The sequence below is a fragment of the Struthio camelus genome, chromosome 3, assembly GCF_040807025.1.
Source record: "Struthio camelus isolate bStrCam1 chromosome 3, bStrCam1.hap1, whole genome shotgun sequence".
Classification (NCBI taxonomy): Eukaryota; Metazoa; Chordata; class Aves; order Struthioniformes; family Struthionidae; genus Struthio; species Struthio camelus.
Genome location: NC_090944.1, coordinates 119,169,952 through 119,396,264, shown reverse-complemented (window position 1 = coordinate 119,396,264; position 226,313 = coordinate 119,169,952). Strand labels below are relative to the sequence as shown.

The window sequence follows — 226,313 nt, the reverse complement described above, 5'->3', positions numbered from 1 at the left end:
ATGTACTACTCTTTTTACAGGCACCAAGGAATCTGTCAGTGCTGGAACTGAACTGTATCCTCAGTTCTAAACTAGTTTCCCTGTATCAGTATTAGTATGCATTGGAAGGCTTTGGTTAAATCTCTGTGGTATCCAAGCAGGCACCGGGGAGATCTGGCAGCACTCTTAAGTTAACCAAGATCGGTGTGATCATGCTATCATAACAGCAAGTCCAAGCTGTTAACCCTTAGAGAAGCGTATACTAGCTAAGGCTCAGTAATGCTGCAGTAATGTGGTCACATAGCCCTGGGGGGGCTCTGAGCATGAGCCACTGTCTGCCTGCACTGTATCCTCTAAAATGCCCATTCTGCAGATACTTACACTGGTATTTCCACTGTCTGTTCTGTACCTCTTCTGAGAGTGGACAGAGTTAACTTAGGCAACATCCTCAAATATACAGTTCTTTTTTTTTTTCAAAAGAGGACGTTTCATAATTTAAGCATTGCATATTTTCATATGTGCAGAGCAAGATGTGCACAGAAAGGTGTATTTCTACTGGCTGCTGGATTAATTTTCACTGGGAGTTTGTGCATAAAGCACTAAAGACTCCTTTCTAGAATTTGCAAGAGTTATTTATAAATTGTTATAGTTCAAAACACAGTTGACTTCTGTCATTATATACAAGCATCCTTTGTTGAAGTTATTGTGAATAACCCTTGTTCAACTCAAATGATAAATGGCAAAGTTCAAGTGTAGCAGTAGCTCAATAGCTGTTACATCCTCTGTCTGAAAACTGTATCCTGCCGAACCTAAGTGGTTTACTGTTTGCTTGAAGTTACCTGGCAGAAGACACACTCTGTCAAAGACATTTCCAGCCAAGTTTTGTTGTTCCTGTTTTGAGCAAGAATGACAGAGAAAGGCAGAAAGCGGATGGAACATTAGATACACAGGAAGAGGAGCCAAAGATGAAAGTATTGTTTTGATAACATTCGCATGGGTGGAGCTGGCTGCTCACGAGAGCTCACTAACTTCACCCTGGCTCCACTGGAAATGCAAGGCTTGGGCAGGGGGAAACAGCCATTAAAAAAACTGCTCTTTTTTCTGATAGAATTTCCTTCCAGAGAAATTTTAGAAAGTTGAAAGATGAAGAAATCTGCATGCAAAAAAACAAATCTGTGCTGGAAAACCAAAAGTAATATTTTAAGTGATGTCATCAGTGCTACACTGAAGGTTTTCAGAATGCTTTTTTGAACTAAGGTATTTCAGAAGTTATTTATTTATTTTATTATTTCTAATAATTTATACTTATTATTTCTAATCTTAAGGTATTAAGCAAATCTAATTTCTGTAATCTGTGGCCTGTATACTGTAGGCCAGATTTCTTCTTCAGTCTTAGCATTGTGTTCTGTTACAAGCATTACAGTTGGTTTCTTCTGTATCTGTTTGGTAACTTTCAGCCTCTGCTTACTGGCTCAAAGCTAGTAAACAGAGGCTCTATTTGGTAAACCAGCCTCCGTGCTGGTTTTAATCAGATGAAAAGAAAGTCCTGATTCTGAAGTACACCTATAACCATTCTCTTTGTTTGCAAGTCAACAACAATGATGTTTTCTATTTTCAGCATCCGCTTCCCTCACACACTTGAGTGAGATGAGGCAAATACATGCAAGATCTTTAGTGAGAAGTTTAGCCCGTCTCTTATACTAAATGTTTTTTTTCATTATTTAAAACTAAAATAAATGTACTTTATGTATTGTGCCATAACATGTCTTAACAGAATTTTCTAAGTGTTAAATATATTGCACATAATCTGTTTTGAATTCTTCAAGTAGATAAGATATTGCTGTCCAAGTAGGCACTGCAGATATGTGATGTTTCTGAGGAAAGAAAGGGAGAAAACATCACATTTTGTGCCTTCAAAGATTTGGGAAGTCTTATACCAGTTATACCACTGGAATCCACCCATGTGGAGTTTCCCGAAGTGAATGGAGTTCCAATGGGCGAAAGGATCTCTTCCCTTACCCTCCTTCATCTCAGTTGAAGTCTCAAGATGGTGATACTGGTAATAATAATAAATAATGTAAAATATTATGTACCTCCCCTGAATTTGGGGGTTAGTGAGGCCAAACACCCTGTGTTATCAAGCTGAGGGACTAATACTTGATATACCAAGTGGTGCTGGCATCCTGATGGATAGCCACAGGGAAATGCCTTTATCCAAGTGGTCCGTGACATTTAGGCCCTTTAAAGTGCATTGAAATCAAACTTTAATACATCATCTGTGTTCCTGCTGTCATCACATAGGCATGTTTTATTCATGCAGATGCCTGCAGTACAACTGGGATCCTGTATTCGTCCAGGCATGTAGCCAGCTTGAGAAGTAACTTGTTTTATGCACAGGGAAACGTTCAATTTGTGCATAGTGGCACCTGTCTTACTTGTGGATAAATACCAACATGTAGGTTTTTTGCCCAGGTGGACAACAGTAGCAAGCAAATAATTCTCTATTTCTTTGGGGGCATGCTGCACACAGAGTGGAGGCTTTTACTGATTGCGAAAAAGAAAATAGATGGAAGTTTGTACGTAGCTAACATGAGACGGTGTTGTCAAACGCATGTTAAAAAGTAATATAAAAGACAGAGTGTGTTATTGTTGCTGTCCTGAAAAGGCTATTATAAGAGAACAGACGCCAGTTTGTTTTTCATAACTTGGATGGCTTTTTCCAAGATAGATATTCCAAGACTGTTCAAAGTAACTACTGTTCCCTATCTGAAAGATCCTTCAGATCTAGGCAGGATGCAGTCCTGCAGTCAGAGCAGGTCAAGGCTTAATGGTGAGCCTGTGGCATGGCAGGAGATAGTGGCAACTTTTCCTGTCAGCTTCCTGTGGAGGCTAGCGGGGCTGGCGTATGTGCTATTGAGTTCAGGGGTTCCAATGTTGGAGGAAGAGCTTATCGGAGGGCTTGGAAGAGTCTGGGTAAGACACCTTCACGTTTGGGAAGATTTGTGCCCTCTGTAGAATTTAATTGCTTGGAAATATTTTTCCATGCTGTAAATCACATGTTGCTATGTTGCCCTCTGCAGCATTAAATGTTGAAAAGTTGATCGGAAAACTCTATTATGTCAATTAATCAGCACTTCCAGATAATGAAGTGTTGTCATGCATTGCATGTATAGCACTATTCTTCTCATTTATTTAATCACTAGATTGCGTTAAAGTGTCTTGGTTCCAAAATCATCCAATTTGTGGAAATACAGTATATGCAGGACATCAGAGCAGTATCTCCAAATTTAAATAAAACAACACGGATCTTGAGGAGACAATTCCAATGATAAGATAGAAAAAAGCAAGAACAGTTGACTAATTAGACATCAAGACTAAATTGACACCGTTTTCCTTTTCTACTACATACTAATATCACCCAGCTATAACTGTAAATGCCATTTTTTATTTTGGTTTATTTTTTACAAATAAGATCCCACAGGAAGAGGTATAGGCGGCTAGGTCCACGGTTGCTGTTGGTGGAAATAATTTCCATAAAGCCTGGTTATGCCTGAAGAGCTGAACAACTTTCACACTAGTCTCTGAGAGTAAGTTGAGAGTAAGTTCTTTGAATCTTCTCTTATGTTTACATAGTATGGTGTTATGTTGTTCTACATCACATGGAGAGGATGTTTAGAGCGCAGACAGGTTCTGGATTACAGAGCCTGTATACAGAGAGGCATATGTGCACACACACAACTTTTCAGTAATTAATATATGCTTCTCCGTATGTATCAGGAGTAGGAGAGACAATCTTATGCGTGTTTACTTTCAGAACTTACAAAGCGCTCAGATGCAATGGCACTGAGGGTGCTATAAACAAGCATGGTATGGTAGGGGTAGAATCTCTGAAAGCGTTCTTTAACTCTGCTCCCCATGTCTGAATAAGAGTTCTTCTTCAGTGGGAGCAGAAAAAACAGTATGCAGTGCTTTTGAGAATTGCATCTGTTGAAAACCTCACTTCTCATGAGTGTTAGAAACTGAATTTTGAGGATTTTAAAGCTGCCAGACAGTTTAAGGTGGAAGTCAGTTCCATCCTATTCTTGCAGGCAGCTGTGGGAAATTCTGCTTAGAGCAAAGTAGAGAGCAAAGAGGCATACCACTTTACCTGGTATTAATTCTTATCGAAACAAGGTCTGAAGCTTCTGAAGCATGAGGAACAACTAGAAGTCCAGTCGCTGTCTTTGTGACTGAGGGATTCTCAGCACATTTGAAAATCAGGTAAAAGTCAATATAGTTATCATTTTCTGAGTGTGTAGAACCATCCAGCTTAAAAGGATTGAGACTCCTTAAAGTCTGCCCCCTCTATTTTCAACCCATTTGTGAATTCTGGACAATATTTATGTTCTTGAAGGAAAATTCTGTGCCTGGCATTTTTTGCATTCTTCTATAATTTAAGAATGTTCACATCATTAAACCTTAACACCTGGCACGTTAATTAGAATTGGAGCGTAACTTCTAAATGGCCGGAAATTTTCAAAAAATTACAGTTTTGAGATGTGAAAAGATATGTGAAAAACTACATATGTCATCTTAGGGAAGATAAAGTAGTCAGTGAAAATACCAACCAGTCATGTTATTTATACTTATACAATGGCAATAGTAGTATTTATAACATGAAAGTTATGTTTATATTTGATTAAAGAGTAACAATGTAAATCTGTATGAAGCAGTGAACAGTGAGGGAATTCTGCCACGTCAAGGATGTAATCTTCTGTTACACTGTTTACTGTCAGTACGTATAACGTCCTGATGAAGAATGATACAAATGTTACGCTATACCTACTCCTTCTTGAGCCTTTGTATGGAAAGAAACATGCTGATACTACTGCCTTACTTCCTCCTACATGACACCAATCTGTCACTTTTTATTTTCCTGATATCCTTTGGAGCTGCCTTTCTCTGCATTCATTATTCTTAGAAAACTGTTTTCTATTCTTAGAAAACATGTTTGCTGGTGGAATCCTCTTACTAGACAGAATGAAGTGGATTAGTCAAGAAAGCTTACTGAGTAACGCATAGCTATCTACTACTACCAGCTGAAAAGTACTATAGTTTGAAGGGAATATTGACTTATAATGAAGGAAGATGGCGGAAAAAATGTTGTGTACTAGAATCTATACAAACTGTTCTATACAATAGCAGTGCCATAAATTGGAATTTCTGTAGCATTGCTCATTCTTCAAAGGCCTGGCTAAACATTATTTATCTAATCCTCAGAGTCGGAAGGTACTAATTCTGCATCAAAACCAGAATATATTGTACGGACTTAAAAATAACTACTCTTCCTCCAGTTCATTCAATATTAATACTGTTATGAACGTAACTGAATGAGAAATACTGCAGTGGAAAATCAAAGGAGGAACAAGCTCATTTTTGGCTAAAACATTCTATCACAGGAGCTGTAGAAATGAATTAAAAAGTTTCACTAGTCAGAATTCTATTCACACTTAACTCTTAAGAGGAATGGTGTCTGTAATTGTAAGCATGTCAGTTGGCTTCCACAATTAGCAAATCTTGCTATAGTAGTTTATATACATAAATACAAATATAAACGTGTATAAAAATCTTCTTCTATGATTTACTTTATAAATCTGACATGAAATGTAACCACCTTTGGATCAGAAGACAAACAGCACTAAGAACTATAAACAGCATTAATGGAGGAATATGAGAAGTTTGGCCAGTACCGTCAAAGAAGACATCTACTCTCTGAAAAAACACCGTGGGCTTTTCTGGCTGTGCAGAGCAAATAGCTTTTTGTTTTTAACTAAAGTTCATAATTTCTCTATTTTAGGAATAGGGATGTCTTGTAACATTTTCTCCTTCATTTGCTGAGATGACTTGTTCTTGAATGTGGACTGTATCCCAGTTTCCGAATAACTTTTTCACACTAAGAACCTACTGAAATGCACAACCAGCTAGAGAGTGACAAATTCATTTTGCAACTTTAAAGACTTTAAACCATGTTTTTGATCCACACACATCTAATTAGTGTCAAGAAGTGAATTTTCCTCATCATAACCGTGCACTGGTGTCGAGGCTGATATTCCAGAAAGAGGAGATGGATGCCCTTTAGGCCTATGTAAGACCAATTATTTTCTGATGTGCATAATACACGAAAACCAGGTTGAATTAGATGTACCCAGAAGGCCTAAGTTTCTCCTTTAGCTGAAAGCTAACTTGGCATTCGCTTGTATTTGGCAGGGAGATAACAAAATAAACAAAGGACAGACGCAAGTCGCATCCTAGAAGGCACTAGCTTATGTTCCACTGGAATTCTGCCATCGACTTCAGTGAGAACAGGAATTGGTTGTGCGACTAGAAGAACACTACTAAACAAGGAAATGCATTATTAATAGGACAGAGTTAGAGAAGTTGTAGATAAGATAAAAAACACTAAGTCTTTTTTTCTTGGTGATTGGCTTTGTTTTTTTCTACTTAAAGAAGTAGCGTTACGGCTTCAGAAATATTATAAAAGCCTGATCTTTCATCCATGATATTCTTCAATTAAAAACGTGTCAGATACTGTGGTATCCCAAGCAAACAAGCAGTTACTAATCTGTAGCTATGAAGTTGTTCTGCAAAGAGTGGGAGCAGAGATAAATGGATATAATCCTAGGAAGCATTAATAGAAAAAAAGCAATGCAAATTCCAGCTGAGACATAGGGTGTTAAATAGAGCAGGAATTGGATTTTTTGTAAAAAGCTGAACAGGTAGAAGTTTACCTGAAGTTGTTTGGAGTTTCAGGCAATGGCATCACTGGAAATTAGTTCTTGGTGAGCAGCATAAACAAAAGGGCTAGCTGCTGAAGAGGGTCTCAGCAGAAGAGGTCCTATCTTGAAGGAGTTCTTGAGCTTGAGAAGGTGTTCAGGGGCAAAGGCTCAGAAGATATGTTTGGAGCACATAAGGAGAGGTCAAAATGACAATTCCACTGTTAGAGTCATCTATGTAGACGGCAGCATTTTGGTGCTCTTGCAGATGACAACTAGGAACATCTGAGACTTCCTACAAGTCTTGTAGTGTACAACATCTATTGCTGATGTTTTGTGGTGGTTTTTTTCCCCTTGTTTTAGATACAGCTAGCTTCATAAACTTCCCGTGGCATACACCCAAGAACTGTACAAGTCAAGTACCGTGAGCAGCTTAATTCGGTTGGTGGGGGAAATCTTAGTACCAGATAGAAAAATATACGTGCATTGTGTTGTATGTATCTAGGTAAGGGAAGGTCTGTAACAGTAACATCTCTTATCAGAAATGCCTGTGTCAGCAGTCAGGAAATAGACAGACAAAAAATTTTGCAGATCAAGTTAAAATGAATTAACAACTCACTATATAGTGCAGAGAGAGAAAACCTGTGTAGTTATCTAAGTTTGCTGACACTTTCCAAACAAAGTGATGACTAAATAGTAATGTGTACTCAAAAGAATGAGTGATATACCAAGATGAATAGGATTAGGCACTGTTTATCACAGTTAAGCCGTAGCCTGAATACCATAATGCTGATTACTTGAATTCATTATGCAGGCAGTATAATCTAGCAGTCAGTAATGTGCCTGTGAGAAGCAAGAAACTATTTCTATCATTTTAAACTGAGTTGTAGGCATAGAGTGATTTACAAGATTGCGCTTTCTCTTATTTCACGGATATGCACATTTGTAAAAAGACTTTTGTCTGAAGCAAAGTCCATTAAACACACTGAATTCTTATATACCACCATTTAAAATATTTGGAAGAACTGTGAAGTTCACTACTGCTGATGAAGGACTCATTTTCTACATCCGTTCTTTTGGCAACATCATGACATTAACCTGGTGTTGAATTAATATATCTCAAGCTGAAAATGCATTTATTGATAACCCTAGACTCTTTATTTTTTCAAGTTTGCTGGGCTACGATAAGCCTGCCCTGCTGTCATTGGTAAATGCCCTCCCAAAGCTTTCTTGCCTGGTAGCGCCACATCAATAAGAATATTTGATGCCTTTCAACTTCCAGTCAGAAGCTACTTTATCACAACTGGGAAGTATTTGCCAGACACAGGTGGAAACTAAGGCACAGACAAGTTAAATGGTTTGCTCCTAGTCGTTCCAGCCATTCCATTCCATTTACACGTTTGCCACTGTTGGACTTGAGGATGTATCTGTACAAGAAAGTGGAGGAACAGTCGCCAACACCTGAGTTTTTTGGCTTAGACAGGATGCCCTTAAAACGCACAGATTTTCTGACTGAGCTGACTAAATTGTTCCGAAAATATTGAGACCGCAGGTCCACTTGTGAGAAATGCTTGCAGGTTTTCAGCCAGGAAAGCAGAGCAGGTCGTGATGATTAAGGCCTGCGGTGCTCATTTTGCATCTTACACCCTTATACTGAAGTAAATCAGTGAAGTGTTCTGCATGAACATGCAGGGTAGGTGGCAGTGCTTCTGACCTTAAAAGTGGTCACTGGGAACTATTATAGTGTCTGATGCAAAGGCTGATCAATCACTTCAGTATTGCAATTTCAAAATAGCGTTGGGTTAAAGAAAAGGGGAATAATTCTGCTGTCACACACCTATAAAACCCCTTTCACGTCCATCAGCAGGGCAAAATATTACCTTCCATTTCTACGATGATACACTTTTCTTCCCCTCAACCCCAACCAGTTCCCCTAATGACTCACGCACATGTCATTCCCTTCACCCCGATAGCAACAGTTTAATGAGAACAGGCAAACATAAAGCCCTGTAGCAAAATCAGCTACCTATCTGGCTCCTCTGCTGAACAACAGCTGTTTACTTCCCAGTAGCACTTTTCACTCCCTGGTTGCTTTTGTAGCTCCTTAGCTAGCGTTCATAAAGCGCGCACGATGTACATAAGGAATGCTTTCCACACAGGAAAGCAGAGAATTTTTTAGCTACTCTTGCCTTTTTCTAAACGCCATGGCTACTGCTTATTTGTATTTCTTTTTAAGCCGCCAGTGGGAAAATGGAAATACTAAAAGCTGTAGTGGGTATGACATGGCTGTGATAATGAAAATGATTTAATACGCTCAAGATAGACTTGCCTTGAAGCACGTTGCGGTAGAAATCCAACTCCTCTTCAGTCCTAAGGGAAAGTCCTGGATACACTGTTTTACTTTGTAGCAAGTCCCTAAGATAATATAGTCAAGTGGTCTAAGGAAGACAATCCAGAACTAGGGCCGTTCTGCTGAAAATGCCATGGAAGTGTCAGTTCTAAAGAACCTTAGTAATAATGTACTAACTGTCTTTGCTGCCATCACTGTAAAGTGGAAGCAAAGAAATGAACTCAGTTCCCTGTTGCTACTGCAATCTAGGAAGCATTAACTTCTGGAAAGTAGGAGGCAGACTTAAACTTGAATGCTGCTATTCACAGAAATTTTAAAACGTTTAAGATGTCAGCTGTACGTTATTTAGCATCAGAAAGCTCTGATGTATCTAAGAAGAGAAATGAGGACAAATACTCTCAGAATTTTAAAATTATGCTTTAGTTTAGACAGTAAACAAAATAATCACAGATCCAAGAGCCAAAGCTATAAGAAAAATCTCTTGACAGAAAGACCTATTAATAAATAACCTGAAGCAACCACTAAATTAATGTGATTGGAACAAACGCTTAAGAAAGAAAAAGAAATTCCCTTGCTAACTATTCAAAAAAATACGTAAACAGATCTTCTGAAGCATACTTCACTTATGCTGCCACCCATAGTAACAACGTATATTTTATCTTGCTTAATAAACTATGCCTGTAATGCTTGCTGCTCCATGATCATGGACTATCTAGTTATATTTCTGTGTGTTACCATTCTTTCATAAGTAGTGTTGTTTTCAGTGAGAAAATCCTACCGCCTAACTGCTTCATTTTCACTTTCTCACTGATTTATTTTTCCTCAAACATCTTTTTACATATTTTGAACATCTGAGCTGTGTTCCATCTGTCTGCCAGAGAAATGTTTATTCTTAGTCCAAAATGGAATTTCAGATTTCTGTTTCTTAGTTACCATTTTCCTTCACCCAAGACCTATATATTTGGACATATGATACTATGACAACCTGGAATTTCGAGAGGAGCAACTTGAAAAATTGAAAGACCTTAAATAGTTCTAGAAGTTCTTTAAAATATGTTACTGAAACAAGACAAATACATGTGACATTTATTTCAGTACCTCTGTTCCTGCAGTAGGTCATCCTTAATATAACATCTGTACATTCTGTGCACCAAATGTACTTCATTCACAATTACAGTACAAAATATGAGAGAATGATTCTCTCTCACTTGCTCTGGGAAAGTGGGTTCTGAAGGTTATCCAACCCAGTGCCGGAGCTGGATATAGAAACAGGGGTTTTCTCTCCCAATTCTTCTCTGTTTCTTCTGTGTCCCTTATAGTCACTTATCCATACAAATAAATGCAGTTGGTCAAGACTTCGTCCTTTACCCATCTCACTGCTGTGCTCCAGTAAAGAGCTTGTTGATGAGAGGTCATGCAGCGCCCTCTGAACCTTGCATTTCCCTCTCTGATCTTCATTTTCCGTTAGGGAAAGTCTACAGCCAATACTCCTTTCTCTCTGCTTTACCTTTTGGCACTTATAACTGTATTTGGCATTTATAATCTGTACATTTACAAGGTACTTTGTTTCCTTTAAGCATTTCTTCTGAGCGTGCACAGTCTTATCTCCTGGATACAGCCCACTTCCTTCTGATTCCTAGTTCTTCTGCCATTTACAAGACAGCTAGACCATTCCTATTCTACAGTGTACCTCTTGTCTCCATCTAGACAAAGCCTTACAAAAAAGGAAGTGTACATATGCCTCCCTATTTTCTGCGGCAAGAAGATCCAGGAAATCGTAACCCACGCCCTGGGTTTGTTTGACAAACATACAAGTTTTCCTCCCTACCTGCAAAAATCGTGGGATTGAAATATTGAAGTGGAGCCCAAATTTGGCAACCTGTGTGTCCAACAGAAAGATATATGAATGATTAACAATTTAGAAACATTAGTGTACACAGGCACAGCCTAAACAATGAGACAGGTTGTGCAGTTACAAGATACACTCTTCCTTATAGAGGAGGGGCCTTTGCATCTCGTATTATACTATATATAATGTATAGTGGATCTGTATATGTAAAAAACTATCTCCAAATCACACTGATAATACTGATTTAGGAGATTAGAGAAACCTGGGTATCAGACTAAGTAGCTTGTTACATCTCCTGGAAATGGAAATAACTGCAGCATATATTATAAGGAAATAACTCAGAAATACAGACTGTTCTACACTGAGCTCCTTCCAGATTTTTCAGTCCTTTGTTGCTTCAGGTTTGAGTTTTCATGTCCTAACGGCTAATTCTAAGACATTCCCTTCTCACCAATCTTTTCTTAGTTCCCTTGAGTCTGAGGTCAGCTAGAGTTTTATAGTCTACTGTAAACTCCCAGAAACCTTTGCAGCTCTCTTCTGTCCCTCTGGGATTTGTCTTTCCATTTTATTTCAGGCTTTCACCACTGATACAGCTTCCCGCATAACGCTATTCCAGTGACTGCCTTATAGTTTTCCCCCTCCTTCCTCTCCTCTAGCTATTTCTGCTTTAGCTGATAGTGATCGCTAATGGCTTAGGCTTCTCTCTGTGCTATGGTTACAGTCTCTGTCAGAAGTCCTGCCTCAACAGCTACACTCCAGTGGATACTTGGGGGTGATATACCCTGACAGTGTAACACCCCCGGGGATTGCATTACCCAGGCATGCAGAAACGAGAAAGTGCCTGTCTAGCCTAATAAAAGAAACACATGAGTGGAAAAATAGAAGCCAGAGGTAGAGATAGGGTTGAGCTCATCAATCCTAACATCCTCTTTCACTTTAAAATCCTTTCTTGCATAAGAATATTTAATACGGTCTTTATTTTCACATTAGTCTTCTTGAAGTAAGAAAATGGTAGGACAAAACTTTACTTGGGTCAGTACATCTGATTCTCCTCATTTAGGGCAGGCCGTACATTGCTTTTCTTGCAGGCTGAGGCTTAGGAGCACACACTCCAAAGAGTGGCAATTTGTAATGGCCAAATTACAAATATTTAAAATAACCACTCCATAAGGAAAATGCTAGCATGGGCATCACCAGGGCAGAGCATACGCTATAATTATAATTAAGGAGAGATAAAAGGTAGTTCTGGACTGGTCTGTTCTACAAGGGGTGACTCAAGCAAGCACATTTTGCAATGGCGCAAATGAAAGAGGCAGCCTTTGCAGCCATTTGAGAGTAGTGAAGCTGTCACTTATTGATTAGAGTTAGTTTCCTTCTGTCTGAAAGCTTTTCTATGAAGCTTGTGACTTTTTTTCTATAGATATTTAGTGGGTTTGCATCTGCTCAAATTGCTCTTCTCTCTCATTATCAAGAAAATTTTAACATTGATATTAAAAAAGTTAAGAGTGCACAACAGTAGGGAAACTGAATCTCAGTATTGACCAACCAGTTTAAATTAGTTTAAGGTCAGAGCCGAGTGCGTTTAATCCAAGAAAATAAAATTTTATGAACCCATCTTATCTCTTCTTCAACCCACTTTACAGTAAATAGACACAGAATCATAAAGTTCCAAAACTTAATTATCCTTCCCTAATGAGCCCCACCTCCTTCTTCTCCAGAGCCCCCACTAAATCTTTCTCTGAACGCAACCTACAATGCTTTCAGAGACAATTGGCTTACCAACAAACAACTGGGAACCCCATGTCCCACCTCACTACCATTCTGCCTTTTCTTCAGGAAACTATGACTAAATCCTTCCATGAGATACCAAGCTCAGAAAGTTATTGTTTTTTTAATTCCTGGAACAGATACACTGCACAGTTTTCCCCCTTGGCTTTGTTGTTGAATTTGAACGCAGTGCTGGTTTATGCAGTGCACCCATACACAAATGCTACCGTTCTGATTCTGCAAGGGGCCAAACAATTCTGTCTTTGAGAGAACCTGTAATCAGGTGGCACCAGTGACATGTTAAGGGCCACTTTCTTCAGGTTCAGATGCTGGCAGTAAGTTAAAAACCCAAACCCTCCTAGCATTGAAAGGGTATGGTTATTTCTCTTCAGGATGTCTTTGTGGGAAGAAGAGGACATGAAAATTTGAACTTGTGGCCCTGTCTGTGCTGAGAAAATCTACCAGTAAAATCCTTTTTTCTGCAGGTGAGCTGTTAATAAAATTCATCTGTTCCCTTTTTCTCATGAACATAACATTATTGTTGCTTCTTTTTCAGATAAACTTATTTCTCAGGACTAAATAAGGGTTCTGAAGGAAGTACTGCCTGCAGTTGTCTAGTGTCAGGATGAGTAGCCTCCAGAAGGACAGTGCAAACATGAGGGGAATCATGTTTCATGCCAGTTAAATCTGTCTGTGATAATGTCTTGGAAACTGGGCCTGGCTATAGTAACTTCATACTGGAGGTCAGATTCTTCCTTTTTAACTAATTTCAGCTTGGAGCTGAAACAGTAGCCAGGTGTCTCTTGTACTCTGATCTTGATGTGAACTAGAATCATAAAAGGAATAGTCTACAGAGGTTGTTTTTCCCAGGCTGCAAGCACCTGTATGCCACTTGAGAAATGTCAAAGAAACTAGATGGTGATGGAGTTTCTGACCTGAGTGCAGGAAGGTAGCCTCACTGACTTCTTTACAAAATAGTAGTGCAACTAACCAGAATTAAGAACTGAAAACAGTGAGGTCAAACAACTCAACATATGTAAGATCAGGGAACATATGTATTATCCTAGATTCCATCCCTGACTGCTGAGGAGGGAGAAACAGAATCTGTCAAGGCCATTTATCTCAATCAATAGATATTTCTCCCCTCTCTACAATACCAGTGTTCTGCATGAACAGTCTCCATTCAGCAAATGTTTCCTTACAGACCAATAGGAAGCCTCTGCTTAATGCACAGTATTGAGCTGATCTCAAATTCTATCCTTATTGCCCATGGGTTTCAGGCTAGAGTAAGAAGTGAAGATATGAACCAATAGTGTCTGTGAGTGGGGGAAGGGAGAGGAGAGGGGAGGGGAAGGCGCCTTGAGGAGAAGGCTGGGCCAAAGCCTTTGTTGGCAGAGCCAGCACAGACGCTGCCACGCTGGCTGTCTGCCTCACGCTGCCTCCGGGGTCTCCTAGCAACTATGCACTAATAGCCAGGCTCTGCATAAGCAGAGCCGGATGCTGTCTTTGGAGCCATCACCCCCCATCTCCTTGCAAACCTTGTCTGGATTGCTCCAGGCACCATATACCAGATCCTGGAGATCTGCATGCTCCGCAGGAGGACGGCACCTACCTCCCCACTTGCTGTAAGTGCTGTTGCTAGTGCAGGGGCCCAGCTTTAAGCTCTCAGGACTAAAGCTGCCTGATGGGACTCATCAAAGGGGATGGTCCTGATGGGACTCCCCATGCGCTAGTCTTGGGTCCCACATGAAGCGGCATAGTGCCATTAGGGGGTGGAGTTCTGCAGAGCCTGAGCACCCCCTGGTTCTGGGCTCCCTGTCATTACCTGAGGGGTCCTTAGTTCTCCAAGGGTGAGGTATAGTGCAGAGAGCGATTCAGGCACCTGAGGGCTGGCAAAATCAGGAGATTGGGATGGAAGATATATAAGGATGTGGGTCTTCAGAGTACATGGTATGTGTGTGCAAAGCAGTTCTTGGCAGTGATATTTCACCTGATTATTTAGCTCTCTTGAGAAACAGGGAAAGTTGTCCAGGTTATTAAGACTGCCGTTCCTCTGGAACTCGAGCTTGGCTGTCTGCACGTGGTACCACACAAGGCCACAGAGACATACCTTGACTTCATCTGCTTGCTCTACTCCTCTTGGGCTGTGCGGGTATTATGACAGGTCTGAGAAAGGCTGTAACTGTCTTGGATGAGGGTTAGCATACGGGAAAGTATCGGTCTCTTACAATAGCTTTTGTTATATGAACTGTGGTAGGATTTATAGGTGCCAGGAATTGATCTGAGTCCCATTACACTACGCAGTTTGTAAACACAGAACGGAAAAGAAAGGGTTTATCCCATAGACCTTATCATTCAAGTAGGAGCTGAGGTCCAAACTGAAGAGTACCATTTTGGGGCTTGTCATTGGGATGCCTTTTCTCCATGGCTATCTTTCTCAAAGGCACTTCCTCCATCAAACCAACTATTTTGTACCTTTTTTTTCTTTTTTTCTTGCTCCTTTTTTTGTTATTTAGCTACTCATACACTGGATAAACACAGTTTCAAAGAGCTTTCAAACTCCAAAGGATGGGGACATTACACGAAATTAATCTTATAAAGTGAGATATTTCCTGGGAAAGCCTTCTAAAAGATTTTTTTTTTTCCATTGGCACGTCCCTCATTACAGGATTAAAAGCTAAGCTCCTGCCTCCCTCATTGCTTCCCCAAATTAGGCTTTCATAAGATCTTTTATGTGTTTTTCTAAATGCCACAGGTCTCACCTCTTCTGGCATTACTAAAGAAATATAAACGTTAATAACCTTAACCATTTCATGCTAATCAACTACATTTGGGAACTTTGGCTAAGAATGTCTTTCCTATGGAAGTATAGGAATGTGTGTTTTATTCCTCCTTCTCTTCCAGTTTTTTACTACAATGATATCATTAACTGTAGTTGAAAATATTCAGGGCCTTACAGTAAAGGAATTCAAGTCCAAGTCACATTAAATCTTGCAGAATAATCCTCCTTAGGTCTGCTGAGATCTTGCCTACCACACCTAATACTGATATTCTGAGCGGGGAGTTAGTTTTGCAGTGGAAACTTGGGCCTGTTAAATCCCCACCTCTGGCAAGCAGTGGCCACAAATGAACCCCAGATCCTCTGAAGGTGCTCTTATTATGCCAAGCCTCTCCTAAATGAGGCCATTGGAAGAGCCTGAAGAGGGAGGATGCAACAGATTGCCACTGAATCTGAGGGCTCAAAGTTGGCATAAAAGCATTCATCCGTTTTGCATTCTTTTGTGTTCATGTACAACCATAGCTATAAGGTTGCTTCGTAATAAACTGTTCTTTAGCGCACAGAGAGATGAGTACCACACAAAAAAGAAAAAACATCTGCTGGTAGATCAGTGAGCAGATTATTGACCAAGCTTCTTGCACTTCATTATCTCTGCCTTCCACAAAGGTCATCACTGAATTCCCAGTGATTTACTATGGAGCAGGAGGAAGCCAACAAAGCAGGGCAGAACAATCTAGTCTCTGAGCCAGACCTCAGGGTCCAATTGTACATCTAGAAATGGCATGCAGGTAAGGGCTTCTATCCAGTGATCTGGGTATGTGCGGCCACAGTTATGGTAGCGTTTTCTCCATCCATAGAGCTCTGTGGAGACTTCTGTGCACCTTCAGAACTGATGAGGGAAAGGGCTAGAAAATGGACAGCAACTAATGGAGTGAAGGACTGTCAACCCAAAGAAAGGACAGCCTCTTATAGCTCTTTTCCTTACCCATGAAGATAACACAGGTAATATCTGTATTATATCCAGGTTATTATGCAAAAAGAAATAACATAATACAGCGCCAAATTTCCTGCTTTACCTTTTCCAGTATTTTCCGGTATTTCACTTATTCAAATAGACAGTACCAGACCAACTTGTAATTTTATTCCTATTTCTGATTTTCTAGACAAGGAAAATCTGAGAGCACTAATCAGCCTCAATTTACAAGCAACTGATGCAGCAATTCCTGGGTAACATGAGAACATAGAAGTAAAACTAAAGAATATGGGCCCTGGTTCAAGAACTGGAAAATGGATGAAGAGCTGATAAACAGTCAGAGACAATGAATTGTACTGGAAAGTGACCTTTCGAGAGTTCATCAAGCTCAATGTTACTGAATTCATGCACACATCTACACACACCTACACACACACACACACACACACACACACTCTCTTACACATATACATACGTGTATATGCACGCATGCACGCATGTGTCTGTGTTATGTTCGATATCAATAACACTGGGAAAAAGAGGAAACGGGCTTATTTAAGAGACATCATGCGGAGAGATGTCGGTGATGAACAGGTCAGAGAACGACCTGAAAGATTATAGCAATAGAAATATCCAGTCCTATGGAGCACTGTGTGAGATATTCCCAGAAGATATAGAGAAGTGTTAGTGCCATTTCATTGTGTACAGCTCCGACAGTCAGGAACGTACAAGATGTTCAAGAAATTGAATTGGAGCAGGTTCAGCTGGGGTGAGTGCAATAATCATGCGATTCTACAGCCTAATTTGTGAGAGGAGACTGAGAGAATCAGGCTTTTTTAAACCTATCCAAAAAAAAAAAAAGAATTACAGAATTTCATTGCTCTTTCTGTTTATGTTTTGGGGTAAGCACTCAGGTTCCCTGCAGAAAGAACAACCAATTTTAGCTTCAGGGCAATACTTGACTAAGAATGACTGGAGCCTTGTTGGCCCAGGAAATCAATTAGTGAAAATGAGAAGGCTTGTGACTCTCTGAGCAGAGAGGCTCTGGTAGAACTGGAATAGGAGTAATGGGCAAAACCTTAAGATAGAGTTGATGAATACATAAATGGGATCATACGGCAGAGTTGCCTGTAATAGCAGGTTTGTTTGAATGACCAGGATGTCCTACCCAACACTGTCTTCCTGAGGTCCTAAAAAAAGAATTTGTGTATATTGCATAAAAAATAGATTTGTTAAATATAAATAGGCACAAGCATGGCTTACTTATAAACAGAAGTGCCTAATAAGCAATCTTGAATTTGCATGCACTGCTGTAGCTGTATGTCAGAAAGTTACTGAAGGAAAAGCTGTGATCTTTATTGAGTCCAATAAAATCTGTTAAAGACATTTATTCATAAGTGGAATTGGTATGTAGCATTAAAGCATTCTGGAAACTTTCAGAGAGCTGATCCTGCTCTTCCATCAAAGACAAAGGAATAAATTACTTCTGTGAGAACTGGATGAGATTTTTAGGTGAAAGACTACTTCCATCGTGTATTTGTCTACTGGCTAACATAGGGCCCAATTTATATGACAGGCACAGTGATAAGACTAACAATAACTTCGAAGTTTCAATGCAAAAGGATGCTGTTGGAAACTTAACAACATGACTTCTTATTGGCTCTGTGTCAGTTTAATATTCTGAGACAAGTAACTGCCATGTTGGCATGTGAAGTTTATTTGTTGTCCGTGACTTCAAGATGCAGCGTACATAAGGCCTTTCCCTTCTTATCAGAAATAAGTGTGTTTGGCCTTGATGGAGAGCATTATTTTTTTTAAACATTAACTGTATAGTTAAGTATCAGTTGTATTAACTGTTTATCACTGTAATAAAAGCACAGTTCACTACCTCCTTGAAATGATTGAATTAGCTGGGTGAGTATTTTGTAATAGAGAGCTATTTCCTTTTGTAACTTGCATATTTCATTGCTGATAGTTGGTTTCTGTTGAAAAGGAGACAAGCAAAAGGATAGAGTCCAGAAAAAGGATAGAAAAGAGGATGGTAACTGCATATTATTGGTGTGTAAATAATATGTTTAGAGACGTCACCATAGGAACAATGCAAAGAAAAAGGAGCAGGAGACTAAGAGAGTATTTGAGAAGAGTCACAGAGAGGCGATGGGGGGATGCTGGGAAATATGCTTTCACCTTAGATAAGGTGAAAGAAACCAACTGGCAAGCAGAATCAGAAAAAAAGTGTTGAGGCAATGAAGACCTGAGCTAATCAGTGTCCAAAGCAACTGACGAAATAAGAACAGTTGAAACCTTTGAAATTAACTGTTAGCAAGTCATTATAACTTGAGAGAGACCTGTAGTGGCATAATGGCCGCACCAAAAAAGCAGAAATGAAAAAATGAGGAATAAAATACCGTGCATTATTTGAAAATCTCAAAAATAGGCAACCCAGCCCAGTTTTATGTACTCAGGATCAAGTAATAGATGTGAATGAGCCATAATCCTAATTTCAAAAGCCACAAAACCAAGACATTAACTCTTTCACTGTACCTGCGTGTACAATCTGACCTTGATTTCTCTAGTATGACTCAGGAGTAAGAATTAGTGTGAATGAGAACTGAATCTACTATTTGGAATTTTCACCCAGATCATACCAGAATAACTGTACTAAAACCATATTCTGGATTCAGAGCGCTGAATAATATCATATGTGGCCTACTGAGTTCTTTTGCTTGATGTGAATATTTTTAACTATTAACAAAGAGTAGAGTGCATATATGGATGCAATAATTTCTTCATTGTCTTCTTTTGACTTTCAGCCCAAATACTTTTAGGATATTTAATACTGACATGCCAGCACTATGTACGACAGCTGTCAACAGAGATTGTATATCTCTCCCACCGCTCACATTCACCAGAGTGGTGCAATAATCCGCAACCGCGTTATGCAACATCAATTATTTCCAACTTAAGGTTCCTAAGTGAACCAATACGCTATATGGAAACAAAAGACACCAAGACAAAGCAGGCATGAACCTTTTCACTTAATATAGCAGATATATATATGACATAAAATAACAGTAGTAAAGCATGCTAAACATCTGAATGAGCCCATTAACATTAGCAATTTAGGATTAAGATTTAAAATGATTTATATAAGCCAGTCTGCTAGCTCTAGATACCACAATATCTGCACCCTCTATTTGATCCTCTACATTGTCTGTACAGTCAGTAGCCAGTCATGAAGAGATGTATTAGAAGAAGTATTAGTAAAACCTGCCTATGCAGGTTAAATCAGTCTTGATTTGCTTTAGGTCACAGTTTCCTGAAGTTTGCTTTGTTTCATGTGCTAGTATTAAGAAAGGAAAATGGTTCTTAAATGGGCGTATGGGTAGATTTTGCTTTCAAGAAAAATGCCCTTATGCATAAGACCAGCATGAGGGCTATACACTTCTTTAAAACATGGTTTCAGTGGAACTGAGTTCTGTCTTTATGCTCAGAAGTGATCTTTCCATCGATCTAAACAAAGAATTTTGAGTTTTGCTTGGAAAATTCTGCTTCCCCAATTCGTGCTACCAATACCTTACTCTATGAAAGACTTCAGTGGAACGAGATACTCACAGCATCCGTAGATGTATAAGAATATGGCATTCAGATCAACCATATTCTGAGGATATGAACTTAAGCTGAACAGAGGCAGGGTGAAGCGCTCTGATCTTTGGTGAATCGACTAGTGAACAAACGTTAGGAAAGAGAGAACAAGTGAGATTCAGTTACTGGTTTCTAACGAGGAAATTTTCATACATCACCCCTATTCTAAATGCCTGCTTTGTATTTACAGATCTTGATATAGCTGAACTATTCTTTTTCTTACTTGTGATTTAGCTAAAAATAGCTTTGATACAGAAAGTATGTCCGAGAGAGAGACAACACTTTATAAGGAAAACTCTTTTTAGGGACTGTTCTGGATACACACCTTGATAAAATATTTTGGAACTCTACAGAATACAAAAATAACATCAACTTCTCTATCAGATATTTCTGAACTGGTTTAGCTGAAGGATTGACATTTTGAGTTAATTTTGGTCTGCCTAGATTCTCTGAAATAATGACATGATTCCTAGGTCTGAATATGAGCTTCAACTGTGGCATATTGCATAGTTTTTCCCCCTCGCCCTAAAATAAATTATTACAATTTTTGCTACTGTGTGAATATTAGTCTAGACACCTGTTTAGTTCTTAAGTGCCGTAGCTGGGAAAAGGATGTAGGATAGCAGTTTGAAACAATTTGAATATATGCAAATACCACTTGTGTGGAAGATCCAGGAAGATTTGTGACTCATTTACATGGCATGCATAAAGAGAGAGCTTTGCAGTAAAAATGAAAGAGTTTGGGTCCTCATGTAACCACATGACTTATTTCCCTAGAAAGCTAGTCTTAGGAGTCAGAATGGGCTTAGCAGTAGTGGCAAGGAACTGACAGAGCTCTGAGGGGACACTTTAGAAACACTACAATAACAACTATTTTACGTTTAACTATGTATGTGGAATTTTATCTTCTTCTGATTTTAGATCATCATTGGTGGCCAGCTGGGGAGTCCCGTGTGTATCATTGTACTCCACCATATGACAAACAGAGCACCTGAAGAATTGATTTTCAGAAACTAGCCTGTGATTTGTTCTTGCCCACTAAATTTAGCAGTCAGCCACAGCCTTCACATGGGATAGGTAAGAGCCTGCAGAACGCTTTTTGTCTCACATTAAGTAACGCTATCTGGCTGGATTGCACTGCGTACTCCATCAAACATCTGTAAGTCAACAGACTTTTAAGTTGTATTTTTATTTTGTGTCTATATTGAGAAATAGCAAATAACACACATGTTCCAGGCACCGCTTTATGGGGAGCATCTGTCTGCAGATCTGATTTTTGTCTCTTTTACAACAACATATATTAAGAATAAGCCTACTGAGATCGCTGGAGGTGTTTCCTTCTGGCTATTCACCATCCTGAGTAAATAGCTAAAAGATCTGAATGCCTTTGTTAGCAGAGTTGAGGCATTAAATAGCACTGTAGTAGTAACCACCCCTTTTCTGGCATGTAAAATATAAACCTTTTAAACTAATCACATGCAGGAAATACTTCCGTTTTAAAAATATACATATGGAGGCTGTAAGATTATAAGAACCATCTTTCAACTATTCTTAATATATGGAGACCTTGACTGAATTCTGCTGTCAGAAGACAACAGTTTGCGGTGTCCCTACTAGCTGGCTGAACATCCTGCTACCTTGTGCTTACTTCTCCTAGCTGCCACACTGCACTTCCTACAGCAGGAGACTTACACAGTGTTAGTGAAGGTCTTTCTCACCTGGGCTCTGGTGGGCAGAACAAATTCTCTTGTCCTTTTCTCCAGCCATCTCTAAAATGAATTAATGCAAGCAAATCTAGACCATTTTTTTTTAAACTGCCCAGATGGATTCTGTGTCTTACTAGTGTTTTCTCAGCACAGTGGCTGAGGTTTTATTGTCTGCAAGTAGGGCTTCTGGGAATCTAAGTCTTCTATACAATCAGTCTTACATGAGGGGAAAGGAGGCATCCAGCAGCATATCTATAATAGCTGCATGAAGTGAACTGACTGGCCGGAAGAGCAGCGCTGGTAAATATGTCCTTTTATGTGCCTAATAGCACTGAACTAGCAGCAAGCCAACTCAGACTGCTGCTACTGTGATTTTTGTCATTTATTTTTACATGGAGAATTTGCTGGAGAGCAGCTGCAATCCTACATTTCCTGACTCCAAGCATATTTATTCTGAGGAGGCAACTGGTTGATGAGCCAACACCCTCACTGAATATGCCAGGATCAAAAGAGTGCCGCTGTTGCCGAGTGGTAGTCCAAGATAGCAGGGTGGCAAGCAGCAGTCTTGAAGAACAGTGATGTCTGTGTTGTGGCTGAACTGCATTGTCTTCCGCTAAAAAATGATTTGTCACGTGAAGGAGCATTTTAATGTCAGAAAACACTGTGAAACACAACAGAGCATGTTCTGTTTAACAGCCTAATGTATTTTCTCCACTAGCATAGCCTGATATACTTGAAATGAGAATAATACTAGTCAGATGCTCTGAGACATTCAATTTCTGCAGGCTAACAGGTTTTAAAGTCTGGAGAGAGGGGCTCCCTAGTCGGAAATCTTATAACAATCTGAGAAATGATGGGAACAGGCCAGAGAATACACAGTGCTAAAAGCCTTCAAAAAACTGGCCAATTATAGGCATTGGAAAAGAAAGAAAGGAGACAGTTCTTTGAGCAGAGGGACAATTTCCTAGTGTCCAGGTTTAAGGAAGAGCTGCTTGTCAGTTCAGGGCTCTTTCTCCCCAGTAACTGACGAAGTGAATTCATCCTGCAAGAGACCACAAAGGCAGAAGCAAGAATGATGTTGGCTGGGCAGATTCTGGAGCTCCCAACATTTCTGGCAGCAAAGGAAGCACAGTAGCATCTGAAGAAAAAAGTATTTTTCTATTGCAGCAAGAGCTAGCTACCAGCAGGTGCATCAGCGAAGGAATGGCAGCTGCTTGCTCCTTTTCTCCTCTAGAAGAGAAGAAAAGTGTAGCAAAATAATGGCATGACACAGATAAGCAAAAATCTTTCAGCAAATCAATACTCTTGACTCCTCAAGGGGGACTCTATCCAAGTGTTAGCATGTAAGTGTAAAGAAAACAGCCAGAGATAATACAGTGAGTTAACTCAGGTAGATAGTTTTGATACTGAAATGCAGCATCACTTGGTGTTGAGATTGAATGGCTGTTATTATAACCTATTATAACCTAACCTATAACCTATAACAGCTTCATTTTTTTTAATTATGTAGACCACTTTGCAGTGACTCCATAGCCAAATGTAAATTAATTATTCATAAAACAGTGTTTTAAGACTTAGCTGCTTGTACGTAAACTTGTGTGGCGGAAAATAAAAGGCCAGATTTGGAACCATGACAGTTTTTGCTAAGAACTGAGGTGAAAGGAGAACGATACAATTAGGGAGCCGATTTCAGGTTTCTGATTCTTTTCCCAGCACAAATTAGAGCTGTTGCAGAGATGAGTGGTGAAATTTAAAACCATTTTGGGGCACTATGGTTATGTCTGTCTTTACCTAAATGATTCTGAAGCCTGGGATACTCTTCCATGTGTCATACTGCCTTACCTGGTGACTGAAACCTGTGCTAGTCACAAATAATATGTGTCCTTGTGACAGAAATCCTTCAGGCTCTTCTAGGAAGGCTCTTGGCATGCTTGTCCGTGCAATGCTGGCTGTGTGTCCAGGCAGATGGAAGTGGCCTGTCACAGAATGCTGGGATCACCCATGTCCAAGGAAGAGCACTTTGAAATGCAAGCTCTTTTCCCTGGCAATATTAGTACACTAATATGAGTCTAAGTCCTGCCCCATGGCTTTGATCAGTGATTTTGGCCTTGTGGCAGTACTTAAATAGACTTTGTTTGTATCCCCGAGGATTACAGACTGTAGTAATCTGGTAATGCTGGAGCCCCAAATAGGACACTTGTGGAAAGCTTCCGTAGAAGAACAAATAGAAAGTATCAAGGGAAAGAGCCTACTTTATTGTGTCAGCCAAGCTCTGAAGCAAATATCATTCTATCAGGTTCCAAGTGGCTTATCCAAGCAGTTTCCCAATGAGTAAATGAAGATACTTAATTTTGTTATTAAGATATCAAAGCAATAAACTGAAAGCAACAGCATTTACATAGTTACTGATGTGATTCTGATCTGTGCTCCACCTGTTGGTTGGAAGCAGCTTGAGCAGTCCAACCCTCCATGGCATGTTCTCTGGGCAGCACAGATCTGCTATAGTGGCTCATATGTAACTCCATTCTCAGCAATCAGCATGGCTAGGGCAAGGGGTTAAGGCTGATTCTGGTGATTTTCAGCTGCTGCGACAGCAAACTGGGACCACAGCAGGTTGGTGCAATCGGCTCTGAATTGCCCCCTGAAACTCAACTGCTGAGCAGCCCCAGGGATAAGAACGAGTAAAGGGCACCCTTGTGCCCTTTCACCCCTTCAGCTACAGTTGAGCAATGCTTAATGCAGCTGAATGTCTGGCCCTCCCAGACAGATACAATAACTGGTCTATGAGAATGTTCATACCAATTAAATCTTATCATCAAATCATTCTGTTCCATCACTCCACTTAATTAGCCACGGTCTTTGGTATTTCAGCAATGCTATGCCATGCCAAAAAATGAAAGTATTCTTTGTGTGGTACACACCCCAAAACTGCCTGTCTGCCAGCCAGAGTCGGATCAACAGATATTTCTCCTGTGCCAGAACAGTATCTGCTGGAAAACATAATCACCCACTTCGGATTTTTCAGACCAGAATGAGTTAGAGTTTTCATCTCGGCCAGTCAGCTTTTGTTATATGAAAGGCAAGCTGGTTTCTCATCAGCTGTCTTGTCTTGTGGTTTTTGTGTGACTCATGACAGTTTGTATTTACAAATAAAATGCAGTTCCTCGAGCCCTTCTGTTTAAAAGAGAGAGATGTGGGAAGGCTCTAAAGGAACACGTTAACTACTGCAGAGGACCACAAATTAACTGCTGCAGTTGGCAGACAGCAGCAATGAATCAGAGCTATCGCCTAGGCCCTTGTCTGCTGCAGAGGCCATTGACTTCATGAACTTACATTAGTTGAGGGTCTGATCTCATTTTATTTTACGTAAGTGAAATCATCCAAAAACAGGCCAGGCATCCCACCCTGCCTGATTTGGGCCTGATTTGGCAACCTACGCTCTAAATAAGTGAACATTTCCTTCTCCTTTCAGTCGAACAGCTCTTGTGAGTAAGTGCATACGAGGGGACCTATGCCTTGCAGAGTCCAGCCTGGAAGAGGTCATTGACAAACGGCTATGAAAGGATGCGTTAGGAATTAATTCTCAAAACAGTACAAGGGTTAGTTCCCTAATATGCCCTCATGCTGAGACCCATTTTCACTGCCAGTGAGAAGGGGACTACCTACCTACCTGTGATGAGGAATCAGTTTATTCAGTGGAAATAAATACAATCTATTTTAATAGCACCACCACAAATCTATGCTATGCCATCTGAGGCATTTGTCAGATGTGACAAGGCACTCAGCCTATTTTTGTCATGCAGCAAATCCTTTTTCCTATGCTACTTGGGGCTAAGTCCTGTCCTTAGATACGAGCTCACTCCTCTCACTCACTTACATGGCAGTGTTGGGTGTATGGCTGAAGGTAGAACTTGGCTGCAATCTGAAGAGATGACGTCTGTAATCTTCTCGCCGATAGGGAACACAAAGGACACAGACAGGTGCTGTTAAACATCTAGCCTGCACAGATATATTTGTAAATCGTACATGGCCCCTGTCTTCGTCTTAAAGTGCCTAAATAATTTGAAAATCCAGCCTTGAGAGGTTTGTGTTTGGTCTTGCAGGAAGTCTGTATACAGACAGAAAATGAATCTGTATCTCTTGAGTGCACATATAGAGCTTTAATCATAGTCATGACTCTTCCTCTTGTCAAAAAGCACCATTGATGGCCTCTGTCTTTGTGTTGGTCAAGTTCAAGATCTTTTTTCTCCCTTGAATTCAACCTTTTGAAGTTTCAGAAAGAGCCAGAAGTAGGGCTGTATATGGCTGACAGCAGCTAGCACGGACGCTTAAGGCCTCAGCTGATCTTTTCAAAAACTCTTAAGTGACGCTGAAGCTCTAGAACCATTTCCCAAATTGTCTTGATTTCTGAGGATTGCACCATCCATTTTATTTCAATGAAACTTGAACTCCAGAGTCCAGCTCACTAGAGACAGTGCAACCTGGCTTCCACAGTCACTTAAGACCAGATTGTGAAGTATTTGGATGCTTTGCTCCCAGTATATTTTTTTTTTACTGAGAATGGAGTGCCTATATCAGTTTAAAATCTCTTAGAGCTTTCAGAAGTGTTTTTATGCATTTGCATTGCTCTCTCTGTTACATATTACAGCTGGAATGTGCTTCTGCCTACTTGTCTGTTATGTGAAAACCTCTCACTTTCTGTAATCCATAGAAAAACTCATTTCAAAGTTTACATTAACATGAAATAGTCCCATCACCAGAAGGCTTCCAACATTCACATGAATCCCTGGCTTTACTGAAGAGAATGAAAAATTATTCATTCACGTCCACTGAGCTACAATTTCGTTTTCAGTTTGTGAGCCTGATCCTGGGATAGCTAAGGCCTCTCTCCAGAGTAACTCCAGTATATATAACAACATTAGTATTTACTGAGTTCAAACCAAGGTCTCTTCTGTCTTCCCACTTAATATTGAGAGTTCTTAGGGAAGTTTTTCGCTTTTGTTTCTCTTCATTATTCTCTGCTTTATGTGAGCCCAGCAAACTTCTAAAATAGATTTTCCTTGACTTCTCAGTAGGAGACTGCCCCCTGATCTCTCTCTCTCTCCTGATTAAGCACTGGATATCACCAGTTTAGCCGCATGAGCTCAACAAAAATCTTCTTGATCTTTTTCTGGTGACGCAGGCCTTCTGCTATTACAACTTCATTGAGACAGATGGGCCATCACTGGTGTTAAACCATGAGACAGATGGGCCGTCACTGGTGTCAAACTATGCAGTCTGAGGTCAGATATGGACAATTAAACTTTTCCCCTCCCTTCACTTGCTGAGATTGTCAATATGTGGAGATTTCTGGAATCCCAGTGGTGAATAGCAGCTGGCACAGCCTCATTACGCAAGTGCAGTTGCAAGATCTAGCTGCTGTTGCATTAAGCTGAGTAGTAATATCAGTTTTGGTGCATGAAACACAGCCTCGTACAGAAAAGCAATCAGGCTAGGTCAGGATACGCTGTGGCTCAAACAAGCTATCACCATGCAGGGGCTCTTTTGCTTTCTGGGGAGCATGAATATCTTTCTTTGCTACCCTCCGCAAAAGACTCTAGAGATCTTCTCTTTGAGACTGAGTTTAAGTGCAAATAATGAACCACTTTGGATGACTGATGGGGGGATGTTGTGCACACACCCAGAATATGTCATTCCCAATCAAAAGGGAAGCAATTGTTTCCATATGTTGGCACATTTGTGATCTTGGTGTTGAGCCAGTTGTCTGGCTGGGATCAGGCTGCAGCATCTAACAGTAATGGAAGATTATACCTTGGAAGTGGGGTGCTAACTGGCTGTATTCCTTAAAAGGATATAAACACTGAACACTTATCCAGGATGTAATTTATGGTTCCAGTTTGCGTAGATGAAAAAATAGTCCTTTTGTGTATGCATATATGCATAAAAATTCCTTCTGGCTCACCTCCCCCTTAAAAGGAATCCAGTAAAAGAATAGCTGGTGCTGTTCTGTGTGCTAACTTAACTGCACGGGCTAGTGCCTACTGAGGCTTGTAAGGATTCCCCCTTTTCTAACCCAACCCTGCAGAGGTATTGTAACATCTAAGACAGTTGACAGCAGACTCTCTGGCACTAATTTATAGCTTTAGAAATAATTTGATTTTTCCTATTTTTGAGATCTAGTTTTGTTAAGTTGTTCAGCTGGAACGCAGGCTCTTTGAACAGATAGGTTTTTAGAGATGCCCTGCATCTAGCAAACCCATGTTTTTCGTGAAGTGTCAGATCAGTTACACATTGCTGCATAAATGAATTAATATAATTTTAAAACTCTGGAGATCAGATTCCCCCATGCTAAGGCCCTACTAACTCTGCTGCATCAAGCACATTGGAAGGTATCCCATGGAGGTGATAAGTTAAAGACTGCTAAAGAGGGCATTTTTACCAGGTGAAGGAGCCACCGATTTAATGTATTCTCCAAGTTCTCCAGCTATCTACAGCAAAGCTGCCAGTGACGCCAGCAGAGCAGCCAGTGAAGCAAAGGTTGTGACTAATTTAGGCTGCATCCTTCCTGAGGTGTCCACATCAGCAATATAAAGCCTGCAGTGAATGTTGTACATGTATTGTGTGATCCCATTTATAAAACATACAGGCAGGTTGTTAGAGAGACACAGACTTCTTTCTGTGTCGCAGCCAGGCCAGTCTTTTAGGATGATCTCACAGTGGGGTTCTACAAAATGCATTCTTTCGCATTGTGAGCAACTGTCAAGCGTTTAGTTCTGTAGCCAGAGAAACTTTGCAACTGTGAGACACAGTGGGCAGAGTCATTCAAATCACTGCAGCAATATGGCTTCTCCAGCTGAGGATAATGAACATATCAAATCACTCTCCAACACACACATTAAACTTAGGAAAAGGAATAGGTTAGCATTTTAACTAACTCCAGAAATGTTTGCCAGCTGTATTGCTGGAGTGCCTTGGAGTCCTGTACTGACCATCCTTACGGTCCTCCTCATGCAAGACTCTTACACATAAGGAGTGAAATAACAAGATGCTGGACGACAAGCATGCACGCGTCTTCCTAAGATGACCTGCGCTGTTGGGAAAGGACAGCAGAGAGCCAAATTTGGTTTTCTCCTTTTCAGTCATTCGCAGCGGTTTTTTTAGTTGTTTATAGGAAATATGAACTTGTTAAGGGTCTCTACTGGAATATTTACATAATATATTCTGAATAGATTTCTAATGCCTAAAATTCCACTGAGAGAGAAATGAACTAATATCTTTTTATAGAAGATTAATTTGCAAAACTAATGTACTGAAACGTATTAGGTTAGATAATGTATTCAGCAGCTAACAAGCCTACTTTGTGAGTAATTCATTTAGAAAGTATTTTTGATCTTCCATGCAGATGTTCAGATACTGAGGAAAAAATCCTCACCAGTTTTATGTGAACCACACACACACACACAATTTCATCAATGGCATTATTCATGTGTGTTTTAGAGCAATTCAGATTCTATCTTACCTCTAAAAAAATGGCATCTTACAGGACTACAGAGAAAATAGTTTATCTGTATTTCATTGACCAGAAATTTAACATTAATACAGATCATTCCAACTTTCAAAAATTCTATAGGAACGTCTTGTTCAGACACAGCGAAAGCACAATCTGTGGAACGGATAGCATTATTGTATATGCACAGCTACTAGCATGTTTGATATGAATGTACCTCTCTGTTCCAGTATGAAAGCTGGGAACTAAAATTTCCATATTACTTTATTTTTCAGACTTATAAAATCTTCCTCAATTGCATTTCCCGTTTCAGTTATTAAACACCTCCATCAGGATCGGATAGGCAATGTACAGTTCCACTGAAATGCTCACTTTGTTCTATATTCAAATGAAGGAATATTAATTCTAAATGCATATCACACCTTCACAGCTAACCCTAGACACGCTTAAAGCTTTTAGGGGTGCATGAATATCTGCAAATCTATATATAGGCGTGCTGTCCAGCACACCTCGTAGGAACTTCAATACTTATTTTTGCACTTCCAAACTGTATTTTTTTCTGGACTTCTTAGATGAACTTGACATCTATAAGAACAGTAGTACTTCTTTTGTTTCTCCCATCTGGGAACTATGCTATACTTTACAACCACAGTGTTAATACCTTCATCTTCACAACATTCCTGTGGGTAAGTATGTATTATTATTCCCCTTCTGCAGCTCGCATAACCAAAGAGTGGGCTTTTACATATCATTGCCTAAGATTGCTCTAGGCTTGCTGCATATATAATGATTGGCTCAAAACTGCTAGCTCCATATTTGAACGTTCAGATCTACTCTCTCTTCTGACTCACATCAGTACTAACTATCCGTTTTCAGCATTTTAACCATCTTCAAACAATGTATTTCTCAAAACTAACTGTATACTAATCTAGCGAGCTGCAAGATGTTAATCACAACCTCACTGAGGCAAATAGTTTGCAAAAGGACTGGAAGATTTGTTCACTTAGTGATCTGCATGCTCACCCCTTAGCCTGAGATGCCTGACATCCAAGGACTAAAGCACAGGCTGTCAATTACATTGACTTTGAGGAACTCACACTGCTGACTTGCGTTTCCCTCTCTTCTCAGCGGCATATTTCATTTCCTCCACTATTTCTCTTACAAGGACTTTAGATTATCAAACTCAAAGACTTAGGTACCTGATCTAGTCTTTGCTGCTAGATGGGGCCCATGTACCCCTGTTTCTGTATGATGGTGCGTGTTACCACAATAAATGTGCTTAAACTAGCTAGTTCTGTTGCTAGAAGCAGTCTAGCTCTACTAGCAGAGAGCTTGATGTAGGCCAACTATGTTTCCTCTAGGTGTTTTTGAGAAAATGTGCTTTGAAATCTTTAAAGCTTTTTCTAATTTCATAATAGATACCTGTAAATATATTCGTGGGATATCCTCATTTTAATATATATTGTTCAGCAAGAATAGGCTCTTTCAGTAGGCAAAATCTTGGCCCAACAGCAGAATAGGAAGAAGTCAGGGTCTATTCATACGATGCTAGTGATGTCAATAGTAAACCAACAATATTCCAGCTCTTCTCCAACAGTCAGGATTTATCTGAGAGTTGTGTGTGCTAGCGACTGCAACAACTTAGATGTTACCAGTATGCAAATGGAAGTGCAGTGGCCTACATTTCAACAGTGACTAGTGAGGAAGCCTGACCCACTTGAAGCACTTTAAGCAGTCCTGCTTTTCAGAAAGCTTTGAGCACTTGTCCCCGAGAGGATCTGGCCTCGTGCCATATCTCAAACGGAGAATTTAAAATTGCCGGTCGTTTTGAAGAATGTGGTTAGGGGTATTTAAATTGTGCTAGACATTTGTTTTTTCCTTCCTCTTCTGCCTGCATATGTCAAGCATGGTTCAGTGTGATCAGCCAGTCTGTGTTTCATTAAATATTAATAGTGAAAATTATTCTTGTTTGTTTATAGGACAATATTGTTGTGTTGATGGAAAACTGTCTAAAAGATTGTAGAAAAAGGGGGCAGGTAACATAAAAAAGTAAAACAGCCATAAGAAAACACTAAGAAACATACTACGAGAAGAAGTCAAGCGCCTTCCAAGTGATCTAAGGGGCCTTTTCTGTCTTAACAGTTCTTGCACTGAAATACTCTTGCAAAATCTGCCTGTGTGGCCTTCATCCTCACCCCAGCAAAACGACTGCTCTACAGGTACTTCTGCAATGCTGCTTCTCAGGAAAACCTTGAATTGCCATGACATATGTGCAAGCGCAGCTTACTGTCCAACTCATCATGTCCTCTTCCCTTGCGGTAAACATTGTGATTTCACTTGCCTGTCAAATTAGCTTCAGCACTTCAAGAAAAGAAGCTATCAATCACTTGTGTTTTGTGCAACACGTGGCACGTTTGTGCAGGCTAGCTTGGACCACGTAGTACAAGCGCTCCCTAACAATAGTCTATGTCATGGCTCCCTTGCAACTCCTAGAACACCCAAAAGTCTTCCAAAGATTCTACAAGAACAGACCTCCTTTAGCCATCAGTGCAATGACAGAGAATCTCCTAATGGACCCATCCGAGGAAAGGTACGACAATGTGCGTCCTGTATGATTAATAGCATCCAGGAAGCTGGAGGAGTAAGTTTATCCCAGAATTTCCGACTGACTGTTTAATACTGAGATATGTTGTCACATGCTTTAGAATTGCCAGCAGTTAATATTAATGATATACTCTTTTGTGTTACTTATATATGCTCCATTTCGTTTGTGTGTGTGTATTGTAGCACCCAGGCTTCCTGTAGTTTTGATAAACAGTAACCTAATGATAAATCACACAATTTGGATTTCTAAGCAGTCTGCTTATGCTCTGACTTCACAGAACCCAACTGGCTTTGCACGCAAAAAAGCCGGAATGAGTAAGGGCAGAATAAGGGCTAATGCGTACTTTGATGCCCGCCTTTTAAGTAAAGACCCATAACTTTTTCCAGGCCTTGGTTCTCAGGTGTTTGTATGCATGGTTATGCATTTCTTATAAGTCAACAATTCACTATAAACAGGGAACTGATCAACAGACTCTGGACAGACTTCAGGCAGATCACCCAAAGCGCAGAATTCAGTCGTCAGAAATATTTTGAAATAAACAGGTCTTGTTTTCACTTCTATTTCTTTGAAAAAAAGTCTTGTGTAACACTGATGAGCAAAATCCTTTGAGATGCAGTCATAAATCTCCTGGCCTACAAAAGCAGCAGTTCAGAATCGTATCCATAGCAACCATGTAGCAAGAAATGAAATCTGATATGAATAGACTCGTCCAGAAAAGCTGTATGCAAGTCACACACTCGCTGAGGCAGAATGCTTGTGAACCAGAGAAAATAAGATGCATTTTCTTTTACTTGTTGCTTCTTTCCAAGTATTCCTGCCGTGCCCCGTTTCATGAATAAAATGGGCTGACAAACCAGCTATTATTTCATTGCCTTCGGCTATTCGGACCTAGGCCGATGGCCAGTAGAGAGGCCGAGAAACAAGTGTTAGCTTTGCCAGCACTTGAGCTAATAAATGAACTCAGCTCACAGCTGCATCTACGGGCTGCTTATGTTCCCCTGGTTAATGTCAACCTTGTTTCCCCTTCCAGCGACATGGAGCTTTTGTGTGCACAGAGATAAAACCAGCGAGTGGTCGATAGTTCCTGAGGGAACAGAAATATTCCTGAGTGCTAGAGGGTCATGTTCACTAGAACAGCCAAAAACAGAGAAAGGAAACTCAGTGAAAAGCTGAATGACCTCACCCAGTCTCTTCCTGCAGAATTCCTAGGAGACACTAAGCTCTGAAAATCACTTATCAAAACCAGACGTCAGAGAAATAGCCAAGGCATACCCCAGAATTCCTGTGAGAGGACACAAGAGTTCAGGCATTTCTCAGACAACCGAAGTGGATGTTATCTGTCCTGCTGAGGAGCAGCCCTTTATATCCTACAATGAAACATCCTTCAGTAGATGAGTGAGTGGGTTACCTACTGTACATAAAAACAGGCGGACACTTACACCACCATCAGCTACTGAAACAAAAAGAGCCTAGAGTCACTGTGCAAGCCAGTGCATTTGCTTGTTCTGCTATCAATAACACCAAACACAAGCTGACACCAGTGAATTGTTGGAGGGAACACAATACTTCTTTGATGTACCAACAGCTGCACTGTACTTTGATGTTCCTACAAAACTATATGCTCATCAAAACTTTTTTTTTAATGGCAGTATTTCAGTGCTTTCTCTGGAGCATTTTCCACTTGTTTGTTTATATGCACTCTGCAAGACGGATTTTAAGTTACTTAACACTTTCAGAGCTGCTCATTTGAAGTCGCTGTGATTTTTCAGGAGGTACTTCATTTTTCTAATCGGTTATACTTTTCCTTTTTTTTTTTTACTTATAGCTAGGTATTTTATATAAATGTTTTTGATGTACACTATCTCTTTGGATGCTGCAGTGTGAAACGTGATTTCACGTGCCATATGGTGTCAGCTTGTGATAAATGGAAGCCATTGTTCCTTCCATAGGAAACAATGACAGCCAAGAGGGACAATTTGCTGCAGTTCACAGGAATGCAAAAATAATGTCACTGCTTTCTACCGCTAATGAAAACAAACCCTTGGAGTAAGCCCTTCGGAGGGAGAAGAGAATGCTTTTGCATAAGATTTAGACTTTTTTTATTTTTTAATTATTGTTAGGCCTATGAAACCGGAAAGTAGCTGATTTACTCTCGGTTCTCCCTTCATGCTAGAAGAAAAGAATTATTCAAGAGAATGGAGGACAAGTTTTACCAATGTTGAGAATTATTTTGTTGTTCACTGCACTTCTCACTGGCATTCCCAACAGTTTCCTCCCTTTGTGCTTATGTAAGGAAGACTCAAAATTGTACCTCAAAAATTGAACTTGCAGCATTTCATAAAGCAGATAGATAGAGCAAGTTACTACTTGCAGTACTCATGCTGGCTCCTCGTGTATGCTGGAGGAGTTAATGTATGCTTTTGCTGCAGTGAGAGTAACAAAAAATCAACTATCAGCTTTCTACTTTGAGAAAGACATAATAATTGCTCTAACTATAATTGTCCTACTAAACTTATATGTTCTAAAAATTTTCCTCTCAAAGACCGACAGAAAAAGGGGAAAATAATCTTTTGGCATTTTGGTGTAATTTGTTTGAGATAGTGTTTACGTAGCATTAGTATATCCCCTGTGTTATAACTCAGATGAAAACATACACCTACATAGTATGCTGTGAAGATTCTTTGTTTTTCTGCAGGTGATAGTAAAATGTATGAAACTGCTCTAATTTAGCCTTCAGTTACGTATGCTCAGCTTCCGTTGTTATCAATGAAAACTGCACGTTTATGAGTTGCATGCTATTGAGTTTCCACTATCATTGCCATATTAATAAGAGATTACAACTGTAGATACAGACCTTGCCAAAATGATCAGATCTGTTTCTATTGTAATATAGTGGGGGTTCTCCCTGATCCTGTTCATTAAAACTTCTGATTTCTTATGATGAGCTGTCCATTCAGAGCAACCTCATCAAGTGTGTGTGCGTGGATAGAAGAGGGAGCAAAATCAGTTAGAATTAAAATACACTGCACAAACATCAACACAAAAATTAGGCGTAAGAGGCCAATCCTGAAATGAATTACAGCCTTTTGGGACTTAGCATATCCTAAATAAAGTTATGATGTTGAACCCCAGAGGTCAGCACAGTAGAATATAAATACCCCAGTAAAGCTAGCAGAAAAACTTTGCAAGTTCGCTCTTCTCTAGTCGCAGGGGATGCAGTTAGGACATCCCATACGCTTAGTTAAACAACTTAAAAGCAAAAGAAGGAGAAAACAACTCTGCATCCCTGGCAGTCTTACATACTTTCTCTGGATGGAATTTTTCACATTAAGTAGAGGAAGCCCAGCATTATGTTTAACATAATGCACACAGTGATCCAATACTGTGTTATTTACTGTTAAGTTTTGCAAAGAGCAATTTAAGACAAGGCGTCTTAAAAGAATGAAACACCATGACACCATCAATGGAAGAATAAGTTAACATGATGGAGAAAAAGTTGCCACTGCATCTCTAAAGCCTCGTCAGTCTCATGCACGCTCAGAGCGTCTTCACTAACCAACTTTAATTTTGTCACTTCAGAAACACCTGAACCTGGACTGTCTTCTTTGTATATAGTACATGATGTCGACTGTATTTTCCAAAATAAAAAAAAATTGTATGAATTTTTTTTCCTTCTCTTTTGAAGTGTCTCAGAGCTTCTGTCAATGCCATCTCATCTTCCTGAATAAATTAATTCTTTATTCTCCACATAGAGCAAATATGATTAAAAGCATAGCTACCACTATTTCAAATCAGAAAGCAATGTCTATTACAAGAGAAGAGAACATGTTCAAAACAAAGTAAACCAGAAAATCTATTGCCACAGAACAGCCATTATGCATATGTATTATCCAGTTGTACTAAAGCAGTATAATAGCTGTCATTAAAGTCAAAGGAAAGTCAGCGTCACTTTAAAAAGAAGTTGGACTATAGCTTGTGTCATCAAAGGAGGAGTCTGAGGGAACTTACTGTCTTAAATTTAGACGTGAGAGAAAATCAACAAATGCCACAGACAAGTTCAGATTTCTTTCATTATAATGAGTATAATTTTTAAATGGCCAACAATTCTTATTACTGTTCATATTCCAATACAAAGGGCCAGACTGCCTAAATCCTTCCTCATGTGACTTATTTCTACTCATGAGTAACATTGCTACTCATAGCTTGCATGAGTAAATGTTTCCAGGCTCTGCTTAATAGTTCCTAAAAGTATTACATGTTTTTTAGTTTAATTCATACACAGTAATCAGACTCTAAATACACAGTCCAATGTCTGTCTTGCCTCTTACAGCATGAGAGCACCTCTATTTTAATCCTGTTGACATCTTCCTTTCTATATCAGATCTACCTTTTGAAGATGTTTCATTGATGACACTTTTTATTTTCATCAAGCATTAGTGAAAGTATTTTATTAGTCATTGTACATATGGAAAATCACTCAGTTCCATTTAATTTGAACTTGTTACAAAATACATTATTATATTCTGAAAATAGCTCTCTTTTCTGTCAGTGACACCGTCAAATCAGTTAATATACAAATACACAAAGAAAAAATACGATTTTCTTCCAGAATGTCTTAAAACCATCAGTTTGAAATAATCTGATGTGAAAATCATCTTACCCGTGAAATGCCTCAGGATAGCTAATGGTCAAAAAATGCAGATTTTTTCAGGACTGAGACCTGCCAGCGCTACAGTTGCAGTAACGTGGAAAATAATTGTGTGAACAATCAGTCACTGCAGTTTGGAAGCACGAGCCAGTGTACATTCACAGCTGTATCCAGCCAGAATCTTCCTGTCATGGGAAGAAAAAAAACCTGGGATAAGTCTTCTTCCTAATTCCTTGTTGTTCCAGGCATTTTCAGGTATACAGGTATATACATCTTATGATAAACCCCTCTCCTGTGTAGTGCCCAGGACCTCCGGTGATCATCTAGGACTCCATCATGCTAAAAGTGCTGTCCCGGTAGAACAAAGTTGTTTACTGCTCTAAGGCAGTCACAATGCTAGGTTTGACAGAAGGCTACATGGAAATTGGCCATGAAATCTGATATTATTCATTCTGACAGATAGGCTAAGGTTTGTGAACTGTGCAGATTTTCTTTTGTTTGCATTGTGTAAAAGTTCTTTCTTTCCCACCACTTGTTCCATGGCTGTGAGTGGTAACTAGTCCTTTTCACAGCTTTCTCTCTCACCATATGGTTGATCACAACCTGTGGGCAACACTGAGCTTTCAAAGCTCGCTCCTGCCATATAAATCTTATCTTTTCCAGTTCAATCTCATATTCTTCCAGCTCCAAGGGTCCCTTTTTCCCACCCCACCACATTTACTCAATCACTAGTACTTGCTCTTCTGCATTCTAGAAGGTAATTTCTATATTCTAAATAAACTCGTCCCTGAACACTTTTCTTGCAAATTATTGTCCCATAACGTCTATCTCCAAGCTCCTACAGTATCTGCCTAGGGCTCTCTCTACTCCCACTCTTACTTTTTTCTTACGGTGCTTTCAGTTTGCAACAAAGCGTCTCCACAAAATGAGCCTGTTTTGCAAGTTGAAGGTCCATTGCTTCATATTATCTCTGATTTGAAACTGTCAAGTCACTTGCTTTACTATCATTCTTTAACCTCTGTCCACAGCAGTCTGCATGAAAGCTTGAGGCAGGAGCTAAAAGGGTGCTGGAGATGTGCCAGGAAGCCAGGCTGTGACCATGCCAGAATGCCCTCTGGAGATCCCTTTAAAGAGTATGGGCTCCCGTGTTTTTTCCCAGACTGAGGTGCATGAGACACTTCCTGCCATGAGTTTATCACCTTCAGCGTTATCGCTGCTGAATCTTCTTTACCTTATTTCTTTTCCTTCTTTGCTCTCCTCTGAACTTGAATCCACCTGGAATGTGGGCACAGAGTAAGAATTGACCAAGTGGGCCGTACTGTCTAGGTGACCTGCACTTCCTAAAAGAGAGAAAAGTAATGTCTGTTGTGATGTGTCCTCAGTATCCATTGTCAGGGCAAAAACAGATGCTAAACAGTGAAGTGGGCTACATACCGATTAACTGATCCCCTCTTTGGAACTTGGCTGCCTGCCTCCCCCACTCCCCAACTCATGGGTCTCTTTCCGGTGGAAACGCAGTAGAGCTTTGGGCCTGACCCTCGACCTGCAGGGTTAGCTGTAGCCTGGATGATAAGAGGATACATCCGTCTGTTACAGTCATCCTAGTATAATTACAGTCGTTTCAAAAGGTGTTTGCTCCTTGTGCACCCCCCATGAACTATGCTATTCCTTGAGCCTTGGAAGTGGTCTTCATGGGTCTTTCCAAGCAGGGAAATTTCAGTCCAGAAGGAAGCTGCAAGGGAGGAATTCTGTAAGAGAACTCTAGCAGAAGGCTTTTGAGCCTTCCTTCATAGATTTTGGCATGACTGAGGGCTGTTATTTGCAAATAATGGAAATAAATGCTTATGAAAAGCATGGGTAAAATCTTTTAAATGGGCTGACATTTTAGGACAGTTTGCAGTAGATACTAAAAAGCAGAAGTTCGCAGCATTGCTGACCAGAGTCTGCGTTTGTCTTCAATGTGTTTAGTGACTTTTTGTGACATTTGGATGCATTGTTAGGAGCCCAGTCATGAGGAATTCCTTTAGAAGCTATGTTACCCAGTGTGTCTGGGTCGTTGGTTTGTGAACTAAAAATCCTCCAAGGCAACAGTGAGAAGATAAAAGCAACTATCATGTTCTCACAGGTGAGCAGCCCAACCTACTGTCACCCACGCTGGGAGGTGAAGAGATGCAAATTTTCTCCTTGCACCTAAAAAAGAAGGCTTCGACCATGGATTGAGAAAATTTGTTCGTGGGAGAAGTCAGCCAGTGCCCCCATTGCTGTTCTCCCCGGGGTGTGAGTGGAGCCTGGGCTTGGCTTTTGCTACTTGCATGATACAAAATGAGGGAAGCAATGAGAAAGTGCAGTTTGGCATTCAGGTTTGGCTCTACTGTACAGTCTGGTTTTTCATTTACCATGTCTTTAATGGTACCCCTGTGTCTGAATGTTTGTACAGTTAAGTAGGTCTGCTTACGTCTAGGGAAGTGTAACTATCGAAACCTGGCATAGCTGTTGGGCAAGGTTAGCAAAGTGAGGGAATGAAGGAGAATGGACAACTGTACTACAGATCCAATTGTTGCTTCCACCCTTCTCTCTTCTTGACTGTGCTCTGCTGTGAAAATCAGCAGGTGCAGGCAGAGCCGTTCTTCCTCGTGTAGAGAAGCGTAAAACCTGGCTGGTCCAGCTATGATCTGGATTGTTAAGCCTTTAGGAACTGGGCAGGCTGTCCTGTCTTTTGCCAGTGACTCTACGTGGATCTGGTTAGCAGAGTCACTGTACGGAGTGTTTAGTGTAATGGCTCAGCTACTGTCATCTTTCTGTCCCTAAGAGATTTTTTCACTGCTAAGGAGGCACTAGTAGCCTTTTGAACTCTGCTAGAAGCATCTGTGCACTAATACAGACTTCTAGCACTAGGAAGCCCTCAAATACTCTACACTACAATTGGTACGATCCAGCACAAAACGGCAAAGCTTATGGCTAAGGCTTCCTGCCATTCCCGGTGGCCATGTTTGCTCATGGAAGACAGTGAGGATTCCGCATTATCACACACTCTTCCTTCCCAGGCAGTGAGAAGCTCTTGTTAATTAGGTATTGATAGTTTTCTCCACAGTACTCTTAAATATTTCAATGCAAGAGTAGTTTTGTAGAAGATGTGGTTTTTCTGTCCCTGGAGGTATGGTTCAGTGTGGAAGTTAGTTCGGTAGTTAGGTATACACGCACCTTTGTGACATGAGCTACCAGTCTCTATGTACGCCTGGATGGGCAGACCTCTGTAAGTCAGAAGCACTGGAAGAGCAACATGGGAGAAGGCTCCAATGTCATGCAGGAAGCCCTGTTCTGTAGATAAGTTGAAGGCGGTGTTATTCAAAACTTCTGCATATCTAATTGCAGCACGGAAGGAAAGCAGTGAATCATTAGCTGCATTGTTGTCTTCATAGCACTGATTTAGCAGAAGTTGTGAGATTTAACCTATATGGTTGGGTTAGTGAATTTCTGAAGTCTCTTACAGATTTAATCAACAGCTGTAATTGCAATAGATTAGTCTGTCACTGATCAGCCTAAAATGTTTTCTGTTGCACTCAGCTGATTGGTCCTTTATGAGGAAGTGTCTGCTTCTAGTCCAGTGGCAAGTTCATCTGTTCTCTCCTACCATAGAACGAATGCCAAAACAGCTGAAATCTGTAACCTCATAGCTTATTACCAGGTTCTATGGCCAATCATAGTTGGGAAGAGCATCCTGGCTTCAGCTTTGTTTCACAAAACCACAGCTTTGAAGCCAGATTTACAAGGAGGGCTGCCTGCTACTCACATCTACTGGTAGAGCTTCACCTCTTTTCTATGCATAGTTACTTGAGAAGACCTGTGAAGCCGCCTGAGATGTGAGTATTCAAGCATTACATCATGCGGTCATTTTACACACTAGCTTAAGCAGTAATATCCTTTTATTTCTGTGACACGTGGCACCATCTGCGTGCATTGGGGTGGTAGATGGTCAGCATGTTTAACAAAACAGCAGCTACCGGTAGGAACAGACAGTTCCTACAGACAGTTTAGAATCAAAGTCACTTGTAATGTACTATGTTAAGCCTTTTCCAGACAATCTTTAGTTATAGGCTGGGGTTGAAGTCAATGGGAACGTTGCCACATATTTAATAGGAGTTAGACCAGGCCCTGTAGTGGCGCTCTATGTTCTTATTATCTCTGAGGACTGTGGTTTTCGTCTCGTTTCATGTTAATGAGATCGCAAAGTCAGTGCCTGCAGCCTAACAGAAAGAATGTGGCCTCAGTTTAATACGCCTGTCCCATTTGCAGTAAGTAATGAGAGCAGAACAAAACTGCAATCTTTTAAAAAGTACAGAGCTGTGTTGTTACACCTCTTTGGTCCAAATCAATGGGGATTAAACTGTGACCCATTGTAGTTCCTACTAGAATTCTTCTATGAATGCAATTGCTATCACTGCACATGGGAGGGGGGAAGTGGTTTGTGCAGCCACAGAGCGTCTAGGAAACACTATGCCTCTAACCATGGGCAAAAAATGGGGAATGTCTGACAGGGAGTGAGTAAATACTCAATGTAATGGTTTGTGAACATATTAGGGCCAAAACGTGCAGCCCTTACACGAGAAAGTCATTCTCTTGCGCGAGTGCCGGAGTCCCTGTCAATGCCCTGAACAAAACTTTATTTAAATTTAGCAGGACCTAAAGGAGAGAGATTTACTGGGAGCTCTGCGTGCTCTAGAATTCCTTCTCACCACAGCTCAATGCAACTGTGCCTGTGATCTCCCCTCTGCCTCCATCCCCTTCCACCTTAGCTATGTAAAAAGGATATTTTTCACTGTGAGACCTCTTCGACAGTCCTCGAGAGAAGATGCAAAAGCAATGTCATCATTAAATAATATTAATCTTTATTTGTGCAATTTTTAATGACTCGAAAGAACATGCAGTTACAGAAGGCAAGAAGTAGTTAAGAAGCTGCCTGGGGCTCAGGAAAGGTGAATACTGCACACAGGTTTGGCATGGATCTTGGCACTCATGTTCTCTTTAATCTTTCCCTTCTTCTTCCTCCCTTGACAAGGCTGCCTGTAACAGCTCTGGACAGTGGAATGTCTCTTCAGGTAGTATGTGCAGCATCTGATACAGGAAACACTAGTCTCAGTTGCTCTCTGCTATTGTGCAGATAATAAAACAGAGAAAACAGTAAAATATTTATTCACTGGAAAATTCAATAAAAACATTAGCAAAATGACAAGGTAGAACATGAGCAATGCACAGAACATGTTCCACTGCTGAGTGAGCGTCCGAATAGCTACTGGATAAGAAAAATGTTTCACTACCTTCCTTTCATTTCTTAATCTGCCAACACTCCTCAGAGCTCCCTTCATCCCCCTGCAAAGTGCTCATAACATGCACAGACACCCAGAAAACATCTCTCAGAATCAAAGCTGCTGTCCGTGATAGACAATGAATGTTGATTTGAACTGAAGACGTTTGGTTTGAGAAGTACGGTTTAGCCCAGTTTAAGCATTTGGCTGATGTAACAGGACTGCTGTTAGTGGAGTGGCTTTACGTGATATTGCTTCGTATCATCTTCAGGAGTCTTATCACACAGATAGCTAAATTACCTTCAAAACTCCATTTGTTCATTGTCTGGGTTTCTTGCACTATTGAAATGAACTCTACCGCATGGAATGAAACCTAATCAACAAAAATTAAGGCCCCCTTCCCGCGACATTGCTATATGTTGTTACGATGCATGCTGGCAAGGCTGGTTTACGGTAAGGTAGTGGGAAGTACACGCTTTGCTCAGTGAAAAATAATTCTATACTGTTTTTATTGCAAACTTGCAGACTTCTTTATTTTTCAGCCTCAGCATCAAAATAGTTCAAGCCAAACAAAATTACAGAAAAAGAATTTTGACTAAATAATTAATAGTGAATGATTTTATAATGCTTTTTGCATACTTGGATGCTTTACAGAACTATAAACCCTTTTCATCTAGCCATTGCTTTTCCTGTCACTGAAGTGGGTCAATACACCGTGTCTTTACATGATTTATATTAACATTACATATTCACATCGCAATAATATCACCATGAGCTGCATCTATAGACCGAGTAATTTCTCCGACCACTGGAAAGAAATGGTTTTGGAAGCTTTGGTTCTCCGTAGCACAAATAGCAGAAGGAATTTACTAGAACAGAATGATGGTCGCCTGGCTTTAGGCGTTCAGCTAGGACTCAGAAAGTCTGAGTTTGATTCCCAGCTCTGAGCTCCTCCACTCACTGAGTGACTATGAGCAAGTCACTTAATTTTAATGAGCAGCAGCACTTCCTATGTATGGACAATGCTTTCCTACTTTGCAGGAATCTTTAACGCTTACTGTGAATTTAAGGTACCAAGGTACTATGACAATGGTGGTTATATTACTAGATAGACAGCGCCAGTGCCAGCCGTGCCTAGCTTTAATTAGTCATACTGCAAATCTGCTGATATGGTAAAGTGTTAAAGAGAGCCAAAAAGCAAATCTCAAAAAATGTCTCTGAATGTTCTAACACTCATCTGAAATACTGCCTCCTGATCTCCTAGGTTACCGCATGAGCTTACGTCACTAATTGGTCAATTAGTCTGCAGCACCAGCGATGACGTGGATGTGAGTCTAGAGCACAGCAATTACAGATTATGAGGTTTTGCAAAGACTTCAGTGAAAATTGACATTTGGGTGTGTACATAGAGGATTTAATACAGGTCTAACAAAGATTCCTATGTTTGTTCACACAGACCTATTGTCTAGCATGTTACTGTAAGAGGAGACTTAGGCTGTATGAGGATTATTAGAAGAAGTGTATTTGCTAAATGATGTCTGTTGTGAGACTGAATCGTTGGTACAAAACAAAATACTTTGGAGAGGCCAGTTTTGCTTGTTATGTGCACATGCCGTGTGTACCCTCCCTTGCTCACCATGCACCTTCACTTGCTGCAGAATTCATACTCTGAGTGGCATAGATACTTGCCGTATATCCCATAGATCACTTTGATACTTTCCTGGTAGCAAGTTAAAATAGTGAGTCAGCTCATGGAGCTTGAATAACAATGTAAATCCTGTTAGAGCACTTAAGGCATCTGTTTTGTTTTTCTTTCAATAACACTGGTTCATGCACTATTCACAGATGTTAAGAAACACCTTTGTAAGCAGTCTGTCTAAAAAAATGTGGATCCACAACAGATAAATGAGCACTATGTTTTTGCAGCCTCTGTCACTGATTTCCAATTTATTTTATCTGTGCCTTTTTATGCTATCATTTTTACAAACTTTCGCACAGACAAGGATAGAGTGTGCTGAAATGTTTGGGTGTTTCCCAAACATACATTTAACCTGTTGCAAAGATCTAGAAGAAACACATGCCAACAGAACAACATCATAAGATGATACATTCAAAAAGAGAACAGCAAGCCTCTTGCTTCGGGGAGGAAAGGAAAAATGTAAGTGTCAAATTTAGATAGAGGAACCTCATTAAGAAAGTTGATCTCGTAAATAAATGTTCAAGTATGAGGAGAATGCTTGGTGGAGGGGCCATCTGCCCTCAGGACTGTGGCATCAGGCTCTGCTATGGTCTTGCAGTACTGCTTGTTGCAGCGCCTGTGCAGAAACAAGTCTGCGAGTTCGTTTTTCCTGGTAGTCCCCAGTAAATCTCTCTTTAGTACCTGTGATTGTTTCATGTTTTCTGTGTGAACTCTGAAGCTGGCTGCTTTCCAGTGCTCCTGCACTCCTCCTCAATATGACCTTGGAAGGAGGAACAGTCAAGTTAAATTGTTCCTTTGTACACAGCCCTGTTCCTGCGGCGTGAGGCTTGCTGTATGCCACAGGATGGTCAGCCACTTCACTGACCTCACTTCCTTCACCTCTGTCACAGCTTTATAAGCATAACCCAATAACAGGGACAGTCTGTGGCAGGCCAACAAAATCATGGTGTTTTAATCACCACCACATTCCAGAGTACTCTATTGAAACGGTGGCATGCAGATAATGGATATTTTATTTCAGAACTTGGTGCATATGGAGCAATACATTTTCCTTCTTATGTGTCAGAACTCAAAGTTACTATCCATTTTTAATGAGCTATAGCATGCATAGCTAATGCAGAAACCCTAAATTTAGTTACAGATTTCGGTTCTGTGCATTAGGGAACCATGTTAATTGCCACTGTGAGCTAGGACAACATAAGAAGCCTGTTGTTGATGGCTCAAAGACACAGGCACAGGTAAAGGTGGTCCTCCTGGTGTCTGAATCTCAGCTGATAGACATTGCCAAGTATGAGCTGCTGCATATATCATGAACGTGTGTTGCAGCTGGCCCACTGCAGTGCCTTTTAAAGGCTCAGTTCCCCACAGACTGGCATTAAAAATAAATGATCTGAAAATGGGGCTAGCTCAGCTAATAAGCAAAGGAGCAAGCTACTTAAATCCAACTGGAGTGCCATACTTTTGCATATATATACGCAGTATCTAGTATCCAGGTAGCTCATTCTAGCTCAAGTGTGGGTGCCCGGCACTGCCTACCGGGGGTTTGGGAGTGATAGTTCTGCTGCTAAAGGATAGGAGCTATGCTCCCGGACCACCTCTGAAGATCCTACCCAGAGGTGAACTCAGGAGTACGGCTGTCATATTGGAACATGCTGCTTCCCTAACTCAGAGTCCAACATATGTGGCCAAATCCTCAAGGCAGCTGCTCTTCTTAATGTTCTGGTACAAAGCAGGCATAAAACTGACCTAAGGGTCCCGAGGAGTATTTCTATTTCACTGGAGCCCAAAGATCTGAGTTCTCACCTGTCTGCATGATAATTTAATTCCACCACAATCATATTACTGTCAGTATATCCCAGAATATGCGAGGTGTAAGAGGTCAAAATCACAGCTTAGCCAGGCAGCAACAAGCCAAAGAAAGAGAGATGCAGTACGAGGAATATTTCCTAGCTTCATTTTCTGCTATATCACACTTGGTTACTTGTTTGGGTCACTGCAACAGTACAGTTCCTCTGTTCTCCCTCCGTGCTCTGGACTGCTCGTTTGGGGTGTCGTGTAGGCTTTTCTTTGCATCTCTTAATTCTTTCTGTCTTGTTGATTTTTTAAAATGTTTTGTATCATTTTTCAGCAGCCAAGGGGAAGTGTAAAGTACTGCATTTATGCTCTGACTGCAAGTGGCAGAGCAACACTGCCAAGGCCTTTGTGCCCCAGACAATCACAAGGGACCTTTCAGGCTGGTGAATCTATTCATCCAGAAGCATCTTTTCGTAATGTTCTCGTTCCCCCGCCAGTCATTTACTCATGCATCAAAGATGAGGAGCAATTGAAGGTGAGCTTACTGTTGTACCAGCTATGTATTAAAATTGAAGAGCTGTGCTTCCAAGAATTGCACTCTCCTTCCTTAGACCAGAAAGAAAAAAAAAATAAAGAGAGGAGAGTGCAGCAGGAGATATGACAGCTCATTCGACTCACATAATTAAATACAGGGATTCACAAGATCAAAGGGGACCTGGGCAAATTAAAAGAAAAGTCCACACAGAACGGATCCGTCTCTCCGGCAGCTTCATATGGATTAGAACGGTGTGAAGCCTTATCGGTTAAAGCAAAGATGAATATGGCTTGGGACGAACCATCAGTCAGAGTGCACTTCTACTTCAAATTCAACGAAGTTAGTAAAAACTATTTGAACACAGACTTAGCTTGCGTCAGTGAAATGGGGTGGCAGCTTCCTTCAACTTGTTAAAGTCACTGGGAATCTTTCCCCTAGCATTAGATAATGCTGGACTGGGGTGAGGTTGTGCCCACAAGACATATGTCACCATCTTCACTGGACAGGAAAAGCAGAAAGCCCACAAGATGCATGAGACTCTGCATTCCCATATGTCTCACCCCCAGGAGTAAAGTGCAGCAGGGAGGCAGGACAGGCAAGTGAGCATCGTGGATACATAGGCAGCTCCAGGCAGTGATGAATCAGAAACTTTCCCCAACGTTAAAAATAATCAAAGCAAGCAGAGAGAGTGAGACGTGTGGAAAAGGACAGCACATTCCTGGAATTGTATAGAAAAGACAATTGAGACAAACTCAGATCTAAGTAAGCGGGAGTGACTGGACTTAAGTGGGAGCTGAAGCTGTTCAGACTTGTGTAGAGGTAGATCCAGTTTGGCATGAGTTATTTTCCAGGGCACAGGCGAGAGGCTTCCTACTTCCCCATGGAGTGTTTTTCATGGCAAGAAGCCTCTAGTCCCAGTTCTTGGGATTTCCCACAATGCAAGCACAGTTCAAGACACTTCAGCAGCCATAAGGCACCACTCTTGAGTGTCAAGGAGATAAGGATCTTAGGCCAATAAGCAGAGTTTAGAGGAACAACACATACTTGACTTTGTTATGGTAAATTATCCCATATCCTTCCTACAACACAAGTTGCCAGGCCATCCAGATACATCTGCAGGGTAAACACACGTCTGTAATAATTGAGTGCTTATGCCCTGCTTTGTTAAGCCCTCTGCTAGTTCAAAAGTCAGTGGGGGTAGATAATGGATCCTGGAGCCTAGCGAGCCGATTGTATACTCATTTGCATTTCAATGTCCGCATTGCTCTTCCCGTTCACAGGTCTTTTATAGCAGTGCTGATGATATCTGGGAACTAGGAATAAACTGACAGATCTGAACGCCTCTGTCTGTGCGCTAAGCTCTTTCTGTGCCAATTAAAAATCACAGCACTTTGAATTACATGGGACCCTTGAAAACCTTATCTTCAGACCTGTGAAGCTTCAGAGGCACTAGGTCCTGTCAGCCTTGCGGCCCTGCCATTCTCTCCAGGCCCCACATTGTCTCCCTTTCGCCTTCTTAGAGTGAGGATAGTAAAATGTGGTGTGCAACATGGTCTCAGTTGTACAGCTTCTGATGCCACACAAAAGGAACTTCTGTCTTGATCGTAGTGCTTAAATTACAGGAGTGTGCTGAATATCAGTCTTCATGAGTTAAGAGCAGAGATTCCCATGCAAGGAGTGAGAATGTTAAGAATGGCAAAACTATGAAACTGATCTCAGTTACTTACTCAGACAAGTAAATTGCTAGGGCTTAGAGCTAATCCTAGGCAAATTAATTTTCGAACACATTTCGCTTGCCCTTTACCAGTCTCAAAGGAGCTCCTACATATCCATACTGGCATGCACAACCTTCGAAGCCTATAGATCAGTATTCCTAGTTCTGATGAACAAAGGGTCACTTCATCACTGAAAAATGCTGCAGAGCCTGCAACCAACTGCGCACTGCTGTGGTGCTCCCTCTGGAAGTCAGTGCAGAAGCGCTGCAGAAGCACAGTGTGCAAATGCAGTATTCCTATGTGGCAACAGGACATCTTGCTGCAATTACTTTGGAGGGACGGAGAGGGATTTGGGAGGCTCCAAGCAGTCAGGAAAGGGATGAAGAGGATAGGGAGTGGAGATCTGTAAACCAGTGTTTGCTGCGTGACCACAACTGCACGGTTTACTGTGCCTAAACCTAAGCGGAAGGTCTCGGGTCTCAGCCCGAGCTTTGCGTTCCAGGACAGCAACATATGGGGCCAGAAAGAGTCACGGAGCGACCCAGATCCACAGAGGACGTTCACATTGCCTGAGCGCACAAATCATTCCACCTCTAAATTATAAACAAAAGGCCTGCTCTAAATTGCTAGGCCGTTTTTTCAGTAACTTTGCTGTTTCCTAGAATGGCCATATTCCCTCAGCTGGCTGCCCATGGGTTAAGTACCATTTACACTCCTTCCTTTCTCTTGTAACTGTAAGAGTAACTCAGCCTTCTCCATTAATTCTTGGATGTTAATTGCAGGTTTATTAGGTTGCTCAGAAGTGTTCACTGTTTGCACAGCTGAGCTGTATATCTCAGGAGAAGATAAATAAGTGTTCTTGTTCTAGGAAAAGTCAGTAGGCTTAGCAATCAGTTTACATTGGTTCTTTTCAGAAAAGGGTAGGTAGAATATTTGGTTTCAGTGAAGGGAAATCCTTTCTAGCACCAGTGGAGGTGGGCAAAAAAGCAGTTCAATGTGAGGGCCACAGGGCCTCACTTTGGGCACTGGAAAGACACCCAAAAGAGCTTGACGTGGCAAAGCATTTCCTCAACAGAACTGCAAGACAGGAAAGCAGCTGGCAGAATTAATTGCCTGTAATTTTTCTGAGGTCATTGCTGAATGTGAACGGCTGCAGCAAAGCGGAGATCAGAAGAGCCAGAACAGATTTTGTTTTTTCGCCAAAAGATGCAACTTATAAACTAAAGCATCTTAAAAAGAAAAAAAAAAGAACAAAAACAACAACAAAAGCCACATGCAGAGGCTATCTTAAGACATGGACATCCCGAAAAAGCTTCAGTTGCTAAGAAAATGTATTATAGAAATTTCAGGTTGCTATCAAGAAATGACACAGATTTATTGCCTGACACTTCCATTTTCCCTTTTTTAATAGTTTGTAAGTGCCCGATTTGAATTCTTCATACTGAAGTATATCAACCTCTATGTCTGTCTCAGGTTGACCTTTCTTTTTTTCGCAGTTTTCTAAACATTTCAGCTAAAGCACTCGAGCTGTTTGATTTGTCACAATAGTTTGCTCCATGTTACATGATTTTTTAAAAGACTGTGTTAAACCATTTCATTGACTTGCTGCTTAGGAAGGTAATTTCCACAGATGTGCGCTTTGCCACTTCTGTGAAAATAGCCCAAATCTGATCATCATAACACCTCCGAAAACCTGTGATAGTACCTACCAAGGAGAGCCTTGTTAGCGTTTGTCAGCTAAACTCAGGGAAGAGTCTGTTTGCACCGAGCATGTTCCAGCACAGGCCCCCTTTGAGGAGACCTTCACGGCAATTCCTCCTCCCCCTCCTCCTCCTGGCGGGCAAAAGCTGGGAGTTACAAAATGCAGGGAAACACTGTTTCTGTCCTGTCACCGATTCCCCAGCTGCTACATCGGCTGCAGGAAGTAAAAAGGGAAAGCGGCCTGATCTGAGGTGAGAAATGCAATTTAGGAGGAAAGGGGATCTAACGAGGGAAACGGGTAAGGAACCAAGATGTGGCGCTGACGAGCGGGGAGCTAGGATGTAGGACCAGCACTGGTCTTCCGAGAAGGGTAAAATCTGGAGCCAAAAGTGAGCAAAGAAAATAACCTGGGACTGGGAAAGAGGAAAAGGCAAGAGAGGAATTAGGCTGAGGAGAACAAGGGGAAGCTGCAGCTAAACCCGCTAAAACCCACTCCCCTCAGGACCACGCCGTGCCGAGTCTTGGCCACCGTGGTGCCATCAGGTGAAGCCCGCGGTGGTGGGTGACTGCCTCTCCTACTCTGGAGGCAGCCGGGCGACGCACTGCCGTCAGTCACTCTGAAAACTGAAAACTTCAGCTGGGATACCACTGCGGGTAGCGCGCTGTGCGTACTCACGACTGCCATGCATTCCCTGAGGTTGGGGAGGCACCTGGGGATGTGCTGTCCTGTATTCAGCTCAGCGTTTGGACAGTGTGTGGTAAACAAAGCTTGGGCAATGCACCGAGTGAGAAATGCAAGACTGCTTGGGCTCTGCCCAAGGAAGGGCCTGCTCCAGTGGTGATAAGCCACTTGGGAGCCAAACTGAGGCTGCAGTTTTCTAACTAGGCTGGGCAATTTCCCCCTAGGCTGCTGCTGCCCAGGCTGATGTCAGGTGTCTGCAGTGTTTATGAGGGGCAGCAGGTAGCCAGGCAAGGCAGCCAGGAAGGCAAGGCAAGCCTCATTCAAATAGAGAAGAGAGGAGACAGACCTTGAAGGGTGAGACCGGTAGGGAGAGAGCAGGACAAGGAGTCGACAGGCGAGAGCTGGCAGAGTGGAATTTAGGTCACCGTGACTGAAAGGCAGAGAGGATGCTCAGAGCCTGAGTCAGACTAGGTAAACTGATGGAGACTGGAAGCCGAAAACTGGGGGTGGACTGTGAGGGCTAGGAAGCAACTGAGCACCTTAGTGCTGAGCACCACAGAAAGAATAGCAAGGAGATGAAAAATTCAGTGTTTAGAGCAGAGAAGAAGGCACAAAGTAGCATGCAGAGCAGTGATGAAAAAGCAGTCTACTAGCTGCTAATGGAGACTGAATGAAGGCTGGGGCCCTGCGGAGAAAGTAGTATGTTATTAAAATGCTATGTGCTCATAATACGAAGAAGGCTGAATTAAAGTTGCACAAGCAGCTTTTTGGCTGTAGAGGTGGAGAGGATGCTGAAAAGTGAAATTTGTAAACAAAGTCAGAGTAGCAGTGGGTTTGGTATTTGTTTGGTTTTTTGGACTTTTTTTTTCAACAGGGAGGGTAAATAATCACTGTAACGCTGTCATAGTAGACATACTGAACAATCTAGTGAATTCTCTTCCCCTTGGAAGCTCTGAGTCCCCTAGGAAGACAAACCCAACCAAGATGAAATACAGCTTACCCAGGACTGATAGGTGGGCAAGGAAATGACAATGGGGGACGTTCTGGCTTATGTGCAGCAGGCATTCATGCTGGTATTCCTAATTGTAAAGTCTCTGAATGTTTAATTCTGGTATTTCTAGATGTGGAGTGCTTGACCACAGCTGTAGGGCTGTTCCTTTAAGGACAGGTCCGTCTGTGCTTGTGGAGCTGCAGAAAGGGGCAGAAAAACTTCTACCAACTCAGTGGCAGCTGGACCAGTTGAACTGGCTCCCGTGTGCTGCACAGGCACAGTGTGACAGTGTGAGCATCATAGGAAAAGTTAGAGAAGAGATCTTTTGGGTAGGGCCCAAATCTCTCCTGGAGTTCGGAGGTCAACAGCGACCGGATTGCTCTAGAGGGTGCTCTTGGCTCTGTGCCTTGATGGTCCCATTTCCAGCCTTGCTTAGGTAAATTGGTCACTAAGAGGAATGTGTTCCTGACCTTCAGGCATACACCTGTCCTTAGTGACGAGGAAGTTCTCCTGCAGCCCAGATATATGCAGGAACGATATGACAAAGGCACTGGGAGCAGAATAAGAAAAACTGATGGAAGAAGAGGGCATCTCGTTTTTCTTCTGAACAGGAGCATTATGTTGGAGCCTTGACATATATCGGAATCAATGAAATGATTTAAAATTCTTTTAGGAAGCCACTGGAAAATCTACCACAGAGAGAGGTGCTGGCTTGCGGGCCCTGAGCAGTGACACCACAACAGGCACCTGCAAGGGGTGCACCACACTGTGCAGTGCCTCCCTGTGGATCTTTTGTGTAGGCAAATGCTGGGCTCCTGTGCAGGGGTTGGGGGACAGCTGCAGGGATTGCAGGCAAAAATCTGCAATTGACAGCTGAGCCTTTACAATTTCCAGCGTCGACTCCTGGGAGATCAGCATCTCTTCAGGTAACTGCAAGGTTTGCTGCGTCTGGGTGGCACAGATCTGCTGTTGGATGTCATGGTGTAGTAGAAACCATGGAAAGTAAGAACAGAATCTGGCCTGTAACGTCCTGTCAATGCTAAACTACTTTATGAATTGAGCCCCTTATTGCTGTGGGTGCCACAGTATATCTGGTACCAAGTGGGTTATCCCTGCCCTGCTGCCGGCCTCTAACTTCTCCTGCCTGATTCGGCGCGTACAGGAAGATTTCTCCCTTTTTTTAAAAAAACTGCAAATGTCTGGCAGGAGGAGCCATTCCTCCCTTCTCCCTTTTCCTTTCTCCTTCCCCCGCCTCCTCTGCATCCAGTGCCCTTCCCTCCAGCCCACCCTACGCGGGAGCGGGAGTGGAGCTGCTCCGAGGAGGAGACAGCCCCTCAGCCCCAGCAGCTTCGCCCTGCCCGGGGTGGGAAGCGGTCCCTGGCACCCGGGCTCTCTGGCGCCTGCAGGTCTGCTCCCTGCCTGCCTCTGTCCTCCTCCCTCCTGCCAGGGCTGGAGGAGCAGGGCACAGGGAGAGCAGGGGGGAGAAGGTGTATGCCTTCCAGGCCACAGCCTGGTCTGAGGCTTCAAGATAAAAACAAACAAACAAACAAAAAAAACCAGAGCCCATTGGTGTTTTGGAAGAGGTGGGAAGTCAGCGGCTTGGGCTGCGTCTTCAGTGGAGACCTGCAGGTCCCGAAGAGCAGGAAGCCGGGCAGATCTGTGGCCTCTGCTGCCTTCTGGCATGGAGGGGCCCCTCCTCCTGGCCCCCACAGCTGCTCCCTCCCTGCACCCACAAGGACCTGCTCTTGCCCGGTTTGAAAGTAGGGCTTGCTACATTTTCAGACCTATCACCAAAGAATCCTTACAGATCTCTCTTTGTGCCCTTTCTAACATAAACTAGAGTGTTTATCTGAACTCCAAAGCAAAATCTGCAATGTAATTCTCCTAAAGACACATACCGACCAGAGCAGAGGCTGTGTGGCAACACATGAGGTTCAGAGAGGGATGAGCAGCACTAAAACAAAATTGATCCATTAACTTCCTTTGAGGGATTTTATTCCTGAACAGGCGCTTTGATGCTGAAGGAGAAAAATGGATTTTAGTTTGTCTGCATTAAAAATCCAGTAAAATCTAGTTTGCCTTTTAAGAGAGCTATAAGACTCTTATGAAAAGATGTCCTGATTTCTGCAAAAGCTGGGTGGGTATTCTGCACAGGCCTGCTTGCCCACTGATGCCATCAGGTACCAGTGAGAGTCACAGCTGGTGCAAAGCTGCCCAGCTCCATTGCTGGTAATGAAGTCATGGCAATATAAATCTGAGGGATATGTCTACACGGCAGGAAAATCCACCGTCTTGCTTTGGTGACTTGCTACCATTTAGGCTGGAGGGCAAACTTTTAGAATTAGAATAGCTGAGGAGGTGCAGAAAGAAGAAGGGGAGTGTTATAGAGTCTGTCGCTGAAGGCCTGTCAAAATAGGAGCGTCAAACACCAGTTAGTAATGACACAAGTCTGGGTACTGCCGTAGGGTGGGAGGTCACAGAATCACAGAACGGTTGAGATGGGCCCAGCAGTCCTCTGAGGTCCCTTTCACTTCTGTTTTTCTCTGATTTCAAGCCATTGGAGAACCAGGCTCTATCCCTCATTTTTCATAAATGGGAGTTTTCTGAAGACACATAAAGTGAGAAGCAGCTGAGAAATGAAAGGCAGTCACCTGAGGGAATTCCTCCCCCTTTTCAGCTGTTTTCGATTCCAGATAGTTCCATCTATGTGCACACATGAAAAATATTCTGTCCTGAGACTCTCAGTGAGGTTACCCAACGCAGCCAGCAACTCTGAATTCACATTTGCAGATCTTGGAGTGGTTTTTTTTCCCCGACACATGTGTTCAAAGCCAACCAAACACATAAACTTTTTGCAGAATCCGTTAAAACCATCTTAATCATCTCTTCAAGCACTGTCTCCAGCTCCACAAAAGTCTCATTCCTGTTAAGTATGGGCAAGGTGTTAATATTCTTGGCTGACTAGAAAACTAACAAATACCTTTAACATCTAGCTTGGCTGTATTTCTTGTTGGATCTGCCAAGCATTCTTCAGATGTCAAGGTCTGGGATTTATATGCTGGGAAGCACATGATATTTTGAGGGCGTAGAATTAACCAGTTTTGCACAAAATGTACTAGTTACGTAAAAGTCATATTTTAAAATGAAATCGTCACCTTATGGAAAATCCTAAGTACAGAACCAGGAGCTGAAGCTCTCTGTTTATGCACATTGCAAATGCAGCCCTAGTACTGGCTATGCAGACTTCCCCACCATGATATGCTACTGTGCTTCAACCATGACCTGAAGGGTTCATCTGGAAGGTAAAGAGCTAATTGGATTTCCATGTCCGCTCTGCTAACAAGAAACTCAGCTGTGGCAGATTCTGTTTTGTTTTCCACTTGGGATGTCTGCTGAAAAAGCTCATTTCCAAAAGCCTAAGTAGCCTAATAAGACCAGGCATTTTGCAGCTTAGACTAATAAATTTCTCCGTGGACTCCCTGAAGTTCCACTGATTTGTGTTAGTAACCAGAGGAGACGAGAGCACTATTTGAAGTGGACATCCCCAGCTTAGAAATTGTGCTTGGACCATCCACTCGTTTCACTGCCAGTGTTGCTAGTCTTGAACTTCCAAACCCCCCATGTCAGGTCTTCCAGAACGGGAGGTGGGCTTGAATCCCATGAGATCAAAATTTAAAAAACAGCTGATATTCTTATATAATCACTTGACTCGAATAGCTGGGACTTCAAGAAAAATGCCAAATATTTTAAGATTCATAATAAAAATGTAAGCGCTGGCAGCACAGCATCTGTATCAGCACTGACAGGAAAAGATGGCTGCCTGATATCATGCCTATAATTTTTAGTACCTGGAGCGTGAGCCAGAGTTCACTGTGTGTACAGCAGCCTGTCCTTAGATTGATGTCAGCACCAGGAGAGACATGCTGTTGCTCTTCTTTTTAATTAACATAACTTCTTCCCTCAGTCCCGCAGCCCTTGTCTAACTCTTTAAAATGAGACAACTGGAAACCGGAGTTGTGATCACATATTCAAGAAATGGTATTTTGTTGGCAAGCACAACTGTAAGGCCTTGCAAAGACTGGCTGCGTCCTGTTCAGCTAGCATAAACACCTGGTAGCATATCTCAGGAACAGGCTGCCCGTGGGTGAGTAATGCAGGCGCAACTGCAGATGCTGCACCTCGAGGCTGGGGGTGGTGTGACGCAAGTCTTTCTCAGAAATGCTGTTATTTCCAAAAACATTTTATTTGGGGCAATGCTGGCTTTCAGAGGCATCACAACCTCATTCATCGCAAGGAAGAAGGGAATCATCCCTGACGCTGGCATGTTTTCACGTGTTTGCTGTGTGGATTGCAAGACTTGTGAAAGCGTCTGTTTAGACAGTGACAGATTGCCTCAACCCCCAAATCAGTTTCTGGTTTGTTAGAAGAGGAACCGTTAAAGTCTACTCTGCTAATGAGTTTCTAAATATTGTTTTGAACTCTCTTCTCCAGCCAGTCTGCCCCTGCTCCCTATTAAGACGGACTAGCGGGCTGCTGCAGTGAGATTTCCTGCACTTTGGGCACGTGCCAGAACTTCCTTTCACACAAGGGTGGTTTTTCTCAAGCGTGACGACAGCTAGCACTTGACCAGCAAAGACTGGCGCGTGGGGTTGTGCACGCCAGAAACACAGGCTTCATTGCCCAGGGGTAAGGCAGCTGCGGTTACCAGCCAGCAGTGGCAGTAATTCTTGGTGGGGGAAGGACAAAGCGGAGCAGGATGAGAACCCACCTCGTGTATTACCAGCACTCGGGAGTTGCTGGGCTTTAAACAGCACCCTCTGATCCTGCTGGCTCCTTGCTCTGCTGAGGAGTCCCATGTGTCAGAAGCAAATCAAACCCACTCGGCAATCAGTCTCTACTGGGAATGTCCAATGACACAGGCAGGAACCTGACCCGCAGTGGTTACTCGTGGCGTGAAATATTTATCGGAAACATATTTTCAAGCAATTACTATCTGTCTGCCTTTTAAAGCAAACTGTCTACATTCCTTCCAGTCCTGCTAGCTAGGTAAAGGTGTTACAAGGAGGGAAGAAATTGAGCCTTTTTTTATTTTTTAATTTCTAAGTAAAAAATAATTAAATGTGGGGTCTGATATGGCAAGTAGCATTCAAGCAGCCTTCTTGCAGTTGTTACAGATATTGAAAGATTTTAGATGCCTTAAAGAAGGACGTGCACGGTGGACCACAGAGGCTCTTAAATACAGAGGGTTGATCCCTGCCATTATGTGCACAACTGAAAGATATTTTTCGTACCTTTATTGTACTTTATGTTATTGTAGTTAATTGAGAACAGATCATTTCCAAACAACCGGGGAAACGGAAACTGAGGTTATCATTCTTGCCACTGGCTTTTCTGAAATGTGGTAAAGATCTGATTGGAGCGTTTGTTGAGTTTTAGCACGGTGTAAAAATACAAGGAATGAATGTGCCTTTACTGTGAAAAACAGATATGGATTATTACTAGGCACTTTCCATAATGGAAAGTCTCCATTTTTAGCTGGATGTGGATCCACCCTGGACATGTCTTTGTTTATTTGTACGATTGTTTCCTGTTTTTCTTATCAAAAACTTTCAGCTGTGAATGAAAATAAAGAGGCAGGCTATGACGTTACAGTCTCTAGACTAAGGGATGTGAGCTGGTCTTTTCACAATGCTTTGAAGGAGATTTAATTAGATTAATAGTTTGACATCAATCCAGGAGTGCATAGAATAACAGAATATTTCTACAGCTTCCTGCCATAACTCAGTTGTGAGTATAGCTCCACTGAGACGGAGGGAATTAGAGCAGCAGTGAACCTGGACCATTTTACAGTAATTTTTAGCCTGGTTTCACATGGAATTGCATGTCTGTGTCCTCCTCTCCCCCAATATCTTTTGAAGTTGCTGGCCAAAGTCAACAGAATATGACAGAAAGGGAGAATTTCAAAGATAATTAAGTTCTTACCAGTTTCCTAAAAATAGGAGGCTAAGGAGAGGGCAGTTGGGGATTTGAACATTTGCACTGTTGCCCGCCATAAAACTTCTGATCCTTTCACCCATTTCTCCTCCTGAATGTGGCTATCAAAATCCTCTCTGGGAAGAAAGTCATAAGGTGAAAAAGAGGGGAATTAAAAATTCGTGCACTGAGGATGAAGTCAATCAAACAAGCGATCAAACTCAGTAGGAAAAACTCTCTTAGTTCCAATGTCCAGAGAACAGCTTGCTGTCTTCTGTGTGGTTAGGTCCTCCTCCAAGCTGCTGGAGTCTAAACAATTTCCCTCCTCTGCGCTTAATGACACTTCCTTGAAAAGGGTAGAAGTTTAGACAAGTAGGGTCTTCCCTGACCCTCTCCACCTGACCATATTGTCACTCCAAGAGATGCAATAAGTGCCAGTTTGCAGGTGGAAGGGAGCAGGAGAACCAGGGAGCAGGAAAGGGCTTGCTTTTAGCCCTGTCCAAACTCTAGTAGGGCTGAAGACACGGCCCAAAGCTGGGCCAGCTACTGCCGATAGAGGCATTAGGTGCTGCTTTGCCCTCCGTGCCTTGTCGCTCCTTAACATTTCACCACACAAATAAGGGCTTTAAAAAGGACCCTGGGGGGAGGAGGGACAGCTACTGGTGTAGCTCTTGCAGTAGCTGTCTACTGAGGATGGCAATATAATCTCCACTGTTCCTAAGCGCTGGCTATTCTCCTGAGATACTGTCGGAGCATGGTGGACTGAAGCTGAGGGATGAATCCTCAGTATCTCCCATGAAGAAGACAGATCAGGGAGCATTCCTAAGAAATCCCTCTCCTTAGAAGACACTTAAATCTTGTTCCCACAGTGGTGCTACTGGAAGGTGTGGCAAGGTGCGTTCCTGCTCAGGGAAGAGCCTGCAGCATCTGCTGCCTGGGGATAGCAGGAAAAATGTTACCAGCAGAGAAATGGTAAATGGGGTTTGCTGACTCACAGAAGCGACTCCTCGCTTCCTGCTGAAAGAAAGTTGGCAGCTACTTGTGGAAATTAAAGGTGTAGAAACAGTGGCCCTGAACAACGTACTTACAGAGCAGCCAGCCTTGAGGGAGAAAATTTAAATGAAACTGTAATTCCCACTGCTGATTTCTTGGTCAATATGGTCTAGCTCCAGCCAAAGAGCAAGTCTGATTTCACCTACTTTGTACAGATAGTATTTTTAACTGTGAAAAACTCCTACTTTCAGTACAGCAACACAGAAAACATGGTCCCCATTGGCAGTTGACCAATGCAAACCTCTGGAGAGAGTGAAAACTTTGCCTGGAAACTCTGGGGACAGAGATAGGCTTTACTGGCTATACTGCAGGGGCTTCTCAAAACCTCAGTAGCTGAACTAGGAGAGTGGGATCTTCTATTCACATTCCCCTCATCTAGTGGATGAAACACTCTTCCACGCAGTGGGACGTGATGCCTTCCTTTACCCAACAGTACTGCAAAGGAGGCGGAGAGGCTGACCTGGAAAACCAGTAGAGAGAACGTTGAGTCCTATGGCTATAATTGGCTTCTTATTGCTCCTTCCTCCCACTAGGTAATCCTAAAGAAATTTCTTTTACAAGAGGGCATTACTGGTCACTGATCTCATGTTATTCCTTGATATGAGGATATTTGATGGTGAATCAAAGAGTGCCATCAAGAACGATACCACACCTACAAGGCTAACACACGCAGTGGCCCTGTACCCAAGTGTCCCATTCAAATGATATATCAGCAGATAACAACTACTACAAAGAGAAAGACAGACATCTGTTTCTGAGGTTTTTGCCAAGGATTTAGGAGGAGGAGAGCAAAGGAGAGTAGGTGAGGGAACTGACCCAGGTTCTTTGCCATCATGATGTCAAAGTCATGAAACAAAGAAACAAAGAAACAAAGGTTTCTAAATACGTGAAATTAAATCTCTTATTCCTTCTACCTAAAGCTGTAAGGAAAACTTTGATAGAATAGATCAGCACATAAATGACATAGCATTCAGCTAATCTACTTGGAGAAGAAAGTAAGTCTTTATCTGTATTGATCTATCAATAGGTGAATCTTTGGTTTTTAGGTGTCTAGAGTGAATGACTGTGAAGGATATATAGTTTTTTTTTTAAGGCTAGGAAAAACTACTGTGGTCAACTGGTACAGTTTCTACAGCATAGGTCACAGAAGCTCAACCAGCAATTTCTTTATCTGGTCTGGAGTTCCTGTTGAAGCCACAGGATCACTTTCAGAAATGCATTTTATGCTGGTATTTGCAATACGTCTCATTAGCTCCCAAAGTGGCTGGTTCTGATACCTAACTATTCACATGGGTGAAAATGTGCACCTTAATTGTAGTGAATGTATTTACTATCAGCTTCAGCCAATGGATCTCATACTTTCCTGATGTATTCAAGTCACAAGTTTATTCTTTATTCAGTACTTACAAGATTGATTCGGCCATCTCTTAACCTTATTTGACAAATTAGAATGAATATCTTTATTCGATAAATGTCATGCTTTTTAGAGCTAAAATTATTTTATATTTCTTTCTGATCCTTTCCCGATATTCAACACTTTTTCTCAACGGTAGGCCTCAAAACCAGAGTTAGCATTCCAGCAATAATCACAGTAATGACAGAAGTGAAGTCATTCCTCTCCAAAGGAGAGCAGGTGAGAGAACTGACCCAGATTTTTCCCTTGTCATAATGTCAAAGCCAGCTATGAAGACTTCTGAATATGTGAAATGAAATCTCTTATTCCTTCTACCTAAAGCTGTAAGGAATATTCTAGTGGAATAGATCAGCACATACCCATTGATTTCAGTGACCCTTATGTCAGCAGTGAGCCCCTCCCCCCAGCCCTATGATAAAATATTTAGGTCAGAAATAGGTCAGCATAGAAAACAGCATGAATGTAATTTATAGAAAAGCATTCTGAATAAAAAAGGTTGAGCAAATTCCACACTTTTCACTGTGCAGCCTCCTGGATTATGAAAAGCTCAAGCATCCTCCTCTACTCTTCTGACCCCAGATCAATCAATCAAAAACATAAATAAAATATTGTGAAATAGAAAATAAGGCTTTTGTGCCAACTAAATTCTTCAAGGGAATGAAGACCAAAGGAAAAGTGATTTTTCAGGTGGGATGCATGTACTTAAATAAGATCTTTTTATAGGGGGTATAAGCCAGGAAAGGAGCAGAGAAGTATGCGCAAAGGAAGAGATTCTGTTTTTTCAACAATGCTGTAAAAGAATTCAAACTTTTTGTTAGAATCAGCACTTCATTACAAGCCGCTGAAGCCAGTTTAAAGCCTCCATTGAGACCCATTCACCAAGAGCTTGATTCATTGTCTGCATACAGAATCACATAGTGATTTATACAGCGAAGGAGGGGGATGCCATTGGAGACCCTTGAACAAGATGGAAGGGGAATTTACAGATGGGTACAATTAATTAATTGCAAATATAATCGCAGCTGAAATCTTTTACCAGGCCTGAGCTGACGACAAATACACAGGACTTACTTATGCTTCCGTGAAGTGTCTTCTCTTTGTGGCCATCGCAGTCAAACGGTGGCATTTTAAGAATGACAAATGCAACTGCCTGAATTAATGTGGCCCCAGGTGCTCATCCTGTTCCAGCCAATATGTGATGTCTTTAGCATGTTTCATTTGCATGCTGGTTTCTCATCAGCCAGCACACAAAGCCAGCACATCCCATTTTCACGTGAGTCTCTTCAGAGCACATAGAAACGGTCCTCTCAAAGACCTTAGAGCATGTGCAGCTGCTGCTGCTGGAGGGGGCCAGCAGTGCCTTGTGGTGACCTGTGGCACAGTCAGGGCCCCTGCAGCTTGGTGAGCCTCCCGCTCTTGCTGTTGGCTGAAGAAATGACCCTTCCCTTGCACAGCTGCGAAACCGCCCTTGGCGCACTCTGAGCAGCAGTCCCTGGGGGCTCGCTGCGGTGCGGGAATACCCTGCAGTTCAGGGCGAGATTGTGCAGAGTGCAGCGATACTTCACCTTGTTCATCGTGCACTCGGCTACATCCACCCTGCCTCACGCTGTCCAACTAACATGCATGGATACACGCTGATACTTTAACTACGGGGAGTCATCTGGACGAAGAATATTTAGAAAAACTGTCATCCTTTTCAGAGTATCTCTGAATCTGGAGCTTGCTCCCACCTTAGGCTCTTAGGGGACAACTGCTCCAAGTAGGGAACTGTCCAGGCTTGCTTCCTATGCTAAGCAGTCCAAGGTTATAAACAAATATCAGCTACTGTAGAAGCAGGAAAGCATGTAAGAAAAAAAGGCGAAATGAGAGCAGAACTCTAAGGATGAACAAAGCAGGGTTGTCTATAGCTCTAAATGGGGAAAAAAATGAATTTTTGCCGTCACTACCGTTGGTGTCAGACTCTTCTGAATGCTTGGCCTAGCAGTGGTGAGAACTGCAGGCTATAGAAAATGGCAAAAGAGATTGTTATTTAAAGAATGAATCTGTATTATCTCAGCTTGAGCTGTCTGAGGCTGGGACTTTTGAGTCCCTTACTGCAGGACTTTTTCTCAAAAATGCTTTTATTTTCTTTTGAGAGCTGAGGGCTGGATCGTAAAGCAAACATTTACTTATTTGCGTTACATCTCTGGTTTGCATAGAGCGCGTCAGGAAAGAAAGTAGTTTTGTGAGGCCACTCTAGCGACAGGTAGAAAACAGACAAAGTAGGTCTGGAAGGGAGCTGCCTACCCTGCAGTGCTGGCTGGAGCAACCGTGTTTTGCCCTGGATAGGTACAGACCACTTATTCTGTAGGAGGATTATGCCGCCTCCTCAGACAGCTGGAGAACCCAGGAGGAAGCAGCAACAGCGGAGCTGTGCCACCGCCTTATTCTCGTGGTCAAACCACAACCAAAACCGTAACGACTGCAAAAGAACCTCTTTTTTTCCGGAGGTCCAGGAAGACGTCCATCCTAAAGGACGAGTGACAGCAGTAAACAAGGTACCAAAATTCTCTTTTAGCTTCCTTGAAAACACACCCTCCTCCTACCAGAGAAAAAGATCGTGTTGCGGGTTGGCTTGTGTCATTAGCTGAAGGACCGTGACAACGCCGGGTGACTAGCAGGGCCTCTCTGGGCTGCTGGGGGCTTGTGAGCCCGCACAGAGTGCCAGGGCTGTTTTACTTTTTTTCCTTTACACTTTTATTAATATACCTCAGCCTGGCTCTCAGGATATCTCTGCTGGACCAAGAAACTTGTTCACTCATTGGCCTCCCTGCTAGGACCACTTACATGTGCATTCGTTACTGTCAGTGGTCACTGCGTATTAGTAGCATCCAACTAGGAGGAAGTTGTCTGTGGCTGTGAAAAGCACCAGCTAGAGACAAAACCGCTAGCCGCCTGACTTGGCCCGATTGCACGCTGAAGGGTGAAAGGCTGCAAAACCTATTCCCCATCCCAAACCCATTAGTTATTCAGACCAAGCTGTGATTTTAGTGGCAGAACTTTACAAACAAAACGCAGATACAAAATAGTCCGATGATATATTTTTTTATTGTCGGTCTACACTGTATCCGTGAGAGTAAAAAATAGAAGCCTTCCTTCTAGTTATACAGAAACAGAATATACAAGTGTGCATGAAGTTGCTGCCATTTTTTTATTAATTTTTCCTTTTAGGTTCCTATGAATCTCTCATTCTGAAATGAAACAATACAATAACTAAAGACATATATGTTCAGATTCCACAAATAACAGCACTTTCATGCTGTACTCCTTTGTCATTACATTTAACCCTTATTTTCCTTTAGCATTATACGTTATAAAAACGTAACAGCTCTGAATATAGATTTGTCTTCCAGGAGAAAAGTGCACACTGAATTCTTTCACCTTCACTGGAAAAATATAGATTACTTTCCCTGTTTTCACCATGAGCCTGATTCAAAGAAGGAAACTTTCGACAGGCATTAGCTCAGGCCTATGTGTCACAGCCATTAGAATGACTTTTTGTACATGGTGGGAACACAGAATTTTCCATTCTGTTATTTTCCTTTTTAAAAGGACATGCAGTATGTACTAGGGTATTTTTTAAATTATTTATACAACTGTATCCTGACAAACTACAACTTCCTCCAGTGTAAACATAGCTACTGTTTGTTTCTATAGTGTTTAGCAGTGTTTACAAGATTGGGGAAGAACCACAGTATAGTGCAGTGTATGCTTTAAAAAAAATCCCCCCATTTATTTTCTCCGAAAAACTCTGGTCAGATTCTGATCTCGGTTATCCTACTAACTCAGTAGAGCTGTCTCATATCCACAAGGGGGACTGAGTTTAAAGCTGTTGCTGGCCCTCCCTATGCTGGGAGCAAGGTTGGGTAGACAGCAGTTTTACACAGGCTTGCACAGGACTCTGCTAAGAGGGCTGTACTCTGTGTTTGTGTGTACATATATGTTTAAAAATGCTTTTCTATTCAGCTGAGTATTTTTTGGGGCCGTCTTTTTATTCTAGTTGCATAAGTCACAGTTCCTTGCAACCAGGAAATACACTTTATTCAAAAAAGCCCAGGGCTTTGATTTTGTTCAGCATCACACCCAGCCCCTAGATCTAACCATTTTTGCATGCTTGCAGTCTCCTGGGCTGGATCCAAACATTGTGAATTTAAGCTATATATTTCTCATAGAAATATATATTTTCAATAACAATATAAATTTTCCAGCGAGTTCCAGGCAGTTGAGGAACAAGGTGCAATCACTAATCGTCTTTATCACCTGCCCAGTCCACTCATTCCATCTCGAAATTCTGGCATCAGGTTCTTTTGTTACACGCAAAGGCCCTTTTTCTATTCTAAGCCTCCATTTGCTAGAGACAATTGAACGACTGTAATGCATTGATCTGTAAAGTGCTTTGTGATACCTTGAGTATGAAAGCAGGCAAAATCAACTTCTGGTCTATAAGCCACTAAAAAAAAGTTTTTATCTGTTTGCTGAGAAAATCATTCTGCTGTCCCCTGTTTTCCTGCTGCTGTCTTCCTTTGGTAGCACAGAGGCTCTAAAGGGGCTTGCGGGACTGAGGAAAACAGTATAGCTGACCTTTGATTGATAGGGCCTCTCCTTCCCATCAGCTATCTCACTTCTCAAACCTTTGTAATAGCCATTTTTTTCCCCTGAAATCAAATGCGGATTATAAGACACTAGATTGCCTGCAAAATCAGGAAACCACTGGATATTATGAAATCCAAACCTCTGCACTTCACCTTTATTGCAAAGGCTCCCGTGTGGGTTTGGAGCTGATGCTTGCCCAGGACTAGAGTACAACATGATTTTTTTTTCCTGATAAGTAAGAATACACGTGCTGAAAGCCTGCTTGCTGGAGCTACTACTGCTCATAGGAACTGTGGAAAGTGGACATAACTTTTGACATGCAGATGATCTAATCTGTCTTGATAGACTAATGGGGAATTTTCCATTAATCAGCCTGTCACAATTTGCTCAGTTATGTAAATTTTAATCAATGTTTTCCCACTGATATCAACAGCTAGAACAAAAGCCAGGATAAAAAGTCATAACCGTTGAAGATGAGGTGAATCCTCGGTTAACCGGGAATAAAACTGCCTTCCAAGAGACAGGATTCCTCGAGAGGAAGTATGCAAGAAGTATCACCTACTGGGTAAGCTTTGCTTTGTTTTTCCTGGTTTTGTTTTTGTTTCTAGAGGATGCATGTATTAAACAATAGCATTCTAACTTGTTCTAGGCTTTGGCACTTTTGGTAACATCTTAAGTCCTGAAAGACAGGAATAAAACATTGTGACCTCTGGCTTACTATAATAAAGATAAGAGTTGAGCACAAGAGCTGTGGAAACAAGCCCACAATTAAGATTTAATTCCGCAGTTCCGCATCCCACACAGCCATCCACTAATTCTACTTTGTGATGAAATTCCTAACAGATGGCCTGGATCTTTCAAGCATGGATAAACTGCTAATATCAGAATATTAGCAGACTTTTAAAACTTCCTCCTACTTCAGCTAGCGTGTTAATGAGGCAGCAGACTCAGACTGTAGGCAGGGGTTGTGACCGGTTGATATGAACAGTCTCCTGCCGATGTGACTGCTCAAGGAAATAGTGAAACTGGTTCGAAGTAAATGCTGTCAGATACGGCCCTGGAGGAAGAAGCCTCTCCTTCGTATCCCTTCCGCAAAGGACTAAACAAAGGACTAAAACTTTTGATTTTCTTATCAGGCGAAAGGTGTCTGGACCTTAGATCCAAGTGCCTAGGAGTAAGCGTCAAAGATTTTGTAAAAAGTTACCAAAATAGCAGGAGGAGGAAGCAATGTTTTGCAGAAAAATGCTGCTCTAGAATAAGCAAGAGCATATGAAATATGAGATTCATTACTTTGGATTTTGTGCAAGTAGCTATTTATAGGATGATCAGTGAAGCTAGCTTCAGACCTCATTTATAAATAGATGAGCATACATTTTCCTTCTATGCCAGATTTTTCCAGGCTGCAGTTCATGCTTCGCTGTTCTGATGAACATTGCTAGTGGTTTGTGGAAAGGTGGCTGGCTATCAACATAGGAGGGGGATGAATTGCATTCAGCTATGTATTCACCGTCCTTGTTAGCAAATGCTGCATGCGCAATACCCCAAATCCCACTCCAAAAGTGATGTAAGACTGCAGAGTCCCTTCACTTGCACACCGACCAAATGCTGAAGACAGTTTTGAAAACTGGGCTTCTAAGACACTTAAGCACTTTTGACTGCAGTAGGAGAGTCAAATTTTATGGAAGGATGGCTTACTGTGGAAAAGTATGAAGAAATCCTGCAGTCCATGGCTTAAGCCCTTAAAATCTGCAGTGCTTGCCTGCCTTTGGCTTTTCTGCCAGATCTCTTCTCAGACAGAAGCGCAGCACCAGAGATTCCTTGCAGCTGGAGCAGCCCCCTCCTGCCAGGCAGAGACTGATTGAATTACGTTCAAACTCATTCATTCTTAGTCTCCGTTGCTGAGAGTTCATATTTAAGAAGGCAGATGCCATAGTCCAGGAAATTTTTAGAATAATCAGTCCTTCACGGAAGCAAGGGAGAGATCTCTGCTAACTGAGGAAAGGGGAATCTTCTTAAAGCTTCCCACCGAATTAAACGTCAGCAACTTGGGCTTGCAAACCTGCATCTGAGTAACAGCCCTGGTGTGGTGCGTGTGCAGGATCAGACATGCAAGTACAGTACTCGGGAACTAGCAACTGCAAGCTGAAGCTTTGAGCCTTAGAGCAGCCTGCTTCTTTTTGTAAATAATTGTCATTAACATGCTTCTATAGGAATCCTTTAATCCATATCTAGCCTACTAACAAATCACACTAAAGCAACGAGAGCAGACGACTGCGCCAGCATGAGGTTTCACTGAAGTCGGACATGTCCCTGTACAGGCAAACACAGCCCAGGCTTAGGGCCTCAGGGATTAAAACTGAGCGTTCTCAGAGCCAAAGTGATTACTATTGAAAGCATTAAAAACTTCTGATTTACCATTTCTGAAGTATTTTTGTTCTTCATGGTACGTGCTGACATCCTCACCTGATCTTTACCCAGCTTACATTTCACACGGAGTAAGTAAGCATTTTATCAGAAAAGGGGAATAAAACCTGGCAGCAGAGCTAAGAATTTCACTTTTTTTTTCTTTTTCCTTTTTGTCATTCACTTAACAAAACTGACCAGTTGAGCTCACCGAAGTGTCATTTTTTGGCCTCTCTGGTATCTGCCATACAGATCTGTATTTTCTGCCACATTAGTAGAAGAGTCTACTTTGTCACTTGTATCTTAAACTATTTTTGTCTTTGCATATCTGTATTTCATCTTGTTCCTGTCTTTTTTTAATAATAAAATCTAAATTTGAGGTTGACAAAAGAGATGTTGTACCACCATGTAGTTAACGGCCTAGCTGATCCAGTACATCTTATCTAAATAGACATTATGAATTTCTTTCTGTTTCTTCAGATTACACAGAAGGGCCAAAGTCTGTTTGTCTAAATAGAAAAAATAGAGGAGTAAAATTATGGTTGAACACAAGAAAACAGGAAAGAGAGTAGACACTAAAATTTGGCAGTGAAAGGGAAAGCTTTGTAAAGAGAATTGTGCAGATTTCCCTTGGACAGAAAAATGCTTTTCACCAGCTTACCTCACCATTTTTAATTTGGCACGAGAGGAAAACTTGCTGCATCACCTCCTTTAATGTGTGGGACTAATCCTATCACCGCTGCACCACAAAGGACATCTTGCAGGCGCAAAAACTTTTACCTGCCCAGAAGTGCTCCATGTTAGCTGTTCCTTAGTAAACGTCAGGCTTTTTCAGGGAACATTTCTCAAGTCAAATGTGTGTGTCCAAGTTGCACATGCAACCTTGCAACAAGGTGTAAGTTTGCCAGCTTGGTACTGGCAGCGGAGCAGCCCTGGCAGTGCACAGCTCAGTGTGGACTAGTGATGTGAGCGTCACCCTACCTCCCAGGAGGGTTTTAGGCAGCTGCTCTTGGGTCCCTGCTGCTGCGGCTGAGCTATTACTGGTACGTGAGCTAGCCAGGGCAAACCTAGTTTGTGTCTGTCTGCACAGCTTCAGGCATACCTTTGACCGCAGTTGTAGACGTGCTCTGTGATAGGGTTTCTTCCTTGTGGGGCTTGCAGGACACCCGAGTAGGTCCCGAGACACTTGCTTTGTTTTTTACTGTAGGGACTTGAGCACAACGGGAATGTCCGCAGGGGACGTTGCACTGTGCTGGCCGTGTGCTCTACCAACGTGGCTAGCGCTTGCGGTCCCCTCAGCCAGGCTACAGGCCCAGCAGAAGGACTCCTGCCGGGACTCCTCCCGCACGCGGTGATGTTGGCGCGGAGGGTAAGGGAGGCCACCTTTTCTCCACACTCTCAGCGTTCCCACTGCCGGCTCTGGTGGCACGGGAAGGACACAGCGACTGGCTAAGGCCAAGGCAAAGGCCTTATTTTGGTATTTTCCAGGGGTTGGTACGCGGGCACTGGGGAGGCAGGCCCTACGCTCAGTCAGAGCCGATGGTAGAGAAGACGGCCAAGAGGCTCTCTGCTCCAGGGGAGGAGCTGGCGATGTCCGTACCGGTCAGCTAATCAGGCCCAGGGCCTGGCTTTCAGCACTGGCCTGTGATCATCCAGACTGTTCAACTGCTAGCGCATTTCCTGGCACAGTTTTGGCTCACACCAGCCAGCCCGGGTGTAGTTTGGGGTAGCATGGCCTACTAAATGTTCTCAAAAAGTAATTAAAAAAAATAAAAGAGGCTACTCTGTTTTGGGTGGGAAGAGAGGGAATTTATTTGAATGTAACCGTATGAAAATCAGCTGTGCCATGCCACTTGCCCTCCAGGTGATGTTTGGGCCACGACTCACTTTTATTTCCCAGATAACATAGCTTCTCTGGCCAGCCCTTGCAAGATAGTAAAGCTGGGGGCGTAATCCTGGGTAAGTCAAATACCTCCTGAACAAAGGACTGCATATTACCTTTTATTAAGAAAAACATTACCAGACTTGTTTTCTAAAACTGTCCTCCTGATACTGGTTATCATGTTGCCTCTAACCCATCCACTCTGGGCTGGAAAAAGAGAAAATGGTAGTAAGACAGAGCTGGTGTTATACTGTTTTTTGGTGGGGTTTTCTGCACTCCTATGAAATCGTGTTTTAGTCCTGGATATGATGCAGATATTGGATAGGTCTGTGTGCTCTGTTTCCTAGTGACGAGCAAAAATCAGGTGTGTGTGCTGATTTCACTGTCACCATTCATTAAAGCTTTGATCCCAAAGCTCTAAAGGCTAGATCCCAAAGGGTGCGGGCAGGACTGCACGTGTGCGGTTTGCAGCAAAAAGATGGCTTTGAAGTTGAAGCACTGGAGGGTGATTTGGCAGCCTGGGCTTATTTTGCTCTTTGCCACAAAGTGCCTGGTATGCATTCCAGCCTGGCCTGAGGCGTCTTTGCTGTGGACACCGGGATGTGGGGAAGGCTCGCGTGTCCCACGGGCTGCGGCCCCAAGGGACTAACTGCCCACGTGTTGTCACTCCTTCCTTAGCACCGGCCGTAACACTTCACTGATACGTTTCAACCTGCTGACCCAAGAGAGCCTATTCCCCGGGTTTGGCTGCGTTTCTCTTCTGCCCTTGCAGGGCTAGGCTGGCTCATAGGAGCACCCCTGGCAGAAGGGGCCTACAGGCACATCAAACGGGGAGCAGAGGGAAGGGTGGGCACCCATTTCAGTGGCGCCTTGTTGGTAGATCGCGGAGGATCTCTTGGAAAACTCACCTGTCTACCTCTTCCCTAAGTGAGTACCTGCCCTGCCTTCGGCCCGTTTTGCCCATGTTGCAGGGCCAGACTCGATAAAAGGGCCCAACAGCTCTATATCTCAGCAAGGGAGAGGAATTCAAAGGGTCGGGTGCTACAGAAGGCAGTCACCCTGAGGAGGACCCTTTTGCGATCCCCAGCCCTTTTGCGATCCCCGACGAAGGGGCTGCTTTGTACGATGAAATCACTTTCTGCGACAATCGACAATCGTTACTTCCTATTGTTGAAAGGATCGTTAGTGCTATGGAGTCAAACAAACCCGTAATTCTGGGTTAAACCAAACAAGTACTGTGGGGGTGGGGTGGGTAGGAGGTAGCAGAGGTAGCTGTGGAACATTCAGGTCCATGGAGAGAAATAAGACTTTCCCAGCAAGAGTGTCTTCCTAGAGCTCTGACGTGCCACCTAAGAGCAGATTTCCTGCACCTTCCTACTGTTTCTCACCACAGAAACCCAGCCCTGTCGTGCACACCTTTCATACCCTGTGACTAGGTCACCGCACAGTACTGTGCGTGGAGATACCGTGGAAGAACATTTGTTTCCTGATGCAGGATTCGGGGGCTTGTTGGCTTCCTGAGCTGCCTGTAGAGAGAAGGTTAAAGCAAGGAGTGAGGATCTAACTCATTTGTCTGCAATGACTAGTAGGAAAAAGAAATACAGCTATAAAAAGAGCACAGGGAATACGCTGCAGCACATCTCAAAAAAATAGTTAGGTATTCCTAAAATTATGAGAATAAATAGAGTTACATGAAGAAATGTCTGTGACAGGAAAGCCCTCATGCTCAAAACAAGCCATGACGATGGCTTGTTTTGTGAAAGTGAAGACGACTAAGAAATTCTCCCTTAGGCAGATTATTGCTCATCCCTGATTTTCCTCAGACAGAGCAGTAGTCTAGCTTTGTTCCTTGGAGCCTCAGTGTGTTTAAAACCAGGCGCTATGGATGGAGGAAAGGAGTGTCTGTGGGAGGAACCATCTCAGTCCTACTGTTGAACCTGTGTAACTGGAGCCCAGCCAACACTTTTCTGACAACATAATGCTTTTTCAGATTAGTGTTATAGCTAGTAACTTTTTTACTGCAGCATTCATTTTGTGTGTGCATTTCTTCTGCCTTTTTGGAAATTGCTGCCATTCTCAAGCAGATTTCTCCTACTTTTACTATTGCCTTAACACTTGTGACCTCTTTATTATCTAATCTAGATACGCTGCTTTTGTTTCTGCTTGGAAATACCTTCCTGTAATCAGTTCACACAAAGATATAGCTGAAATGCCTTAGACCCAGAAAAGACTAAAACTATGCACTTAAACGCTTTCATTGTGTTCTGAACAATGCATTAGGTTATTTAAACCATAATTTATTTTAGAATGATACTTTAGAGATGTTGGAATGTGTTTATCTCTACTCACCCATGTAGTGTTTTCCTCTCAGCTACGGTATTAATATGCGCATGGATTTATTTCTGTGGGATCAGGGTTAGATAATATTATCGAGAGCAAAAGCTTAGTAGATTTGCAAAAAAAAAGATTAAATATTTCTTCAAGTGGAAGAAATCCATGGCTGCGTGGACAAAATGTATGAGAGAGAAACCCTCAGGCTTCCAAGGCAAAGATAACTGCAAAGTAATGGGCAGGAAGGGGTGACTTAGCCTAACATTGCTTCGCTGACCCTTTCCACTTCGTTTAACAACGGTTTCTAATATGGCCATTCATCCCACTCCTGTCAGTCCGATTAAAGGAATGGGAATGTGGCCATCAGTGTGAACAACCTGTCTGTCTAACTGACTTTACTTGTTGGTATTATGAAGGGCTGGCGTTTTAACTTGTAAGTATTCCCTCATTAATTGTCACAAAGTTGCAGGTTTTGGCTTTTGAACCCAGCAAGCGGAAGGTTCGCACTGAAAACATTAACAAATATTTGTGGTCGTACTCTAGTGAAAAAACATCCTCTCTACCAAACCCGAAGATGCTAATTTTAAAAATCTGTGGCAAAACATATGTAGCTGCCACATTCTTTACAAAATGCGGGCTCTTTAAAAAGAAGAAAATGACTGTCAGTAACTGGGATAACTGGCTAGAGCCCACAATACTCCTGCTATTCTGGTTCCTGCCTCTCTCAGGCATTCATTCCCACCCAGTTATTTCCATGATAATCCATGGCCCACCCCTCTTTGAGCTATGTGGGTTAGAAAGCCAGAATCTTAAAATATGCTGGATGCTCTTGCCCACTCTCTCCCCTGTATTACAATCTTTTTCCTGCCTACTTGTTTGAGATATATTAATAGTTGAGTGAAGGATGATTTTTTTTTTCCTGATGTTTCTTAAAATCCTGGCACTCAAACAATTATATGTGTGTGCGCGCATGTGCGCGTGTGTCTGGAATGCAACGTTAATTAATTTCTAAAACTCTACTAAAACTTAAGCAACTTGTTAGCAGAGTAGCAAAGCTTTGTCACATATACTTAGTGAGTTTGATCTGCTTTTTGTTACAAGTCATACCAAAGACTTACTGGCTAAGACCTTTGCTTTCTAAATTACTGAACAAAATCCAAATAATGAGGTTCACAAAAAAAGCCTGGTTAGGTGATACGGCCAACCCAGATAAAATGTACAAATATATTTTCATGATATTAATCTTACCCCATCTAATCTTATAAAAATTAGCCATAAATAGAGAACCAGTGCCCTAACTGAATTGTGGTCAGCTTAATAATATGATATCCATGTACTAGAAATGCCCCATTGCTCAAAGATGTTGCCTTGCTTTGCTGAAAGGCAACTGAGTTACAAGCTAGTCTTGAGTCAACTCCTGCTCTAACATGGCTAGTGGACAACATACATTATTTAGTTCTCTGAATGTTGCTGATGGCTGAAGTAAAAGCAGTATTCATGCTGGATCAAAAATCTACAGAGATTTATCCTTCAGAGCTTGAAATCTGAAAGTCAATGCATACTTAGGCACTTGCTGGTTTTCATTGTCCATAGCCAAATTATTCAACTTTTTCCAAGAGCAAAACTCCGCTTAAGCTAGTGGAAATTCTGCTTGGTAAAATATTTGAGCATATAGGCCACACAATTCAGAAACTCTACTGAACTTTTCATGTTATTTGGGCCAGATTTAGTCAACCTGTTCATCTGGAGCAATCTCTTAATCCTGCAGCTATTCCAGCTAATTTCTGTACCACTATCTGGGGAAGTTCAGGAAGGGAAGAACGGTTCTCTTTTGTGTTTCTTTCTTTTCTCTGTGGATACAACTTTTAAAAGTGATTGTCTTGTCCTTGGTTACCGTAATGTTTACGAATCCAATGTCTTGGATTATTAGTTGTTAAAGAAAACAAGCTCATTCTACCTCCATTTGCATGACGCAGAAGCAGGCACCTTCTAGTATCTATTCAGAAGCTCTAATCGTGGACTCTCATTGTGGGCGACGCTATACAAATAAAGAACACAAAAATGGTCCCTGTATTAGGCAGTTTACAATCTAAAGGTGCTGTTAAACAAGGTAACTGAGCTGATCTGTTTGCTGCCACCAAAAGAGGAGACCCTGCTCCCCTCTTGTCCTGCTGCTCCCAGAGCAGATCCAGACTTTCTTCTGGTCCCCTCACAAGCCAGCTCAGCTCACTAAACCAGAACTACTTTTTTGTTGCTGTTGAATTAGGTTTTACACCAGAACCAGTACAACGGAGGAGCAAGACAAGGGGAAGGGGAGCTGGGCTGCCCCATAGCTGCTTACCTTCTACTGTGCCCCAAGAATTAGGGGTGAACTAATGCAGGCAACAGACAGGGAAGTACAAGCGCAACGCTTGTCAAGGCTCTTGAAGGCTTCATGACAAAAGAGCATTTTAAGGAGAATTTTTGAACGCAACTTTTTCTAAGTTGGAGGGATGGAGAAATGGCAGAAGGCATGAAGTTAGTTGTCTGATAGTGGTTCATACTCTGGAAAAGTGAAAGATAGGAGCTGGTGCTGAACAGATATACAGGTACAGGGGGAGATGAAAGTGTAGCTTAGCAGCTTACGCCTGATCTAACTGAGAAGCGAGACCACCGGAGGGATGCAGAGAAACGTTGGCCTGTTCAAAACGACAGATGAGGAAAATGAACTTGCAGCAGCATTCAGAGTGAGTTTACAGAATCACAGAATCGTTTAGGTTGGAAGGGACCTCTGGAGATCATCTAGTCCAACCTCCCTGCTCAAGCAGGGTCACCTAGAGCATATTGCCCAGGATCACATCCAGACGGCTTTTGAATATCTCCAGGGAAGGAGACTCCACCACCTCTCGGGGCAACCTGTTCCAATGCTCTGTCACCCTCACAGTGAAGAAGTTTTTCCTCAGGTTCAGATGGAACTTCCTGTGGTTCAGTTTCTGCCCATTGCCGCTTGTCCCGTTGCTGGGCACCACGGAGAAGAGGCTGGCCTCATCCTCTTGACATTCCCCCTTCAGATACTTGTACACGTTGATGAGATCCCCTCTCAATCTTCTCTTCTCCAGGCTGAACAGGCCCAGCTCTTGCAGTCTTTCTTCCTAGGAGAGGTGCTCCAGCCCTCTAATCATCTTGGTAGCCCTCCGCTGGACTCTCTCCAGGAGTGCCATGTCTCTCTTGGACTGGGGAGCCCAGAACTGGACACAGTACTCCAGGTGAGGCCTCCCCAGGGCTGAGGAGAGGGGCAGGATCACCTCCCTCGACCCGCTGGCAACACTCTGCCTAATGCACCCCAGGATCCCATTGGCCTTCTTGGCCACAAGGGCACACTGCTGGCTCATGTTTAACTTGTTGTCCACCAGCACTCCCAGGTCCTTCTCTGCAGAGCTACTTTCCAGCAGGTCAACCCCCAGCCTGTACTGGGGCATGGGATTATTCCTGCCTAGGTGCAGGACCTTGCACTTGCCTTTGTTGAACTTCAGGAGGTTCCTCTCCGCCCACCTCTCCAGCCTGTCCAGGTCCCTCTGAATGGCAGCACAGCCTTCTGGTGTGTTAGCCTCTCCCCCCAGTTTAGTATCATCAGCAAACTTGCTGAGGGTGCACTCTGTCCCTTCCTCCAGGTCATTGATGAATATATTGAACAAGACCGGACCCAGGACTGACCCCTGGGGGACACCACTGGCCACAGGCCTCCAACTTGACTCTGCACCATTCACCACAACCCTCTGAGCTCGGCCATCCAGCCAGTTCTCAAGCCACCTCACTGTCCACTCGTCTAGCCCACACTTCCTGAGCTTACCTGTGAGGATGTGATGGGAGATAGTGTCAAAAGCCTTGCTGAAGTCCAGGGAGACAACATCCACTGCTCTGCCCTCATCTACCCAGCCAGTTTAGGTAGGCAAGGCTGCAGAAAAGGCTGTGGTAGCAACTGAGAAGTGAGGTGATGACAGTCTCGAGGAGAGAGTTGGCCATCTGGCTGGATAGCGAAAGGTAATGCTCTGGACCTAGCCCGGAAGAGGGAAGTCGGGGAATGATGGTGTCCAGACCAGCGACCTGAGTGGGAAGTGTGATGGTACTATCTGCTCAGGTCGCAGATAACTTAGAGGCCTGTATGTGGTTACAGCTTAGGAGCTCTCTTTTCTACGTGGTGAATTAATGGTTTACCATCCACAAGGTGTCAGAAGGACAGGATAAGATTTTAATTTCGGCAGACGATAACAAGCCTGGAAAGGTAGATCCACACGTTGTCCACAGAGAGACTGTTACTGAATTTGCACCTCAGGGTGAGCTTACCCAACAGTCAGGTGCAGAGGGAAGCACAAACTAAGCTTCCCTTAAGACTCCCGCTGGACATTGGGAGTATGAGAGGATGCACTGAAGGGAGGGGTAAGGAAGAGGCTCTGGGGGAGGCAGGCTCCGAAGCCAAAGGAGAACAAAATATCAAAAAGAGCCAGGCTGATAATTTTGACAGGATGGAAATGAAGCAATGTTCCAGAGATTAGGCCAGGAAGCAGATATTAGGAACTTTGGCAAAGTAGTTGAGTGTGAAGGGTAAGAGCCAGATAAGAGAAAGTTTAAGATAGAGTCAGAGGAAGGGAACTCCAGATAGCAGTTAAAGAGCGTGAACGTGGAGCTGAGAAGCGGGAGAGGAGACAATGACAGCTGGGGAGGCAGATGAAACCAAGCATGGTGTTTTAAAGGTGGAAAACCCTAGGCCGTAGCCGCATTGTGAGCGAGGGGGGACGAGGATGGGCACAAAGAGGCTGAGGACGTGCAAGCAAACAAAGGGGCTAGGCTTAGCGAAGGAAACGTGGAGCAGAAATGTCTACCTCTGGACTGGCTGGAGAAGAGTTGCATGGGGCGGGGAGGGGAGCCGAGCAGGGGAAAGGCACATTGTATGTGAGCCATTTTCTCTGGAAAGATGTTGGCAAAATGCTGCCCAGAGAGGGAGGAAGAGGGGATGCGTGGCAGAAGGGCGGCGGGGATGGAGTTTCAGGGCACGCGGTTACCCTGGCAAAGGCGAGCTGTTTCCCTGGGAGGGTGGCAGAAGCAAAGCGGGAGAGGATGACTGTGCAGGGGAGGAAGTCAAGCCCAGGATGGGATGTCCACTGGGAATGACAGAGCAGCAGAAGAGCAGCACTAGCGGAAACGGATGCTGGGGGAGAGCCAACATTGTCCTTGCGATAGGAGAGGGTGTCAGAGGAGGAGGAGCGTGAAGTCTGGGGAGACCCCCGCAACGCAGTAAGCGCCAGGGAAGGAGCGGGGAGCAGCGGGCAGCGCCGGGGTAAAATCCAAGGATAATTTCGCGCGAGGAGCCGCGGGGTGGGAAGGCCGGACGGGGTCGGGGGGGGGGGGGGAACCCGGGGGGCGCCGGGGCCGGTGGGGGGGACCTGGGGGGCGCCGCCGGCGGCACCTGCAGGTCCCTGCGCGGCGGCGGCGGCCGCTCGCAGCCTCCGCAGGGCCGGGCCGGGCCGGGCTGGGCGGCACCGCCGCGCCCCCCCCCCCGCCGCCGCCGCCGTCCCCGCCCGCCGTCCCGCCCCTCGCAGCCGCCGCGGCCGGGCGCAGCGCGGCGCAGCGCAGCGCAGCGCGGGTAGCGCGGGTGCCGCCGCCGCCCGGGGAGAGCCGCCGCCCGGCCGCGGAGAGGTAGGGAGGGACGGGGTGGCGGGCGGGCGGGTGTGTGCGTGTGAGAGAGAGAGAGACACCGGGCGGCGCCCCCCCCCCCCGCCTTCGCCGCGGGTAGCGGCCCCGCCGCGGCCTTCCTCCCCTCCTCCTCCTCCTCCTCCTCCTCGCCCCCGGCACCGCCCCGCTCTGCGGCGGCGGCCCCGGCCCGGCCCGGCCCGGCCTCCCCCCGGGCCGCCGCCCCTGCGCCCCCCTCCCCTTCCCCGCGCAGTGCCGCCGCGCAGCCGCACGCCCCGCCGCGGTGCGGAGAGGCGCGGGCGCGCTGTGGCGCGGGGCCGCCAGGCTCTCCAGTTTTTTATTTTATTTTATTTTATTTCTTTAAAAAAATTTTTTTGGGGGTGGTGTAGATTTTTTTTTCTTTTTCTGTGCTACGGCGGTGCGCTCGGAGCGGAGGCGGTGGCCGGAGCGGAGCGGCGCGGCACGGTGCGGAGCGGGGCGGAGCGGGGCGGCGTTTGCGGCACCGTGGTGGCCGGCGGCGCTGTCAGGTCGCTGGCCACTGCGGCGCTTTGTGCTGGGCGAGCGCGGGGCTGGCGCGCAGCGCCGCGGCGGGGTCCCGCTCGCGTCCCGCGGTGAGCGGGTGCGTTGCTTCGGTGGCCGGTTTTATAAATCCGCAGTGATAAAAGGCGTAGTGCGTGGGCTTGATATCATTATCTCTGCTAGGTAGCTCTTGCTGATGGATATAGGCCGGGCTTAACCGAAAAAAAAAAATGGCAGACTTGTGCTAGGTACTGTGAGACTGCAGTCGCTCTGAAAAATCCCTTGCTCATGGCACTGGGGTCCGACCTGTTCTTTAGCTAGCCCTCCTTTCAGGCTGGTTCTGTTGATCTTGAAATGCACAAGGGAAAAAGAGTGAAAAACGGAATTTGTTGTTTTAATATCTTTAAGCGTGAGCAAAATTTTCTTTCTTATTCACAGGAGGTGAGTCGAGAAGCGATCTATGTTTTGAGATTTTACTCAGTGCTGGCCATAGGTAAAAATGCTAAATACTCAGTATCGAGAGCGTAAGGTTATTGTAAGTGGGAATGAACATGAACTGTGAGGATTTGGAGCATTCGGCACAGCCTTCGTCCTTTATTGCCAGGGTAGAAATACTATGAAACTTGCTTATTGAACTATGTAGCTAGTTTAGAAAAATTACTGTTATTCTTTCTGACCTTTGAATGTATTGTCCTGAAAGACCTCTTGGGGAACAATGCTCCTGGGTCCTAAGGATTATAAAGCCTGGTCGTGTTGAGTAATTTATTCAAAGAAATATCAGCCATGTGAAAATGCCATGGGAGACTGTGACACCTCAGGCCATTGCAGAAAAGCCCAGCTGGAAGGAGGACTTGCATATAGTAGGAAGCCTCTGGAGGGAGAGATAGGAGATGAAAAGGATATGGGGATAAAGAGCCAGAACTGGTTGGTGATGGCAACTAGCTGCTCTCTCTGAGGTATTGTTTCATCCATTGTTGTTTGCTTTTTTTTCCTCACTAAAGCTATTTCTTCCTAAAGCAGAAATGGCTGTTGTGATGCCTACATGACTTAGCAGTGGCTGTACGGCTATGGGGAGTGTGCAGAGGAGCTGGCTGGCTGGCTAATGTGTCACAACCAGTGGTGCTAGATTGGCCAGAAATAAAACAAATAGGAAATAAAATTTTTCTAAGGTGCATGTTTTGTTGCTTCATACTATAGTGCAAACTTGGTACTAAAAATACGGTCAGGCTATAGACTACCGGTCCTTTTTGTGTTTTTCTGTAGTGCGGGTTAAGTGCAGTAAATGGTATTCAGCAAGGCAAGATGCAGCATTTTTGGATGAAATAGGAGCTTGCAGCAGTTATGTGGCAAAAAGCATTACAGATGCTGTTTCACCTCTATAGTGGCACAAATCCTGCAGCTTTTGGAATTGCTGTGCATTGCTGCACTCTGCCTGCACGCAGAAGAGGACCAGGGAGATGGCAAGGCATTCGTGCTACGTGTAGGGAGACCGGCACACTGCTGCATGGCTTTCAGACAGCCCCTTTCAAGTAGACAACCAAACCGTTTTATAAAAACAAATCTGTTTTATCTCCAACGTATATAAAATCTCATCCATTAAGCACCATTTATTGGATGGACAATGTAATGCTCGTTTATATTACATCACCTGACTAAGGATTTGTTTTTAATATGGGTCAGTTACAGGATTTAATTTTGTGGTTGGATTACTTGCATAATAAGTGTTGTATTTTGTTTGCGAGGAATATATGGGCATATTTTATGGAACATGAATGACAATAATCTATTTATTCAGATTTTTAAGGGTCAGACTGTGACAGGTATTTAGACAGTTAATCTCTACAGGCACCTAAATTCCTGAGTCATCTGATCTGGGCACAAGTTAAAAACCGGTAGCACAATTTATCATTGCCTATTACCCATGAGTCAGCTCCTAAATCCAATCCAGGCTGGTATCTCTGACCGCAGGCCTCCTGCTCGCCATTTCACGACTCTGGGAAAGTCTTTGCAAACTGCTGCCTTCGGGCCATGAGAAGTGGACTGCTTCGTGTTGAAGTGAGGAGCCACTGGCAGCATCTTAGATTTTTTTTTTGACTCTCAGTTACAAGGGGCGGGTTGTGACAGAGAGCAGTGCCAGTAGTTCCCTGTGGTGTGATATACACACCATGTGGTGGAAACTTTTGATGAGAGCAGGATAGTGCTCCGTGATGTGAACTGTCTAGAACCATATAGGGCTTTTCTGAAACACAAACCAGCGCTGTGGGCTTGTTCCTGTTCCCAACTGATGGAGCTGGGGACTTTGCCAATACGTTGGACCCTTACATCTGCCTAGGCTCTTGCCAACTTTCCAAAGTTGAGCCAGAGGGAAACTGGCCGACAGATATTAAACGTGAACATCTAGTTGCCTCCTCTTGCTTTTCTAGTGTATTTTCACCTTAGAAACCATGTAGTGTTTGACTGTTATCGTGAAATAACGCTTGCCTGGTGAAGCAAGTGTTGGAGTTAAAATGTGCATACCATCAAACGGCACCAAGGTATAACCAACGCTCTGCAAAGGGACTGTGCCCAAGACTACTTTCCCTGATGTTGGTTTTTTTTTTCCACACATGGTATTAATTTGTCAGATTTTTATTATTACTCTTAAAATGATCTGTTGTGGATTAGTTTTTCTAATGAACATGAGTACAATGTAGCAGCAGTTACAACTGGACCTTTCAAGGCTTCGCTTTCCTGTAATGAAAAGAGGTTACAGAGATATTGCACGTAAGGAATTTTTGTTGTACTTGGTAGATCCCATCTTTTCTATATCACTCTGTTAAAGCTGTTAAATCAATTATATGTATTTGAGCAGACAGCTCTTCTAATTTGTTCACCTTTATTTATTTTTAATGTATTGTTAATTCCATACCCAATTAATACTGTCCATTCCCTATTAAAAAGCCTAGCTTTGCATGGGGAAAAACTTTCTAATTGATGACTGAGTTCAAAACAGATTTTCTGGTTGTTTGGGAAAGTTGGCTAGAGAGGGTGGGTTTGCATCTGAAAATGTTATTTCTACTTGCAGTAAAATGTTTGTGATTAGAAAAAGATATACACCCATCTATAATCTTTCTGCTCAGGGACTGTATACGTCTTCCTGTGGCCAAGGACAGATTAAGGTTGAGGAGTATCTTGAGTTATTTTCTTTCAGCACCATTAACGTTTTTCTCCACCTCTTCTCCTCTGTAAGGACTTTTTGGCTGTTGAATTAAGAAAAATTTAGAATACTTTTTTATCTTGCGTGCCTTTTTACTTATCCCCCAGTATACATATTTCTTCAAGCCACATATTTTTTTTTAGCGCACCAAGAATCCCTTTGGCTTGTCACCACCAGTGCCAGAGAAATATATGATGCTGTTGTGCAGTCATTTTTATTTCACGGTCTTTTGAATGTGCTAAGCGTTAGAACTTTAAAAAGAAAGAGTATGTTGGTTTGACTTATTCTGCAGCCTTACCGCATCAAGAGGGCAGCAAGAACTGAACAAAAGAGCCACATATCATGGAAATCTGCTGCCAGCAGGTGCTAATGCACACCTGTCCGATACTATGAATAGACTAGTAGGCCATACCAGTCATGCCGTTGGAACAGGAGAGGTGTGGCATTAATACTCTGCTCAGAGATCTAAAAATATACTGCTGTGAATCTATTCACAGGTAGATGTTCCGAATTAAGTAGGCCTTCTGTTGACTGGGGTTCAGAACATGTCGTTCTTTTCTGGGGAAGAAATGGCCAGATCCTGATGAGCGACTGGCCCGTCATCCGTGAAATGCATTGAGGAATGGTGTTCTTGGATGTAATCTCCCGCTGTTGTTAGCGTATCCACAGTTGTGCACAAAAGGGAAACCATTTCACTTTCACTCTTGAAAAATACAGTGCTTGGAGTTAGCATACTTGTAAGGATGTGAAACAAGACATGCTTCCACAAGCAGCTAGAGAAACAGTCTCTGTACTTTCTACTGCAGAAGACTTGCAGAGAAGAGCTAGCAAAATAAAAAAGGAGTAGGAGTTGACTGAGGTATCAGATGGCATGTTTTTATTATTGGAATAACCACTGGCTCCAGTTTTGTTAGTCATGACGCAATGCTGTTGTGAGAGAGTAGTATGATCCCTGAAACAGGAGGGAGGATCACTTACCAGGCCTCTGCGTAAATGGATTTATAGGAGGGTATATGCATTAAATCATTCTGCGAAGATATGTAGTTGTATACGTAGTTAAAAAGATCTAGTTCACCTGTTGGAAGCTGTCTGAAGATGTAACCAGAGGTGAAGGTGTATAGACCTAAAGTGAAAAGACACAAGTTTTTGTGTACTGCTTCATTGCCCACAGGATAGAGTGGCACAGAGGGTTATGTATTTGCAGCAGTCACCATGATGAATCAAGGATTTCTGCTCCATTTGTTTAGTACAGCTATAGAAAGTGGTTGAATGGCTGTTGTGATCCTTTCTGGCCTTAGTCCCTACGGACCTCTAATTCCTGGGTCCGTGCAGCCATCGCCCCTGCTTCCAAACTTTTCAAAACACTTGCAGCTTCCCGTTAAGATAATGATTTCACTAAAATCTCCTGAGTCAGGTCTTCATTTGAATGCCTGTAATGGTTAAGAAGGATTTTTCTCCTCCCTCACCCCAACGCAGATTTTGTGAAGTTTTATTTTCTATTTTTGCATGTTCTTTGAGGTGTTAGTGGCTGGGGGCTGGGTGGGAGGTGCTCTGGCATGACGAGGAGGCTCTTCTCGGGCGCCTGGCCCCAGTGCTGTAAGGCTATGCTAACTGCTGAATTTGGGATCAGGCAGGAATGTCTCCAGATCCAGACGGACAGGCGTCTTTGGGAGGTGGGACTGTGATTCAGCACCCAGTAGTGCTGCTGTCCCAAGCACATGGTCAAGATCTCCTGCAAGGCCCTGTGGAGACTTTGCAGGTCCTTCAGAGGAAAACAGACTAGCGTCAAGCAGTAATTCCAAACTACTCGCATTTTTTATTACAGTAAGTTACTGTCATTTGATCCTGAATTAACGCTGTTGTTCTATTGTTCGTTTTATTCTAGAACTGTATGGAATACATATTCTAGAACTGTATGGAATATATACTTTTTGATGCTTGCCATTGCCTGATAAAGGGGAGCCTTGGTGTTTGCAAGGGCAAGAAAGCTGTAAACATACTGTTTCCCCCATGGAAAAGAGTGCTGGCTGCTTGGGCAGGTCTAGAGCCTTAGTTACAATAGACTTGACTTGTGGTTACTGCAGTCAGTAATGCAGAGGAGAAAATACGACTGAATACTTTTTTTTTTTTTCCAATTGCAAAATGAATTTTGTTTAGTGCCTAGACACCACAAATACTGAGTCTAACTATAATGAGTAGTTCCTCTGTTTTTTGGGCTTAGAAGGGAAAGGGTACTGCCTACATTATCTCAATTAACTCTAATGTAGGTGAGTTTATTTTAACACCTACAGGTTTTAGTTTGGGCATCCGAGTTTGAAAGTGTTGGCTTTTGTCTGTAGCTAAACTAATTATGAGATTTTCTTCCCAAGGGCTTTGACTGACTTTTCTTTCAGTAAACAAATATTTAATTCAAGTGTTTAAGGGTGATCTATAGCCAGTCACTGCAGTTGGAGAGCTCTGCACCGGTGGGTAGCTTATGGCTCCTGTATGCTAATGGCCTGTACGTTTATAGCTAGAGTGGAATGCAGCATGAAGCTAATCAGTCTAGTCTGTGCTTGGAGAAAGCAGTTTTTGCCTCTCATTAGCAAATTGCTGGTTTCTGTGCTTTGGAGAGGTACTTTGGGCTTAAATCTGCCTTATGGAAGTCAGTAGGTGTTCTGATATTGGAGAATCAGCCAGTACAGCACCCTTTATTAAACCCCGTGCTGTGCAGGGCACTGGTGAGGAAGTCAGGAGACCTAGTGATTTTATTTCCCACCTCATCACTTAGGTTATTCAAGATACGTAAGCAAGGCTGTTGACCAGTGTACACTGATTTTGGATGTCTGTTGCTCAGCAACTTAAGGGAACTTGAACTTTGGAAAAGTATGGGATACTCATCTCTTGAAACTTGAATTGTCCTTTGGGTAGCCTGACTCACAGGTGCTTAGCTGAAAAAAAACTAGGCTTTAAACTACCGAGCTTCAGGTCACCTTAAGATGATGGTATACCTTATTCAAAAATTATGTAGACTCCATAGGTGATAAGATAATTATTTCTTAAGCTGATGATACTTTGGCTCTTTTTCCTATCCTAGTTAATTTAACATTTGCTTTATTTTTGTAACTTAAAAAACTTATTTTTTTCTGCACATAATGCTATGAATAATTCTTTACTGTTTCAAGATAGTCAAAGGTTGAATGAAATCTGATGTAATTAATAGCCAACTTTGTATTTTTAACTTTTCTTTCAGAGTAGGATATTCTTATTGCAGTTTTAAATAGCAAGGCCACATGTTCAGCCCATAAAAAAAATCTGGTTGACTTCAGGCTGGTTTGCACCAGTTCAAAATCTGTCTTACAGTCTTTAAGTTTTGATAAAACAAACACTGGAGCCTGCTGTATTTTACTCTCTTCGTGTTTTTGGCATCAGAGAAGCTTTTCCTGATTGTTTTTCTCATTTGAAGGCTGATTGTACTAAGTGACCTCTTGCTAGTAAAGGGTGGGTCAGTTTATGTGGGAAAGTCTTAGTCAATGTGTCTGAGAGATAAGCGGGACTGCATCCCAACCAGCGTTGTGCATTAAATGCTGGAATGTGCTGGGGGTCTGCCAGGAGATTGGAAGCAGGGCTATGCGACAAGCGCAAATGCAGTCACACTCTCCCTAAAATAGTACTCTGGATAACAGGAGATCTGGAAAGTTATCACTTACCTCATTTTAGCACAAATTCTTTCCTAAAAATGGATTATAGACTGCGGGTTCAGAGTTGTGAGTGTGCGTTCTTTTTTTTCTTTTTTCTTTCTTTTTTTTTTTTTTGGTAATATATTCTACTTGCCTCTTAAGAACTTTTTGGTACCCCCTAAATCTTTAACGCAACGGAGCACTGCAATGCAGGCAAGAAGGAAAATAACTGTATTCAAACTGTAAAAGTGAAGCACAAACTCCATGGTCCATACTTAGGCAAAGATGTTTATATAATCCTCGTTATTACTTGCATAAGAAGTGAGATGGATTGGTACCTTAGTACAGGTTAGTAGTAGTAGTGTCTTCAAATTTCTCATGAACTGTGTGGAGGTATCAAGGCAGAGGTAAATCAATTCAGTAGGCTCAGGCGTTCCTGGACTGGTTGTCAGTGACAGGATTTTCATCCAAGACCTTGGATGCAAGCATTCAGTATTTGGATATTAAAAACAAACAGTGGCTTACCACCAAAGACGGTATGTGGTTTTGTTTAAGGGTAAAAATAGGCATATTTGATTTTCAGCCCTGTGTCAAATTTGTCGACAGGAGAATCTGATCGTGCAGCTTTAGTCATTGGCATAAGCCATTTAAACTTAAAACCTGTGATGCCTAAATTAGTTTCTTAGGGCAAGAGGATGAGTTAGCTTCTAAATGGGATATCGTGAGGAAAGCGCGGGGGCTGGGGTTGATCTTTTGGAGCAAGGTTGCAATTTCCTGAGTCAGCAGGTGGTTCTGTTCAGCCCTCGTGCGAGTCTGCTGTAGGAAAGTACGCGGCGAAATAACTGTTCTCTGGACCCACATTTGCACTGCTGCAGGGACTCGAGCAAGGAACCCTGAAAGGAAAAAAAAAAAAAAGGGTGGAAATGGTGTGGAATGATGAGATTTGGCACAAAATGTCTGACTCCTGTATGCCGTCGCCTTTCAGTGTGTGCAGATTTCAGGACTAGTGATGCAAGTTTCCCTTTTCACAAGCAAAAATGTTTCGCTTCATTTCTGGGACAATACACATCAGCTTCTGATTGGCACTAGAAATCTGGGATCCTTTTAGGCCCATGAGGCACAACTCTCCCATCATGCCTGTCCCTGTCCTCAGTATTGGGTCCACGTGGCCTGTGCTCAGAGAAGAGCAGTTTCATGTCCCTCTGCAGCAGCCACCGAGCTTCCCTATGGGCGGGGGGCTCTTTCAGCCCGTTGCGTAGCGTGCAGGAGCTGTAAGGTTGCTTTAAGTTGTGCTGATTTACAATGCATCTGGGAAGGAAGGGCGTTATTCCAGCTGAGGATGAGGTGGGGCCCGGTGGTCGTGCTCTAAGGTCTGTTTTGGGAGAGGATGTGATGTGCCCGATGCACCAGTGCGGCACCACGGGGGGATTCCCTGACCCCAGCTGGCCCGTTAAGCCAGCTTTATGGCTTTGCATCACTGGAGTGTGTAAAGTAGTTTTATTGCTGGTCAGGATCTGGCTCCAAAGAGTGGTGCTTGCATAAAACTCGGGTAGAAAAGGTAAAGAGAGGAATACAGTAAAAAAAAGTTCAGTCCAATCTGTGCTTCACTGAGCTTTTTCTTTTTTCAGTCTGGCACACCTTAACCTTCAGATTCTCTCTCTCTATTAGGAGGCATTGGCATTTCCAGGACTGTGTGTTTTAAATAAGATATGTGAATAGTAACTAATAAAACATTACAGTGCCCTGAGGACATGAAAGGTGATGGAAGTAGCTTATTTTTAGAGATCTATTCCTGCTATATGCCAGACAAGCAAGAATCGGATGACTTCTAGATAAAAGAAATATATACCAAAAAGTTTTAAATATATTTGACCCAGACAAATATTTAAGCAACTGTGATGCAGTAGTGACTATCTGCCACACTAGTAATGTAACTCTCAGCTGCGTTCTTCAATCTATTTAGTCACAGAAGGACCTGCTATACTTAGTCTTGTTGCAATATTGTGATTTTTCTTTTCCGCAGTGCTTAAAAACAAAGGATTTGAATCCTCCACAGCTCTGCCAAGTTACCTCGTTGCATCCCAACATGTAGCTGTGCTGATTTACAGCATCACAGGCTATGGCTCAAGGCTTTAAATCATCATCATCTTAAAATCTGCAGAAGAACGTATCTGGGATCAATTTATATTGTTCAGTTACATTTGTAAACCACATCAGAAAAGGAAAGATTGTTAAAAGGTACCAAAATGTCAGTAGATAACTCTAGGAGTCAAGGATGATGATACCCTCTTTATGGAGAGGTGTGAGTGATACGGAGCACATAGCTCTTATCTTATCTGTGTTTTTAGTACAAGTAATCCCGATCAAGTAGTAAATCCTGAGTGAGATTGTGCTGCTGGAGTGTGTGTAAAAAAGATCAGCATTTAGATACGCTGTAGGGATATAACGGGTTTTGGAGATGCTTGTTCAGATATTTATTAGTGGTGGTGATTGGCTGAGGTAAACCAGAAATTACTTTGACCAGGATCCTCTTTTAAACAAGTAGAAAAGAAGCACTGTGGAGACCTAATGGTCCGTTTGCTGAAACGGAGCTGACAGGTGAGGAGCACATGGACATACCAGTGATAGGTGGAGCGCTGGGTTGCTGGAGGATATGCCAGCCATGTTAGAGATGTTTCTACAGCTGTTGTCAGCTAGCTGAAAATAATGTGAATCGCTGGGAACTGCAACGGCTCCACTTGCTGTGAGAGTTCAGAGAGTCACGAAGTTCCTCGGATTCCCGGGATGACGCGGCCAACCTACGCGTCACCTTAAGGGCGATTCGCAGAGCGTCGTGGCCACGTTGCTGCAGAGCGCCCTGAGCGGTAGTACGGCTGTTTTCGTTTTTAACTTCTGGTTGCCACAAGCAGTGGAGGGACGCCAGGGAGATGTGGAAGAGCTTTGGGTCTGAAATCCATTTTCGGCAAACTCAACTAGGTTGGCGCCCATCGCAGTCATACCATTAGAAGTTTTGCACGTATTTTGATATAAGTATATCTGCTTTCTGATATTTCATAGCTTGACTATGATATTACTTCATGCTCTAAGGAGAGATATGAGGGCATACAAATACACAAAACAAAGACGAAAATAAGTGTTCATGTAGCTTCAGTGTTCTGTTTTGTGGTTTGATCAAAATGTCACAGTTTTGTAAGACTTAAAGTGCTTGATGATAGTGAATGTTTAAAATTGGTAGCTATGTGGGCAGCATGACTACTTTATCAGAGGGAGATTTCCAAATTGCATTCCAAGCATGTTATTGAAGAATTAGAGATGGGCAATTCACCTTGGACTAACTGTCCTGAAACCCTGCTTATGATTATAATAGTTACATGGTAGTTACTTATATGTCTCGCTGTAATAGCAAACCGTATTTTGAATTTGCTTTGTGCCTCACAATAGGTCACACATTGGTCAGAAGTATTTGCAATATAAACTTAATAGATCTCGAGGCAATGTATGCGTCAGTGTGAGATTTCTTAGTAGTTCTTTCTTGGTATGTTTCTGTCTGAAGCTTATGTCCGGGGGGGTCTGGTTTGGCAGAGGAGCTCAGGACCTTGTGAGTGAGGTGGGAAACATGATGGCAATGTGAAGGTACTCTTTGTTGTATGAGATTAAGGTTTCAGGCCTCCTGACCATGCAAACAGTAGGTTTGCACGTTTAACTTCCCTGTGCACTTTGTCTGTGCTCCATGCTGTTATTCCCAGGTCTCAGCCTTTCCAGTTCTGGGTGAGGTGCTTTCTCAAGCAATGAGATGTTCTTGTCAAAGTGCTAATAGTGGCATAATTGCCGTGGGCTGAGGACGGGCTATTTTCAGGTCTGTAGTCACTACTGATGCGAAAGCTCTGTTTTTGTTGTTGTTGTTGCCATCGTCGTTTTGAATATGAAGCTTGGCCTCAGTGAGCATACCTAGAGATTTTTGGTTGAATTCCTTATGCAAATGAAAAGCTCTTCTATTTTGATCCAATGTTGTACATTATAATCTTGTTTTTCAAAGTAGAAAGTACTTAAGTCATGAGTATCATGCCACTTATAACGGAACTTATATGCATGTAATGCAATTACATATATGTATGTAATGCATACATGCAAGCTGAGCCTTCACAGGAGAGACATGTTGTCCTTTTCAAGGGGGCTTTTACTGCTCTGCACTACCACAACCCCCCGGTGAGATCTAGTGTTCAACTACAGAGCTGTGGAGTTATTTTAATTTTGACCACTTATGGCCTCCTGCTTGCTGATCTTTCATCTTTCAAGGCTTCTTCCAGTATACCTGTTTAATGACAAACATTAGAAAATTGTCATAAAATATCGTCTTGCAGTAAAAAAAAAAGTTCTCTTTTCCTCCCATGAAATAGGGGATTGCTTCAAAAGAATCTAAACAAGTTTATCCTACCTTTTTGTGTGTCTGTGAATTACCCCTGTATGCTGTTTATGGCAGTAAAAAATGTTCTCTGAGCTAGTAACAGTTTATTTTAGTGCATATTGCTAGTTTCTTTTTTTCCCATGTTCAGGGAAAATGCCGCTGTTACAAGGCAAGGCAATGAGCTGAGCAGTGGTGGCAGGTAGGTCGATAGGCAGCAGACAGTGGCACTTTGGTAATTCTGGCCATCTCACCTGAGGGTCACTTCGCCCGGGAATTTACTGCTGTTGCTTTCAAAAATATAAAAGCTCCTGCTTTGATAATTGTATATTTTGTTTATTCCCATAAGACCTTTGAGTCATTTTTTCTTGTTTAGTAATTAAAATAGCCTCTAGGTGTTGGTGAGAACTGGAAAATGCATTGAAAATGCAGACTTTTCAAATTATTTTTCATTGCTTTTTATTTGACTATTTTTCATCTGTAGAGTTAAAAAAACGGAAATATACTGCTTAGATTTTTTTTCCCTCTAAATTGACTCAATGTATAGTAGTAGATTGGAATATTTTGTACGTTGTTCCCTGATTATGTTGTTAAAATCAAAAAAACCTTCCACTTGTTGTTGTTGTCATCAAGAGCAATGAATTCTTGTTCCCTTTGAAAAAGTCTGTCTGTCCTGTTTTTTGACTTTCATTAACTGGAAAATGCAAGTATTTCTTTTGAGAGCACTGCAACTCTTTTCTGGGTCCAGCCGGAAGGGCACAGCACCCCTGCGGGAAGTGCTGAGTGGAGCATTAGTGCACGCTGAAACTGGGATGTCCATGGTTTTAGCACGTTCACATCTGAGGACTTTCAAATATAAGCACCAGGAAGAAATTGCACCGTTACGTTAACTCTAGGCAGAATACAATTTTTAAGTTAAGACTTTTGTGTGTACCAAAAACCAGAGAATAAATAGCTACTAGTTTTGCTTCTAAATGGTAACTTTTATTCACGTTGATACATGGTCCCTGAATATTGCCCCGTAGGGGTTTGTCCCCACTTTACCACCCCTCTGCGAGGGGAGCGAGCAGAGTCATCCCCTTCGGAAAACAGCCTTGGAGGCCTGGCGTGGCTTGCCGGCCATCGATGGCACGCTGCTGCCTGGGCTGGTGGGTCCTGAACGGGGGCGTCACGGTTGTGCAGGGAGGCTCCCACGTTTCTGAGTGGAGTCGCAGTCATTTGTGCTGGTATTTGGAGCCTCAGACTTTATGGATGCGAGGGCAGAAAAAAGTGTCTGAGCTGCTGCTTGGTGGCGTCCTCTGTCAGAGATAACTGCTGTTAGTCTTCGTGCCTGAAAAAATGCTCTGCTTTTAGTGCTGCTTTTGAAAGATGTGATCTTATGGGTTAAAACTTAGTATCCAAACTTGTTGCAGCCTGTTATTTTCTTTTTAATAGTAATACTATGTAATAATTGTGTTAACAGTCTTGTTCCTGCGCCTTCAGCACTGATACTGTATCAGCAGAATGGTCAATAAAATCTTGACTGAAGTTTGGGGTTCTCATACAAGGACTGATGAGCCAATTTCCAGAAAAAAATGACATATTGGGGGAGACAACGTAGTCTTCACATATGGATGACTGGCACTTGACGTTCTGATGTGGATTGTTCATAGTGGCCCCAGGCCTCTCTGAGGATGAAGAGTTGTCCTTGGTCTGTCGGCGTGATGGTATTTCGCTCTGTGGTCTGACCAAGGCTTTGTGGGGATGGGGACCTGGTAGACCTGCAAACTGGCCTTATGAGAAGCCCCGGGAAATATAAAGGGATTTGAATGGTCAGTGGTGTAATTGGCTAGATTAGTATTAACGTGGAGCTTGACAGCATATTGTTTAAAGTTGTATCTTCCTATTAAAAAATATACTTTATGGCTTGCTTGTTCCCGAGTTACTGGTTTCAGAATGAGGGCTACAGGCCATCTGTAAAGCGTCAGCAAAAAGGGGGAGAAGGCTTTGTAATTTGAGTATGGTAGCAAAAAGAAACCAAACAACAACAAAAACAGAATAAATGAACATGAAAGGATTTTTATGCAAGCCTCTAGTTAATTTTCACTGTTTTTTTTTTCTACGTCTTAAAAAAAAAAAAAAAAAATTTAAAGGAAGGTTCAGTGATGAGAAAGAAAGGTGCTGTTGTCCCCGTTAGTCAAGCCGCAGTGTATGCCTTCCTCCCAGCCCTGTCTTGCACCTTAGCTGTGGCCTGAGATGACTCCTGGTCGGTTCTAGGAGCTGGTTCTGTTGAGAAGCTGTCAGAATTACTAACTTCATGCTTTGGCTGCATGGTGGTTTCTGCTGGAGACTGCAATAAATCTCCCAAACTCTATTTCTCTGCACAATCCAAAATGGCACGAAAACTGTTTAAGCCCTATGTACAAAATCGACTGTGCTGCAGTCTCTTTTGTGATTGCCTCTCACCTGTATTACAGTGCCATGCTAGAATAGGCAACTGCTATTACAGTTCCTGTATTTAAATAGTAGCCCTTCTCTACAATCCTTGAAGTAGCTCTGAACAGAGAAATTCCTTCATTAGTCTTGCCAGAGAAGTTAAGTGCTCAGCGTGTTAAAATTTCACTCCCAAGGCTGAAACTGCGTAAGAGGTGAACTCGGGCTTCTTGACCCCTGTTTCTTCAACTTCAGCTGTTATTGCTGAGGGGAGAATACAAGTGGGTGGGAGAAGGAAAAAAGCAGGGAATGCATCAAAGGAAAGTGAAGAGGATCTAAGATTGAATGAGGGAAATAACACACCAGAAGGAAGCTGGAAGAAAAAGATAAATTTGAAATAGAAAACTCCACTCACAGGATTTCATAAAGACAAGAATCTGATCTTGGTTTTGACAGAAATTGATGCAAAGCAGTGACTTGGGGTAGCAGGCAGTGCAGCGCACTGTTTGGCTGACACAGAGTGTAAGACCTGCCCCTCCCCGCTGGAGGTTGTGGGTTCAACCCTGTATGGTTGTGGCAGGAGGACTGAAAATTGCAGCAAACCACTAATTGCTTTTTGGGAGGCCTCTTACAAGAGTGGGTGCAATCTGAACGACTGTACTTGGTAGGAACATCAAGGGCTTGGCAAGTCCAAATGTGTGCACTGAGCACTGATATCCTCAGTCTGCATGCTGTAAGGATGCACAAAGGAAGGAGGAGCGTATACATTTTTCGCTGTGGTGTTGTGCATTAACTAACGTAAAATTTAATAGTGAAGATACTATTTCAGCAAAATGGTTTCCTTAAATTTGCCACCAACAAAAGCGGTATTGGAAAGAGAATTTCCTCTAGAGTAAAATAAAGGACAAACAAACAGAAATGACCTTTGTGTACTTAATGAAAAAAAATGTACTTGTTATGTGGCTTGACTGTCATCTTAATGACATTATGAGGCAAGGAAGGAAACCAAACAATGCACACCTTTTATCTGGAAATGGAGTCTAGAAGGGCTTTCAACAAACACTCTTTAGCCAAAATGAGTCATTGAATTGTCATCTGTTGTAAAAGAAAATCTAATTTGTCCGTACAATCCTGTTGGGCCAGGTGAGTGATGGGAGTAATGTTCTTCTAATTGCCTTTGAACTTCAAAGTGAAAGAGATTCTTTTTTCTATTCTGTTTTCTAGCTTGGCTTTTGTGGGTAAGGAGGACACCAGCAGTAATGCTTCATTTATCAGCTTAACTTCAGAGTAAACCAGTTGGAACCTGGACTGATGGTGAGGCTGGTTTATTTGCATCATTAGCTGCAGTCCTCCTGGAAAAAAGAGCAGGAGGAGGATATCCCCCAGCAGTCCCAAGCTGAGCGATGTCCGGCTGGGACATTTGCTGTGCATTTCCCCACCATGTCTCTGAAGGGCTTTGCCAGGATGCCGGGCATTCCTGCACTTTCTGGAGCAGGAAATTGAGGCAGAGAGGCCGGTGGGTGGCGGCATGGCAGGGAACCAGGCCCCTGGGTGTCAGGGTGGTGGCAGTAGTGCGGGGGTGCCATGAGAGCCTCGCAGGAGCTCAAGCAGCTCCGGTGTTGGCGCTGCCTCCAGGAGGTGACCCCAGAAAGTGAAGGTCCCTCTGTGCTCTCCTGCCCATCCTGGCTTCAGCCACAGCCTTGAAGTCATAAAACTCGCTCTCCAACCAACATAAAAACTCAAAGCATGTAGAAGTGGTGGGGCCTGATCACACTTGATTTCAGTCACAGATGAAACGCCGGGAGAAAACAAGCTATTCCGAGCAGAGGAGTTGTCGTGGCAGGTTGTACACCCAGCCTGCGCAGGGTGGTCCTGGTTTACTCTGACCTCTGGCTGTTATCATGACGTGCCATGATATACTTTTCACTCTAATTCCACATCTCTAAATTAGCCGGTGATTTTTCTCTTGACTAGATCACCCGCTGATGTCAGCGGAGCCAGTGTTATTTAAGCATGCCTGTTTGCGTTAGCTGAGATCCCTCAGGTCCAATACTTTTGCCTACATTCATGCCAAACGTAGTTTTCTTGGCTTGAATATATACGTAAGTGAATTTATGACACTAGTTATCCTGCCTTTACTAATCAAGGCAGAATTTAGCAGCCTGTCTATGGAATGTAGCGCTAACGTCTGTGGAATATGTGTCCGTAGTTTGTATCCAGTACGTTGTGCAGAGCACAGAACCAACCTGCAGACCGTTGGTATCGCCTCACGGTATCTTTACTTGAGTCCTCCTAAGTGTTTTAAGCAGACTATCGTTAACCTACCTTTAATGCCAATTTAGTGCTTGCTTGGGTAAGCAGTTATTAAGTGCTTTGTTTTAATTCAGTAACATACTCGAGACATTATAATTCAGGACGCTTGGCATTGTTACCTAGGCAAAACCCCCCTGTGGTCTGTAGGTGCAGGGCTTATCTCCTGAGTAAGCTAACTTTTATTCTCCTAGATGTGGCCTTTTATTTACCATGAAAAAAGATGATGGCTGGACAGTGTCAGCTCTGGATAGTAGGTGTTTGCAGACTGTGCATCTCCATGAATATTTGATGGAACTTCCTAGTTTCACCAGTGAATCATCACTAGGTAACGCCTCCCATGCCGTACCAGCTTCACTTGCCACTCTCTCCATCTCTCATACCTCCAGCATCTTTTCCTTAATTTGTCAGCAACAGGAACGTTTAAGGTAGATGGCAGAGGGGAAAATACCACAGAGAGTTTATTTTTAAGAACTTAAGCAGTTTTATTCAGTTAGGCTTTCATTTCTGATTGTTACTTGAAAAACTGTGTGGTGGCAGATGTTTTCTACAAGCAGGCAGTGGTGGTCTCTGCTATGTCCGTATTTGCTCAAGTTGCTGCAGCAATAGCCTGAATTTTTTCTAATGATTTTTAGTATAGAAAAAGTAAAAATTTCTGAAATAGCTTAAAGGACCTGGTCTTAAATGCTCATCTTTCACTGGCTCATTATTTAGAAATGTAAATCAGATCTTGGGAGGCTTCTTTTAGAATGAGCTCCCATTTCTTCTTTCCTGAGCAATAATTCAATTATAGCGAGAAGAGCAGTCTAAGTAAATGATTATGCTCTGTAACCAAAGGACTCCCCATAAATATTAGACTTGCTCTGCAAAACCTTATGAATGGGTCCATTGTGCTCATCAGAAATACTGCTGCGTTTAAACCAAAGCCTCTGCCTGGGCTTCTGTACAATGTGCACTCCAGCCATGTTCGACTCCATCCTGGCTTCTAACCTATTTTCCTGTCTCCCTGTTTTTTCTTACTACAGTCTGCATCATGACCTTGAAATGTCCTTGTGAAGGCCATTTTGCTGGGGCATTTGGTTGTTCTGAAATAGCCTCGTTTGCTGTCTGGAAGTGCGTGTATTGGTAAAATACTGGTCTATTCAGTGTAGCCTAAACACTAAGGTGGGCTGATACTTGCCAGATTGGCTGCAAGATGTATTTCAGAAGTGCAAAAATCAGTCAGTTCTTATGACTGCCACAGATTTGATATTTTTAAATAGCTTAAAAGCAAGGCTGGCTTCGTAAAGGTGAGCAAAAAAGAAAAGTATGCTGATTTTTTTTCTGGAAAAAATAATAGGTGTTTAGTCTCATGGCTGGCTGTTGGCAGCAGGGTTAACCTGTGGATCTCTTGTCCTCAGCTTGCTCATGAACCCCTTTTGATGGAATTAATAGCAGGTTCAAGTGGGAGGAAGGACAGGGAGCTGTGCTGCACGAAGGAAAATCCTCACAAGGATCAGGCAATCCCAAATTGTAAGTGTAAGTAAGTGACTTAAGTGTCACTGGATTTTTGCTGCTTCAAAACCTGTTTTCCCCCGTTCTTCACGTGGGTGTTTGAGGGCAAGAAGGGAGCTCTGCTTGCCTGTCCCTACGTTTGGCAATCGGAGGGAAGAAGCGAGGGTTACGATGAGAGAAGATCCGGCTGGGGAGCAGGATGGTGCAGGCAGCCCAGCAGGGCCGCGGCAGCCGGGTCCGTCAGTCCCGGCTTGCGGCGCCGGCGCCCTCGAGCTGCACCGCCTGCGCTCGCTCCCTGGCTGGGGCCCCGGCTGCGTTGCGCAGCCTGGGCCAGCTGGACGGATGCACGCTCAGGTGCCATGTGATCTGGAGGGGGGGAAAAAACTAGAATAAAAAGAAAAGCCCTAGCGCCATTCATGGGGTCAAACGATCCGTGCGTAGCATCGTGACCGCCTTTTCCGGGCTCCTCTTTCCCGGGGGGTGTTTTGTGGCCAGGTCTCGGGCACGTCTGCTCTCCCATCTACCCCAAAGTGTGACACAGCGGGGCAGCAATGGGAAATACTGATAGGAGGAAACTTTTCTTGGTTGAAGTCTTTGTGAGTGTCACCTGCAGGTGCCGAGAAGGTGACAACCCCCTTCTGCCTGGTCCGGACCCTTCAGAAGGCCTCGGCAGGGCGAGGGGGTTTGAAAACCCTGTGGCAGAGACGCGGCTGCTCTGGACCATAGCACGGAGGTTAGTGGAAGGAAAGGTCTGTCTGCTTTGCCTTAGACTTGGAGCATCAGAGAGCTGGTTCGTTTGGATGGGAATTCTTGGTGTCTGATGGTGTAAAAATTAGGCTTCTAGTATCACGCTGCAGGTGAGAAAGTTACTCTTGGTGCTGTTTGTTTGGCCTCTAATGGGGCACACGGAGAGCGACAAAAGTTGTGACTTTAGGGGATAAAAGCGTTGCTCAGTTTGATATTTTCCACTGCTTCTGTTAACCAAAGTGATGATGATGGGGCTAATTTTTAACTCCTCAGGTGGGGTGTGTAATTAATTTGCCGTTTCTGCTCTTGTGCTCTCAGCGCGGTAGCTGTGCAGTCTCGTTCCCAGCTGCTGCTCTGCGCGCTCCTGCCAAGTTAGGCTGTGCACGTGTGCTGAAGGGGGGACTCGGTATCCTGCAATTGTACCTTCTGTTAGCGAGGGCAAGCTGGAAATAGAGCTTTTCCAGCGCTCAAAATTGCAAAAAACAACAGAGAAAAGTTTTATGCTAGCAGCGAAGTAAAATGAAAACTTAAATGCCACTTTACCTAAATGCATTGTCCACTGCCTTGTGTGTGTATTAACTCAAGCAATTGGCTCTCAGTTTGGAGAATTAATGGTGGCTGGCTTATTTTTTGTTCTAGCCAGGGGTTCACCTGTAAGAGCTTCAGCCCTCCCCTTCTGCTAGTGTGACTGGGAGATGATATCATTGCTGCTTTTTTTTTGTTGTTGTTTTTTTGGAGGCGGGAGGAGATTGTGGCTAAAGACTCATTTTTGTGCCATGAAATGACAGCGCTGTTATCTAGCGGGACACGTCTCCGAGGTAAGGCGATAGCTGGCAGCCGTCGGGTTGCAGAGAAGTCCTGTGAATGTCTGAGGCGCTCTGTAATTTCCGTCTCTCCCTGGCTCGCCCTCGCGCTCGGCAGCCCACACCCCTACGCTTGTTTGCTCTGGTTCTGGCCACTTTGGAGAACTGCCTTGCTCTGCTGCGTCTAGGGCTAACGCTTGACGTTACAGCTCTCTCAGTGCAACGAGTTCCTCCGGGTATGAGCATGGTTATAGCTACCCCCGTGTTGAATGTGGCCAGGGATATTTACCGGAGGTGCCAGAAATGCTTATTTTAAAGTATAATAGGCTTCAGGGGAAATGGCCTGTTTTAAATCAGTGTCTGCGTTTGGTGTTTCTGTTACTGCCATATGTATCCGCTCCCAGTGTTAACTCAGGATTGGACAGTCCCCAGAAATGTGATAGTGATTTTGAGTTTCGCCCCCTCCTGTATTTTCTGCAATAACATCTTTTAATCTTGTGCTTCGCCAGGGTCCTGAGAGAATCTGATAGCAGGCGCTGGTGAAGTGAGAAAATGAAGCACAGAGAGCTGTTGTGCTGAGGGCCTTCTGTTTTTGAAGTTGCTTTCAGCAGCTTTCAGGAATGCAGAGTTTTTATTTTAAATCAGGGTTTCTGTTCAGCTTTCTGTTAATTTCCCGTTCTTTACTGCGTAAATTCACAGGCTGCAAATAGATTCTGGGGCAGCATAGCACTAGTATTTAAGCTCTTCATATCCATTTTGTATGGAGATACGTTGTGACAGTCCAACGTACTTAAGTTTGCAAAGTAGTCCCGATTTCATTGTACAGAAGGTACGAGTATTTTGAATGGTATAAAGTTCTAATAAGCACTAAATCTTTGCAGAATACCCAGCATAACTCTTCTGAGCCCTTGCAATTCACAAGAAATTCAGCCATGTCAAAGTCCAGCAAACACAAATCCCCTTTGTACCATGCAGTGCCATCTGTCTAATCTATCTGTGTCAAATATGGCTTGTTTGGGTCTGTCCTTCTACAGTCTGTTCTAGACAGATTAAATTAAAATTTCTGATCACTGAATATTTTTCTTTGGATATTTGTAACTTACATAATAAACGTGTTTGTTGCTAGTTCTATAACATGTGTTTGGTAAACAAGAATGTGGTAGTCAGCACAAATGTCTTTTTATCGTGGCTGACCAGGCTCTTTTCACAGTCACAGCACCTTTTCAGCAGTAACTAAGTGTAGCGTTCATGTGAAACACCTCAATGAAGGGACTGTACTTCAGGCAGTTACGAAGTAACAAGCACGAAAATGGATAGTGCAGATTCACCTATTGCCTAGAGCTTGTTTTCTGTTGATCCACTGCTAACCTGGAAAGGCTCCGCTCTGTTTGCCTGCAACTTGCACAAGTTCTGTGGAATGTCAGAAATGAATATTTGAAAGAATTTACTGTTCCATTCCTATTTCGTCTTTGCCAGTCTCTGTAAGCTCTAAGTCGCTTCTGAATGCTGGAGGAGTGCAAGTAATAGCGTTGCAGTGCGACAAAAATAAACTCTGAATTTTGCAGGTAATCTTTTCTTTTGACATCCTTCCAAAAACAAGACGATGCAGTGAAATATGTCCTTGCGGATTACAAAGGATGCTAATGTGGCTGTTGCTCTACTGGCAGTTCCTGTTGGAGCGCAGGAGGCTCCAGACCATGCAACGCCAGCTCTGTGTGCCCTGAGCATTAACATTTGGTTGCATAAATACTGTGCTGTAGCAGAGCGTCATGATTTGCCTCTCCCTCCATCTACTGCACATAGATGTGTCTGGCTTATAGGCAGAGGACAGTGAAATTTTGAGGATTCGGCAATGCTGCGGCTGCTGAGGGCTCCCTAGGGGAGAAGGGGCCCTCCCTGGCCCCGCGAGGCCGGCGGGAGGGAGGCAGCCCCTGTGCCGGGGCAGCCCCCGGCGGGTGCTCGGGAGCCAGGATGGGAGCGTGACTCATGCACCTACCTGACTCCCAGGTGGCCTTGGCAGACTGTCAGCTTTGCACCCCGGCTCTGCCCCTCCTGCCCCACGTCTGCAGTGTCTGCCAGTGTCTGCACACCCAGCCTCTGTTTCGGCGCGCACCAGCTCCCTCCTAGGGCTTGGGAGCTTGAGTTTTCTCTCTGGGGCCGCTGTTAAAGGCAGCGTTGGTACCGCCTGTCTGTGTTCATCATTACCCTCTCGAGAGAACCAGATTGCAGAGTTTTTCCTGAGATGCCTATTTGGAAAAAGAAGCCAGGGACAATCTAAAAATTCTGCATTTTTATGTATTCAGTCCCATTACAGCACTCTGCCCTAGCCTCAGTTAAAAAAATAAAATTACCTTCACTTGCATGTGCTTCATGCAGAGAGATTCCTGTTCCTAAAATGGAGAGCGATTGCCGAGCCTGATGTACAGTGCCATGTTCAAGAGAGAGCAAACTCCAGCCATTCAGGCATTAAAATGGCTGAATCACTGTATGGTGAGGCACTGTGTTAAGATGGAGTCAACCAAATGGATCGTTCTGGAAATAAGTGGGGCCAATTTTGCTGTCACTATTGAAATTATGAAGCCTCTTTCTGTATGTTGCATTGACGTGAGGTCATCGCGAATCAAAAGGTTTTCTATAAAATCCCACCTTCAGAGCATCGCTCTGTCCTGCCACAGTACTGAGTGCTGCACAAACAGAAACTAACAGCAGCATCCTTAGGAAAAGGAAGGGCTAAGCCATGATCAGTTGATCATATGATGATGATGATGATGTCTATTTTAACCCCTTGGTATCTTCACAGCACGTGGTCTTTAACGGAAAGCATAATAATCAAAAAGCTAGCAGAGTGTAATCCTGGGGTTTATATTAAAGCTTCTTAGCAGTGCATCATGCATTTCAAAACAGTCTATTAATATTCAGTTTGGAGATGTACTGATCCAGACATTTTCTGGTTTTACTCTTCCCAAATAAGGTTGCTTTAATTACTGGTGACCTGATTTATATATGGGCCTGACTAATTTAATTTAAAATATTGATTGCAGTACATTGGTGGTGTTTCTATTTTTTTCTTGCAACAGCTGCTCTCCTCACTCAAATATCAGCGTTTAAATCTTGCTTTTTCCATGATACCCAGAGAAAGAGACCTTTAGCTTGTGTTGGGAGGAGAAGGGATTTTGCCCACTTCGGGATCTCGGGATGCGTCCTGTTTGTTCCCTGTCTGTCAGTCGTTAGGGTCAGAGAGAGCCAAGCTGTCTGCGAGAGGGGCCCTGGGTTTTGTCCGGGTTTGCAGCATGGTGAGCACGCTTTCCACCTCACACGAGTACCAGGTGTCCCCGTTGCCGCATTACTGTGTATTTCTATTTGCTGCCTGCAGACTACAGGCAGTTGTCCCCGTGAAAGATGAACGGCATTGTGCATTGCTTTGTAAAATGGTCTGAAACTCCAAACGGATAACAAAATGTGTAGGCTGCCCGAAGACTTGACGCAGGTTGCGTTGGCAGACCAGCCACGTAGAAGTCGCCCAGTATTTGAGTTTGTTCCTTTGGCGGGTGCCCTCGAATGACAGTCGCTGTGACCGTCTGCCGGCCCCGAGCCTTCCCGTCGCACGTGGTAGCGGGGGGTCAGAGGACTCTGAGCTGGTACCTGCTCAGTTAAAGCACTTCTTTTACTTCTATGTACTCTTTTGTGCTTTTGCGGCTGGTAGTGCACTCTGGTGTGCTGCCTGGTTTCCCCTCTGCGGCCCGCTGCCCCTAACGGGTGGAGGGCTGTGCAGAAAATGGGATGTAGGGCTCCAGGAGACGTCCGGAAAGGCTGCAAGCGGCAGTGCCGGCGTCGCTGGGGGGCTGGGGAAGCCTCGAGGAGTGTTGCACTTTCAGCGATGAGCAGTTACACTGTGGTTTTTTGTAATAAGGAGAGTTGGTTTTTTTTTTTTTTTTTCCAAATGCACGCAAGCAACTAGTTCAACATGAAAACACAGCTGGCTGGGGAACAGGAAGAGTTAGAACATTTGATCACAAATAATTGTTCCATTTTAAAGATGTCAAATGACAGTGAATGTTATTTGAAACAAGCAACGGGGCTGCTCTGTACAGCACTTTACTCCTACTAGAAATAAATCTAAACAGAACTAGTTCCACTGCTTTTAAAGGTGTAAACCCAATGGCCATTTTGAAACTCCTCAAGAAGGAAGACCCTTCTCTTTGGTTTGGTTGTTTGTTTTTCTTCTCTGCACTCTTCTTGGCAATGTTTTTAAAGTTTAAAATATTTTTTTGCTTGAAAAGTGAAACAATGCTCAGCATTTCCCTATGGAAATAAGGCTTTTAGAGCCTGAAAAGAGTGCAGGGAGAGCATTCTCCTCTTTTTTTCTTCACCCAAGATGGCTGTCTAGAGTGATGTGTAGGAGAAAGAAGCAGCAAGAAGATATGGAGAGTTGCCAGGCGGTTAAAAGGGACTGTGCAGTAAACAGTCATTAGGTAGGAAATGATCAGACTTAGCACGTTTTGAATTGCTGGAGGGCTATATGTTCATATTTTTACTGTAAATCTGCAGATGTAAATCTTAAATATCTGAGAACCCTGGCTTTTACTTTTAAAATACAGCTAAGGTTCTACCATTTGTGTGCAACCTTTCCTTTCTGACCATAGTACCCTGCCATGCTCAGAAAATACAGAGAAAAGTGAAAAACACCAGCCATGGTTATTTTCTTAAAAATCAGTGTATTCCAGAGCCTGGCTCTTGATTTTTAATTGGGGTGGGGAAGTGCTTCTCTTTGGAAATTCAGAAAATTGCGTTTACACCGTCAAATTCTTCACTCAGATATGTTTTGTGTGGCAAAGTGAGTTACTACCTGGATTATTTCAGCTAGGTATAACTATTTTAAATTTGGTATGTGGTAAGTCAGCTTGGTACAGTGATCTGTACTCTGAAAGCGTTTGCATTGCACTGGGTCAGACTTATTTCTGCCTTCGGACTAGCCAGATTCTGTATCTTCTGTATCCAGCTGATGTCTCTGGGACCTTTTTCAGGGTTGAGATTTAGTACACGTTCTTTCCCCCCTCCCCACCACTAAATCAAGAAAATGACATCCTGGTTGTCTGTTTCTGGATAGGTCCTACCCTAGTCAACAAGAAATATGCTGGAGTTTGTTCTTTGTTCTTCAGTTGGTCTCCCCCATGTCAAAGCAGTCAAGGAATAAAACTTGGTTTATCTTGTCTGAGCACGCTGTACAGTCCAGAAGCTGGCTGTAGCTTGTTCTTTTTATATCATCTTTTTATTCCTTTTGCAGGCATGGCAAATATGATGATATTGGCGTAAGGACTAATCTGTTTACGGTCCGAGACAGGTGAGCAGTGGCAAGTGAAGGGTGTCTCTCTCAGTTACTTTCTACCTGTGAGTCACTTCATGGGTTTCCATAAAACAAGACAATTGGAGGCCCTTCCGTTCTTCTGAAATTCGGGAAGAGGTGGAGGGTTTCCATAGCAAGATCTGAATGCAGGGAGAGCAGAACAAGAAACCAGAGCTGTAATGAAGCAGGATACTACTAGCCGTAAAGACCATGCTACAGTGTTTTTGTCCTTCCTGGAGGCAGCTGTTCGGATTCAGACCTAATGTTAAAAATAAAAATACCCCCACTGATATATTCTGTGTAATTCTACTTTCATGCTTCAGTTGGAATTTGGTGCAGACTTGGGGGTCTGTGCAGAGACTGAGGGAGAACAGCACCTTTTCTCCATAGTTCCTGAGCCATGTAGTAAAGCAACAAAACATTAAACCGCTTATATGCTGGAAAGGAACAACAAATCAAATTGAACTGGCTGATGATTTCAAGCCATTGGTCCGTCTGTCGGAAACAGAAGAAGGCAGCTTATCAGAAACTATTCAAGGAATGGAGTCAGTATGTAGTAGATGTTTCCTCACTTAATTTATTCACAAAGAAAGGATAGTCCTTTTTTGAAGCAACAAATACTGGCTTTTCATTCATGACAAAATTCTTCACGATGTAAAATGGAACTTTTCTGTGCTTCTTGTCATTTCTTAACCTTCCTTTTGGACATCTGAATTCCCTAGGGTTGAAAGGAAAGTTGGACAGAAGCCACCAGCATCCTCTCTCTCTTTCTAAATGTTCAGTTTAGAGATGGTGGGTGTACGTGACACGGGGACAGCTATCACACCAGCCATTTGGAGAAAGGGGAGGAGTGTAAACAGAGAAAATCTTACTTTTTTTGAACCAAAAGGACAACTGTGACTGATAAAGTCTATTTCAGAGTTCTGGGAGACAGAGGGAAGAATCTCTGCCGACCTTTTTCTGGCCGTCCAAAATTTACCATATCCCCTTTTTTCAGATGGGAACTGGATGTCTAAATCTGTAATGAGGCCACAGCTTTCATATACGCCACAGCACTGGAAAGGATGAAATCATTTTTCAGGAAAAGTTCATCAGCAGCTGCGGACTGTGGGAAAGGTGAAAGGAAATGTCAGGTTATCCTGCAAAGTCACTCTGTGCTTAGGGCAAGGAAGGGGAGGGGAGGGAGCTGGTTACTTCTTGGCTGACAGTGCTGGAGCAGAAATGTCAGTGCATTGGTTTGCAGAGATTAGCATCACCTTTTTTGTGATTTATCTTCTTCCACAAATTCTTGCAAAATATCCATGTGGACTTACCTTGTTTTGCTGCTTTATACTGCATGGAAATAAGAGCTCTCATGATGTAATTTGAAACGGCAAAACCATTATAAATCAGTTTTGAAAAATGCTAGTGATTTTCTTGTATTTTTATCTTCACGTTATTTTTCAAATTCCAAATATTTTGTAGAAAAAATTTAATGGACCAAGGCTGACAAATCTGGCTAGGACCGGGTTACTTTTGTAGGCAGCTTAACCTGAATGTTATTGGCTTCGCTGAAGTTTGGACGTCTCCGTGAAGACTGGAAAAGTAATCGTCCCCAAGGACACTGAGCAAACGTTGTTCACAAATAAATAGAAAAAGATGGTGAAAATGATTAGGTATTTAACTGGCACAGCGTCTTTAGGATGATTAGATATTTTATCATGAGTTCTAAATGCAAGGTTTTTTGGGGATGTGTTAGGTTTAGTATTTGGAGGGATGAAGTAAGAATGAAACGGTACGGTTCAGATTGCTTTCAGGGGTTGCCAGATAGTGAAAGCAATAGCAAAGATCTTATTTAAATATGAAAGGAATATGAAGCGGCATATACTGAACTAATAAAAGAGATTGTTACTGAGAGGAAACAAGTGTGAGTTCAAAAGTTATTTGTTTTTGAAAGAGAAATTCTAGAATTTTTTTCAAGGATAGCATGCATAGTTATCTTATTAAAAACTCAGAAAGCAAACAGGTGATAGAAACAATATGCAAGATACTGTCCAGTGGATAGAGCTTCATAAATCTTTAACATCTGTACCCAATTATGTAGCCTCTATGGATTTTTTTTTTCCATAGCGCACATTTCTCACTATGAACTAATAGTACATAATAATAAAACCTTGGGCGTTTGCCAGCACAAACAGGGTTTTGGCTAACTTTTGGAGTGTTTGTGGAAGTAGAAAAGCAATGCAGCTGTTGGGCTGGGTACTTGCCAGCTGAGGATCTATTTCCCAGACAAAAAACTGAAATCAGAACGAAGTAATAATCAGTTATTTTGCGTATCGTTGCTTTATGCTGTTTTTTTCTTTAGTTTCTGATGCTGAATGCCCTGACTCTACAGGGTTTGTAGGCAGGTACCGTGCTTTGAGCCTGGTTAGCGCACTGGACCTGCCTAAGGGCAAGAGAAATACCATGTGTTTGCTTGTGCCTTTTCCCAGTGCTTCCCAAGATCCATTTTGAGGTCTGTGAAAATACTTTGTAAAATAATGTTGTGAGTTCAATGCAGAGAACCATAAAGCTCTGGGATGAGATTATTAAGTTATTTTTTGTGTCCTGTGAATCTGATTTCCGTTTCGTCTGCGTACGAGGCTAGGAACACCTCTCTATCTAAATGAAGCAGTGTTTGCATGTTGCCAGAAGCTGTTTATAACAAAGTGCCAATAACAAGAGAGAGATATTTTAAAAGAGCTAAATGTCGTTGTTCTGTTTATTTCCCTGCTTTACTAAGTGTATTTAGAAACGTGGGTAACTCGCAGCCTCGGAAAAAAGCACCTTTCGCTCCGGGCGCTCGCTGGGGGTCCGGGCACGCCAGGCTGGTGCCGGCGGCGCGGGAAACGGCCCCGCACACGTGTCCGGGCTGCCTGGGAGCCGCGCGGGCAGAGCTGGCCAGGGCAGGCTGGGCACGCGGTTTCAGCTCGCTGCTGCCCCGGCGACGCCCGCGCCACCAGCGGGGTGCAGGGTCCCTCGGACGGGGGAGACGTGGGCTTGCGGGGAGCAGCGTCTTGGGAGTGTGGCGAAAGCAGAGCCAGGGCCTTGCAAAGTCCTTCAGGCTCGCGTGGGCGATGGTGGCGTCGGGGACTCCCAGGATGTTTCACATCAAGTTGTGCTGTTTTGATTTGGTGTGGTTCAGTTCCGTTTTTTTTTTTTTTTTTTGGAAAAAAAAAGCTATTTATTAGATTTGTCTCATGCTATTCGTAGTAGTACTTTGAGGTTTGGAGGAAACAGAGAGACTACTTAGATAGCTGTAAGAGTTTTAGCCCTTTTCACAGAAAGCTCAGAAGAGAACAAGACGATGCTCTAAACGTTAGGCCTGCCACGCTGGAAAGAGTCATCGCTATACCGCATATAAAATGATAGCTATCTCTGTGTCAAATGAAGCAGCATACAAGGATGAGTTCTAAAACACCTACAAAAAGAAGACTTAACCATAGTTGAAACATCAAAGAACCAAAATAATGACCCAGGTTATTTAAAATGTAGCTTTTCTGGGCTATTGCTCCACATCCATCATCTTGTTTCCCGGAGTTTTAAATTCTGGCCTGTGTGCGTTTTCTTCCCAGGACACATCTCAAATTGTTTGGTCATAAACGCCCTGAATAACAAACTGACTTAATTTAGATGACATTAAGGCTCCTTAACCCATTTCAAAGGGCAGGGATGCACTGCAGACAATAGGCATGCATTTAAATTAACGCAGTAATGATACATATTTCTTCTCCTCGCCTGAAAACTCCTGACTATTTTATCTACGCATCGGATGAAAGTTTAAGGGGAAAGGTTTCTGTTAGTCTTGTCGGGAGTTGGCCAAAAAAATGTGAAGAATGTAGAAAGGAATTAACAGCTGGTGTCCATTTAAAACTTCAGAGTGGGCAAACACGGGCGGGATGCTTAGCTTTACCTGTCATCTTCCCCTAGTTAGTACCCACTAAGCCATTAAATGTTAGTTTAGAAGTGAGGAGACCCAGTCTGGATGTGGTGCTCTGTCAAGAGGCTAGTGAGTGGATGGTGGGTGTCTCGTTTCCTCTGCGGGGGATGAAACAGATTTTTTCCTCCTTTTGAACTGGTTGCTGAAGCTCTGTTTGGTTACTCACATAAGAAATTTTGTTGGCCTGGTAGGGTTATGCCATACATGGCTTAACTGTGTGCTTTACTTGCATGCCTCCTGACGTTTACCTCTTTAACTGGGGAAGGATCATGTTTCAAATAGCTTTCAGCCATGTTTCTGCTTTTGCATAGTCAGAAATGTGCGTGTGCACAAACAGGGACCTAATCTTTTGGAGGGGAAATGACTGCAGAGCTTTGAAATGGAGTCCTGCGCTCAGTGCTGCAACAGCTGCAAGCGTCGGGTTGGTGCTTGCTGGGGCTGTGCGCACAAATCGGTGCTTGCGCCTGCGAGATGTGCACCAGTGAAAACATGAGACCTCTGAGGCAGAGGTGCTCATGTTGTCTAAGGCTTTGCTGGGGCACCTGTCATCCCAGGCTCTTGGTGCCGAAAACAGTAGCTTTCTTTGCAGAGAGAGAAAGAAAAATCGTGCACTTGGAGAGAAATACTTTAAAGATTATGCAGTGCTCTATCTCCTACCTAAGAGGAGCAGAGGAAGAAGGCACTTTATTGGTTTCGTGTGCAAATCTGCTGAGGACGTGCCATTCCTTTTCAGCTCATCTGTGATGGGTGCGCTGACCACATTGCACTGAAACTTTTGCCCTCTATGGTAATTTGTAGGAAAAAAAAATTTAAATGGATTCTTTCAAGTGAGAGGCTTTTCTCAGTTCACTTTCCAGCCAGTTTTGAATTAAAAGAAACCCAGCTTCATTCTGGTATTCCCTAAACAACAGTTGACTCCTACCTTGACATAATTTCACCAAAGCTAAAGTTGCCCCATTCTGTCAGTGACTCCATTTTTATTTTCATTAAAGAATTAACAGCTAGAAACCATATGGTCCTTACCATATGGTCCTTATAACATACTCCAGCGCTGGACTAAGTTCGGCCAAGAAGAAGCAAAGCTTTGCGTGATCTTGGCTATGACTTGGATTTCGACATCTGAAGGAAATACTTGTTCTGGAGCTGTTTTTGACGAGCCTCCTCTGAGACCCCTGCACTGTACAGAAATGAGTTCTTCATTAGCCCGTTCCTCACCCAGGCCCCGCTGTGCTGATCAAGTATTTCGGGTTGAAGCGGAGCTAGCCCAACCAGAGGTGTTGGGAACTCCCTGGTACCTGGGCCAAGTGCAGTACGAGACCGGCTAGAAGTGGTTTGAGCGTTGTTGTGGGGTGGCTAGCGCTATCTTAAGCGTCTGCTTAATGAGAGCCTCTGGGTGCTTGGAGCTGCCCCTTCGTGAATCGTGAATCGCTGCTGGCCCTCGGTGTGCCGCTGGGGCCAGCTGTTGCAGGCACTGTGCTGGCGGCTGTTGCCTTGTGCAGTGCCTGGGCGGCTCGCCCCCCACCGCCTCCGGAATCTGGGTTTTTGGCTAATTCAGAACCTGCCAGCTGTATAGCAGGTTATTTCTTCCAGGCTGGCCCTTTAAATTGCTTCCATCCTCTGCCTGGCTGGCTGTGAAGTACCTCAAATAAAACAAAGCCCCTAACAAAAGCCTACAGAAGAAAACATCCTTTGCTCCCTAGGCGGCTCCCTGGGTGCGGCTTCCCACTGCCGCTCTGCAGTGCGGAGGCAGAGCCGAAGCAGCTCACTCTCCTCCTTCCTGTCCTGGAAGATGTCGTGGAGCAAGCCTCTCCCTACCAGCCTCTCCGAGGAAGGAGGGGGCAGCCCGGACGCAGCCTTTCTTTCCTGGATTTCTCCTCCTTTCTAAGAGTGATGGAGTCTTTCCCTGCCCTAAAACAAATACCTTCAATTGCTCAGCTGTTGCAGATGCAAATAAGGTTTGTCTAGGTGTTAAGCAGTATATCCTGAGATTGCTTCCCCTTCCTGTGTCCTCTCCCTCCCCGATGTGTCTGGATTGCCAGGGCCGGGAGCGTGCTCGGCTGGCTGCGTCCTGCTATGCTGGTGCCCCAGCTCGGAGGAGAGGCAGGTCCCGGGCGGGCACAGTGTCCTCCCCCCTCTGCACGGGGGACCCAGCGCTCGCTCACAGGGTGGGCTGGGCAGAGGCTCTGGTTCACTCGTGCAGCTCTCCAGGGTGAGCACGCGTTGGGCTGGGGTGCTATAGTATGCCTCGGTGCAAGTAAGCCTGGACAAATCTGTTACAGTGCAGTAGCCTGGTCCCCCCGTGCTTTCCTCTAGCTTCAAGGGGCCGTTATACTCTGTTACATTCTCATTTTTCATGCCCATAATGGAATGTCATTGAGCAAGAAGATGCAAGTAATAAATACATTACTATTTGATTCCACATTATCTATTTCTTTGATCCTGTCTCCTAGAACGCTGTTTTGGGATTCACAGGAATTCACTTATGACAGAGACAGACATCTGGAGTTCACACTTGTTGGGTAGTGCAGGGAGAAAGTAATTTGTCGAAGAGTTGCATGGTTGAGGAGACTGGATGTTTTCCAGTTTACTTTAGCTGAAATTGCCTTTGTTTTTATTTGTCAACATAAGAGCAGTCTACAAAGCTGAAGTCTCTTTTTGAGCATGAGACTTAGGCAAACCCAGTTAAGGAATCAAGATAGCAAATTCTGCACTTTGCTGCGTGTGCACTAGGCTTTTCCTTTTTCTACTACGAAATAATTATTGCAGTTCATCAAACAGCTCTCAGTGCTTAAAGTGTGATTTTTTTTTTTTTTTTGGTCAAAAACTAATTCTCTGCTGTACCCCTTTTTTGGCCTGTGTGTTAGCTACTTAATGATCCAGTAGCTGGGCAATAGCACTGGAAAAAAAAGTTTAATACTCTTTGCAGAGACTGTATCCTTGGTCTGTGCTCCTGACCTACGGTGGTTCCAGTCACAAAGTTGACTATGCACATTTATTAACTGTCAAAGAAGTTGGAAGATATATTAAAAACAAGGCTGGGAAGGGTGGGGTGGAGAATTGGAGAGGGAAAATACAAGGGCAAAAACGACAGCAGTTCCTGAGCTGGCTGAATCCTGAGGCCTGTTTTCTTGGCAGCCCTCCTCCTGTAAGGAGGTCAGAGCTATCGGATCTCAGCTTCCAGGGAGAGACACCCCGGGAGGAGGAATACGCTCTCAGATATAATTGTGTTGATCCGTCGTAGCCAGCGTTTAGTTAGCTTTCGCCTTCACTCATCGCAGGGGCGGGTTGGTCATTCTGTCAGAGCAAATGTGATCATAGCCGTTGCTTCTGTTAAGACCCTCTTGGTAGGAGCAAGAAGTGAGGCAGAAACCTCTGATTTCAGTTTTTCGGTTAATGAAGGCGCTTTGCACACTATCTCCAGTTTCTCTCCCCATCCCAGATAGTTGACTATAACTCTCTTCATTTGAATGAATAAAACACAGATGTAAACTTATCTATTAAATACATGGCCACAGTTATGTATTCACAATATTCATTATAATTTATTAATTATTTATTTAGTGACTCTGAGTCACTTCAGAATTTTACATTTTTCCTAAGGGATATTTCTTTTTAGATCTGAGGCTAGACACTTCAGTCTGTGCTGTCGGCCATTATGCCTCTCAGCAGGGTGCAACAGATTAGGTTCCACCTGCCACTGCCAGAAATGCTAGATCTGGAGCGCTACCAAAATAAATAATAATGTCACCGAGGTCATTCAGGTTGTCTTGGACTTCCTGCCAAGTCAGGGTCATGACTAGGGTCAAGATGTGAAGGTGTTTTCCACTCTTCTCTGTGCATAGACAGTGATGCCGTCATCCAAAGAAGAGCCAAATGTCTGTCAGTTGGACTTCAGGCAGTTGGGACATCTCGGTTTTCAGTCCTTTACTGACACATAGCTGTTTTCCAAAGTTCAATAATCTGTTTCTCGTAAGCTGGATCATAAGACAGTAGAGACTGGAAAATGGAAAACCCCTTTTCAAAGGTAACTGTAGTTCAGTGGAGCTCTGCTCTGCATGAACACTTGAAAAACACTAAAAAAGACTCTGTTTTGTTCCAGTGAAGAGAAAGGTAAATACCACTGCAGACGATTGCCCTGTATTTTCACATTCTTCTTGTGAAGGTCAGTCCACAGATAGCTTCTAGAACATGAAAATACTAAATATTATCCTTTAAAGTCTCAGTGATTGTGTAGGCTTACTTGGTGGAAGGAATTTACTTGGTAGTTTCTCTGGAAGTCTCCCGATACTGTTGAAACACGTCAGTGGCCCATTCTGCCAGCCCATAAGGCAAGATGGGTTACCCAGGTCTCCTCAAACAGCTTAAAGACCCACTATATTCCCCAACGAGTACCACCAGCTGGTTTCTTTAGGGGTGTTTGGAAACTGCGCCTTTACCTGCTCTGTGATCAGGACAGAGAAGGGCTGAATACGGAGGCTGAGGTTGTCTTACGGGAGTCCTGATTGACCGCAGAGAGCTGCGAGCTTGTCTGCTGGGACCTACCGGCATTTGAGATCTGCTGCTCTGCTGTCAGTGCGTTTGCACAGGAAATCAGCCCTTTGAGATGCTTGGGTAGGGGAGGGATTAGCCTGTTCCACTACACCTTTTATAAGATTTCACACCTACTTCTGAAGCAGGTTAAGAGTGGTGTTTTACAAGGCTGTTCAAAATCTGAATGCTCCTTTGAAACAAAGTCCAGTCCCCATGGTGTGTCTCAGGTCTCCTGGGGTGTTCCACATAAATTAGTGAATTATGCACCAAAATCCTGCCCGGGCCGGTGCCTGTCCATGAGGTGGAGACAGCTGATTTTGAGGATATTTTCAGTTCCTTGCCTCTTCTGTTGTCACCATGAAACGTTTGAATTATACTAAAGCTAAAGTGTATATCAGAATAAATGTTATTTTAACAGTGAAAGCCTGCATAATAAAGCTCCTTCCTGTAGTTCTAAAGGAGACTGAGCTAATCTTTTTTTATTTGAACTCCAGTTGATTTCATGTAGTTGACTTCATTCTACCTACAACTGTAAACACTGTTTTTGGTAGATATTGTTAAGCCAGCCTACTCTGATTTTTAATTACTTAAAATTATCACCCTTGGACGGTTTCGGAGGTTGGACTAGATGATCTCCAGAGGTCCCTTCCAACCTAAACGATTCTGTGATTCTGTGATTTCTGCTATCATGGAACTTTATCAAAATGTTTAGGCCAAAATTGTCTCTGTGTTTTATAGGAAGATAAGTACTTGAGTTGTAAAAGTGAAGGTCTGTTGGCCCTCAGAAAACGTATTGGCATGCCAACTGTTAATTACAAATAAACCCATAGGTCAGTGTACGGAGTTACACAAGTTCATCTTAGTTGTCTTGTAAAGCGCTAAAACAAAACTGAGGACACTATTCCAATCACTGTCGAGAACGTAGTCCCAGATTTTCCTGTTCACTGTTTACTTTTCAGTTTCAAAGGGGATGAGCTGCATTTGCTTTTGGACTGTCAAACACCAGAACAAGTCCGCAAAGTTTGAATAACAGACCCTACACGTTTGTTCAAAATGTGTGAACTGGAATTTAGATTGTAATTTGTAGGAATATTTTTATTGAGCTTAGGCTTTGTAAAAGCCTGTACTTTCTGAGTCTTTTTCATCTGGCCGAGCTACCCTACCCAGAAATGCAGCTTTTTCTGAAAACAGGTGGAGAAAATAGTGATTGTGGGATAGAAATTGACAAAAGATGGGTGGGGGAGAAACCTTAGAGCAGAGATGATGAGTGGGTCCCCCAGGTTTTTCTCCAGCTAAGCTATTTGCATAACAGAAGGACACTCCCAGATATCCTAATAATACAACAGGTTGCCTTTACCTGATTTGGGAAAGACCCTGTGAAGGTGATCAGAGCAATTTTTAAAGGCAATTGATGTTGGCCTAGAGCTGCTCGGATTGAAATCTGTGAGAGTTTCTTTATTGACTTAAGCAGGAGCAAAATGTAGGTGACAACATTTTAAAGAATGCCCAGCTCATGTTTCATGAGATGGAGTTTTGGGTGCCGAGCTACCTTGTGGTCTCTGTTGGCCACCTTAGATATAAACGTGGCTTGTCAGACTAGGAGAAGCTGTTTTTAACCCATGGACCTCCCTTGAGCAGCCATGTACTAGCTTGTGATGCACTTGTTGGAGCTGAACCGTTCTCTTTTAAAACTACTGCATTGGATTTAGCCCTGACTGAACTTGTGTAAACCTTGCCCGGCGGTGGTTGTTAAAGGGAAACCGTAAATATACGAGGAAAGAGGTTGAGTACTCTGTAATGCTTAAAAGCTGAATAAGGATGTCATGTTCTTGAAGCCTTGGACTAACTCTTGCATTATATGAAGTCTTATTAACACAGTCCTTGTACTTGTCATGTGCCTCTGTGAGTAGCTCGCTCGACTTAATGCAAACTGTACCACCATCCAGTCTCTGTCTGGATCCCTGCAAATTTTCCCATTTGGTAGAGATGGAAGAATATTACTTGCTGGAAATGAGCTCTAGCTGACAGCCAGAGCTTTTTCCACCTCCCTGCCCTTAGCAGCTTGACAAAAAGGGTTTTACTTCTAAATTCTTTAAGCGGTCAGGGGAAAGGGAAGGGCAGTCCCAAAAGGGATTTGGTTGTTACTCCACCCTGAAGTTGCGTGTGGTAACGCTCCAGTCTGCTTGATGTTGCACTTCTCTTTACTAACCTCTTTCAAAAAACTGTCACGCTCCAACTGAAGTGTCTCGGTTCTGTTTTAGTCAGTCTCTTTGTGCTTTGCATATAGTCTGCGAAGAGACACGGACTCCTCTAGAGGACAGTTCAGAAGCAAAGTCTAATCGGAGACCTCTGATTTGCTCCACAGGGAAATGAAGGAACCTGGAGAGTCTCACGCCCTAACTTAACCCCTGTTAAGGGATTATATATCTGATCTTAGATAATACCAATATTGCCTAAAGAAACTTCTGTTTTTAGGAAACTCTTCAAACAATTTTGGCATGTTATGGGTTGTATTCCCAGATGAGGGACCAACCTCAGTTTACAAGAGACAAAAATTGGACCGGATATATCAAACAATTTCTTTTAGAGTCTTCAGGACAAAACTTTGAGATCCAGAGTTGCTGAAGAGTAAAAATAACTTTGGCAGTGGATGAGAAAGGGGATGAAATTTGGAGAGAATTGAAATGTGAAGAGAATCAGACTAGAAGGTTTTCGTGATCTTTGCAGGACTGAATACGGTCATAGAGATTTGGTTCACATTTAGTTAATAACCCTTTTTTCAGTCATTATTAGTTCCCCTGTGCTCTTGGCTCGGAGGTGGGTGCTCAATTTTAAGCACTGTGTTTGCTGAACCAGCATGAGTCTTTGTCCTGTGCGCTACACATGTTGGTCGCAGGTGCTGAATAGTTTACCCCTGCTGAAAGCACTTGGCTTTCCAGTAAACAGTGAACTGTATTTTTGTTTACAGCAAACAGTGTGAACACTTTTTGAAGTTGTTTCAATGCTTATGCAATATGTACCAGTCTCCCAGCTAGCGCGTTACATCCCAGGGACTTTAGAAGAAAAAAGAGAGCCTGTAAACCGCTCTTAACTCCATATTTTCCTGGCTTTCAAATGAAGGGGTTTTTGAGATGTGGTAGACCTCATGTAGACCTCACTCATCTGAAGGACAGGCTGCTTGATTTTAATGACCTTTACATGCTTTGCCAGCCTGTACGGGGAATAGAAAAGCCTCAGTCTTGCTTTGAACCGGCATTCCTGTAGTGTCGGTGCCCTACGCGTCGGGCGCCCCGTGGCACAGCCCGGCCGCCGCTGCCTCGTGGCCTTTCAGGCTGCTTTCAGCTCTTGGCCTCCGCTTCTAAGAGCGTGGGCAGCCGGAGGGGTCGGCACCAGAGAGTGGGTTGACTCAGGGAGCGAGCGGGAAAGCAGAAACAAAATTCACACAGCGTTTCGGGGTTAGAAACAGCAGAAATACTGTGCTTCTGTTTATCCGAGGTGGGGCTGGGAGCCAGACCCTGCAGGCAAGAGAGAGAGAGAGAGGATATTGTAGGTCAGGAGAGTTAAGGCCTTGCCATATTAGTGCTGTTATTATTTTACAATTTGATTAGCAATTGAGACAACAAGCCCAAATGTAAGCTATTGTGTTACCCACACTGCGCTGTTAGGATGGGAGCGGTTTCTGTCTCCAAAGAATATGTGTTGCAGTTCATAAAACACTACGCAATTGTCTGGATCGAGCATGAGGACGGACTGGGAAGTGGCTCCTTGAGAGTTCAGGGGGGCAGGCTGGGTTAAGAAGTGGATGGATCAGAAACATAACTGAGCGTTTTCCAGTCCTTTTAAGCTTTATGCTAAGAACTTCTCTTTTTCAATTCATGTGTTGCGCTGTAGAGTTTGGACAATTTCTAGACATTTTTTAAATATCTGCAGCATTTGCGCTGTGTTGTTTGAACATGTACGTCATTTTACATAGCGCCTTGGCCTTCTCCTGAGGTGCACCTATTGAGCTATAATCATGCCACTTGCCTACAACTTACAGCAGTAGTGACAGAAATGAGTCACTGAAGCTGCTTCTGAACTAACCTGAAGGTGCACACCATGGTATGCCTTGCATCCTGCCCCCCTCGCTGTCCAGCCTAAGGACTCGGTCAGCTAATGCCACAGCTCCTGCCCGGCCTATGCAGTTCTCCTCTCTGTGGGGGTAAGATGAGAGTCTCACCCTGAAGTGGAGACAGGATGGGGCATGGCCCTGGGAGCTTGGAAGAAATTCTAGATCCTCCAGCTCAAATGTGGTCTTAAAATATTGTTTTTTAAACATTCTGCATTTGTTGTGCTGCTGTTAGAAGGGAGCTGAATATTACTCGATAAATATAAAGTCCAATTACATTTTAACTAGATTTTCCTCCTTTTAAAAATAATAAATATTCTAACGAGGATTCTAAAGCAGGACTAATTACCCTGGTCAAAGCCATCAATAGGAGAGAAGTAGTATAAATAGTGGGAGTGAAAGCATCTGAAGGTAGAAGTCTTGCAAAAAGCCACGGTAAATTGAATTGATTTCTTTGCTCATCCAGGCTTAGTTTCTGAGTGCGCTACCGGAAAGGAGGTATTCGTAAAGTCGCTTTTTCTGATGTATGTATCTGATGTGCAGGAAATGGAGAGGCACCATTATCTTTATTATTACAGTAGCTGCGGTCATACTGGACTCTGGACCCGTTTGGTCTAGTAACTGAGCGACTGAAGTTTCTGCATCCAATTTGCAGCCCTCTCAGCCACTTAGTTGTACACATTTTATCTCCAGTGTTGGGAAACTACAATAGGTTGAACAGTGCCTTAGCCAGGGAATAGACCTTTTACATAAGTAATGAGACCATTTGGGATTGCTGTTCAAAATATATTTTGTTCAATCATAACATCATAAAACCTCTTGATAATCCTCAGGCTGTAAGAGTAACTTGAAACTTAACTACAACTTAGGCCACTTAACAGAAGAATAGTAACTCTTGAAAAAATAATGTTTACTTTAAAGATAAATGTGATTATTAGGAAGTAATTCCAGATGTGTGGTTATGGCAGAATTTTAGTGAATGTAGTCTTAGCCTGTTTAGCCAGTGAATAATGTTACTGCATTTGAAGTAGCCAATGAATTTTTTTTAAATGATTTCATTCTTCAGATGGTCTGAATAAAACTGTTTATTTTCTATTATCTGAGAAACAAACAGAGCAGAATCTGGTTTATTTATGGAAGTAAATACAAAGGGCCGGACCCCTGGATGTTGCCTTTGAAAATTGTCTGAGAAAACGCTTTTCCTGGTAGCTGAAGCCATTCCAAGCCATTTATTCTTTTTGAAGATAATGCCAACCCTCCCTCCCCCAAAATTATGCAATATATTTTAAAGAATGCTTTGAAACAAAATGATTTGATCTGTTTATTCTCATGAAGTCTCTTGGTAGCTGTATTAACATTGCAGGAGACAGTTGAGTGTTACATTTCATCGGTGCGGGCCGAAGTTGTTAAATTAACAAAACCTTTCTTTGCTGGTCACGATAGGTCTAGGCTGAGTATTTTGGGTACTGGAGCATTTGGATGTCCTCTGTCCTTGTGCTTGCCTGGGGTTGCCTGCTTGTGTCCCTCTCGCCCTCGTGCATATAGCTCTGGCATGAAAGTGTAGGAGGACATGGACTAGCTGAGAAATCCTGGTGCCCGTTTTCTGTGTTTCTCTAGCCCCACGTAAAGACCACTTGCAGTTGCGGTCTGAATTGCTAATGGTACTGAAGTGGGGATCTGTCCCTTCTAAAATGTCTTGTTATCAGTATGCTTGTATTTGTCGTCTCCTGAGAGTGGGTTGCCTTGGAGTTCTCTGCATTAAGGCTGCTCGGGATGTTGACAGCTGAAATTCATGTTTCATTTGGCTCTCTGCAGAAAACATTGTTCCTTCATTAGATTGGTATTTCAGCTTAAAGCCAGGCCAGGATGTTTAAATTACAAAGGTTGTTCCTTCTGGAGCACAGCCTTTCCTCTGCCTGTGTACTGTCTGCCTGTGCGACGCATCCTACGATGATTTCTTGCAAGGCTTTTTGTGGGCGCTTTGCGCATGAATGGAGACTGCTGCAGTAAGCGAATGGTAAACAATACAGCTGTCTCCTGCTGTCTGCTGACGACACAGTCGCTAAAACAAATCTGTACTCACAAAGTACTTGTTGAAATCAGCAAGCAGTGGAGGAGGTCTGAGCCATTAAAGTTACAGTACTGGGCAGCAGTTTAGTGTAATTAAATGCCAGCTACAAAATAAATATGTAGTATGTTCATATACGTGTATATGTACACGCACACACACACAGTTTTTTCAGCGTATCTGTCAAGTGCATGATTAATTTTACGGAAGACAGATCCCACTCGAGGCCGTTAACAGTGAACTCGGCTGCAGTAAGAGTGCCAGGAGAATTCTCCAACATTTTTCTCCCTCATTATATGGGCACCGGTTGCAGCCAGTGCTTGTGTTTCCATTCGCTGATCAGGGACATCCATAACACGGATCGGCTATTTTAGCTCGTCCTGTCTGCAGGGCTTCCACTTCTGCAGTAAGAAAGCATGGAAGTTTGTGCTAGTGCCCGTATCTCTCTACCTTCACTTTTCCCAGAGGCTCCAGGGGTTTGTACTGGGCCGGAACTGCAGCAGGAGCCCTGCGAGAAATTGTACAGCTCAGTGAGGAAAACCGGGAGAGTTTTCTGGGTTGTTCTTTGAATACTGTTGGTGGTGTTTAATTTTTTTAGGGGGGTCCTCTCTTTTCTTTCCTATAATCTTTCTTTACTTGTAGTTGTTTAATGTGATAGTGAGATATCTGGAACACACATGGAAAAGGCTGTGGAAGTCTCTGGCTTTGGACCAGTCTCTTCTGCTTTCTGTAAGCTCCCTGGGGACGTGTGTTATGCCTTCTTCACGACTGCATCTTCCCTGTTCCTTTTTCGGTTTTTCAGCACCAGTTTAAGGCACTAATTCCACATTATGTAGTTGGGTCTTTGGAAAAACTCCTGATAAATTATTTAAGTTAGGATTCAGTTATGTTATTGTCACTTCATCATTATAAAGTGCTTTCCTGCAAGGTACTTATTTTTTCCCCTGCAGCGTCTACCTTCTGCCTCTCTTTGCTTTCCCTGTGCTGCTGAGTCAGCATCCCAGAGAAGAAAGCTTAATGCTGGCCACTGAAACAAGCGCTTGATTTCAACAGCTTTATAGAATGAGAACAAAGATACAAGTTCTCCAGCTGTAGAGGTATGGGATAGTTGGGCCCGTTCCAGGCTCAGTTTGGTTTTATTTGGGATAGATTTCGCTTGCGTAACGATTAAGGAGGATAAAGAGAAGTGATACGGTACATGTTGCAGTTGAATTTATTCTGGATCAGGTTATGTGTACATCCAAACATAGATGATGGAGAAATAAATGAAATCTCAGGGCTTGTAGCACCTAAACTAGATTGGTATGTAGGCACAAATAGACCTTAGGGTCATTGCTTTTATTTTTGTATTTTGAGCTCCTTCTTTTCCACTGGCACATTTCCTCCTTTTTATTAGCATAATCATAAATGTAGAAGGTGAAAAGATTTAAACTGATGCTGTATAAAGGTCGTCTTCTCCTCATTGTTTATAGCACTCCATGGGTTTAATTGGAATTATCCCTGATTTCTGCCGGTGTGCAGGAATCAATGGCACACATTTGTCCAGATCTGATACCAGATCAGGATCAGTCTGTGCATGCGGTGCAGAAATGTGCTTGCTATGTGCTGGTAGGGCTTAATCCATCCCGTCCTTCCTTCCCCGCCTCTCCGCCTTGCTTCATCCTTTTGTTTATTAGGAGTGGCAGAATCAGTTTTAAGTTGTTCAGCCTAAAAAGGGTCTGTCTTTGGAGTTTCATACTGGCAAATGTCAGCCTAGACATGTGAAATGAAGGAGTATCATTTTAGCGAATTGTTTCATATTCTTTCGTTCTGCTGGCAGCTTACCATAACTAAAGCGATTTTGACCTTTATAAAAGGTGGGAAGAATAGCTCATTGACAGTTCAGCTTCAGTTACAGCGCCTTACGTAACAGACTCAAATGTGTTTCACTTGCCACTTCTGTGCAAAACGAAGGAATTATTTTGCAAGTAAACATAGGAGGAAACCTCTCATATGTGGTAGGGCATAGGAGAAAATGAACTAGCCTTTTTACATTACAACTGTCCGGAAAATTAACGCCTCTCATTGCAAGAACAGTAATAGTAATTTTTTTTTAGGTGAGTTGGATTTATGTCGGCTGCGGGATAGCAACAGTCGGTGAGACGTATCTGGGCCTGTTAAAGCCATCACTTTATCCTCCTCCGAGCATACTGCAGGAATGGGGAGGGTAACAGCAGGGCTTCGGCGTGATGCTGTATCCTGTTTCCATGCGTCAGTAGGTGGCACCAAATGCTAGGTCGAGGCTGGAGGGAGGTTGGCCGGCCTTGCTGGGGCCTCGCTGGAGGTTCCTCCACCGTTGCCCGGTGGCTGCTGGCCGGGAGCCGGTGGGGTTGGGCTCTGCGTTTTTGGCTGCGGGTGACCTGCGCTGCCCAGTGCCGGGTGCGAGGCCGGCTGCGGTGATGGGGGAGCGCCAGCCCGTTCGCCCAGCGCGGCTTTCGGGCGCGTTTCGGCGAGCTCGCGACGCAGGGGACGCCGAGCTGGCGCTCGGTCTGGGCTTGCGTTGTTTGGTTCCCGATGTAAAACGCTGGGCAGGGTTTGAGGTGCAGGATTTGAGACGGAGCTGTCACCAGCTCGGCTAGGTTGAACATCCCAGGGGTGAGAGCAGACGGGAAGATACAGGTGGACCCATGAAAGGAGAGATTTTTCTCAGCTACTCTTCTCCTGAGCCTCTCCGTGATATGACTGTTTCTGTTGAAACCCTGTCCCCTCCCTTTCTTTCCCCAAATAGTTAAGCATAGATTTTGGAAATACCGTATTTTTATAAAGGGGGATCGTGCATTTGCTTTTATCTTTCCTTCTGATGTTCAACTTATTTGTGCTGTAACGTAGAATACACGTTTTCATCTTAATAGAGATACTGCCGCACGTGTGCAGGTGCGTTTGTCGTGGTTTCCGTGTCTTTCCAGCAGGGCCTGGCTCCGCTTCTGCTTGGCAGCAGCTTTCCCATCCACCACTTCTCAGGAGCGCCACGAGGGGCGCACGCATCCAGCACGGTTTGGCCTGGCCACTGTGGGTGGAGAGGCAGAAACGAGAAGCTGGGAGCCCTGCAGGGTCCCTCTGCGCCTGGCTTGGGTGCGCTGGGGCCAGGAGGGTGCAGGGAGCCAGCCCAAGGGGTGGGCAGGGCCCTGGCTCCCTCGCGCAGCTCCTTCAGTAGCCACTCGTGACCTTCCTCTTCCCCTAGAGGAGGATGCTGTGCTCCCTTAGCACTGATAAGCGCGTGCAAGTTTGGGCTGGAAAGCAGTGTGGATATGCTAACAGTATCCTACTGCCTGAAAGAGGAGAACCTCACGTACTGGGTTCAGTGTCTAGGAGGAGAACCTCATGTCAACCCCATGTTTTCTGGTGGGCCACCGTCTTGCTGCCAGGGCGAGTTCAAAGCAGGGTATCCGCCAGAGTTGCGTTTGTCTGGATGAGCCCATAGAGACGTTCCCAGCACCAGTTGCGCAGTCAGCATTTGCATGTGAACAAAGAAAGGTTTCTGCAGATCTGTGTAAAAAGGTTTCTGCTGGTCAAATGTTTATGTTACTGCAAGCATTGACTTTTTTTGTCAGAATTAGCACCGTTTTGTAAAGATGTCAAGATCTTGCTCACACTTCAGGTTTTTCTTAGCTGACTTATCTCTGGGTCAATATGCTTTAGTCAACATTCACAGACTTACAAAGCAAGCAGACTGCTTTTGAAAGTAAAAATTATGAAAGTGTCTTACGGCGTCATTCTGTACATGCTCCATGTTCTTTGTGTGCAGTCAAACATGGTAACTCTGCATGTGTGCGAGCACCTAGCTACTGTCTTAAAAGCTTGCTTTTGCCAAGTACTTCATTTTTTGGAGGACTCAAAGAGCATTTAGTCGCTTTCTGAAGAACTCTGACCTGTATCTGACCTGTCCTCGGGCTGGTGTCAGGAGTACAAGCCATTGATTTTTTTGAAAATGGAAGGCCCGAGCTTGAATTTCACTGCTTTATTCCGATGTGTATGTGTTGTCTAAACCCACCACATTATTATATGTTTTCCTTTTACAGAGTTTTTTAAGAAGCATCTGATGCTGAGGGAAGGTTAAGAAGACTCAGGATGACGACCACAGTAGCAACAGACTATGACAATATTGAAATCCAACAACAGTACAGCGATGTCAACAACCGCTGGGATGTCGATGACTGGGACAATGAAAACAGTTCTGCTCGCCTGTTCGAACGATCCCGCATCAAGGCCCTGGCTGGTAAGCACTCACCTCGTGAGCAGTGCTCTGAAGCTATACGTGTGTGATAGTTCGATGAGTGTATGTCTTCAGCGTCTGCACCTTGTCGGTAAACTAGAGCTGAAATTTTCCTGAGGTCAAATGCAGCTTGACTGAATAATTTTTGCTGAGATTATTCCTTCCATTGACATCGGTGAGATATGAGGGTCACGCCTTGCTGTGGAGGATGTGCTCATGTATGATGTTTTGCAAACACTTGACTCTTCAGGTTTGCTATGAAGATTTTGTGTGTGTGCGTGTGTGTGTGTAAACATGGGAAGGCAGAGATTTCATCTATGTATTTTTGTATTTTTTTAATTAGAAGGCTGTAATGCCATAGCGTTTCTTACCTTTTTTGTATATGCGTATGCAAGGGAGAACATGTGTGTTTTACTCTTGTCCTGCAAAAATATTTTTAGGTAAAAGTAACAAAAATTTAAGTGTTCTTAAGCTATATTTTTATTTGCTTGTGTTAAAATACTAGACCAACTGGTCGGTAGGATGGTGGTATAGACTTGCTACAGAGATCACCATTTTGAATCAGAGACTTGGAGCTTGACTGTGGTTGAAGAGTTATTTCAGATGCAGGTTTTTGGAAGAGAAGCTTCCCAGGGAGAACTTTCTGGTGATTGGACCACAGCAAAGGGGTTTCTCTTGAAATTATTGCACTTTATTAGGGAATATACGCAAACCTATTTCAAACTAGCTTCCTTTCAAAATAGGTAAAAAGTTACCAACTTCCTAAGCACTTGCAGAGTAAGTAATTAATGGAATAATTGATTCACTGAGGACCAAATACAAAATTCTCATTTTAAACCATTGGAACCCACTAATTTCAGTGACGCTGCATGGAAGTAGCTGCAGGAAAGTTCTAGACTTCCTAGGCCTTCCAGTGGTGGTTAGTCCTAACATTAGCAGCATAACGTATACTTCAGTCACTGAAGATGCAAGAAAAAATTCACTAGGCTGAATTTTTCCTTTTGCATTTTTCCATGCCAGTCGTCTTTTTTTCCCTTATATCCTGTCCAGTGTGTATATTTCAAAAAAAAAAAAAAAAAAAAGAGGGGGAGAGTATTTCAGTATACTGAGTCAATTCAAGGAGACTAGCTGCAGTAAAAAGGTTGTTTTAAAGAACCTGAAAGTTCTCGAGCAGATAGACCCTAACTTATTCAAATCCCTGGAAAAGAAGGGGCTGCAAAACTAGCTTAATCACCTATAGCTGAAATTATTTTGCTAGATTATGCTGTTTGGTAAATGCAGGGTATGTAGCTGAAAGTATAAAATTCCCAGTATTCTCTTGAAGATGCAAATAAATAACCAGTTGTTTGTTTTTTCCCTGAGTCAATTCTTCCTAAAAGGCATTGGTGAAACTCAAGGATTGTACACATAATTCAACATAGGTTCTGTACATATATCAGGTGGTTTAAAATGGTCTCTTTATTCACTGCATAAAAGACATTCCCACCCTATTTTACAATAGCGTGAATTTGTTGCTTAGTCTTCTTTCCGTCTCACCTGTACAGTCGCAGTGCTATCAGAGAGTAGCAATGACTTTCTGTGGCTGTAAGTGACAGCAGTGTTTCGCTTTTTCACTCAAATACGCGTTTTCAGGTGTGGAAATTCCCGATGGAGAAGATATCAGTAAATATCCCATCTTTCTATTAGCTTTCCAAATAGAATGTTTTAAATGTCATCTCTAGCCAATGATATTTAATTTTTTCAGAAGATTCTTGGTTTTTGTAATACAGTATGTGTTGTATAGAAATGCCCTTCTCAAATAAGGTAAACTTTTATTTATCTAAATATTCTAAGTTACTTGAGTGACACACATCTTTTATCAGTCTTGTCAGATATTAATATTTTGGCTGTGTATTCACATCGTTTTAATTAGGTTCCTGTGCTTGGCAATGACCTTAATTTCCAAATTCAGAAGACATCAGGAGGATAACAAAATTCTGCTTCAAAGTGTCTTTGTTTGGAAGTGTTTAAAACATCTTGCCAGTTCTGAAATAGAGGAATACAGTAGATGGAAGTAGCTGGCATTTCGTAAATAATGCTGAAACTACACAGTTTTCTGAAGAAGCAGAGCTTCTGAAACACCTGCTGTCTTGAATTGTAGTCAGATCAGCACAGAAATGAAATTTGATTTGGTCTTTTTTTGCTTGAAACATTTGATTATTGCATATTAAAGGCTGTACATTAACCAAATATATTTATGCAGCAAGGAGATTATGTCATGTCCTCTCTGCTCTGTGGCATTGCCCTGCAAAGCAATTTTTTATGCATTCTGTAAATGATTTCCTGACTCTCATGGTAGCGTGCCCACATTCCTGACCTCTGAACAAAATGCCTCAATAGTGTGGGACATACTGTAAGTACGGAACCGCCCAAAATATGCTGATCTTTCTGGTAGTAAAAGTTTGGTTACAAGGACAGTTTTGAAAGCAACGCTTTATAACGTGTTGAAGCACGCTTATTAAAGTTACTGCACTGAGACAAAGGTATCGCGTGCTTCATTTGTGATTCCGATGAGACCGACTCTGAAGCACCGCGTACCCTTTCTCTGCTTAATGCAGGCCGTGGGAATGCATGAGATGTAGCACACCTTTAAACTCCAGGCACTGGGCAGGATCAGGTTTGGAGCGGAGCAGCAGGGAAACAAAATAGTTTGCACAGGTGGGCAGAGAGCAGATCGTATAGCCCTTACTCAGAGGAGTAATGGTATCGACTAATGGAACTTCTCCCAGGAGGAGCGCGTTTCAAATCTTTAGAAGAGCTGTTAATTACAGAAGCTCTCATCACACAGGATAGCTTTGAAATTATAGGTAAAATGCCTGATCTAAAATGGTGCTGTGCTAAGTGGGGTCAGGAGGAGCTTGGCTGATACCCATGATGGTAGACTGGTCTACAGTTGCTGTAAGAAAAGAAGAATCTCGCCGTGGGTCTTTTAAAATTTGATCTTGTTTGAGGAAAAAAATTGTATTTTACTCCTGCCTTTTACACGTTCTATTTTATTTCCCAGGTGTGGAAGTGCTTTTGGTGCAATCTCATTAGCGGGATTCGGGTCTCAGATCTGGCCTTTATTGCAATGTTTGTTCCACTTTTGTGGGAAGCAGAGCTCCCCACCTGAGTAATGAATAATAAACATGAAACACTTACTTCAAGGAGAAGTAATGCAAGGAAAGTACTTAAATTATTTAGATAGCCTAAAACAAACACCAATTTCAAAGCAAACACTTTTTCTGAAGATTTGATTCAAAGCCATTTTAAACATTTTCCCAGAGTATGATGTATTTGGGTTTTTTTTATAAGCGTTACTCATAATTGCTTTAATTTGTTACGTTTCATACCTACAATGCTTTACTGTTACTACTGAGAATTTTGTGTGCTGCTGAACCTTGGCGTAGCACGCTGCGCTGCTGCAGCCTTGCATGAAATCCTAGTCATGATGCAGGGAGAGAGAATTGGAAAGAGGTTTATATCGCAAGTCAAAGGTTCTGGTTAAAGACTGAGGCAAGGTACTGCTGACAGCATTCAACATGTTTCTGATATGCTTCCTGGTAGGTAACCTTTCCTTGCATCTCCCCAGAAAGGCAGGCGCTTCCAGGCTTTTAACAGCTAGGGAAAGTGACCCTCAGCCTAGAATACGGAGCTGGAGAGGAATAATCTGTGTCATGGTAGTTTTTAAATCAAGACAACTCCTTTTCGAACGGTGTGCTTTAATTTGGCTGTTCTTGGCAGGATCAGACACCAGGATCACCGGGTGAAAGCCTGTGGCTTGTGTTGCACACACAGCTGGGCTGGGCAATCACGGGGTCTGCTCTGGGCTCTGAAATACATAAATTTGACCGTCTGCACCATTGTTTCCCTCTGGGAACTTTTTGCACTCTCTGAGGCAGAAGTAGTTGTGCACCACCTGCAAGGCCTGAGTAATATTCCTGCCTGGGCGGACCAGTCCGCCATGGCTAGAGGATCTGCAGGAGAGAGGAATCGCTGCCGTTCCCCCCACCCTGGGCTCTTCCGAGGCTTGGCCTGTGGTGGCGGCCGCTCTTGCTGCCACAAACCATGTGTGCTTAAAAGAAAACAGTTTTGTTAAATATGACTTTGCTTCCTTTGGATCTGCTTAATTTTACTATCAACAAACAACATTTTTGCCAAAAATTTTTCATCATTCTGTGCCTCTATACCTGGACAGCTTTGCTGGTAAGCTGAAGTGATGAGAGATGTGATTTTAAAAATTTTTTTAATTAATTTATTTTACTTTATTTTTGATTGGTACTTCATCCATTATGACATACACATTAAACTAGGAGGTATATAGTAAATCTTGCCTGGCGCTAATGGTGGATATGTTGAGATGGGTGGAGAAATTCAAGTCTCTGTTACAGTAGCAACTGGAGGGGAGCAAAGAGCTGTGAGGTAGTTCTTTCCCTCACCCAGCAGTTCTGTATTTCTGAATAATATTTCATCAGGTTCAGCCCTGTCCGTACAAATGAGACCAACGGGTCAGATCCAGTGCCTGCTGAATCAGTGATATTTGCCCAGAGGAGCCACTGTGTTGTTAATTGAGTCATCTCATGTCAGAAAGCATTTTGCTTTCTTGCCTGCTCCCTACTCTCGAGTTCTCCTAAGTCTGACGTAGATACACACCGGCTCTTTCCAGAAACCAGCGTCTTCTCAGACCTCCAACTCTCAGGCCAGCCTTTTTGGACTGGCCATCTTCTGACAGTAGCATTTTTTTCCCCCTAAAATCCTAGATTAATCATATCTGAAGACTGCCCAGGGATGTCCAGCTTTTTCAGTATGTCTTTCTTTCTTGGGAATGATAAGATAAATCAAAAGACTATCAATATCTTGCCGTTTATGAAATTCATGTGTGCCATCATCTTCCCATCCTACTACAAAGGGTCTGAAAATGTACAGACCAGGCACTGATTCTTTATCCATATCTATAAGATGTAAGTTAACTGCATTCAAAAGTAGAACTGCCATAAACATTTTACACTATCTGTAACAGTAATATATTCGATGTGAATCTTCCTGTTGGTGCAGGCATCTTCAGTCCACATTGTTCAACAAGCTGTCAAGTACCTCCTCTGAAAAGCTTCCACCTTGTATGGGGTCCAGTTTACTGTAATTCAGAGGAAGTTTATTCCATTATCTTAAAAAAAAAAAAAAAAAAAAAGAAAAGAGAGAGAGAGAGGGGAAGGTGGAAAGTGGGAGGCAAGAAATGAGTGCTGTAGTCACAGTTTGATGCCCTGTTCTTGAAAGAATCAGAATGGCCCCATATTCCAGCCGGATATTGAAATATTTAAACACTAATGCAGGAGATGGTGGTCAGAATAAACTGTGATCAGAATAGATAATATAATGGAGAAGAACTCAGTTAAAGCAGGTATTGTACAATAATAGTAAAGAAGCACTAATGTCAGCATGGCAACTGAGAACTAACTGTTACTAAAATGATCTGTACACTGTGAAAGTCAGAAAGCAAACGGTTGTTTCAGCTTAAAAAAAAATCGCCTGGGAACTCAACTTTCAATCAGAATCCAGACTTGAAGGGATCGTGCAACCAGATTGGTTGTCATTCATGTCGAAGTAACTCCCTCTGCACCTGATATGAGAAGAGAGTAACTGATTCCTACTTTGCAAAGTGAGATATCCCACTAAAGGAAATCGTCTTTCACCTGTCCTTGTTCTCAGTGGCTCTTTGGAAGGTCTAGCTAGGAGGCCAGGTAATTCTACCTGCTCTGTGGAAGTGAAAGAGATATGTTTGCGCAAAATTCTTCTTTCACAAATCCTCAAGTATCTGGTGTCATCCATCAAGGACCATTAGCTAACAAGATCTGCTGTGCAGTGCCTTTCCGAATACAGGTCTTATCAAAGCCTTAAGGATCAGTTAAGTTGTTCAGAAGAAGGCTTCACACCCTGCCTGGTACGTTTTGACATTCGGATGTATCATGCTTGCAGTCTCAGATGCTATTTTCAGGTAGTACGAGAACAGTCACCTCCAAAACTTTCCATTTCTTCAGTTAGCTAATTCAGTATTTAAAAAAATGCTTGGCTAAAGCTACTCACTTTTCTGCTCGTTTGTATTTTGTCCTTTTGTCCTCTGTGTTTACCTGTGTGATTCGAAGGTCGATGACTCAGCTGTCTGGCATATGAAGAAAAAATACTTTCAAAGTTTAAGGAATAACAGAGGATTATCTTCCTAGCGCAGGACGTACGAAGCTGTGCGTTCCTTTCCCAGCTCCACCTACGTGCAAGTGCATACGTTAGGACACTTGCTTGTGTTGCCACATCACAGTGTTTATGAACCTCACAGAGGCAGATTTAGCAACATGGTTAGGGAGATTGCATCTATAATGCTGCTTTCTCTGATTGTCCATATTGCACAAAGGGAAGGGAAGCTTGTAATTCATGTTACTAACTTGACTCTCCCAGAAGCAAAAGGAGAAAAACACTGGCATTGTTACTAAGGTTATAGTATTGAAGATTTTTTCTTTTTAATACAGGAGAATGTCTGTTTCTTGAAGATTAAAAAAAGAAGGTAGAGAAAATTTGCACTGGGAAAGTGGTGGGTACCATGTGTGAGGCTAGCTAGCCCTTTTGACCCTAATACCTGAGCTATTCCTCCTACAGCTCCAAGACAGAAAGTTAACAGGCCAAAAACCAGAAAAGCAAAAAGAAAGGTCCTGCTCGTATTTTTCTTCAAGTATTGGACACCTGTTTGTCTCTGCTGTCTGGCAAATCTCTCATAGCAAAAGTCCTACTGTTTCAACCTAATACACTAAAAAAAAAGAAAGAAAGAAAGAAAGAAAGAAACAGTCAAAATAAAGGTTCAGGTCTCAAGTCAATTAAAAGGAAGGGGGCAAAAAAAGCAATGATTTAGAGTTTAACCCATCTATTGGAAACAAAACATTTATTCTTGCATTTGAAAGACCACTCTGAGAATAATCTCTTGCAGTACGTTTCATGAATCTCCAGTACTGAAGATATCATGAACTTTAAAATCAATGGACTAATTTTAATAACAAAAAGCGTTTAAGGAAAGGGAATTCTGCAGTATATTGGTGCTTGTAAATCATATGGAAGCTTTGGAGGCAAATGGAGGTGAAGTTTGAAGGACCTGTGAGGGATTCACCAGACCCTAAACAAAAGCATAAAACCTTTTGGCGGTGAGGCTGCAGAGGCATTTTCTCAGCATTGGCATGGCAGTGCTGGTTACAAGTCCGTGTTTTTGTTGAGCAGCCAAAAGGCCTAACGCAGACCTACTGGGATGAGTGTGAAAATGCTTATGTTGAAAAAGCTGCTTTTGCTTTGAGAACTGATAAAAGCTACTTCAACAAAAGCTTTTCGGTGTGGACCTGACCCAGTGCTTTCTTTCTAGGTTTTACTTCTGTAACAATTTCTCCACCCTACTCTCTAAGCTGCAGAACTTTCCCAGAATCTGCAGGAGGCTGAAGTTAAAAACAGGAGTATCGTTTTGTGTCTAATGTCATGTAGGCATCAAGGGAGAAAGTGTGGCAGCAGAGATCTTGCTGTACTTTTGCATGTCACCTGCAGTGCTGGCTCTGACCGCTGATGAACACTGCGCTCTAAACATCAAACAAGAGAAGCTTAGCCTATCTGCCACTAGGGAATAACATATTTAGTTTTAAATCGCTGGGGGAGAACTGTTTCTAAAGTGAACACCAAAAAGCAGACACTAAAAAAAATTTTGTTCTCAATATTTTTATTTTAAACTTCATTAGTGGACTGATCCAGGAAAAAAAAAATAGTGTCACTGTATGCCTATGCTAAACAAAATGATTTTCAAGTAAACATGAACGATTCATATTTTTCATGGGACATCATTGAATATAATTTGGTACGGAGGTCATTTGTACCTTATTGCTGTAGCAACACCGTGATTTTGGTGCCAACAATACATAGTTGTTTGCCGAGATTTGGTCCTCTCTCTTGAGGATCAAATGAGTAGTATGCAAACGGCGTGGAGATATAAGTCAAATCTGGTCAGATATCAGATCCGTGAGCCTGTGTAGCTTCCTGAATATAAAGCCAAGCTTCTGAAAGCAGTTGAGCAAATATAATTTATCAGGTTTTTGGAATCATACATGCTTGACTGTTTGAAGAGCAGTATTAGCTTAGCAATGCGTGAAAGGGACTGCATCCTGGTGAGGGCCTGCGACAGAGCACACACGGCTCAGGGAGGACAGGTGGAGCTGGAAGAACAGACTTTGGGCTGCCTTGTCCTGGGAGGGGAGCAGGAAGGCAGCAGTTGCTGGCAGCTGTGCTCTGGAAGGTCTAACCAGCTGCAGTCATTTTGCGTCTGTGATCAAGTTCTTTCAAGACTAAGCAGTATCTCGTTAGAGGGGTTCGCAGGAGAACCCAGCACCTTGCCAGGAAAGGAGGCTGCAGTGATTGATTTTGGGATCTTTCAATTCCTGTGCATTAAGCTCTTGGGCTGAAATAGAGGCACCGTATTTGCTTCTCATAGCTTCTTGTAGAGAACTCCAGGCATCCACCAGCCCTTACTCCCGGGGGGCAAACCCGATGCTAGCGCAGAGATTCAGCCGTTTAGCGAAAGAAGGGAAAATGCAGTTTTTGTAGCCCGTGTAGGACACCTGAAAAAGTACAGAGGTTAAGAAGTGATTATATAATAAAAAACCTCCTCTACATAGAGGAAGAAGATTGAAAACTAATATGCGTATGCTGACTCTCTCTGTGTGTGTGTGTGTGTGTGTGTGTGTGTACATGCATATCTGCTTTTAGGATATTACCAGTGAAATTCCCATGAGGGTAATTCTGGAAGCAGGTACATCTGCTGTGTCATACCTGGGCCTTAGACCCGCTGTCACTGCACTGCCTTTAATGGTGTGCTTCCTGACTTGTACCGATTCTAGGTGAGAAGGGAACGATGCCTTAACTCCCGGATTGGCGGAGCACAATCTGTCTATTTTAGTTTTCATCATCCATTCATCGCCATGGCACTAGTGAAGCGGAAAGCCCTGGGAGCGTGCTTTTGGCTGCCTGCAGCGCTGAGAGGAGTGAGATGCAGCCTTGTGCATCAGCTGCAGCGGGGAGTGGCGAGCCCAGCAAGGAGAGACTGGACAGGCTTGGTGAAGGGCAGTAAAACACTGCTGCTGTACCAGCTGCCCAAAAAAAAAAAAACAAAAAAAAAGGAAAAATGAGACATCCTCCACATAGTGTAACCCACTAATGTTAGTGAGAGCTCAGCCAGTTACAATAGTCAGCTGGGATAAAATGGTGCAGAAGTTGATGGTTTGGGAGGAGAGCTACCAGGCAGGTTGTCAGCTGGTATAACTTGGCGTTCTTCCACTTCTTTCAGTGAGACCATGCTGTCTTCCAACAGCTGGGAGTCTGACCCGTAATGGCCCATCATGGGAAACCTGAAGCCTGGAAAGACTAAAATATTTTTCTTTGCTGTTGGAGTCAATGTTTTGGGGGATAGTTAACTCAAGAAAACCATGGGATAACTGTTAATGACCCTTCTTTGAAATAATGAGATTGTTTTTAGGTATTTTGGTGGGTCATGTCTTAATGGAAAGGATTTCTTGTTTATAGAGACTATGTGCCAATAATGGCAATTTTTTTTGAATTTATTACTTTCATCAGAGATAAGTTGGGCTGTGGATGCATCTCAAATTTAGTCATGAGCCCATAATTCAAAAGAAGGCTGTAAAAAATGCATATGCAGAAGAGAATGTTCTCGTCTCCTGTCTTTAGCTTCTAACTAGCAATGTTTCTGTATTTATTTTATTTATTCAATCAAATCTGCAGTGTGCCTTGCATTTCTGCTTCTATTTGTTGCTTGGATACTGCATGAAAGCACTCCCTGAAGTATAAATAAGGTCTAGCAGAGCATACTGCAAGGCAGAATTCAACACAGGATTAAAAATGTTTACTAATTTTTGTTAACCTTGGAGCTCTTCTAATGGGGAAGGTTTAATGATGAAATCATCCTCTCAGATCAGAGCTTTGATTCTTATCTCGAGGTAGTATCCTGGGGAAATACAGGCAAAAAGAACAGGAACAGGAATGAGGATGAGACAAGTTCAGAAGATGATGAAAACGTGCTTCCAAGATCCGCTCTTTTAGTTTCTAGCATTCTTCCCAACAAAGCTGGATGCTTTTAGTGAGCAATCTAAACATTTTTTTTTGCCAGTCGCTGCTGCTACGTAGAGGGAGGTGAATGTCTTCTAGCTGTAACAAAGATTGAAGAAGGGTCAGAGAGTTTGTGAGGAACCACAAGTTGAAAAAGTACCGTAAAAATCTCAGCGGGTGTATCTTGGGGTAAAAATCTTAGAGTGGAAGTTGTGTTTGTGCAGTGACTTTTTTGGTGTTGTTTTTGTTTTGCCTTCTTTAAATGTTGCTAAGCCTTGAAAATGGATGTGTGTCAGACATGGACGTGTACTTTTATGTATATATGTGTGTGTCTGTATACATACGTATATAAATGAAACCTGTGGTTTGCTGTGAAATAGTAACTTCTCTAGTTTACAGACAATTAGCACTTGTCAATCAATCATCAAGCTTTTTTTTGCAGAGATGGGCAATTCCCAAATAACAGATGATAAGATTAGAGGGAAGAAGGTTTTAGAAAACAAGGAGGCGTTTCTTTTTGGTCAGCTTTAAAAATGAGGTTTTCAGCCCATGGTTCTGCATCTAGGATTTAAAAAAAAAAAACAAAAAAAACTGTCAACCAAATTTTTCTCCAGTATTTTTCTTCTCCTTCCTCGCCAGTTTATTTTGAATGAATGACAGGATCAGTACAAGCCTGTACTTAGGTTTTTCTGGTACTTTGTTGCTTAGGTATAAGAGGGTCTAAAATTCTTAAGGGAGCCCAATTAACTTCTGAGGTTTCTAGTTTATAGGCTCTAGCCCCTCTAGTTAGGGAACTGTCAAAATGGGAAGGTACCTTTTCAGTCCTTTCCCCCGAACTGATCACATTTGAAAGTGGCTGGTCACAATTAGGATGCATAATGCAAACAGATTCGTACACTTTATATGCCTTCTGTTCTGTGTATAAGTAGCAGAGAAAATGGTAGAAATAAATACTCTGGCTTATGGAGATTTATAAAGATCAGTATGTTCTACTTACTGTTTTCACCTAATTTCCATTTTGTTCAGGAGTACTAGGAGATTGAGTTTTTGGGCCTGAGGCAGTAATTACAGTGTAGCAATGGTGCATCTTTTCCTGTTTTCATTGTCAAATGCTGAAAAAAAGAAAACAGTGGAAAAGGAAGAAAAAAAAAAGAGGGAGAGTGGAAAATCTCTCTCTCTCTCTCTCTCTCTCTCTCTCTCTCTCTCTCTCTCTCTCTCTCTCTTCTTTCTCTCTCTCTCCCCCCTGCTCTCTCTCTCCTACATAGAAACATAGATGTAATTCAGATAAGAGGGAGGGGAGAGGCAATAAAAAGAATTCCAGCTTTTAAAAAAGCAGATTCAAACTCATAAAAAGAAATGTCTGGGGGAAAATCAGGAAGTGTGTTCATGCCAAATATTCACAGAAAGTGAGTATATTAGGTGCATACCTGTGTAACAGACTTGATTTTCATAGTGCTTTTTAAGGGTTATTCACCTAAGTTAGCAAACCGGTGCTGCTGATCTCCTGGGCCCCAAACCAAGCCTCTGCGAACGTAGCTGATACCGTTCTTCAGGGATGGCTTTCCTACTTTTATGAGTTTCCAGAGTATGGGAGACAATACAGTTCAGAAGAACCCAATTGGATTGGAATACAAACCAGTAGAAACCATGATTTTTTTCCGAACATGAATGGTTCCTGTAGCTTTTCTGGCAAGTGTTCCATTGTTGCAGTTAGCGAGGACGTGCTGTTACAAAAGTCATGTCAACTTTCCTGCTAATCTGGGAATTGTGTAAACTCTGCACGCTGAAACCTGAAACGAGGTGGAACTGACCCAGTTTCAGTAGCAAGCTGATATTCTGGCTGGATTTGTCAGAAGTTCCCCAAAGGTTTAGTGCTGCTCAGACCCCGGACTTCACAACCTCGAGGTTAGTTTTTAGCCCAGAAGGTGATTTGTGTCTCAGGCTCATCATGGAGCTTTTGGGATGCCAACCTGGACACGGCAGAAGAAAAACATATTTACAGGTCCTTCTGTAATGAAAATCCTGGTTGTTTCTTGTTATCCAGTCTGCCACTTTCCCTGAGTTTTGACTCTGTGGGATCTCCCAAGCCCATGCAAGTTACAGCATGTGCCTGGAAGGGACCTGGAGGACCACGTCATCCATCATCCTAAAAGACACGCAGGTGTCTGTTTTCAGAGCATGAGACACTCCATCCCATGAAGATGCACACGTGCCTCAAAGTGAGATTGATGATCAGCCATTGTACTTTACGTTTCTGGTTGTCTATTCTTTTTTTCACCTATGATTGTTTCTTAAAAATGACCTGTGGACTTTTTCATTCCAGCCCTATACTACAGTTTGCTAGAATTATCTAAAAATTACAATGGCAAAACAGTGGGGAAATTGCAAAGGAAGCTATTGTGTTGAAATGGGCACAGCTGCCCTTTTAGTCTTTTCGTATGGGGCTCTCAGGGACCGTGAGAGTGTTCCAGTAATCTGGCTCCAAGAACTGTCACCTTGAAAGTAAAATGCCTTGGCATTTGCCACTGATCTGAAATCCCCTTTAAATAGAAAAATTGAAATACCTTTCTGCGATTGAAATGTTACTTACGAGAAGAGATCTCTTGTATGTTTGTATTTATTTCAGCTTCTTCGGAGACAGTTGCTAAGCACTGTAAGAAATGGTGAGTTCGTAAAATGAGTGGTTCTATCCCACTAATATCTGCAGAAGAAAAGACGTAATTAGGTTGGCACTCTAATTTCTGCTTAGTGTGTGGGCTGCTTCTTTCCATATTCCAACACCTTGGATATAAACTGGAGGGAAAACAGCTTACTCTTCAGGATTAACGTTATGCAAATTGTTAAGCATGAAATACAGTTATTCTTATCATATGTTCCAGAACAATCCACAGTGAAAGCATTCTTCCTTACTGTAAATACTGCGTACATAGGGATAGAGTCTTTTCTTGTTGTGTAGACTGCAGTATTACCAGAAATCGATGAAGACAAACATGACCGAGTTTTCAGTTCTTACTGTTGCGCTGAGGACATGTGTAAGTACTTTGCCCTCTTTCGGAAGATGAGCAAATAGAATGTGATTTGTGTGGCATCTCAGATTAACAAATCATCCTTTTATCTTGTAATTTTTGTCTAGTTAGTCACCAATGAGAGAATTTACAAGAGCAAATAGGAGTAAGAAGGAAAGACAGGGGTGATGATTAACCAGATCTGTAATTATTGTAAGCTCTGGCGTGCATTCTGCTTCCCGTTAGAAAGATAATTGTCTTTCATGGAATTGTAAAATTATGTCTTTGTTTCAGAGCACAGCAGTACAATGCATGCATGCCCAGGAAATATTTTGTGTTATTGCCTGCCTTCCTTGGCTTTTAATGTATGTGTTAAATGAATGCATTTTAAGGGTGGGCCTCTTTTGGACACTGTATCCACAACGCTAGTTGTCTTCGTTGTTGACCCACTAAAGCCGACCGATGTTTGTTGACTTTAGCGGTGAAAGATAGTGTAGTGTGATGGATGGATGAGGTTGTCAGGGAATTTTTAGCTATTCCAAAAACAACAGGGCTGTGTGAGTAACATTAATCCTGCATGCTTACCAGTTATTTTCTGCAAAGGAGTTATGAATTGGACCCTTAGCTTGAAAATTTCTTAGAATTTTTTTTTATGTCTCTACTGTTTGTGAGAAAATGCGAAGATTTTCTTAAGTGATTTCTTTTGGCTGAGAAAAGTTTGTTCAGTCTTAGAGACATTGATAATCAGGGATTTGGATAGCAGTGGTGTTAGATTTAATATTATTTTTTCTGTAGAATTGCTTTGCGGTAGGAGCCCATTCATTTCAGTAGCAATTTTTGTAAACCATGTAAGGATAGATCCTGGAACAGATCCTGTTCTGTTCTGGGTAAGCACCTGCCTCCAGATGTTACTTCTGCATTCATATTATTACTGTAATCAACCTCTTGTTCTCCTTGAGGCTTTGCAAAGCTCTAATCATGTCAACTAAATCACACTTTGCATTACTGCATGTATTTATGGTTAAGTGGATAATCATTTGCGTTTTTATTTAATAACTCTTAATGAGTACGCAAATAATGCAAGCCATCATTACCAGTCAAGTACTATGAGGAGGTACAATTCAAGGTGTACAAGCAAAACTTATTTCAGCGCTATGGGAGAAAAGTGGGAGCATAATTTAGAGAAAAAAAGAATCCCTTCCCCAGCATGCTAAAACTTAACGTGATTTGCCCTTTGTTTTTCTCCAACTTGTAATCAGTGACAAATTCCAACACGGTTCATTTCAAGATGGATCGATTTGGTGAGTTAAATTTGGACCTGTGCTCAAAAGCTAGCTACAACCATTAAAGCATTAGTTCTCCTCCATAAGATATAATCTAATTAGTCTTATCAAAGGCATATTCAATTAAAGAGAAACAGAGAAAATGAGTGAAAGCCAGATACAAAAAAAAAGCTTTGTGTGTGTGAGAATCTTACGATCAATTTGATACATTGCTACGTAACTAAGCACTAAGCAGGTATCAGGCTGACTGATTTTGGAGTCAATAGCAAATGAATATATTAGGATCGACATTACTGAGGTAAAAATGGGAACTGGCAGGATGCCTATTTTTTTAAGAAGTCTTGCTACATACAGTGTAAAGCTTCAGAAATACAGACAGATCCTGCTTTGCTTTGTTCTTTTGACTGAATTAACAGCAACCTGTTAAGTGGAGACTTCAAAATGTACACAGGAGGTCTAGCAAAGCATAAATAATGCTGTGGCAGATGAGTCAGCAGCGCTGGGTGATCAGTGCTGTCCCAAGGAGCTGACATCATCATTAAGAAAATCTGTCACATCTGTCACTTGGGGACCTGTTGTTCGGCCCAAATGCCGGCCTGGATGACAGAGAAAATGAGGGCAGAATTTCATAATGAATGCTCCTGAGTTCTCCATCAAGTATTAGTGTGTTGTGTCTCTGTTTCAAAATTTATCAAGATAAAAACTCAATTCAAACACAAATTCTTCCCGTTTCCTTTAGCGTTCCCCCTATTTGTTGTATAGGCTGCACTGATCCATACCTGCTCCTACTTTTAGGGTAGTGATTCGTGCTACTGGACAAGCAGAATGGGGCCTCACCTTCATAACTGGAAGCTGATTTGTGCCAAAGTAGGGGTCCCTGTCTCTGATCCAACGTGCTTGAAGTTTATAATGGAGTGCATGAAGCACTAAAAGCTTTGTGATCGCGAGGTACTGCAGAACACAGTGTGCTGGAGGATGTCATGCAGGCCAAAAGACATCAGGTTTCCTCTTAATACTTTGTCTGGAAAACAGTTACTGTGAGAGACTTCTAGTTAAAACAAAAAAAAAAATCAGTTTTTTTTTTGTTTTTTCAAGAAAATTGTGACCTCCTTTCCCGATTCACAGCACCAGGTCAGCAGGAACAGTTCAGCACCTGAGAACTTTGCATTCACATAACAGCTGCTACCATCAGAATAAATACAGACCATGAGACCTCTTCACAGGGAAAGATGTCCTTCCCATGCAATACTGAAGATGTTATCATAATTTAATTTTTAACCTTATTTGTGAGGGAGAGAGGGCGAAATGACTCCCCTCTTCCCCCTGAATTTTTGTTCAGTATTTCTTGGGAATCTTAAGCTGGCCCGATTCAGCTGTCCTACAGGGGGCAATCCGAAGCATAAATTCACTTGTCTGTTAATGTTTTATGACAGGGTGGAGAACCTGCAGTCTATGCAGTCTTTGTTTTATATAGGTCATAACCAAGTGATTCTTTTTATTTTTTCACTGTTTTACTTTCGTGATATTTTACTTTTTAAAATTTTTAATAATGGCCACGTGCAGTACTGTGTCACTGGCCAAAGGTGTTGAGGAAACTTTCGACTGGGGAAAAGTTCCCGACTCCTGATTAGTGATGTTAAAAATACTCCAGCTCTCCCGTCAGTCATGGGGACTTTAGCGTTGCCTTCTGAACGCACATAGCAACACCTGTTTGCTCAAGGTGGGACAGCAACGAGCTGCTCTGCCTGCAGGTAGGGCCTGGCCGCCTGCCTGCCGACGGGCCAGGGGGGAAGGTCTCTGTTGAATTACAACACCGGCCAGGCAAAAGCTGCTGTTGGTGGAAGGCCACAGGAAAAATCTGTGGCAGAAGTCAGCCGGTACTTGCGTGCTGGGCAAAATGCGCTTCTTGAACTTGGGGGAAGCTTGCGTCTATCTTCAATGGCTGAGTGCTACCCGGGTTGATTTCGGAGGCTTTTGCGTTCTTGTCTCCTTCGCCGCACCCCAGCCGGGAAGCCGGAGGGTCACCACCGGGCCCGGGGCCAGCTGGCCGTGCAGGGATCACCAGGGGAGGGTTGAGCAGGAGCGCAGGGCGTCCACCAGGACCGCCGCATGGTTGTGCCCAGAGCTGCGCCCTGCCTCCTGCGGCCCTGGGGCAGGTGTTTCCGCCAGGTCCCCTGCTCCTTCCAAGCACGTCGTTAGGGCACGGGCCTGCCACGCACCTGGCCGCTCGGCCGGGGCTGGTCAGCTGCCTCTGCTCACAGCCGCTTTCTTCCCTGCAACTCTAAAACCTGTTTTGGACAGCTGAATGGTCTTTAGTGGCCCAAGCATGGGGTAGCGCTGAAGAGATGGAAGGCCAGCTTTCACAAGGGCCAAAAAGTCTTAGTCTCTACTTGAGGTCTACTCTAGCACTAAAAGTCTTGTGTAAACATACCTCTATTGATATAAAGGGGTACACTGGAATATCCTGGTGAAAGCCCTTGTGTATCACTATAATGAGCAATTCTGAGCTAGGGGTATATTGCTCTTTTAGGTACACTAGCATATTTAGAAGCCATAAAATATTTTAAGTGTATTTATGACCTTAGGAGCAATGTGCCAGGAGTTGTCAACAGTACATATGTTTTTTGGAAACCCAACTTCAACTTCAGCTGGGAAGTGTTGACTTCCATCACTTCTCCCTGAATTAGCACTGTTTGTGCTTGGACTCTTGGCACATTTGTTCCCCGGTGTGTTGGTAATGGCTGCTTGAACCTCCAGGTTACCTCTAGCAGAAGTTAGGGCTACAGCGAGTCAGTGGGAGTGGACTGAGCTTCTCCCACAGATATTGTCCTCGTAGAAATTACTGTATGACTAAAAACTTGTGAAACTACAGTAACAAAACAAAGGCAACATTTTGAAATGCCTAATGAGGGGACGGAGTGGGAGGAGAAGAGAACGTCGATTCAGCTGGAAAGGAATTTGGAAAGGCAAGAAATGAAAAAAGAGAAAACATTTGTGTGGACGTTATCAGCAGTTTTTAAGCAGGCAAACGACGCATGTTGAGAATATGGATTTCAAACTGATGTTTTAATTTCACTTACGAATAAGTGAGGGCCAGGTGCTTCTGCCCTTGAGGGAAAACTGACACCCTCTGTCTGATGCCACCTTCAGGAACTGACTTGTAGCACATCCCTGTGCTGCCGCTGCTATTGTATACGTTTATATTACAGCAGGGCACCAAGGTGCCAGTCACAGACGAGGCATCCTTATTTACGCTGCGGCCCTCCCCCTCCGGGGCGCAGTGCAGACATCTGTTAATCTTGCAGTAATACCCAGCACGCTGATAAAGAGGCAAGCAGGCACGTACATAAGAGATGTTAAATTCCTCAATACCAGCAAGTAGCATAAAACTTAAGCGAAAGGAATTGGCTGTTTAAAGGACCTTTCCACAAGGGGTTTCGTTTGTTCCCTGCCAACTGGAGAGTGTGTTTTCCCCTTGCCTGCCGCCAAACGCTGCGGGAGCGCTTCTGTGCGCCTGCGTTACTTTTTTTTTTTTTTTTTAAGTGAACAGTCTTGAAGATAAGTGAAGAAAAGTGCTCTCCTTTTCATGTGATAGTAATCTGAGACTTTTCCGTTACATGAGGCTCTTAACAAAAGATTGTAATTCCACCAGCTTTGTGTAGGAAGATACCACCGTCTCCCGTGGCCGCCGGTGCTTTGAAGGCGGCGGGTCGGCGCGCCGCGCCGTGTCGTGCGGCGGCCGGCTGCGCGGGCGAGGGCGGCGTGCGGTGCGCCGGGGCGCGGGAGACTTGCCTGGGCGTTTCGTGCGCCGCCTGCCTCTTCGCCGGCCCCGCCGCCCCTTCGAAGCCCTTGGTACGGCCTTCGTTTGCTCCACAGTGTGGTATGGTAATCGAGTGACATCAGCGTACACCCGAGCGGCGGCTGATTGTATTGCAAACCGGCAGAAGGGGCTGAGGTGTGCGCGGCTCCTGGAAGCCTCGGCCAGGGAGGCAGCGCCTGGCTCCGCGCTGCTTTTGCTTCGGGCCGAGTTGCAGACCCGCTTGTCTTTGACCGCGTAGTTTCGCCAGAGCTGGGCAAGCGCTCCGAACTTGTGCGTTGCTTATAGTGGAGGGGAAAGGGAAAAAAAAAAAAACAAAAAAAACCCCAACCAACTCCATGGTGCTTTAAGTTCGAATCTGCTGCAGGCAGCTTACTGCAACCCACGTTGCTGGATTTTGAACCAAAGCTGTTATTTACTTAGGGCTCAGCAAGAGCATTTTCTCTAGGGACTGGAGCCAAACTTCTGAGGAAACTGGGATTTACCTGGATGTATGGTGGAGAAACCTGAGGTTTCTTTATGCTGCAATTCATCGTATCCCTGTGTTACCTGTAAATGGAATTACAAAAATCAACCAGTATGCCGGGGCCGTTGTCCCCGGGATACGCGGCTCAGGTGCCGTATAACTATAATCAGTTAGAAGGAAGATTCAAGCAGCTACAAGGTAAGCCCGTGCTGTTTTTGTAGGTGTTGCTACGATATGATCCTTGTAAACATGTTGCCCTCCGCTGGTTCTCATTATCAAGGCGTTAATCATACAGGGGCCAAAAGTGGTGCTGTAGCAAAAAGCTTTGGGTTCTTTTAAGAGAGGTTGTGTGGCTTCTGCCCCTCCAAAGGTGCCTTCAGCGCTACGCAGTGTTAAGATGTGGGTCCAGCCTCCGAGCCGTGCAGCGTTACAGATGAGGGCTAATCTGGACTCAGTGATTTAGAACAGAGGAAAGGAGAGGGGGAGAGTGAGGAAGGAGTCGTCTTATTCATTTTATCCTTTAATAAAATACACTTGTAACTCTGGAAATTAATTATGAAGTCCTAGCTATGCTTGGGTGCAGTCTGCAGTGCAAGAGCTCTTTCTAACTCCCTGCGTACCTCTTGTAAAGAGGGGTAGCTCGACCTCTTCAAATCACGAGCAGTCACATCACTTCCAAGCACATTAGTCTGCTCATGCTGATAGTGGGCCTAAGCATTCATGCATTTTAACATTCCCAGTTTTCTGCATTTTGTCTTATTCTACTTGTAGACAGACAGAATGGTGTCTTTTTCATTTAATTCCCTATTTGTACGAGAAGAGAAAGGAGACGTTTCTTTCGGGGAACAGTCATATGCTCTGTAAAGAGTAGGCCTGTGCTGATCTGTGCCGGTAGCCCAGATTATTCACACCGCAGTGCGGGAGGGTTGTGCCCGTCCTCTCTGTCTGCCTCAAATACAGTAAAACAAGCTCTGCTGTTTCTCTGCGTAAGGCATGTCTCGGGGATGAATGAACTCGGGCACTGCAGTTTCAAAATCAAAAGGAATCCTTAACCAAAACCAAACCTCTTCATTTTGCACATCCATGTGACTCGGTAAATAATCCCAGGGCAGCCTGAGTACAGTGAAGTTCAACTCTTCTGTGCATGTTTCTTATTTTACTCCGTCTGTGCCACGAGTGTGGTCCTGCGGTTCCTGCCAGCGAGGGAGGAAGAGCCTCGGTTAGTGCAGAGAATGTTTCTATTTGTTGGCTTTAGGAGGGAGGGAAAAAAAATCTTTCATTCATATAGTACTTTGTTTATCTTGTAAACTGGCTCACAGTAATGGCTGCTTGCTGGATATAAAAAGATAAAATGACAGCGTCTTAAACGCTAGACGTTCCTCTGGCAAAGCGTGGAAAATCCAGGCTCCAAGCCTGCACACGAGGGAATAGGTTTGAACCTTTCTCCTGGACATCAGTCAGATCGGAGACTGCGGTACTTGCTTTAAAAAGAACGAGGTAAGCTTGTGGCATGGTGGGGGGGAAATACTGGCTCGCGCCTCTTTCTTTGCTGATTAAGTTAGCAGTCTTAAGAAGGCAGATTTTATCATTTTCAGGGTCACTGCTTCAGGAATCCATTATCTGTGTGTTTACATCACATTGAAAGAGGAAAGCAGACTGCAGTGTTGAAAGCGCTGAAAGTGAGTTTCCCCTGCAATGGAATGCACTCTGTTGACTTAAAATAGAAAAAAAATGCAGTAGTCTCCTTAAATTCACTGTAATTTCCTCTAAAGAAAGAGATAAGTAGTGAATTCTTCTGAACATGTTGGGAGAGACTTTGCAGTAGACTGACCATAGCAAAAGGCTGTTTATTCACATTGCAGAGGGGGGAAGGCAGGCAGCCTTGAAAAATAGTGCTGACAATGATCTTGTTTAGGGTGGAGCTTAAGTACAGGAAATGTGTTAAATTATGCATTAGATACTCCATGAAATGCTAAATAACCATACAAAATATTGTGTGCTGTCTAGGAAGTGGCTTAACTCTGCTGACACAGAAGATGTCTTTCCTTGGATTGTGGCTCTTTGTTTCAAGAATAGCTAAAAGCCACTATTTTGTAGTTCTGAAATTTTAAAGTGGCTTTTGTCCTCCTGCTAGAAGGCTCTGGCAAAAAATACTGGGTGTTCTGCGGCTCTGGAAGGTGCTCAGTGCGTCCTGGCAGACTCAGACCCAGCAGGGATGAGCTGCATATTGGTAATGTTTTTAAGTTACAATTTTGTCACCATTTTTCCCTTTTCACTATAGGAGGCGTACAAGCAAATAAAAGCAGATACACTTTTTTTTCGCGTGTTTCAGTCTCTGGTAAAAAGCACCTTCGAAGCTTTCCTGCCTTTTTACTTTTGGGTTTTCCTCCTTTATAACTGTGGTTTACCTCCCTTGCCACCGGTAGAACAGCTCTCCTCTAGAACAGCGCTGTTATCGACGCCGTACAGAGTAATTTAGCCTCCAGCCACGTTCTTCCCACATTGCGCTTGCCCTTTATTTTTCATAGCTCCTAAAGTTTCCATGTGAATCCACACCTCTGCACTAGGTTGCAGCAAGGTGCTGTTCAGATCTAGGAAAGACTGGGACTTTCCTTCAAAAGAGCACCTAGGAGAACGCTAACTAAAATTACACAGAGCAAGTGCTCAAGCCCTGTACCAAGCAGAAGCGTGAATCGGAAATGAGCTGAGGATAGCTCTCTAATCTTGCCTTTCCTAAGGTAGAGGAAATGGTGGGTTTGGCACTGGCAGTTTCACATGAGAAGAGGAGTCAGGAGACAACCTAATTCTGCCCCAAAATGCTAGGGACAAAGCAAATTCAGATCATTGACAGCTAGGCCCTCTTACGTTGCAGGGAGGTGCATGTTAAAGCCATCGCAGGCTGAAAGGGGAGGACTGGGTCATCCCCCATGCATTTTAGCCTGTGTGGTCCTCATGCTCACGAAACTGTCTGTGTAGGTGTGACAAGGATGCTTTAGCAAGTTCTCTTTGCTTTAATAAACTTTGTTAGTTCTCACTACGGTTAGTTTGCCCAGTCCTGGAATGATAAGCAAGAGATGGTGTCGGTGCTTGCTATCATCTTAAATCTGGGTGTGGAGTTTTGGTTCTCACAGCCAGGGTTCAGTAAATAGGGATCTTGCAGGGCGAAAGTGGCTCACTACAAGTGAAGACAGGACCCCAATACTTGTTTGCGGAAAACATGCTGCCGTGTGACTTAAGCAGGCTGCATCAGTGGAGAAAACTCATCCTGTGCAGCCGAGGAATTAAATGCAAAGCAAGACAGAGATCAGTTATAATTATAAACCAAGGCTATCAGCTTTGCTGCATTAACGTTGCAGGATCCTATGGACTGGCTTGGCGGGGTTGTAGGAGCTGGCAGGAAGAGGTTAATACAAGTCAGGGAGGAATTTGGAAGTAGATGCCTGCAGCTGTATCACCTTCCCCAGCGAAGGCGGGAGAGTATCAGTGCCTGCAGGAGAAGCCAGCGCCGGCCCGGCCGGGAGATGCAGCTATCAGCATGGCTCTCCCGGCACGTTCCCACCTGGTTAACAGGGCAGTGTGGTATTTATTAACATTTCTGACACTTAGTAGCTCAGTGGCTTTATCAGTTCCTGCAGGGTAATGGGGAAGTGTGGTCGGAGCTCTAAGGCTGTGTCATAGGTGTGAAATTTTCAGTGGCAGTTATGGAGTTAAAATCCCTGGGGAGGGGGAAAGCTAGGTTTCTGCTCCCGGCAAATCCCCAGAGGAAAGCTAGCTTTCAAAGGAGCTGTATGAGGTACCTTATTGTGTGGTACACTTAGGTATTTTTTGTTTTAGTTTTTTTTTAGTTTTTGATTCTGTATTTCAAATTGGAAATTGTTAATTTTTAATAGGAGTCCGAAATGGTTTGGTGACCAGGCTGCCTGGATGGAAGTGCTTTTATTTTATCCTTTATTTTATTATTACTTTTGAGTGCGTTTAAAAATAACGTGGTTTGAAAAACTTGAGGCCTAACGTAGTGAGCGCTGAAATAAGGTTGTAGAAAAGGTGATCCACCTTTCCCATTAGAGGTGTTTAAGCAGGCTTTCAATCAGTTCTAAACATGGTTTCGTGGGTAGGCGCAGAAACTACTGGAAGGCAAACTTTGCATATGGCGGGGGGCAGAGCCCAGCGTGAGCAACACACTCACCCTTCCTGGGGGAGGTTCGGAGGAGCTGCCAAAGTCACCGCATGGAGTTGGGTGCCTTTCCTTTTGGGGTCAGGCCTTCTGTAGTTTCCCTCTTACTAAGCAGTGACATCTTGTTTCAGGATAAGTTTAGAGTGCTTTCAAAAGGATTTTTTTTGTTGTTGTTTTTTTCCCCCAGAGGAGGAAGGAACAAGAACATGCATTATGTATACAGAGACACAAACAAAATGTGATGGAGTCTGTTCAATCCTCCTGAAATAAATACTTCATTGGAAGAGTGAATGTGGCTACACAGTACTAACTGTACGAGAAAACAAAACGCAGTCATATGCATATCTTAGGTGTTTTGGGCAACAAGCCTTACTCTAATAGCGGTGCCCTTGGGCAGAGGAGCTTCTCACACGTGTAATCCTTTGATCTGCGCTGACCTGAGGTAGGTTTGGTCGGGGTTCCAGTTTGGCAGAAAGAGAGAGACGCCCTGTTTCTATTTTTAAGTGGGCAGTGGTAATAGCGGTAATCGGCTTCAATAATACAATGATCTGTATGCATAGATTTGTTCCCATCCAGGCTGCAGAACGGCAGAGAAGGTTCCCGGCCATTTTTCTTTTTCTACTGCAAAGTAGGGCTTCCCCATAGCTCTTTCTGCAAAAGCAAGCAGTCTGTTATTCAATGAAAGTATTGATCTGCAATCTTTTTCCCAAATCTCTACCTATGCCTGGGGACTCAGGGAGCGCCCATTGACCACTGACAAAAAGTTTGCAAGAGCTGCTGAAGTCCCAGCCTGTGTTAGGGCAGTGAGATCTGCTGCTGCACCCTGGATCTGCTGAAGTTTCGTGGGTGTCTCTTGAAAAGACGTAGTCTCAACAATTGCTTTCCTTGTTGCGAGCTTTACCTTCTAAAGGATTTCACAGTCGCTTACTAGCAGTGACCTGCATAGCTACGGGCAGCAATTACTGAAGGACATCCTACTTTGTCTGCCAAATTGGTCACTGGCATTTCTTGTCATGGTAATTTCTGCTGGAGGTGAAATGGGGGAAGGTTGCATTTCGTTCTGGGCGAAATTAGTCTGTTTTACTCCTTTCGCTCCTTCACTCCAATTTAAGTTGCAAGTAAGTTCGTATTCCTGTAGCAAATTTGGCTTAGTTTTACGCCCTGTGTAACCCTTACAGAGTCTGCATGTGTCACAGCATAGTTCAGCCTTCTGTTTTCAGTGAACGTATGAACACAGGTTACATAGCTAAATCGCTGGTACCTTCTGAGGTTTACAAAGAGGTGTTAAGTGATCTCAAATGCAGTGTTTCAAATGTGTGTTTCTGTGTATTGTGGTTGGGCCCTTTCTAATACGAAGCATTTCTGCAAACATCTGAGTACTAGACTCAATTTTATAGTATTTTAGCCTTCCGAAACAAAGATGGTAACTGAAATTGGGTGAAAGTCTTCTCTGTCTAGAAATATTTAGATAAGGTGCAGTTGTTGGAATAAGGTTATAAAAAGTAGTTTTGCCAACTAGTTGAGGCTGCAATTTAGAGATTTAGATTGGAGGAAATGACTGGCTGGATGTAGTAATAGCATGTCCAAGTTCTGCATTAAAATGGACATTTTGTAGCAAATCACTTGCTAGGACTTGTATGAGTAGACAAAAATCAAATACAAACTATGGCCAAACTCTTTCCACATCCTCATACCTCCCTTTACCGATGTATGGGAAGCTCTCGCACAGAACTGATGTAGAGAACTGCAATGAAACAAAGCTACTTAGAGCTGCCTTATCACTTCTGCCCTTGCTGGAGGAAAAAGCCTACAGTTACCCTGTAAAGGCTGCGGAAAGACACAGACTCCGGTATTTATTCCTAGTCCTAAACGTTACAGCAGGGGACAGGCATTCTTTGTGTTTTGTGCCGATCCTTCAAATAGGGACCGATGAAGCCACTGTAGCCGGAAGCGAAAGCCTTGCTTCAGTGGCCACGCATGTTGTCTATTAATTATATTTCATATAAACTAGCTAACTCTCCCTCCATGTCTTTTAATTTTTGCCTAGGAGATATATAACACATCTATGAAGGAAAGCTTGGTTTTATTTACAAAGGCTAAAATTCAAAAGCACCCAGGAACTTGAAGAAAACATTCAAACCCTTCACTGTCATTCTCTCCCAAGCCTGATATTGAAAACGAAATAAATGAGAAATTTCTAGGAAAACTTGAAAGAAAGTTCTTGTGAAAGATTTTCTTTTAGAATGAGCAGTGAGAAATGAAGTCTAACATGTTATTATTTTGTATTTTACCTGTTTTAAACTTCTGTTCAGGATAGCTTGGCAGTTCCACCTTTACTACTAGATAAATTGTTATCGTGAAGTTAGTAATTTGTATTTATTTCACAGGTACCTATGCAGTGGTTCTTTCTGTATGTTAACTAAATGAGGACTAAGAACTGTCTCATTCTTAGAGAAATAAAATAGATTTTGACAACCCTGTAGCTACGACAACCCTGTAGCTACGACAACCCTGTAGCTACTGAAGATGTCAGTTTTATCTTTGCTTTCTCACCCAAGTTTTCCAGAACCTTACCTTTCTAGTTATGGGTTTGGTACTTTTGAAGATGCGGAAAGCAATTTAAAATGACACAGAAGTGGGGTAAAATGGTCAGTGTTGATATAGTTGAAAAAATGAACATTTAAATTGGGTTTGGCTCTTCGCTGAAATAACTGCAAAAATTCAGAACTTTGAGCGGTTCCCTCAGTTGTTTTGCAGTCTGTTCTCCTCAGTTTCTGTTTAGGTTATGTTTGTAATATTTGTTTTTAGCTGTGTGGTTAGGAAACTTCATTTTAGAACAAACAAGAAACTCAGGCTCTGGAGCACAGTTTTGTTAAAAAGGCAATTCCAGTGCACTTTTTGTGGCTCTGAAATTGTGAAGTAAACAAAGTCTCGTAAGCAAATATTTTCACATGATGATCTTTGAATACCCCGGGGGGTGATTTGTTGCCAGGGTTAGAACAGCAAAATAATTTGTATCCTGTTCTTTACTGGTGTAAATCCACATAGCTCTGTCTCTCTAGAAACGCCGTGGTTTGTGCAAGCATAGGGACTGAGCCTTTGTGTTTCTGTATTGGATGCCTCAAATAAGCTAAATTCCAGAGAATCCCAGTGTTTTATAGGCATGTTATAACCACATAGGAATACAGAGTCCAATTCTAAATACTACTTCTGTCCCAAAACCCCATTCAAACTGTGGTTCTTACCATTAACTTCTGTGGAAAGTGGAGCCATATAAAAAGACTACAACCAGATGAAAGTGGTGATTAAAAAAGCCAAAACAATGATACACTTTCCTTCCTGAATTCTTTGTCAAATCTATTTTGTGATTTCCTGCTTTCTTCTTCTGTTCTTTTCATCCTTCTCTTTCCTCTCAGATGCATGCTTTGACAAGTAAACTGAAAGAAATGCTTCCTAAGCTAAGGAGAAATGTTGAAGAAAAACATGTTACAAATTTGCGGCATTTTTCACACCCTCCCCCCCCCCCCACACACACACTTTTCCTATTTCCTGTACTAAACTACTCTTCTATCATTACAGTGCAGGACATAGGTTTAATAGAGTGTTTCCCATGTGCTCTGATTCTGCATTTTGTGTAGGAAGGTGCAGTAACCTTTTCTGGAGGCTGATCTGAACCAACTCGCTGAAAGAGTATTTAATTACTAATAGCTCTGAAGGTCTTTTTGTTCCTATTTAAGCTGAATTGAGAAGTATTCAATATCAGTTATTCAATATCAGGGTATAGCAATGACATCTTTTTTCCCTATGTGAAAATGAATGATCTCTGTATATTGAATAACCAGGTTTGGGAAAATTGTTGAGCAAAATATCAAGTGTTGGCTTCTGACAACTTAAAAAGCTGTGACCAGGGAGACAGAATAAAATAAATAAAGTGTTTCAGAGTTTCCTTTGTTCTTCCCACAAGAAATCAAAGCTGGAATTTCATTTGGAAATTAATGCCCGGGGCTGGCAGGTAACGGTCCATTTCCCAGTCTCCTTGTCCGAGTTAAGTGGCGTAATGACTCCAAAGATTAAGGCTGTCTAAGAGGTCCTCAACAAACAGCTCTCCTCCCAGCTCTAAAAAGCGGCAGCCCTTTCAGAGCAAAGGGGCAGAACAGGAAACCTGTGGGCTACTCAAGTGGTGGCCGGAAAGGTGATGTTTCAGGGGGAGGAGGGTCTTGCTCTTAGCTCGGCTTTGAACGTGTACTTTCCCTTGCGTGCTGGACACAGTCAGCATCAATGCCCCATGTAATGTCCTCCTTCGGCCCCGTGTCCTCTGTGGTGCCCAAGATGTCATTCAGGAGGGCACGCGAGGACAGGCTCGGACCAGGAGCCCCCTGCTCCCAAGGATGCCCGTAGCTGAATTGTTCCACTTCCACTGGCGCAGCACGCACAGATGTGACCGCGAGGGATGTGACCGCTCTCGCTCGTGACTTTTGATGTGGACTGGGAGGTCGCGGGGGCCGGGGGAGCCCGCGCCCGCACGAAAGGCCTCGTGGAGCTGCTGCTGGAGCAAGGGTATCCCGGGCTGAGAGCGTCCTTTGTTGGGAGAGAGCTACTGCGGCCAAGCTAATATGAACCAGTCTCCGTAGACGCGCTGAATGCCCCACTGTTCCCCTTAGAGAAAAAGCTTGAAGAAAAAAGCCCTTCAGTTTTTGAGGGGAACAGTGCAGTTAAACAGCCATCCATGCAGTAACTTTGGCAGAGTCTAGAGGCCGTGCTCACAGCTTTTGAAAGGTCTTGTGAAAGACCTGGCATTACTGAACAGCCTTTTAATTCTGAAATGAGATTACTGGAAATCTAGATAATTTTGTGTTCAACCAAATTTGGTTGGTTCATTAAAAATATATACACACACGAGCAGGAACTCTTTGAGAGCACAGGCCCATTTACTAATACACAACAAACTTGTACCTGACAGACTTAATTTTCTATCTAATGTCTGAAGCAGTAGAATACAGCTTTACTAAAAGCAGTGCCAGATTGCGTATTAAGATCTAACTTGGCTGGAGGGAAGAATAAGTCATAAATTTAAAGTCTTACTTGCAAATTTTGTGCATGTCCTACATTAGCAGACAGAAGAGGTATCGTTCCAAATGGTGTTGCGCCAGAATCAGGTTTGTTGTCCACAAACTAGAAAGACCACAAGAATCTCTGCTTTGGAAATTGTAAGAATGTCAGGGCAAATTTTCTGAGGATTTTATTTTGGTGATTTTTGTTTGTTTTAGAGAGTCTTCAAGTAGAATTGCCAGAGAATTGCATATCAAAGGTGGTGACAAGGTACAAAAATTTCTGTATTACCACAACTCTTATGTAAGCGTATTAGAGGGATACTCTTATGTCTCTGAAGATTTTTTTTTAAATGCAAAATTTAGCTTTCTTACAAAGAGATTAGGAGTTTTTCTGTGTATCGCTTCCAAACAAGTCCTCACTGCACAGATTTTTCTCAAAAAAAAAAATTTTGGTTTAAGAAAGATTCTTAAATTTAACTTTATGGCTTGGCAAACTCTTCAGAAAGTCAGTTAATATACAGAATCCCCTTCTCAGATAGTTTAAACCAAGATTGCCCCACTAAAGGTAGTGAATGTCCATGTCTGTACAGTGCTTAGGGCTTTGCTCATAGGATTTTATCTCCAGCATTCAGGCCGTCTCATTCGTCCTTCTCAAATAACTGCTCCTCTTTGGTTTCAGCTTCTCCACCCTGGTATATCGTTATGTTGGGTTCAGTCTTTCCCTTCCCCTTATCAAAAAATAAAAGTCCAGTTCTTTGTGTCCTTCTTGCTCCAGGGAGTGTGTCCACTTCTTGAGTACAATTTGAAAGTGACTTGATTCCAGGAAAAAAGGGAAAGTGAAAACGTGCCCACCTCCTCTGCAGCCAGCTAACTATGGTTTTGCTGTGGGTAATTATTTATTCCACGTCTAGGTAAATATCTTTCCATGGTTGTTTCCAGGGAAGCTAGACTTGCTCTGTTAGTGCGACAGCCATTATTTTCCAGGGTGTGTTCCTCTTTGAATCCTTCTAGATTGTCTGGCAATATAATGAAAGAAACTTCACTGAAATTGCGGATGTGACTGTACTTTGATTGCAATTTAGCATGAGTAATAATCATCATAAAATGGCAATGAAGTAAGGCTCTGAATAAATAGGGGAGGTGTCTAGAAACGTCAGACACTGGTTTCATGCTGAACTTCTGACCTTTGTGCTTTTCTTATTTACTGGGGAGTTAAATAATTTGGGTTAACTCTACCTTTAAGTGTTAAGGGTCTCAAGTTCTTTAAATAAATGTAATTCTTTGCGGGGATGATGTCTGCACCGCCAGGGCACGTGCGGAGGGGAAGGGCTTCCTGCTCTTGCAGGCTGTGCCGGGGGCGGCCGTGCCGTGCCGTGCAGTGCCAGGCCGTGCCCGCGGGCTGGGGCCGGCCACGTTGCGGAGAGCCATGGGGTACGTGTTGACTCCTTGACTAAGTGGAGCCCGTCTGATTAGGTCGAGGCTCCAATCTCAAGTCCGGAGGATGTGGGAAGTGTATCGGGGTTTCCTCCGACATGGCTGCGGGGACCTGCGCCTGCCTTCTCGGGGTGGGTTTTGGGTGCCAGCCCCCGCCTCTCCACGCGCCCAGCCGGGGCGAGCCACACTCGCGGCCTCACCGGTGACGGGGAGGGGAGAGGGGCTCTGCTTTTAGCACAAGGAAGCAATTTTAAAAAATTCTTACGCGACTGTGGCAAGGTGTCGAGACAATTCTGTACCTGTTTCCGAGGCAACCTCTTGGCGACGGCCGCTTCTACAGGTGGAGCGATAATCTGGCAGTGTCTAATACCAGAGGACACGCTGGCTGCATCCGGGTGTGCCTGCTCATGGCTGGCGCTTGAAGTCTTAGGGCAGCAGTTCTCGGAGGGGGATGTGGAGCGTGGCGTGGAAGAGGTGGCATATTTCTTCCTGAAATCTGTTGCTACTCACGTAGTACTAAATCCTCTCTTCCCCCTCCCCCTCCCCCCAATAAATAAATAATGATGACTGATAGGATGTTTATCAAATCTCCAGGATATACATCTTTATTTATGGGAGTTAGTCTCTCGGCTTTAAAACGGTGTACCAAGCAGAAGCAAGGCATGCATCTCTTCTTTGGTGGAAAGCATGAAGTTATCCTCAGAAGGGTCTTGGTAGCAACGTAATTTAAGATAATGCATGGTGCTTGACTAACACTCACTGGGACAAACTCTGTATGTAGAGTAGGCATGGATGAGGGTACACAATGTATATGGCAGACCAGGCTTACTCCTTTTTACTCTCGTATTTAACAGTGGCCTTCTTTCAGTTACACCCTTTTTTATCAATGGGAGTCTCATCTGACTCAGTGGAATAATGCAATGGCAATTCTGAATGTCGGAGAGGAGTCAGTGCCAGAGGGCACAGTTGTTGCATTTTGTGTTATGACATGGAGCTCTGTAAAGCTGCTGTTGTATTGGTAGTCTTGAAGTTCTTTGGAAATGGAGCATGGCTCATGTAAAGGCAGAAAGAGAACAGGAGAATGTAAAAGAAAGATGAAAAGAAAATCATAAAAAAAGTTATTTTTTTTTTCCCGCATCAGAAAAAAATTTTTTGCAAACAATTTCTCATACAAGAAGTCACGCTTTGTCAACGTATCATGGCTAGCGCCAGTTTTAAATGAAAATTTGCTCTTAACAGGCTAGTTGCACTGTTATTTGCCAGTGCGTTGATGGCTGTGGCTATTGACACTTTGTGCCACTTGAAAGATGCTCATGGATCCTCCCCACCTGGGGCCAGCTGTGTCCCAGCCAGGCCCTTGCTGCAGACACTTTTTTCTAAATAATAGCAGCTAGGAGAGCTCTTCTCACTATGCTGTGCTTGGCATGGCAGGGCCAGGACACCTGCCTGATGGTCCTAGCAACACAAAATAAAAACAGCAGGCGAGAAAGCATGTTTGTCCTCAGTGTTTTACCTGAATGAGTAAAACGACCGGACAACGCAGTACAGTCTTTGCTGTACCCGTTTCGGTGGGTTGCGTACGGGCTGTGCTTCACCTCTCCTCCAGTCTCTGTGGCCACAGTTGACTCCAACCATTTGTTAGCACCGTTTTCAAGTGTATGCTTATGAACTACCTAAAGCCAGAATACCTTTTGTTTTGTGTGCTGCTTAGGTAAACTTTCCCTTCTGGTTTAGCTCCTGTTGCCAAGTTTAAATACATTTCCCTGGCACCAGTTGCAGGTCACTGTGGACCTCATATTCGGTGTATTCAGGGAGCGTTTTTCTTATGCGTAAGCTGCTCTTGTTTTTGAGTCAGGCTTCTGTGAGCTCATAAGTTTGGAGACCTGAAAATCGCACCGTTGTCTCAGGCTTTAGGAACACGCAAATAAGGCACACAGAGAGGCTGCGTACAAACTGCCATTCCAAATATGTGTCGTAAGTGTATTTTCATGTTTTGGAGTTTTTATATCCTGTTGGATTTTAGCAAGTTTCTGGCCCCTATTTTGGTGCAGTTATTTCATGAGCGGGCGCCCATGTGCACATATGTCTCCGTGTATTTTGGACGTGAAGGTGTGTAAGATTATTTTGGGTACAAGCACACAAACAGTCTCAGTGAGTTCAAAGAGCCTGTTCACATACTTAAGGCAAATGTGCCAAAGTTGTGTGCTGCACCAATACCTCAATTATTTTTAATGGCATTAAAATCACATTAAAGGACGCTCAGGAGCATTAATCAGACACTCAGCTTTCAGAAGTCCTTAGGCTCTGTCTGTGCCTTTATTAATCTCCGTATTTTGTAGTATGTAAAATAAAAACATAGCCAGATTTACATTTGGGGGAAAAAAGCCCAGAATATGTGATCTGCATGCAATACAATTAAGGTGGCATGAGTGAAATGACTTTGATTGGGGGTGTCTGAACGCTTCTTGCACTGATCATACCGAACTTTACATTAAAGTTGTGCACTTACTTTTCTTATTGTGTTGAAGAAAATTTTAAAACAAGACTGTGAACATAAATTTTGTGGGGTTCTCATGGGTGACTTTACCTGAAGCCACACCTTTGTACCCGTGCAGAGCTTTTACAGTTTGTGTAGGGAATGTATTGCATAATCCAGTACACTTCACAAATCCACTTTTAAGACTAGAAAAACAGATGATGTTTCTGGATGAAGATACACATTCAAGATGTTCTAAGCATAATTTTACTGAACTAACTCCTTCCAATTTACCTTGTCTTTTAAATATCAGAGAGAATTTTAAACGTAGGGAGGTTTTTGCTTCAATTTGTTACTACTTTGAAAGTTATTACACGGACAAGAAATACCTTACTGGAAAAGCATCTTTTTTTCCCTGTTGTGGCATAACTCCAGAAACGAAATTGGATTTGCCTAGTCATGCCCCATTGTCCCTTGAAAGCAGTCAAGTAAGTGACAGTATGTTGGAATCAAGCAGACCAACAGGAAAATCTTGAGGTGAAGAAATAGAATGTGTTTGCAACTCCTTTGTACCTCGTGTCACAGGAAAGTACATAGGACATGGAAGGACTTATAGAAAAAATGTAATATATGGAGCGACTGATCAGAATGTGTTTGTTAAAGTTTGCATGGTAGTTTGACTTTTTGGAGTTTTTCTCAAGCTATCCAACAGGTGAAGGCATCAGCTCTACCAGTCTCCCAAGACACAAACTCCAGGATCTCAGCTGGAGCTCTGCATGATGGCTTTGCAGATTAGAGCCAGAGAGGATTAAGGATTTTTCCTCTAATGCTTCTTATTAGCAGTTTGTTTCAAATCTCATTAAATTTCATTAATTTTAAAAACTCTCTTCTCAGAAATAACAGCATGTTATAAATATCGTAGGTTCCTTCAGTTATACAAGTAATTTTTGTTGCAATCTGCAGTGTTTTTATTGCTATTACTCACTGTGCTTTCATTGTGGGGGGGTGCCTTCAGGACTTTAGCTTAGACCTCAAGCACGTTGAGCCACAGCCTGGCTTACCTATGGTGTAACTGCTTTTATCCAGCAACCCATCAGTACAGCGTAGTGTGTCTGACTCTACAATATAGCATGCAAGTAACGTTTGTAAATTATTCTGTGACCATGGAAACTGGATGAACCAAACACATTGTGCAGCAAGGCTATGAAGTCAGCCTGTTAAACTGGAACTATTATTAATCCCTGATCAACACAGTGGTTGTTTAAATACATGTTCTTCCATTTCAAATATTTCTGTGATAATGAAAATTATAATTTAACAGCAACTAATTATAATGATAACATCTCTTAGCACACAGATTTAATATTTTGAAAGGATTAAATGCATTCATCATAGATTTATTTATTTTCTACTCATGCTTTTCTTTCATTAAAGTGCAATTAGATTTAAGCATGAAACCAACAGACCTTTGGCATTTCTTTCATCTATTTTTCTTTCTGATTGCAATGAGTATTTAAAGAAGCATAGTCAAGACATACCACCAATTTGACTTTTGACTCCATGTAATGTCTCAACTTGTACCTCAGATGAAGGAAAAGACTTTATAGCTCTCTGAAATCCCTCAATGGTGTTCCATGGGAATATTAGCCAATCAGTTTTCTGGCCTATTTTTGTTTGTGTGTGCTAAAATTCATAGAACCATAGAATAATTTAGCCTAGAAGGGACATCGGTAGTTTATTTAGTCCAACGCTCCCGCTCAAAGCAGGGTCAGTTTCAACATTAGATCATGTGGCGTAGGGCCTTGTCCTGTCGAGTTTTGAATATCCCCGAGAAAGAGATCCCACAGCCTCTCTGGGCCTGGTTCCAATGTCTGAAACCCCCACGTGATGGAAACATTTTTCCTGCTATCGCATCAGAATTTCCTTTGTTGCGACTTGGGTGCGTCACCCCACGTCCTTTCACCATGCCCCTCTGAGAAGAGTCTGGCTCCGTCCATTAGGTGGTTGCTGATAGCAGTAAAATCCTCCCTTCGCTGCCTTTTCTCCACGCTGAGCAAACCCAGTTCTCCCCTCCTCACACGTCTTGTGCTCCAGCCCCTGACCATCCTGATGGCCTCTGCTGGACTTGCTTCAGAATCTCTGTCTCTCTCTTTTACCGGGGAGCCCGGCCTGGACCCAGTGCACCAGGTGTGTCTCACCAGTGCTGAAGGAGGGGAAGGCTCACCACCCTGCATGTCCTGCTGCCCTCTTGCTAGTACAGCCAAGTGTGAGGCCCCCTTGCTGTGAGGGCACATTGTCAACTTGGTGTCCTCCGGGACCCCCAGGTCCTTCTCTGCACAGCTGCGCCCCAGCTGGCACCGCCGTATGGGTTATTCAGTCTCTGAGGCAGGACTAGATGTTTGCCTTTGCTGAACTTCCTGAGGCTCTCATCAGTGCATCTCTCCAGCCCGTCGAGGTCCCTCTGATCAGCAGTTTTGCCCTCCATGGTCATCAGCCTCTCCCCTAAATTCGATGACATCTGCAGGCTTACTGGGGGCGTGTGCCACCATGTCGTCCAGATCGTTAATGAAGATGTTAAGCGGTATGAGCCCCATAATCAGCCCCTGGGTAGAATCCAGCCATCAGCTGGGCTTTGAACCACAACCTTTCCAGCCTGGCTGCCCAGCTGATTTCACCCCCACCTTCTAGCCTACCCACGTAGTTCTTATCTCATCAATGGGAATGTCAGGATACTATGGGTGAAAGTATCAAAAGCCTTGCTAAAGTTGTACTAACGCTCTATAAATGATGAGTGTCAGCATCTATTTCCCTGTCTTTATGGTGAACACTGAATCCTGATGCCCATCCCTTACTGACTCATCTCTAGTTAACAGTTATAATTTCATATTTCAAAACACCTAGATAAGGAGGATCCTGGTTTGGTAACATAGTTGAATTATAGAAATAGGAGATTGCTTGTAGTCATGGGTGTGAATGCTGAGATCAGAACAAGCATTATCTGCAGCTGAGGAGAAAAGGAGGAGGACTGAAAGAAAAAGTGAACAACAGAAAAATCAATTTAAAAAAATCCCTTCCCTTGTTTTTTCTCCTCTAAAAAAAGCAGGGTTCCATTATAAAAACTCTTTCATTCTGCTGGTTTTGCTGAACATAAGAAGAAATAAGATGAACTTTAATATAGTGAAGTACCTGGCATGTTCTCTGCCTAAGTGCCAACCCTTGCTCTCTGCCTTGGTAGTGTTGCTGATTAGACAGTGGGTGGGGCATGTACGAAGAATAATACCACCCTCCTACCTTCAAAAAAAACCCTTGGCACTTCCCTGCATTATGTTGATAATGTTTTTTAAAGGAAACAACGAAGACCCCACAAGACTGCGCGTACTTCAAATACTGCTGTGACCTCAGTCTTTGCATTGTTCTTTCGTGGGAATTTCGCAGTCAGTGTCTTGGGACTGGCCGATGCTTTTTCCATGCTCCTTTTAATGAAGTAATTTCTCTGTTACCCAAAGGAAAGAATGGCAGACAGTGTTGTAAAACACTAAGGATCAAATCAGCCATAAGGAATTTTTATCCTTTTATTTTAAACATGAACAACAGTAAGGTATTTTTCACGCTGCTTTTAAAAGGAGGTCCGTTTGAACTGTATGTTGGACACTCATTAGACCATAAAGTTATTTCTTTATTCAACTGCGTTCTGGCTATTTTGCTGTAAAAACATTTTTGTAACATCTTTTCTCCTAATACAATAGCTCAGGCAGTGGTCCTCTTGAACTTTTATTCTGGTAGTGGACTTTAAGTATGTGATCAGTTAGTTATATTTAAATCAGGGGAGCTGATGGTGTTTAAAGCTGAAGATGGGTATGGGTGTTTCTAAGAGCAGCGCCCAGGATGTTAAGCCATCTTAACTGTCCATTAGAAAGCTGTTTTTTTGTAGCTGCCTTGCAGTTTATTCCAGAAAACAAGAAGTCAGCTGGTATCCCAGAGTACAATGAAAAAAGGTGAATGGTTAATGTTTATGAAGTGGGCTGTTGTGTTTATGGTGTTTTCAATAGCCAGGAGTTGGTCATGACACAGGAGATATTTATCCAATTTTATCTTCCAAAATTCCTGAAGTTAAACATGCAACTCACATAGTTTACACCAATGTAGAGAAAGCTGAGCATATATTCTCCCCTCTAAACCTGCTTACATATGTCATTCTTATCTTCTGAATTAAAAAATGAAAATAAAAAAAAAAAACAGGCTGTGTTCTTCCACCAGTCTAATCTGTTGACGCCAGGTGACTGTTACGTTACATTTATTGCCATGGGAGACTGTACAGCAGCCTTTTGCAGATGGACATAATCATTCTTCTATGGGAATCTGAAGCTGGCTTTCAGAAGGTTTATTTTTATATTGCTGACACCAGAGTGCCATAAACTCTGTGTAAAAATAAAGACAATGAGAGGACCTGCCCTTCCACCGTCCCTAATGCTTGGCCGGCTACCGGACATTGTTCTGTGCATCATTTTATTGTTTGAGTGAGGTTTAGTGACATCAAAGAGAAAAGAGCAGAATTGTTTTTTCCACACGCTGCATTATTTGGCTTTCCCTCTTTTCTTTTCAGTGCGTTTTCAGCAGTGAGAATAGTCATGTGATGTAACATTTAATAGAGACGGGTAGATATTTAATAGGATTTAAAAACTGGCTGGTGCCACCTCGTAAATGGGAATGGATTGCAGAACACACAGCCTGGTTGAACAATAGTCTCTGTGTAGCAGAGTCAGGAAAGCAGCAAGGATTTTGCTCCTAATGAAATCACCACCTAAACACAGGATGAACAAAATCACCTCTTTGCTTTGTCATCTTTCATGCTCATGTTCAACGTTCAAGCTCTGGTCAAATTCATGTTCAAGCCTGTAAAACCCCCAGTGTAATCTCACCATTTTTGATGGGAAAGTTGCCTCAAAGATTACTTTGTGCCATAAAATATCCGTAACGAATACACGATACTTGCATCAAAACCATCAGCACCAACCATTTCTCCATGTTGAACTGCCTGAAAGAGTAATGTGAAAATGAAGTATATTCTTTTATTTTTGAAGTTCAGCTGGTTGTTACCAAGTGTAGTGCCCATGTGTAATTATGTATAAAATCCCCTAGTTTGACTTCCTGCAGGTTACATTTTAGTCTGTTGCTTGCCTACGCGCCTATGTGTTGCTACGAACTTCTGCTTTCTATGTTTCTCCTTTCTTTCCATTTTTATCAGCTCCTGCGTTCAGTCCTGAGCCATTATCTGCAGCTAGAGGAAAGCAGCATCCACTGTTCAGTTTTATTGCCTTGCTATTAAAGGGAAGATATTCAGTCATAGGACACTTGACTGTTAAGAGAAATTCATTTTTTCTTCCTTTTTTTTTTTTTTTTAAGAACAGCTAGCAGTCCTCCTTCTCACTGGATGATCCCTCCTTCTGCCATAATTTTCTTTGCTGTTGGTTGATTCCAGTGTATTTTAATTTAGATTATCTGTGAATGTACATAGATGCTTGACTGCATGTGCTTATACATGTTCTGCGGGGGCTTCTTACTGCTACATTTATGAAGACAAGATGTGTAGTAGCTGCGTAAAAAGGCCATCGTTCTGTGAGCCTTTCTCTGTGCAGATGTTTCTCTCCTCAGCTGTGCTGGTGCAGATGTTTCTGGGCCGTACCAGGGCCCTGCTTTTCCCTCTGGGCTATATTTAGTGCTGCGTGCTTTGCGGTGCCCTGCAGAGGGTCCCAGGTGCCGGCCGAGGGAGCGGGTTGGGGTCGCCGCCGGGGGTGGGACCTCCCGAATCCGTCACGCATGTGCAAAACCCTGCTTCAGCCTCCCGCCGGCAGAGACCCCAGGCCGGGGCCACGGCTCATCCCCAGCTTCCTCCGAGCACACGTCCCTCTGTTTGGACAGGGAATTTAAGAGCTGGGAGCAGCCAGCGTTGTTCTTTTCCCGTAACCCCGCTAAAAGGGTGGCGAACAAATGAGCTCTGACTGTGTCCTGCCTGCTACCAGCTGTGGGGGCAGATCCGTTAAGGGGACGACGTACCAAAAAAAGGAAATAAAATGCGTGCCACGCACAGGGTGAGGACTTGCAGACGTCTCTCCAGTGGATGTATTTTGTGCAAGCCTGAACTCAAGGCTGCCTAAATAGCAGAAGTTAGTCCCATGTTAGAAATGTTTTACATGCAGTTAAAGGAGAGAGCGGCACTCCCAATCTAGCCTGGAGGTGGCAGGGGAGCTGCTGAGCGCTTTTGGCTGCAGGACGACCATATGGCCGTTGCAGAAACGTGCCATTTCTCCGGCTGGAGACTTGTTTGCCAGGTGGGGATTGCAGGGCTGGGGCGTTTGGCCGCGCTGGGGCCCCGAGGGCTTGAGAGCGGAGTTGGGCCGGCCGAAAACCGCAGCCGTGCCCTGCGCTGAGCCAGGCTGGGCTCCTCCCGGGGCACCGCAGGCGCTCACCTCGTCCGTCCGCCAGCAGCCCCCCGATAACATAGCCGATACGCGGCCAAGGCTGTCACGCTAAACACGTTCCTGTTCTTTCCTGATAAAAGATCGATCAAAATAGTCTGGCCCAGCTCGCTGGTATGCCATTTTCCCAGGCGTCCTTCTCAACAGAAAAACTTTCAAGCTTGGCTGGAATCGGTCAAGTTGTGAATCCTGTTTGCTGCTCAGCTCCGCTTCCTCACATCGGTGAGAAAACATGCAGTGGTATCCTACAGCCTGCAATCCAACGGTAATGTGAACGTCGTCCTGTGAAAGCAAGCTCTGTTTCCTTCTGTGCACTCTTAAACCTAGGCTACGTTTGGAGGGACTCGGAGAAGCTGTGGATACTGAATATCATCGCAAGTGGTGCGCCTGGAGCAACGCTCGTCTGATCTCGGAGTCAGTGTATTTAGCAGCGTTTCACGTAGGGCGCGCACCATCTGCGTGTGTTGCGATAGTGAAAAAAATAATAATTTGAAGCCAGAGAAACTACTTCCAACTTGGAGAGTAAAAAAGCTGCAGGAGATGCAGCTTTTGGAGTTAGAGATGAACATTTATCCTTAATTTGCCTTGCTTGACGTGTTATCTGGATGCACAAATGCTGGTAAGCTGTAGAGTGAGCTGCCCATCACCTGGACCGGCCAGGCGGCTTTGTGGTGTGTGCCGCTAGCCGGCCTCCAAACACTGGGCACTCGCAAGGCAGCTGCACGCTCAACGCAACGGGAGCGCTCAGCACCCTGCTGTTAGTCCTGGATGTGTGATATTTTTTTCAAATTTCCTTTAAAGCTCTTCATTTTTGTATGTTCTTCAGGAGCATTTCGGCTCCTTTCCGAGCACTCCCTTTGCAGCTTGTCTGGTTGGGTGCGGAGAGTTTTGCATTGCAGGTGCTGGCAATAGCTTTTACATGCTGGAAGTCGTATTACCTGCGCTGCACTGGCAGCAGCGTGTGCCAAGCATGTCTGCAATTCAGTTTTAAATGGATTCAAGGTCACTTTGTTCAAAATGTGGTTTGACCAGAATGGAAAGAAGCAGATTGTCTTCAAGCAGTTTTTAGAAAAATGAGGCCTTTGCCACAACAGCAATTGGTGCTGGTGTCATGCGAAAAGATGGAGGCTGATAATGCTTTCTGGCACGTGGGAGCAGCAAAGGGGCTATGGGGCCTGGGTTTCTTCCAGCTGGATTTTGGAGCCAAGCATCTTCCAGGACATTCACTAACGCAAATTCTCCATTGTTCTGGCACAGCTGGCGGAGCTGCCCGTGTGTCACCGCGAGGAGAAGATGGTGTATGTGAGCCCCTTCCTGCAATCCTGCATGGGGGATTCAGCTCCTGACAAGTCTGGCTTCTGTCTTTCAGAAAGTTGCCTATGTTTTGTCTGTTTTTTTTTCCCATCAAATTGGTAAAGGGGAAAAATGACTCCCTTCAGCTGGTGAAGGGGCTAGATGACTGCTTGTGAGCTCTCACAGCCTTGTTTTATGTGTTTCAGTGAACAAACTCCTGCTTATTTACTGAACTCTTAAACAAAGTCTGTCCTTGATTTATCACAGTCACAAAGCTGCAGTTTGCAAGCCCCCATGTGCTGGTAGTATTGTCATGGAGGTTTCCGCATAAAGGAAATTTCCTTCCTAGTGTTGCTTCAAGATAAGTTGGATTCTCTATTATCAATACTGCTGTGAGAGCTGCTTCCGTTTCCCTGCTGTGCATGTTTTGCATGTTGTGCATTTCTCATTACCCTTGGGAAACAAATGTTTACACAAGCTGCAGGACACTTGGAGCACCACCCATATCCTCTAGTTTTAATTAATCTTCAAAATCTGAAAATGTGATCTTGAAGCTCTGAAGGACATTTGTCAAAACGATCATATGAGATTCATAAATAGCGCTTCAGGGCTCGTCACTTATGTTAAGTCTATGATATCATCCTTATGGATGAGTATAGCTTTTTGCATAGCAGTACCCATGAAAAGAATAATAGTTATGTTCTGTGCTTAGCTGTTAAGTACTGGTTTTCTGTATGTGTTTCTTTTTTTCTCTCTCTCTCTCTCTCCCAAGCCCCAAACTAAAATTAATTGCTTTTAATTCTATGCATGTTTTAACCTGAAACACCAGAGCAGAAAAATACAGTTTATCAGTTTGAAGAGGTTGGTAAAAGGGTTGCAAAAAACTGCAGTCGTTGTGAAATACCGTGTGGAAATAATCAGAAGAGGTTTTAGCATGACCAACCGCAGCCGCGTAACATTCAGAACAGGCTTCGGTCTTGTTCTTCCTAACTATATCATGCAGCACTGCAGGAGCTAAATGACAACGGTGGTAAAAATGGCTGTGCCTTCTCTGCTCAGGTGTTTCTATGGCCGGTAGTGCCCGCAGGGAATTGGAGAGGCGAGCTTGTCCTGTGCCAAGTGAGCTAGAAAGAGTGCCCTTGCTGGGTGACCGCTCTGTTAGAGACCCAAAGAGCTGCTGTGACTCTTCGGCGACACATTTCTGAGCTAAGTTGCTGGCTGTGCCCAAGCCACGAGCGGGTGGGAGCTGGCTCTCCCGCGGTCCCACAGGGTTTTTGCAGGAGCTCCAGGGCTTTGCTGGGGCCACCCGGGGCCGTCCTGCGTCGCCCACGGTGCGCCTGGCCGTTCCCACCGGTGAATCACAGGAGAGGACCGGGGACAGGAAGCAAAGGAAAGCAGTTGAGGGCTGCAGCGGTGAAGTTGCTCAAACGCCCATGAAAATACGCGGTGGGGTAGGGTCAGCACGTGGAAATTAGAGAGTCAGCACTGAAACCATCGCAGCTGCGGTCTCTGTAGAGATTTTCTCACTATTTTTGTCTGGTAGCGAGCGCTGGGAGGAGGGGAAGGAGGATGGGTGGGGGCCAGGTGAGGGGGCGACGGGGAGCTGGCGCGGGGCGGTGGGGAGGCGATGAGCCGGAGAAACCAGCCGAGCTCCTGAACCGCGCTCTGTAAACAGGAAATAGAGGACCACAGAGCGCGCGATACAGAGGAAACGGGAAGGTAAAAAGGGGAGAGACAGCAACTGTATTTGAACTAGACTAAAAAAAACACACATATAATCGGAAAGCTGCCGAAGCGTAGGGGGCCCGCAGGGGGAAGGAGAGCCTGGGGGCAGCGTCCCCATCCTGTCCCTCACCGATCATTTGGTGAGCGGAAGGATGCTCAGGCAGCGCAGAAGGTGTCACTTTGCCGAGAGCTTTTCTCCCGCACCCCCACTGCCTGGGACATCCTCTTTGACGCCTGCTTTTGGGCCCGCCGATGGGGCTGGGGAGCCCTTTTCGGGAGAGCTGCCGGGAGCGGCGTAGGGCCCCGCGGGGAGGAGGGCGCTGGGGCAGGAGCGGGGCCCTGTGACGGGGAGGCTGCGGCCTCCGGCAGGAGGCGAGCCCGAGGGGCCGCGGCTGCGAGCGGCCCCCGACGCTCCCCGCGCCTGGCTGGGGGCTCGGCGGCTCCCGGGGCCGATCCCAAGCTGGTGCCAGTTAACACAGCGGCACCAAAGGTTTCACAGCTTGGCTTGGTGCACCGCCATATTTCCCATGTCTTCTCTTTAATCTGTTCAAAACGAGGCTCTGACCCTACATCTCCTCTTATTAAAACCACACGTTATCTAGTGCTGTTCTTCCCTGCCCCATTACTTCTTAGCGTGATCCCAAGTCGAGCTGGAGGGTGGCTGATAATCGTAACTTTTGACCAGAGATTTTGTCTTGGACGTCTTCCTAATGACGTTTCACAGCTTTCTTGTGTGTATAATACATTCAGTGTCCAACTTAATTTTTGGGATCCTGTCCATCCTCGTATCTCTTCAGGGTGAACGTAACGCCCGGGGTCTCTCAGCGTTGTGCTGCTGGGCAGCGGCTGCGGACATATAAACAAACTTGCAGGGCTGTTTTGGGGCCTGCGTAAGCTGGCGAATCTGGTCAGGGGAGGCCTGGTAACTTCTGTTGGAATCTTATTTAAAAAGCAGATTTTTGCAAGGCCTTTATTCTGTGACTCATTCATTTTTAAAAATATTTCTACTAAAAGCGTGGTAGTAGACAAGCAGACCCAGCAGTAGACAAGCAATTACGCAGATACAGCATTCCCAGGAACTTGCTATAAATAGTTCTTAAAAATATATTTAAGGTTAGCAGAGACTATATTTAAATGGTAGGTTACCATTTCCTCTCATCAGACGTACTGGGCCTTCTTCCCCTTTGATCCAAGCTTGAGCAAACTGCGTCGTTAGGCTGCTGGCACGAACGGCAGCTTGGTTAGGAGACGCTGCAGTTCTGGCCTGCGCAGGCAGTATTTATTTCTGCAGTACTGTGTGGCTGGGACGAGGTTTGGGCCCTCCGAGGAGTTGGCCGTTCTCCTGTTCGCACGCTCGTTATTAAGGGCCCGGCCCTGACGGCGCTGCGGCGGGAAGGGGAAGGCGGCGAGCGGTTGGCCGGCGCGGGCCGTTGGGTGGGTGGGCGGGTGGCGGCGGCGCCGCGGCCCGCGGCGGGTGTGCAGCGGGCGGCCGCGAGGGCGAGGGCGGTGGCGGCGGCGGTGGTGGTGGCAACGCCGTCGTCGGTCACCCAGAGCGCTGGAAAGCAGCCGCAGCTGTTGCTGACTTCCTGTTTTCTTCTTGCGTCGCAGCAAGATGATCCTTCGAAGAAAGCGAGGCCGAACAAGCCTGGCACGGGGTGCCAATTCATTGAAAGCGTGTTGGTGCGTTACCACAAAAATCACCTTTTATTTCTTCCCAGGTCCCTCCCCCCCCACCGCCTTTATAGAGGGGTAAAGGTTGTTACTTGTGGGACAGTTTCAGCGCGTTAACTTTGGGTCACTTCCTACCGCATGGCAGGGTGGCAAGAATAAATTCAGAAATACATGGGAGGAACTGAAATCTTGGGGTGGGGTTTATGCAGTTAGGCAAACTGTCACCGCAGTGCTGATCTGCTCTCCTGCTCCCTTTCAAGTTCTCCCTCCTTAACCACCCTTCTGCTGTCGCTGTTATTTATTTTCTTACTATCTTTTTATATAAATAATAATTTGTTTCCCAACTTTCTATCCTCCTCAGCTGCAGCTTCTTTTTTGTTATTCTTTATCACCAAGATCAGACTTGTACCGCCATCCCCATGGTCCTGCGGGTCTGGAGGATAAAACTAGATGTGAAGGTGCCGGGATCATGCCCCGGTCACACTCAGGAAGCACTTGCTGCCGAGAAGCGGGCATGTACTTCCTCTTGAAGGAGGGCATCCACTGAAACCCTGGCTAGTCAGATATGAAATTTCAGTCCCTCTGCGCTCTCGTTAACATTTTCTGTGTTTAAAACAATGTGCTCAGAGTTTTCAGAAATGGTGTGTTACATGGGTGTGTTTTGGTTTAAGATCTACAAATCTTCGTGTCCTGTTTCTGAAAGTGGCTCCAGACTTCCAGAGACACCAGTGGGAGGTTTGGGCATTCAGCCGCTTGGAAAAGCAGACGCCTTCGATTTGTATGTTTAATTATGGGCTCTGGAGTCCAAGTTTGGGCACCTGTGTGTTAACAAAGTCGGCCCACGGTACTTCCCAACTCCGTGAAATGACTTTTTGCTAACAAGTAAAGGGTTGATCCAAAGCCCTTGACAAAAGACTTTTACTGTGAAGATATAATATATCTTCTGTCTGAGAGTCATTTTCTACTTGGCAGATAGCTGTGTAAGTTTATGAATTAATGTGGGCTGTAATGATCGTGTGCATTAAGGGAGCTCTCTTAGCCAATGTTTTCCTGTATAAACAGTTGTGAAAGACTCTGGGAAGGGAAAGTGGAAAGAACCTTTATTTCTATGGCTTAAGTAAACGCAAGGCTGTTTCAAACATGCATTTGTGGAAAAGTTCTTCTTGACATTGTATAAGTACAGTTATACATGTTGAATCTGCAAATAAATATTTTAAAGAGAGGAAAAAAAATAAATGAGAAGCTTTGGTCTCTGCTTTCTTTTATACCTACGCTAATCCAAAGTGACTCCTGCTATTTCAGAGGATGTATTGTGGACTCATGCATGTATTCAAGAGCAGAAGTTGGCCTGTTCTTCCAAAGGTGGAAGATAGCGCTCGAGCAAATTGCTGGACAGTTTAACCATTCCAAAATGGCTTTTACGTTGTAGCTCTACAACTGACCTCTTCACACCTTAAGAGAGCTGCTTATATAAGCAGCTTGTAAGTCTGCAGTCTATACTCCAGAGTTATTCCATAGGCAGTAACTCAGTAAAATTCCCAATGACATTAGAAAATGTCATAAAATAGGAAGAAAGATGGATTTTCAGTGAGAAGTCCCAATTTCTACAATGATTCTGCTAAAAAAAAAAAAAAAAGCAGCAAGGTTCTTTCATTTAATGTGTTAGACGTGTCTGAGCATCACAGTCTCATGTATGTACATAAACTGATTTGAGTAATGTTGTGTTGTTTTCCCAACAGATGAACGTGAGGCAGTTCAGAAGAAGACTTTCACAAAGTGGGTTAATTCACACTTGGCACGCGTATCATGCAGAATTACAGATCTATACACTGACCTTCGTGATGGAAGAATGCTTATCAAACTTCTGGAAGTTCTTTCAGGAGAGAGACTTGTAAGTACCTGTTTATTTCTGTACCTCTTCCCTGGGTTTCTTTTTTGTACCTTTTTGTCATAAAAACTGTGAGTGAACTCTTGGCTCAGCTGAAGTTCAGCAAAACTATCAGTGATTTTAGAGGGTTCAACGCTGCGTATGTTCTTTTTAAGAAATGTCTTCCTGTGTTTTTAAAAAAAAGAGAAATCTGCTACTTCAGGAACAGCTGAGTCCAAACTCCGTTAAAATATCTTCCTATTGGTTTCAGTAGGAATCAAAGGAAATCTTCTTTTAAGGATTCTTGCTGGTGAGATGCTAAGTGCTTCCAGAGCATACTGACTACCACTGAGTGTGACAGAGACAGAGCGCTCAGGGATCCCTAGCCCCCTGCGCTCCCTCTGCAATGCTGAACTGCATGTGCTGGGGAACGTTCCTGGGCACCGTGGCCAGCTGGCCCCTATCTGTGCTGGTAAACACAGCCGCCAGACCCAGGGGGCTGCGTGCTGGCTGCGTGCCTGCCCACCCACCCCGAGACATCCCGTCCCCTGGAGCGTGCCTGGGGACTGCTGAGGACAGCTCGTTGGAGAGGGCCAGATCGACACTGGGATTGCATTGCAGCAGTTTTAACCGTGTGGTTAATCATATCCCACTGCTCAGGAATGCTCCTGCACGTACCTGAGTTTACTAGGATAGATATGGCCTGGATTGTCCTTGGTGAGAGGTACATCTGAAATAAATAAAGGGTCAAATTCTTCCTTTGGGTATGTTGAGAGGATCCCCTTGATACCAGCATAAGGGGTTGGTGAGTAAGAAAATCCCTATAGTGAAAAATTCTGCTGCATGACAGGAAAACTGAGCTTCAGGGAATGTCCGGGAATCAATTTTTCCCTCAGTTCCTTAAATGATGGCCATGCTCTTAACAACCTAATTTAAAGCAATCTTTTCAAAGAAATACGGGTCTTTAGCTAAGACCTAAGGCTACATGAGGTTGCGACTCTGTAATCACTTGCTGTCAAGCACTCCTATTAATGGAAGCTCCATGGCTTAATACCCTGAGTAATGAATTGAACATATGGTCCACAGTGCAGTATCTGTACAGTAAGGCAAGAGGGAGATTTCCAAAGGCATCTGTGATGGTAAGGAGACTCTGACATGCATAGAAGTACTCTGTCCTGGTGCTCTGTGGGTGGAGGTAAACACTTTTCATGTTTTTCAGCTATGTTTTGCTCAAAATGTGTTTCGCTCTGTGCAAAAAAGTTACTTCTGTGAGGTTTTAGTGATGGACGTACTCACTGCCAGTAGCATTGAGATCCAATTTTATTCGCAGTCATACAGGAATAACTGAGATCGGTGCGCACCATTATTTAACGATTCAGACTGCACCTTTGCCACCTCAGCTTAAATCTTCATATCTGCCTGCAAAGATTGGACTTTCAGTATCGAATAGCAGTGGTGAAGCTCAGACCAGTCCTGTTAACGCCCTCTGCATGATTCATTTACATTTTTCACTCCAGGTTCTGAAAAATGCAAACAGCACTTACGCAGCTGTTCTGATGGGAGGGTGCAGGAGTCACCCGGTGAGGGTGCTGGATCTGCACTTGCATCATCATTCGGGTATCGTTTTGGCAGCTTCTAGCACTACCACAAATTCTTATTCTCGCTTGATTATCTCAGCCTCAGGATGGAGGACATCAGTCTCTGTTTGCACAGCACATTCCACCACACCTTCCTCCGCAAACAAGAATCCAGATAACGCAATTCACTAAACCTTGAGACAATTACACACACTAAAAATATGCTAGTAGGATCAGCATGTAGTATTTACTCGTTGACATTCTCCAGTCTTTTGGAATTCATTTTATTTGTTATTAAGTTCTGACATCTCCATGCCACCACAGCAGAAACGGAAAGGCATTGTCTTACCCAGGAAGCTTAAAATCAAGATGAGAAACCTCAAATGGCTGGAATGGAATAGAGAGAGACAGAAGCTAGCCTAGATCATTATTTTAATGCAGTGTATTTATTGATGCAGTAGAACAAGCAGAATTTCATTCTCACATTACAGACCATGACTCAGATTCTAGAGCTGGAGCCATATACCTGTGAGGACGTTTCTCTATTTAGGGCACCAGTCTGGGAAACAGGACTGCTCTTTGCCCTCCCTAAGACTTTCAGCTATCTTTGGGCAAACCCTGCCTTTTTCAAAAGGTCTTGTGACTTCTGACTCTGAAAACCCAGAGTCCTTGAAGGTATATTGGGGAGCCTCCAGGTAAGAGTGTACAAAATAGCCTTAATTCTCAAACTGGCACTCTGGTCCTTTTTCCTGTGCTGTGACTCCTGTTTGGTAGGAGCTCCCTAGAAACATTTATCTTCCTCAAAACTCATTGTGTAATGTCAGTCACCACAAATCTAACAGCATTTGGGCTGCTGAAGGTCTCGAAACGTTGTCTGTCATGATGGTTAACATTGCCTTTCTGTTTCTGTATATGCCCCCTTACTGGTCCCTGTCCATTCGTTGCCTCTGGTTTTAGACTGTAAGTTCTCTTGACGTAGACCTTCACAGCTACGCCCAACGTGACAGGGTAATCTGGGCATTGTGTGTAGTAATAACAGTAATAAATAAGAATAACTATGTAATTATCACAGAGTTGTTTGCACCTGAAGGCATGAGTTGCTAGACTGCAGCTTTCTCCAGTCACCAGGTGCCTTATATCTAATAAAAACAACATTTATATCTTCCCATCTTCACTCAGTTGATTTCCAGGACTAGTTTTTAGTCCAGATCTTAACTATTTGGGGTCCTCAGAATGACGCGATATTCAAAAACATGATAGCATGCCACAGCCTCACTGAGCAAAGTGGGAAAGAATCCAACCAATATGAAAAGACAGTTGCAATTCTGTGTGCACACACTGTTAACCAGATTCTCCCAAACAGAAGAATAAAGCGGAGAATTGTTTTCTGCATGAAGTTGAGCATTTAGTTCAGTTTCTTCCAGAACTAGATAAAAGCTCGATAATTTCCTTAGAATTCCTGAATGCTCAAAGGTCAGATTGTTTAAGCAGATTCTCTATAGTGAATTCTGTCACGTTTTCTGTTGGAGAAGGGAAGTAATATTTTTGAAGTAATATGGATCTTCCTTGCAAGCCTGTGAAGATTTTTAGTTCGTGTAAATACAATAACCAATGCATTCAGTGTGCTTTCTTTTCCTCTGGTTAGTTTTCTGGACCTGTTAGCCCGATAGAGGTGAAACTCCTGCCAAATGGGAGCTGGCAGACTGTTCTCCAGGCCATTTCTGTCTCCTGATGAGGCTGTGCAGGAGAGTGTGGCAAGGGCAGCCACACCTTGTACAAACAGGTCTCAGACTTCTCTTCCCCTTCTTGTCAAAGAGCAGTAAGTTAAAACCTGCGTGACCTGCCTATGCAGATGTTCAGTAAAATTTAACCTGCTGTCTTCTGGGGGTGTCCTACTTTTTTTTTTTTTGCCAGGTTGGCACTGCGTTCTGGGTCTGTGCAGGGATCTGAAGTGGCTTCTCAGACCATTAATAAATCATAGTTTGAATAGTCCCGGTCTACACTAATAATAAGTTGTTGTAGTCCCAACAGGGAATTTCTGAGCCAGAAAGTCCACCCAGAAGTCACTGTGGCACTAGAAGCATCAGCCCTTTCCTGCTGTATGGAGAGCCAAATATCCCCTCTGGATCCAGGGCCAGATTGGAAATGTATTTTGCACCACTGCAAATCTAGCCCCAGCCTTTGGAAACCACGAATGGATCACCAGCTTCTTTAGATCAGAAAGGAACAACTGCTGTGGAGAAATAAAACTTTCTCATCTCTGTGCATGATGAGGAGGCAGATGCTTAGGTGAAATATAACAGCATCAGGAAGTAGGCAGAGGAGCTGCATGCTGCAGGTGAATGCTATGGGGAGGAGAGAGGATGGGCAGTTGCCCCACTGGCAGTCTGCCCCATTGCGAACTCGCCGCTGCGGGCTCCGTGCCTGCCGCTGTGCCCCAGCGGTTGGGAGAAGCCTGTGCTCACACCGGTGACGTTCAGTGGGGGCCGGTGGGGATGCTGTGAAGATTGTCCATTCACCAGATTTTAGAGGTCCTCTGGGTCTGATTCGATTGTTACATGATCTATTTGTGTCCTCTGCTAGTTCACATAAAATCATTGTGCTTGCAGGAAGAAAAATCTTGCCAGTAAATGAAGGTTGTATTTCCTGTATCCTTCATCTAAGAGCAGGTGATCATATAGGTTGTGGGAGCAGGTGGTCTCAGGAACTAAACAAAACACCTGTAGTGCATGGTATTAACTCTGTCACCTTGGTGCTGAGTTTCTGACAGCAGAAAAAGCATTGTAAAAAAATTTTCTGCTAAATAACTTGGAGCATTAGTGGAGTTACTGTTTGGATAAATGAGAAGGACTCCTTTAACTTGCGGGAGAGCAGCATCGGGTCTTTCATTGCTTCTTAGAAACAGCCAAGGTAGCAGCCCTTCCTGTGCTTTGGGAACATCATCGTAAAAGCGGCACACCTTGTATAAACTATAAACGCAGAGCCCAGGCAGCCAGATGCACCCTCAGACCAGCACAGGCGAGCGCAGCCCTGAGCCTCGCCACCACCTCCCCGCAGCCGTGGGCTCCTCTCCCTCCCTGGGAATCCGCTTGTCCTTTGCAGTTTGCAAGATTAATTTAAATCTCCGGTCCGGTTTAACCGCATGCTTGGGTAATAGGTAGCACCAGCAGCAGGATGGATCCGGGATCGTCCCTGTTGACAGTAGCGGGTCTCTGGTTGGGTTAAGCTAATCACGTAATCTCACTCTTACCCTCGCTTACACGAGGGGCAGTTCACCCTATACCAACAGTGTTTGGTCATATGTAAGGAAATGCATAGGGTGTAAATGCAATTTGTGCCTCCTCTGGGGTCCTCTCACACCCCAGAGCAGTGTTGGGTTCCCGGGAATTTACACCCTCGACGGGAAACGGGTGCGGGCGCGCTCTGCTGTGTTGCCCTGCCTCTGGAGCAGAACTGGTGGCAACTGAAAACTGAAGTGAAACTAATGGCCTCTGAAGTGCGAGCGTCCTGAAGGGCATCTTTCTAGCAAGCATTTCGTCCTTACGACACACTGCTGTTCAGGCTGCTGTTTCTGGGGAACATAATATGGCTCTGGCTGAAACTCTTCCCCTTGAATGCAGTCCGGGGAGAGGATTTTGTCTCAACTGTTTCCATGGCTGGTTAATTATGTTCACTCCAGACAACAAAGAAATTATGTCAATTAGTAGTTTGGCTCAGTATGTTTGGTGACATCTCAGTGAGCACTGCACAAGTTATTCAACTGTAACGCTTATCTGCAGAACAAAGTTCCTTTAATTTTATTCAGTTTTACAACTAACTTTTACGTGCTGTTAAGGTAGTCATGGCTTTTTCCATTTATACTGGGTCTTTGTAAAAATGCGTTACTTTTGTGTGGCTGCTTTTTTCTCTTTTTCTTCCCCCTGTGGAGAAATTGTTTGAAATAAATCTATTCCCTCATTTCCATAACATCTGTCTGTCTTTAACTGCTCAAAAAAGCAATGACATTTCCTTCTCAAGGTGTTTCATTGACTAGCTCAGGGTCCACATCTGAACTGCCCTTTAAGAGAGTGTGTGTCTGGATTTACAGATGTTGTGTGAACCGTTACCGATTCCTTTTATTGTGTGCATGTGCCAGTTTGGGGTTTATTTCATATCTTTACCTTTGCAGAATCTTTTTTCTTTCTAAGTATGGAAGAACTTGTACCGGTGAAAAGAAAAGAGCATTTTAGGAAAATATAACAGGTGTGGCATAAACCTAACTAAATTGAATATCCTCCAGACAGTGAGTGAATCTACTAGACTGAAAATCTCAAGGAAGTAGGCAGATAGAATATTTTGGAAAACAAATGAAATTGGCTTCAACTCCTCTTCAGAAACTTGTTCCTGCTCTTTGTGAGGGCCGTGATTAAACTCAGTACCTGTCAGCATGAGCCCTTCTGGGAGGAGGAGCTGGTGCAGCTGCGGTGGTCCCTGGTCACTGGGGCCGGAGCCAGCCTGCAGCCCGTGGGGCAGCTCAGCCGCAGTTGCTCACAGGCTGGGGTGCGGGCATCCGGCGCTCCGGCTGCGGGTTTGACGCCCACTGCCATTATCCTTGCGTAAATGCGCTGCGAGAGGTAAGGAGCAGTTGCGCCCCTCGAATTTGACAAATATTTGTTCTGCAAAATTTGGAAAACAGTAATTCTGGCTGGTAGCCCCTGACCTGCCTGGGCTGAACGGTTAACAAGCACCTCTTCTTCTTCCACCTATAGCAATGTATGTTTTTCTTCTCCCTTTTGCCTTCTAGCCCAAACCAACTAAAGGAAGGATGCGCATCCATTGCTTGGAGAATGTTGATAAAGCCCTTCAGTTTCTGAAAGAACAAAGAGTGCACCTGGAAAACATGGGATCTCATGATATTGTGGATGGGAATCACAGGCTGACACTTGGCCTTATTTGGACCATTATCCTGAGATTCCAGGTAAAGATATATACATACACACCCACACACACACACCCCACCACACACACAGTTGAGTTTGTTTGTAATGTTTTATTGTGCTTATTAAGTGTGGATTGCTCCCAAGCCCTCTGGCATGATGGGAGTGAAAGGTGCTTAGCATCTGGCAGAACATACTTCAGAGCTAAGAGGACAGAGTATAAACTCATCTTAATGGTGTTGTTGAGCTGTCGTGGCAGCCAATGGGAGTTAGAGGCTTAGGCTTCCTGTGTGCAGAGTCATACGCTTTTATTTTTAAAATGCTAATAATTATGAAGCCCCAGAACCCAAACAAGCTCTGTTTTATTTTTATTTCCAGATAGTTCAATCTTTTAAACACGTAAAATAATGTCAAGTTGTTTGCTAAGCTATCATGTTTCAATGTTAACTCATACTGTTAATGTGCACGCAACTTGCTTCTCTTGTTACTGGTAAGAGCCAGAACATCTTTCTAAAACCTTTGACGTTTTAGCTTTCTTTAAGCTTCACTTCAAGCTGTATGTACAATTAGGAGGGGTATTTCCCACTCTTTAGATAGGTGTATAGATGACAGGGAAAGGAGTTCCTGTCTGAGCGGAGGAGTACCTCTAGCTGTTCGTGGTGGCCCTGCACCAAGGCTCTGCGTGCAGAACCAGGGAACGCTTTCTAGGGAGAATTAAAAGGAAAGATCCATTTGACAGACTGATGAATGATTCACCTCACTGATAGTACCTGAACATCTTGCAGATACACATGCGCTCTTGCACACCTGGGGGGAAACGCTGCCCTCAGCTGTTCCCACCTCTGCAGAGATTGTTGCTCACCTGACTGACTTCGCACTGAGGCAGGCTAGGAGTGCAGCTCACAGGAGTTGTTTTAGTGTCTCAGCTGGAGGCAGTGATTTCTTGTTTTCCAGCAAGATGCGTGTTGGTCTTTGCCATCAGTTAGCAAAGGCTAGAAAGTCCTTTTGCAGAAACCTGAAATAAAAATAGCATTTTCTTAAATTCCATGTTGCTCACTGTTTTTCCTAATATACAAGTGTTTTGCCTAACTGTCAATGATGGCTGTGGAATTTCACCAAAGAATTTATATTAACTGAACAGTAGTTGCATGGTACAATACTTTTTAAAAAAGTACTGAGGTATATCCATAAAATCAGATATGTTTGTTTATCCTTCTGAAGTGAGACGTGTTTGTCTTCTTTCTTTCTTTTTATAAAGTGGATAATGGCTGAGAATCTAGACTATATCTTTGTGATGCTGCTAAGGGCAGACTGTTTCCTCCAAGCTTGGTATCAGAAAACGTGTTTGCTCCTATGAAACTCTTGGTTAGATTTTTTGCCTAGATTTTGCCCCGCAGTGGCCCCTGCCTGTTATAGGTTCTCCACTCCACAAAGCTGGATGTGCTCAGCCTGCTGCGCGAGGCATATAGTACCATGCAGGTTGAGACCATAATGCTATATAAAACAGGTTTTGCCTTGACAGTTGGAAATAAAAATTCTGGTGAAGTTTAAACCTTTTTGTCTATGGACTAAACAAATAATAATCTTTCTGTATAATAAGGGCGGACGAAGCTTTCTTTTGATATGAATGCAGTTAAGTGAAGAAGAGCTTTATGTACTCCTTCCTTGCTACTTGGGTCATCTTAGGTTTCCTTTGTTACTTATGTTCTGATATAAGTTTATTTCATCTTTTCAGAAAAGGTAAAAAATTTGTTTTCTCAGAGGTGAACTAATTAAAACTGCTTTGTTACTTTTAGATCCAAGATATCAGTGTTGAAACTGAGGACAACAAGGAGAAGAAATCTGCTAAAGATGCTTTGCTTTTGTGGTGCCAGATGAAGACAGCTGGGTGAGTGTGGATTAAGTGATTATCTCTAAAGCTCTTATAGCATTTTGAGTTTTCACTGAAATCACTTTAAACGGGCAAACACATATCTCTCCTTAAATGGATTGAACCAAGAGGAGTGAACTGATGTTTACAAGTCAGAAAATTCTGAACCGATAATATTATTACGATTTCTGTATGATAAACATCTGAATCTGAGAATCTACGAATATGTAGTAATATGCCAACTCTTTTCCATTCATACTCTGAAGAAATAATGATGCTTTGGATGTTTGCCACCAACTGTTCTTCTTTCCCTATATAACAACATGTAGATATGCAGAAGATAGGTTTTTTTAAAACAATTTCAGAAGCTTTGCTCCAGTCTACCGTTCTTTTGGAAGCTGTGGTAGTTGAGTCCATTCTTGTAAAGAGTGATATACCATTTGTGATATGTTAGGTTGTTATTGTCAGAGTGAAAGGGTATTTAATCTGTGTCCTGGGTTTCTATTTTTCATCATGTAGTCTAGGAGAGATATATAGGGACCAGACCTGTGCACATCTACAGTTAAACTTTCCTTTTTGACTACAGTGTGAGCAGGCTGAGGTTGAGCTGATGATTGCTATAGTCTGTGTGCATCTCTGTGTATTGATTAACTAGGATTTTCTGAGCATTAAAAACTGCTCTTAACTGTGATGTCTCTTCAGGCAGACTGCCATTCAAAACCTGAAGACCAAATGATACTATTTAGTAGATTTTATTTTGTAGCTATTTTCAAAGATCCACACATAAAATTACTTTTTTTTTCAATGGCATAAGATGCGGATGTGTATTTTATGTCTCGAAAGTGCTGAAATGTGTGTTCTGGCATTCATAAAGTATCCCTGCACTGCAGATGTAATGTGTTTTCTATATCTATTCAGTGTAATGCAGTGGGATCTGTGCAGCAGGGTGGATAAAATATCAGCAAAGGTGAAGGGTAGTCTCCTGTCTTGGATGAATCGTCTACTGTAAAGTAGAAGCTGGTGGGAGCAGAATTTTTTGCACTGAATAAATTTTGAGAGCTACAAGAAAAATAAAACCAGTGTCAAACTGGCCACTGTTTTCTTGCTGTCTGATTATATGGTTTAGCCACATGCATTTCTAATAAGAGTTTGAGTATCTGTGATTATCATTCTGGTTTTTTCCACTGTAAAGAGAATTTTTTCATGAATAGAAATACTTCCAAAATGTCTTTCTCTAACAGTAACCTTCTTGCATAACTAAATATACATTATTTGTGGGAATTCGATATGTTTCCCCCATGAAGCATGGATGACCATGTGATTAATGAATTGGGCACTTTTGCATTATTCTAGTGATATTTTGTCTTCTCTTTCTGAAACCTTCATTAAAAGTCAGTTTGTGAGCAGCCTGAGACTCCTAAATACCTGAATCACCAAGGAAATTAATTTTGCATCTGCTTATCCTTGGGCTGTGAAGGTGGCCATCACATACATCTTGTTTAAAAGTCAGATGGTGAGTAGGGTCAGTCCTTGAAGCTGCCCATGGCAGTAGACCATTTCAGGGAAAACTTAATGGATCATTGCTCCTGTGGCACCTGCAGCCATCAGAAAAGGTCTGACTTACCCCTTTTCATCCAGCTATTCCTGCTCTTCTCCTAAACTTGACATTTTGAATACCTCTTCAGTTCTTTGCCAGCAGCTGAGTCAGGAATGGGCTTTAGACTTGCAGGGATTTGAAACTTCGTAGGCTGCAGATTGGGCAGCAAGTCATAAAACAGCAGCTTCGAGTGATTTCTTTGAAGGACGTTTAGAGCCTTTCTTGTGGAAGGCATATCAGTTCTGCTGGGTTTACAGGAATAAATGAGAAGTGCTTACCTCTGCTGTCAGTCTGATTAGAAAACAGTCATGATGATAGATAGTCCATTGTAGGATGGCACTGTCCCACCCTTATGTTTACAATAAATTTGGCATTCCTGCTCTTAGTGACACAGTTGCAGAACTGTAGCAAGGATGATATATTGATGTGCTGTTTTTGTTTTTTGTTGTGTCAGTTATCCCAATGTCAACATTCACAACTTTACGACAAGCTGGAGGGACGGGATGGCTTTCAACGCACTGATACATAAGCACAGGTATGTGTGGGTAAATGTCTTTATGCATTTTGAAAGCTTAAACTGTTGCACAGTACACTGTGTTTTGCAGTTACCTTGCAGCTTGATTGTAAAATCTGTGGAGGGGAAGAGGCTGAAGAATTGCAGAGAGTTTTACAGCATCTTTCTTTTCACTCTTGTGGTAGCTGCGAGCTCATCTGGGCAACAGCTTCTCACATTGCAAGTCAAAACACGTTTTGCCTTTAGCTTCAAGAGAGTAAATTATAGATGCGAGATTGTCTTGCTTTGTGACTGACCAAGCTGGAAAAAGTTTTTTATACCTTGCTGAGTAACCTGTGATCCAGCCAAGCAGCCTGGAATACAGGGGGGGCTGGAGGGAAAGAAGTCACTCTGAGAGGGATGACAGGATCCAGTGCAAGGCTTTGACATGACTGGGGATGCCACTCATTGGCAGGGTCTTCAGGTGAAGTTAGTGGGACAGCTTGAATGCTTACACTGGCATAAGGAGAGATTGATTACCTGGCCTCAGCTTTGACTGTTCGTTTCTTTCCCCGGTCACCTTTATCCCTGGTAAACTATCCTCATTTTTTGTCACAGACTTGGTTCTGCTACACTGGCTTATGCTAGGCATTACTTCACTCCTTTAATGCTCCTGTTCAAATGTACAGGGCTACTGGGGAAGTGAAACCTCAGCAGTGCAAGGGGCCAGGTTTTCTGATGACTGCAGTTTTTATTTCATTTGTTCATCTGAGGGTGGCTGCACTGTGCTTCGGGAAATCTAAAGAATTTTCCATCCTGTCTAGGCCTGATCTGATTGATTTTGACAAGCTGAAGAAATCAAATGCACACTACAATCTGCAGAATGCTTTTAACCTTGCAGAGCAACACCTTGGTCTTACTAAGCTCCTGGACCCTGAGGGTAAGATTTCCTGCCATTTCAGCACTTCACGGCTCTTTGTGGGTTCTTTTCTCCTACCCCGCCTTATCCCAGGGTGCTGTTTGGTGACAGCTTTTTGTGGGGGAAGAGCAGCTGGATGCTGGTGACTCACCGGAGTGACACAGCCAGAGAAGGCAGGAGAGAAGAGAAGGCAAGATGCCACCTGCAGAGGACTGGGCAGTGGGAGCACAGGAGCTCGTAATCCTGAATTTATATTCCCCCCTCTGACAAGATCACTGGGCTCGCCATATATACAGAAAACCGTTCCAGTTATAGGCATCCTTCTGGCCTGCGCTGAGAAACAGTGTCTGAAAGCCAAAAGATGAATAATGTGGATTTCACCAAATTGTTAGCCTTCACTCACAGGCTGTCGGTGAGATACTGGCTGTGCTCTCTGGTGGGTGTGCGTGCTCGTGCACGCTGGTAGGGAGGGCTCACAGCACCAGGACAAGAGTTTCCTTGTCGCAGGGCACATAAAGGTCATGTGTTTGGGCACGTTTCTTCTTGCTCATTTTCCAGTGCCTGAGAACTGCTGTAGGAAAGGAAAAGAATTTACTTTCCATCTGTATCTCTCAAAAGATTTGCCTGGACAGACATACAAGTAGTTTCGAATTCCTCTCTCCGAATGCTGCCACAGCGTCAGCGTTCCTCGTTAACATTTGTCTGTCAACTCGCACAGACGCTAAATAAGTTGTTCAGCCGCACACAGGCTGTGGCAAAGTCTGGCACCTGAGTCGGAGGCCCCCCGGGCCCACGGCCCCCAAGCATGCATGGGCTTTAACCACAGTCCACACAAAAGCAAGCAGGTAAAGGAGCACTTCTCGGGGACAGAGTTCAGTGCCGTACCGTGCCACGTAATCCAGAACTAGTCCAAAGCCTCTGGGCTCGCTTCTGATTAGCACCTAAATCTTAGCAGCCTGAACTGCCACTGAACCCGTCTCTCTGACTCTTGAACCCGTCCTTATTGGATTATTAGCTTTGTTGTTTTAACCCACACACCCGTCGCGCGCTAAGACAACTCTTGTTTGGTTTTCAGATATCAGTGTTGATCATCCTGATGAAAAGTCAATCATCACCTACGTGGTGACATATTACCACTACTTTTCTAAGATGAAAGCTTTAGCTGTCGAAGGAAAACGTATCGGAAAGGTTTGCCAGTTCAAATTATATATTGTTATAAAGCAGTTTAAATCTTTCTGTTATTTCTTTTTATTATTGAGTTTTGGTCTCTTAAGAGTCCATTGTACGGTAGTTTTTACTTTTGCTTTTGAACATGTTTTGAACATTAAATATTCCCATATCACTGTTAGGAGTGTTTAGTTTCCAACTGTCTCTTCTTAGAAAACATTTGGCCAGTGTTTTATTTTTGCCTGTTAATTTTGCATCACTGTTGCTTTTCTTTTCCCATTAATTGCTCCTCACCCTCTGGGTCCTCTATCTGTCTTCTGGAGCCCAGAGGAGTCTCTCATTTAGAAATGTGCAGTCATTCTCTGCCTTTCAGCAAGGCTGCCACCCTCCTTACAGCTGGCAGACTGAGCATGAACCCTTTTTTAAGGGATCATGGGAGTTCACTGCTGAAAAACACAAGGTCCTCATCCCTCAGAGGGATCGCAGCCCCTGTGGCACTCAGGAGTGAGTGGTCTGATTCATAAGCCAAGTCTCCCAATACAGTTTCTTTCATGTAGTTTGTTGGATTAAATGACTCTGAAGAGCACTGTCCTTGTTATTGAAGCTGTTTTGTGCTGCTTGTTGCAGGTGCTGGACAATGCCATTGAAACAGAGAAAATGATTGAAAAATATGAATCGCTGGCTTCTGACCTTCTGGAGTGGATTGAGCAAACCATTATCATCCTCAACAATCGCAAATTCGCCAACTCACTAGTTGGTGTGCAACAGCAGCTACAGGCATTCAATACTTACCGCACAGTGGAGAAACCACCCAAGTAATTTTAATCGTAGCTTAAAAAAACAGTGGTCTTGTTTTGTTTAGTCGATTATTGATATTTTTGTTAAACAAACACCATCCAAGTAGTTTTAACCTGGGCTTAAGAATTTATTTTTCTAAACAAACCCAGATATCACATTTCTAATTGGCACTGATTGTTATTTCTCAGAAACTGTTTGCTTTATGCTATTCACATAATGCACATAAGAGTAATAACTGTGTTGCTTGCAGCTTCACTGAGATGCCTGCCATGTAATATGAGTGGTAATAGCATACCATCTCTAGTATAGTAGTATCACCAGTCATACTTGCTAGCAGCATATAATACCAATACACTGCTAATAAAAGAATCTACTGTTTTTCCAAAATCAAGAGGAAGTTTATCTGGCTTTGTAAAAAAGAGCTATGCTTGCTAAAAGTGATATATCCAAAGCCATTCAATTTATTTCTGGAAAGTTTCTTTTAGCATCATGATTTCAGATCTGTTTGTTATTTTTGCCTAATATAAGTTTTAATGGATAATAATCACAATCCAAACTATTACAGACTACCAAGACATCTTTTTAAATTGCTGCCTATTCCCTAGTGCCTATGAAGTTTGTGTATTTCCCAGACATACAACTCGGGGAAAGCAGTGGGAAGAATTTATTGACTGCAGTAGGCTTTAAATAAAACTTCCATTTCTTGAGATGATAAAGTAAACTAGGAGAATGCACACAGAGTAAGTAGAGTAAAAACCAATTGCTGTCTTCTGTCCCCAAAGGGATTTAAATCTAAACACACAGGTAATGGACTTCCGTGTAGGTTTTTACCGTTTGACCCAACTAATTGCAGAGAACTTGTAGGCTATTTCCTTTGCTTCCAGCTTTCACACAGGATGAAGGTGTTTTATCTGAATGCTCCGTACATAATGTCAGCTTTTTTAGGAAGTGCTTTATAATACCTTAGGAGCAATGAAATCTTGATTGTAACCCTATTCTTTTCGTAAATTTTGCTTAGATTTACAGAAAAAGGAAACCTAGAAGTGCTGCTTTTTACCATCCAAAGCAAAATGAGAGCCAACAATCAGAAAGTATACATGCCAAGGGAGGGCAAACTCATCTCGGACATTAACAAGGTAAACTGAGCCAGCTCGTCCTGTGGGGCTAAGAATTTTTTTTTTTTTTAGTTTCAGCCTCAGTCTCAGCGTCCTGGGAAGAAATGCATCTGCCTGCTCCAGCCTTTAGGGGCTGGAGATTTGGGGGACCATGAGGCTCTAGGAGGGGAGGAGTGAGCTTTTCCCATAGCTCAGAGTCACTAATCTGAACTGTCATCCCCGGGTGGCTTCAGCATCTGTAACCTCTGCCGCACCTCCTGCCACAGTGCAGGAGGCTGAAGGAAGCGCCATGGCTGATCCCACGGGTTCCTGCTCGGGGCTGATATAGCTAGTTTTCTATGCTGGTGCAGCTGGTGGAACAGCAGCAGGTCGGACAAGCTCTGTCAAGGATAACAAACAGCCTTAAACTGTGAGCTTTCCTCATTTGTGTTTGATCAAGCTTGGCATTCCCAGAGCAGCTGCTATGGGTGTCTGTGGCCTCAGTCTGCATCCTAGAGAGCAGTAAACTGTACAGCTCCCCTGTTTGCGTTAAGCCCCTGTGCGTGCCAAAAATACTTGGGTTCCAGGCAATTTCACATCTGTTAGGATTTAGAAGGATCTAGGTAGTTTGTTGTTTAATTGCGGCTATTTTTGTTGTTTGTAAGAAGATCTGAAAGGTGATTAGCTTGCTTTCAATGTGCTTCCGAGACCTCTTATTTTTATAGTATTAGTGACGTGCATATGACTAACTTTTTGCTTGGAAGAAAGGTCTTGCATGCAGCACAAGTAACAGCTTGTTTTTCTTTCTAAAGTGAATGTAAAAAAGAACAGCAATCGTAAGTTGGTTTCAGAGATGAGAGGGCATGAATCTCTATTTCTCATTATCTAAAAGAGAAAGGAACAATCCCTTCTTTAGGAACAATGCTCAGAAGATTTTGAAACAAATGCTCTCCTACACATTCCTACACATTCAAGCCAGGTAGTTTGCTCAAGCTTGTTGAGGCAAACAACAAATGTACTCAAGAAAATGCATCTCAGACACACAAGTTTTATGCCCCTTGCTCAGAAAACAAATGAGTGTGTTGAGAATAAATTTTAAATTATGCCCATATGTTAGCAGACAAGGTGTAAGGTCGAACAATATAAACCAGAGTTTTTGGCTGATAAATAAATAAGCCACTTCTGGGAAACTTGATTGCAGAGAATTCAGTGCTGATTTCGTGTTAAGTAGATATGTGATTTATCATTATCCTACAAGAATGTGTGTTTAGAAAGTGCATTTGTTTTTCACATCTTCAGGCCTGGGAAAGACTGGAAAAAGCTGAACATGAACGAGAACTGGCACTGCGAAATGAGCTCATCAGACAAGAGAAACTGGAACAACTTGCACGCAGATTTGATCGCAAGGCAGCTATGAGAGAAACTTGGCTGAGTGAAAACCAACGTCTGGTTTCTCAGGTGATGCTTTCAGAATTGTCTATATGACTAAAATGATTCTCATGAGTAATTTATAGGATACGGTTTGTGCAAAGAGAACATGTTTCTTCTGTTATGCCATCTATTTTACTGGATATATGTATATTTATATTTATTATATGTGCATGTAAATATATATTTTAGTGTATATATGCATATCGTGTTTGTCCTATCTTTAATGCATTTAGGATACCCATTCTTTGAATCTACCAGTCTGTACCCAGGAGAAGTTGATGAAGAAATAGCTACCCACAGTCAAGATTTTCTTAACTTGAATAGTTTGGTCAGTTCAGTGGAATAGCTCAGGAGTGAATTTTATTTTTTAATGTTAGAGGTGATTTAAGATGACTTTAAAAAGACCTGAAACCCCAGGCTACTGCTGATGGCCATCATAATTCTTTCCCCAAAGCCACTAGGTACTGAAGCATGTTTGCTGGTTTTATCAGAGGAAGAGTTTTCAGAGTAGGTGGTGATCCTGGATTTGTTAACAAATGTATTTTTCATGATCAGAAATCATGTTAGAGTTTGAGCTACTGCTTTTCTGCTCAGCAGCCATTATTGAAAATGTGCCTCTGTCTTTGCAGGATAACTTTGGCTTTGACCTTCCAGCAGTAGAGGCCGCAACAAAGAAGCACGAGGCCATCGAAACAGACATTGCAGCATATGAAGAACGAGTCCAAGCTGTGGTTGCAGTCGCAAAGGAGCTCGAGACTGAAAATTACCATGATATCAAACGCATCACTGCGAGAAAGGACAATGTTATACGCCTATGGGAGTACCTCCTGGAGCTGCTCAGGGCACGAAGACAACGACTGGAGATGAATCTTGGTCTTCAAAAGATTTTCCAGGAGATGCTGTACATTATGGACTGGATGGATGAGATGAAGGTAAGGGTTACCTATTTGAGAGCTGAGACCAAATGTTTTAGAGAGGTTTAGAAGTCCTTTCTTATACAATTTTAAGATGTATTTTGCCTCTCTGGTTTAATAGGCAAATGCAAAAGACCTACGTTCATGAGCAGTGAACCTTATGCCTTATGTTGATTTTTAAAAAATACAAATGAAAAGCAGCTAAGGAAAAAGAACGAATTGCCTCCTCTAAAAAGCTGCTTTTCAGCTTCATGCCTCTTTCTTATGGGCCAGGAGCTTTGGTCAGAGTGCTTTGGTGAGGATACAGATTTTGGTGAAAGGGAATTAAATAATTCCTCTTCATCACTGTTGCAACTTACATGGAGATCAAGTCCCTTCTTTGCTTTAAAAAGCATGGAATTTCTTCCTGCCTATTCTTCTGGGATTTGGGAAGGGGAAGGAGCATGACTTTGTTCTTATCTATCAGCCAGCAGAATTTGGGAGCTGTCGGAGCTGTCGAAGGTAGCTCAACAGCAGCTCACAGTACCTGAACTGAGTGCTTTTCTTTCCTCCTGCTGAGCTGACATAGCTTTTCATTATCCAGGACTTAGAGCTGCATTGAACAGCATGATGAAGTTCTTCATGGCTGCCAGTGATTTGAAGAATATTGTCTCAAATTCATTGCAGCCCTGTCTATATACATTTGAAATAGTTCTGCTTACACGCTTGGTATTTCTCCAGACTTAAATCAGTGGAACCAAAGAGAACAGAGCAATGCATGGAAGAGTCATCAAAAACCAAATATCTGATGGCCTTCAGCCCATTTTTTTTGCCTTTTTCATTTTGATCAGGTGCTTCTGCTGTCTCAAGACTATGGCAAACATTTGTTAGGAGTTGAAGACCTGTTGCAGAAACATGCTCTTGTGGAAGCTGACATTGCTATTCAGGCTGAGAGAGTGAGAGGGGTCAATGCATCTGCTCAAAAGTTTGCCACAGATGGAGAAGGTAACTAGTAATCAGCATGCCCTTCTTAGTCTTAATTTTTATGAGACTATAAGCGTTATGAGTTCTGCAGGGCAGATTAGGTTAAATTCAGCACCATAATAAGAAAATTGAGCTTGATCTGTTCCTTCCTGACTCATTGTGTCCATGATTAATTCATCCAGGTACCTGCTCAAAGAGTTCATGGTGACATTGTGTTTTGCGTGGGATGTCACACTCATAACCAGCAGCAACCGTAGCAGTCACCATTAATTTCAACTTCTGTGTTTCTAATACAAACAGTTCAAATTATTGGACCCAGTCTGATAGTGTTCCCATTTATGCAAATCAAAAACAATTTCACTAAGTCAGTGTCATTAACTAGAGTAAATGGTGCTCTTTTTGTGCTGTCGTATATAAGGCCGATATAAGTCTAGAGTAGTGAATTTTGCTTCACTGAAAACAGTAATGAGCATCTTAGAGTTTTGTTTTGTTCTTGTCTTCGTTTAAAATCCAGTATTTTCTTATCTCTGTTATTGTGTGGTGGAGCTTGAATAGCTCACACTCAGTGTTTCAGAAGACTGACTATGAATTATCTTACGTAAACACAGTAGATGGAACAAACAGGAATTAAGAACTCTATTGTATGGCCCAGCTGTGAAGAATGAAAATAAACCAGTCCAAGTTGTAATGTACATTCTCTATCTGAACAGGTTACAAACCGTGTGATCCGCAGGTTATCAGGGATCGTGTCGCTCATATGGAGTTCTGTTACCAAGAGCTGTGCCAGCTTGCAGCTGAACGCCGGGCCCGCTTGGAGGAGTCTCGGCGCCTCTGGAAATTCTTCTGGGAAATGGCTGAAGAGGAAGGTTGGATCAGGGAGAAGGAACAGATCCTGTCATCTGATGACTATGGGAAGGACTTAACCAGTGTCGTCCGTCTCTTGAGTAAACATAAGGCGTTTGAAGATGAAATGAGTGGCCGTAGTGGCCACTTTCAGCAGGCAATAAAAGAAGGTGAAGACATGATTGCGGAGGAGCATTTTGGGTCAGAGAAAATTAAAGAGAGAATTAAAGATATCCGGGAGCAGTGGGCTAACTTGGAACAGTTATCTGCCATTAGGAAGAAGCGTCTGGAGGAAGCCTCTCTCCTTCACCAGTTCCAAGCTGATGCTGATGACATTGACGCATGGATGTTGGACATCCTCAAAATCGTCTCCAGCAGCGACGTTGGCCACGATGAATATTCTACTCAGTCCTTGGTCAAGAAACACAAAGACGTGGCTGAAGAAATTGCAAGCTACAGGCCAACCATTGACTCGCTTCATGAACAAGCAAAGGCTCTACCGCAGGAGCATGCTGGATCTCCTGAAGTGCAAGGCAGATTGTCTGGAATAGAGGAAAGATACAAAGAGGTTGCTGAACTGACCCGGCTGCGTAAGCAGGCCTTGCAGGATACCCTTGCTCTGTATAAGATGTTCAGTGAGGCAGATGCTTGTGAGCTTTGGATTGATGAAAAGGAGAAGTGGCTGAATAATATGCAGATTCCAGAGAAGCTGGAGGACCTGGAAGTGATCCAGCACAGGTGAGTGACTTCACCAGCAAGTTTTGGGAATACTGGGAGGAAGTTTTTTTATACAGGCTACCTTTTTCAACTTTCCTATGACTCAGATTCTTCAGTGCCTTTGCGATCTTTTATTTTTTCCAGATTTGAAAGCTTAGAACCAGAAATGAACAATCAGGCGTCACGTGTTGCAGTAGTGAACCAAATTGCTAGACAGCTAATGCACAGTGGCCATCCAAGTGAGAAGGAGATCAAAGCACAGCAAGATAAACTCAACACAAGGTAAGTGAATGCTTCATGCTCATGAAGAACGTGACAGTGAGTGAAATAGGTAGAGCAGGACCGTTTTTTATTTCTTGTACGTGTCTTTTTTTATATTCTGATACTGTTATCTGAAATATCTTCAAGGTAAGCCTTTAACTGTAAGCCTTTCCCTAACTAGAGGGAAAAAAGTTATATCTCTCAAGTGTTTGATTAAAAGCTGGAGTTTTGACCTTTACTTCAGTCAGGTCCTCAGTACATCAATTTCAATTATTTGCACTGGAAATTTACTGTATCGACTGTCATGACGAAAAGAAAACTAGTACAACATTTCATATGAACTCGCTCATACTTTGGCTTCAAACTGAACTCGGGTGAATGCATTTAGATGTGACTGGCAATTTTGCACTTGAGGAAAAATCATATTTGCAAGGACGCAGTCTTGCTGGTAATTGGCATATTCTAATATGTGCTGTAGCTTGGATAATAGTTGTTTTGCTAAAACTATTGATGATATGGAAAGGATTGAAAAAATCCCAAATAGCTTCATGCCTTAACAAGCTAATGTGAGCAATTGCTCACTCAGAACTGTTGCCATACCCTTTGCTCTTAGTGTATACAAGTCTCAATTTCTCTGCTTTCTCTCCTCACCGATTTCAGATGGAGCCAGTTCAGAGAACTCGTTGACAGGAAGAAGGATGCTCTGATCTCTGCCCTAAGTATCCAGAATTATCATCTTGAATGCAATGAAACCAAATCCTGGATCAGGGAAAAAACCAAAGTGATCGAATCCACACAAGATCTGGGTAATGATCTAGCTGGAGTGATGGCCTTGCAGAGGAAGCTGACGGGCATGGAACGTGACCTGGTAGCCATTGAGGCTAAGCTAAGTGACCTGCAAAAAGAGGCAGAAAAGTTGGAATCGGAGCATCCTGACCAGGCTCAGGCTATCCTTTCACGGCTTGCAGAAATCAATGATGTATGGGAAGAAATGAAGACCACCCTGAAGAACCGGGAAGAGTCTCTTGGAGAGGCAAGCAAACTGCAGCAGTTCTTGAGAGATCTGGATGACTTCCAGTCTTGGTTATCCAGAACGCAGACTGCAATTGCCTCCGAAGATATGCCAAACACACTGACAGAGGCTGAGAAGCTGCTCACTCAACATGAGAATATTAAGAATGAAATCAACAATTACGAGGAAGATTATCAGAAAATGAGGGACATGGGTGAGATGGTGACGCAAGGGCAAACCGATGCTCAGTACATGTTCTTACGCCAGCGCCTGCAAGCTTTGGACACTGGATGGAATGAGCTTCACAAAATGTGGGAGAACAGGCAAAATCTCCTTTCCCAGTCTCACGCATACCAGCTATTTCTCAGAGACACCAAGCAAGCAGAAGCATTTCTTAATAACCAGGTAAATGATTTGAGTTTACTAAAGTTCCACGGATTGACACCATATACTGCAAGCAACTCACAAACAAGATTGTTTAGCAGGAGAGCTGAAAACAGATAAATTGCTTCTTTTTTTTTAATTATAATTTGCTTCTTGTATTGCACTGTTATGTTTTTAGGAGACACTTCTTTTCGTATGTGGTGAATCTCTCGTCAGAGCAGATAACACTGCCTGAATGTAATGTTTTTATCTCTCTGATTTATGTCTTAACCACAGGAATATGTTTTGGCACATACGGAAATGCCCACTACCTTGGAAGGAGCAGAAGCTGCTATTAAAAAACAGGAGGATTTCATGACCACAATGGATGCCAATGAGGAAAAGATCAATGCAGTTGTAGAGACTGGCAGGAGGCTAGTTAGTGATGGGAATATTAACTCTGACAAAATCCAAGAGAAAGTGGATTCCATTGATGACAGGTAAGAAGCTGGCTGTTCATGTTTTAGTTCTGTTCTCTGTGAGATGAGCTTTTACCAGAATCCCAAGGCCAAGTAACATGTTAGAAAATGTCCATTGCAGAATGTTTTCTTTGTCCTGTGGAAAAATAAGGAACTGTAATGTTTCAAAAATATACTGAATCTATTTTAATCAAACATTACATCTGCCATCTTCTAGAGGCTAAGTAATGAGCTCACCACCCAGAATTTGGCTACATGGGTCTTGCTAATAATTAATTAATTTAATAATTAATTTAATTCTTGGAATATTAGTAGCCTTTTATTATTAATGATGGGAGCAGTAGGAGTAGCTGTGTCTGGTTCCACAAGTCTTAAAATTTTCTCTGCTATCCTCTAGCTAATTTAATGATAGTAATGTATTCCTGTCCTTCCTGAGAGGAAGGAATGTGGCTCTTCAAGAGTCTAACTGGCATTGTATCTACCCCACCCTCTTGGCTTTGATCACATTTTCCAGATTGTCTGGCCCTCCTTCTGAAATCAGATTAGAAAACATTGGTACAAATGTGTCTTTCATCCTAGAACAAGGCTTTCCCTTTGTCTTTTTTAGCTGCAGCATGGTGCCCATAGGCTTTTAAGAGTTTCTTTGAAAACCAAATGTTCAGTTTTGATGGCTATGAGGCATAGGTCTCTCTGCTCTTGGTGTGAATAATAATGGAGCCTTTCAAGGCGCATTTCAATCATGAAAGTCAGAATGCAGTAGTAAGCTCATACACAACCTTAAGGTCAAATGTTACTTAAGTCCCTTCTATTAGATTTGCACCCTGTGTGGGTATCCTCTCAGAGCTGGCAGTAAGCTCAGAGTTAGCCAGATGCCTTTAACTCCAAGGAGAAACGGAGCAGAAGTAGTGCAGGGAATTTTGTGCCTTTCCTGTTTTGGCAGACATCGCAAAGTGTGCTTCCACCTGCTTTAGCCGTGGCTTGTGGCTTAAAGAAAGGAGGACGTTCCTATTCCCAGAATTTGCTGAGGGCCCCTGAGCCCTCTGACAATCTAAACCCAAGGATACCTCACATTTCCATTATCTATCTGACCAGCTTGAGTCTCTTTAGATCCCAAAGAGAATCTGCACTGGCCAGAAAGAGGAGATTATATGAAAACAGTCTAGGATCTGAGTTTGTTGACTTCATTGGGTTCTCAGCCCCAGCAACCTAGAATCTGAGTCCAGGTACAAACAAGTCCCATTTCATGAAGGTCACAATTTCCTTTCCTGGAAGACTTTACCCATAATAAAAAGAAGCATTGACATTTGCCTTTTGAACAACACCTGAACGTGGTGAGCACATCCAGTCAGCGCATTCATTCTCAGCTTCCATTGCCTTAAAGCAACAAATATATTGGAGGAGATACAGAGGGTGAACTCATAGCATAGCACGTTGCTTATCAACACCAAAAGTCCTGTGCACTGCAGACTTTTCAGTCACCGCAAATGTTAATACCCTTCAGCTGTGGACTACTTATCATGAAGAGATGGCTCTCACTCAAAGAGCTTCCAGTGAGACAGGTGGAAGAAGAAAGTGTTTGGAAGTGCTGCCTTCTCTACTGCCACAAGTTCTGCCCTCACGTGACCTGCCTGTGGAAGTATGTTCTGACCTGAAGGATGTCAGGTTTATGTGAAGGTCAGAAATGTAGCACAGTATCCTTTTGGCACTGCTTACAGGGCAAGCTCTAAATGTATTACTAGTCAGCACAAAGAACCATTTAGCTCTCTCTTTACCTACCCAAGGTGAAAGCTAGCTAGTAAAGGAATTTTCCTTCTTTACCCTCTCTAACTTTCTATGTCCTCTGCTTTAAGTTCTCCCATCCACTTACTAAAGCAGGAGGATTTGATCCTGGCCTTCTAGTCAGTTATCTTCTTTCTGTAACCTCTGAAATATTAAAAGATAGGATCCCTCATAGTACATAGTAGGAAATGTCCAGCTTGTTCTTGCAGCCTCTTTTTGTCACAGTGGACAGCTGGAGTGGGAGATAGCTTAGGCCTTCTGTTCTGCATGCTCCGCAGAGGGGCTTCCGCTGCCTGTGGCTGTGGGGCTCAGACGGCCATTTCCCCTGGTGTGGCTCCTCCTTGGTTTCCCTGCTGTCCCACGGCACCTCAGCCGGCCTCCTGGGCCCTCCTGGATGTGGGACACGTGCTGGAGTCCTGCTCAGAATGCCAGGCGAGTCCTAGAGCATTTATTTTTTAATCCCACGTTTTTCAACGCATTTCCTCAATTCCACAACTGTTTTATGTGGAGCACTGCAAAAATCATCCAGTGCGCTGCTATTCAGGAAATCTGTGTGATTGCTTTCCGCATCTGTAAGGCTGATAACAGGCAGGAACAAAGCCTTAAGGCTGGGTGTAGTGGGAGTGGCAGCAAAGGAAGCCTCTTTCGTTTTACAAAAAGTTGCTCTCCCAACCAAGCTCCACCTGATGTATAACAAAGAACCTAAACAAACAAGTTCAGATGTGCACCAAGGCTCCATACTTCCCATATGGAACTCTTTGTAGTTTTTAGTATTGTTACTGATGTTTTTTACAGTAGGACTTAGAGGCTAATCCAGAGGAGGACCCGTTGCCCATTGGTGCTGAACAGAGTGGCAGACAGCACCTGCCCTAAAATGGTTACTATCTAAATAGGCAAGGCAGGCGTCAGGCTATGGAAGGAGAGGAGACCACAGAAGCAGGGGGGAGCCGTGTGATAGGAGGCACCACTTTAGCACAACCTTTTAGTGTAGTTCTCAGGGAAGACTAAATAGGAATATGAGTTAAGGGCATGAGGAAAGGGTTCAGATAAAGCTATCATGAAGAAAGAAGGGGGATTGGAGCAAGCTGTCAGCACCCTCATGGCACACAAAGTCCAGTTAAACTTGTGGTGGGATCTCTGAGCCCCTGTGGGCCCTTAGTTTGGCTACAGCAGCTGCTGCTCCTAGAGGTCTCCTAGGAGATTTCCTAGAGGTGATCCCACCTGCGGCTTTCTCTACGGCCAAGGGGCCCTGCCAGGGTGTCTGAGGACAAGAAGGGTTTTTCTGAGTCCAGGAGGATGCTGAGAGGAAGGACCCTGGCTGGTGTCACCAGCCCAGCTGTGACTTGTGCTGCTGTTTCTGCTGGCTGGAGTAGTATCATTTTCCCCTCCATTTTCTTGTGGGCGAGCGTAAGGGGACTCCCCGAGTCTGGGTGCCTAGATCATGGCCTCTCTGCTTCTGAAAATGACTTCTCATTTTAAGACGGTGGCAGATCTGACTCAGATTATGATCTGGGTCTATTTTTCACCAACTTCTGTATTTGTACAACTTTCTGCTCAACAAAGAACAGCGGTCATTTTTGTTCTTGCCAGGGCAGAAAGGCGAATGCCTGTTGTTTGCTCTAACAACTAAAGAAGTTAAAATGGCATTGCACATATCTCAGTATTCTTAGCAGGCAGTTGCATGCATGCTATGTGTAAGATTTATTATTACTGCACAGGCTTTGAAACCCGCAGGTTTACAGTTAAACCACAAGTAATTTTGTCAGTTTTCAGCATTGTTAGCATTCTCAGGGGCCTCTGGAGACACCGCCTGGGAACATTTGTGGCAAATCTTGGTGCTCTGTTCTCGGGTTTATCTGAGTCAGACACATGCCAGTGCCAAACAGATCTCATCTTCCTATTTTAGGTTCTTATAAAGTCACCACAGAAGGGAGATGCCCCCACTTTTAACTGATGATGATACCTTCCCTATCTTCTGTTTTACCATGCAATCTGGCTTACCCTGGACGTTTGGATCAGAGGTTGCCTCTTCAGTGTATGCATAGGGAAGCCCCTTTTTCATACAGCCTTAGACACTGCTACAGTGTAAGTAATATATGTGCTTATGTGAACAGGAAAATGAATTTAGTCATTCTAAATAACTGGAGTCTGAAGAGAAACCCTTTTGTGCAAGTGTAGGATCCACTTCCACAAACTGTTTCAGCAAATCTATAATAGCAGTCATCGATAACCGTAAGTGTGAAAGGGTCTGAGTTGGTGGCCCTTCTCTGCCCTGCGTCTCTTAGAGGAGCAGGATTTTAATAGTGACGAATGTAATCAGCAGTTGATCAATCTTTGTTCAAAAACTGCACTTTTCCGGCGTGCCAGGCTGAGTCCAGCTGGGTTTCCTTCCTGGGTGAAGGCTTCCCCCAGGTGTCAAGCTTTGTGCTTTTTTCCACCTTCTGGTGACCCCTCCAGGTTAGCAGTGTTCATGCTCCGTAGCGTGCCTGGCCTGTTCATCACCTGCTGTGCGGATCTGCCTCAGCCGGGCCACCCACATACCTGGCCGGTGAATCAAGGTGGCCAGACAGCGTCTTCTAGCATCTAAATGAAAATTTATTTTATGAAGAGTTCTATTCTTTAGTCTACCTTCCTGTTTATCTTATCTAAAGTGCTTATGACATACTGGGGTAGGAGGGTAGGAAAAATTTTGTAATAGTAAGGATAGTTGTGCACTGAAATAAGAAAAATCTGAAATCTTTATCATTGGAGCTCTTAAAGAACAGATTAGGGAAACATTAACTAAGAATTAATAATGTTTAGGTAGAGCCACTCCCAGACAGGAGAAAACTAAATGACTTCTTGAAGTCCCTTTGTTCCAGTCAAAAATATTGTCAATTCCATGATGAAAATACAGGAATTCCTGCCTGTTCCAGCAGTGTCCACCCTCAAATTCCAACTACCACATTTTTCAAGACAAGTACGCAGTTTAAACCCTGTTACAGTTTGTCGTTGTTCTTCTTTGCATTTCTGACCTTTGAGCGTTCTGATCAAAAATAGTGTAGACCATGGCGCAGGAGGAAGCCAGCACGTTCAGCTTGTGCCTGGAAACGTGTTCAACAGAAGAGATGTCCCTGTGCAGTGACGGTTTCTACTGGAGTTTTTTTTTTTTTTTCAAACCATTCCTTATCTCCTGTCCCTGGCACAGTAAACTGTTCGTAGAATTTACTTTTCTGAGATAGACTCCTACTGTTTCTCTTGTGAACAGAGCTGGATCTTTCTGGTCTGATTTCTCAGCCTAAGAACTTCTCTGCTCAAGAACGCTGATTGAATCAGTGCCACGAAAATTCCCCTTTTAATTTCACAACTTATTTGTGTCTGCTCCAAAACAGATAAAGAGTCTTTCTAGACAAAGAGTCTAGAAAGTAATATAGCCTTAAATCTATTAAATCACCGTGATAAAATCATTCCAAAGAATTGCTTGCTCATTTTAGCAACCTGAGTAATGCACTCTGTGCACCCATGCATATAAAGACTAGCCAAGAAAGAGTGGAATCAAAACCAATGATGTTAGGTATATTACAGAGATTTTTCCTAAGGCACAATTTATATGTCCTCTCCTTTGTGTTCTCTCAGATAACAGCTGTCAAAACTTCAAGATTACTTGGGCTTGCACTCCAAACATATAAGTACATATAAGTCTTCCTAACTGTCTGTTCTATAACTCAATTTTCTTGATCTACAGCTATAAAGATGTTGCTTACCTGGTTATTCAGAGGAAGCTGTTGAGACAAAGAGAGGCAATTTGTGGTCCTGCAAGGGGTTTTCTCCTATTCCTCTGCCTACAACACTTCTGCTTTTATGTAAAACTTAGCCCTCCGTATTATTTATATTTCTGAACTCAGTAATTTCATCCCCAAGAGCTTGCTGGTGACTTCTTTAAGATCAAGAAAAATGGGTATCTTAATTTACGTGTTGACTTCTTGTCAACACGTAAATTATAGCCTTCGAGACGATCATGAGCATCTGGAGGTTTCCGCTAACATGGATTTATTTAGCTATTACTAGTATGTGCTGAGATCATCTTATAAATTACCATCCTATAGAATAATTTCCAACTCTCTATCCTTGTTTATCTTAGTTTATTACTAAGTACAGCAATATTTTACTTTAAGATCGTGCACCATGAAATATGAACAAATCTTACACAATGAGCAATAAATAAAAATGATCTTCTTAATTCTGTCTCCTCCACCTAAATTGCCTCATAAATAATGAAAGTAACTACTCCAAATGAAGTCAAAAGCTTTTTCAGAAATACCTTTGGAATCAGCTTTTAGGGTGCCATATCCATTTGAAGAAACCATCAAAACTTTTGGGGTTACCAGCACAACTCATCCTTCAAGAAGCAAACAATTGTGAAGAAAAATAGAGTTTCTCGATTAACCTTTTTTTCCTGTACAATGAGCCGACTCTTAATCTGAGAAATACATTCCAAGGTGCATAAAGCTTCTATTAGAAAAACTGTACAGATGGGTCACATGAGTTGTTTGTTGAATATAGCGTTTGGAAGTTGTATAAACCACTGCAGCTTTGTTCACTTGAAAGAGGTGCTGAATTATAGGTAAAGTATATTAAAAGAGCATTAGTATGCTAAAAGAGCATTAAAAGAGCATAAAATTGCGTTGCAATTACAACAAATGCATTGCGAGGGCTATGTAGCATGTGATCTAATTGTTGCAAATTTGGAGATGGTTTTCTTACAGTTTTTGGCAAAACAATATGAACTTCCCTGTGGCCTCGAAGTAAGTGGGCCAAGTTCTGTACATAAGCCCTGTGAAATCCCACTGACTTCAAAATTTGTCCTGTATATTTAACTGGTCACAGTAACAAAAGCATGCTGAACTTAAATAAGCACATTAAATAACGCAGGCATACCTGAGCTTCAAAAATATCCTTCATTTGAAAGGTAGCAAAATACGTACCACATACTTATTCATTACATGTAACCCAGAGAGGCTACAGAAATGAACAAATCATGGTTTCTCATGAAATGTCTGTTTCAAGGGTTTTTTTGTCTGTTGTTTCTTAAATAGACATAGGAAGAACCGTGAAGCTGCCAGTGAACTTCTGATGAGACTGAAAGATAACAGGGATCTTCAAAAGTTTCTTCAGGATTGTCAAGAGGTAAATTTTGTCCTTTCACTCTTAACTTTAAAGCTGCATCCTGCAGAAGAACACCCTCACCCCATCCGTGGTGGAATGCTCAGTATTCTTCAGTCAAGTCATCCAGTAACATCCACTGTGAAGTAAACAATTTAAAAAAAAACCTACAAAAGTTCATCTTTTCTGCTGTTTTCGACCATGATCTTAATTTTTTTCCATTCATCATCTAAGCTGAAGACAGGGAAAATTGCCATAAGCAGCGAAGATTTTCAGCTGTGGTATAAATTAATCATGTGGAATCTGGTGGGATTAGCACTGAACTCAATATTATTAAGAATTTTGTCTGAAGCTGTGTAAATGTATGTGGCCAGGTTCAGGAGATTTCCTCAAGTGATTTCTGCAAAACACTAATCAGAAGCACAAAAGGCTAGAAATATGAGAGAAGCAGGATTCATGTGTTGTTTATCTGATAGTCTGCATGTGTGTAAAACTGTTAGGTAGTTCTGGCATTAAAAAAAAATCCTTTCCAGATTCCCTGATGACTTACGTGGACCCTTTACACTAAAGGCAACATTTAAAGTTAGAAATAATCTTATTCTTAACATGACAAATTAATCAAGTAATTTCCAGGTTATTTCATGCAGTACTGACAGATACTAAAGAGCCGTATCTGTGATATGTATTAAAAACTAGCTGTCCGTATTTGAAGCACTGAAAGAGAGATGACTAGGTGAAAGCTGTGCTTTTAATTGCAAGAGTGAGCGCCTTAGCTGTACATCTCAGCCAGCTACAGGAGACTGTAAGTCACTGCAGTGTGTCGAAATGGAGTTGTCCCCCAGCTGAGAGTTCATACAAGAAAGAAGCAAAATGACGCTCATAAACTGGACAAATGGTGTTTACTGCTTGGTTGCCTAGATGCAGTCTGGCTTCCTGCGGGGAGTTGCATTGCATAAGCTAACCATGAGCTCAGATACTACCACCTCAATAGTAAAAACATGACAGATTAGCAAAAATTCTGCTGTTACTAGCAGCAGCTTCTTCCTTCCTCTATGCCATTTCTAATACAAAGATCCCTCTGGTTCGTGGATTTCTAGATTTGGCGTGAATGAGGTCGTGTTCCCTAGAATCCGTTTTTTCCCCTATATCTTTGAATGAGAAAGGAAAACATGAAAGAGCTAGCGTCTGGCCTTCCTGAATGCATTTTCTCTCTGTTTCTCTCCATCCACCAACGCATGGATGTCTCAGCTGCACAGCCTCAAAAGACAGAAATTAAGATACCAAAACGTTAGGAATTTCCCCCGTTCATTTTGAAAGGTCGTTAGCCTTGATGTTGATTGGACGCTGTTGCTTTCCTCGAAGACAGGCGTAATGGGACTTAGAATTGGGCGTCAGCGTGATTACGAAGCGCCAGTCTGGGCCAGAGGGGCTCTGTCACCTCCAGCCAGGCGCAGGCTCTCGGCTCTTTGGAGCTCCCTGCTGCCCCCTCCCAGCACTTCACGGAGCACCGCTGTCCCGGGGAGGTGGAAGGAGCCAAGGGAATACCTCACCCCTCAGGGTTTCGTTAGGTCTGGCCGCGAAGCCAGGATTTGCTAGCAAATGGATTTGAACCAGTCCTTTATTTCGCCTGGCAGCCATCTGTCAGCCTTGCTGCGCCAGGGGTTAGGCAGGGCTCCCTGCCTAAGGGAAAAGGAGGAGTGTTTGGTACAGTGCCCCCCTCTCTCAGCGCGGCCACTTTTGTCATTAGTCACTGCAGGCCGAAGCGCTCTTCTGAATCTGATCTGCTGCCCGTGTCTCCATCCTCTCCCCGGCTCACTACTCAGGCAGCGAGCAGGGTCGGGGCGCCCGCGAAGGCGGTAGGATAACGCTCGTAACAGCAGCTCAGCAAGGAGGGCTGCAGGTGAAGCTCCCCTCCGGGTCACAGGCGGCAGGAAATGCAGCAGATTTTCTTGGTGGTGGTAGTCAGGTACACTGTCACGTGTTAACACTGGAGCGTTGCTCTCGCATTCATAAATATGAATGTGTTAGGTAAATTTGCTGAGTGAATGAAATAAAGTGTAACAGCAGCAAAATCCTGAGAAGAGGAGAGTTGATATTTGCCGTTTTCGTCGACTTGCCGCTCTTCCACGACTGGCCTTAGACGAGATTAAAGCTGATGTTCCCTGTAAGCGCTTGGAAGTCCCAGCACTGTCTGGGCTAATTTCTCTAGGGACGCCAGAGTGAAGGAGTTTGGCTAGACTCCGCCTGTCAGAAATTTTCGGTCTGTTCATTGAGTGTGCCGGCAGGTTTCGTCATGCAACGTAGACGTCCGTGAACCTTACGCAGCAATATAGGCCATATCAGTCTGGGTTTTTACAATGTCGGGGAAGAGCAACAGCAGTGCTGTTTCACCTTGCCTTACTGCACTGCCAGTTTTACAAAGGTTTCTTCTCTGCATTTTTTTTTTTTTTTTAGTTCATGGCCGTTTTTTTCTTTGCAGAGTGTTGTAGTCTCCTTGGAGTTGACTATATGAAACAAAATTGTGGGGTATGGTTGCAGGAGATGGGAGAAAGCCTAATATGTAGTTTTGCTGGCATTAACAACTAACTCAAGGTTTTCTGGAGAAATAGATACCTCAAGTGTCATTCTGAGGCACTATCTCAGCAAATTATTACTTTTTGTTATTATTATTTTTTAAATCTACCTTTGCACTAAAGATACTGGTTTCCAGTGACACTATTCATTTCAAAACCTTAATTTTAATAGTTACCCTACAAGTACTCTCTTTGCACTTCTGTGATATCAGAAGGAGCATAACAAGATTCTGAAAGACAGAAATGTGGGTTTTACCCCAACTACCATTGGCTGACTGTATATCGCTTATCGCCTGTGTCTCACTTCACCCCATCTGGTAGAAGAGCTGATACTACCTTTCTTTGTGAAACACTTTTAAATGCCCAGAAGGTTTAACGCAGTGGCTGAGTAAAAGCAAGCCATGAAAGACAAGCACTGCAATTTGCAGAGTACAGCAGCTGCCTTTTATCCAGCAAGGCAGGAGTGCAACCACTAATTTAGGGTTATATAGTAATCCTTCATGTAGCCTTTGAATGTTAAGTAGCACAGTAGCCTGTTAAAGCTGTAAACCTTGATACTTATGGAGGTCTCTATTAAGATGATCATTTTTCTATTTAGATGATAGAAAGATAGGCAAGGAATTTTTGATTGGACTGATAAATTTTCCCTTTTTTGTGGAGCCTAACAGTGCCTTTAAGGGATGTTTTAAAAAACGTTCATGAATTTGGAATGAATTTGTTGTTCAAGTATGGTGAATAAACAATAGTGAATGGGCAAGTCTTGCTTGTGTTCTGTTACTCCTTTTGTCGTGGTGTTTTCTCAGTAGGATGGCATGCATTGCAGAAATGGCATTCTAGAAACAAAGCTGAAATTTGTTTTGACATTTGCCTCTTTGGTAGGCAACTCTAAATATGCAGAAAATGGAACTTTTTGCAAGGTCTGTAAAGATTTCTGTGAATGTTTTTTCATCTACACTGTAGGAATATGGATGGTTAGAGCAGTCAAAAACTGATCCTAAGAGGAAATTTGATGTTTGCTGCTACAATCGTTTTCACATTCCATTTGCACTTGGCAAACAAGCTATTTTTTAAAGCATTGATTTTCTCCAGCGTTGATTTGGAAGTTGTTCTTAGCACCTATATACTTGCAGAAAATCAGAACAAAATCAGTTTTGGATTTTATATAATGGGAAAAGGAATGTCTTGAGTAGCAAAAGTCTTATTGGAGATTGGATGAACACACAGGTTAAGTTTATCATTTATGTAACCTATACAGAGAAAAGATTATGGAGGAAAGTTACAAATGTAATGTGAATGAGTGGTACAAACCACCTTTATTTTTAAAACGTTCAATATAAGTAGAAATACAGAATTTCTCTTTCAGTGTTTCCCTGAAAAATTTACCTTGAGGCTTTGTGTAATAATTCTGGAGACTGACTTTTGCATTCCACTTCATTATCAGGTACTTCTGCAACATCTCTGGGAAGTCAGTAAGACTCCACAGGGGTGTTAGGATGGCATTTAAGTCAGAGTCCTAAGTAGTACATTGAGTAATGTTGCAAGGGAAAAGCTGTGTAAAAATTCATTGTAACCAATAAACACATCCCTGATTCTCTTCCTGCTGAACTGGGTGAGATCTGCATATTTCATTTTGCTCATGACGGAGTTGGTTCCTTTCTCCTTAGGTTATTTATATATTGTAGATGGTTGTGTAAGAGGTGGATCCTTGACTGAACCCTGAATCTCAGTCAGTTGAATATTAATCAATTGACAATCTCTGAATCTCATGCAGCTTTCCTGTAGTGGGTCTCTCCGAATCCTTAGTCCTGAGCCATTTTGATACTTTGCATTGGTCCCCTGCTCTAGGTGTTTGAGAAGTCACGATCACCTGTGTATTTTCCTTTTCAGCTCTCACTCTGGATCAATGAAAAGATGCTTACAGCCCAGGATATGTCCTATGATGAGGCGAGGAACCTGCACAGCAAATGGCTAAAGCATCAGGCATTTATGGCAGAACTTGCATCTAACAAAGAATGGCTGGAGAAGATTGAAAAGGTAATTCAGTTATGTCCGAAAAATGCCCTTTCCTTTGTTGAAGATGGTTATGAGCAAAGAGGAGATATATTCCTCTCCAGAACTGGTCCTTGAATCATCTGTGCAGCTAAGGCAAAAGTTGTCATTACAGTAGAATAAGTATCTATTTGATTTTGTCTCCATCTAACCTATTTTATTTCTCACTCATGTTAAATATTTTTTACAAGACATTCTCTCACAGAATTCTTATTGGCTTTTTTGCCAATGTAGTTTTGTCTCTGTAGTAGTTTTCTCATCTGTTAGGAGGCCTTAACCTATTTTTCACATCCAAAACGTAAAAGTGGCAAATATTGTAATTTGAGCTAACAAAATAAAAGTACTTACTGGGCAAATCACTGAAAGTGGGTGAATTTAGACACTCGTGCTGTCATGTTGGTTTTCATTCTTTCAGGACTGTAATCAGCCTGCCTTTCCACATGCAAACTTAATGCGTGACGGTAGAGTACAGCCAGTTCTGTGATCAATTAACAGATTCCCAGCCCTGTATCCAGTTCCTTTGAAGGCTGTAATGTGCCATGATGTACATTTTTTTGCCCCCGTTTCTTGTTTGGAACTCTGAAACACAACGGAGGTCTCATATGTAGCTTTGACAATGGATTTCTGTTCAGTTTCAGTTAGCTTAATTGCTCATTTCCTTTCCCACTTTGGCACGCTGTATCCCATTAGAGGCTTTTCTGTGATCTGCAAATAGTAATACCTTTTAATGGTGTAATTAGAAGGCTGTTCTTAGTACTTGAAGTACTTTTTTGGTGATGCTAATACATCCTCATCCTTTGCTTCTGAAAAAATGAGATTGCGACAAAGAAGTACCAAAGGGGTTGGTATATTAAGCCGCAGCTGAAGATCACTGTATTAATATTATCAGTGGTCACTCCTATTAAGTGTGCTGGGCTGTGGGTAGCGTTCACATCTGAAGAGATTTTTCCATTGTCAGAGTTCCAACTAGATGCAGAGGTAGAAGTGCAATTAACAGTGAAGTAAATACTCCCAGATCTTTCTGGAAACAAAAAGAGATCATAAGACTAAATGCTTTGCTGGTGTTTTCCTAGTTGCAGGGCTCCTGCTCCCCAACAAAGATTGTTCCTCTCTGGGAATGGTATTACCTTAAACGATCTGGTGAGCTTTGAGGGGCTGAGGGAAGGCAAGATGTGTTCCCAGAAGGCCCACAGTAATTGATTTAACACACTGATATAACCCTCTTCAGTCCCTTAGTTCAGCTTTGGTGCCATAAGTTCCCTCTCCCAGCATTGCCTTGGATGTCTGTCATTCCCCCGACAAGATGACCCACAGCGTGGGGTGGATCCTGCAGAAGTGGGGCAGCTGTAGCTCCCCCTCCTCTGGCACACAGGCGTGGGGGCAGCCTGCTCCCTCCTGGCCTCTGCAGGGCTTCCCACAAAGAGACACGTGTGGTGCCTAAGAGAAAGGAGGTGTCACTTGACCTTCCCCTTGCCAAGAAGCTCTTCCTGGCAACGGAGGGACCTAGGAGACGTTGTTCTGGAAAAAGTCATTGGATAATTGGTGATAGAAAATGAGCGGTTGATGCTGCCAGCAGATGAGGAATCCTGAGTGCTTCCTAATCAGAATGATTTAACTAACAGACTGTGAGTGCTGCTGAGGAGGTACCAGGGTGTTTGCTCTTTGCTTTGCAGGAGGGAATGCAGCTCATTGCAGAGAAACCGGAGACTGAAGCCGTAGTGAAAGAAAAGCTGACAGGTCTCCATCAAATGTGGGAAGAGCTCGAATCTACTACCCAGACCAAGGCACAGCGCCTCTTTGATGCAAACAAGGCTGAGCTTTTTACGCAGAGCTGTGCTGATTTGGATAAGTGGTTGAATGGTTTAGAGAGTCAAATTCAGTCGGACGACTACGGAAAAGATCTCACCAGTGTCAACATCCTGTTGAAGAAGCAGCAGGTAAACAGAGCACAGGTTGCAGCGTGGGCAGATCGGCAGATCTCGGCATTCATATGGCAGAGAGGGGATCCTTTCCACTTAGAATAAGGTTTCATTTGCATTTCTTTTGTCCTGTTGTCCATTTTTCTTCATGAAAAAGCAGCACCACCTTCAGAAACAAACCAGCCATACATTTCTTAATGCAGTCTCTCCTCTGTACTGCCTTCTTTTCCCATGTTTATATCTTTATTGTGTCTCCTGCTGTAGTTCTCCAGTTACCAATCATTCCCTCCTTGTATATGGCTTCTTCCCTGTGATTCAAAGTTGTCCAATGCTGGTTGGTCCCTGCTTCCCTGCCGTAAGGACGGCAGGGAGCAATGTAATGCTGGCCGGGCAATCGGCTGCGCTCCAAAGTTGTTCAGCGTAACTTGTGGATAACTGATAGAAGAGATTCAGCTGTGCCCTGTAGGCCAAATTTGCCATTTGAGCAAGCAGGCACAACTCTGAGGGTTATCAGTGGGTGGCACCAGTTGTGAAGCGGTGAATCTGTGTTTAAGTCCTGTTCCTTGCAATGTGTTACAGTAATTATTAATGTGATAAATCCTTACTGACCAGCATCTGTTCTTCCTTCTTGTGAAGCTATTGACATTCCATAGTCATATAAACTGTTTTACCCTATTTTTCAAGTCCTTCTGGCATATTTCTTCCTGTTCAGATGCTAGAGAATCAAATGGATGTTCGTAAGAAGGAGATAGAAGAGCTGCAAAGCCAGGCACGGGCTTTAAGTCAAGAGGGGAAGAGTACAGATGAAGTAGATGGCAAACGCCTCATCGTAGAAAAGAAATTTTTGGAGTTGTTGGAACCTTTGAATGAAAGAAAGGCAAACCTGCTGGCCTCCAAAGAGATCCACCAGTTCAACCGGGATGTAGAAGATGAGATTGTGAGTACAAAAGAAATCCTGTTCCCTAGACACAAGGAAAATGTCACAGCTATCAAAGAACTTGGAAGACACCTGTTCCATCATGTCTCTTAATAGCATGTTAGACTAATGCTGCTTTTCATATCGCGTGAATCCTAGCCTCTGTTTGCTGTTCTAGCTCTATCTCGTGTTGCTTGGGATCAGATGTGCTCTTTTCTTTTGCTTTCAGTTGTGGGTTGGAGAGAGGATGCCTATAGCAACATCTACTGATCATGGACACAACCTCCAGACTGTGCAGCTGCTAATAAAGAAAAATCAGGTAGGTAGGTGCTGTTAGAGCTCCTTATCTAATATTTCCCTTTAGCGCTAACTAAAGGAAGGATGTTTGATGAGGCTGTATTCGGAAGGAGTCCATGTGCTGTAGAGGCTGGAGGCGAAATTATGCTTTGGTGGAGATGCGCCGGGGAAGGTGGGGTGGGCTCAGACGGCTGGTGTGTTTGTTGCAGGACACTCGTGGAGGGGCAGCCCTGGTTTGTCCATGTGAACTGATGGCCTGTGTTATGCTGCCCCACTGGAGGTGAGACCCTTGGCTGGCACTGCTTTTTTCGTTAGGTGCAGTGTCTCATCAGTCTGTTTTTCTCCCATGTAGACCCTTCAGAAAGAAATCCAGGGACATCAGCCTCGTATTGATGATATTTTTGAGAGGAGTCAAAACATTATCACAGACAGTAGCCCTAATGCTGAAGCGATTCAGCAGAGGCTTGCAGACTTGCAGCAGCTGTGGAACCTCCTAATTGAAGAGACAGAGAAACGCCACAAGCGCCTGGAGGAGTCTCACAGAGCACAGCAGTATTACTTTGATGCTGCAGAGGCCGAGGCCTGGATGAGTGAGCAGGAACTCTACATGATGTCGGAAGAGAAAGCCAAGGTGAGCAGCTCCACAGTGACACTAGTTTGGTTTTAATTGCTCAGCTGGAGGGGGAAAGGCGACATAATTTATTATGCCACTAATGTCATGGTGGCATAAACAAATTTAATTCCCTTGTGAAATCTCAAGTGATCATCTTTTGTATCTGTTATGACATCTGTAATAGTGTGGAGGATAGGCCTTGCTGTAATGCGCTAGTGAAGCAGCCTCAGAAAGTGGGTAGCATCTCTGTGCCTTTCTTTTCTGTAAGGTCAGATTTACCAGTACAGGCCAGTTAGGTCAAAATTTTTGGCAGTTTTGAGTCGCTGAGAACAGCACGATGCACCTGTGTGTGCCTCAGGCTTGATGTTTCGGTCAAGTGATGCCACTAGTCATCAGCTGCAGGACTGCCTTTACTCCCAGTGAAGTGAAATCTGAACAAACAGTACCAAAGACTAGTTTAACTCCTGTTTTTGCAGTACGGTATTGCCAGGAGGTGTTAGTGTGCTGTATCTTATTTGTTATTTACATAAATGCAGTGTGTTCATGATACAATAAAACTCAGCTTTCTATCAACGTAACACATTCCACAGGTTTTCAATCTTCAAGTAGCAAGGATCTGTGTTTTCTTTTTTTATATCTAAGCAATGCACATGTAAAGGAGTATTAATATTCAACTTTTGAACAGTTTATCCTGAAGAATACTTTAATCAAAAAGCTTATTGGCAATTCCAAGTAACATCGAGAGTTGGGGGTTGTTTTTATCTATTATAACAAAACATTGAAAGTTCAGATCAGAATTTCTCCAGGCACTTTTGTGGAGAATCCTTTGGCACTGGCTCCTTAGGATTTCTTATCTTTGGCCCAGGTTGTAGTTGAAAAGCCTGACAAATGACATGCCTAAAACTATTCCCTTTTTCTGAGCTGTGCACAATCACCAGGGTTGTGTAAAAACACAAAGAGCTTCATAGAAGAGGAAATCTAACATGCTCAGTGCACAGCTGATGTCATTTTGTTCTGCATCCCACACGGGCTTTTGCATTCGCCCTTTCAGTTGTCATTTCACTTTCTGTGGATACCATTTACCATAAACTCAGCTATTTATATACCATTGTCAGAACAACTTGTCTTCAAGTTGTGCTTCTTTATAAGTCTTTCTAGCTACTGATCTGTCTTCACACACCAAGATGAACTGGCTATGCTGAGTCTTTGCCTGGACTGGGGGAACTGAGCTGTCATTTTCTGTCACTGTTACAGGATGAACAGAGTGCAGTATCCATGCTGAAGAAACACCAGATTTTGGAACAGGCTGTGGAAGACTATGCTGAGACTGTGCACCAGCTTTCCAAAACCAGCAGAACTTTGGTGGCAGATAATCACCCAGAAAGGTATTAACTCTATTTTTAATGGGATCATGAATTCTTTCAGTAGATCACTTCACTGGCTTGTTCTGATGTGTAAAGACCGCAGCGAACAGTAAATAGCTCAGAAGAGTGCACAGGGGAAGCCAAGTTCAGCCTCATTCGGTTTGACGTGCATGTTGGCCCATCCTGCTTAGGCCAGGGATAGGAGTTTAGGAGAACCAGGATGCTAAGTGCAGTTTTCTGTCCTGAACAAGGTCAGTGTGTGCAGCTGTATTCTGGATACTGCTGGGCACCTTCATTAACCCTCTGGTGTACACTTTGTATAGGCCAGCGGTATCAGGTCTGCCAGGTCCCTTGAACTTTACAGAGGTATAGCAATCTTGAGAGATAACGAGTCATATGCAGTCAACTTCATATCAGCCAACTTCATATCCAGACTGTAGAGTTAGTTATTTATCTCTTCTCTCTTAAAGCAGTTGTCTCCAAGATCTAGCCCTTTTCTTTGAAGTTCTGGTAGAATCAGAGAGTTGAATCTGAAATTTTAAACGATAACAATAACCAATAACATCTTGTTATTGGTTGATTAATCTGAATTTTCATTAAGTGGCTTTCCCAGTGAGAGTACTCAAGAAGCTTAAGAGCTGTTTAGCTGTGAGAGCTGCAGCTAGGCAAACTGAAATCTCCAATGGCTTTGACTACTAGGGTGATTTGACTGTGAGGCTGATTTGTTTAGCTCCTATGCCTTGGTTGAAGATAGGAGTATTTTAGGAAAGTTAATCCCTTCCTCTCTTGGAAGCTTGGTTGTTACTTAACTCAAAAGCACTCTCTTGTGGTCATTGTAATTTCTGGTGAGAATGGTTTTCCTGGCTCAGACGGTTGAGCACTAGAATAACATAAATCTTTATGTGGCAGAGGGAAGGCAATCAGGCAGGGCTATGTGGCTCAGAAGAAAAACAAGCAAAAGATATTGCAAGTAGAAACATTAATCACTTTTGGAAATGCTGACAAGAAGTTAACCATGAGCCAGCAACGTGCCCTTGTGGTCGAGAAGGCCAACGGTCTCCTGGGCTACATTAGGAAGAGTGTTGCCAGCAAGTCGAGGGAGGTGATCCTGCCCCTCTACTCAGCCCCGGTGAGGCCTCATCTGGAGTACTATGTCCAGCTCTGGGAGCCCCAGTCCAAGAGAGACATGGCACTACTGGAGAGAGTGCAGCGGAGGGCTACGAAAGTGATTGGGGAACTGGAACATCTCTCTTATGAGGACAGGCTGAGGGAGCTAGGCCTGTTTAGCCTGGAGAGGAGAAGACTGAGAGGCGATCTCATTAATGTATGCAAATATCTAAAGAGAGGGTGTCAAGAGGCTGGGGCAAGACTCTTCTCCGTGGTGCCCAGCGACAGGACAAGAGGCAACGGGCACAAACTGAAACACAGAAAGTTCCATCTGAACCTGAGGAAAAACTTCTTCACTGTGAGGGTGACAGAGCACTGGCACAGGTTGCCCAGAGGGGTAGTGGAGTCTCCTTCCCTGGAGATATTCAAAAGCCGTCTGGATGCAGTCCTGGGAAATATACTCTAGAGGACCCTGCTTGAGCCAGGGGGGTTGGACGAGATGATCTCCAGAGGTCCCTTCCAACCTCAACCATTCTGTGATTCTGTGAAATGAAAATGAACACTACTTACCTTAGCAGCTTGGATCCTGCCCCTATTCATAGAAAGACTCTGGTGTGATCTGTGGTCAAACAAATGAAGAGCTTTGTTCCCACCTTCACTTTCTCAAGCCATGAGCTATATGTATGTGGCAGAAGAGATTTCCAGCTAGTGTAGTCAGCTCTACCAGCAAAGGATTGGTCCAGGGTGTTTGAGCTAGATTCCTGCATACAGCAGACGCACATGCATTCTGTGAATTAAATATCCTAGGAGTGATTTTTGTTCCTTATATTTTATTCTTTACCTTTATTATTTGTGAAAGACAGCAAGGGCTCAAAGCTCTTTTTTTTTTCAGCGAGCGTATCAGCATGCGTCAGTCCAAGGTGGATAAGCTGTACGCAGGCCTGAAGGATCTAGCTGAAGAGAGAAGGGGCAAGCTGGATGAGAGACACAGGCTGTTCCAGCTTAACCGTGAGGTGGACGACCTGGAGCAATGGATTGCTGAAAGAGAGGTGGTGGCGGGATCTCATGAGCTGGGACAGGATTATGAACACGTAACGGTAGGTTCCTTGGACGTGGCTGCAGTTTAACATAGCTTTTCTGGGCGCTGCATGCAATGGATGGTTAATATAAATGCATGGCTGATTTGCTTAGTTTGCTCAGATCACTTTATAACTATATTGCTGCATGAATCTGTTTCTTTGTGTTTCAGATGCTACAGGAGCGATTCCGAGAATTTGCCCGAGACACTGGAAACATTGGCCAGGAGCGTGTCGATACCGTTAACCACATGGCAGATGAACTCATCAATTCTGGACATTCTGACGCAGCGACGATTGCAGAGTGGAAGGACGGTCTCAACGAGGCCTGGGCTGATCTCCTGGAGCTCATTGACACGAGAACACAGATTCTGGCGGCCTCTTACGAACTGCACAAATTTTACCATGATGCCAAGGAAATCTTAGGGCGTATTCAAGATAAACATAAGAAACTGCCTGAGGAGCTTGGTAGAGACCAAAACACAGTGGAAACACTACAGAGAATGCACACAACATTTGAGCATGATATCCAGGCTCTCGGCACCCAGGTGTGTAGCAAGCCAGCAAGCAGTGAGTGCTGTCTGTGGATATAGGGGTCTGTTGCAGAGTGCTTCCACTGCGCTTGGCCCCCCTGTGGCTGGGAGGCAGAGTGCTGCCAGCTGCTCTTCCAAGTGTATTTCTGCAGGAATAACTTCACATGAACCATTTTCTTACCTATTTTTCTGCTTCTCTGTCATTGCGTAGGTCCATTAGTTTCCCTAATATAGATTTCTAGAAGTATGCAGACTTCTGAATGCATAGATAATTGTCTTTTGAACATTATTCCATCTGCTGCCCTTGGTGGGAGAAGAAATTATGAAGGCAGAGAGCTTCTGTATTGATTTGTGGTGAAGCGGAAAGCTGTGATGTCTCCCGACAGTCTTAGCCTGTGCCCCCACAGCGTTCCTGCTCTGTGGTTAGGCATGGAGAATGGATGGAGAGGCACGACCGTAATGCAGTCTAGTCCTTAGAGGACCTTCTCTAACTGCCTCAAGCAGTAGTACTGGCAATACACTGTGTGGCTAAGGTGGTTGGAAAAGAGCTTACATGCAAAGAAAAAAGTTCATTTGACTTACTATAGTGTCTCTTTAGGCAGCATCTGGAAGACATTGAACAGATATTAAATCTGTCAAGAATTTATAAAAAAAACAGAGGTGACAGGAAATATGGCTTTCAGATTTTTCTGTTCTTAAGATAGTTCTTGGGCAATATTCATACTAAGTGTTCTGGAAGTCACCTTAGACCTGCTCCCTATGCCATACGTTCACCTTCGTGAACATGAGACACAGCTAATCTGTCCCATAGAAGAACAGCTATTCCAAATGATACTTGGGGGCAGGGGCAAAAATTTAGGGATTCCTAGGTTTGTAAAAAAGTTGTCCTGCTATGCATTTTTTTTTCTATTGTCTGAGGGGCAAAGGAAGTCTGTAGACCCTCATAGAGTCTTTCTGACTTTGTTATGAATTTAAATATCTTAACTTAAACTTAACTTAAGTATCACTTTTTTTATGATGCTGCCTAGCAGCAGGCTGAAGAGATTTGAAATGCATAGTCCAGGCTAAGATTTTTAAAAGCAGCCAAATTTGATCTAATTCTGATTCTTCTGAAGCTAAGGTATGTTAAATAGAAGATACAGAAGAGAGCTATTCAGCTGTCAGCACACATGCAGCGCACGGGGGATTCTAAACCAAAAGAAAATGTTCAGCTGCCAAAATGAGAATTTCAGAAAGCAACGAGTTGCTCAAGGAGCGTGGGTGTAATGACTGCTCACATTTATCCCAGTAGGTCAGAAAAGATAGCCTTTATGGCTGAGTTGCTTGCCAAGTTTTGATTTTGTTGCAATTTACATAGTTGTTTACACCAGAGTAAAGGGGCTGTAGCAACCATTTGATGTGAAAATGTTTTATGTCTAGAAGCTACACATTATATGCATAAAACGGGAGACATTCCCAAAACACTAATCCCAATCTCTCAAAAAGGTTTAGTAATTATAATCAAGACCGTATTGAAAGCATATATAATTATAGCATAGAATTGTGGGCAAAGCAGCTGGGATAGGTTTGGGGTAAAACAGAGAAGTACCAGGATAGAGCATCATGGGAGTGGCATGATTTCTGTACTTGTAGCTTGAACATTGTTTTTAATTTGGTATTCAAGCTTTTTGTTTGTTTGTTTGTTTGTTTTGTTTTTTTGTTTTAGCACTGGGAAAGTGCTAAGAGAGCTATTAGAATGATTCCTTGCTTGAAAAATATGTGAAATGCTCAAGAAATAGCATTTGATTTTCCAAGAGAGTGTTTAAAAGGAGAAGAGCTTTTTAATAGTAGAAGGATTTTGAATTTCCAAATTCTCTGCCGTTTGAAGTCATTGTCTATATTTTTGAAACATCATCTCTGCCAGCCAGAGGAGTGGTTTTGATGCAGGAGTTTGATGCTGGGTGGCATCCTGTCACTTGTGTGAGAGAAAGTAGATATGACGGTCAAAACGGTCCCCTTTTGCCCTGAAATTTAGCAGTCACTTTGTATTGGCACCCAGTTCTACACAAGGTTTAGGCAATGGCAAATGTAAGTGTTTCTTTTGAGCTCTGCTGACCCAACGGCCTTCTCTAAGAAACGTTCTTGTAGAGATATGCTGACTTAATAGCAGAACAAACTTTTTTAGTATCTACAGACTAAATATATTTGCAGTGGCTTTAGAAAACCATTCAGATGATGAATTAGCAGCTAAAACGTCCTCATACTGGTAGCTCTAAAGTACCCAAATGTTAATGCATCTCTCTTTTATCAAAACACATCAGGTGAGACAGCTGCAGGAAGATGCTGCACGCCTGCAGGCAGCTTATGCTGGAGACAAAGCTGATGACATCCAGAAGAGGGAAAATGAGGTCCTGGAAGCATGGAAAGCGCTATTGGATGCCTGTGAGGGCCGCAGGGTTAGGCTGGTGGATACAGGAGACAAATTCCGTTTCTTCAGTATGGTTCGCGATCTCATGCTTTGGATGGAAGATGTTATCCGACAGATAGAAGCCCAAGAGAAGCCAAGGTAACGTGAAGTCTCTCCTCTAAATCAAAAGATAAGGCTGCAGGTCAGTTGAGGGACGTCTGTGAAACTCAGTATTATTGAGCCACAAATTCCAAGAGAGACTGGCAGAACACGATGGTGCTGTGGCAGCTTGCTTGCGTATATTGTTGCCCAGCAGAGGCTGGGTTCTGCTGAATGATTGCATTGCAAAATTTCGGTCAAAGAGATTAAGTCCCATGCATTTGCTTATTTGACCTCTGCTTCGGACCAGAATGGTGCCATGCTTAAGGAAAGGCTTCTGTCAGTCTCGCTTCCTGGCCTACAAAGACAGTCTGGGAATTAAATTCTATATCATACAGTTCTGGGTTAGACTGAAAATGTAACAGCTCTTAAGTCTGGAATACGTATTTCTGAACCATGGATCTACTGTTTCAGGGATGTTTCATCTGTTGAACTACTAATGAACAATCACCAGGGTATCAAAGCAGAAATCGATGCCCGAAACGACAGCTTTACTACCTGCATTGAGCTCGGCAAATCTCTTCTGGCAAGGAAACACTATGCATCAGAGGAGGTACTATGCTTACTGGCTGTATAGCAACTGCAGTGCAGCTGGGCTATAGATTTTTTTTCAGCAAGGGAAGGCTTGCATTGTTTAACCTACGGACTAATAAGCTGCTCAGTTAGAACGATATGCATTACTTGAGGGACTGTTGCACTTCTGTGCTACTATGAAGTTGGTGTATAATTTAACTATTTGAATTGATACTGGGGGGGAGCAGAGCTGGGCACCGAAATTTAAAGTATCTTTTTCAGTCCGCGAAACACAAAAGAAGCAGTTGCATTCAGTTCTGCAGAGAGAAAGCTCTGGGAAAAGGTGACAACTTTGAGCAAGGGGGGACATGGTCATGAGGCAGCCTGAATTTTGTAGAGGGCTGTGTGGAGAGGCCTGTGCTGTGGAGAGGCCTGCTTGGGACAGGAGCAGAAGTTTTGTGTCTCAGGGAGTAAACGCAGAGCATATGAAGAGAAAATGTATCCTACTGCTTCAGGCCTTGATTTACTTTCTGATTTATCTAGGCCAAAGGATAGAGGCTCGGCCCTTTTTCCTTCCTGCCTTCCTTTGATGGAGGGAGAATAGGCAAATGCCATTAAGATATTGCCCACTCAAGAGGGTGATGTTTTCTGAGTCTGCGTTACATGCGAGTAGTGTGGCGTATCCTCAGAAAAGCATTTGCTTGGAAACTGGTTTTGCTAAGCAGTATTCTTCCCCAGAATAATATGGGACTTATGCTGGCATATCAGTGTTGTTAGCACAGGTAGCTGCAGGCTTTTAGTAATGATCACGGGCAGAGAAGTGTGAATTATCTGCTAGAAAAAAAGTGGAAGTTGTAATCCATAGTTGCACCATTTAGATTTGTTTGGCGAAAATAAATCCTGTCCAGCATCCTCTTTTTATCAAGTAATCTTGGTGTTGTAGTTCTTAACAAATACTTTATGCAAATGTGATATTTTAAAGCAGATGTCATTTACCTGTACTTTGCAGAGAAAGCAGCTGTATTCATATTTAAGTTACTTCCTGACAATCTTGCGCAATGTATTCTGTCAGTAAATGCCAGTGCCTTTTGCTCGTGGTAACAGTTTATATGGTGTGGTGGGTTGATGTGCTTGCCTTACGTGACAGTCCTGCATTCTCCTCTTAAATCCAGATCAAGGAAAAGCTACTGCAGCTGACAGAGAAAAGAAAAGAAATGATTGACAAATGGGAAGACAGATGGGAGTGGCTGAGACTGAGTAAGGATGTCTTTGGATTTCTCTTGGCACCTCTCTCTCTCTCTTCACTGCGCCTTCGTGACTTTTGAAGAAGCCCACAGCTGTTTACTTTTTTATTAACATTGCTCGAAAGGATGTTTGTACTGTGTAAAATTCACATCTGCTAATTGTAAAACAATGGACTAATAACGTAAAAAAACTGCACCAAAGGTCTTATTCTTTATGATCAAAATTCAGACGAGTTTCTGTTAATTGCAGTGAGGCCAGAACTGGAGCTGGAGCTGAGTGAAATAGATTCACAGGTCTCACAGTCCAACTGTGTTTCGGCAAAGGATGCAATAACAGAAAATACAGCAAAGTACAGCCCTGTTATCTGTTATCGTGTAACATACCTGTGCTATCAGGGAGGCTAGAAGGTTGATAAAGCAGTTTACTGATAAAAGATGTACTTTTAAACACTTCAGCCTTCTTTGAGTCTTAGACCAGAAGGAAAAACCCAATTCTGATGTTCTAACAAGGTGTCAGATACAGCCAGGGTCATGTTTAACAACATCCTGTGTAACTCTAGTTACAAACTGAAGCCTTTACAGCAGTCAGTTACAGATGTTTAATTTTGGATTCCTGAGCTTACAACAGCTTTCAACAGTGCAGTGGCAGAGAATCTCACGTTATTTCTACTGCTCTCCACGGAATTGGATTGCCAGCATTTCAGCTGTCAGTTTGTGCTCTTCGAGGGTCTCAAAAGATCTGTAGGCCTGACAGCCCTAAACCATGTGCACGTGGCTCCCCTGTTAATGATTTTGTAGCCTTAATGAATCACACCTGTGCAAGAGCAGAGCAGTAATCTGATTAGCTGTGCGGACTTGTAGATGTGGACAGCGGCTTTGCTTTGAGCTGTTGTTGCCTTCTCAAAACTTTCACTTTCCACAGGCCTCGTCCTGCTAGAAATGGTTAGCCTTATTTGCCCTTTCCTTTAGGGAGAAAGAGGAAATATCCATACCACACAGGAGCTTGGTTGCTCAACCGGCACCCACTGCCTTGACCCCAGAGATTTCTTCTGTACGCTCTTGGTGATTGGTGCAGTGGTCATATCCCATGAAAGACACCAGAACATGAGGGGAGATTTTTTTTTTTTCTCCTCAAGATATCCTGGATAGAGGAAGATAGGAGCACCTGTTCAGCGTGCTCTGGTTCTCCTTTCATTTCCTTCCAAACCTAATTTCAGCAAAGGTCTTGGAGATATGAAAAACTTTGTTATCAGGTGGAACCAACCAAGGAGAAATTCCCCCAGACCTAGAGAATTTGGGGCTAGCCCCCTCCAGTCCGAACCATGATCACTCTTAGCATTTCTCTGTAGCCAGGAGAAAGTCTGCAACATGTCCTGTCCCACCCTTAAGGGCATGAAACTGGTCAGTGACAGAGAAGTGCCTGCAATGTAGACTGCAATGTAGTCATTTTATGAGATCTAGGCTGCTGTATGTACTTCCTTTCTGAGCCTCGACAGGCTTTAAGAACTACAGTAGCGTGGGAGACTTCCTAAGTTTGGGTGTTTGTACCATATTCTTCATCAAAATTGCCTGTTTCCATTCACGAAAGCTGTTGGAACATTTTTCAACTGTAAAGAAAGAAGAGAGAAAACCTGGGATTGTAGCACTGTGGACAAGTGTAAAGTACCAAAGGTCTTATGTTACGTGTTAGAGAACTGCAACCTAAAATCTAGCTGTTCTGTAGACAAGGCTAGTCTGAGGAAGAAAACCAGCAGATAACAGACTTTCTACTCTGAAGTTGCTAAGGCACAGCAAATTAGAACAAAAAGGAAGCATTTAAATTAGAAAATGAAATAGTCTGTAGAAGAAATGAAAGTGGTCTTTAACGATTATTATTGCTCCTGGCAAAGCTAAACAGGACAAATTTTTGCCCTTTAAACCATTAATTTCAGTGGGCATAGTTTATGCAAGTATTTAGCCAAATAAATTTACATTTTTTCCTCAGCTATTTTTAAGCAGAATCAGAAGATGCCTGGTGACTTCATGCTGCCCTTTTTGGTATTAATGACACTGATGTCTGTACATTCTTTGCTCAGTTTTGGAGGTGCATCAGTTTTCAAGAGATGCTAGCGTGGCTGAGGCCTGGCTGCTGGGACAGGAACCCTACCTATCCAGTCGCGAGATAGGTCAAAGTGTTGATGAAGTGGAAAAGTTAATTAAGCGGCATGAAGCATTTGAAAAATCTGCAGCTACTTGGGATGAGAGATTTGCAGCACTGGAAAGACTGACCACGGTGAGTGCTATGGGCAAGAAAAGCCCTTTTCTTGGCCATTCACCTTGATTTTATTGCCAATTGGCCATTAATAATAGCTGCCAGCATTATTAATGCCTATGGAGGGTCAATCTCGGCCGATCACCCAGGGCCTAAAGTTTCACATTCGCGACAATATTGAAACCCTCCCAAGCTCATCTGAGCTCACAAACCAGCAGGGAGAGCTCAAATAGTAAACGACCTTAGTAGTCAACAAGAGCTGTCTTGGGTCAAGAGGTGATGACCCAGAAGCAAACTGAAGAATTGAAGCAGCTCTCTCTGCTCCAGCCCTCTGATATATAAGATGTACTGCAAGGGGCATTCTGGGTAAAGAAGACCCAAATCCAAGCACTTGAAAAGATTTTCGGTCAAAGATGGATGGTGTGAAGAGAAGCTGGCAGGGAGGGGAGCTTAACAAAAATGTTTCATGTGTTTTGACTGCTCCATTTCAAGGCAACAATTGGAATTGTCCCCTAGAAATACATGATAAGCCAAAAAAAACCAATTTGAGCACAGCTGCGATGTCAGTAATTAATGCTTTAGAGAGCATATTACCATCTTTGGAGAATAATTTTATTTTAGACACTTAAATTGAAATGACTTACTTTTTCACACATACTGACTGTCACAGCTGCAGATGAAGTCAATTGGAGTTTCTCAGCATCTTTGGAAATCAGGCTGGTTTTATTTAGATAGTTAATTTTAGCTGTTCAGATGTGAAATATTTTATTTCTATGTAAGTTAAGCAAGCAGACAAGAAGACATCACTTTGCAATATTTTCATTGTATGATTAATGCTTTTAAAGGCTCATTCCTTCAAATTTTATTGTGATAAACTTTAATTTCAGTAATGTTGCAGAAAAATACACCGAGTTGTTTTCAGTTTCTAGAAAAATCACTCTGAAAAATGGATGAGTTGCAGTTCTTTAATATGCACAAAAATGTTTCATTTCCCAGTTGGAACTACTGGAAGTACGTCGACAACAAGAGGAGGAGGAGCGGAAGAGACAGCCACCTACTCCAGAGCCAAGCCCAAAGGTTGCCGAGGATGCAGACTCCCAGCAGCAATGGTGAGCCCAGTATATGGGAAACTGGAGTGCAATAGGTCACACAGTGTGGGTCTTCAGACAGGTCATCAGGGTGAAGATGTATTTTAAAGGGAGAGTCTGGGGGTTGCATGTTTTTGGAATGTGAGCCTTTTTTGAAGACTTTGTGGATGCCATGTTCCAGCTGTAGTTGATGGGACAGGATCTTTCACAGATGTCTGAATTTAGTGCTAAGTTGAATGCTTCAACTTTTCATTATGGTGCAGTGTTGCTACTGCTGAGACACGCCTGACCCTGAAGTAAGAATGCTCTTTTTACACCCAGTTGTAAGTGTTGTGAATTAAAATTTCTGTAAAATCTTGGATTCTCCTTTAATGAGCTTCTATGACAGATGTATTTTAAGCCACATGCATGGAACATTAACATTTGTAAAATTCCTTATGTAACAAGGGTAGACTTGTTTGTGAGGTAACTGTTGTAAAAGGTCTGTCCTGATCTCACTTAACATTGGATTTTTTCAGTTGGGCTTTTCTTCATTGCAGTAGGCTTCCAGCATTATAAATGGAAATCTGGTAAAGGCAGTGCTTTTACAGCATTGTCAACAGAAGACTCACGGTCTTTTAAGAACTTGAATTCCTGAGGTTCAGTAGGAAAATCTCGTTTGGAGGGGAAAGATACAGGGGTACCTTTCATGAATTTAATATTTCTTTACTCTTTTATCTCCCTCAACAGGGATGGGACAAAAGGAGAGCAGGTTTCCCAAAACGGTTTGCCATCAGACCAGGAATCTCCACGGGTTAGTTACCGCTCCCAAACCTACCAAAACTACAAAAACTTTATTAGCAGACGGACAGCCAATGACCGGTCATGGTCTGGACTGTGACAAACAGAATCATTTGCAGCAAAAGACATCTTTGTTCAGTATGGTTTACTGGTACTGGCTTAATCTTTTGCCTTCAGATTTCCCTGCTGCTTTTCTCTTCCTTCCCATCAGTTGACTTTTATTTAATTAGTAGCCCCTTGGAGATATATTTGCTTCACTTTAATCCTTGTTTATTTGAAACTCCCCACTGACACCCAGTTGCTTTAAGGTGACACATTTATTTCATGTTATTTACTGTGAGTTTTTCATGTCGCTAATAGTATTAAGATTTTCCAGCTAAACCGTCCTTTATATGAGTAATTGAGATTTAATGAGATTACATCATAATGAAGAAGAGAACTAGAATCTGACAGGTATGACGCATCGAGTTATACTAACAGGTTTCAGCACGGCAACATTATTAAATCAGCTGCATTAGCAAGCGAGTTATTTACAAGGCCAAAGATAATACATGCAAGTGAGCTCGGCAGTAAAGGCTGTGGGGGAGGGGAGAGTTATAACTATGAAAAAATGAAAGCCTTAAGGTTAGTTGTATAACATTCCATGCAGAATGGACTCATTGACTCCGAATAAAACTAAACATGAAATAAAACATTAAAAATTAGCAGCTAGATTCATCTTGGTATTTAGGCGTTATGAAGAGTTGTGGTCTTGCTGCATAGCTATTTTGGGGCCCCATTTTCCCTTGGTCCTGTCCAATGTACACTACAGTAATTCCATTAACTGGCAGTGGAGATACAGTGGGACAAATGAGAGTAGGGTGCAGACTCTTATGGAGAAGTTGCGATGCTTTTCTTTAAAAACAAAATAAAACACGTTGGTCTAAAATCACAGCTCTTTATTTATATAGATATAGGCTGAATCATCTGTGCCTTATTCATTCCTTCTCGATAGGGGATGTCCCAGTGGAGTCTGTGTGCATGCCAATAATCTTAAATGTGCAGCCATAAAAATACCAGTAAATATGTACATACATATTTAAAACAACGTAGTAGCTGAGGACTGGCTTATCTCTCCATTACCTTCCTGCAAAGCCTACTTGTTTCACTTTATGCTTAGGGTGATGAGAAAAACAGCACTGCTCTTTCTTAGTTTTTAGACCTCACCCTCTGAGATCATATGCAACTGCAGGAAAGGCTTCTGACAGGCTCAGATCAGCGGATATCAAGAGCTCTTACTATTACTGCAGAGAAAGTGCAGGTCCCAGTCTAAGACCTGGGGGGGGGGGAAATGCCTTTCAGCAGAAGTTTACCTTTCAGATACCCCATCCCAGTTACGTTTGGGTCTGCACGTGGACTCTGTCAATATTCTGTTAAACAGTTCTGTGTTTTACTTTCTTTGAATAAAGCATTTCAGTTCAGCTTTAATACTAAACGATTAAATGAGCTGACTGTTGTACCTCCTAATGTTTATGAAATTATGTGTAGTGATGGCAAGGAGTGTGAGGTGACCTGCAAGGGCATCCCAGACCATCATCATCTTGTTGGTTGCCATATTGCCACAGCCTTATTCATCACTTGTTGCTTCATTTTTTATTTTGTTACCATGATATCTAATGCATTTTCATGTTGATCTTCACCATCTGCACTTCAGTCTTTTTGCAAGAGCGTTTTAGCCCACAATTTATTGAGTCTCATGTTGCAATGCATCAGATGTACACAGCTGTATTATTTCTGAGTTGAGGAGTGAAATATGCCACTGTTGATTAGAGTTTAGGTTTCTGACGACTAGCTAAGCAGCGCAGCTAAATTGGTCTGTATTGGCTATGTATGTAAAGTGAGAAAGATGATTGAGATGATGTGCTTCAGTTATTGTACTTTTACTATAACTTGTCTTTCCACTTCATGATGCATGTTTTTTTTTTCTTTTGTCAGGATAACAACATATAGCTTCTTAATGCTTTTAAAATTCTATATAAAATTATGCAAATGATCTGGTGACTACCTACACCAGTGTTGGGTCTTAGTGCCTTTAAGAATATGACAGTTGTCAAAGCAATGTAGTTGTAGCTTCAGACTTGACAATGTGGGAAGCCTTCAGATGTATTCTGGCTAAAAAATAATATATAGAGGTAATTTATATAGATATACTTTTTAACTTTTATTAGTTAAACTTTAACTTTTACAGACTATGGTTTTGGCTTAACCTATTAAAATGGTACTTATGCCAGAACAATATATAGTCATTTATTTGCGTTTGAGAACAGCACATATGTCTCTATTATTTAAGCTGTGGTGCAGAGACTTAAGCTGATGAACGGAATATGATCTTGCTTCAAGCACTATGAAAATCAAAGGGATGTTTCCAGTCGTTGTCACTGGCTGTCTTGTTGCATGTTATAGCCCTGATTTAAATACCTCAAGAGTAGTCTCTAGCCACTAAAGCACTTGCAACTAACCTCTCAGTCACAAATAAGAAATCTGTATTCACGTACGTGGTAACTGTTTTGTTGTAACCGTACAGTTTGCTATTAATGTTTGTCCTCTGTTGTGTTGTCTCTGCATGCCCAACGCATGCTTCCATTAAAGTTTATTTAGCTCCTGTTTTTCTCTATTTTCATGACACAGTCTTTGCATACCTGTTTACGATTCAGATTTATTTTGCTTATTTTCTGTTAACTGTAGATAACATGTGAAAAGGAAATAAAACATTAAAGAGCTTCAAAAAAGTTTTTCATAGCCCTTTTACAATCAGTAGCGTGTTAAGTAGAAGTTATGGGTCTGATTGATTGCGCAATTAAAATTAGCAGTTATCATGTAAAACCACAGGGCTGCAGTTTGCAGTGCTGACTTACGTTTTTATTTCCCATAAAACGGTTTAAACTAGCTGTGCAGTGGCTGTATTGAAACTGGCCTGTTTTACTTCAGATCAATGGTTATGAGTATCCCAAAATCTGTAATGTTTTCACATCTTCCCTGTGTTAGTACAGAAAACATGCTGCTTTCAGCATAGGTAGTTCTGGGCAGTTTATATGTAAGGTTGTTGATATAAGTTCCTGTGGTCTGTGTAGCAGGCAGGCGCTGTGCATCTCCAGCAATTCAGTATTACTGCTCACACAGGTGTGGTGGACCTCAGGCAAGGGTTCTGTCGGTTTAAAGGAAGATTGCGTTTGCAGTTCCGTAGTTACTCAGTCACTGGACAAAAAGACTATTGCAAAGGGGCTCTCCTTTTTCTTGAACGTGGCATGTTGGCCCTCAGTGACCAGCACTAGTGATGACCAATAAATTGAGTGTTCATTGGTGAATCACTGTTTATTTTTTTCACTACCTGTGTAGCAGTAGCTCTGTTGGCAGTGTTTGGGTAATCTCAGCCTCATCTATTTGTTCCTCCTTCCCCTTCTCCCCCAGTATAACATTTTTGTTTTACTTGGACATTTAGCTAGAAATAGCGGCTTAGATTTATCCTAATTTTGCAGAAGCTGTGCCGTTGATTTTTAATGTAGTTGGATAACACTAGATAGATCTGTGGTGCAGGGCAGCTGTTTTCAGTTTTTTCTGATAAAGTAGGCTGCAGGGCTACATGTCTTTAGGGACAGAATTACAAGAGAGATCTCTTGTATGATAGGGCTGAAGTGGAATGTGAGCTGTGATTCTTTCCCTGTTTCAGTGGTGCAGTGTCTGTACTCTGGAGATTTAGGTTGCTTAAAGGCAGTTAACCAATCCTTCCCATATTCAGAGCAAGTTGACACTTAGATCTTTCTATGTCAATATATGAGGTACAAAGGTGTGAGGTACAATAATGTATATTTGGCAGGTATAAGAAGTTCTAGCAAATGGTGGCAAAATTTAGTTTGTTGCATAATAATTCGGCTGCTTCTGAACTGTCCGGGCCATGTGCAGAAGTGGGAATGTCTAATTTTGTGCCATTTACATATACCTGCTTGTCTGCATAAAAACAGTCCAGAATGTTTGTAATCTACTAGAGCATTAGCAGCACTAAGCTTTAGTAACTTGCTAATAATAATAATACACACTGGTTGTGTTACTCCTGAGCTGCTACCAATGGCTCTACATGTCAAAGTAACGGTACAGGAAAAGGAAAAAAAAAAAAAAAGAAACTGGGACCAAGCTGCATTTCAAAAGTTTATAGCCATTAGGATTCCAATTTAAATGATTTTTGGATGAATGGCTCCTGAAGACGACGACAGCTTGACCAGTCAGAGCTGCTGGAAACATGGCTGCTCTCTAGGCTATCTCGATCACAGTGCGACAGGCAACGCGATCAACAAAGCAAGTGATGGGCAAGGCCTTGGTTCTGTCTTTGTGTGGGGGTAAATAGCTGTGTGATGTTGTGTGACTGTGGTGGTTTTCAGTTCCTTTAACAAAAATCCAATCCACCTAATAATGCAAGTCTGAGAAAGACCTTGATAAATTGACACATGACCTCATTCCCCTGTCCTTAAGATCCAATATCCTAACTGGGATGGTGGAGATGAAATGCATGGTGTAATCTTTCTAATTTCTGCATGTTTTGATTTTGTTGTGTCACTAGGGGAATGGGGAAAGCGGGAAAGGAGCTTTTACAGAAGCAAACGAATCATGGAAATTTCTGTAAATGCTCCTGGGCAATTTTGACATATTTTTCTGCTGACTGGTAGCTAATACTTTTGTATAGACTTTTTGTACAACAGTAATGTCCTAAACCTATTTAAGGTGGCTGATGTGTATAACTTCCTCTGTTCCTCTTAGGTTTGCAGAAAGTGTGATTGTTACTGTTCCAAACATTTGAGGCCTTAGCAACAGAATTGAATGCTCTCATTTTAGGAATAACAATATATAAAAATACCAATTGACTAGCAGAGCAAAGCACAGTAAAATTCACACTGATGTTTAGTAGTTCTTATTTTCCTGACTCTCCACCTATAAAATGGGTACTAATCCATTCATACCTTCTAATTTCCTTGGCCTTCTCTGTCTCCATGGAGTGTGAGAAAGATATTACTGGCCTGTGTGATTCTCCAGGCAAAGTTTATACACAGCCACGTTGTGCAGGGGAACAGATTGAATGCAAGATATCTCAGTGTTGCAAGGCTTCTAGCTGAATGTTTTTCCACTGTTCCTAGATGGCAGAAACTGTGGAAACAAACGAAATGGTCAATGGGGCTGCAGAACAGAGGACAAGTTCAAAAGAGTCCAGTCCTGTTCCTTCTCCAACGGCAGACCGCAAAGCCAAGACTGCCATTCAGGCCCAGACTGCTGCCACGCTACCAGCCAAAACACAGGAGATTCCTTCAGCTCAGATGGAGGGCTTCTTACATCGTAAACATGAATGGGAGACACACAGCAAGAAAGCCTCAAGCAGGTAAAGTACCCGATGCTTAATGCAGATCATTGCATCAGAACAAATTGTTATTACCATCTTCTCACAGCTCCTAATGACCTGTCGAGTTTATGGTCCTGTTGTTCTAGGAACTGTAAGCATGGCTGGCAACGCTATTTGACATATATCTATCTATATATATATATATATACACACACATACACACACACAGACACACACATATGAAAAAGCAGTATTATTAGCCATATTTGCAAGGTGGAAAGCTGAGGCACAAAGATAACATGACTTTCCCACTTCACACAATCAATTTGTGGCAGTAATGGGATCTGATTCCAGATCTCTCAAGTTTTATGCTACCACAAGAAAAGAAAAATGCGTAGGTGTGAGAATAGAAATGTCTATATTATTCTGACATCTTCTGTTTGCACGTTAGCGCTTTCCACCTACACTGTAATCTGTTCAGAATAGAAAAGCGGGTGAAGATGATTTTGTGTGCCTTAGTTGATTTCTTTCCGAAGGACCCAATCCTGCAATTCTCGAGCAGGAAAAACTTCTGCTGACAGTTCTGTCTGCGCTAAAAAAGCATATTGTGGTCCTTCATGGCCAGCGAGAGCTCATCGAGGCAGATTTATGACTTGGCTGAAAAGGAAGGTGTCAGCTAGACAAGCAGTGAGCTACACTAAGAGCTAAGGTGTTTGGAGCTGAGGTACTCACTAGAGCTGAGTGCAGATCACATAGGACTGATCTGCATTATAATACCATCATGATTTTTGCTCAGCTAGAGTTACATCACACGGGAGAACTACTTTGGCGCAGTGACCCAGCAATAGCCAGCAATACTAATATCTAGGCCATTATTTCTAGCACTTGTTGATTTTCGTGGCTCTGTTAGAGAACAGGCTAGAAGATGTCACTAGGAGCATTTATAACAATCAAGGGTTTCATAGGCAACCCACTTCTAAGCTTGCAACACAATAAGAAATCCTTCTACAATAAAGTGTAGTCACTAAAAGGTCAAGCAGTCTCTCTCTCAAGTATGTAAACTGCCTGGTCTGCCAAACAATACTCCCACTGTTAGGCTATGCTAATGAGGTATCGCGGAGAGCTCTGGAAGCCTCTATTCCATTTGGCTCGAAGTCAGTACTTTTGTCTTGAAACAGTGCTTTTACGAGAGAGTTTGTGGTCTGCAGTTTACAGGAGAGTGTATGCTGTATTCACATCCCCAGATTGAACCAGTCTCCATTATTTTACAGAAATCGTTGCATTTAATTTATCCAGTTCTGCAAGTAAGAGCATTAGACTTACACATACTTTTCTTATTTTCCGTATCTTGAAGATCATGGCATAACGTCTACTGTGTCATAAACAACCAAGAGATGGGCTTCTACAAGGATTCAAAAGCCGCTGCCTCTGGCATTCCCTACCACAATGAGATTCCTGTCAGCTTGAAAGAAGCAGTCTGTGAAATAGCAGTTGATTATAAAAAGAAGAAGCATGTGTTCAAGCTAAGGTAAGCCTGCTGAAGCATCTTTCCATTAGTAGAAGTCTGTGGTGGGTATGTTCACTCCCTTACGGACTGTGAAAATTCATGGGCAGGATCCAGCCGAGCAGCTAATCAGACATATTAACTGCAGTATCTACTTTTCTAAACAGGTTCTTCCCAACAGTGAAACATGGTACATTTATTAAAGGTAGCAACCACAAAACAGAATTAAAATAATCAGTGTACTGGGACAAGACCAGAAGTGTCTGCCTAAAGTTAGAAAAATCTAAAAATGCTGAGCTTACCAGCAGCTCCCACAGGAATTAATTGAAAAGAGTTGTATGCTCATGGTTCTGCTCTTTTAAAAATCAAGCCTCGTGTAATTGTTTCGGTATGGACTTAGGAGACTACTAACGTTACCTATCACATTTTCAGATCTAGAACATGCTGTTACAGAGCATTTTATTGTGAAGTATATGAAGTATTTGTTGTTCAAAGGTTAAAAAAAATAAGGCTTTTCCTTCCAGAATTGTGTGTTTGTTTTACTAGTCAATCTTTTAGTGCCAGCAGTTACAAAGCACTTCATTACTACACTACTTCTAGGTGCTTCTGTCAAAGGAGACTCTCTGAACTGATTAGCACATGTATTTCAAAATAGATTCTTTTTTTTTTATAAGTTGGTTTTGATACAAGAACCCTCTAAAGATGATAGATTTAGGGAAATTTGGTGTTTACCTTATTTGAATGCAGGTCTGCAGCAATGTGATTCATCCTTTGTACTATTTTAAACATTTCTGAATTGGTAATGCAAAGATAAGCTCTTCTAAATACGAAGTTATATAGAAAAGTTGATTACCCTTCCTTTCACAGTACCCTGTCACCTGTATCAGGCCTCCGAGTAATTGCACATAGCATATTTTCTTCACTCATTCTCATTAGGAGAGTCCCCAGACAGACCACCAGCTCATCACGGCAAATCTGTCTCTCCAAGCTGAGAAAGAGTATGCTGTTGAGAGGCTCCCTTCTGCAAAGGCTAAGGTCTCTACAGATCCCATATGCAGGCAAATCTCCCTCAGAGAAGTCTAGTTGCTGTGATCTCTGGGAAGTACACTGGAAGTATTTTCTTTAATTTTTTGAAGGAAGAAAGCAAGGCTTAATTATGTTCTTGCAAGTATCTATCTTACTTCACCTTTTACAGTATAATACTGTTGAATACTTCATTCCATCTCATAAATAGATGTCAAAATGCTTTCTTTTTGATAGTAAAGATGGGGAAGCCATGCCTGCAACACAGCTTCTGCTGACCCTGCCTTCTGCCTTGTTCACGTGCCTGTTTTGATGTTATTTAGTCTTTTCCTAGTAATAACCATCTTCATATAAATTGTTAAATGTGTCCCAGGTAAACCCCTCCGATTAAAGTCAGCACAGAAATAAAACAGAGGGGAGACTCTGGCCTTCAGTGAATGAAGAGACACCTACTCAGGAATAATATACAGTATAGTATCTTGAGTCATCATCACTGTAGTTATCACAACAGGTCAGCGGCAGAATTTTGCCAGGTTTCTATAAAAGCTGTGAAAAAGACAATCATAGACAACACCCAGAGTTAAGTATTAAATAAACTTTAATACTGTCTTTTGCAAAAAATAACAAATCTGCCTGAAATAGCAGTCATTAGCTGCTGAAGTTCCCATCCTCTGCAGTGTGTGCTACCTACTGGAAGATATCCACTTTCGTAAGCATGTATCGTAAGCAAGACCACGATATATACTGTGTGCATGGCTGTGTCTGAATGAAATTATGAGATACCAAAACATTAGCTGTTGATGGGACACATTTGTGTGCATATAGATATTATGACTTTCTCATGCAGTCCCGTGTGTCTGACAACATACTGCAGTTAAGCAAGCAGATTATCACAAAGTGATATTTACTAAGCTAAATTTGTGATGGTTGTTTTCATTGCAGATTGACTGATGGCAATGAGTACCTCTTCCAAGCCAAAGATGACGTAAGTTTGTTTATCCCATTGTCTATTGCCTATATGATTGTTATGCTGCTATATAACAGGAGAAAGAAAACTGCTTAGAACTTAGGGGTACATTTTAATTTCCTGGTCTTCAGTCATGTATGTATGTGTGCATAATGTGTAGACTCAGGAGCACGACCAGGACAGCAGGGCTTTTGTAGTACACGTGTCCTGCAGGTACCTAACAGGAGGAGTGCCAGATGACGAGTTCGTACCGTGTTCCTGTTAATTTCCTACTTCTATCTGTTCCCCTTCCATAATATTGAATGAATGAGAGAGGGAGTGTGACGTATGGATTGTAATAGCTTTCTGCCTTTGGTGCTTGTTGAAGGAGGAGATGAACACGTGGATTCAGGCCATCACGTCAGCTATCTCTTCCGATAAAATTGAAGTGTCCCCGACCACACAGAGCACTCCAGCCTCCAGCCGTGCCCAGACCCTGCCAGCCAGCGTCACAATAACCAGCGAGTCCAGTCCTGGCAAGCGGGAGAAAGACAAAGAGAAAGACAAGGAGAAAAGATTCAGCCTTTTTGGTAAAAAGAAGTGAACTCCATCTCCACACACTGCACTTCTCTGACCGTTCCAGTGGAAATCCAGCATGCGAGCTCAGAACCAATACGTTACTCTCTGTGCCTCATGTTCCTCAATGTGATTGACATTTTTTTATTTATAGAGCGTTTTAAAATAAAAAGCCAACAAAAAAAGAATCTAAAGTTACAAATGTATGAGGTGCATTGGGCAGCTTCTGTAGGAGAGGAAGGACCAGGTTTGGGAGTTTTGTTTTGTTTTTTTTTTAAATGAAGTTAATGTAGATTAGATCTTAATATTTAAACTGTTCCTCAATTTTGTGAGGCTGTCTTGGAAAATAACCCACACCTAGTGCTATTGGTATGCAAGGCAGCGGTGCTTTCGAATCTACTGTGCACATCAAAAACCAATGTACAAATTTTCAAAAATGTTCACTTCCATTTGAGGTTGTTATGCCGAGTCCTGACTAGTAGAGCCTCCCATTACGATTCTAACATTTATTAAAATGATAGTGTATTATCTTTGCTGTAACAGAGTGCAGGTATGCATTAACTTACAGACAAACCATTTATATCCTGGCATCGGTTATTAACACAACCTGAAGCTTTTCCGCATCAAGTACGACAGATAAGAATGTTGGTGTACAAGATGGATTAGCAGGCTGATACAGTTTTAAATAATCTGTAATTTCAAAAAAAAATTTTTTTTTGCTGAAATACATTATATTGTATGTTTCAGATAATTCTAGTACAAAGTATAATAAGACTAGATGTATAATAAACCCTTTAAAATCATTGATAAGTGTAAAAGTGGAACTGAAGCATTTACTGGAAAAAAGTAATGTTACTCAAATGGTTACTTGCTTGTCAGCTACAGCACTGTGTGTTATAATTTTGCTACATTACCTTGCTATTTGATACATAGTGTGCATTTCTCTGTCACTGTAACTATTGTAATGAAAAATTTTCATCTTACTGCACAATCAAAAATTACATTAAATAGGAATGAACTTTCAATGACTGGGCCTGTAGTCAAGAGTAGTACTGGAACTGGCTTTCAGTTGTATCGAACTGTACCTCTAGACTTTTACCCTATCTGTTAAATATATGCTATGTCATTAAATGCTTTTAAAACTACATATGCTGGTAAGTTTCTTATTCCGTTTCTGACCATGTCAAATCATAATTTTGAAACAGGATCAAAAATAAAGTTATTTTAAAATGTCATCTCTCCTGTGCACTGAAACTGATGTGTTTTAAAGTGTAATTTAATTTTTTGTGTGAAATTTCATATTGAAATAGTTCTGTTTTCTCTCTTCCCACTTTTCTTTGCCTTCCTTTTCCCTTACCTTTCTGCCTGCCCTTTCCTCCCCCTTCCCCTTCCCCTTCCCCCCCCAAAAAAAGCCGAAGGAAAAAACAATAAGGACGGGAGGGAAGGAATGAAATCAACTTTTTGTTAAATATTTTGACATAACTGTTTCTTGATGAAGTAAATCCAGCAGAATCTATAGAGGTAAGCCTAGGGCTCAGGCAATTGAACTAGTTGCCTGAATATCTTGTCTGACTGAGGTAGCTATCCACGTATGAATTTGTAGCAAATGAGCGTTACTTTGAGTAAGCTTCGTTCTTCAACTTGCTACCTACCCGGCAGTAATTTGCTCAGTTGCTTAAGCCCTTGGTAAATCAGCCAATAACTGAAGTTTGTTAGTTACTGTTGTCCTGCCCAATTTAATTTCACGGGTTTTTTATGTCAAATCTTCTCTAAAACATAGATCTCTTGAGATACAGTCATCATTACACTTCATCAATGGCATATATTTAATGCAGTTAACATGTTAAGTTAATGCAGTGGTTTCAAAGCTCAACATAGCTCAAAGCTAGCATCTTTTCCTAATACTCTTGGAAGCTGGATGCCATCTAGGGAACCATGTAAAAGGAATACCTCCGGGAAGCCCTAGTAGGAACTAGAGGAGAAGCTTTCAGATCAATGAAGTACAAAGTATCCATTTTAAAAATTGCTATGATTATTAAAATACCTTCAAACATAATTTTAGATGGAAAGTAGATGCTGTGTAAACTAAAGCATTTCCAAACCACAATCTCCTGAACATGTGATCAATGCAGTGTCTTTATTCCTTTCGTAGAGTGTATTGTATTTTCTGGGTTTTGTTGTTCTCTGAAGTTTTGAGTTGTTAAAAAATTGAAGATTTAGGCTCATGAGTTTTTACTACTGTAGTATTAAATTGTTCTAGTCTAATTATTAGTAAAACATAGGTAGGGGGTGACACCATTAGTTTTGTAAAAGTAAATTTTAATACAATATAAAAAGCCAAGGTTTCGTGTTGGAAGAGAATATGAAACATTCTTCTTAGGTGATTAAAATAAACCAGAATGTCAATGGCTTACGACATTTGTCACTTCATTGAAGCTATTACTTTTTCACACAGCTGTCCTGACTGCACATTTCATGTAAGAGGGCACAGTGACTTGCATCATGTCTTCAGAATTGTGTTTTTCTTGTTTGTCTTGCCTCTTATTGCAAGTTGTTCCTGAAAACTGCTTGAATAAAAGTCTTTTCTGCTTAGGAACTGCTTTGAAGTTGCTGAGGAACAAGAGTGAATTCTAATAAACTGTGCCTGTTTTCCCTTTTGGACCGTACAGAGGCAT

General features: G+C 43.0%; 2 protein-coding genes and 2 long non-coding RNA genes across 12 annotated transcripts; 3 read left to right on the top strand and 1 right to left on the bottom strand.

Moving 5' to 3' along the window:
• The first annotated feature begins 14,175 nt into the window (after positions 1-14,175).
• Positions 14,176-18,336, top strand: LOC104140332 (uncharacterized). The gene is made up of 3 exons (XR_693291.2): positions 14,176-14,322; positions 16,334-16,478; positions 16,640-18,336. It is a non-coding gene; the product is annotated as an uncharacterized lncRNA (long non-coding RNA).
• A 13,232-nt stretch (positions 18,337-31,568) lies between these two features.
• Positions 31,569-33,700, top strand: CIMIP6 (ciliary microtubule inner protein 6). The gene is given in 4 exon segments (XM_009669090.2): positions 31,569-31,625; positions 31,730-31,897; positions 32,943-32,982; positions 32,985-33,700. Coding segments are annotated over 4 exon segments (366 nt in total). The 3' UTR covers positions 33,086-33,700.
• Positions 33,701-75,845: 42,145 nt separating this feature from the next.
• Positions 75,846-224,785, top strand: SPTBN1 (spectrin beta, non-erythrocytic 1). 9 transcript variants are annotated; one of them, XM_068939955.1, is made up of 38 exons: positions 76,267-76,341; positions 91,748-91,837; positions 93,028-93,161; positions 119,944-120,140; positions 164,897-165,048; positions 171,385-171,558; positions 173,314-173,405; positions 175,439-175,519; positions 176,302-176,417; positions 177,472-177,584; positions 178,191-178,378; positions 179,380-179,497; positions 180,755-180,913; positions 181,516-181,818; positions 182,631-182,784; positions 183,474-184,344; positions 184,468-184,605; positions 185,245-186,001; positions 186,257-186,459; positions 193,293-193,383; positions 197,820-197,966; positions 199,655-199,918; positions 200,613-200,837; positions 201,046-201,135; positions 201,466-201,744; positions 202,981-203,111; positions 205,090-205,294; positions 205,447-205,821; positions 208,107-208,351; positions 208,766-208,904; positions 210,037-210,121; positions 212,184-212,380; positions 213,356-213,468; positions 214,177-214,240; positions 219,390-219,628; positions 220,944-221,117; positions 223,059-223,101; positions 223,451-224,785. In XM_068939955.1, the coding sequence occupies exons 4-38, from the start codon at positions 119,993-119,995 to the stop codon at positions 223,664-223,666; spliced, it is 7,089 nt and encodes a 2,362-aa protein (XP_068796056.1). In that variant the 5' UTR covers positions 76,267-76,341; positions 91,748-91,837; positions 93,028-93,161; positions 119,944-119,992; the 3' UTR covers positions 223,667-224,785. The 9 variants fall into 9 exon arrangements, with proteins under 9 accessions (XP_068796054.1, XP_068796053.1, XP_068796051.1 ...); XM_068939953.1 differs by lacking the exons at positions 76,267-76,341; positions 91,748-91,837; positions 93,028-93,161 and adding an exon at positions 75,846-75,939; XM_068939952.1 differs by lacking the exons at positions 76,267-76,341; positions 91,748-91,837; positions 93,028-93,161 and adding an exon at positions 75,861-75,982.
• Positions 84,008-98,339, bottom strand: LOC138066862 (uncharacterized). The gene is made up of 3 exons (XR_011140448.1): positions 98,229-98,339; positions 97,874-98,123; positions 84,008-84,602 (listed from the first exon to the last, which is right to left on the bottom strand). It is a non-coding gene; the product is annotated as an uncharacterized lncRNA (long non-coding RNA).
• Positions 224,786-226,313: the final 1,528 nt, after the last annotated feature.

Excerpts from the sequence above, each read along its gene's own strand:
- SPTBN1 (XM_068939953.1), top strand. The coding sequence starts at position 119,993 with ATGACGACCACAGTAGCAACAGACTATGACAATATTGAAATCCAACAA. Across the intron at positions 180,914-181,515 it reads ACCAACGTCTGGTTTCTCAG|GATAACTTTGGCTTTGACCT; the intron begins GTGATGCTTTCA and ends CTGTCTTTGCAG. Across the intron at positions 201,136-201,465 it reads TGCTAATAAAGAAAAATCAG|ACCCTTCAGAAAGAAATCCA; the intron begins GTAGGTAGGTGC and ends TCTCCCATGTAG.